At 48.5% G+C, this 277,235-nt stretch overlaps 23 protein-coding genes, 2 long non-coding RNA genes and 4 pseudogenes across 50 annotated transcripts; 19 read left to right on the top strand and 10 right to left on the bottom strand.

The window, feature by feature from the left end:
• The first annotated feature begins 293 nt into the window (after positions 1–293).
• On the top strand, positions 294–5,789 carry LOC120694151 (protein LONGIFOLIA 2-like). Of its 2 annotated transcripts, none has more exons than XM_039977315.1 (5): positions 294–994; positions 2,095–2,196; positions 2,284–4,001; positions 4,123–4,237; positions 4,779–5,789. In XM_039977315.1, the coding sequence occupies exons 1-5, from the start codon at positions 814–816 to the stop codon at positions 5,579–5,581; spliced, it is 2,919 nt and encodes a 972-aa protein (XP_039833249.1). In that variant the 5' UTR covers positions 294–813; the 3' UTR covers positions 5,582–5,789. The 2 variants fall into 2 exon arrangements, with proteins under 2 accessions (XP_039833249.1, XP_039833253.1); XM_039977319.1 differs by having other exon boundaries at positions 2,095–2,162; positions 2,313–4,001; positions 4,779–5,765.
• A 46,371-nt stretch (positions 5,790–52,160) lies between these two features.
• On the top strand, positions 52,161–55,861 carry LOC120694132 (ninja-family protein Os07g0602900-like). 2 transcript variants are annotated; one of them, XM_039977306.1, is made up of 3 exons: positions 52,161–52,466; positions 53,834–54,429; positions 55,292–55,861. In XM_039977306.1, the coding sequence occupies exons 2-3, from the start codon at positions 53,907–53,909 to the stop codon at positions 55,717–55,719; spliced, it is 951 nt and encodes a 316-aa protein (XP_039833240.1). In that variant the 5' UTR covers positions 52,161–52,466; positions 53,834–53,906; the 3' UTR covers positions 55,720–55,861. The 2 variants fall into 2 exon arrangements, with proteins under 2 accessions (XP_039833240.1, XP_039833237.1); XM_039977303.1 differs by having other exon boundaries at positions 52,161–53,592.
• Positions 55,862–58,076: 2,215 nt separating this feature from the next.
• Positions 58,077–59,669, top strand: LOC120694123 (glycerophosphodiester phosphodiesterase GDPD6-like). Its single transcript, XM_039977297.1, has 3 exons — positions 58,077–58,515; positions 58,628–58,702; positions 58,832–59,669. Exons 1-3 carry the CDS (start codon positions 58,092–58,094, stop codon positions 59,491–59,493), a joined length of 1,161 nt encoding a protein of 386 aa, XP_039833231.1. The 5' UTR covers positions 58,077–58,091; the 3' UTR covers positions 59,494–59,669.
• A 709-nt stretch (positions 59,670–60,378) lies between these two features.
• On the bottom strand, positions 60,379–64,073 carry LOC120694112 (LRR receptor-like serine/threonine-protein kinase RPK2). The gene has a single exon (XM_039977287.1). It carries the CDS (start codon positions 64,056–64,058, stop codon positions 60,663–60,665), a length of 3,396 nt encoding a protein of 1,131 aa, XP_039833221.1. The 5' UTR covers positions 64,059–64,073; the 3' UTR covers positions 60,379–60,662.
• Positions 64,074–67,798: 3,725 nt separating this feature from the next.
• Positions 67,799–71,029, top strand: LOC120694093 (glycine-rich RNA-binding protein 5, mitochondrial-like). 2 transcript variants are annotated; one of them, XM_039977277.1, is made up of 5 exons: positions 67,799–67,942; positions 68,297–68,443; positions 68,547–68,615; positions 68,705–68,811; positions 69,879–71,029. In XM_039977277.1, exons 2-5 carry the CDS (start codon positions 68,332–68,334, stop codon positions 70,752–70,754), a joined length of 1,164 nt encoding a protein of 387 aa, XP_039833211.1. In that variant the 5' UTR covers positions 67,799–67,942; positions 68,297–68,331; the 3' UTR covers positions 70,755–71,029. The 2 variants fall into 2 exon arrangements, with proteins under 2 accessions (XP_039833211.1, XP_039833218.1); XM_039977284.1 differs by lacking the exons at positions 67,799–67,942; positions 68,297–68,443; positions 68,547–68,615 and adding an exon at positions 69,530–69,587.
• A 429-nt stretch (positions 71,030–71,458) lies between these two features.
• LOC120694088 (histone deacetylase 5-like) lies at positions 71,459–81,282 on the bottom strand. Its single transcript, XM_039977270.1, has 13 exons — positions 81,026–81,282; positions 77,507–77,708; positions 77,243–77,389; positions 76,971–77,083; positions 75,633–75,844; positions 75,220–75,284; positions 74,758–74,928; positions 74,567–74,656; positions 73,423–73,779; positions 72,988–73,181; positions 72,730–72,886; positions 72,106–72,170; positions 71,459–71,945 (listed from the first exon to the last, which is right to left on the bottom strand). Exons 1-13 carry the CDS (start codon positions 81,181–81,183, stop codon positions 71,780–71,782), a joined length of 2,097 nt encoding a protein of 698 aa, XP_039833204.1. The 5' UTR covers positions 81,184–81,282; the 3' UTR covers positions 71,459–71,779.
• Positions 81,283–85,321: 4,039 nt separating this feature from the next.
• LOC120694070 (uncharacterized hydrolase YugF-like) lies at positions 85,322–89,584 on the top strand. 3 transcript variants are annotated; one of them, XM_039977242.1, is made up of 11 exons: positions 85,322–85,592; positions 85,738–85,835; positions 85,998–86,095; positions 86,206–86,255; positions 86,652–86,747; positions 86,868–86,957; positions 87,205–87,294; positions 87,775–87,870; positions 88,479–88,544; positions 88,753–88,916; positions 89,022–89,584. In XM_039977242.1, exons 1-11 carry the CDS (start codon positions 85,365–85,367, stop codon positions 89,029–89,031), a joined length of 1,086 nt encoding a protein of 361 aa, XP_039833176.1. In that variant the 5' UTR covers positions 85,322–85,364; the 3' UTR covers positions 89,032–89,584. The 3 variants fall into 3 exon arrangements, with proteins under 3 accessions (XP_039833176.1, XP_039833183.1, XP_039833188.1); XM_039977249.1 differs by lacking the exon at positions 88,479–88,544 and having other exon boundaries at positions 85,324–85,592; XM_039977254.1 differs by lacking the exon at positions 87,775–87,870 and having other exon boundaries at positions 85,326–85,592.
• Positions 89,585–89,972: 388 nt separating this feature from the next.
• Positions 89,973–91,282, top strand: LOC120696219 (annotated as a pseudogene).
• Positions 91,283–113,778: 22,496 nt separating this feature from the next.
• LOC120694045 (putative anthocyanidin reductase) lies at positions 113,779–117,583 on the top strand. Of its 4 annotated transcripts, none has more exons than XM_039977229.1 (6): positions 113,785–114,080; positions 114,186–114,868; positions 115,004–115,173; positions 116,046–116,258; positions 116,353–116,756; positions 117,219–117,583. In XM_039977229.1, the coding sequence occupies exons 2-6, from the start codon at positions 114,757–114,759 to the stop codon at positions 117,349–117,351; spliced, it is 1,032 nt and encodes a 343-aa protein (XP_039833163.1). In that variant the 5' UTR covers positions 113,785–114,080; positions 114,186–114,756; the 3' UTR covers positions 117,352–117,583. The 4 variants fall into 4 exon arrangements, with proteins under 4 accessions (XP_039833169.1, XP_039833163.1, XP_039833166.1 ...); XM_039977232.1 differs by having other exon boundaries at positions 113,785–114,120; XM_039977235.1 differs by having other exon boundaries at positions 113,779–114,868; positions 116,494–116,756.
• Positions 117,584–118,063: 480 nt separating this feature from the next.
• Positions 118,064–118,962, top strand: LOC120694037. The gene is made up of 2 exons (XR_005683304.1): positions 118,064–118,641; positions 118,736–118,962. It is a non-coding gene; the product is annotated as an uncharacterized LOC120694037 (long non-coding RNA).
• Positions 118,779–122,695, bottom strand: LOC120694025 (PLASMODESMATA CALLOSE-BINDING PROTEIN 3-like). The gene is made up of 4 exons (XM_039977211.1): positions 122,253–122,695; positions 120,947–121,180; positions 120,003–120,036; positions 118,779–119,459 (listed from the first exon to the last, which is right to left on the bottom strand). Exons 1-4 carry the CDS (start codon positions 122,308–122,310, stop codon positions 119,204–119,206), a joined length of 582 nt encoding a protein of 193 aa, XP_039833145.1. The 5' UTR covers positions 122,311–122,695; the 3' UTR covers positions 118,779–119,203.
• A 6,158-nt stretch (positions 122,696–128,853) lies between these two features.
• Positions 128,854–133,104, top strand: LOC120694016 (ribosome biogenesis protein WDR12 homolog). The gene is made up of 14 exons (XM_039977203.1): positions 128,854–129,149; positions 129,236–129,336; positions 129,440–129,546; positions 130,301–130,336; positions 130,434–130,516; positions 130,647–130,714; positions 130,818–130,928; positions 131,026–131,160; positions 131,559–131,702; positions 132,056–132,164; positions 132,249–132,385; positions 132,474–132,509; positions 132,595–132,725; positions 132,819–133,104. The coding sequence occupies exons 1-13, from the start codon at positions 129,002–129,004 to the stop codon at positions 132,685–132,687; spliced, it is 1,308 nt and encodes a 435-aa protein (XP_039833137.1). The 5' UTR covers positions 128,854–129,001; the 3' UTR covers positions 132,688–132,725; positions 132,819–133,104.
• Positions 133,105–133,709: 605 nt separating this feature from the next.
• LOC120694009 (protein PELPK1-like) lies at positions 133,710–134,436 on the top strand. Its single transcript, XM_039977197.1, has one exon. It carries the CDS (start codon positions 133,777–133,779, stop codon positions 134,107–134,109), a length of 333 nt encoding a protein of 110 aa, XP_039833131.1. The 5' UTR covers positions 133,710–133,776; the 3' UTR covers positions 134,110–134,436.
• A 1,291-nt stretch (positions 134,437–135,727) lies between these two features.
• Positions 135,728–136,399, top strand: LOC120694000 (protein PELPK1-like). Its single transcript, XM_039977194.1, has one exon. It carries the CDS (start codon positions 135,907–135,909, stop codon positions 136,228–136,230), a length of 324 nt encoding a protein of 107 aa, XP_039833128.1. The 5' UTR covers positions 135,728–135,906; the 3' UTR covers positions 136,231–136,399.
• A 929-nt stretch (positions 136,400–137,328) lies between these two features.
• Positions 137,329–138,389, top strand: LOC120693990 (protein TsetseEP-like). Its single transcript, XM_039977184.1, has one exon. It carries the CDS (start codon positions 137,555–137,557, stop codon positions 138,146–138,148), a length of 594 nt encoding a protein of 197 aa, XP_039833118.1. The 5' UTR covers positions 137,329–137,554; the 3' UTR covers positions 138,149–138,389.
• A 2,861-nt stretch (positions 138,390–141,250) lies between these two features.
• On the top strand, positions 141,251–142,180 carry LOC120693913 (protein PELPK1-like). 4 transcript variants are annotated; one of them, XM_039977120.1, is made up of 2 exons: positions 141,251–141,759; positions 141,868–142,180. In XM_039977120.1, the coding sequence occupies exons 1-2, from the start codon at positions 141,323–141,325 to the stop codon at positions 141,950–141,952; spliced, it is 522 nt and encodes a 173-aa protein (XP_039833054.1). In that variant the 5' UTR covers positions 141,251–141,322; the 3' UTR covers positions 141,953–142,180. The 4 variants fall into 4 exon arrangements, with proteins under 4 accessions (XP_039833054.1, XP_039833045.1, XP_039833048.1 ...); XM_039977111.1 differs by having other exon boundaries at positions 141,251–141,834; XM_039977114.1 differs by having other exon boundaries at positions 141,251–141,842; positions 141,876–142,180.
• Positions 142,181–142,812: 632 nt separating this feature from the next.
• LOC120693964 (Krueppel-like factor 14) lies at positions 142,813–145,186 on the bottom strand. Of its 9 annotated transcripts, none has more exons than XR_005683267.1 (5): positions 144,693–145,181; positions 144,435–144,591; positions 143,784–143,902; positions 143,454–143,641; positions 142,813–143,163 (listed from the first exon to the last, which is right to left on the bottom strand). XR_005683267.1 is itself a non-coding variant. In XM_039977142.1 (5 exons), coding segments are annotated over exons 1-5 (372 nt in total). In that variant the 5' UTR covers positions 144,699–145,181; the 3' UTR covers positions 142,813–143,161. The 9 variants fall into 9 exon arrangements, 3 of the variants coding, with proteins under 3 accessions (XP_039833076.1, XP_039833067.1, XP_039833062.1); XR_005683278.1 differs by having other exon boundaries at positions 143,784–143,859; positions 144,535–144,606; positions 144,693–145,179; XR_005683265.1 differs by having other exon boundaries at positions 143,784–143,859; positions 144,246–144,591; positions 144,693–145,179.
• Positions 145,187–149,542: 4,356 nt separating this feature from the next.
• LOC120693950 lies at positions 149,543–150,423 on the top strand (annotated as a pseudogene).
• A 5,475-nt stretch (positions 150,424–155,898) lies between these two features.
• Positions 155,899–157,781, top strand: LOC120693903 (putative pentatricopeptide repeat-containing protein At1g26500). The gene has a single exon (XM_039977104.1). It carries the CDS (start codon positions 155,936–155,938, stop codon positions 157,469–157,471), a length of 1,536 nt encoding a protein of 511 aa, XP_039833038.1. The 5' UTR covers positions 155,899–155,935; the 3' UTR covers positions 157,472–157,781.
• Positions 157,782–179,680: 21,899 nt separating this feature from the next.
• Positions 179,681–183,624, top strand: LOC120695577 (annotated as a pseudogene).
• Positions 183,625–185,849: 2,225 nt separating this feature from the next.
• Positions 185,850–189,824, bottom strand: LOC120693893. Of its 2 annotated transcripts, XM_039977097.1 has the most exons (7): positions 189,698–189,824; positions 188,890–189,491; positions 188,673–188,768; positions 188,321–188,361; positions 187,663–187,774; positions 187,188–187,268; positions 185,850–186,199 (listed from the first exon to the last, which is right to left on the bottom strand). In XM_039977097.1, the coding sequence occupies exons 2-7, from the start codon at positions 189,094–189,096 to the stop codon at positions 186,134–186,136; spliced, it is 603 nt and encodes a 200-aa protein (XP_039833031.1). In that variant the 5' UTR covers positions 189,097–189,491; positions 189,698–189,824; the 3' UTR covers positions 185,850–186,133. The 2 variants fall into 2 exon arrangements, with proteins under 2 accessions (XP_039833031.1, XP_039833026.1); XM_039977092.1 differs by having other exon boundaries at positions 188,890–189,807.
• Positions 189,825–191,553: 1,729 nt separating this feature from the next.
• Positions 191,554–198,785, bottom strand: LOC120693877 (annotated as a pseudogene).
• Positions 198,786–199,099: 314 nt separating this feature from the next.
• LOC120693839 (pentatricopeptide repeat-containing protein At1g26460, mitochondrial-like) lies at positions 199,100–203,055 on the bottom strand. Of its 2 annotated transcripts, none has more exons than XM_039977068.1 (7): positions 202,317–203,055; positions 201,187–201,403; positions 200,504–200,983; positions 200,188–200,394; positions 199,956–200,093; positions 199,702–199,888; positions 199,100–199,300 (listed from the first exon to the last, which is right to left on the bottom strand). In XM_039977068.1, exons 1-6 carry the CDS (start codon positions 202,940–202,942, stop codon positions 199,706–199,708), a joined length of 1,851 nt encoding a protein of 616 aa, XP_039833002.1. In that variant the 5' UTR covers positions 202,943–203,055; the 3' UTR covers positions 199,100–199,300; positions 199,702–199,705. The 2 variants fall into 2 exon arrangements, with proteins under 2 accessions (XP_039833002.1, XP_039832994.1); XM_039977060.1 differs by lacking the exon at positions 199,100–199,300 and adding an exon at positions 199,352–199,552.
• Positions 203,056–203,423: 368 nt separating this feature from the next.
• Positions 203,424–208,054, bottom strand: LOC120693858 (COBW domain-containing protein 1-like). 3 transcript variants are annotated; one of them, XM_039977084.1, is made up of 10 exons: positions 207,769–208,054; positions 207,185–207,402; positions 206,685–206,799; positions 206,331–206,420; positions 205,997–206,155; positions 205,403–205,522; positions 204,764–204,874; positions 204,505–204,586; positions 204,342–204,426; positions 203,424–204,103 (listed from the first exon to the last, which is right to left on the bottom strand). In XM_039977084.1, exons 1-9 carry the CDS (start codon positions 207,907–207,909, stop codon positions 204,371–204,373), a joined length of 1,092 nt encoding a protein of 363 aa, XP_039833018.1. In that variant the 5' UTR covers positions 207,910–208,054; the 3' UTR covers positions 203,424–204,103; positions 204,342–204,370. The 3 variants fall into 3 exon arrangements, 2 of the variants coding, with proteins under 2 accessions (XP_039833018.1, XP_039833010.1); XR_005683196.1 differs by having other exon boundaries at positions 203,587–204,103; positions 204,318–204,426; positions 207,769–207,994; XM_039977076.1 differs by lacking the exon at positions 203,424–204,103 and having other exon boundaries at positions 204,151–204,426; positions 207,769–207,994.
• A 3,729-nt stretch (positions 208,055–211,783) lies between these two features.
• Positions 211,784–213,825, bottom strand: LOC120693828 (zinc finger protein ZAT9-like). Its single transcript, XM_039977050.1, has one exon. The coding sequence runs from the start codon at positions 213,490–213,492 to the stop codon at positions 212,158–212,160; it is 1,335 nt and encodes a 444-aa protein (XP_039832984.1). The 5' UTR covers positions 213,493–213,825; the 3' UTR covers positions 211,784–212,157.
• Positions 213,826–215,185: 1,360 nt separating this feature from the next.
• LOC120693819 (40S ribosomal protein S3a-like) lies at positions 215,186–217,600 on the top strand. Its single transcript, XM_039977038.1, has 6 exons — positions 215,186–215,345; positions 215,459–215,564; positions 216,488–216,625; positions 216,707–216,892; positions 216,992–217,192; positions 217,276–217,600. Exons 1-6 carry the CDS (start codon positions 215,287–215,289, stop codon positions 217,372–217,374), a joined length of 789 nt encoding a protein of 262 aa, XP_039832972.1. The 5' UTR covers positions 215,186–215,286; the 3' UTR covers positions 217,375–217,600.
• A 710-nt stretch (positions 217,601–218,310) lies between these two features.
• On the top strand, positions 218,311–221,682 carry LOC120693786 (filamin-A-interacting protein 1-like). Of its 3 annotated transcripts, none has more exons than XM_039977028.1 (7): positions 218,311–218,599; positions 219,343–219,417; positions 219,545–219,647; positions 219,736–220,343; positions 220,587–220,754; positions 220,937–221,047; positions 221,173–221,682. In XM_039977028.1, the coding sequence occupies exons 2-7, from the start codon at positions 219,343–219,345 to the stop codon at positions 221,377–221,379; spliced, it is 1,272 nt and encodes a 423-aa protein (XP_039832962.1). In that variant the 5' UTR covers positions 218,311–218,599; the 3' UTR covers positions 221,380–221,682. The 3 variants fall into 3 exon arrangements, with proteins under 3 accessions (XP_039832962.1, XP_039832963.1, XP_039832964.1); XM_039977029.1 differs by having other exon boundaries at positions 218,331–218,599; positions 220,937–221,057; positions 221,173–221,317; XM_039977030.1 differs by lacking the exons at positions 218,311–218,599; positions 219,343–219,417 and having other exon boundaries at positions 219,533–219,647; positions 219,747–220,343.
• A 1,440-nt stretch (positions 221,683–223,122) lies between these two features.
• On the top strand, positions 223,123–225,646 carry LOC120696218. Its single transcript, XR_005684039.1, has 4 exons — positions 223,123–224,383; positions 224,469–225,133; positions 225,205–225,423; positions 225,504–225,646. It is a non-coding gene; the product is annotated as an uncharacterized LOC120696218 (long non-coding RNA).
• A 4,383-nt stretch (positions 225,647–230,029) lies between these two features.
• On the bottom strand, positions 230,030–256,024 carry LOC120693770 (DNA annealing helicase and endonuclease ZRANB3-like). Its single transcript, XM_039977027.1, has 25 exons — positions 255,499–256,024; positions 254,749–255,090; positions 254,187–254,319; positions 253,335–253,510; positions 252,931–253,004; positions 252,309–252,344; positions 252,116–252,206; positions 251,668–251,727; positions 239,339–239,558; positions 238,976–239,172; positions 238,552–238,653; positions 238,321–238,431; positions 238,048–238,113; positions 237,871–237,969; positions 237,111–237,195; positions 236,418–236,512; positions 236,179–236,310; positions 236,011–236,103; positions 232,694–233,002; positions 231,708–231,892; positions 231,511–231,613; positions 231,230–231,375; positions 230,969–231,048; positions 230,738–230,880; positions 230,030–230,387 (listed from the first exon to the last, which is right to left on the bottom strand). Exons 1-25 carry the CDS (start codon positions 255,928–255,930, stop codon positions 230,271–230,273), a joined length of 3,627 nt encoding a protein of 1,208 aa, XP_039832961.1. The 5' UTR covers positions 255,931–256,024; the 3' UTR covers positions 230,030–230,270.
• Positions 256,025–277,235: the final 21,211 nt, after the last annotated feature.

Raw genomic sequence — 277,235 nt, 5'->3', positions numbered from 1 at the left:
CGACCCCTCCCCCCGTTCGTCGTTCCTCAAAACTCCTGTGCGCGCGGGGGGCTGCGGCGAGCGGCCTGGCCTGACAGGCATCACATGGCGGCGCACACCCGCAATGATCAGCCCCTCACATGGCGTGTGATGCAGCGGCGGCAGATGGATGGATGGATGCGGGTAGGGCGCAGCAGGCAGGACCAGGACCCGGGACACGGCTTGACCCACCCCAACACGCCGTGCCGGTGCCCCCCCCATCCGCACCACGCCCTCCCTTATTTCAACCCCACCGCACACGCACCCCCAGGCAGGCAACCCGAGGCAACCCCAACCCGGCAACCCCAGCCAGCCAGCCCGTCGGCCTCCCCTCTTAAATCCACAGGCCTCTCCCTCGCTCCCCTTCCCTCCTCTCACGAGAGCAGCCTGCACTGCATCTGCATGGCGCCGCAATGATAACATTCGTCTGAACTCGCCCATCCCAACAAGAGAAGGCGAGTGTGCGTGCGTGAGAAAGAGAACTGGAGAAGCCAGAGTTGTGAGGCTCCAGCTTCTATATCTGCACCTGGAGAAGCCAGAGTTGTGAGGCTCCAGCTTCTATATCTGCACCTGCACCTGCACCTGGACCCGCCGTGATTGGCTCCCCACTCTGCTTCGGAAGCTTCTCTGGATTCTGCTGCAGCTGCTGCTGGTGGTGGTGGTGCGCTGCGGCCTGGCCATCAATCACTAGCGCTCTGAATGCGAGCTGGTGATCGCCTTGGGCGGCCAACTTGCCTCGGCGCCTGATCGGGGCCGAGAACGAAGGTAAAAGCTTGCTTGGAGCCCCGAGAGAAGATGCCGGCGAGGATGCGCGGCGCCGCCGTCCTCGCCGACGACGCGCGGGACCTCGACCGCCAAATGGGGTGCATGGCCGGCATATTCCAGATCTTCGACCGCCAGCGGCTCATCACCGGTGGCGGGCGGCGCGGCGGCCGGCACGCGCAGAAGAGGCTGCCTCCTCCGCCTTCAGCTCCAGGTAAATGACTTCCTCCCGGCTCCCGGGCTGCTTGCTTACTGCTTTCTGCATCATCCTGCTCTGCTAAAGTTTTAGCGAAGTCGTCTTCTTCCTGTTCTTCTTCCTTTTCACTTTGCTGGTGTTTTGCTTTCAACAATTGATCCAGTTTTTACTCACGTTCGCGGGGCTTTTAGCTCATTCTGGTTTGTTGACTTGAGATGAGAAAGCTAGTTGTTTTTTGACCAAAAAAAAGCATGCTACTTGGGTGCGTTGAAAACTAAAATGCGTTTCCATGCTATTATTCAAGGTTTGGTAAGATCGACAGTTGGAAGGTTCAGCAAAGAACAACGAACGAACTATAAAAAAAAACAAAATACCTTGGTTGGTAAAACCCCTCAGGAGTATAAAAACCGGTTGCCTTGCAGCATGGGCGAACCACCTTCCTGTAAAGTGAGTGTTGCAAAATAAATTGTCATGTTGGTACCGTAATCCAAATTTAATATATGTATCTTCTTTTACCGACAGGAGACTAGGAGTTTTTTTTTTGTGCGAGTTATATGCTGTAAGGAGAACATGTGTACTATAGCAGCAGTTGACCGTAGCACCGTAGTAACTGTGATCATAAAACACTTACTTAAGGATGCACTAATGACAGCACATGATGCTTTTTAGCAATAGATGAGCAGGACATCGACGTAATGGCATCCAACGATGATTATTTGGGTACCTAGTGACGGAAAATGGCATGAGGATAACTATTCATGCTGACCGAAGAGGACAGCGGAACAGTGTATTATAAATTTCATTTATATAATCAAACTGAAGAGGACAGCTTAACATTTATTTAGTTTTTTAAAAAACTAAACCTTTCTAATAATGATAGATTATCTGAAGTGGACAGCCTAACATTTAGTTTTAAAAAATAAACCTTCTAAATGACAGATTAACTGATGAGGACAGCTCAACACTTGATTGTAATAATTCCATTCATGTATCAACGAACTTAAGTAAATAATTCATCACCATATCTGTCAATGTTGTGTATTACCAGCATGGCATAACAAATTTCTCTATTTTCTCTGTTTAGATATTTTGTTCTAATACCTCCTTATGTTATCCAGACAATACTGTTTCAAAGAGCAGCAGCAATGTTCCAGTTCAAAGTTCAAGTACCTCAAAGATCGTTCTGGTAATATTCCTGCCTCTATTGGCCTCAACTCACCCCACCCCCCCACCCCCCGGGGGGGGGGGGGGTCGGGGAAACCATTTTACACATCTAGTAGAAGTACTATATGAATGCATAAACAAGATGGCACTAACCTATAATTTGCTTTTGCAGGAGAAAACATTCAGCAAATGCACGACTGAGAACAGCGGTCTTTCAATCGAATCATCAAGAGCTTCTTCTTCCTCCTCTTCATGCTCATCTTTTTCATCGCTTGATGGCAACAAATCAGTCCAGCAGGAGCTTCCTTACATCAATGAGGAGCTCTTTGTGCAGAGGTCATTGAAGAGTTCGCCAAGCTTGAAGGAAAGTGACATGAACACCAAGTCTGGGCATCCTAATGTCGGTTTCAGAGACATAGTGAAGGACTCCATCAACAGGGACTCTGGAGGCCTAACTGTAAAAACCTCGGTGCAGGAGGCACGGAGAAATGGGCAGTACAAGGACTCACCGAGGCCACTGCTGCTGTCGAAATCAATGGATGGAACCTGTATCATTGGGATTGACAGGAGTACAAAGGTTCCTGCAACTGTCACTGAATCTAACAGGCGTTTGCAGGAGCAGTCACGCTTCTCATGTGATGACCGAAGACTCCTGCGGCCAGCCGAACCTCAGGAAAGCAAGAGACCTTCCGCAAGGCTCAAAGAACTTCCTAGATTGTCCTTGGACAGTAGGAAGGAGTCTCTGAGTCCAAGCTCACGCCAGAAGAACTTCAGTTACAAGAGGACTGATGATATTCTCTTGGATACTTTGAGGCTTCAAGATTCCCCAAGCCATAGGAGAGCCAACAGTGTCATCGCCAAGCTAATGGGGTTGGAAGAAGGAACAAATGCTACAGGGGTGCTGACTGCTGATAACCATGAGACTTCAAGATCACCGAGACCTGCACAAGCCACTCAGCATGAGCATCCATCACGTTCGCCCAGAAGCAATTGCCAGGATTCCCGCATGCTGCAGCTGAAGAATGACTCTTCAGCACTCAAAACCAAGCCTTCCCCAAGAATTCTCACAGAAGCTGCTCCTTGGAGGCAGCAGGAGAGAAGTGCCAACAACACCAAAGCACAACAATGTCGAGAAGCTGAAGGGAGGTCAAGAACTGCATCTGTCTATGCTGATATAGAAAGAAGGCTTGGGGGCCTTGACTTCTTAGAGTGTAATAACAAGGACTTCAGGGCTCTGAGAATATTGGGTGCATTGAATGCAAAAGATGGTAAGAGCCAGAATGACAGCAATGCCGGATCAGTGGCTGTTCAGAGGACAGGGTATGATCTAACCGCTGACCCTGGAAAATTCCAGCCTCCAATTGTGGTCATGAAGCCTGCAAGAACTACAGAGAAGTCTGGTATTTCACTTGCTTCGGTTGCTCCTATTGCCGGCCTCAGAAGCCTGAGGAAGTTGCAGGCCAGAGATTCATCTTGCACTGGCACGAATGACAAGATTCATCTTCGGATGTCCAGAGCTCAATCGAAGTCAGAAGAACCTGTCAGCAGTGCCAGCTCACCGAGGCCTACAGGTTCATCAAGTCCCAGAAATGTGCAAAAGAAAGCAGAGTCCGAAAGGAGGTCTCGCCCACCGGTCTCACCAAAATCTGCAAGCAAGAAGTCCAATGAAGCTGTATCCCCAAAAGGAAGAATGAGATCAAAGCCTTCTCAGGTGAAAAGCCACCGTGATGAGGTCTTGCCGAGTACAGGGAGCAGAATCAGCTTAGCAAAGCAAGTTGATGTCAGTATCATGGATTGTCCAAAGCTTCCAGGTGTCAGCTCATCATTTGTTCAACCATGCAGCGTTACATCAAGTCACAAGGTACATATATCAAGAAGTATATATCAAGAAACCATATAGTTCTACAACTTTCAATGTATTTTGTATTCATTGTCTACCACAAAGGTACTTACTAGTGAGTAATTCCTCTATCTTCTTTCAGGGTCCTTCAGTTCTGTGTTCAGACCAAAATATTCATTCACTGGACAACATCCCGAGTCCTGTCTCTGTCCTCGACACATCCTTCTATCATAAAAGGATCTCAGATTCATTCAAAGGTGAGAAGTTGGTTTCTTCGTTTACCATCATTAATCTGCATTAGATAACCCAGCCGTTTCCTGCAAGAACACCAGCATGATAGATCCTACTGTTTGGTCTTATTCAATTCAGAATCGCACAGTGTTACTCAAAGGACAAGCATAGCTAGCTGTCAGTGTGCTGATAACGCTAGTGACAGATAATCTGCAATAAAAGCTACCAGGTAGCTTGTGGTCCTGCAATTAGGAGGAACCACAGCAGCTAGATGTGCTCAACAGTGCGTGGTTGCAACCCCACACGCAGCACTGCCTATGCAGGAGCACGATATGTCTTTTGGTGGGCATACATGCTAGAGTAGATGTGCCCACCAATGTCCCCCTCCACAAATACATCTAGTGTGTATCATTCCATGGCTCTGTAGGTGCCCAGTGTTTTCATCTCTCCTGTCTGATATATGCTTTGTCTGACAGTGAATTCCGTATTTTTCATTTCGTACATTAAATACTTCTGTGGTGTATTGGGCATTGTTTTCTGAAAATATCATTATTACCATCTGTTCAGATGGCGAGACACATTCTTCGGATGAGTGCTGGAACCCAAACAGCCTGCCTGACACACCACAGTCTAAGGCGAGCAGTGAAGTCAACCAGATTAAACCAGAAAACCTGGAAGTCCTCATCCAGAAGCTTGAGCAACTGCAATCAATGAACGAGGAAGCTGCAAACATCAAAGAAGTCATGGCATCAGTCACTGCAAATAAAGATCATCAGTATATCTACGAGATACTAGTGGCATCTGGTCTTTTGCATAAAGAACTTAGTTTCACAACATTACCTGGTCAACTCCGATTATCAGGTTATCTGATCAATCCAGAGCTCTTCCTCATTCTTGAACAAACAAAACCAGACATTGTTTCAGAATTTCAAACTGTCAATGGAGCTAAGAAATGCTCTAAGCCTTGCACAGGAAAGGTTCACCGAAGACTTGTGTTCGACATGGTAAACGAAACCATAGCACAGAAGATGAACATCTGCAGATTTGGAAGTCGGCCAGTAAAATTTCTTCAGTCGAAGAAGTTAAGTGGGTGGCAACTATTCAGGGACGTGTGCACTGAGATTGATGGCAGGCTAACAAAATGCTCCGAAGAGGATGAGAATGAAAACATGCTAGCAGATGAGAATATAGTAGGTGAAACAAAAGACTGGATGAGCTTTGACACCGAACTACATGGCATGGTTTTGGAAATCGAAAGATACATCTTCAAGGACCTTATCGACGAGGTCATAGACGGTGGGGCTACGGAGAAACTGCACTTAGGACAATGGAAGCTTCGGAGGCAGCTTTCTTTCAGTAGTATAAACTGAATTATGCGTGGTAGTAGTTGTTTCCATTAAGAAGCTTAGGCTCTAGTAAATGTAACCTTTTATATTTTGCTGAAGACTAAACTGTAGAAGGAATATAAATGATCCTCAACACCAGAAGAAGCGAGGCAATCTATATATAATATTCTTAGTAAACTCTTCTGTATGGTGTGATGTTCTTTTGACTGAATCATGCTGTTATTCCAGATTACACAAGCTGCTATTTCTTTCATGAAGCAATAGTTTAATTCCATACACACCTGTTTCAGGTACAAGGGGCCATTTGGCTTCTATATTCCAGTATTCCACGACCTTTGCTAAAAAAATATTACACGACCATCTCATACTATTTTAGATAAGTAGATATTTTCTGCCACTCTACCAGAACGGTGATGACACCAACTTGGAGTTCTAAAATTGTAGTCGAAATTGTTTGCTATTTAGATAAAAGAACGCCAACAGTTCTAACCTGACATTCGCACAAGGATAATCAACAAAACCTACCATTATCTCCCACCCCCACCCACCCAGTAATGACCGGAATCGGTAATTTTTGTGAAGACTACATACGACACTGCACTGGAGGGTCTTTAGTCTGTGCACAAGCAGGTCAGGTTTCTGTTCAGCATAAGGACAGACGATTATCAACGGTATAACTGTACATGAGTCAGTGCCAGATCATCTAGGACAAGAGACATGGCACAGGATGCAAATCGGCAGAAGAGAGATGAATTGAACAGATAAGAACAGGCATTTTCTGAAAGTGACAGAGCAAGGCATACCTCCGACACCAGACCGGCATGCACGCTTGCCATTTTCCAAACCGCGCGAGCACAGCGAATAGGCCAAGAGCCCAAGATTGCAATGATCCACCACCTGGACTGATTTGACCATGATTTTCGTAGAATTCCGGCGCTTAATGCCCTTCAGACCTCCGCACTGTTAAGATTTCAATGGCACCGTGAAGGCGAGTAGACTGCAACAGCCTCGCGAGCGATTTGTATGCGTCATCGCGAAGGACGAACAGTCCCTGACTCCTGAGCTTGGGTCGAATCCTCTCGGCACCGCACATGGAATGCCGGCGCCGCCGCGTCAACGCAAGGAATAAGTTACCAGCGTCCCATCGGCGGGTCATCGGCAACAGGAGCCGGAACCGATGGTGGGAGACGCCACCGGCTGGCACGCGCGCCCAAGATGCGGGACTCTGCTCAGGCCATGGTACAGCACGTAGGACTAGCAGGCGCTCTCTGCCGCCCAGTGCGCGTTCGGGCCTCGCAAGCATTTCGTCGAGCACGTGGTCACCGCGCCACTATACCAGGTCGGCTAGTGAGTAGTGACCGTGAACGGACAATAGCAATCCCGGAGAACACCTCGCCTCCACCCACCTCGTCAAATGCATCACCCAACAGGCCGCCAAACACCACCGCGAGGTGGGGCGGACGACGGCGGCTGCCCCGCATTGGGGAATGGCACGGCGAGGCCACCGGCGGCGGCAGCGGCGAGACGGGGAAGGTTGGACACGCCGTGGCGAGAGAGCAACCAGGCCGCACTTGCCCCACACCGCCAGTTAATGGGCTGGTGCAAATGTTAAATGGGCCTATATTATATGGCGGAAAGCCACATGGGCCCAAAACCATCATCGCGGCCCGCGATGGGCTTTTAAGCATGGAATTCCGGTCCAGCTTCGTCCCGGGAGTAGAAGCCAATCAACACCTCCTCATCAAAAAAAAAAAAAAGAAGAAGAAGAAGAAGCGAATCAACATCCGTGCTTCTCGTGGGTATTCTCAAAGAAAAACCACGGACAATATCGAAACGCTCCAAAATAATGTTCTGATTTAATAAAGCTAATAGACTCTGTAAGTTTTGACTAAAATTTTGCCAAATTATTTCCGTGTTTAGCATACAGAAGTTACGCAAATAGATTCATCGCCCCTAGTCCCTACCAGCTTACAACTGATCAATCAACTAAAAAAGATTAAAGGAAATAAGATGTCCATCAACCAACTAGCAAGGGTACATCGAAAAAGTGCATTTGTATATCTAGCATGGTTTATATCTATCACTCCTCCCTCCCAACCTGCAAATTAAAGCGCGACCACCGGAATTATGCATGGCCGCCTGAGCACAGATTATCAGAGGCAAGTTGCAGGAATTGTACCGGCTCCAGGTGCATGAACTCTGCAATTTGGCGTCGTGGCGACACTGGATGGTGGTCGGTGGATAACATAAACTGTCGCGCGGATGCATGTACGCGGGGCTCCATTATCTCCAGATCTCGAAGGGCGACGACGATGTGATGAGAGGATAATGAATGAAGAAAAAGAGCACCAAGCATGCAAGTAGCAGACTAGCAGGGGGAGACTGAAAAGGCTCCAGCTTCCGGGCAATATTCTGATCCCAACTTGTGCAAGGGGCCTTTCTGCGCGGCGCTCGTGGCCAAGGAGCGTTCCGGGTGGACCTTCCTGTGCTTTTACACGTAGCTCTCTCGGCTGTTTGCTCCCCGGCGCCGGCGCCCTTTCCTTTCTGATGATGGACTTGACGGTTTGTTTTTCCTTTAGATTTTCCTACTTGTGGTTCTACACTTCTAATATATATGATTCTCGATTGGCGTCCCAAGATGTGTTTGGTTTTGGTTACATGATGAAATCTCGCTTGAGAATTAGTACACGTCTGCAGCTCTGCTGCTAGCTGCTTTAATTTATAGCAACCATAATATGTAGTAACATAATGATAACACTGAACTGATATAAATCGTTAGCCATGGTTGCGTGTTGGATCTAGCCCTTTTTATTATCTATCTATTTTTGATAAAGAAGCTAGTATATAAAGATACAGAGAGAGCTAGCTAGCTAGCTAGCCACGGTAAACATCACTGTCATTGTCGACAAATAAATACATGAATAAACTTATCATCGTGCGATAGTATCTTTTGTTGGATTTGGGTCGTCATCGAGTTTGTGTAGCAAGTGTGTTTTAATTTATCGACCACCGAAACGTATACATCTCTAAATTGGTCTCCATCACACAAACACCACACCTCTGTCAATACGTCGAGTAAATGGTGCTGATATCTCCTGTAAAACGGAGTATTCATCTGTTCTGCTGGCTACTTCTCCAGCCAATCTACAGTATTTTTCTCTTACACCAAACTAGCATCAGCCACTAGCAACCAGGGTTAAACTTTTCGACGAATTCCGTCCGGTAAACCGGAATATATTCCGTTTCCGGTAGTAGCCGGGAAATGGAATTCCTGAAATTTTCGGAATTTTCCGTTTTAAATTTGAAAAATTCAAAAAAAATGGGAAAAAATATGATAAAAACTAGGTGTTTTTCTAAGCAAATAGGACTGGAACACACTCAAATCTAAGATTATTTGATAGGCTAAAATTGCATTTTAGTTGAAAAATAAGGTTATTTGTAGTCTAATGAGATAGGATTTATAGTTTTTTAGTATCCGTACTATCAAAGGGTTGAAAGAATATACTTTTTGGGTGGAATGAGAGGTCTCCTTTATTTCTCCTTGTACTTTCATCATATCTTTGTTACTTATTAAGTACTACGTGATATACATAGACATTGTTTATTAGATTGAACTTGGGCTTTCATATGCACTATGCAATTTATGTATTGTAAACTTATATTATGGTCTATGGATTGTAACTATGTACTTATATTATTGTGATAAATTTAGTTTTCATGCGTTTTATTTGTGATTTCATGTGACAATATGCATTTGTTATGAATAATTTATGTGTAATATATTTAATATGCATTGTACATCGCAATATACAAAAGATACAAATAATATTCTATCAAATTATTTAATTATTCATATATTTGGAGCATTTTCTAGTCAAAAAATACCATTTTCACCGAAAAGTCCGGAATTCCACAGGAAAGTAGCGGAATTCCGCCGAAAAGTAGCGGAATTCCGTCCGGAATTTCCGGAATTCTATTTTTCAAATTTGAATTCACCTTCCGTTCGGAAAACACGGAATTCGGTGGAATTTCGTCCGAAATTCCGATACCGGACAAGGCCGGGATTTGTGTTGAAAACGAAAAGGTAATCCCTGCTAGCAACCAACCAGCCAGCAGTAATTTTATCTCACAACAAACCAGACAGCCAGCAGGTATACATGTCCTATTACATTTATACCATATATTTCCGGTTCTGAAATACATGATCCTAAAAGAATACCATCCGCTCTACTTTTCCTATTAAGAATAAAACCACAATATATATGACACTGTTAACAATTTGGTGCACATTTTGCTGCTGGTTACAAGGCTAGCATGTTGAACTTGCTAGGCAAGGCCCATATATCAGTGAAACCGCAATACTGCATGCTAAGGAATATTTGCAAAAGTGGAAAGCAGAATATCCCTCCAAACTCTGAACATCGACACGCCCAACAAATTTAATTTTGCCACACAAAAAAAGAGAGAATTTAGCCATCGGTTTCGTCGCTTATTCGAATGTGCTATGTACTTTGTGGAAATAGCTAGCACGGTCAAAAGAGAAAAACAGACAAGAAGCATGCCATCTGCAATGCTTTCAAAATACAGTAAGATGCCGCCTATCTAGCTAGCGTCGTCGCTCGGTAGCGTCAGAAAGCAACCTATGCGCTCGCTAAAATAAAGCCACTGATCCATTAGTTTAAGCCTCGCTGGGCCGCCCCAGCTGCCTGCACGCCACTCGCTGGTGCTCAAACGGGCGCAACTTGCCGCGACCAACCCAGCCGCGGGAAGCCACGCCTGCACGCCACTCGCTGGCGCTTGAATCTGACAGGGTCATCGCCGACCCGGAGAATTTTTTCTCTCTCTCTGTGGCCAACATCGTACAAAAAATCGACATCCCCAAGATTCTGCTCCCCGCCTCGCAGATTTGCTGGATCCCCTGCGGACGGCGAGTCTGTTGCGATCGTTGTGCTCCGCCATGAGCCTGTGGTTGTGGTTGTGGTCTCTCGGGTTGGACACCTGAACTACTGTACTGGACAGCAATCATTGTCGATGGTATAGCAACCTCGGCGGTCAGTCAGCAATGGTGGCTGATTGCGATGTTCAGAAAGCTTGGAGTTTATGCTTATCCGGAATAAACTGGGGCACTTCGTGTTAGACTAGTATAATTGTGTTTTATACTAGCATGTGGTAACCGGAAAAATGACAAGTAATAGTATCTTGTGCTAGTTACTTGCCTTGTTTAATCTGCTACAACAAAAGATACTATCACACGAAAGATGAGCATGTGATGCCGTTGCGTTGATGTTGGCATGTGTAATTTGGACTTGTTGTACATTTTGCCTCGTACACGTAGGATGGCCTTTTCTCACGTTCACATCAACTTGTATCTTGCTTGGATTGTAAGACACATCGCGTATGATAAAGACCATTTTGTTACCAGCAGAGACAATAAACACACGGTGCTTGTCACAATTTCCTCTTGCCTTCTTCATCTCAGGGTGAATGTGTCTCCCGCACATTAGATGGCTTGTTTCTCATGCTCTTCTAACGGTTTCCTCGACTTGGATCCTACATGGCTACATGCATGGCACAGTAGAGACACCTAAATACCCAATAGGATAGGCATTTGTATCTTACTTGGCAGTGCAACGAGATAGTAGATCATCAAAAGAATACTTGTATCGTACATGACATCACAAAAGGAAGCGTCTCATTAGATCAAAACTTGTACATTAGCATTGTGATTTGCAAAGAGATAGCTTATTGCATGAACACAACTTATTGGTAGAACACATTATTTATTAATTAGTTGGCTAGATTTCGAGTGGTGCAATTTATCCATCCAAGTTCATCAAGTCCTGCATTCAACACGCGTCCTACACACAAAGAAATGGTGTGTGTAGGTGTTCGTGCATTCTAGAGTCGCCATGCATTATATTTAAGGCCATCTCTTCAACCTTGAATCAGTCGTGCGCTAGACACACCCACACTAACGTGCATGAGAATGAGTGTTTGCGTCCCTGGGCATGCTCGTGATAGGGAGGGGGGAACCTCTGTAACCTACTTCCTCCCTTCTACAAAGACTATTCATTTAGTATCTAAAATTTGTTCCACAAAGACTGTTGTCGTGGTGTGGTAAACCACAGCCGGGTGGCGGAATGCACCCGCCTAAGCCCAAAGGGTGAGTACTCGGGGGTTAGCTAGGACTAGTTCGATCTCTTGGAAGAACACGATGAACACAACCGGTTTAGAGTTGTTCGGGCCGCCGGAGCATAATACCCTACGTCCACTGTGTGCTGTATTGCTTGAGTCTGGGAGAGCTTGAGAGCTTGGAAAGAAAGAATGTCCCCGTGCGGCGAGCGCCTCCCTTTTATATCTCAAGGGAGGCGCGTACATGGCCGTTGGGACCCCGACAGATGGGCCCAACGATGCAGTATAAAATAACGTACTGTTCATACATTATGGCGTTGCAGGCGAAGGAGATCTCATCCCTGGATTCCTTGCCTGCTCGCGGGAATCCTCCGTCCAGCATATCCAGGCGTTGTCTTGTCGAAACGGTGCCAGGCGTAGCTTGCGGCGTCGCCTGCAGTGTAGCTGAACAGGCCGTGTAGCTTGCGGCGTAGGCGGCATGACGGAAAAGTGTCGTGCCGTCGTATCCAATTAATGCGGCAGACGGGCTCTGCGCGGCTGCGGCGCAGGCGGCTGCACTGTGTTCCTCGGTAATACGCGGTCTACAGTGAGGCCTGACAAAGGCTGCTCCGCGTACCGCGGCGGCAGAGCACGCCTCAACCACCCGCATTGAATGCGGTGAGTGGACGAGTCCTCCAGCGGAAGACCCGCGCCCGTGCCCGCGCCTGCGGGACACGTGGCGGCTCCGGACCCCCCCGGCGGTATGTTGGTTCTTCGCGCGTGGGAGGTCCGGATGGACGCGGGAGGTCCCGGACCCCTAAGGGGGGTCCGCGCCCTCGGTTGTTGGTTCGGAGCTTCTCTTCCTCAGGGGCACGTGGCGTCACCGGACCCGTCCCAGAGCAAGGAGCCGGTCCGGGGCCGTTGGCCCGGTGAGGTCAGAGCTTGACCCATGGGGCCTGGCTGCTCCGCCCCTTATAGCGTAGTTACGGATCACTACGCGAGTCCTCCCTTACTGCTGTAAGAGTGGGTAACCCTGCTACAGGGTACCGACAGTGGCCCCCGGGCCCACCTCGGGAGAGGTGACGAAACCGCAGGCGGGGCCACTACTGCGATTTGGCTTGCATAACTTGGAGCCTCTTACTGCAGGAGTCTTGTCTGGCTTTGACCATCCATCGGGTTTTTTGCTGCCTCATCACATCGCAACGGCTTACTGACTCGTGGCCCCCACGCACAGTGGTTCACCTAGTCATGCGCGCGACACTCGGCATTGTTGCGGCCGGAGTAAACGGGATATTTACCACCAGCGCAGTTCCCGAAAAGCCTGGTCACGCCAGCGCTTAATCCGCGCACGTCAGCTTAGCTTCCGCCTCGCTTCGCGCGCGAGCGACGGCTCAGATCCCGCCTTTTCACACCTTTGTTTGTTACCCGCCCTCCCTGACAGGCGGGCATGGGGCCCCTTGTCATGGACTGGGCGGTTAACACCAGGCGTGAGCGTCGCTTGGGTTGCAGCGACGGTTCCGGGGCGTGCCGGTTGGGTCAGGCTTCTTAAGGGGATGAACCGCATACCGCGGTTACTTTTCCGCATTCGCCTTCTTTCTTCCAACCTTTGCGCCCCTTTGCCTTCGAGCCTCCTCTTCCCTTGCTCTTCTGCATAGATTGCTCCACCCCTCCACAGTGAAATGGTGTCCCTCGCTCGCCCCCATCGTTTCCAGACCGAGGAGGAGCTGAATATGGTGCGCCGCCTGCTTGGGTGGAGTGCACAGGAGACGGCTTGGGGGATTCGAGTAGGCTCCGTTCCTCTCAGCGACCTCCGCGCTGGGGAATTTGTGCTGTTCATCTCGCACATTTCCACCGGCGTGGGGCTGCCGGTCTCTTCGTTCCTGCTGCTGCTGGAAGACTTCGGCCTTCAACTCCAGCACCTCACGCCCCACTCCCTCCTCCTGACGTCCATCTTCGTCTATCTATGCGAGATGTACGTGGGGGTGGGGCCCTGCGTCATCCTCTTCCGCCACTTCTTCATCCTGGTGAAGTCCGGGAAGGGGAAGGATGAGGTGGGGGCGTACTATTTCCAGACGCGGAGCGATCTGCCGACGCCCTACATTTCCGGCTTCACTGGCGGAAAGTGGGAAGAATGGCGCAAGGAATGGGTGATCGCCACCACCGAAACCAACGAGCGCCTCGCCTTGCCGACCGGTGGACCCACCATCGACCGCCAGTCCTGGCGAACAAATCCGTCCCTGCCGCCGGCGTTCGACCCGGTGCTGAGCAAGATCAGGTCGCTGGCGGAGAGCGGCCTCACCTCGCTACACGTGCTCGGGGATTTCCTGAAGCGCCGGATCGCCCCCCTGAAGCAGCGGCCGCATTCTGCTTGGAGCTTCACCGGCTCTAACGACTGCAGCAGAACCCACCGTGGAGAGGGGGAGCGACCTGACCCAAGAAGCCCTGGAGGTCCTGGTGCGGGCGGTGACCAGGGAGATCTTCATCCCGGAGCACCTGATCCTTCCTCTGGGTGTCGTCCCCCTTTGCGAGGACTCGCACCTGAGGACTGCGGTGCTGGCCACCCTGCCAACCCTCGACGACTGTGGGCTGGCAGCGCGGCAGACTGGAGGCGACCCGGACAGTGGGATTCGGATCCCTGATGCGTCCGGGGAGCAAGCCGCGCCGAGCGCCGCGGGGTCAGGCCCCACTGCCAAGGGCAAGCAGGCCGTGGCTGGTAGCGCCGCCACGAGCGGTCCCAGCCAGGCCCGGAGCAGCTCCGGCCCGTCGTCGGGAGAAGCGGGCCGGCACATGCTGCATCGGGGCGACGGGACCCCAGTCACGGAGCCCGCCGCGAAGCGTCAGAGGACCGCTGAGGACGCGGGCCAGGGTAGCTCCCGGGCCCCCAGCTGCGGGACCTCCGGAGTAGCCGTGCCGCCACCACCGCCGCCGAGAGATGTCTGCCCCCGGCAGCAACAGCAGCAGTAGCAGCCATAGGATGCGCCTCTGCCGCCCCACCGGAGTAGCAGCAGAAGCAGAAGCACTCGCCGGGCCTCCGTGGACGCTGGAGACCCAGCGCTGCAGGGTAAGTGTTGTTCCACTCACTCCCCTTATTCCTGGTGCTCCGCTTTTTGCTGAAGGCTTCTTCTCTTTGTTTGCCTGGGCCCCTCGCCCAAGCAGTTCTTCCACCGCCGCTGGCTCGTCAGCAGGGGTCCAGGCGACCGAGGCCTCGATGGTGACGGCGGAAGCGACAACGGGTGCGGGGAGCTCGGGTGCAGCAACTTCCGCTAACTCGATGGCTCCCGATGCGGCGACGGCGGGTGCGCTAGCACCAGTCGAAGCAACGCCCGACGCAGCGACAGCGGGTGCGCCAGCATCAGGCAAAGCAATGCCCAACGCGGCGGCGGCGGATGTGCCTGAGCCAGGCGCAGCCACCCCCGACGCCTCAGCGACTGGCACACCCGCCTAGAGGCGCGCACGAAGGCCGAAGCATCCCTTGCTGCGCGTGTCCGGTCCGGACTCAAGGCCGACCAAGAGGCCTACCGAGCCAATCTTAGGAAGGTGTTCAACTGGGAGGTTGAGGTAGCGAGCCGGGAAAAGGCCCTGGCGCTGCGGGAGGAGGCTTTTGCCAAGGAGGTGGCCCGCCTCGCGGCTCAGCGGTCTGAGCTTGAGACTCACAGCCAGGGTCTCGAGATCCACAAGCAGGAGCTCGACAAGCTCTCCGGATCCCTGCACCAATGGTGCCAGGAGCTGCAGGAGGCTGCCAGCAAGCAAACTGCTGCCGAGATGGAGCTTGAGGAGGATAGGAAGTCCCTTGCAAGGCGGGAATCCCTCACCACCAACATGGAGCTCCAGCTCGAGCGCCAGTGCGAGGCCCACAAGTCCCTGAAGGAGTCGGCGACGAAGAAGAAGGCCGAGCTCAAGGAGACTGCACGCGAGGTGGAGGCGGCCAAGGCAGCCCTGGACACCCGGGTGCAGGAGGTGGTGCAGGAGGCGGTCCGGAAGCTGCAGGAGGACCAGCGCCAGGGGGCCCAGCGGATCGTCGACTGGGTGAGCGAAGCGAGCTTAGCACTGGTGCCACTTGGAATGAGCCCAATCCAAGTGGCAGAGCCGCTAGCTTCGATTGCTGACACCCTCCGAGTGCTGAACTCCGCTTCGGATAGGCTCCGGTGCCTGGAGCCGGTCCTTGCTGGTCAGCTTGAAGCCGAGGGCCGTGAGCTGATCCGGATGGTGGCGGATCACATTCTGACCTGCCTCCGGAGCCACGACCCGGCCATCTCTCTAGCCCCCGTGGTCGATGGTCCAGTGGCGGAGACGGAGGCCGCCGCTTGGGAAAGCGTGCGGGAGGTCGTCGACTTCGTAGCCGCCTACTTCAAGCGGGAGCCTGCAGACTCCTGAGCTGGACATTGTACTTTTGTTTTTTTTTGGCGTTATGTAACAAACATTGTACTTGTTGAAATTTTAATAAAGGAAAATTTCAACTTAGCTGTTTGTCAATTGCTCTGTTGTGGTATGCAGCACCCCGGCGCCCTAGCCCCCTGACAGATAGGTTCAGTTGTTTGGACCTATCTGCCATCAGAGCCGTAGAAGACACTCCGGAGCCCCGTATGAGGTTGAGCAAGCGTCCTTGGGCATAGGTGTAGCATAGATTGCAACACGAACGAGCGACTTATTCTCTGCATAGCAGAAAAACTATAGAGAGGAAAATCAAACTCGCTTGTATGGTAGTAGTGATACTGCAACTTAGCTGTTTGACGCATGCAGAATCGATCCGTGATGTCTGGCTCAAAGCAAACGCCCCGGCCCCCTGGGAGACAGGCTCAGTTGTTTTGAGTCTGTCTACCATAGAGACTGGACCTCGATCTGCATGAAGCCTTAAAGCGGATGCCGGGACCCCCTTGTAGGTAAGCTCAATGGTTTGAGACTAGCTACCACTAGTCAAAGCTTAACCTGCATACCACTCAAAGTTACAGCTTAGTAGCAGGCCCGCGGGACCTATTCTGGACCGGCCCCCAGGCTAGTACAAGGTCCGGAGCTCCGAATGCACAGGTCTAGGCAATTCAATGCTTGTTACAGAGTGGTGGAGTGCGTAGGTTTAGGGTGCAGAACCAGACTTAGGCGCTACACAAGGCTCCGGACCACTCCAGGAAACAACACGACTTTACCGGACCTGGCTCCGACGCTCCAGACCCCTCCTAGTAGTGGGTGAGGTCATTCTGTCGTACTCGATCCTTTGAGATATGGAGCTGGACCTACCGTGTAGGACTTAGGAAGCCAACTCTTTAGCTAGAACGAGGTCCAGAACCCTAATTACCCAGCTCCGGGTACTAGAATACTCGTTACAGGGTGGTGGAGTGCGTAGGTTTTGGGTACCGAACCGGCTAAGTGGCTACACAGGACTCCGGACCACCCCAGAAAACGAGCACCCCCTTTCCAAAGCAGTTCCCTAGGGGTCCGGACCCCTCTCCCAGCAGCAAGAGGGTCCGGACCTGTACAGCAGTCCAGCAACTCAATACAGATTTTAGCTGTAGCGACCAGAGTGGAAGTCCGCGCGGGGGTTAGAAAGTGTTGGCGCTCCTTAAGTATCCATTTTATCCCCTGTTTAACTTTGATAATGGCATGAATTTAATATCAAAATCACTAACCATCCTAACCTCGGCCCAATTATTGGTCGTTTTCACGTTTGCACATATATTTTGGAGGTACTTCGTTTTTGCAGGTTTTTGACTAATTTTGGAGCATGAAATGGCGAGGCCCACGATCACGCGATGATACGAAGAATGACGAAGGCCAAAGCCCGAACAAAGGATCGAAGGCCATGATGATTGGAGGCCCATTCATGCACATCCACCCTCCAATAAAGCCCAAAAGACAAAGCCCACAAGATAAGATTGAGATACTTCGGAGCTAAGCAAAGCAAAGAGATATTTAAGGAAGGATTTTCCATCCTATCCTTCTCCTCGAAGAAATCTCGAAGATAACGATGTCTAAAGGGGTGCAATCGTGAAAGACATAAACTCTAGAAGATTCCAGGAGGCTTGGGGAGAAAGTTGAGCGCGAGCCGGCGAAGGAAAGTGCTAGGCCAGCCGGCCTAGGCTCATTGGGCCGGCCGGCCCAGGCCTTTTTTAGGTCGGTTCGACCTCCCCTTTGACCGAGGGTTCCCTGAGGCTATTTAAAGACCCCTCCCCAAGGTTCACGCAGAGAGCAATTCGGGAGACGACGCCAAGGAGCAGAGAAGATAGAGGGACACCTCTCAGAGAGCCGAGGGTCGTGCTAGTTGTCTAGGGTTTGCCCTAGCCGACGTGGGAACCTTGCAAGGAAGACCACGTCGGAGTTCTGGAGCTAAGATCTTGTGATGTACTATCATTCATGGTGAAGTTATTTGTGTTTCCGAATGTTTAGCGACCATGTTCTCCTCTTTCGATTTCGTTCTTTTCTTTGGGTTCGCTTCATCTTAGATCTATTATCGAGATAGATCACTTAGCATGATCTTGTAGTCATGGTGGCTAGAGGTTCATGGCGGAACTACCAAAGTGAGTTCGACTTGCTTCAGGATATCCCGTTGAAAAGGGGGGCGTCGTGACAGGCCGTCTCCACAGAGTAGGTTGGGTATCGAGGGATCGGATTGGAGATTTTGAGTTTAAAGAGGCTTTTCATTGAGATTCACATCTATCTTACTTCACTTTATCTAGCTGGAACTACAACATATGCATGATCTAGGTGATCTAGATTGGTTATCTCTAACTTTCTCTTGCTACCTTTGGTGTTTGTCGTGTTTTTAGTAGATTAGATTTGTTTTCATCATCTCACACAAAGGAATCTCTATGCTAGTAGATTGTTTCTTGTCTCTTTGGTTCCGTGGATTGATAAACCTTGGGGGAATACTCTGAGGGAAAAGCTACACGAAACCGTGCGCTTGCGGTATATAAATCGGGGGCGCTAAGGAGCATCAACAGAAAGGTAAAAACTCGAGAATTGAAATGCGAAGTAAAATTTGACACAAAGACAGAACTGGGTGCAAATCTTCCCTTTTCAACTTGATATACATGGCTTGCACGATGGATGCCAGAGGCCGGGTTTACGAGGGCGGACCTCTACTGTAGCAGCACCGTCCAAATTAGACCGGCTTAAATGCACTAACCATCATCTTAATACTTAATCCAGTTACTGTGCACTTAAAACGGTGTAACCTGACAGGCTGTCGGGTAAAATCCCGATTAAACTACTGTACTCCAGGATCACAATTGCACTTAGACCCGTACGAAGACGAGCACAGGTGTTACCCGCATACAGAAATCTTCAAATTAATTTACAACACCAGTTTTACATAAAAGGTTTAAATACAAACAACAGAGTTCAAACACACACAGCGGAAGTTTAAAACTGAGTTCGAAATACAATACGATAGCTACGACGACGATAAAAGGTGAGCTCCACATCCTGCCCACCGATGTGATGCCAACCTGCCCAATCTTCACGGGGAAGACGGGGCCCACTCGACGGTCCAACCTGGAGGAAGCGGCTGTCCAATCCAGGACGCACAGATCTCCTCGAAGTCCGCAGGGACACAACCTGCTCAGAAGGGTTACAACAACAACCCTGAGTATACTAATACTCAGCAAGGCTTACCCGACCTTGGGTATACTTAGCCCATTACCTAGACATGCAAGGCTTTTTGGCTCTGGAGTTCTTTTGCTGAAAGGCTGCTAAAAGTGAATCCTTACCTTCAGTATTTAGCTCCATTTAGTATACCAAGTATTACTAAGTTCGCCTATTCATCTAAAACACACATGGTGGAACAGATTATCTTTTAGCAACTTCCAAACCAGTCTTTTCCATTCCATTTTCATTCCACTTTCTTACTACGATGTGACAAAGAGATCAAGGCTCTCATAACCGCGAGTCACGGCGAATCGATCCGATTTAACCTTGCAAGGTGGACCTAACTCACACGACACATGCAAGCCCCGTCGGGCCACTCGCGTCAACTGTTTCCACATTACCACGGCATCTGAACTACGCCTGCTAAAACCCAGGTGATGGGCCCCTCGCAGTGAACTCCCGGAGAACCCGGAGGCGGCATCCTATCCAACACCCGCCAACTCCCACGCCCAGCGTAGCATGGCGGAATTCAAATCACCGCTGTAAGGTGGTACACAGCTTACCGGTTTCGACTACCTCCTACTTCCGGTATGTGGTTAGTACTGTTCAATCCTCGATCAGCACTGCCAACAACGGAACGGTCCTCAATCGACACAGGCGGAGCTAACTTTCCATCCACTCCATACCAAAACCAACTCATTTCCGCCCGGTCTCCATTTCTCTTTACTCAACAATTCATTTCAAGCCCAAGCTAAGGGATCAAGATCCTAAACTCGCGAGTGACAGCAATCACTCGACTTCTACCGAAATCCTATTTAGCAAAGCATTTCTATCGACACCTGCATACTAGTATAGGCCCACGGTACCTAGGGAACATGCATACTATGGTTCCATTCAACTCCTAGAACATAAATGCACAATACTTAAATAAACAATGAATACTTTAAATTATGGTTATGCTCCGGGGCTTGCCTTGCAGGTCAGCGGGGTTAACTAGGTCTCCGGGGGCGTGCTCAACGGCGTCCTCCTGCTGCGCTCCTGATCGTGGCTCCTGGACCGGCTCAACGATCAGCTCGTGGACAGCTTCGTTCGTAGCGTCTACACGAATAAAATATGACATGCAACAGTTAGGATATGGTGCAATGCATACGTGCTTACGATGCGAAAACCAAAGTTCAAACATTTAGCCTGAAGTGCTTCCAACGAAAACAACTACTAAAGCGACTTAGGTTAGCATGGATTAACAGGAATTTGCTTTGCATGCACGAAACAAAATAACTAACCCTAGCAAGCCAGCGAAGTATAAACAGATCTACCAAAAGCGCATAGCAACAGGCCACGAAACTTTTACAGTGGATTACACATGAAAAGAGTAAGCCACTACGAATTTTTCATAATTTTTAGAGTAACAAAACAAGTGGTACAAAATAAACTAAGTTAAACACAAATTGAATTTTTCATCAGAGAAAAAGTGATAAAATGTATGATTAAGTATTTTTCCTCTGAAGATCCTGATTTTAGAAACCTAACAAAATTTGTTTGGCATTTTTCGCATTTTTCTGTGAATTTCTACACAATTATGAATTATCAGCCGAAATAATTGAAAGAAAACATAAAAGATAAAAGGGGGGGGCGCTGACAGCCGGGCCCCGCTAGTCAGTGGCCCAGCCCGCCCCCTCCTCCTCTGTTTCGCGCTGGGCGGCCGGCGCGGCGGCCAGGCAGGCGCGGCGGCGCTCCCCGTCGGCGGGGCCGACCGGCGGCAGTGCGGCAGGGCGGCAGGCGGGGCACAGGGCGGCCGGGGGGGCGCGGGGTGGCAGGCGGCTCGCGGGGAGGCGCAGAGCCAAGGGCGGCGGCGGCTCGCAGCGGCGGTAGGGGTGGCGCGGTGGTGGCGCGGCCGGGCCGGCCAGGGCGAGGCCAGGCGGCGCGCGGGGAGGGGCGGATGGGGGCCAGTGGCCCCAGGCGGCCGTGCGGCTCGCGGCGGCGCCGCGCGAGCGTGCGCAGGGGGCCCCCGCGGCGTGTGCCGGCGGCTCACGGCGGCGCATGGCCACGGGCGGCGGCGGCGGCTGCGTTCCGGCGGCGGCAGGGCCAAGCGGCGGCAAGGCGAGGCGGGGCGAGCACCAGGGGGTCCAACGGCGGCGGGGCGCGCGGTATTGGCCCGCGGGCGGGGGCAGGGAGGCCCGGCGGCATGCGCGGCGGCGCTCAGCACGTTCCGCGGCGGCGCGGCTCCGATTCGACGGCGGCGGCGCCGATTCGGGTGGGGAATAGGTCAGGGAGTAGGAGGAGGCCGCGATTGAGCTCACCGTGGGTCGATTTTGGGCGGAGGAGACCTCGGAGAGGATCGTCGACGAAGAGGGCGGAGCTCAGCAAAGAACGGCAATGGCGGCCGTGGTCTGCGGGCTCGATTCGGCTCGGATTGGGCGCGACCGAGGTCGGGAAAGGGTGGAGTGGTTTCGGGGTGAGGTCGCGCGGCTCTGGGCGCGAAGGAACGAGGTGTGATGGTGAGGAGCGACCGGGATCGACGCCGGCGACACACTGCACGGCTCAGCTCCGCTCGTCGTGAGCTCGGGGAAGGAGAAGAAGGGAAGGGAAGGGATGAGAAGCCTCCAGTTCTCGCGCGAGGATAAGGGCGGCGCTCAGACGCCAAGGTCAAGGCGCGATCGCCGACGCGTGGACGCGCTCGCCGGCGTCCATGCGCCGGTATGGGCGTCGGAGCACAGTGCCGAGCACAGGAGGGGCACTGTTTGCTCGTTTAATGATTTTAGCTCGAGTTTGACAAGTTGAAACTCAATTTTTCATATAGGAACTTGAAATTTGGCCAAAATAAAAGTTGTAAAGAAAAAGAAGATCTACAACTTTCGTTTTGGGCGGAAGTTGATTTGGAGCTCAGATCAAGGACAAAAACGAGATCGAACACAGCTAAGTAGATGTTTACTAAGCGAACGCGATTAGCGTTAACGACGAATTTGAGTCCACGATTAGCGAGATAAATCGTGATTAGCGGGGCAATTAACACAGGGGTGTTACAGCCTTCCCCCCTTAAAAGAATCTCGTCCCGAGATTCAAGCATGAGAGAATTCAAACAGGCGGAAAGGGTTCGGAGATGTAGTACCTGGATGAGCGTTTAAAAACTCCGGATACTTGGATTTCAGAAATTCCTCCTTCTCCCAAGTCGCTTCATCTTCGGAGTGATTACTCCATTGAACTTTGTAGAATCGGTTGGTTGTGCGACGAGTAACTCGATCCTTGCGATCAATGATCTTGATAGGATGCTCAGGATAGGTGAGATCAGACCCTAATTGAATCGAGTCACTTGCCACAGCTTCAGTCGGAACTCTAAGGCACATTCTGAGTTGCGATACATGGAATATGTTATGAACTGCAGAAAGATTCACTGGAAGATCCAACCGATAAGCCACAGGACCGCATCGTTCCACAATTGGATATGGACCGATGTAGCGAGGAGCTAGCTTTCCCTTTATTCCAAATCTTTGCACGCCTTTCCAAGGTGATACTTTTAAATAGACATAGTCACCGACTTTAAAGACGAGTGGATCTCTTCTTTTATCTGCATAGCTCTTCTGTCGAGATTGCGCAATTTTTAAGTTGGCTTGGATAAGGCGAACTTGTTCTTCGGCCTCTTGAACCATGTCGGGCCCAAAGATTGTTCTTTCCCCTGTTTCAGACCAATTGAGAGGTGTACGGCAGCGACGACCATACAATGCTTCAAATGGAGCCATTTTGATGCTTTCTTGATAACTATTGTTATAAGAAAATTCAGCTAACGGCAAACATTGATCCCATTTCTGTGGATAGGTCAAGACGCAAGCACGGAGCATATCTTCCAAAATTTGATTTATCCTCTCGGTTTGGCCGTCTGTTTGAGGGTGATATGCAGAGCTGCGAATAAGATGCGTTCCCAAGCAAGCATGTAATTGCTCCCAAAAACGAGCAACGAACTGAGTTCCTCGATCGGAAATGATAGTCTTTGGCACACCATGTAAACATAGTATACGATCCATGTACAATTCCGCATATTGCTTGGTCAAGTACGTCGTCTTAACTGGGAGGAAATGTGCCGATTTAGTTAGCCTGTCGACCACAACCCAAATAGAGTCATAACCCTTTTGAGTTCGAGGTAAGCCGACGATGAAATCCATACTTATATCTTCCCATTTCCATTCTGGAATATTCAAGGGCTGGAGAGTCCCAGCTGGTCTGAGATAACTGGCTTTAACCCTCCGACAGATATCACACTCTGACACATACTTGGCTATTTCCCTTTTCATCCGAGTCCACCAAAATCGTTGCTTCAGGTCTTGGTACATCTTGTTGCTACCCGGATGAATTGATAGTCGTGAAGTATGGGCTTCATCAAGGATCTGTTTTCTAAGCTCAAAATTCTTAGGCACCACTAGTCGGTGCTTGAACCATAACACATTCTCAGCATCCTGGTGGAAGCAATTCACTTTAGGGTCTCCTTCTAATAGTCTTCTCTGAATTTCCTTCACCCCTTTATCTAGCTTTTGTGCCGCTATGATGAGATCGCGAAGAGTAGGAGTAAGCTCTAAATGAGCCAATGTGCCATGTGGTACAATACTTAAGTTCAGCTTTTCCATTTCAAAGCAAAGAGACTCGCTTAATGATATAGCTGAAATGCAATGACAGTGAGCTTTGCGACTTAGCGCATCGGCAACTACATTCGCCTTGCCAGGATGATAATGCACTTCGAGCTCATAATCTTTAATCAACTCAAGCCATCTTCTTTGACGCATGTTCAAATCAGCTTGAGTGAACAGATATTTGAGACTCTTGTGATCCGTATAGATGTTGCACAATGAACCTAAAAGATAGTGTCGCCAAATCTTCAGTGAATGGACCACAGCTGCTAATTCAAGATCATGAGTGGGATAGTTTTCTTCATGCCTCTTGAGTGATCGAGAAGCATAAGCAATCACTCGGTTCTCCTGCATCAAGACACAGCCGAGTCCTGTGCCCGAGGCATCACAGTAGACATCGAAAGGTTTTGTAGTATCTGGTTGGGCCAAGATTGGAGCAGAAGTGAGAAGTGTCTTCAATTTCTGGAAAGCTTCCTCACATTGATTACTCCAATAGAACTTGACACCCTTTTTCAGAAGTTCAGTCATCGGCTTCGCAATTCGGGAGAATTCTGGAATAAATCGTCGATAATACCCAGCTAAACCCAAGAAACTGCGGATTTCAGGAACTGAAGTGGGAGCTTCCCAATCGAGTACATCCTGTACTTTACTGGGATCCACAGAGATGCCCTCAGCAGATATGACGTGACCGAGGAATGGTACTTCCTTCAGCCAGAAGTCACACTTGCTGAATTTGGCATAAAGCTGGTGCTCTCTCAGACGCTGAAGTACTATACGAAGATGATGAGCATGTTCTTCCTCATTCTTCGAATAGATCAAGATGTCATCAATGAATACCACGACAAACTTGTCTAACTCCGGCATGAATACCGAATTCATGAGGTACATGAAATAGGCTGGAGCATTTGTTAATCCAAAGGACATCACCAAATACTCGTATAACCCATAACGAGTAGAGAATGCTGTTTTTGGTATATCCACCGGTCTGATTTTTATCTGATGATAGCCAGATCGAAGATCTATTTTTGAGAATACCTTAGCTCCGGCTAGTTGATCAAAAAGGATATCAATACGAGGAAGTGGATATTTGTTTTTGATGGTGACTGCATTCAGCGGTCGATAATCCACACATAGCCTCAGTCCGTGATCTTTCTTCTTTACGAACAGAGCCGGACAACCCCAAGGTGAGGTGCTCGGTCGGATATAGCCTTTATCCAGCAACTCTTGTAACTGGATTTTTAATTCAGCTAACTCACTGGGAGTCATTCTATATGGTCTTCGAGATATGGGGGCTGTGCCAGGCTGTAACTCAATGACAAACTCAATATCCCGATCGGGAGGCATACCTGGCAAGTCCTCCGGAAACACATCGGGGTACTCACAAACCACTGGAATTACCTCTAGGATTTTCCCCTCAAGATGGTATATGACAGTGGCTGGAATTGCATGCTGGGAAAGATGAATTTCCATAGAACCATACATGGAAGAGTTGAAATGAAGGATACGAGAAGAGGTATTGATGATAACGCCATGCTTCTTCATCCAATTCATTCCAAGTATGATATCTATCCCATGACTTGGAAGAACAATGGGAGTAAGTGGAAAAATTTTCCCACCCAAGTTAAGGGGAACATTTCGAACTACTTGGCCAGCATTTAATCGGGTGCCAGGTGTCTGAATAACGTAGGGTTTCTCTAGGCATGATACTTGTAAGTGAAGTCGTGCCACACATGCTTCACTGATAAAATTATGAGATGCTCCCGAATCAAATAGCACAGTAACAGGGCAGTGATTAACGGAGAACGTACCCGCCATCACTTGAGTGCCCTCCGGGACTTCCTCCAGAGTAGTGTAGTTCACACGACCAGTCTTGGCAGGTACAATCTTCTTTTTCTGATCTTTCTGGCTGGAACCTTGACTCAGCGCAGGAGTCTTGTAGATATTCTGCCGAGGTGGCAGACGGCAGTCACGTGCAAAGTGCCCCAGGTTACCACAATTGTAACAAGGGTAGTTGTTGGGGCGTGGAGCTTGTAGCATTAGCGGCCTCTGCTGCTGTGTCGGGAAACGAGGTACCCACGGCTGCTGTTGCTGGGGTGGCCTAGCGACCCAACGGCCCTGCTGTGGAGGACGGTTTGAAGCCTGCTGATTCCCTGTCTGAACCAGCTTGTACCTCTGGGGTGCATTGCTGGAGGATCCAGCAGGTGCTTTTCTCTTCTTATCAGCTTTGTGTGCCAGTGTGGCATCTTCCTGCGTGATGGCCTTATTAACCAGATCGGTAAAGTTGTTGCATGTGGTGAGGACTAGCTTGTCCTGAAGCTTTGTGCTAAGTCCCCTTCTGAAGCAATCTTGCTTCTTCTCATCAGTGTCCACATGAAAACCACCATACTGGGATAGCTGGTTGAAGGTCTGAGCATATTGGAGCACGGTGTTGTTCCCTTGCTTCAGAGCTAGGAACTCTGCCATCTTTCTCCTCATCAAACTGGTAGGGATGTGGTGTGCTTTAAAAGCTACCACAAACTCATCCCAAGTGAGACGTGTACCAGCGGGAAGTAGAGCCTTATGATTGACCCACCATATTTTCGCAGGTCCTCGCAGCTGTTGCGCTGCAAAGGCGGCTTTGTCCATCTCTGTGCAATTGAGGATGCTGAACTTATCCTCAATGGTGCGAATCCAGGCATCAGCCTCAAGGGGATCATCGGCCTTGTGGAACAGAGGTGGCTGGGTGGCCAGAAAACCGACATAGTCAGTTTCTGCTGGTGCTAGCGGGGGAGCATGTCGACCTCTGCCGGCATTGACCTGGGCTTGCACCAGTTGCCTTATCAACTCCGTCTGCTCGTTGCGGTCGGCGATAAGAGCTGCAACAGCTTGAGCCAAAGAGGGAGGTTGCTGGGGCAGTGCCTCGTGATTGTCATTGTCATGATTATCACCCATCTGCAAAAAGAATCATTCCCCTGGTTAGCCATTTCGCTAGCAAGACTAATCCATGCAAGTAAAGAATGTGCATATATAATATGAACACACGGCATGAATCATTTCTCTCGCGAGATGGTTCACCAAGGGAATTAAAATTTACTTGCTTTGGTTGAAAATGCATCAACACAACAAGTTTCGTCCAACGTAGCTCTAACGTATGCAAAACTGAACCTCACTCAACCATGTTTCAGATTCGAAGACGATCAAACACAACTCAAATCTGAAAATTCACACACTGACAGAAAAGATCATTACGGGAGTAAAATTTACAATAAGCAGCCACGCTGCTTCAGCTGGAACTAGATTCAGTACAAACCAAGCCGTGCTACGGCAACAAACTAACATGGGAGAAGGGTTCACAAACGACCCTACAACACACCACTACGGGGTCTTACACGACCCGGCTACACACCACACTAGCGAGGGGTTATCCTACATGGCTCGAACTACTGAGCCACAAAAGAATTCTCAACCCAAGGTTAGCCTAAAGCTCTATGTTGGTCATCCTACCCAACTATCCTACAGTAAGGCTACACTGCAAGGGGAGAATCAACACTATCCATCCACGTCCTCACGGAGTCCCAGGTCCCGACTCGACTCCAGACACTCCCTCGATCTCCTCAGGGTCCTCTTCCTCTTCTTCTTCTTCTGGCTCCTCCTCTACTGCATCAGCCTCCATCTCTGCTGCTGCCTGCACCTGAGCCTGGGCGTCCTCAATCCACTCCTGGGCCTGCTGAAGCTGCCCCTCAAGGTGCTGCACCATCTGAGTCCTGTTCTCTAACTCCTCCTGCAACTCCTGAATCCTGATCTTCCTCGCTCTGGACTTGGCCTTCAGGGTCTTGATCTTGTCCTGGGTACCAATCATGTGCTGCTCATGGAGGTGAGCCTCTCGAGCCTTGCTCCTGCATATCGCATTCTCCTCACGAAGCTGCTCATACATGTTACTCAAAGCTGAGGAGTAGCTGAACGAGAGTGCTGTCCTGACACTGTAGTCGGGCATCATGATGTTCAGGTTGCGGTTAACCCGATCTGCATAGGCCTGAGTGGTCTCATCCCTCAGAGGAAACACACTGTAAGGAGTATCTATCACCTCTGCATTATGCTTTTCTGAGAACTCCTCAATGGCCCTCCTAGCTGCAATCTCCCAGGAGTCTGCCAGCTTCCTACCATAGACAGTGAGCTGCCACGAGTCCCAGTCCAGGCGAGCGGGGCAAGCAGGAATCTTCACAACCATCTGACAGCGCTCGGTGCCCAGCAAGCTAGACTCGTGTCCGGAGTACTGTGGGGGCTCAACGTAGTCAAACGCCCTGAGCATCTGCCACAGCAGACGAGGAAAGTGGCCGGTGTGGAGGGCACTGGAGTGCGCCCAACCCTCAGCGTCCACGATCACGTGCGTGAAGCTAGCCATCTGTAAGAACATATAGCGCTGACGTAAGTGACAGTTTTCAAAAGAAAACAGGTTTAAACTTGGTAACGCAACACAAATAAATTTTTAAGAACACATAGTAAAAACATGGTGATCCAATAATTTTTTTGAAGCGCAACCGAAGGTAACAAAACAAACACCCAACTCAGGAATACAAGATGCATGCCACGTTTCTAGCGTTTCTCACCCAAACAAGTACCAAAATATGGTATACGAGAGCAATTGGTGGCACGTTTACGTACTCTCCCTATATATATAGACTAGTCGTTCCTACGATCAAGGATTTTATAACGCGCTTAACGTGGTTAGTTTCCTGCAGGAGAACACAGAGACAGATATAAATATCCATTTCTGGACCCTTCGTGCCAGCACACACGAACGGCCCCCATGTGTCCTACGCCACACGGGTAACGCATATGCAGTTTCCCACATATTCACACATACATTACCATCCACTATAGAGATGGCACCCAGACGTTCGACGCTGAATGGGCAGCGCTGCATACGTCATAACAACGTATTCACTTCCCGTACACTCGCCTTACGGGACATCCAAGGGTAGACGTGTCCCAAGGGTCACGGTCATGGCCAACCGCATGACAGGTTTACATCTCGTAACATTGCCTTACGAAATGGCCGTGATCACAATCACACGGCATGAAATCCGCACTCCATATCAGGCGGCAGATAGCGACAGACTCGTTTGAATTGAGCCTTATCACCTCCTCGTATGCTCAACATACGGGACCCGCGCACGTATGAAACACGTGGGCTATTCTAAGGACTACCAGAATGCTTACCTTGCTTACCTCAACGTAGGTGCGTCGTTACCGAAATAAGGTTTAACAAAAAGTAAAAGCTGGAAGTGCTGGAATAAAATAGATACTTAGTTGCCACCTAACCTATATAACATAATTAGGGCATACGAACGATCTATTCTATTCCTTAGCGCATCTAGCGTCAACTTTTCGAAAACTTTAAATCGTTGCAAGGTAATCACCCCAGTGCAATTTAGAGCTCTGATGCCAGCTGTAGCAGCACCGTCCAAATTAGACCGGCTTAAATGCACTAACCATCATCTTAATACTTAATCCAGTTACTGTGCACTTAAAACGGTGTAACCTGACAGGCTGTCGGGTAAAATCCCGATTAAACTACTGTACTCCAGGATCACAATTGCACTTAGACCCGTACGAAGACGAGCACAGGTGTTACCCGCATACAGAAATCTTCAAATTAATTTACAACACCAGTTTTACATAAAAGGTTTAAATACAAACAACAGAGTTCAAACACACACAGCGGAAGTTTAAAACTGAGTTCGAAATACAATACGATAGCTACGACGACGATAAAAGGTGAGCTCCACATCCTGCCCACCGATGTGATGCCAACCTGCCCAATCTTCACGGGGAAGACGGGGCCCACTCGACGGTCCAACCTGGAGGAAGCGGCTGTCCAATCCAGGACGCACAGATCTCCTCGAAGTCCGCAGGGACACAACCTGCTCAGAAGGGTTACAACAACAACCCTGAGTATACTAATACTCAGCAAGGCTTACCCGACCTTGGGTATACTTAGCCCATTACCTAGACATGCAAGGCTTTTTGGCTCTGGAGTTCTTTTGCTGAAAGGCTGCTAAAAGTGAATCCTTACCTTCAGTATTTAGCTCCATTTAGTATACCAAGTATTACTAAGTTCGCCTATTCATCTAAAACACACATGGTGGAACAGATTATCTTTTAGCAACTTCCAAACCAGTCTTTTCCATTCCATTTTCATTCCACTTTCTTACTACGATGTGACAAAGAGATCAAGGCTCTCATAACCGCGAGTCACGGCGAATCGATCCGATTTAACCTTGCAAGGTGGACCTAACTCACACGACACATGCAAGCCCCGTCGGGCCACTCGCGTCAACTGTTTCCACATTACCACGGCATCTGAACTACGCCTGCTAAAACCCAGGTGATGGGCCCCTCGCAGTGAACTCCCGGAGAACCCGGAGGCGGCATCCTATCCAACACCCGCCAACTCCCACGCCCAGCGTAGCATGGCGGAATTCAAATCACCGCTGTAAGGTGGTACACAGCTTACCGGTTTCGACTACCTCCTACTTCCGGTATGTGGTTAGTACTGTTCAATCCTCGATCAGCACTGCCAACAACGGAACGGTCCTCAATCGACACAGGCGGAGCTAACTTTCCATCCACTCCATACCAAAACCAACTCATTTCCGCCCGGTCTCCATTTCTCTTTACTCAACAATTCATTTCAAGCCCAAGCTAAGGGATCAAGATCCTAAACTCGCGAGTGACAGCAATCACTCGACTTCTACCGAAATCCTATTTAGCAAAGCATTTCTATCGACACCTGCATACTAGTATAGGCCCACGGTACCTAGGGAACATGCATACTATGGTTCCATTCAACTCCTAGAACATAAATGCACAATACTTAAATAAACAATGAATACTTTAAATTATGGTTATGCTCCGGGGCTTGCCTTGCAGGTCAGCGGGGTTAACTAGGTCTCCGGGGGCGTGCTCAACGGCGTCCTCCTGCTGCGCTCCTGATCGTGGCTCCTGGACCGGCTCAACGATCAGCTCGTGGACAGCTTCGTTCGTAGCGTCTACACGAATAAAATATGACATGCAACAGTTAGGATATGGTGCAATGCATACGTGCTTACGATGCGAAAACCAAAGTTCAAACATTTAGCCTGAAGTGCTTCCAACGAAAACAACTACTAAAGCGACTTAGGTTAGCATGGATTAACAGGAATTTGCTTTGCATGCACGAAACAAAATAACTAACCCTAGCAAGCCAGCGAAGTATAAACAGATCTACCAAAAGCGCATAGCAACAGGCCACGAAACTTTTACAGTGGATTACACATGAAAAGAGTAAGCCACTACGAATTTTTCATAATTTTTAGAGTAACAAAACAAGTGGTACAAAATAAACTAAGTTAAACACAAATTGAATTTTTCATCAGAGAAAAAGTGATAAAATGTATGATTAAGTATTTTTCCTCTGAAGATCCTGATTTTAGAAACCTAACAAAATTTGTTTGGCATTTTTCGCATTTTTCTGTGAATTTCTACACAATTATGAATTATCAGCCGAAATAATTGAAAGAAAACATAAAAGATAAAAGGGGGGGGGCGCTGACAGCCGGGCCCCGCTAGTCAGTGGCCCAGCCCGCCCCCTCCTCCTCTGTTTCGCGCTGGGCGGCCGGCGCGGCGGCCAGGCAGGCGCGGCGGCGCTCCCCGTCGGCGGGGCCGACCGGCGGCAGTGCGGCAGGGCGGCAGGCGGGGCACAGGGCGGCCGGGGGGGCGCGGGGTGGCAGGCGGCTCGCGGGGAGGCGCAGAGCCAAGGGCGGCGGCGGCTCGCAGCGGCGGTAGGGGTGGCGCGGTGGTGGCGCGGCCGGGCCGGCCAGGGCGAGGCCAGGCGGCGCGCGGGGAGGGGCGGATGGGGGCCAGTGGCCCCAGGCGGCCGTGCGGCTCGCGGCGGCGCCGCGCGAGCGTGCGCAGGGGGCCCCCGCGGCGTGTGCCGGCGGCTCACGGCGGCGCATGGCCACGGGCGGCGGCGGCGGCTGCGTTCCGGCGGCGGCAGGGCCAAGCGGCGGCAAGGCGAGGCGGGGCGAGCACCAGGGGGTCCAACGGCGGCGGGGCGCGCGGTATTGGCCCGCGGGCGGGGGCAGGGAGGCCCGGCGGCATGCGCGGCGGCGCTCAGCACGTTCCGCGGCGGCGCGGCTCCGATTCGACGGCGGCGGCGCCGATTCGGGTGGGGAATAGGTCAGGGAGTAGGAGGAGGCCGCGATTGAGCTCACCGTGGGTCGATTTTGGGCGGAGGAGACCTCGGAGAGGATCGTCGACGAAGAGGGCGGAGCTCAGCAAAGAACGGCAATGGCGGCCGTGGTCTGCGGGCTCGATTCGGCTCGGATTGGGCGCGACCGAGGTCGGGAAAGGGTGGAGTGGTTTCGGGGTGAGGTCGCGCGGCTCTGGGCGCGAAGGAACGAGGTGTGATGGTGAGGAGCGACCGGGATCGACGCCGGCGACACACTGCACGGCTCAGCTCCGCTCGTCGTGAGCTCGGGGAAGGAGAAGAAGGGAAGGGAAGGGATGAGAAGCCTCCAGTTCTCGCGCGAGGATAAGGGCGGCGCTCAGACGCCGAGGTCAAGGCGCGATCGCCGACGCGTGGACGCGCTCGCCGGCGTCCATGCGCCGGTATGGGCGTCGGAGCACAGTGCCGAGCACAGGAGGGGCACTGTTTGCTCGTTTAATGATTTTAGCTCGAGTTTGACAAGTTGAAACTCAATTTTTCATATAGGAACTTGAAATTTGGCCAAAATAAAAGTTGTAAAGAAAAAGAAGATCTACAACTTTCGTTTTGGGCGGAAGTTGATTTGGAGCTCAGATCAAGGACAAAAACGAGATCGAACACAGCTAAGTAGATGTTTACTAAGCGAACGCGATTAGCGTTAACGACGAATTTGAGTCCACGATTAGCGAGATAAATCGTGATTAGCGGGGCAATTAACACAGGGGTGTTACATCTACCGCTCTAGGCCGCGCGTTAATGCTTGCCGACGGTGCGATGGATGCCAGAGGCCGGGTTTACAGGGACGGACCCCCACCGCTCTGGGCTGCACGCTAAGTCTATCTTATTACAAAGGAAAAATCATTTCCCTGCTCTGCCTAAGTGTAAAACTAAGGCAGATGCTCTATATTCCATGGGTTGGGTAGCGGCACCCCATCTTCTGTGGCAAGGCGAACGCATCCGGGCCGGCATACCTCTGTAACCTTGATGGGCCCCTCCCAGCTGGGGGAGAGTTTGTGGAGCCCTTCTCAGTTCAGGATCCGCCTCAGGACGAGGTCACCAGCTCGGAGCTCCCTACTGTGCACGAACCGTTGATGATAGCGCCTGGTTCTAGCGTGCATTTCGAATTGCTGCTCGCCACCTTCGTTCGTCAACGAAGTCCGCATCGTCACGCCGCAGCTGTTCCTGCATGGATTTGTCAAAAGCCTGGAGCCGTGGTGAGCCCAGGTGAATTTCTAGGGGAAGGCATGCTTCAGCCCCATAGACCAGGAAGAATGGAGTCTCCCCGGTGGCACGGCTGGGTGTGGTCCGGTTGCCCCATAAGACGCACGGAAGCTCATCAACCCATTTGGCACCATGCTTCTTCAAGCAGTTGTAGGTGTGGGTCTTGAGTCCCCTGAGGATCGCTGCATTCGCTTTCTCGACCTGTCCATTGCTGCGGGGATGTGCCACGGACGCAAAGCATAGCTGGATGCCGATGTTCTCGCAGTACTCTTAGAAGACTATGCTTTTGAATTGGGTCCCGTTGTCCGCGATGATGCGGTTTGGGACGCCAAATCTGCACACAATGGACTTGAGGAATGCGACTGCTGATTTCTTAGTGATATTCACCACAGGGGTAACCTCCGGCCACTTTGTGAACTTGTCGATGGCGACGTAGAGGAACCGGTACCCGCCGACGGCCCGAGGGAATGGCCCCAGGATATCCACGCCCCATACGGCGAATGGCCATGAGGGCGGGATCATTTGCAGAGCTTGAGCCGGTGTGTGTATTTGCTTTGCATGGAACTGGCATGCTTTGCAGGACTTTACCAGCTCAGCCGCATCCTGGAGCGCTGTCGGCCAGTAGAAACGCCGAAAGGCCTTGCCAACAAGCGTGCGAGATGATGAATGACTTCCACACTCGCCTCCATGGATCACCGCGAGCAACTCGTGGCCCTCTCCCTGGGAAATGCACCGCATGAGGATACCATTGTTGCCACGGCGGTAGAGATCCCCTTCTACCACCGCGTAGCATTTAGCCAATCGTACTATGCGCTCAGCGGACACATCGTCATCAGAGAGGATATTGTCTTTCAGGTAGTCCCGGATCTCAGAGATCCATGCGTTGGGAGCTCCCTTAGCAGATGGAAGTGGCTCTATGAGGTCTCCAGGATCCTCGACAGAGCTCACAACCCAGGGTGGGCACCACAGGTGGAATGCCGCAGGGACCGCTAGCTTGATCCTCTTCACCCAGCTCGGCAGGCTGGGCGGTAGGTCTCAGCAACCATCTTTTGAAGACGCCCTCGAGCACAGATGCCCAGGTAGATGCTCTCGCGGAGAGATCATCTGCTGCTGAGTTGAGTTCGCGAGGAACATGTTGCAATTCCAAGGCGTCGAAGTCTTTCTCGAGCTTTGTTGACGCTTCTTAAAGCGCCAATTTACGTACCGCAAGCGCACGGATCGTGGTAGATTTTCCCTTAGAGTACTCCCCCAAGGTTTATCATTTGTGGATCGGAAGCGAACCGACTAGGGTTTACCATCTAATCTATCAAACTTATCCTAAACATGAAGCGAAGATTGCATATAAATTTAACACTTGATAGATATGAATGAAGCATAAGTGTTCATCACACCCACAACCGTAGATGAGATAACACAACCAAGGAGCTAGGGCCTATCGTCTCTAGGTACGGTTCTAGTGAAAAAGGTGATCAAAGTATAGATTGCATCTCAACTAAAGGTACACGAAATCATCTCTCAGAAAGGCAGCTCGCAAGCGGCATACTTTCCCAAGGTCGCCGGTGTGAGGTGCGTGTCGACGCCTAAGGTTTCCCAAAGCTTTACCCCAGACTCCCATGGTACTCGCCATCGATCCTATTCCACATCATGTCGTCGCTAGAACTTTCTCTCCGCCATGCTGTCACCACACTAGGGTAATCAACCACTAGCTAAAACATGCTACCTCAACGTATCCGCAAGATGTAGACTAATTACCATGAATAGATCGAATCTTACTATGAACATATGGATGCATTACATATGAGAAAGAAAGCATGCATTGAAGTAGACCAAAGTCGAGACAACTAGAATAAAGAGTAGATTGATATCACCATCGTGTGTGTACATACCCCGACGAATGTTGGGGATGACTCTCGAACCCCACCATGGCACAACCTTGCAAGGAGGCCATGGCGGCTAGGGGTGGCCTAAGCCATCTCCTAGGTACCCTCGAAGACTTGCGGCGGCCGTCGTCTCCCTCCGGTCTTAGCCCTAGGTTTTCGTTGAGTTCTGGGTGGATTGGATCCCCGAGTTGAATAAGGTGCGAGCTATTTATAAACCGAGGAAGCCACCAGTCCAAGGGGAGGCCGAACCGCCTCAGAAACGGGCTAGGCCGGCCGGCCCCATGGGCCTAGGCCGGCCGGCCTACCCCCTTTCGGGCTCGCCTCGGTCTCATCTTTCGCGTACAGACTCCTCGCATCTTCTAGAATTTATGTCCTTCACGATTGCACCCCTTTGGACGTCGTTATCTTGGAGATATCTTCGAGGAAAGGATAGAATAGGGAATCCTTCCTTAAATCTTCATTTGCTTTGCTTAATCCCGAAGTATCTTGATCTCATCTTCGGGGGCTTGGTCCTTTGGGCTCTCTTGGAGGATGGATGTGCGTGAATGGGCTTCGAATCAACATGGGCTTTGGTCCTCCCTTTGGGCTTTGGCCTTCGTCTTTCTTCGTGTTAGCGCTCGATCACGGGCCTCATCATTTCATGCTCCAAAATAGGCCAAAAACCTGCAAAAACGAAGTTCCTCCAAAATATATGTGCAAATGTGAAAATGACCAATAATTAGGCCGGGGTTAGGACGGTTAGTGATTTTGATATTGAATTCATGCCATTATCAAGGATAAACAAGGGATAAAACGGATACTTAAGGAGCGCCAACATTCCCCCCATGCTTAAACCTTGCTCGTCCTCGAGTAAGTCCAGGAGCTTTGCTTATAAAGAAATCAGTGTTACCCCTCAATGTCCTCTCTGCACTTAGTCATACATAACAAGACATATTGCTCTCTCAAGTATTTAGCATTTAAGTTCATGTTGTGACCGGCTACTTTTTCATTATAGAAGATAGACTAGCAATTAAAGAATAAGCCACAATAATAGATAAATGCAATGTTCTCAAACTTAAGCGAACATCAAACCGTTACCTTGTTTCATCGTGAAGAGTTTTCAAAAGAATGCATATCAAACATAAATGAGGTTCTCTTGCAAAAGATCATGGAAATACTCATCTCATCAAGTCTCTCAAGCCTACATTAGATTGTCTTCAACCTATTCTACTCATATATAAAGTGGAAGACTTATGTGGAGCTTGGTAGGTAAAAACAATCCTAGCAAAACATTATATCTGAAATATTGTCAAACTAAGAGAGAGATCTAATGGAATTACCGAGACTAGTCAAAAAGGCCAATGGAAAATAATGTTGGAGAGGGAGAAAGATAAAACACACACATTTAGATAGGTGGACATGTGCAAGTGGCAAATGGATGATCCCGAGATACAAATGAAGTTCTCGTTATCGGATTGCACATGGTTGGAAGATTTGAGTATGGAATAGTTCTTCAAAGTAACTTGGAAAATTAATGAAGCCAAAAAGAACTAAGGAGCATTTTATTCTTCTCTTTTTTCTTTTTTTTATTTTATTTTCTCCTTTTTTTCATTTTTCTCTTTCTTTCTCTTTTTTTTCTTTCTTTTTACTCCTTAGAACTTTTGATAACATAGAATACTTACCCAGCCATCCCCCCATGCTTGAACGAATGCTCGTCCTCGAGTATGAATAGTGGGAGAACCAACTAGCTAGGGTAAGTATCTCAAATTCACCTTCTTCTTCGTAGAACCTCTTGAATATCCGGGGAGCCTTGTCTCCCAAAACTTTTCTTTATATGGTGCCCTTGATTCTTTTGATTCCGTCGAAATGATAATCCATACTCAAATTTGGTTGTGGTCAAGGAGGTAATCACAAAAAGATATTTTTGGTTTAGGGTGGATATCCAGCGAGGTTTGCAAAATTTCTGAAGTAGAAACTCACAATGCATGAATAAATAGACTAGCAAAAAGAAGGTTACACAAAAAACAGAATGACCAGCTTCTTAGTCTCGTACCAAAGAAATCAATATTAATCCAACTCATCAAAATATAAGTTTGCAATCTAAAGGTTTCATCATGAAAGAATATGTATGTATAGGCTTTAGTAGGTAGAACTTTGCAAGAGATTCACAAATGTAGATAGCATAGGAATTAAGTTTTCAAATTAAACAACACAAGGTGTAAGGTCATCGGTAGACTTAAATCAAAGAGCAACATAGAATATGTGGGTTTAGAATTTAGTCATTTAACCTCCACAAATAAAAGAGCCGGTATTTAATCATTTTAATTCCATTTAATTGAGAGCAAATGGTCAAGTCATATACAACATAGCGTAGGTAAAACAAAGCAGCAACTTTCATCACTTTTCCATAAGCAAGAGCATATAAGAATATCATCGTGGTGAGCTCAAGGTGATGGTGGTTATCATTCATTGAAAACAAAAACAAATCTAGGTTGTACTCCTAGTAGCCATGTTATTATACGGAGAGATATACAAAGGTTGCATCTTTGGTTGAAGGCATATATGTACAAGCATTTAGAAAAAGAGAGAGTTGAGGAAGAATTACCGTCCTTCTCGATGCTCGTAATGAAGTGTAGCGCGGCCTCCTCCATACTTAAGCATTGTGCTAAGCATGGAAGAAGAATCATGAGCACCTTGTGGCAACCGTGATTATATTACTCCATGAGATCTTTCTTTCTTGTCCACAAAATCCTCTACCATGCTTAGCATGATGCTAGGCGTGGAAGGAGAAGATAGACCATCTTATAATTCTTGAAGTTCTTCCCTCATGTGTATGAATATCATCTTCAATGTGTCTTCACCTTTGTTGTCTTAATTTCCTTCAACTTCTTCTTGTACTAAGTCATGGTCCCAATCCTTTCTTCTCATCGTCGTCGTCTCCTTCAATTCCTCGTTGTCCCATTACTACCTCATCTTCACGAATTTTTCTTTCAATTTCCAGAATAGAACATATACTGAAACATTGCTCCATTGCGAAGTGCACGAATTTTTCTTTCCAACGAGTATTCATTCGCCCAAAATTGATTCCGAACAAGAGAGTTATGTCCATTTTATCCCAGCGCTGCAATCTGTTCCGAATTTCAGAACGCGCAGCGTCCAAAGTTTTTCCATATCTCCTTGTACGGGTCTTCAAATTCATTGATCTTGGATGCGTTGGAATGGTAATTTCATGGAGCTTCTGAATATCAACTTTTTCTTCCTCGTATGTATCTGTCCATGCGCAAAATTTGATGAAAACAGCGGGCCTTGCTCTCGAACTTTGGAGATGTTGACAAATTTGATTTATTCTTTGATCACGAATTCATAGGAACGCTTTGTCATGCCTGCAAAATAATTCAAGTGCACAGTCTACCCCCAAGGTGACGGTCGGGAGTAGAAACAAATGCCAACAAACCCACCATTCCTAAGATCTCAATTTGTGGCCCAAGGTGACGGTCGGGAGTAGAAACAAATGCCAACAAACCCACCATTCCTAAGATCTCAATTTGTGGCATAGCTAGCTTAGCGAAACTAGTGAGTGTACGTGTGTGCTAGTGTAAATGCAAATGAGAGGAAGGTATATAAACAAAGACAACGTTTACACATAGTTCTAAACACCATGTTTACAACTAGGTTGCCGAACTTCTCCATAGCCAAAAAGACTTATTTAACTAAGGTCAAAACACAATGTCTATCCCAAGATCAATAGGCCTTCAAAGCACAAGAAAAAATAAAGCGCATTGCAAAGCTTATAAACCAACCAAATGCAACCTCATAGCTTGGTAACTAAATGATGATGGTCTTCAATCATGTCTAAACACCATGTTTACACAAGATTGCAAAAGGTAAATACTATCATGATTAGCACTACATAGATAGGAAAGCATACATCAATAAGATTGAGACCAAGCTAGCAAAATGAGTGCATGAACAATGGAATGGATGCAAAGTGCAAAAGCAAAGTTAGCAAAAACAGGTGTTAGCAAGGTTGAAAGGACCTTTCGATGTCATTCCGCAACTAGCTTATTCAAAAACAATTGCTAAGAGTGACAAAAAGCCTTCGCGACACTTCATAAGAAGTGAGGTTTTTGTCAATGAAAAGGTTATTTATCGAAAAAGGATCAAGCAACCGAGCTAACAAGGTTTTAGAAGTAGGTTTATGGTTTCCTATATTTTTGGCTTAAAACAAAAATTTTGAAGAGAGAGTGTTGGGTATAGAAATTCTATCTAAGGTGGTTTCAAAAAAACTAGAGAGAAAGAAAAGTTAGATTTTTTTTGAATGAAAAACATACCCTATGGTTTTGGGATTGCTCTATGAGTGGTTTTCCTAAGGGTTTTAGGATCTCAAAAGCGAGGGTAGTCAATGTTTTTTTAGAAAAAGTTTTTTTTTATGCAACATGCAATGCAATGCAAGGGTGAGATAAACAACATGTTATACAATTCAACACGGGGTGGGTGAACAAAATGATATGGCATGATGAGGTGGTCTAAAACAAAACAAAAAGTTAGCCTAAATTAACTAGCCACAAGTTTAGAATCAAAGGGTGGTGCAATGCTTCATAAATCTCTCTAAAAAGACACAAAGAAAAAGACTCAAAACACTAATAGGCACACAAAAAGGTCTACAGGTTTCCCAAGATCAAATAACAAAGTCCTCCCTCAATAACATTTAGAATGAACGACATGAAGTTGTGGTTTTTGTTAGAGCAATGGTACAATGTTACTTGATATTCCGATTAAAGAGTGCAATGTAGACGGTCATATATATATATATATATATATATATATATATATATATATATATATATATATATATATATATATATATATAATAAAAGATCAGGTTGCCTCCCGCAAAGCGCTTTATTTAAAGTCATAGAGCTTGACTTTCTCACATACCTTCTAATTGATGCGAAGCCATGGTCCTTCATGCGAGAAACCGAAGTGTCCATGCAGCTTGATGTCGCCTCTTGTAATCCATCGTGGTTTGCTTGCAACATCTTCATTTGTCGAAAGTCGACCGCTTGTGCCTTCATTTGCCAATGTCATTGGGGTTCTTCCTCTACTCCAAGCCTCTGAATTTTATCATGTACGCTTGATGAAAGCATCGCCCAAGCTCCCCTTCATTGTTGTCATCGTCATCTTCTCTATCTTGTTCTCATCGCATTGCTCCTACCTCTTCTTCATGGAATCTCTCCTGTATACTCAACAGAACATATACCAAAATATAGATCTATTGAAATTTTTATGAAATTACCTTTCCAACGAGTGGTCATTCATCTTAAACCGAGTCCAAACGAGAGAGTTATGACCGTTTTAATTTAGGGTTGCGTGCTGTCCAGAAAATTTCAGAGTGCACGACCTTCGATGTTTTGGCCATAACTTCTTGTAGGAAACTTCGATCGACTTCATTCTTGATCCATTGGAACCGGAACTTCATGGGGCTTTTGAATACCCAAAAATATGCCGCTATTTACTTCTGAGGTCGAGCTGGACATTGATGAGAATAATATCTTCTTGTGAATTCATCCGAAGATGTCAATGATCTCGATCATGTGGTCTTTGGAGCATAGTGTCATGCGTCCCTAGGCTTCAAGGTCATCACCATTGATTACTAGAAAATATCGCGGCTTCAATAATGTGTCTTCTCCGTTGTTCTTGCTTTACCCAAGGTGTCGGGATTAGAAGATGCTCATGTGCTTCGTGTTGATGATCCGAACGGTTTCCTTCCTTGATAGCATCACTCGATTAGAAGTATATCGAGCATCCCACTAGAGAAGATAGGTGGTGTCGTGGTTCTTCTAATCTTGTTGCCTCCAGCTTTGGTTAACTTCAAATCATTATCTTTTGTGTACACAGCCTTCCAATCATCCTTTGACATCATCATCACCTTCTTTGTTGGTTGCTACTGTCTCTGTTCTCGTTGAATTACCCTTCATCCAGTGCAGAGAATGTACCAAACTTCTACTCCATTGCAAGGTGCATCAAATTATCTTTCCAAAAAGTGGTTATTCGCCCCGATTGGACTCCGGATAAAGAAGTTATGCTTGTTTTATTACAGCGCTGCAATCTGTCCACAGGGATTTCAGAACACGCAGCGTTGAAAGATTTTATCATAACTCTTCACACTGATCTCCAAAGCTGATGGTTCTTGATCCGTTGGAAAGAAGACTTGATGGAACTTCAAAATAATCTATTAATTGCTCATGGTACTTCTCTGATATTGGACGAAAAACTCATCACAATAGTAACACTTCATAGATGATGATGATCGCACGATTTTCTTCGCGGGCATGCTTCATACCTATTGCTTGAACAAACAATTCTTCCCAAAAACATCAGTCTTTAAAATCAATTGACACAGCGGTGTACCTTATTTATCATCTTTTGCTTTGGGGAGTGGGGACTTGATAGCGGATGCTGGGCCACTAACAAAAGTTAGCACCTACCACTAAAGAGCGAATCTTGATGTTGTTGCCGTCATGTCGATGTGGACGTTGTTATGTTCCATATCGAGGTTCCTCGATCATCTTGTTGCCGATTGTTGAAATTTGTTGAAGTGGACTATGGACTTCTCGAAGTCCAAGTTTGGTGTCTAGCTTTTTCCACCTGCTTTCAAGGACACAAACAAGAAAACAAGGGTATATGCAATAATAAAAATTAGGGTTAGTCCAAAAAAAACTAGATAGATCGCCCTAGGGTTCGAGTTGCCGATCCCCGGCAACGGTGCCAGAAAAGCTTGTTGACGCTTCTTAAAGCGCCAATTTACGTACCGCAAGCGCATGGATCATGGTAGCTTTTCCCTTAGAGTACTCCCCCAAGGTTTATCATCCGTGGATCGGAAGCGAACCGACTAGGGTTTACCATCAAATCTATCAAACCTATCCTAAACATGAAGCGAAGATTGCATATAAATTTAACACTTGATAGATATGAATGAAGTATAAGTGTTCATCACACCCACAACCGTAGATGAGATAACACAACCAAGGAGCTAGGGCCTATCGTCTCTAGGTACGGTTCTAGTGAAAAAGGTGATCAAAGCATAGATTACATTTCAACTAAAGGTACACTAAATCATCTCTCAGAAAGGCAGCTCGCAAGCGGCCTACTTTCCCAAGGTCGCCGGTGCGAGGTGCGTGTCGACACCTAAGGTTTCCCAAAGCTTTACCCCAGACTGCCATGGTACTCGCCATCGATCCTATTCCACATCATGTCGTCGCTAGAACTTTTCCCTCCGCCATACTGTCACCACACCAGGGTAATCAACCACTAGCTAAAACATGCTACCTCAACATATCCGCAAGATGTAGACTAATTACCACGAATAGATCTAATCTTACTATGAACATATGGATGCATTACATATGAGAAAGAAAGCATGCATTGAAGTAGACCAAAGTCGAGACAACTAGAATAAAGAGTAGATTGATATCACCATCATGTGTGTACTTACCCCGACGAATGTTGGGGATGACTCTCGAACCCCACCATGGCACAACCTCGGAGGGAGGCCATGGCGGCTAGGGGTGGCCTAAGCCATCTCCAAGGTACCCTCGAAGACTTGCGGCGGCCGTCGTCTCCCTCCGGTCTTAGCCCTAGGTTTTCGTTGAGTTCTGGGTGGATTGGATCCCCGAGTTGAATAAGGTGCGAGCTATTTATAAGCCGAGGAAGCCACCAGTCGAAGGGGAGGCCGAACCGCCTCAGAAACGGGCTAGGCCGGCCGGCCCCATGGGCCTAGGCCGGCCGGCCTACCCCCTTTCGGGCTCGCCTCGGTCTCATCTTTCGCGTGCAGACTCCTCGCATCTTCTAGAGTTTATGTCCTTCACGATTACACCCCTTTGGACGTCGTTATCTTGGAGATATCTTCGAGGAAAGGATAGGATAGGGAATCCTTCCTTAAATCTTCATTTGCTTTGCTTAATCCCGAAGTATCTTGATCTCATCTTCGGGGGCTTGGTCCTTTGAGCTCTCTTGGAGGATGGATGTGCGTGAATGGGCTTCGAATCAACATGGGCTTTGGTCCTCCCTTTGGGCTTTGGCCTTCGTCTTTCTTCGTATTAGCGCTCGATCACGGGCCTCATCATTTCATGCTCCAAAATAGGCCAAAAATCTGCAAAAACGAAGTTCCTCCAAAATATATGTGCAAATGTGAAAATGACCAATAATTAGGCCGGGGTTAGGACGGTTAGTGATTTTGATATTGAATTCATGCCATTATCAAGGATAAACAAGGGATAAAACGGGTACTTAAGGAGCGCCAACAAGCTTCCTCACGTGGATGAGGTATGCCGCAAGCTGGGGATTGTTGCATCTGCAATCCCCTCGGACCTGCTTGATGATTAGTTGAGAGTCCCCCTTCACCAGAAGCTGTCGGACCGCCAGAGACAGGGCTTGTGTCAAGCCAAAGATCAGAGCTTCGTACTCCGGCATGTTGTTGGTGGCCTTGAACTCAAGGTGCACCATGTACTTCAGCTGATCTCCATTCGGGTCGATGAGGACCACACCAGCTCCAGCTCACTTCTTGCGGACGGGCCCATCGAAGAAGAGTATCCTGTGGGGCTCGGTGAAGACTAGTGTCCTGATTTCCGGCTCCGGGGGTCCGGCGTTGCGGTTCGGACCCCCATAATTGCTTGGGGTAGGAGTCCATTCTGCTATGAAATCAGCCAGGATTTGGCTCTTGACTGCATGGCAAGGCTGGAAGTCCAGTTGGGACTCAGCCAACTCTGCTGCCCACTTGGTGATGTTGCCCGTGGCGTTGGAGTTGTGCCGGATCGCTCTTAGTGGGTAAGAGGTCACTACGACAACTCGGTGTGCCTGAAAGTAATAGCGCAGTTTCCTGGACGCAATAAGTATGGCATAGATAAGCTTATGCGTCTCAAGATACCTGGCCTTCGCCTCGTGGAGGACTTCACTGACGTAGTAGACCGGCTTCTGGACGGTCCGGACCCTGGCGACCGGGTCTGGTTCGCCTTTATCCACCACATCAGGTCCTTGGGCCCCCAACGGTTCTGGGTTCCCACTGGGTCGAGGCTCCTCCGGACCCCCTTGTTCGGGGTCCGGACCTTCAGACAGAGGAGTGGCCGCCGGACCCCCATGTCCGGGGTCCGGCTCACCATCCTTGGCCGGGGAGACCCTGGTGTCCCCCTGGCGAGCTTGATCCGTCCTTTTGGCAACCAGCACCATGCTGACCACCTCTGCAAACGCAGCAAGATACAGAAACAACGTCTCACCTGGCCCTGGAGCCACCAATACTGGCAGTGAGGTGAGATGTTGCTTCAGTTCCTGGAAGGCATGTTCAGCCTCTTCGGTCCAAGAGAATGGACCGGACCTCCTCAATAGCTTGAAGAAGGGGAGAGCCCTCTCAGCCAGCCTCGATATGAAGCGGCTAAGAGCGGCGAGAGATCCAGTAAGCTTCTGGACATCCTTGATGCGGCCAGGAGGCCTCATCGCCTCGATTGCCATGATCTTGGCTAGGTTTGCCTCGATGTCTCGATGTGAGACCAGGAAATCCAGCAGCTTCCCTGCCGAGACACCGAAGATGCACTTCTCGGGATTCAGTTTCTTGCGCGTGGTGCGCAGTCGGTCGGAGACGAGGGACATGTCCTCAACTAGTGTTGTCCCTACCTTAGCCTTGACCACAATGTCATCAACATACACCTCAACAATATCTCTAATTAGATTACAGAAGGTTTTGTTCATAGCTCGTACAAACGTGGGTAAGGCATTCCTCAGACCATATGGCATGACAATATAGCAATAAAGCCCATTCACTGTTACAATAGCAGTATGCTTCCTATCTTCTCTAGACATCTGAATCTGGTGGAAACCAGAGTATGCATCTAGGAAAGACAAAAAGTCGCACCCGGAGGTGGAGTCCACGATCTGATCGATACGTGGAAGAGGATAGGGGTCTCTAGGACATGCCTTGTTGAGGCTGGTGTAGTCGATGCACATCCGAAGCTTCCCGTTGGCCTTTGGGACGACGAACGGGTTGGCCAACCACTCGGGATGGTGGACCTCCTCGATGAAGCCAGCATGTAGCAGCTTGCGGACTTCTTCACGGATAAAGTTCTGCCGCTCCACAGACTGTTTCCAAGGCTTCTGGCACACCAGCGTGGCATCGGGGTAGATCCTCAGATGGTGCTCGATCACTTCCCTGGGGATCCCAGGCATTTGTGACGGTTCCCAGGCGAACACATCGACATTTGCATGGAGGAAGGTGATGAGCGCGTCTTCATATTTCTCCTCCAGGTTTCCCGTGATGCGGGTGGTCCTGGAGGAGTCCGCTCCGATCTGCACCGTCTTCACGAGAACATCGTCCGGATCAGACGGCTGAACCCTTGGTGCTTTTGCAGGCGCCCTGGGTTGTGAGGTGGATGGGTCCTCCTCGGAACGTGCAGCCTCTGCCGCCAGAGCATGCAGTCTCTCAACTGCAGCGACGGCAGTGGTGCGGTCACCTCGCACGGTGAGGACACCTGCAGGGGAAGGCATCTTCAGGACCAAATACCTGTAATGAGCAATGGCCATGAAGCGGTAGAGAGCCGGCCGGCCAATGATGGCATTGAACGGGAGGTTCACCTCCACAACATCGAACTAGACGCTCTCTGTGCGGAAGTTCTCCTCGGTCCCGAACGTGACCGGCAAGGTGATGCTCCCCAGAGGGAACACCGGATGTGGGCCCACTCCGGAGAATGGGCAAGAGGGAGTCAGCTTGGACTCCGGGATCTGCAGCTGCTTGAACGCTGCATAGCTGATGACGTTGAGGCCAGCCCCACCGTCAATTAGCACGTGATAGAGTCTGACGTTGGATACGACAGGGGCGGTGACTAGAGGTAGTACACCGGCCCCAGCCATGTTCTCCGGGCAGTCAGACAGCCCGAAAGATATGGTGGTGTTCATCCACCTGTGGTGCGGCGCCGCTTTCGGAACCCCGGCTTCACCGAAAGGACCTCTCGGCGAAGGGTCTTCACGTCCTGACGGGAGACAAGCTCCCCGCTTCTGCCGTACATTATGTACAGTTTCTTGCGGCGCTCCTCGTTGTCGGAGTCGGAGTTGTCGTGGCGGTAAACGCCCTTCAACTCCTTAGTGGGGTATTGGTACCACAGCTCCTTCTCCCCAGCAGCGGTCTCGCTGTCGGAGGCCTTTTCCTTGCCAGGTCGCTGGCGAGGAGGGGGTGAGCCATCCTTGGAGGACTGCTCACGCTGCCCACTGACCCGCTTCGCGAGTTCTGGATCTCGCGGCAGTCAGCGGCGCTGTGGCGAGTAGTGGGATGCATTGGGCATGAACCTCCGCTGCCACCTTGCGGGCGCGGGCGTTTGCCATGCGCATTCTGGCCCCCAGCCGCTGCCGCAGTAGCTGGTGCCGCTACTGCAACGGCTGGACCTCCGGGTTGCGGCTCCCCATGACTCCAGTTCTTGTTCTTCTTCTTCTTGCCACCGCCCTGGGCGGTAGCACCGGAGCCACCAACTTTGGCGTCTCCGTCTTGGGGGACTGAGTGCCATGCGCGGCCCTCAGCGGCCCTGGCACACTTGTCTGCCAGGGAGAAAAGCGTGGTAACGCTTTCCACCTCGTGCGTCACCAGCTTCTCGAGCATCTTCTCATCACGTACCCCCTGACGGAAAGCAGTGATAACCGATGCATCAGAGATACGAGGAATGGTACTCCGTACCTTGGTGAAGCGCGAGATGAATGCCCGGAGCGTCTCTCCGGGTTTCTGCCTCATGGCGTGGAGGTGAGCCTCCACACCATGCTGCTGGTACGCACTGGCGAAGTTCGCTGTGAACCTCGCACAGAGCTCCTCCCAGGACTGAATTGTCCCAGGAGTGAGATTCATGAGCCAAGTCCAGGCTGGCCCAGTCAAGGCTACATGAAAGTAGCTCGCCATGACGGCGTCGTTACCACCAGCTGCTGTGATGGCAGTAACGTACACCTGCAGAAATTCCGACGGGTTAGTGGTACCGTCGTACTTCTCCGGCAGGTGCGGGCGGAACTTGGACGGCCATGCCACCGCGCGGAGGTGCTCCGCCAGCGCAGCGCAGCCCACCCCAGCCACCGGGGTGCCCGCCTGTATCCGGGCATTCACCGGAGGCTTGGGTGCTGCCACGTCCAAGTCGGCGTTGAGCTTGCGGCCCTCAATGTTGAGATGGCACTCTCGCGCCCTTCTAACGGTGATGCGGGCGTCCTCACCCGCGCGCCTGCGGTTGAGCTCCGCCCGCAGGTCTTCTGTCCATGCACCCCTCACTGTGGGGGAGCGCACGGAGGCCGACGCACCGCCCTGGCGCCGGTGGTAGGGTACCACCGCATTGCCAGGCGGAGGTCGTTGCCCAGTCCTTGCGGAACTGGGGGAGGCCTGAGCCAGATGGAGGAGACGGTCAACGTCATCCCGCCACTGCCTCAGGGGGTCTGGCGAGGCTGCAATAGCCGGAGGGTTGCGAAGCAACTCCCTAGCCGCCGCCAGTGCTCCGCCGCTCGCAGCTTGTGAGGGTGCCCTTGACGGGCGCCCTGACTCTTACCGACATGCAGCGCGCGCCGCCGCCGACGGTGGCTGCTCCACAGGCACGGTTGCCCCTGGAGCAGGAAGGCGAGAGGTGTGTGGCGCGGAGGACGCCACACCCTCGGTCATCTCCATGTCGTCCACCCAAACCATGGAGACGAGCAAGAGATGAAACGAAAACAGCCACTCCCCTACCTGGCGCGCCAAATGTCGTGGTGTGGTAAACCACAGCCGGGTGGCGGAATGCACCCGCCTAAGCCCAGAGGGTGAGTACTCGGGAGTTAGCTAGGACTAGTTCGATCTCTTGAAAGAACACGATGAACACAGCCGGGTTAGAGTGGTTCGGGCCGCCGGAGCGTAATATCCTACGTCCACTGTGTGCTGTATTGCTTGAGTCTGGGAGAGCGTGAGAGCTTGGAAAGAAAGAATGTCCCCGTGCGGCGAGCGCCTCCCTTTTATATCTCAAGGGAGGCGCGTACATGGCCGTTGGGACCCCGACAGATGGGCCCAATGATGCAGTATAAAATAACATATTGTTCATACATTATGGCGTTACAGGCGAAGGAGATCTCATCCCTGGATTCCTTGCCTGCCCACAGGAATCCTCCGTCCAACATATCCAGGCGCTGTCTTGTCGAAACGGCGCCAGGCGTAGCTTGCGGCGTCGCCTGCAGTGTAGCTGAACAGGCCGTGTAGCTTGCGGCGTAGGCGGCATGACGGAAAAGTGCCGTGCCGTCGTATCCAATTAATGCGACAGACGGGCTCTGCGCGGCTACGGCGCAGGCGGCTGCACTGTGTTCCTCGGTAATACGCGGTCTACAGTGAGGCCTGACAAAGGCTGCCCCTCGTACCGCGGCGGCAGAGCACGCCTCAACAACCCGCATTGAATGCGGTGAGTGGACGAGTCCTCCAGCGGAAGACCCACGCCCGTGCCCGCGCCTGCGGGACACGTGGCAGCTCTGGACCCCCCCGGCGGTATGTTGGTTCTTCGCGCGTGGGAGGTCTGGATGGACGCGGGAGGTCCCGGACCCCTAAGGGGGGGGGGGGGGGGTCCGCGCCTTCGGCTGTTGGTTCGGAGCTTCCCTTCCTCAGGGGCACGTGGCGTCACTGGACCCGTCTCAGAGCGGGGAGCGGGTCCGGGGCCGTTGGCCCGGTGAGGTCAGAGCTTGACCCGTGGGGCCCGGCTGCTCCGCCCCTTATGGCGTATTTACGGATCACTACGCGAGTCCTCACTTACTGCAGTAAGAGTGGGTATCCCTGCTACAGGGTATCGACAACTTTTCATTTATATTGTAATGAGATTCGTCCAATTAAAGCAATGTCAGGTACCAGGAAACTATTATGTATAGAAAGGTATGGAGCCAATCAAATACTCAAGTAGATTCTATTTTTCTAATTCCAATGCATTTGTATTTATTAAAGATCTGGAAAATAAATAAACATCTCGATTGCAATCACAAACTGCCATAATTAATTAGGGGTAACAAGGTCATTTCTCACTGCTAGTAACATGTCCGAAATTTTCTAAACGAATAGTCTTTATGAGATACAGGCAGTACCAACCTTCTTGCATATAACCTTTACAGCCCTTTTTTCATTGTCAATATTTTAAATAGCTAATATTTAAGCCCTTAAACCCTAAGCATAAGTCAATATAATATCACATTATGTTAGTATAGCTTAACAATAGCTCAGCTAAACTGTGTTTGTATCCATAGAACAAACAATTATGTTGATTTGAGTTTTAAAAATACAAAAAATACCTAACAAATAATTATGTATACTATAGTGTTAAGCTAACATCAAAGCGTCTAACATTTTTTCTTTTTCAATATCCTAGCCTGCATATTTGACATTATAGATTGAGAGAACATAAGTATTGCCTGGCAGCAGAAAATCCGGTCCTCCACCGCCGGGGGACCACCCACTTGTGCGCGGGGCCCGCACCGGGGGACAGCGAGGCTCTATCGTTGCCGTCCGTTCGGCCCTGCGCCGGCGCAGTTCGACACGTGGATGCGGCGCGCCAGTACGTCGCCGGCACCCTACCAGGAGTGACGTGTCTCCCTCCAACAGCAGGCGTCGCGACGCCGCTGCTATCCCCTTGTTCTGCAGCCCCCTGTATACCATCGCACACATCATCACCACGTCCCCCAACCGCCATGCCACAGCCCGCCCACCGATTTTCTGGGCCCGGCACATTTCCGGACCCACGTGTCATGGATCGTGACTAGTTTGTTTAGCCGTGGGTGTATCCCCAGAAGCACCACATGCCAACTCCCAACCGCACAACACCCGGCAGCCCGCCCACCGATCTGCTGGCCCGACACACCAACGGACCCGCGTGTCATGGAACGTGGACCAGGCTTGCAGGAGACGCGCGGCTATCCCCGGCTGCCCCTCACGCCACCTCCCTCCTAGTCCTAGCCGCACGGCAGCGCCGCGCAGCCCAACCCCACCGCGACCACCCATGGGCCCCGTGACGCCCCTGGCCCCACGCGTCATGAGACCCGGGCTGGGCTGCGGCGTCCCGCGCGAGGGCCTGCCTGCCGACCAGAAATCCTATACATCTTCCGAATTTTTTTTATTCTTTACCTTCCAATGTTTGAGATTCATACAAATTATCTCAATTGTTGGATTTTCTCAACCTTAACTCTCTTCCTCCTCCGAATCTCTTTCTCACCATGCGCTGCCGCCGCGTCTGACCCCACGCAGTGCCGCCACGTCGCACGCGGCGCGCGGCTAGCAGGCGCAGCAGCACCGCGCTACTGCCGCACGCTGCCGCTGCTGCGTTCTTCTGCTGCCGCAACCGCAGCTGCTGCGCTGCGCGTCGCGCCTCGCCTAGCCCACGCACGCTGACGCCGGATAAGAAATACCCAGCTCGCCGGAGAAAAAACCTTCAATATTTTCATTTCGCCATTTTCAACATTTTATGTTTTTAGTTTCAACATTTTGGAAGCCAAATATTGAACATGTTTAACTAAATGTTAAATTAGTTCTACTAAAACATTAAATATATTTGTAGCAGATAATTAGATTAAAATGAACTTTAAAAGTTAATGTCTTATCTAACTTCCACAAGATTGATAGGAGCTCAAGATGGAATGGGCCGACCTGGCCCTAGCTTTGGACCCGGCCCCATGGCCTCGATGCCAATTCTAGGGGTCATGGGTCGACCTATTTCTCCTAGCTGATATGGCCTTGATGGCCCATTAGGTATTATGGGCCGACCCAAATATTTTTTCTATAATTCTAAACCATGAATACTATGAATATTTTTTAAAAAGATAAAATTCAAAATTAACATATATCACAATAATATGTTAAGATTGTTAGCAATGCATTAAATTAAATATATTTACTAGCGGTTTATGATTTTAATTTTATCCATTTTTACATCAAACGTATGATATTTCTCACTATATTTTAAAGTATATAGAATCTAACAACTTATAACCAGTTGTATTTATTCAAAAGAATAAAGAAAACTAATAAATTAAATAAAAAATTATTAATATAATAAGTGGATCGACCCATAATACCGATCGAGTCAATAAGTACCGGTTCTATTGACCCATTTTGAAATTTAAAATCGGCTTCTATAATCTATTAGCTCTATTTTTATGGATCGAACCAACTACGTCGACCCGACCCATCTCCCTCCATAATAGGAGCCCCCTGCGACCTGGCAAGTTGGCCTCGGGGGCAGTGAGCTGTCGTGGGGCCCGCGCACGCGGGGCTGCGTCGCGGCACGTGGCGAGCGATGCGGCACCCCCGCGCACACACGTACCCCCCTCGTCGTACCCGCGCGGGCCCCGCGGGTTTAAACCGGATGCCAGGGACGTGTCGCTGCTGCGTAGGACCCCCGCGCGACACGTGTGGGCCCCGGCGCCGCGGCAAGTTGCAGCTGTTTCGTTCGGTGCCAGTTGCAGGCTATAGCCCGTATAGCCTGCCTGCCTGCGCCTAGGGGTGTGGTCCCTCAGAGCCGCCTCTCGTGTAGCCCAGCCGCTAGTCGAGCCGAGCCGAGCCGGTCAGTTGAGTAAACGGGTCTACCTGGATTTTATTTCCACACTATCATTTGAACGCCCCCTGTTATGGAGTTAATGGTACCATGTTCTTACTACAACTTAGATTTACTCTATAATCCACAATGAGTCTTTTAATATTTAGACAATAAATTTTATAGTTTTCCCAAGAACGACTAATTTGCTATGTGATACATTGTGTTAACAAAAGTAAACATTACAATGCGAGAGCCGAGCCAGTGAAGCCACTTTTTTCTCATCGCCTCTGATTTCACGACTTTACAGTAAGAAGTCGACTTAGGAAGACTCGTCGAGAAATAACTTATATCAATGACGTAAGGGCTTACGTATTGTTCTGAGAAAACGTCACGGCTTACGCAATTTGTGTTGTCCGTTTGCATTTCATTTTGCTATTTATACTGTTATGTCTCCTCCATCCTCAAACCATTCGCTACACATACAAATCTCACTAACCTCCTACTCCATCCTCAAACCATTCGCTACATCTTCAAATATCGCTAACCTTCTATATCTTTCCATGGCAACCTATCAATAATGATAGTTTTTTTTTTGGCTATTCAGCCTTCATATTTGGTAGATCATCGAATTATCATGAGATACTTTTTTTTGAAAGTCGACAGAGATCTGTAAATCGATTAATGGAGTCCTTGTATGTTCTTACTCAAAGGCCACCTCCATGGCCCTCCTACTCAAGTAGGCGCATAATTGCTCTATCTTCGGTATGTCAAACATATTCTCTTTTATCCTTAATAAGTTATTTTGATTTTTGCTTGATGAAGTTAGATTAACCTATTTTCATCATAATATTTTTCTAGCTACATGTTGTGTTGTTCTTATTGGTGACTACGGCTCATTTTACCCCCATAATAAACAGATTTACTACCTCACCATCTTCCATATGGATATGCATATTTTTAATAATCCCACCAGGCTTCATCAGATTTTCTAGCCAGTTCCTTTTACAATTTTTTTTTACAATTTTATTAAAAAGTTATGTGAATTGTTTCAATAACATCCTCTTCTTATCTGGCAATCGTTAGCACTAAGTTATGTGGAGTATTAGGTGAATATGAACCAAATATGTAGCGGAGTAACTTTTACACCTGGAAGCATGGAAGCATCAACCTCCTCGGAAAGACCACTTCTTTCCACGATTCTCAGAGCATCAACGGTTCTCAATCCCCAAAAATTCAGCGAGAAAGAAACATCAATAATGAATTACAATTCTTTGGGTGAAAAAGCTCCAGCAGCACCAGATTTTTCGTCAACAAAAAAAAACCTTTCCCACGTGCCATGGTTACTGCGCGTTAATTAATTTGCCTCATTTTTATCAGCAGTATTCATAGAGTTTCTTTTGTGTTAATTTTCTTATTTAGCTCGACTAGAGGGATGTTATTTGCTTAGCACTGCGCGGGCGATATTTTCCGAGCCGCCTTGAAAAACCGGAGCCCGAGTGCCCGACAGAGGAATCCTCCCGAACCGTGTCAGGCCCAACGTCCCACCGCGCCGTCGACACGTCACGCTATTTCCGGCCCCCACCGCAGCGCGCCGGAGCCGAGCCGCGCAAGCCCCTGTCCCGGCTCGGCTCGTGGCGGCCCAACACGTGTCCGCGTTGTCCGACACGTGGCGCGCCGCCGCGCGCTCGTAGTCCCATCCCACGAGCCTCCACCTCGCTCCCCCTACAAAACCATTTTCCGCTCCCTATTTCCGGCGAAAAAAAAATCGGCGAAAACCACCTCCCTTTTGTTCTAGCGGGGGCACACCAGTACACCACCGAGGTCGCCTCTGCTCTCCATCCGCTTCGGCTCGCCTCCTCCTCCTCCTATCCATCCTGTTCCGCTCACGGTGAGGGATCTGGTCTCTCGAATTCCGCTTCGTTTCGCTGCGTGCGTGCTCCGCTCTTCTCCCGATTTCACGGCGTGGGATTCGGGGCAGACGGGGCGCCGTTCGCTGCTTGCTGCAATGCTACGTGCTTGGGGCGTGGATTCTGTGCTGGCGGGGGATGGGTTTTTTGAGGAAAAATCTGGTGCTGTTTGGTGCTTGGCTGAGCCCGGAAGAGCGTAATCGGTTGCTGTGTTCTCTGTAGCTGAATTTTTGGGCATTGAGAAGCGTTCTTCCTCGGTGAATCCGTTGGAGGAATCGTTGGTCGGCGGTGACGCATGGCGTCGAGGGATTTCCTGGGCGGGTTCGGACGGGAGGGAGGAGCACCCGCTGCAGCCGGCGGGAGCGCAGCGACCGCCGAGTCGGACGAGATCGAGCTCAGCCTCGGCCTGTCCCTCGGCGGCTGCTTCGGCGCCGACCCGGCGCAGGACGCGAAGAAGCCGTGCCTCGTCCGGTCCTCCTCCATCCCCTCGATCTGCTCGCTGCCCGGAGGCTTCACCTCCGGCGAGGAACCCGCCGCCGTCACGGCACCGCCGTCCGACCTGCTCCGCACGTCCTCGCTCCCCAGCGAGTACACGGAGGATCGGCTCCGTCGCCGCGCGATGCAGAGCCAGCGGCGGCTCGAGGCCAAGCGCAAGCGCCTCGAGCGCCGGAACTCCATGAGCTCCGGCAGGTCCGCCACAAGCACAAGCACCGGTGCCGGCCGCGACGAAGCCCCGGAGCAGGCGGTGCCCAGCGGCTTCCAGCTCAGGCGCACGGTCGCCTTGCAGGGGACCACCTCGTCCACCGCGCCGGAGCAAGGTATGACTGACAGCATGCTAATAAATCTCCGCTGTTTTATCGCTCGTGCTGAATACGATTATCCATCCCATTTCGTTGTCTTGTTTGCGGCTTCTTTCTTGATGATGCATGGGCATGTTTTGTTGCGTTGGGTCGTTTAGGTACGAGATGCATGAGCAGAGAGATCTTTACTACTAGCTGATAGCTGAAGCAGGTGTCATAAGACATGGATCTTTACTTTAGCTCTTGGTTTGTGAGTTCGTTTGCTATTCTGATGACTTGTAGTTGCGATGTGTTCATTACCTGTTCATGATGATCCCCCTGTTTAGGAGTAGCCATTTTGTTACTGATGCTGGATTTGCGATACGGACACGCATAGCGTAGCTGAAAGAAGTGGTGTCAGGGATGGATGGCATGATCTTCAGGTCGTAGGAATTTTCCGTGTCATGTCCAAGTCATCTGGTTTCATCGGTTTGGGAAGATTGTTCGAGACGTCAGCTCTCATGCCTTGAGACATCAGCTCTCATGCTTCGATTGCTGTCAGTTACAGAATTCTTTGATGCGCAGGGCAATTTACAGTTAATTAGCATCTGCAATGATAGCCAAGTAGATTCATTAGGTAGCCATAAGTATGATTGTGGGGTTAATCATTGTATGGGCTGGTGTCAGTGTATGTACTACCCTACTACCTTTAAGCATTGTCCATTAGAGTACAGTAAAGTTTAGTATGATGGAGCAGTAAAGTTTAGTATGATGGAACATCACGTTCGTATATATATTCAAACACTGGCATAAGAGTTCTTCTCGTCGGTCGTCACAGGCAATGCAGGTTTTTATCTCAGTTAAATTTGAAAGTTTGTGCCTCGATCTGTTCTTGACGCAGGGGGTGGAGCTCCATCGCATAGCCCTCCCGCGCCGAACACATCCTCGGACAACACCAGCAGTGGACAGAGCAGCTCCAGACCCTCAACGGCGTCAGGAACAGGGAGGCCATCCAACGGCACCACCGGGCGCGAGCAGCCGCTGCGGACCCTCCGGTCGCTGACGATGCGGACGGCGAGCACCGGCGACCTCCGCAACAGCATGGTGGAGGACATGCCGATGGTCTCCTACAAGGCGGAGGGGCCCAGCGGCCGCAAGACCGACGGCTTCCTGTACAAGTACAGGAAAGGCGAGGAGGTCAGGATAGTTTGCGTCTGCCACGGCAACTTCCTGACGCCGGCGGAGTTCGTGAGGCACGCCGGCGGCGGCGACGTCACGAACCCGCTAAGGCATATCGTCGTTAACCCGCAGCAGTCGGTGTTCTTGTGATCGTGGCGCGCGTGCCGCCGGTACAAGCAAATTTAACGGAGGCGAGGAAGCAGGGCCCGTTTGGATGACACTAGCACAACTAGCACAAAAATAAATCTTGCCTGCATGAAGCATTAAACGAAGTTTGTTTGTAAATTTTTTTTACGGATGGGTGTAACTTTTCGCGACGAATCTAATGATGGTAATTAATCGATGATTGACTACAATGAAGCTACAGTAACTGATTTCTAATCGTACGGTCAAAGGTCTTATTAGATTCGTTTCGCGAAGTAGTGTAGGGGTTGTGGAGTTAGTTTTGCAAACTGTTTTTATTTAATATTTTTAATTATTGGTCAAAGTTTGTGCTACTCATGTTACTCCATTTAATATTTTTAATTATTGGTCAAAGTTTGTGCTACTCATGTTACTGAAGTAACCAAACACGACCCAGACAGAAGCAGAAGCTTAAACTCCTGCAGGAGGCAGGCAGAAACTCTTGACCAGTAGGCAGAAGCAGAAGCTTAAACTTTTTGAGGAGCAGGCGGAAGCAGAAGCTTAAAACTTTTTGAGGAGCAGACAGAAGCAGAAGCTTACACATGTTTTTCTTTTTTGTTTCTTGGTAATCATATGATTAGTTAATTGTTATGTTAGCGAGCTGGATACTGCTGTATCTTGTAAGTTAAGAGTGAGCAAATTGGGAGGGTTTCGTGAGGTTAACAAGTTATGAAATGGACGCTGGCCACAGTAGAGGGCTTGAGGCTCACCTGGCTTCCTGTCGCTGTGCAGTTTCTCACTTTCACTTTCACATCGTCGTCGAAGAGCTGCAGGAGACTGGGAGGTGGGAGAGCGACGGAAATGACCACTCTGTCCCTGTGAATCGTACTACTGGGAGGTGGCAGGCCTCCATGATTGCTGTTGGACGACGCAACCACGGAAAGGATGATCCGTTGCCGTTCCCAACAAGTGGAGGTGACATCACCCCAGCCGTTGATTCTCCGACACGCCGGTCACCGGCGTCGTCGTCATCGCTCCGGCGACGATATTTCTCAGCCGGCCGAAGGGACGCGAAGGTCGGACGCGTGGCCGAGCCAGCTCTGATGCGGCCATCTTGGGCCCCAGTGTTGTGTGGTGTTGTCTGACAGGCCCATAGCCCAAAACTCACTCCGTGGGCGACTCCTAGGCCCAACACGTCTCTCCCTCCCCTCAGATTCCTATCTATCTTCCGGAAGAAAATTATTGAACTAATTTTCTAATGTTTGAGATTGATGCGAGACGAACTGACGTACAAGATCGAAGCTGCGGGAGAATAGCGTGGAGCGTGCAGGCGGGTTTCCAGGTGGAGCTGAACACGTGGCCACGGGTGGATGGCTGCTAGGCAAGGTGGACGGAGAGATTCCTTTATGACTCTGAGACTTTAATCTTATTTTTCTTGCAAACCGTAAATGCATTTTGTATTCCGTTTGAAGCATGGTGTCATTGAAAATTTATGCAACAAAACAAGATCCAATATGAATACATTATGATATTTTTTTTCTTTTTTAACAGATCAACTTTCAAACTACACTCTATCAACATTTTAATATACATCTTCAACATTTTGAATATACACTGTCAACATTTCCATATGAAATGTTGAACTAGTTTATCAAAAATGTTGAACTAAGTTTATACAAATAATGAACCAACTCTTTTAAGATATTGACAATATTAGATTAATATTTTAAATATATTAGTCACGAAACCTATAATAAAAATAATAATTTATTGACACAACAAGAAGAAAAAAGAAAAATGAAACGTATCTTCCACCTAATGATTGCACGTTAGGAGTTCATCTAGTGATTGCACGTTAGCAGAGAAGAATGAAAAGACTAAAGAGCTACCCTAGCATTCCTGTACACGGATCCCATCTGCACGCGGCTGGCTGAACAGGACCTCTTTTGCTGCTCCTGCTTGCTAATGGTGCTTTGAGCGTGGAAAGAATTGTGGTCCGTGAACTTATTAGATGGACCGCTATTGGATTATAGATGGATGAGTTAACAATCTACCAGAAGATAGATACGAGCACCCCCCCCCCCCCCCCCCGGCGCGCTGAATCCTCTTCCGTACTGCGATGCTAATCTCATGGAAGACACTGCAATCTCCAACAAACACCGCAACGGATTATGGAGGATTAGCCTAAATCCCGCTGGAATATTCCTCGCGCCGCAACGCCTCTGCGTATATAGCGCTCGCCGTTGCGGCAGTCCCGTCCAGCCAGAGTCCACCTCCTCCACCCTCACCCAAGCCGGCGGCGGCGGCGGCGGCAGACATCGCGCCGGCGGAAATGGCAGCCCCCCGTACGTGCGCTTGCCCGGCCGACGATCTCTTGGCCTGCCGTGCCGTGACGTGACATGCTCTTGATGTGTCGTCGAATCGTTTTGCGTGCAGGGGTGGTGGTGATCGCGGCCGTGTTGGCGGCCGCGGCCGTCGCGTCTGGTAGCGCGCGCGGCGTCGCGGCGCGGCCGCTGGTCGGGGAAGGCGGGGGCGGGGCGTGGGCAGACAGGGCGCCGCTGCAGGCGTCGCGCCCCTTCAACATCGCGCACCGGGGCTCCAACGGTGAGCTCCCCGAGGAGACGACGGCGGCGTACGAGCGCGCCATCGACGAGGGCGCCGACTTCATCGAGGCGGACATCGAGGCCACCAAGGACGGCCACCTCGTCTGCTTCCACGACACCACGCTCGACGCCACCACCGACGTCGCCGACCGCCCGGAGTTCGCCGGCCGCCGCCGCACGCTCGAGGTGCAGTGGGTCAACGTCACGGGATACTTCATCAGTACGTGCACAGTGCGCCGCCAGTGCAGTAATATGATCTCGCCGTTCATCATATCGTTGCCATTGTGTGGATAATTAATCCGAAGCATCTGTTCTTGATTATATTCTTGCAGCTGATTTCACGCTGGCGGAGCTGAAGACGCTGAGGGCGAAGCAGCGATGGGACTTCCGCGACAAGTCCCACGACGGTGAGCGGCACGTCCGGTTTCCTGGCCGGCGATCCAATCATCATTCCGACGAACCCTTTTCCTCTGAAGTCCACGAACAATGTTCAGAGACAACAACAATCTTGTTAAGCTCTCTCTTCGTTTCCGCAGGCATTTCGCCGATCATCACGTTCGAGGAGTTCATCAACATCGCGCTGAACGCCAAGAGGGTGGTGGGGATCTACCCGGAGATGAAGAACCCGGCGTTCATGAACAAGCACGTGCAGTGGGCGGACGGGAAGAAGTACGAGGACAAGTTCATCGCCACGCTCAAGAAGTACGGGTACGGCGGGAGGTACATGTCGCCGGAGTGGCGCGCCAAGCCGGTGTTCGTCCAGTCCTTCGCGCCGACGGCGCTGGTCCGCGCCGCCGGCCTCACCGACTCGCCGCTCGTCTTCCTGATCGACGACGTGACCGTCCGGACCGAGGACACCAACCAGTCCTACGACGAGATCACCTCCGGCGAGCACCTCGACTACATGAGCAAGTACGTGGTGGGCATCGGGCCGTGGAAGGACACGGTGGTGCCGCCGACCAAGGACAACCGGCTGGCCACGCCGACGGACCTCGTCGCCATGGCGCACGCGCGCGGCCTGCAGGTGCACCCCTACACGTACCGCAACGAGAACAAGTTCCTGCACTTCAACTTCCGGCAGGACCCATACGCCGAGTACGACTACTGGATCAACGACGTCGGCGTCGACGGGCTCTTCACCGACTTCCCGGCGAGCCTCCGCCGGTTCCAGGAGTGGACCGCCAAGAAGAAAGACTGATCACGATTTGTAAGGTTCTGGGTAGGATATATAATTGCTGTCTGGTAGCTGAGTTCTTTGATTCAGATTGTAGGTAGTGCCGGAGTTGTTTTCATCTTGGAGACAATTTGTCAATTTCCATGGATTTTGCCATGGCCATACATTGTTTTTGGAATAGTTACTGTTAACAGCCCTTTTATCTTTGGCATAATTGGCACGCATAATTCTCTGACCTTCAGCCGTTTGCACTGTGTCAATAGAAAGGTAGATGCACACGCAGCGAAGGACTGGCCGGCCCTCTGTATTAACTTTCGTAGATGAGTAGGCACCAAACAATCCTCTGTACTTTCACATTTTGCGTAGTTGGTACAAACTGAAAGCCTGAATCAACAAATGAATTTGCTTTTTAGGAATGTAACTGGTGCAAGTGCAATGCATTTCCGTCATCGAAATTCCAAGAACCCTTTGGCAGCTTCAGTATATGCGAAGTGTTTTTCTTTTTATTTTTGATAGTTCAGCAGATTCAGGGGTGACAGTTGATACTCTTTGTTAGATACTTAGATGACATACATATACCAATCAGTAGCGGTATGAGTTTGGCAATGCCTAAAACAATGAGGCGGTGTCATCATTACAAAAACGCCGAAATTTAGAGGAAGAGCACATGCTTTAATTGGCGCGTGATAGCGTTGGTCTTCATATCAAAATTCAAAATAGAAGACAGTGTAAATTATTCAGATTTTTTTTAAAAAGCGAACCATAGAACTATTTTAAAAGACCTCTCAAGGTACATTGTGGAAATATGACAGCACGTTGAAGGCCAGGAACTTCTCCCAAGGCAATGTCCAGTATGCTAGTTCGATGCTGGTAATTCATGCTGCTTACATATGGTGATTTGGTATATACACACTAAACACTAATGCACTTGATACACACTAGAGGAAATAATAGAAGAATACAGTAAGATGCCTTAGCTGAAATCTGAAATCTTTGGCATTAAGATTGTTAATTTACACCTGCTCTTCCTATCAGCAGATACATTAGTGAGATTCAGGAGAAAACTATATTATACAAAGCTGCCATCTACAGGATAAAATATAGTCAAACAGATGATTAGAAAAAAAATCATCACCAGCGCAGGTCACAGCTATCTTTACCTTCTAGATGGGGAATATGTAAATTATTCATCTCTATCGATGTTCACGAATTGGGGGCTGTAGTTGCTTTAACCGCTGGACAACCTGCTTCATAGTTGGCCGTATAGAGAGTGAATCAACAGTGCACATCACTGCTAAATGCAATGTTTCTACCAAGTCATCGTGCGGGCTAACATCCCACAGACCATCAATAAAGAATTCCCGAGCACGGCCTTGACGAAGCAGCATGCATGCCCAAGCAACTATGTTGAACCCATTACCATAGGGAGAAAATGATGGGTCCAAGGCTTTCTTGTCTGAGATTAGCTCCATCAGGACAACACCGTAGCTATACACATCAGCTTTATCTGAAACACGGCAAGTCATAGCGTATTCTGGAGCAACATATCCAAATGTTCCAGCTACACCAGTGGTTGCATGTGTTTCTGAATTTCCCAAGAGTCTTGCCAGTCCAAAGTCTGAGAGATATGCATTATTGTTCGTGTCCAACAAAATATTGCTCGGCTTCACATCCCGGTGAAGGATACGAGGAACACAGGTATCATGCAGATAAGCAAGTGCTTTTGCAACATCCAGTGCAATCTTGTGCAGCATTTTCCAGTCTACTGGTCTCTTCGATCTCTCCTGTATAAACCTCTCAAGGTTTCCTCCAGACAAGTAGTTATATATGAGAAACATTTCAGACTCACCAAGATGGTAACCTACCAAGGTAACAAGATTTTGATGCCTCAATCTCCCTAGGGTTTTTATCTCCGCATGGAACTGTTGGGCTCCTTGAAATCTCCCAACCGAGAGCCTCTTAATCGCTACCAACACTCCAGGTGCAATTTCAGCCTTGTATGTGGCTCCAAAGCCTCCACTTCCAATGCAATTGCTCGCATTGAAACTTCCGGTGGCTCGAACAACAGTCTCATAAGTGATCGGCACACCGATATCTTGGAAAATTGTGACTTCCCTTCTTCCAGAAGACCGAGCTGACATCCGGGGAGCGCATTTCCTTGTGTATATGAAAAGCACAATCAGTGCAAGGAGGACAGAAACAATGGCTGTTGCAGAAGTGATAGAAGCTATTTCAATTGCATTGAATGAATTGTTCCCTCCTTCATTTTGTGAGTCTGAAGTTGCAGTATCGTTGGAGTCATTCGAATTCAAACCACGACCCTGCTGAGCAGCTGAGGGCACGGCCAGAGTGTACACATGACAAGATTGCAGTAAAGGATTCCCAATAATGCTATCACATCTAACCGTATTCCCATTCGTTGGCACTGGACCAGACAAATTGTTGAATGACACATTAAACATGGCGAGGGATGCTGAAGTAGCAAATCCTGAAGGAACATTCCCAGTAAGTTTATTGTTATCAAGGAGGAGTGCAGTGAGATTTCTCAAGTCAGCAAGGGCATCAGGGATCACCCCTGTGAGAAGGTTTGATGAGAGGTCCAAAACCCGGAGAGCATGTAGCTGATTAATATCAGCTGGAATGGTGCCGTTCAGAAGGTTATGTGCCAAAGAGAGGCGCTCTAATTGCGGCAATTTCTTCACAGAAGTAGGAATTACACCACCAAGGCGATTCCTGCTCAAATCCAAGCTGATAAGGTAACTTAACTCCCCGATGCTTGATGGTATCGTACCTGAAAGCTGGTTACCAGCAATTCCAAGAACAACAAGAGAACTGCACAGCAAGCCAATTTCTTCAGGAACAGCTCCAGCTATCAAGTTGTCACTGACTTCCACAACAAAGCCCCTTGAGCTGTTGCACTTGTCAAATAGGCCAGGCTGAAGCTGCCCGCTGAGACGATTCCCATCAGCCAAGAATGCATAGGACCCCTGCATCCCCAACTTCTCAGCAGCAAGCGGCAAGGTTGCAACTGCACCAGTAAAATTGTTCCGGGCAAAACTATGGTAGCCTGTCAAATGCACACCCAATGGTAATGAGGTTGAGATAAAGCCAGCAAGCGCTTGATATGTGAAGAAGGAAGAATACTCTGACACCAAGTCATCCAATGGTGGCTGGGATGAAAGACAATTCTTTGAGATAAATACTGGAATCACACCAGATAACTGGTTTCCGCTGACATCGAACACATCCATGCAAGGAACTGGCAGGGAAGGGTCGACTGAACCTGTAAGCTTGTTAGAGCTCAAATTCAAGAACCTCAGATTCGCACATTCCACCAGGCCCTTAGGAATGCCACCAGATAACAGATTCTCCCCCAAATTCATCATCTCCAAGCTCTGGCAAGAACTCCAGTTGCCCGGCAACTCTCCCTCCAATGTAGCCCTTGGTGCCCACAGCACCCTCAGCTTTGGCAGCGCTGCGACAGCTTCCGGAATCCCTCCTTGGAAGTAGTTAAAGTCATCGACCTCCCCGTAATCGGATGAATTCAAACCATCAAGCGGCGCATAAGGATTGGACAGCACAAGCACTGACAGCTGAACACAACCACCAAGCTCTGCTGGCACAGGCCCACTAAAACTGTTCCTGGACACATCCAAAGCCCGCAGGTTCTTCAGCCGACCAATCTCCGGCGGAATGATGTCATCCAACAGATTGGAGGACAGCAACAGCGCTTCCAGCTTGCTGCAGTTGCCCAGGCTCCGGGGGATGCCACCGACGAGCAGGTTCCCAGAGAGGTCGAGGAACTGCAGGCTGCGGCACCCGGCGCCACCAAGTTCGTCAGGGATGGCGCCGCCGAATCTGTTGGAGGCAAGTGACAGGCGCCGCAGCCCAGGAAGCGCGACGAGGGCCGCGGGCACGGAGCCGTTGAGTTGGTTGTAGGCGAGGTCCAGCGTCTGGAGCCCGACACAGGCCAGCGCCGCGGGGATTCCGCCCTGGAGGCGGTTGCCGGAGAGGTCGAGCACGCGGAGGCGGCGCAGGGACCAGATCGCCGGTGGGAGCTGTCCCGAGAGCGCGTGGGACGGGAGCGCGAGCACGCGGAGCGCCCGCAGCGCCGCGACGGCCGGGGACAGCTCGCCCGCGAGCGCGCGACCTGGCGCGGAGGAGATGTTGAGCGCGACCACCTCCCCGCCGGCGCCGCACGACACACCCGGCCAGCGGCAGTGGTCTGCGGAGGCCGGGGTCCAGTCGCGCAGCAGCCCGCCCGGGTCGGCCGTCACAGCCGCCTTGAACTTCATCAACGCCTCGCGCTCGCCGCTGCCGGAAACCGAGGTGGCGTCTCCGAGCAGCGGCAGCAGCAGCAGCAGCAGCAAGAGCAGCTTCAGTGGTAGGATTTGTGCGGCCATGGGTCGAGTCGGCGGCGGCGGCGGGGGCCGCCGTCGCATTGGGGCGGGGCAGTGGGGGAGGGGCGGAGTGCTTGGCCCGCGGTGGAGTGTAGTGAGAGTGAGGCGGCGCCGGCCGGCGGCGAGAGGGAGCGGGCACGCGTGGTTTTTTTGCGGCGGGGACCTCGGGGTGGGTGGAGTTTTGCGCATTGCGCCCTCGGGTGGAGGTGGGGGTGGGGGTTGCTCGGTTTGGAAGCTTGGAGCATGTGACCCAGCGGCTGGGTAGCACTGGCCACAGTGTGGTTCGCGGCTAAGGCCTCCGGTTACCCTCAAATTGCACTAGCAACGTGATGATTTTGGGCTGATGCAGGTGCATAAATGTTATCTTCTTCTTTTTGAAACGAAATGTTATCTTCTTTGGTACAAAGTGAGCTTATTGGCTAGAAACAGAAAAAATCTTTCATAGAATTTCTAAAGTAGGCAATCTTGGTGGAAAGATGAGTAGCATCTTAGTGTGAAGTGAGTTGCCAATTGAGACATGTCAATTCTGACGATAAGAGATTCTCGGATAAAGATGGATCGCTAAGAGCAGGTTTTGATCAAGTCGAACACATTCGTTGCACCTAAATACATGTGGTAAGGCAGAGAGCCCATCCCGAGACAACGGGGTGTAGCGCACAATACTCCTTAGATATGATAACATGTAAATCAACAATGAGCTGATGGCTAAATAAGTTAGCAAATATTGAGAAAGACATATGAGAACCGTCGCAACTGGTAGTGGGGGATATTTTTCTAGCTACAACTAATAAACAAGACTTCCGTATGGCAATATCAAATGGTGTGATATTGAAGCTAGAAATTATTGAAACCGACAAGGCTCAAAAGGCAAGTAAGAGAATATTGAAGCACCGTAGGTTGTAGGGTAGTTAATGCACTCTTAATTGCTGACGGGATATCATAGGATCTGGTCTTCAAAATCATAATATTTTTGGAATGGTTCATTAATGTAGAACAAAAACAAAAAAGCTTGTGATGCAGAATTAATTGATAAGACCACCTTAATGATTATGATAAATAAAATATATAAATTTATGATGCCTACGACCATGATTCTACTATTGTCATCTTCTCGAAGTAACATCTAATTCCAAAAATTTCACAACAAAAAAAAAGTATATCTTGGCCGCAGGGGCGAAGCTGTGCTTTGCCGTTGGGGTTGCCGGACCCCAATGAAATCTGTCAAATCAAAGGAAAAATATTGTTCAGCACTGTTCATACACGTGTTTGACCCCGGTATTTAACAGAGCCGACCCCGGTGGTTTCAGGTTTTGGCTTCGCCCCTGCTTGGCCGACATTTGGCCTTTCGCCATGCAAAATACATCCAGGGGACATTAACAATATTATACATAAGTGAAGGGAGAGATCATGAAAACTTAATTGGTAAAATATTAATAGTAGACGCTACCAATTTATTAAGCCACGAAGTGAAACTAATATGTATTGGCCTCTTGGTTGAAAACCCGTCATAGTTAGATCGTTTGATATGATTCATGACACAAGGTGACAAAACAAAAGTTTATACCAGAAGAGGTCATATCTACATGTCAAGCACTTTGCCAAGCCTATGATTCATGACACAAGTTGACAAAACAAAGGTTTATGCCAGAAGATGTCATATCTACATGTCAAGCACTTGCCAAGCCAAGTGAAAAGATTTACCTTCTCTGCACACATATGGAATCAACGTGGCCGTGGCAGCTTCAAAATAGTGCCAGCATCCTGCATTTCTTATCTGACCAAACATACCAGTACATTTTTGTCACCCGGCAGTCCGGCACGTCGATCTTGCACGCCCAAGAGAGAAGGAACAGCTCAGTCACTTCACTTGCAGCACCGGTAAATCCCTTTCTTAGGCTCGTCGTGCAAATACTCGCGGCGCGAGGTGCCCTTCCACAAAACCCCACTTGGGGCGCTCCGAGAGAGAGCGCACGACCAGCGCGGCGACCGCGTGCAATTTCGCGAAAAGGCGGTGTGGAACGCGAAAAGGACCCTCCCCCCTCCCACGCTTCGCTTTTCCCCGCACCATCCATCCACCAGACCACCCCCCGCCCCGCCCCGCCTCGGCGGCCTCTGTTTTCCACTGTCGCCTTTCACACCGGCCCAAGCGCACCGGCTCCCCAGCGCACCCGCGCGGCCCCCGTCCCGCACCGCGGCAGGCGGGTGCGCCCCCCCCCCCCTCCCACCCGTTGCTTTCCGCGGCGGGGGTTCGGAATTCCGACAGCGACGCGGCCCCCCCGTGCCCCCGCCGAGGCGAGGAGGGGACCACCGCGCGGTGGAGGCCGGGACCCGCCTGTCAGCGTCGCGCGGCGGCGGTTAGGAAAGGCTCGCGCCCGGGGCCCAGCAGCCGTCAACGTGCCGCCGGGGCGCGGTCAAAGCGGGGGACGGCGGCGGCGGCCGCATGCGGACGCATTAGTGGGTTGGGCTGCTAGTTGGGGCGTGGCCGGGCGGGGGCAGCCGGCACGGCACGGCGAGTGCGGCTCGCCGGTGGACGGAGGAGTCTTCGGGTCGAGGAGGGGAAAAGGGCGCCGTCGTGTCAACTTTTCCGCCGGTTGCGTGTTAGGTTGTCGTGTGTCGTCGACGGGTGGAAACGGGTCTCGTCTCGTTCCGTTCCACGTGCGCGACCACAGCCAGAGAGAGCACGCTCTGTGTTCGCAGCGTGCCACTCTCTCTCTCGCCGACGTAGCTGAAAAACCAGTCGCGGATACTGGCCGGCAGCAGCAGAGGAAACGAGTCAGAGATCTCGTCCATTTCTTGCACGCTACAAACTCGAGGTCGCTCCGTGCGGGTGCCACTGCGCGCTCGTTGGTGTTCCGGCGCTTTTTTTCCTGACGGGACGGCGAAGATTCGTCGTTTCGAGCGTAGCATGCCGTTGCAACTTGCAAGTTGGTCATGGGCGGGGACGGGACGGGTAATGGGTCTGGAGTTAGGTCGCGTGCTTTGTCGCTGGTGACGGCCAGATAAGGGTCGCCCCGCCAAAAGGTCGCGCGGCTCGTGACGCGCTGCGTCTGGGAGGGAAAGATCTCGGCCGAATCGGCTGTCCGCTTTGAAATAAACAAGACCGAGCGAGCCGCCCAAGTGGGGGGTGAGCAGGCACCAACAACGGAGGGAGGCGGAAAAAGGCTCGCCTTTTCTTTCTGCAACTAGCCATATAGTCCGCACATTTGTACGGCTAGTATTGAAAATTCAAAAATTTATATGTTATTGTATTTTTACTTAAATATTATACTATTTTTTTACCATACATCAATCTATTCATAATTGTAAATTATGACTATGATCTACCTATAATAACAATTTGATTTGTTGAGATAATTATTCTTATTTTCATTTTATTTTGATTGATTGTTGTTAGCTTTAGTTTTTATTAATAATATATATTTGTAACTGATACATAGTTAAATGATATTTTATATTTAATTTTTTATAATGACATTGGTGGGTGATTTTTAATTAGGCATAGGGGTATTCTAGGCTAATTTTTATCGTAATGGCAGTGATGGGTAATTTTTATTTTTCTCCGATTAATGTGGAAATTTTTAGACCTTAAGAGCGAACGTAGATGCTCCGTTTATTGGTCAAATAATAAAATAATAAATAATAAGATAATAGATCGTATCCATCCAGTCCAGCGTCTAACGTGACTGAAAAAAAATCGTTCTGGGAGGGGATTTTTTTTTTTTTGAGAAACGCTGGGAGTGGGGGAGTCGTGCAGCTCGTTTTAAAGCTGCGTCCTGCTGGTGGCCTGGTGGGTGTGCGATGCGGGCTTAAGCTGGGCCGTCCGTCAATATGGTGGATGGGCCGTGCCAGCTGGTTCTTTCGTGTTCACGGGCCTGGAATTTCGTCAGCCTTTTTAGTAGGATCCATCGTCGTTTCGGCCTTTCGGGACAGTTCCATGACCTCGCGACTAAACCCTGGAGGCCATTTCCGGTGTAGGGTTTAGAGAGGGGCCGAGGGGGGGATTCGAGAAGCCGCCGCTTCGCAACCGCGAGCCTGAGGCGGCGGTCGCGCCTGGCGAGGCATCTATTCCGGAGGTAACGAGATCCTTTGCTCCGATCATCAGAGTCGTAGCTGCGTTAACCGTCGCTTGTTTCTGCCGCGGAATTGCGTTGATTCGAGTCGATTTCAGGTTCTGCAATTCTATGGATTGTGCGTTGCAGTATCTGATTTGGATTTTATTTTGTTATAAAGTTGCGTCTGCCCCCTGGGGAATGAAACCTAATCGTGGTGATTTGCCTGATGACTGATGTGGATTGATAGCGTAGACACAATAATCTAGAATCAAATTTAGAACCCTTTTTATTTCCTTTCTGGGGGTTGATGCTTTGGCATAAGCAGTCGTAGCTTTTTTTTTTGTCTGACAGCTAACCAGATTGTTTTTCTTTCAGTACCTGCGGTTGGTTTCCAGCGAGGAATTGGGGTAATGGCTTTCACTAGTAGGATTGGAAATGTGCTCAGGACAACTTCAGTGCCTTCTAGCTTGCCTCTTCTTCAGGCAGTAAGATGCATGTCCTCTTCAAAACTTTTTGTTGCAGGTATGTTCACATCGATTTTATTCTCCTCTGGGACCTTCTGGATATAGGATTTCTTTTGTGCTATCTGGCTATCTAATCCTGTTTCTAATCAACCTGCTTGTAGGGCTTCCATATGCCATAGATGACACCACTCTGAGGAATGAATTTTCAAGATATGGGGATTTACTTGAAGGTTGTTTGTCCAATCAAAATGGCTTGTATTTCTTTTTGGGCATTTTTCTTTGGGTCTTTAACACTTCTCTATTCTGGTATTGCATTCAGCCCGAATCATCACTGATCGGGAATCCGGCTGCTCAAGGGGATTTGGATTTGTAACTTATACATCCAGCGAAGAAGCCTCAGCTGCAATTACTGCCTTGGATGGCAAGGTATGCCATCAGCCCATCGTGTCTATTGTTTTATTGTATATCCTTTGAATTGCTTTTATTTGCAATGGTGATGCCAAACTAGCCTTTATGTGATTATGTCCCACCTCAAGTAGTCAAGTGTCAAGTGTACATTTTCTATCAGGTCAGATAGGCATTGCAGTTGAGGTGTTTCCTGTCAGTTTATATTGGGTTCTTTTCACTGATCAGGCAGAGTGTCCTGAGAATTGGCACTGATCGAACTTCTGAATTGTGAATTCCAATTTCCACATCTCTTATTTATTTTAATAACTCCCAGTCCCCAACTATTGTGCAGTTTATCTCCACTTGTTGCGGACTAGAATAGAATCAAGCTACTGCTAGCCTTTATTTTTTAGCAGGTTACAATCTTGGACTATGTTGTTTTTCTCCTGTTGTTCAATAATGGCACCACATACACACGCAACTGTCTCAACCATAATATTCTCTGATTAGTATAACATACCACTTTTACAGAGTTTTGGTGTATAATTGGAAATATATTGTTGCGATGAATCTTAAGGTGTTTATCTTTTGTTTCTGATGCAACAATCAAGTTTGTAAGCACTAAACGTCTAAACGAGTTGGAGATCTGAGCAGCCTATAAGATATACCATTCCTGTAAATTGTTACTATTTGGTTGTTTTGTGCTTAGGAAATAGTTTAGCTTAAAAATAACTGGGCCTATTTGGGAGTGCTGTAGCTCCAAGAATTATTGGCGCAGTGGAGCTGGAGTTGGTGGAAGAGTAGGGGAATTTTGGGTGAGCTGTCTCGTTTCCATTTTAGACTAAAACACTTTGTTTTGTCTTGCAAACTCCATATCCAGCCATCATCACTCTAGAATACAGAAGTTGGGACTCTGCCAAATCCTGCCCATATTACTCTGGAAGTTACAAAACGAAATACATTTTTATCATTTTCACATCACAAGTGATTTGAAAAGTTATTTTAGTTCCATGTTGTTGGGTACTTTGTCGCTAATAAGCATGCTGGTTCCTGAAACAAAAAGTTTGTTTGTTTGCAAAGCATTGAAACTGTTTAATCTGTTACAGGAACTTCAAGGACGTCTTGTAAAGGTGACCCATGCCAATGACCGTGCTGGTGGAATACGCGGAGGTGGTGGTTATGGTGGTGGAGGTGGATATGCTACTGGTGGGTATGGCGCTGGCGGTGGATCTAGTTCTGGTGGGTATGGCACTGGTGGTGGATCTAGTTCTGGGGTTTATGGTGGTAACAGCAGTCCGTATGCCGGCAACAGTGGATATGGTGATGGAGCTGGTGGCGGCAGCGGCTATGGTAGCAACTACAACAATGCTTCTGGTGGTGGATATGCTGGAAATGGTTACAGTGATGGAGCTACCAGTGGCAACTTCAACAGTGCTTCTGGTGGTGGATATGGAGGTGGTGGAAGCTTCGGTACCGGTAGCAATCCTGGTGGGAGCACTGGTGGATACAGTTCTCCGAACACCTATGGTGCAGGCAACTACAACAGTGGAGCTCCCGGTGGCCGAAGCTTTGGTGAATATGGTGGCAGTTTTGGTAATGGAGGTTTCGGTTCTGCTGCTGGCAATCCTGGTGGAAGCACTGGTAGATACAGTTTTCCAAGCACCTATGGTGCAGGCAATTACAACAATGGAGCTCCTGGTGGCGGAAGCTTTGGTGCATATGGTGGCGGTTATGGTAATGGAGGTTTTGGTTCTGCTGCTGGTTCCAACAATGGCAACAACAACTTTGCTGGGAATCCGACTAGTGGCAGCAACTTTGCTCGAAATGCGACTAGTGGCAGCTACAGTGGCCACAGCGGGGCTGGAGGATTTTCTGGTGGTGGGGCTACAGGCTATGGGGCTAACAAGCTGCAGTACAATGGCCAAGATGACCTGCTGGGTGACGACTACTTTGACTCCAAGGAAGCGGCAGAGCATAGATAAGAATGCTGCATCCTTTCTTCTCTCGCACGTTGCTGCATATTTTTTTGTTTATCCTAGCTTGATCCGATAAGCCATGATGATAGAGGAAATAAAAACTTTGTCTGAGCTTAGTAGGGTATAGTAGAGCACACGCTGCTTTAGTTCTTCGCATTCTGTTTCCAGACAAGTTATGTGATATTTTTTCACATTGGTTGGAGTTACATGCTCTTTTGTGAAGAAAGCTGTGGTTAAATCCTCTTTTGAGAAGAAAAAAATGACATTATTCGAGGAGTTAATGTTCTTAGCTTGCGCATTGTTACATTACATGCAAAGCTGGAGGACCATCTGGAATTCATACATGGAACAAGGTGCGCTGGTGCACACGGCACGGAAGAATAGCTGTGGCGCCTCGGAGTGTAGGCTTTCGCTGTTGCGCCGGTCGCCACGGCACCATGAGCACAAGCCGATGACATCCATTAATAATCAGCACCACTTGCGTAGCGAGACCGAGTTGATTGTTCTGAACGAAATCGAAGAATTCCGAGGGCGCCGGCAGTGTCCCTGGCTGGGGACAAGACGAAGGACAAACCAACGAGGCAACGGCGGTGCCCCTGCACTTGCAAAAGCCCTGCGGCCAGCGAACCACGCCGGAGCGCTCGGCGCGGTGCCACAACCGCCGGATCGATCACCACCACCAAAACAACAATAACAGCAAAGCCATTCCCTCCAGGATACAACAGATGGCAGTAGCGTTGCAAGTAGTAATAACATCACCAGCGCAGTACCTGATGCGACTCACAGGTCACAGCTTTTGCTGCTCCACCCCAAGCGCAGCTACTAGTGTTTCTCCCGTCCAATTAACCTGACGGGAGATCACCAATGATCAAGCTAGGGCAAGGTTTAACGACCCAGCCCAATTTAAATGGGATCCAGGATCTCTGTTCTCTCCATTTGCGGAGAATGGAGCCTGGAAAGCACTCGTGGTCCGCAATATCGTATACTTACTACTCCCTACTGGCTGTACAGAGCCCAAGCTGAAGCAGCCTTCACAAGCCTCTTGCAGCAGCAGCATTGATGTAGCTGGCAGCTCCGTCCGCATCCAGTTGCTTCCCTTCCACTAGTCCCTTTATCAGAGTGGCGGCATAGGTCTTCGAAGGAGGCACTAGAGGCAGCTCGCCAGATTTGTAGCGCTCAATATCTGATGAGGGGCACCTGCAGAGACCGAAGAAAAATTAATTAGGCATGACATTACAAGCAAACAACATCATGACTGCCCTTCAAAAGGTTAGTTGAACTACCAGCGGGAAATGGGAACATTTGACTTTGGGGGGGGGGGGGGGGGGGTTCTTAATAATGAGTAAAGAAAACTCACGTCATAGTAAGAATAGGGAGCTCATCCTCATCCCCAAGATAAAGTACATTGGAGTACCAGCTATCCTGCAAGAAATTCATCCATCAGATATTACCAATATTCCAGAACTTTTGAAACATAGATAATTGAAAGGAAATAGTATATTGTCAGAATTATGCTCGTAAGGCTGAGTTTCAAATTTGTCCATTGATGAGGTGGAACTATTATTTACGTTTATACTAAAATCATGTTTACAATGTCAACAGAGATTCAAATCAAATTGACAACAAAGTAGACTAAACAGGCTCTTCTGGCTCCCTGGTGACCTGGCCATACAAGCATTTCTAAGCCAAGATGAACTTGAATACCCAAAGAGGACGGTCCTGGCTCCTTGGTAACAGATCAAAATTAAAAGTTCATACAAAGCATCAGCTTCAGATGAAGGAAACCACAAGGTAAAAGTAACTGTCACTATGGGAAAAGGACTCGCCATTTATCAATTAGCTCTTGGAACATCAGTCAGCCAACATATGTTTAGGAGTGATGTGTTCAATAGCATAATGTTATTTAATCTCATTTAGAAGCATATAAAATTGTATACAAAGGGAATGGTACAATTTTCGAAGTGGAACAAGCAAATCAAACCTTGATAGGTTCAAGATGAATAGCTTTGTTTGTAGACATAAACTCTACTTCAGATGAATCAACCAAAGAAGAGTCAGGATACACAACATTTCCATTTTTGCCATCCTCCAGCACTAAACGATTCTCTTGAAACAAGATATCATTGAACTGCTCCAGACTGATGAAGAGGGGCACAAATTAGATGTGATGTGGGGTGCTAACAGAATGCCACCCTGCTAGAAGTCAAAGATAAATAACAAGTACATGTAAAATACATACGTTATTTTGTACATGCAGACATAAGACTTCTCGTTGTAGTTCATCTCAGGGTTGAGGAAAGCAACACCACCAGTTCCCCAGCAAGGGGTAGATGATCTACCGAAAAGCAGCCTATGAGGCACAGTCTTCCACATGGTTCCTCTTGGTGAGCTTGTGTCGCGTGATCCACAGCACGGTATACTCATACCATCAGCCTGTCACACGTAAAAATAGAATAGCGAATTTATCCTTGAAAGCATACTGCTTATAATATAGAAAAATCAAGGACTGTATTGATGGAAACATTGGAAACTAGTGTATTCCTCAAGTACCAAGATATATCCCAAAAGAATCATGGAGGTCAAAAAGGCAGTGAACATCTAACAAATAAAACACACTGATCAAAGGGACAAATGCTCGTTGGTCCTTGCAAAAACATTGAGTTTTGAACTTTACCTTCCCCCCTTGAATATAGCATAGAAACCTTGGCTTCCACATGTTTGAACCAAAGCTGGCATACCAGACATGAGTTCTTGATAAATCTGATCGCCAAGCGAGAGATAAATCAGATATTCTTTTGGACAGTACCACAGATCCATCTTTATCTACTTCTACTGAATCAGTTGGATGATGTTCTGCTGCTGAGCAACTTGAGGCAGTCTTCACTGCAAGGTTTTCTTCATCAAGTTTCATTTTTGAGAGGTGTTCACTTATAGCATCATCAGCAAATTGGATGACATTGACAGATGAAACAGCACCAGAGAGCTCATCGACATCTTCACCGTCAGGCTCAGAATCAGAGGAAGTGTAGAGCTGTTCATTGCCATAAGGATACACGAAGGAAAATTATTCAAGCCTAACTATTGGATTAATGTGTCTGATTTTTATCTCAATTGTCAGCAAGTCTCAATGCAACATGCCACATAAATGATAAATCAAATGTAGTATCATCAATACAAGATACTTTTAGATAAAAATATCAATAAATTGAGCTATAAACTCACATGTGTTTATACCACCAAGGCATCTCAGGAGTTAGGATACGGCAATACACATGAAGCATTTAGCAGTATTTTTAATGGAAGCCTCAATAGCGTGGCAATACGCATTGCCAGCAATACACAGAGGGCTTTCACAATCTCACATTTACTACCATTACACAGGAAATTCACAATCATTTAATGGCTGATAGGGAAATCTGTTTTTCTTAATTGTTCTAAAAAAACATGTAACAGCTTATAAACTAAGTTTCTTAACGCAGTTGGCACAGTTCAAATTCATGCATTCACCTTTTGAGTTAATTAAACGGCACTATGCTACTATATTAAACACTGAACTGGAAATTCTGACCCAGCAACGGGGGTAAAAGCTGGGACTATTTTGACAACATATCTCTAGAAAGAAAGATGGAAAAATAGGATCAAGTTACCAGAAAATATAGCTTGATTACAGCTAGGAGATACACATCACTTACACCAAAGCACAATTCATAATCCTAAGGCTAAACAGGCACAAAAGCACAAGTCATAATCCTTGAACCAAACAGAGCCCCAAGTCCATGAAAGTCTCCAGGTATGAAAATCAGGACGGGAAAATATACCTCAATTGGTGAAGGCTTAATCCTCAATGATAAATTTTCAGGTAGCTTGCTACTCAGAACAGGCCAGTATGTTTTCAACTCATTGCGTACCTAGTCAATGTGGAAGTTCAAGAGACAAAGCATGACTATAGATGATTAGATGTCCATAGAAAGTAAAGAGCTAGACAGCAACAGCACATGCAGACCATTACCGCTTGTATAATTCTCCATGTAGATTCAAATGGCTGCATCTCTGGAGAGCTGAATGTGAATTTGTCTCCCAAGAGGACCTTTGCACAAGCGAAAACTGAATTTGCTATGGACCTAAGGTTATAACCTCCTTCAAGGGCCATAACTATCCTTCCTTTAGCAAACCCTAATAACTGCAGGATTCGACAGAGTAAATAATAAGAGCAGGCAATGGATTTTTTAAAAAGTTCTTTTGTATAGGCTTTGCATGATAAGCGCAAGCATTGATCAGTGCAGTAGAAAGCCCAAGATGTATAGAAGAAACACTAGATAGATGGAAGGGATCAAATGAATATCTTCTAACAGGCATTAAAGTTACCACGTTAGAGCTTTATAGTTTATACAACTTTGATCCTTTAAAGACAGGAAAGTTCATGATGTGGTGAAATCTGATTAAAAGTTACTTTCCCCCTGCAACTGCATACCTTTGTTAGTAGCAGTGCATATCCATTTGGTGTGATGCAGCAACCACCGAGAGGGTCACCCAATGCTAAAACCATGGAAAAGAAATCAGAGTAGAGTTTCAAACCAATGAACACTAAGAACAGATATGATCTACCACATAGATGCACCAAAAGTATAGATTCTAATATAGTGCATCCAGAATTAAATACCAAAAGAAAAGGTTCCCAAGATTTTATAAATTCCTCAGCAGAAATCTCACTTATTATGCAACACAACATAATCAGATAGATAAGTTGGACTAGTCTAAGCAGTGCTTAGACAGTTAAACTACAGATTGTTAGTTGTTAATATAATGTTGCTCGATTTATATAAATACTAAAAGTACCGATGTTAAGTAAATAAAAGGGTTTCAAAGAATTTTCCATCTATATACCAGCATCAAACCCAGCCGATACCAGTATTATATCAGGGTCAAAAGCTTCAGTGACGGGAAGCAATACATGGTCCCATGCAGCAATATAATCGGCATCACCACACTTCCCATGTTCCCAAGGAACATTAATGTTATACCCTTTACCAGCTTCTTCTCCGATGAAACAATGAGAAGCATCCCCTTCAGCAGGATAGAAGCTTCCATAATCAAATCTACAGAACAAACACTAGAACAATAAATATTTGATTATGGCTTCATTAAGCTAGCTACAAATATGCATTAAACCAAAAGAAAAACAAGGGTTTTATCTTTACAATTTATGAAAATCAACCATAGTAACACTACAGTGAGGTAAAAAGCAGTCAATTAATATAAGCATGCGAATACCAATGACGCATTAAATTTTAAGTTCGGTATGTCATATCAGTGAATTAGTTGGATGGTTCAAGGAGGCGTCTTAGCCACATATCACAGGATACAATCTGTGGATCCATCCTAAGCTAGTTAATAGAACATCATCTCGAGTATCAAAGACAAATGCAATTAATTGGTTATCACATCTAAAATAACCAAGGGTTAGAGGGCGACAAATTGGATAGCTACTCTTACTGCTATTTCAATATTAGCTAGATTTAACATGGACAGAAATGGATAGTGCCAAATAGTGTGCAGTGAAAGGTGATTTTTTTTATTAATACAGTAATACGAGAAGAAACACAAACCTAGATGGTGAGAGTGTACTCGCACCTCCCAGCTTCCAGCAATTGAAGCTTCCTATCACTACAGTTGAAGCATTCAAGAATACCATATTTTTACAAGTTCCAATGGCCAAAGTGTTTGGTAAATGGGTTGGCACAATATGTTTTACAAATGAATTAGGGTGAAGAATTTTGATATTGTAAAACTGCCACAAAGCCATTATGCAAGAAGCATGCCATCAGCTAACTCTTGGAGTGATACAAGAATGATATTTTCATGTTGTAAAGGACGAGTAATGAACAAGGTGAATTTGTGGAACACAAGCACAAAATCACACTTTATTGCAACATACAATCAAACAGCATCAAAATACAGCCAACTTGCTCTACCTCGAACAATGGTGTTTACATCATGCAGATAAATTTGAGGTTAAAAATTCTCTATCAATGGCATGTATCCAGTGTTTGCATAGAAAGGAAACCAGGATATGGATACTATGGCCGTTCCAAGACCAACAACTCTCCAAGCAAAAGATTAAACAATTGCCATAACTTTGTTAACATCATATTGTAATGTTAGTGAATCTAGCCTAAGGTTTATATAAAACTAGCAAAGTAATGTTTAGGTGTCATGTCAAACCTGTGAACTGAAAAGAACAATACACAAGGATCATTGTAAAACATTTTCTGTGTGCCATTTCCATGGTGAACATCCCAATCGACAATCAGTATCTTCTTGATACCTAAATCAGGCTGCAACAGAAAGAGCAAAGTCCATAAGTGAACAAAACACCTTATTTGATTGCATCAAAACAAAGTACAGCGCTTGCTTCTTTATTGGAAGCGATCACTATTGGTAGCACCTTTTGATATAAACCCCCCAAAGCATAGCACAAAAGTTTCAATACATACCCTGTCATTTAAGAGATAATTAGCTGCAACTGCCACATTGTTGAAGAGGCAGAATCCCATTGCCTCATCATGTTCAGCGTGATGACCTGGAGGTCTGACTAGTGCAATAGCAGAACGTAACTCACCTGCAGCAACTTTCTCAGCTACCTGATTGCCAAATGATGCACTATTCAGTTATTTCCCCACAACAAGATGGGACAGAATAGCTATAGGAAAAATAGGGAATGTGCTTAAGCAATGAATGAAATGAAGATGTAAAATTACCTCTATGACAGAACCAGCTGCAAGAACAGCAGACTCCGAGGAACCCTTGTTGAAGTAAATGGAATTATATTTCCTAGCAATCGTGTTTCTGCTGGAATCATATTTCTTCGAGCTAATTTCCTTCATCAGCTTTATATGGTTATTGCTATGAACAGAAGCTATATACTTGTCCTCAGCTTCCTTCGCCTTAAGGACCACACACCTAGAAAAGAAATATGTTTCAATATCATTGTGGAACCCCACACCGTCATCCCCAATATGAGTAAAAGCACTATGCTAACTCACTAAACAGAACGATGAACTAGATCAACAGCACATAAGCTGTAATCCTGACGCTTAAGATTAACTTCACTAGCATCGAAGTTAAGGCACAAAACCAAGAGCTCCATCTTAACAATCACAAGCACTTTGCTTCAAAAAACAAAATCACAAGCACCAATCAAGTTCATGATTTACATTTGTCTAAGAGTACAACTGAAGTATTGATTTCTGGCAAGGAGTTGATGCATTTTTGAACTAACTTATTTTACCTTGCAATTTTTTCGCATATTAGAAACTTCAGGTTTTAAGACCTAGCACAATGAGGGAATAATGAACTCCAACACATACCAAGCTAATGGTGCCTGGAAAGTGACCATGGGATGTTGGTTAATCAGGAGGATATTGAGAAACATATCACAGATTTTTATAAAGCACTCTTTGGTGCTGGACACCACAGGACCCTGAGATTATCTGCAGAGTTTTGGTCTGATAGACACATCCTATCTGAGGAAGAAAGGGCTTCCTTAGTTAGGGAATTCCATGAGGATGAAGTAAAATCTGCTATGTTCTCTATGAAGAGCAACTCGGCCCCTGGCCCCAATGGTTTTGGGGTGACCTTCTTTAAGTATTTCTGGCCACTTATAAGCAAAGACTATTGCTCCCTCTTCCAAGAGTTGCACAAGGGTGTGTTGGATGTCAGGAGGCTGAATTATGGTGTGATCACCCTGGTCCCGAAGATCCAGGAAGCCAACAACATTAAACAATACAGGCCCATTTGCCTCTTGAATGTAGATTACAAGGGTATAACTAAAGTACTAACTAACAGATTCTCCCCCCTTGCTCAGAAGGTCATTGGTGCTAATCAGACTGGGTTTGTGAAAGGCAGGAATATCCTCGAAGGGGTAGTAGTACTACATGAGGTGATCCATGAGCTGAAAAGCACAAATAGGAGGGGACTCATTTTGAAAATTGATTTTGAGAAGGCCTATGATAAAGTTCGATGGGATTTTTTGGAGGAGGTTCTAACAGGCAAAGGTTTCCCACCTCAGTGGATTGGCTGGGTTATGCAATCTGTCCAGGGGGGCAGAGTTTGTGTGAATGTTAATGGTCAGAGAGGGCAATTCTTCAGAACATTCCGGGGGCTAAGACAAGGTGATCCTCTTTCACCCCTCTTATTTAATCTAGTTGCTGATGCCTTAAGTAGCATGTTGGACAAAGCTGTTGCCAAGGGACACCTGGTGGGCACTTTGGACTGGTTAATCCCGGGGGGGATTTCCCACATCCAGTACGCCGATGATACGGTAATCATGACTGATGGTTCTGATAGTTCCATCCTGTGCCTGAAACTGATTTTGTACTGCTTTGAATGGCTATCTGGATTGAAAATCAACTTTCACAAAAGTGATGTTTATGTCTTTGGAGAAACGCAAGTACACCAAGATGAGGTGGCAAACATGCTAAACTGCAGACTGGGGGAATGGCCGATGAAGTACCTAGGGTTACCTCTCTCTGTGCATAGAGTGGGGGCACAATCCTTCGTAGGGGTGGTGGATAAAATGAGAAAGAGGCTTGACCCTTGGAAGGGCCGAAAACTATCCCTTGGGGGGAGGCTGATTCTCTCCAACTCTTGCCTATCTAGTTTGCCTATGTATACTATGGGCTTCTACTTATTACCAAAGTCAACACTCTCTGAGCTGGACCAGATGAGGAGCAAATTCTTCTGGCAAGGTGCTGGGGGAGACTTCAAGTATCATATGGCCAAGATGGAGACTATTTGCAGACCCAGGATCCAGGGCGGTCTGGGGCTGGTGAACACTAGAATAATGAATGAGTGTTTGCTAACCAAATGGATTTGGAGAATTGTAAAAGGTTCGGATGAGACTTGGTTTAAGATTCTTCAGGCTAAATATCTCCGAAATGGCTCCTTTTTCTCCTCCCCCTCTAGAGGCACTTCTCAGTTTTGGCAGAGCCTACACAAAGTTAAACGCCTGTTCAAATGGGGGGCCATTTATCAGGTTAAAAACGGGTAGAAAACCCTGTTTTGGGAGGACACATGGAAAGGTGATACCCCAATCAAATCTCTCTTCCCTGAACTTTACCAGATGTGTGCAAATCCCAAGGCAAGGGTGGCAGATTATTGGGATGGGGAGGATTGGTACATCCCCTTTCGGAGAAGCTTGACTATCCCTGAATTAAGCTGCTGGGAAGAGTTACTATCATGGCTGCGACAGCACCCCCTCGAGGCTGGACAGGATGATATCCTTTGGGCACTGGATAAATCTAAATCATTCTCCACCAAATCTCTCTATTCCTTCATGGCCGACAGGGGTGTAACTCTGAATCATGCGGCCAACTTCTGGAATGCCGGATGAAGATTAAGGTTTTCTTATGGCAAGTAAATAATGATAAGTTGCAAACGGCTGTTGATTTGAAACATAGAGGTTGGCGAGGCAGCCATCTCTGCTGCCTGTGCCAGAAGCCGGAAACCATGAACCACATCCTTTTTAGGTGCTCCATGGCCCGATTCCTATGGGTGGGGGTTGGGGAGGCTCTAGGCTGGACAGGCCAACCAAAATCCTGGGAGGATTTCTTAACTTCCTGGATCCCTAGAGGCTGTAATATGCCTAAACGCTTTGGCTTCCTACTCGTGGCTAGCCTTGCTTGGACGCTTTGGACGACTCGCAACAAGATGGCTATCGAGCATACTTTCCCAACTAACGCCTTGCAAGTCTTTCATGTCTTTATTGGTTTCATGCAGCGCTGGATCCCGCTGTCGAAAGCTGCTGATCAAGAGAAGGCCAGGGGGCTGACGGAGCGGCTCAAAACTTGGGCGCTGGGCTTTCGTCCATCGAGCTTCCCCGTTTCAGACATTAGATTCATTTAAACTTGTTTTGCTAGCTCGGCATGTGAGCTGTTACTCATTTGCTTCATGTTAGCTGGTCTCCCCAGCTCGTGTGTGTGGTGCGGTGCTAACACTTAACTTTGTATTGCTTTCAATTCAAAGCAGAGTTATCTCCTTTTTTTAAAAAAAAAAACACATACCAAGCTAATTTACAAAAATAGTAGATCACTCATCAGATTGAAATGGGCACGGCCGCAAGCAGCGAAAAGCAGCAAAGTGAGTAAAACACAGAGGCCGAGGTCCTCATCTCATGGGCGGGGATTCGACAGCCGCGGTCACGAAAGCCGTCGAACACTCCTCGCCGATACCTACCGAAACCACACCGCTCTCGAAAACTCTATGGGCGAGCGCCGTACCTGGACGCGACGCCCTCGGCGTTGAGCTTCCGCCAGATGGCGCGCAGCCGCTCGGGGTTCTCCGGGTGCTCCTCCCCGTCGGGCGTCGCGTGCGCGCACATCCGCTCGTCGTAGAGCAACCCCACCCGCGCCGCCCTGGACGCCGCGGCCGCCGCCATCGCGCGCCGGCGACCGCCTCGCGCGGCGGAGAGACGGGTCACTGGACCGGACGACGGAAGGGCCGAGTCCGAAGCGAGGCGACGGAAGGCCGGAAGGGTCAGGCAGGGGTGCTCGCCACTGGAGAGTGGACTGGTCTGGTTCTCGGTGCCCCTGATGTCATACGTGGGTCCCACCTGGAAGTTGGCAGCGCCGGGCTGTCATTTTTGAGTTTTGTTGGCTCGTCGAGGCCCGGAACTTTTTTCCTCTTTTTTCTTTGAACTGGGGAGGAGGGCCCATCGCGCGAGTGATTACTTAAGTGGGCCGGCCTCGAGTCGGGCCCATGCGCCCTTGCCGTGCCGTTTGTGTTTGCTTTTCCATCTGAGGAAGAAATCCTGGTTGCTTTTGTCTGTCCAGTTCACTCACTTTGCCCCTCCAGCATTTTGAATTTGAAAACTTGACGCTCCAGCATCTCCAAGCAAAGGATTGCACACGCTGCGTCCTTCGACAGAGCAACGTGCCAGCATCTCACAGCGCAGCGCGCGAGTGCAACCAATCTGCGCCGTCAGATGCTCGAGAAAGTGCAGCGGAACTGGCCGGACACGCGCCAATATACTGAGAGAGTTGATGGATGCATTTTGTGAACCAATTTGCACCTCTAACTGGAGTGTAGAGCTAGATATCACACTAGGAGATGGCCAGATCGGGGAGCTGAAGAACGGGACACTGCCGGGTAACAGTAGCTGCAGGGGAGGATCGGAGGTGGGGGCCTGGAGTAATCTCAAGTGCTGCAGGAGGGAGGATGCTCGTAGCCTGGAATTGAGAGCTGAATGCTGCCGTTCACTGGACCGTTCTGTAGCGTAGCCTGAAATAGCTGCTGCGGGTGGCTAAATGCATGCCGAGAGCATCAAACTGCGGCAACTTCAGCGCCGTGCGTTTCGTTTTCCTCGCACATGTGGATCCTCCCATACACTCATCTCATATCATACCCTTGGCACGCTGGAAGAGCCGTCAGACGCCATGGCGGCGGCGGCGGCGCACCGCACGTTGCTCGTGCCCGCATACGATCTATCGACGACTATTCTCCTCCGTTCCCGGCGCGCAGTCGACTATTCATGGGCATGAACGACGAGACGCGGACGCTCGGCCAACCGCCCAGCCCGGCCGGCAGCCGACGACGGCGACCGCGCGCTTCGCTCTCGCTCGCCCGGCCCCCCGTCTACTGGCGCAGCTAACCGACCATCGCCGCGCGTGTCGACGACGACGCCCTCACTGTGTCACGTGCGTCCGCATGCGGAAGGCATGTGTAGCCTGCAAGCCCTATAGGAATATAGCATATCATAGCATGCCGATCAAAATGTAAAAGAAAAAGAAAATGGCCCACCCAAAATAACTTCTCTTTGGAACGGTGCCGACGTATACGGCGGTTTGCTATCGAAGTACTCTCTGTCTCTGTGGACTCGCATCGTGTGCCTCTCTTACTGAAGGGATAATAATATAACGATGATGGAGGCGTGTGCCGTGCTTCTTACTGAAACCTTTGCTTTTGCTGCGACATGGTTGTGATGAGGTGAGAAATATTGGAACGAATCAAACCTGCGCACTGGAAATCCATCAAATTATCATGGAAGGAAACAACCGAGAGAGGTCATTATTTGTAGTAGACTAGTTTAATTTGGAGAACACAAGAGGTTCGTACTGCAAAAGGCCCGGTGTCATTGTTCGTAATGCAAGGCAGATGAAAATCAGCCGTATACGTTCAGTTTAGTAGTGTGGACCGCAAAGTGTGATGTTGAACTATGATGTGCCTATTATGATGGAAGCATTATTGGCTTGTATTCCCGAACCATACGTTTTTTTCTTGTCTCTGTAGAAGCACATGATTTCAACGAATGCTGTAATGATCTATGCACAGATAACTACCTCAAGGCATGACTAAGTGGAATGCAATTTAAATTTCACTAAATCCTCATTGTTTGGATAGGAAAACATCCTAATGTCCAAAAAAAGAGAAGAAAACATGCGGGTGGCTAGCGCGTCAATTTAATTATGTTGCACACGTACATGTATATCGATGAAAAAATCGTGCTACTATGACTCAGAGAAATCAATTATGCAGTAAGAGTTTTTTTTTTTGAACGAACGGACACTAGAGTGTGCCTATTTCATTGATAAAAAAAAAGAGAGTGCAGTCAGCTAGCCGGAAGGATAAGAAAAGAAATTTAATCTTGCAGTAACAAGTACTCTAGCATTTGGATGTCGATATTGGAGCCCATAATTCAAAATTGGCATTGGACACACCTAATACCTGCTGTTTGGGTGCTTCAAGAATTGGCATTGGAAATCTCTCTCAATACCAAATGGTATTGGACACACTACCACGCTGCCTCCCACAATTCCGACCCTTCCCCCTCCGTATTCGACTGAATCGCCCTCTCTATCTTCGTCTTCTCCACTGTCCCGCCCCTCCGCGCCGCTTCCTCCACCGTCACGCTGCTCCCCATGCTGCTCCCTCGGCCGCTCTGCTCTCCCTCGCTTCGCCGCGCCCCTCAGCCCCAGCGCCGCTCCCTCCGCTCTGCTCCCCCGCCCCTACGCCACCGCATATCTCCTAGGGCCTCGCGCTGCTCTCGGTCGAGCGGGCCGCTCTCGCTTCGGGGGGAGGGGGCGCCGCTCCCGGTCGAGCGTCGCTCTCTGTCGGGGAGCGCGCGGGCCTCGGCGCTGCGTCAGGCAGCCACGCCGTAGCCCCCTCCCGGCGGCGAGTCAGGCTGCCATTGCTTCCCTCTGCCGGCGGCCCGCGCCGAGCTTTTACCTCCCTCACTCTACTGGCAAGGCAAGGGAGGCATGGAGGAAGATGGCGAGCTCTGCCATGGCTGGGGCGCCCTCCTCCGTCTTCCTCCCCGGCGGCTCCCTCCGCCGACGCGCCCCGAGCGGGAGGAGAAGAAGGCCGCAGGGTGAGCGAGGAGCTGCGACGCCCCTCCCCTGCCCTCTTTTGCGGCGAGCCCGTGGCCCTCCGGCGGCGAGCCGCGCGACTCCTCCCCTACCTCTGTTCGCTGGCGAGCCCTCTGCCGGTGAGCACCTTGTCTGCTCCCCTCTAGTGTCGTGGATCTAGGAGGGGCGCGTGGATCCAAGAGGGGCACCACCACTCTCCTGTGTCGCTGGAGTAGTGATCGTCGGCCAGGTGGAAGAAGGGAACAAATACCAATTCCATGCTTGTACATCCAAACATAAAATTTGAATTGAGTTGTTTTCTAGGATTCCAAACTCCAATACAATGACGTCCAAACAATAGAATTGTAATTGTATCTCATTTCTATATATAGTTGATTTGGTATTGAACCCAATTCAATTCCATGCCCTCCAATATCGACATCCAAACGGAGTCTAAATCTTTTGCCCCAGCTAGAGCCCAAGCTCCCGCCTCATTCTTAATTTTTGCCAGCAGACCTGGAGCCGACGTCTCTTGCTTTCTAAAAAACTCTTAGATTTCGTTCACGTCAAATCTCCCAGATTACACGAAGATAAAGATATCTGATCCCTTTGCAGGGCACGTATTCGCGGGAGGTGGTGTTAGTCCACCAGTGTAACATATCGTCACTTTGTCTCCAAACTTCGGGGTGTAAAATGGGCTACGCTAACCACTCCGCAATGAGGCTCTATATTCTTTTTGTATATCGGCACTCTGCCAGAAGGTGAAGCGCGGTCGCAGAAGTATTACGACAAAGGGGGCAAGAGGGGCTGTGTAGCCAACCTCGGCGCATCAGATTCTCCGGTAGGAGTAGGAGTGTAGGACCTTACTACAACTTTCCATTCCCCTGCCCTGCTCTATCATTCTTAGCTGTAAAAATAATTTATTTTAATCATTTCTTTATTATTATTTGCCTTTCTTGTCCTTACTCTCGAGCCCATTTTTTTCGTCTATACAAACTTGTAAAGATACCTAATCCACTTTTATAGCTCAATCCAATCCGTTTTCTCTTTGTTTTCTCCTCGTGCTAGAAATGAAGGAATCACATGTTTTTCCATCTGCAATTCTTTTTTTAGACCCTTTTTTTTCATCTGGCCTTGGCAACGCGGCATGAATCCGCATGATACCGTGGCAGCACCAGTTGCCACGCGGCCTGCTCCACCGTCCTCCCGCCCTATAACATCCGTTCCGCTCCAGCGCGCGGGCAAGCGAGCGGCTCAACAAGCTCAACCCGACCAAATGCCGCTGCTCCTCACCTCCTCCTCCTCCTCCCTGCGGGCGCTGCCGCCGCCGTTGGCCGCCGCCTCGCCCAGGGCCTGCGTCAGGGTCGCGGCTTCCGCCTCCGCCCCGGACGGGGTCGGCGCCACTGCGAGCGGGTTCCCTTCATTCATTCCCCGAGCGGTGCAGCGCATCCGCGACGGCGCCGCCATCCGCCTCGCCAAGCGAATCGAGCGGGTGCCCGTCCAGGCGAGCCAATTCCTCCAGATTCTACCACTTCCTTAAAATCTCTAGATTCATGTAATATGTAGCCTGTACTGTGCTGCAGAGCTGCAGTACGCTCATTCTTCAGTTTCGATGTTTCTCTGAAAGCCTGAATTTATCCTATCTTCAGACCAGTTTCTCGGGGAGTCCAATTCTGAGCAGCTGCGTGAGGCCGCTCAAGCAGCAGCAGGACGCCGACCCGATCGTCCTGCTCCATGGCTTCGACAGGTGGGTTGCAAACTTGCAATGCAAAGCACAAATTTCATGGTTCAACTAGCACTGTCAGATTTTATTGCTGGTCATTGTCCGTGGAGCCTTATTCCTCGAAACAAAGGTTGTGATTCTGCCACGTAACCATCAGTGTGGACCATTTAAAAGTATTCGCTACAGTTCTTGTCTAGAGTGGAGATACACCTACCCGTTGCTTGAGGAGGCTGGACTGGAGGCATGGGCTGTGGACATCCTTGGTTGGGGCTTCTCTGATTTAGGTACGCCCCATCTATGCCATGTGATTTTGCTCGGTCACTGTACTTCGGTAAAGTTGTAAGTTCGTACTTCGTAGGCCCCTTGTGATATTTCCTGATTGTCTCATTCGTAGCAACACGGCCACCATGTGATGTTGCGTCCAAGCGGGAGCATCTTTACCAGGTATGAATATGGTAACAGCAGTGATGCTGTACCTGTTGCTAATCGTCATGTGGTGTGTTCTTTTTCACGTTGGTGTACTTGTTTGTGATTCTAATATGGTGAAGCAGTACTTCAATTTGAAAAATTGAAGCAGTACTTCAATTTGAAAAACTTATCTTAGCATGACATTAACTGAACAACCTGCCTTGCCACGCATGGCATAAAAACAGATAGGTACAGTGATAAAAGTATAACCAGTACCTCCATTTCTCCATGATTGTATTTTCTTCAGCCACTTAAGACCGATCAGTTCTTTTGACTTAGATAGGTATTATGAAAATTTTGTAGTGGAGCTGAAGGCACTATCTAATGGTTACAGTGAGACGAGCCTTACATCTTACCAACCTTTTTGTGTAGTTCTGGAAATCCTACATCAAAAGGCCTATGGTGTTAGTCGGGCCCAGCCTTGGTGCTGCTGTTGCCATTGATTTCTCAGTCAATTATCCGGAAGCGGTACATGCTCAAACCAATTTTTTTCACTATATTTCTTTACTGCAGTGTAGTAGCGCAGAATACACTGATAAGTTTGGGAGTTTTATTTTTCAATAAGCTAGTTTAAGCTTGTTTTCACAGGTTTCAAAACTGATCTTCATTGGTGCAAGTGTATACTCCGAGGGCCCAAAAGATATGACTAGGATGCCTAAATTTGTTTCATATGCTGGGGTGAGTCGTTCCAAATTCCATGTTAAGTTTATTTAATTTTCCATCACATGTGACATGTTTAACTTTGAGTCATATTTTCCATTTGGTGCAAAATAATACTATTGTTTTTTTGTTAATTATAGTCTCTTAACATCAGGAATCTTTCATGTTGACTTCTTGTCTCTATTTGGCTCAAACAAATCTAGTTGTGTGTGTCTCTATTGACAGGGCTACTGGAGCGAACTGATCTTTTCCTTTGCTGCACCAGGTGTTTATACTGAAGAGTCTTCCACTGCGATTTTTAGCAACAGGCTTGGCCTTTAATAAAACTCCAAATGAATTCTTTGATTGGGTGCAAGTAAGCCTCTATTGATCACTTTATACTTTGAAGGAACCCAGAACGAAAAGGAAACTGTGTCCTAGTTGTTTTCCCTACCTTCTGAAATCATACCTATACCTTCCTATAAAGTTGCCTTCGCTGATGCTGCAAGAAGTGGCAATATCAATGCCTCTGCATAAGTATTTAAACAATATTTGTGTGTCTGTTCATGAAAGCAAACATAACTAATCCAAACTTTTGTCATTCATGCAACAATATATAATTCTGTATTGAAACAATTTTTATCTGCCACTTTAATTTTCCTTTTCTGTGTTTTCTAAAAAAATCCTTTTCATGTCTGAAATAATATTTTCAACAGTGCAAAAGTGTCACCATCCATAATCTAATAGACTTTGCAAGCAGGTTATTCAAGCTATTCCATTTTCCTGTTCCTCTGTACCTTGTGCTTCTAAAGTCACGTGTTTTGACATCCCCCCCCCCCCCCCCCCGAAATTTCAGATCGGGCGTCTGCATTGCCTACTTCCTTGGTGGGAGGATGCTACAGTAGATTTTATGATTAGAGGGGGATATAATGTCATAAAACAAATAAAACAGGTTCTTTTCTTTAAACACCCTGCTTATCACTGTTCAAGGATGTTAAAGTTTCTGATTTTCTAGTTCATTGCCCTCTTTGCATTAATGATATTGTGGCAGCTATCAGAGTCAGTATTCTTGACAGATGTCTTTGTGCATGCTGCAAGACAATAAAATGCTCTTGAGATGAGAATTACTGCTGCTATATACGATAATACCCAAATGCAAAAAGAAAATTACCCTGCGTGTAGATAGTTTGGTACTGGTAAATAGCAACAGGAAGGATGACCTCCAGAGGTTCTTTGAGGCTAGTTAACGCTCAAGATTGCTTCCTTCTGTCCCTGATATTTTTGGTCATTTCAGTATTAGCTGGACCTATTGGGTGAAAAAAATGCAATAACTTGAATATTTCAGTCTTATTGCACTCTCGTCATACCTCTGCCAAGAGTATGGACCATATCCAGGCATGCTGCTTGCATCATAGCTGATGACACATTTGTATTCAAACTGGAACAACAAACGATAAGGCGGATGCTATGACCATACTGAAACAAATCCATGCATGAAAAGAAATGGAATGGGTTGAGCATAACTGATAGTTACTAAAGAAATTCCTATTTTCTTTACAGGTGAAGCATAAATGCCTGATCATGTGGGGAGAGGATGACGGGATAATAAGCAGCAAACTAGCATATGTACGTTTAAATGTTATAAACAGTACCAATTTAAACTGCAACAACCATGATGAAAGCTAATATTGTGCCTTCCTTCTTAATATATGGATACGCAGCTCTCCTGCGTGTTCGAGAGGGAAAAAAAAAAGCTAATACTGTGTCGATAGTATATAGATCAGCATCAGTGTGTGCCCTACTAGATAAGCTCATGCTGTTCTTGTGTTTGCAGAGATTGCATCAGGAACTCCCAGATGCAATTCTGAGGCAGGTACGGCAGTGTGGCCATATTCCTCATGTCGAAAAGCCAAGGGAAGCTGCGAAACTTGTTCTTGAATTCCTTGAAAGGGATAAAGCCGAAAAGGCAGATGGGGCTTCTGTAACACCAGTACTCACGTATGTTGCCCTTGCTATCCTGCACGATGCGTCACTCTTTGTGCATTCGTGAATATATGCTTTCGCTGGTTTATCACTCAATGTCCAAACCCTAAAATGGTGCAGGAATGGCTGAACAGATCTGCCTTCAGCTTCAGCTTCAGGCTAGGGCTGCATAAAGTGAAATGGCTCATGGATGATGGACATAATTGCTATATATATGCTCGATGTGGTTTCAGAAATGGTTAGTGAACTTGTTGAAGTTTCGCCGTATGGTCATGGGCTCATGGCCGGCCAGGGTGTTGTGCGTCGGTGAACAGTCCAGTGGATGAACAAGTGACGCTAGAAGATGCAGCGCACGAAGAGCCAGGCGTCCTTGCCGGTCAGCTGCTCCGATTTTAGGTTGTTGGTCAGTTAGCACTAGCAGTACTAGGGCACTGCAAGATGTTTATGACACGGGGATGAGCTAACAAGTAACAACAGTGCAACTGTCAATCTGCCATGTAGTGGGTTCGTGTTCGTGCAGGCTGTGTCCTTTCTTTTTTAGAGAAAAAAAAAGGCTGCGTTCTTTCGTGTTTTTTTTTTTGAGGTTAGGCTGCGTTCTTTCGTTTGTTGTACGTGTTCCATGGCCCGTGCTCGGTTCAGGAATCGATTATCGCGTTTGTGATTTGCTCTTTAACATTCACATACACATACACTTGCTGTCGTTCACGTTTCTTGATTCGTCGTCCACATACGCCCTGACATTCTCTTTCTTGATTTGTCAGTGGGTCTTAAACATGAGATTAGAAGTGTTTTTGGTCTCAAGTAGTCAAGTACTGGGACCATATGAGCATAGCTACTTATTCGCTCAAGGATATACAACAAGTTATTGACACTGACAGAACAGAAAAATTCAAGCGCAAGGTATCTTTTTTTTTTAAGGATCAACACCCACCCACCTGATTAATAAGCACAATGCTAATGGATAGGTTCTGAACAGAGTTAACAGTGATGGTGTCCAGGCTATACACTAGCAACAGATACTAATATATATACTGGTCGGGCATTAATCAAACCCATTAACGCACCAACTCCATGGCGAGCGCGAACGCACCCGGCGTTGTTGGCCCGGTGCCGTTCGCGGACGTCTGGGGCGCGAGGGCGGCCGTGCCTCCGTCCAACGAGCCCGACGACGACGACACCAGCGGCGCTACCGCCGCCGCGCTCCCGAGCGGCTTCAGGCGGAGCCTGCGCTGGTACCAGGGCGCGTGGGTGGCCCGGGCGTTTGTGCCGGGGCTCGTCGTCATCCGGCAGGGGAGCTTCGCGCCGCGCCGCGGCGACGTCATCCTCGCGAGCCCGCCCAAGTGCGGCACCACGTGGCTCAAGGCCCTGGCCTTCGCCACCATGGCGCGGGGCGCGTACCCTCCCGCCGGCGCGGGGCACCCGCTCCTCCGCCTCAACCCGCACGACTGCGTCCCGTTCATGGAGATGCTGTTCGCCGACGGCTCGGCCGGGAGCCGCAAGATGGGCGCGCTGCCGTCGCCGAGGCTCATGGCCACGCACATGCACCACGCCATCCTGCCCGCCTCCATCAGCAACAACCCTGACTGCAAAATCGTCTACATATGCAGGTACACGCAGACACGCTGATCATCAGGTGTTTGATGCTTCGATCGATCTTATATATTGGTGTCTAGTACTGTCTAGTAATTATTACCGGTGCTATGCTAATCACAAGGATCTCTTTCAATAATAATATAAAAATCACAAGAATCTGTTGGACAGGAACCCCAAAGACATGCTGGTTTCTCTGTGGCACTTCACCTGAAGAGTCCTACCCGACCTTACGTTCTCCGACGTGTTCGAGCACGCCTGCGAGGGCGTGTCTTTCAGCGGCCCATCTGGGACCATGTCCTGGGGTACTGGAACGCCAGCAAGGAGAGCCCGGAGACAGTGCTGTTCCTGAGGTACGAGGAGATCCTGCTCGACCCCGTCGGCAACGTGAGGAAGCTGGCGCGGTTCGTCGGGCAGCCGCTCTCGCCGGCCGAGGAGGAGGCCGGGGTCGCCGAGGACATCGCGCGGCTCTGCAGCTTCGAGACGCTGAGAGGCCTGGGGGTCAACATGGCGGCGGGATCAGGCATTCAGGCTCCCTTCTCTTCCCGAACATCTCCTACTTCAGGAGAGGGCAGGCCGGGGACTGGGCGAACCACATGACGCCGGAGATGGCCCGGCGCCTGGACGCCGTCATGGAGGAGAAGCTCCGCGGGTCAGGCCTGTCCTTCGCGTGATCGATCCTGTTCTAGTATATATATGTAGTATACTATGGATATGAATAAAAGGAAGTTCGGCTTGTGTCTTGCACATGGCACACGATCGAGGCTTATGTAAAGTTCGGATGGGTTCGTCACCAATGAACTCGGATCAATCCTTTCCGATACTGTTTCGGAAACGGGCTATGCTACATTACTCCGAAATGACTGTAGATCTTGATGGTTAAAATGAAATTAAACTGCGAACAACAACTCTTCGTGCCCGAACTCAGCTTCAGGAGAAGCCACAATCTCATGCGGCAGCCGCTTACGCCTGTTAGAAGCGACGGCGAACAAAACGATGAAAAATAGAAAGATCAAACTGTAGAAAGACACGAGGATTTAACGTGGAAAACCCCTCCAATGCGAAGGGTAAAAACCACGGGCGCCAGCCAGTAAGAACTTCACTATATCGGGTGTTTGTGTACAACGCCTAGCGGCAGCTTACAAGAGGAATAATAGTATTGATATTCTCCGGTGAAACCTATGTGTTAGATATATGTGGGATTAAAAGTTTGCACCACATGGGCATTAATGGGCCAAGCCCAAATTCCAACAATCTCCCATCAGAATTTGGATCACAAAAATATAACATACTCCACCTTGAGACAAATTCCTTCTTATAGCATATCAAAATCATCACCTGAACACAACAAAGAACAGAACTTCTGGCGCCAAATAGTCTCTTGGGCTAAACTGTCAAACCAACTAAGCTTGAGCAAAGCTCAAACTTAGCTACAGGAACTGGTTTAGTCATCATATCAGCTGGATTATCATGAGTACTGATCTTGCATACCTTCAATTTACCTTGTGAAATAATATCACGAACATAATGGTACTTGACATCAATATGCTTTGTCCTTTCATGAAACATCTGATCTTCAGTGAGGCAAATAGCACTTTGACTGTCACAGAATAGATCAATGCAAGAACCAACTCCACACAGCTCAGCAAACAAATCTTTCAGCCAAACTGACTACTTGCACGCTTCAGCAATAGGCATATATTCTGTTTCTGTGGTAGACATAGTAACAACAGGCTGCAAAGTAGCCTTCCAACTCACAGCACAACTGCTAACAGTGAACACATAACCTGTGAGTGACCTGCGCCTATCCAAATCAGCAGCATAATCTGAATCCACATAACCAATGAGTCCCTGATCAGTTCTCCCAAACTTCAAACAAGAATCTGTTGTTCCTGAGGTACCTGAAAATCCACTGAACTGCCTTCCAGTGTTTTTTACCAGGATTAAACATGTATCTGCTAACCAAACTCATAGCATATGATAAATCTGGGCGATAGCAAACCATGGCATACATCAGAGAACCAACAGCACTAGAATATGGGACTTTTGACATGTATTCAACATCCTCCTCAGAACTAGGGCACTGAGCAGCTGACAATTTAAAGTGAGGTGCAATAGGAGTACTAACTGGCTTTGAATCATGCATATTGAAACGCTGAAGAACCTTGTTAATGTAATTATGCTGACTAAGAAATAATAAACCGGATTTTCTGTCTCTAGTAATCTCCGTACCTAGAATTTTCTTAGCAACACCAAGATCCTTCATATCAAATTCACTACTCAACAATTTCTTTACTGTAGTGATTTCTTTTCTGCTCTTGGCAGCAATAAGCATGTCATCAACATATAACAGCAAGTATATAGGTGATTCCTCAACAATCTTAATGTAAATACAGCTATCATATTCAGATCTTTTAAAACCATGTAACAACATAAATGAATCAAACCTCTTATACCACTGACGAGGAGACTGTTTCAAACCATACAAAGGACTTCTTTAATTTGCAAACATAATTCTCTTTGCTTGGCACTATGAATCCTTCTGGCTGATCCATGTAAATTTCCTCCTCAAGCTCTCCATGCAAAAAATGCAGTCTTCACATCTAACTGCTCAAACTCAAAATCATGCATAGCAATAATACTAAAGAAAGTCCGAATTGAGCTATGCTTCACAACTGGAGAGAACACATCATTATAGTCAACACCAGGAATCTGACTGAAACCCTTTGCAACTAACTTTGCCTTAAATCTTGGAGGCTCACTAGAAGACAAACCCTCCTTTCTCTTGAAGACCCATTTGCAGCGAACAGTCTTCTTTTTCTCAGGCAAGCTTACAATCTCCCATGTGCCATTCTTCTCAAGAGACTGCATCTCCTCCTGCATAGCTGAGATCCACTTCTCCTTATCAACAAAAGCAATGGCTTCAGAATATGTTGCTGGCTCACAAGCATCCTCCACCTGTTCAGCACAACTCAAAGCATAATCAGTCAGATTACACTCCTCAATTAAATGGTTTGGAGGTCCACAACTCCTCTTTGATCTGCGAAGAGCAATAGGTAAATCTACATCCTCCTCATGCTGCAAATCAGACTGTATAACTGGAGGTGAGTGCTGAACAGTATCAGGAACACTATCTGAAACATCATTACCAACAACTTCATTTTCCTGGTCATCCATAAGCTCCACCTGCACACTAACTTGTGACTGCAATTTCTCAACTAAAGCATCATCTGTGGACAAACTGTCAGTAAACATCACAGATTCATTGAAAACAACACTTCTGCTCATGAAAGTCTTTCTAGTTTCAGGATTTCACAATTTATATCCTTTGACTCCCGAACCATAACCAAGAAATAGACATTTAATAGGTTTAGGCTCTAATTTTCCATTATCAACATGAGCATAAGCAGTGCAGCCAAAAACTCTCAAGTGTGAATAATCTGCAGATGTACCAAACCATACCTCAATAGGAGTCTTCTTGTTGAGTGGAATAGAAGGCGATCTGTTGATCAAATAACATGCTATATTAGCAGCCTCAGCCCAAAAATGCTTGTTCATATGGGCATTGGACAGCATGCAACGAGCCTTCGAGATGATAGTCCTGTTCATACGCTCGGCCACACCATTCTGCTGATGAGTGTACGGTATGGTGTGATGCCTAACAATGCCTTCTTTTCTGCAATAATCATGAAAAGCATCCGAACAGAACTCTTCACCATTATCAGTTCGAAGCACCTTGACCTTCTTCTCAGTTTGCCTTTCTATCATAACTTTCCATTCTATAAAAGCAGCATAAGTATCATGTTTGCTTTTCAGAAAATAAGGCCAGACTCTTCTAGAGTAATCATCAATAATGGTAAGCATATAACGAGCACCACCATATGAAGGCTTACGTGAAGGACCCCACAAATCAGCATGAACATAATCAAGTGTACCTTTTGTGGTATGAACAGAGGTATTGAATTTGACCCTATTGTGCTTACCAAATACACAATGCTCACAGAACTTCTTGCCACTCAGAATGCAGCCATCCAGCAGGTTTCTCTTCATCAATTCTGCCATACCGAGTTCACTCATGTGTCCAAGACGCATATGCCAAAGATCAGTCTTACTAGGTTCAGCATTAGCAATATTAGCACCAGAAACAGAACCATGCAAAGTACAACCTCTGAGAACATATAAATTTGAAGGATTGAGATCACCCAGCAAACATACAAGAGAACCTTTAGATACCTTCACAACTCCACCTGAACCGGTGTATTTGAGTCCTTCTTTCAGATTTCTTTTCATCCCTAGTATGTGCCTTACATTCTTCAGTATGCGAATCATGCCATCATGGGTCTTGATCTGAACAGAGCCAATGCCAATAATCTCACACGGGTTATCATCTCCCATGCGCACAAAATCACCGTTCTGCAAAGACTCATAGGAACTGAACCAATCTCTATTAGTGCAGATATGAAAAGAACATGCAGAATCAAGAATCTACTCATCATGACCAGCAACACAACCAGCAAAGACAACCAAACAATCTGACTCAGAATTTTCACCAGCAGAAGCAACACTAGCCTTACCATCAGATTTATTTTTCTTCTTCTTCTTATTTTGCAATTTCCAGCAATCCTCAATCATATGAGATTTCTTCTTGCAATACTTACAGAATTTCTTCTTGGGACCTTTGGACTGGGAGCGGCCTCTACCGTCATTGCTCTTGCCACGATCGTTGTTATCACTTGAGGATCTTTGCTCTGATCTGCCTCTGACATGCAAAGCGTCGCCCCTAGAGGACGAGCCATCTGTCTGCACCATGCCTTTCATCTTCTCCTTAGACTGGAGTGCCTCACAAACTTCTGCAAGGGTTAGTTCATCACGGCTTAATAGTATGGTGTCACGGAAACTTGCATAAGAACTTGACAAAGAGCATAATAAAAGAAGACCTAAGTCCTCATCTTCATACTTAACCTCCATCGACCCTAGGTCAGCAACGATCTCCTTGAAGACAGATAGGTGACCCATCACCGAATCACCCTCCTGCATCTTAAGCGTGTACAGCTTCAACTTCATATGCAATTTACTGGTAAGATCCTTCGACATGCAGATCGATTCCAGTTTTAGCCACAATTCTGCAGCAGTCTTTTCCTGCAGCACTTCTTGTAGAATATCATTAGATAGATGAAGCTGAATAAGAGAAAGAGCCTTACGGTCCTTGCGCTTCTCCTCATCGGTCCACTCATCCTTCTTTTTCTTCCCGAATTTTTCCAGCGCCTCATCAAGATCATTGGTTTGCGCCAGAATAGCTCTCATCTTGACTTGCCACAGCGAGAACCTTGTCTTGTAGTCCAACATCGGTAGATCATACTTCATCGACGCCATCACGAAACCCTAACTTGAAACCACGGCTCTGGTATCACTTGTTAGAAGCGACGGCGAACAAAACGATGAAAAATAGAAAGATCAAACCGTAGAAAGGCACGAGGATTTAACGTGGAAAACCCCTCCAATGCGAAGGGTAAAAACCACAGGCGCCAGCCAGCAAGAACTTCACTATATCTGGTGTTTGTGTACAACGTCTAGCGGCGGCTTACAAGAGGAATAATAGGATTGATATTCTCCAGTTAAGCCTATGAGTTAGATATATAGGAGAGTCGCGTGGTCTCCTCAACTTTTACTAGCAATGTGGGATTAAAAATTTGCACTACATGGGTCTTAATGGGCCAAGCCCAAATTCCAACAATCTCCCATCAAAATTTGGATCACAATATAACAACGGCCAGTCCAGCTACCCCTCTCCCCCCTCCCCCTCCTGCGTTCTCATCTACCCTGGTCTCTCCGGGGCGTTGTTGCTGGCTTGCCACCGCTTGTGGTCAGTTGGTGCGTGGCGCTGCCGTCGATGCTACTGTGCGGCCGGGTAGAAGAGCGAGACTATTGTCATGTTCGTTACGAATGTGTCATGCTGGTTCGGCGATTTTGCACGTAGTGGAACAGTTTTGAGGCCCTCTCTACGATCTCGCTGGCTGAACCATCCTGCACTTTAATTTAATCAAAATTTCAAATTAAGTATTTTAACTTACAGCGTGAGGATGAGGAACCGGGAATCTTCTTGAGACCAAAGACACAACACATCAAGGAACGGTCTAATACTTAAATTTCTGGGTGATTGGATCAACATACCCTGTGATAATAAATTGACTGTAATTTCAATATAATTATGCACAGAAATTGTACCTCATAAAATATTTTCTTTTTTTATCATAAAATTTTTTCTTGCTGTAATTGAAAAACAGAATCTTAGGCTATTTTATTTGCCTGGTTGGGAAGCACTAGTATTTGCTTCCCTTACCTAATTGGTCGAATAATTGAGTATCTTTAAATTTCTTCAATGGACCAAAAGTGCCAAGGCGCAAGAGATTAAAATGCTTGAATATTTCAAGAAATATTTGACTGGATATTTTGGAGATAAATTTATTGCTTGTTCTCTTTGTTGGTAATAAGGAAAAGCATTTCAACAATCAGGAGGCAATTATTTTGCATTTGTTCAGTTTTCCTATTTACAGTTGTGCTTCCTGCACATGAAGAATGATTATTAGCAGGTACTTATAGTTTAAATATCCTGTCAAAATTTTTACTAGGTATAGCTTTGATAACTGATATCACCATGAAAAGATGAACCCTTAGCAACGCACGGGTATTTCTGCTAGTATATTTTTAATTCTAAAAGTAGAGAAAATATAGGAGCTAACTTCCTATTGGATCTGTATGGAACATGGCCTCATTTAGGCCATTGTTTGTGATTTTGATGATTGAGTGACAACATAATCAATGAGACTAATGAGTTTGTGAGATCACACTTGTAGGCGTTATTAGGTCCCATGGATATGAGTCAACATGTCTAATTCGTCGTCGAGACGCAATGTCCAATCCATCGTCAAGACGCCATGTCCAATCCACCATCAAGATGACAAGCCCAATCCGTCGTAGAGGTGCCAAAGTATAGTGAAAATCCAGAGATAAAAGATATTTGAAGTATCCAAAAGATCGCCGCGACATATTGGACGAGAAGTTGCAGATTCAGCAGCACCAGTTAAACCGATGGCCCCACCATCGGTGCATCTGATGGTTGTCGGAAGATCCGACGCCCTATGCGTTGGAGCAATTTGGTGTGCCAACTGAGTCAAGTGAGGAAATCTCAGTGGCACTGGTTGAACCTACGAGGCCAAGACGAGCATTGGTACATTCAACGTACTATGTTCCAGAGACGATGTAAAATGCGGGGGAGCTACGCCTTCAGCACCGATTGAACCGGCGGTGCATCGGAGTATCCCATCGGTGCAATGACGTCAGCTGAAGAAGGAGGTCCAACAGCTAGTTCAGATGATGTGTGTGACCGGTTTAACCGACGCCCAGTTATCGGTTAAATCGATGGTTCCGCAGACAATGCGTCAGAAGCTCAACGGCTACTTCAAGTCTAAGAGTGGTCGGATGAACCGACACCACCACATGCAGAGGCATAGGTTCATCCGATGGTTTGCTGATTTCAGCTATCCGTTAGAGCAACGGTTCCAAGACTTGGTGTCCTATATATACGCCTCACCCCGGCCATTTTGAGGTTGCTGGAGACTAGAGAGACCCCATACACATTGAAGAACACCTCCAAGCCAACTCAAGCGCATATTGATCATATCCTTAGGTTTTAGCACTAACTTTGTAAGTGTGAGTGCTAGATTAGCTCTTGATAGGGTGAACAAGCAAGGTTGTGATCCTTGTGGCTGGTTCTAGAGTGAACCAAACTTGTACTTCGGTGTGCCGGCCTCCTTGGAGCATTGGTGGCTCGCCGGCACGTCAACGACCCTCCGGCTTGGTGTGGAGCGGCGTCGACAACATTGTGCGGGGACGGAGACCCCTCCTTCGTGGGTAATCTCCTTTAGTGGAAATCGGGATCAAGGTGACCGTGATTGTATTCACAGAAGAGACTTGATTGCCGGAAAGCGATACTCTTCGTGAGTGCTTTAACAACATGGATGTAGGGGCGTCTTTGTGGCAATCCGAACCACGGGATAAATCTTCGTGTCGAGAGTTTGCTTCATCTCATCCTTTTTTTAAGCTTCCGCACTTCATATTGCAACTTGTGTGCCTTTACTTTTTTAGTGTAGTATCTTGTTAGGATTGGTTATAGGTTGCAAAACTCTTTTTGGGATGAGGGTTTCACACTAGAAGAACTATAGTTGCACATCTAGATAGCTTGTTTTAGTTTAAATTTTGTGCAAACTAGTTGGAGCCATAAGTTAAGTTTTTTTAAGAGTGTCTAATTCACTTCCTCCCCCTCTTAGGCTAGAGCACCCGATCACTTTCAGAATCTAACCTCCGAAATCATATAGCGTGACTATTTCCACGTGACACATTCATAGGTGCATGTTGGCCGTTCAAACGTGACACATCCAGGGCAATACACACGAGCCCCTCCTCCCCAATCCCCCTCTGATCCCTGTGCTGCCTTGTTGCGTGGTCTCGTGTCAGTAAGATGCGGCATCTCCAGCGCAGAGGTTCACATGACATCTCAATTCCTACTGGCTAGGTGGTGCGTCGTCGTCGTCGATCACGTCCCCCGTTCCTGCAGATTTTGCGTGGAAAGAATGGCTTAGCAGGCGTTGCACGAGCAGGGTTTAATTATCCGACCGCGCGCACGAGACAGGAGGGGCCTCACTTTCACATGCGATGGCTCCCGAAACCGCGTCCGCTCCCACCCTAGCCGCCGTCACCGCTGCCCCCACGCCGGCGAACACCACTGCTTCCTCTCCGGCGGCCACCATCCCCCCACCCAAAACTACGCCCTCACCCAATTCCAAGCCCAGTGCTTCCTCTCCCGGCAAGCCTCACCTCCTTTCCGCGATTCCCTCGACATCCAGCCCCCCCGCCCCTTTCCCATTGCAGATCTGCAACCGCCAGTCCGCGAGTTCCTCGTCGCGCAACCCTGCTACCCTAGTTCCAGAGGAGGAAGATGTGCAGCTATTGGATTACAGCTCCAGTCCAGAGCCAGAGCCGAGGGATCCTGAACCTGAGGCACCGGGTTCGGCCTCGGCGACTTTTGCTGGTAAGGTGCTCCAGAAGGAATCCTGCGAATGTGACAAGATGGAGCCTGTGAGGAACCTCAATCCCTGCTTGGATTCAGCTAATGGGAGCAGTGCGCAGATGCCCAAAGTTGCCGCACCTGTACTACGATTCGCATCTTACAAGGATGCTGCCAAGAGCCAAGCCAAGGCTTGGAGGAGGAAGGATGTTGTGGAAGATGGCTGGACTGAAGTGACAACTCGACGGAGCAAAGATGCTAGCAGGAGGAGTTGCTCCTCTGGCGAGAGGCAGGTGCAACAACCTGATTTATTGCATCTGCTGCGGAAGAAAGCAGCTGGAAGATGTTTTAATTGCTTTGCCAGAGATCACCGCATTGCTCAATGCAGAGATCCCCCACGCTGTGTCCTCTGCTCGCGGTCTGGGCACAAGGCTAGGTACTGCCTGTCACACTCTGCTCGCTCCCAGCATCAGCTCCCCCGCAGTTCTGCTTCGCTCCACTCCAACCCCGCTTTTGCCGCTCGCCTCTCCCAGTCTTCGCCTAAGTCGCGCCCACTGCACCCAAATCATGCCCTTGCCGCTCGCCTCTCCCATCCACTTCACCCCAATCCAAAACTTGCCGCGAGACTGCGCGACAAGGAGTGGCCCCCCTTGTGTGAGCAGAAGAAGAAAACAATGGAGGATCTGATCCCTGGTGCCTCTCACTTGAGGCCGGACAAGGTGGAGACGTGTGCTGCTCGAACTGCTGAGATGGCTCGTGCTGAGAGAGATTTAGTGGTGTACACACTGGTTGCTATTGCTGCCGATTCAAGAGCGCCACTAGGAAGACAGGTCGTCATGGATGCTGCTATTCTCAACTATGGATTGAACTCTGAGGATCTGGAGGTAGATCTTATCTCCTTATCTGAGTTTTTGTTTACTTTCAGAAGTCCATCAGTCAGGAATCTTGTGTACAACTCATCTCGCCCACTCTATGTGGGAAGTACAAGATTGGGCTTCATGCCTTGGACAAGGCAAAGGGGGGCGACAACAGGGAAGTTGCTCTACCATGCTCGTGTTTGCTTTGAAGGTGTTCCAAGGCACGCATGGCAAGTCAGCACAGTTGCACCATTGTTTGAGGCCGGTACCATGATTGAAGGAGTCGATGATACCAGGAAGAGAGAAGAGGATGAATCTGCTTGTTTTTGCATTTGGGTTTGGTCGATTGATCCATCTGCTCTGGCGAAATGTGGAACACTTCGTTTGGCAGAACCTGTGTTGCCACCTGAGTCTGAGCCACATTTTCCTGAGCTGGGCATTCATGCGGGGATACGACCTAGATCTGGGCCTGCGGAACAACTTAAGTATGAGGTTATCATCCATTTAGATGAGGTCTGGGACTACTCTCCACCTGACAGGAGGCAACCCTCCTTTGGAAGCTATGACAGTGATGATATGCTTGAGGAGTCAGAGGAGAAATGGCCTGTGAGGCATCAATTTGCCTGGTTCTTAGGTGTTCAAGATGGCTGCTCACTTCCACAGCAACGTAGATCCACTTTGGATCACTTAGGAGGAAGGAGACTGTGGCAGAACCGCCTAAATTATCCCGGCTCAAATGCGTAAACCATCACCATAAAGGCAATATTAGCTTAAACGCACTTCAAACGGAACAATTTTTGGTCTGTCGGGTAACGTCCCGATACAACCACCGATTCTCGGATCGAACAAGCATACCCCGCACGAAGGCGAGTTCAGAGATATTACAACCACAATTTTACAACACAGGCATATTAAAGATTACAAACCAGTTCAAAAGATTATTACAAAACCAACTTAAGTAAAACAGTTATACAAAACATAAGTGTAGAATCAGAGTTTAAAACAGCGGAAGATAAAACATGACGGCTACAACACGTCGCAAAAAGGATACCAGGCTAGCCCAGGCATGGTATCACTCGTCATAGTCATTGCCGGCCGAAGACGTATCCCACTCTACGGACCAGCCAGGAGGCAACGAGCAAGGATAGGTCAAGCTAGCGATCTGATCCTCAAAACTCATACCTGAAAAAGGGTTTCAACAGCAAGGCTGAGTATTCTAATACTCAGCAAGACTTAACCGACAACGGGTATAAGTAGCCCACCTTAGCTAGAATATGCAAGGCTTTGCAAGGCTCTGGTTTTTCATTTGCTGAAAAGCAATAAAGAGTAGGTCCTTACTTTCAAGTTTTAGCTTCAAGATTCTAGTTGATTAACCATTCTATGTATGCATCTACTAACCAAACATGGTGGAACTTCTAAGCAAACATCAAGATTAATGAGAATATTGTTGCTCTTATTACTCTGTATGGCAAAGAGATCAAGCAGTCTCATTTCATCGTGAGAGGCGGACGATTCTGAATCGAGATTCAACCTTGCAAGGGTAACCTAGCACACACGTCTGGAATACCGTCGGGTCATTCCCAAACAACCGTTAACCTTTCTTTCCGGCTTGTGGATAGTGCCACTCTCCCCGACTACAGGGCTCCAAGGCCAAACCTTGTCCCTAGAAGTCGTAGTGTTGCGCAACATATAATAAAACCTATCCCTACTGAGAGAGTGGGAGGTATATCCACTCCCCGGTCCAATCGGCTACTAGGCTTGCCGCGTACCATATTTACGGCATGTGACTAGTACTTTCAAAAACTTAACCAGCACTACCACACACCGCGACCTTAGCAAGTTCATCAACACAGACGGGGTCTCACATAGGACATGATATCGAACACAACCCCGTCCGTCGTCCTTATATTGATAACAGAAAGTAAACAAGCAATTCCTATAAAGCTCGCGAGTGACAGGCAATCACTCGACTTTTACCGTTCCTATAAGCTTAGCAATTACTCGAACTCAAGTCTAGTGTTCAGTACATAGGTTCCTAGGATCATGCATCTAGGGTTTCAATCCAAATCCTAAGAACTGTAAATGCACAAGTACGTAATACAGTAAATGATATTAATTTGAAGTATAGGTTATGTCCGGGGCTTGCCTTCTCGATAATTGCTAACTATTTCAGCCCTAGGCTCTTCCGAACTTTGGTCCGGGGCTTCAGTTAGTTCCGCAGTGTTTACTTGAGCTTCGAGATCACCTCCGTCAGATTCCGGGATCAACTCGTACGTCCCGTCCGATAAGGCAGTCGTGTCTATATGTAATGCAAGAACAACATTATAAATAAACATGGGCAATCATTTATAGAGTAATTAAATAACAAATGTAACTACACAAGGCATCATGATCAATAGCACAAAAGAAGTTAACTAACTTCATAAAATGAGTGGTGGTGGTTTCCTATACAATTAAGTCATGGTTTGTAAATAAATCAACAACTCAAAGTACAAATAGTAATAAAATCTACCAAAATTACACTAAACAGAACATGAACAAAGTAATCTACCCTACAAAAATCATATCAATACATGTAACCATTTAATCATAATAAATTATTTATGCAGGCAACACCTAGTACAAGCTTGAATTATACAGATCAAAATGGATCAAAACAGAAGCTCAAAATTTAAGAGGAGATCTACCCAGGGATGATATATCTACTGTGAATTTTTCATGATTTTATCTACACCGAAATAACTCTGAGAAAATAAATAAAACAAGCAACAGATTAGCAAGATTCATTTTTAGCCCCTGTTCTAGCCACGAACTAAGGCTCAAACTTCCTGGACAAGCTAATATACTCCAGAAGAACACTCAGGAATATTTTCAGGATTTAACAAGAACAGGAACTATTTATCATAAATAAAGTATACTAAACAAGGATTAAATCAAATAAATAGCTACACAAGAGAACTGATCATGAAATTTTTATAACAACGCTAGTGTAACATGATTCAACTACCACAAAAATTTCAGAGCAATACAAGCTTTTAAGCATCAGATAAGAAAAAGATTAAAGAACAAGTATTTATATACCTATTAACACAAAACTATTTATACAGCAAAAACTTGCAACTAAAGCCTAACATATTATGGTTCTACTGCATAGAGCTCTTCAAGAGGATTCCAAAACATCAAGTTTTGCTATTTTACGAATTTTCTACAAATTGATATTGAATTTCAAAGATCACAGCAAACTATTTCAAACAAGTCCTTAGAGCACTATTCCTCTGAGTCACTGACATCGCAGACAACCCCCTGAGCTTTCTCAAATTCAAAACCGAGGTCCTCGGGTCGGGTCAGAGGGGGAGGCGAGGTTTGACCGGCGGTTTCCCGGCGAGGGGCTCACCGGCGGCGAGGGTGGAGGGGTGCGTGAGCCTCACGGGTTCAAGGCGCACCTCTGGGTGCTTGGAATCAAGGCTAGGGCGGTCGGAGAGGGGGTGTCGACGGCGAGCGGCGGCTTGCGGGCTCGGAGCACGGCGGCGGGGTGGCTCCGGTGGTGTTCGGGTGAGGGGAAATGGCCTAGGAGCTGCGCGAGGTCGAGGCGGTGCTAATGGTGGGGGATGTAGGGGTGGAGCGGGTCTGGGTTGGCGGCTCCGCGGTGGGGTGGAGCTCGCCGGGGTTCAAGCGGGGCGGCGATGGTGTTCTGCAGCGTGGGAGCGAGGAGAGAGCAAAGGAGCGAATGAAATCGAATCCTGGGGTTCTTGTAGTGCTCAGGCGCGCGAAAGATCGAGAGCTGGGCCTCTGGTTTGGGCTCTCCACGGCGGCGTCGCGGTGGCGGCCGCCGGGGAGGTTCTGGGCTCGGCGGGGGCGCGTGGCGAGGGGTGGAGGCTCCAGCGCGAGGCAACAGGAGGGGGAGGAGCTCGCCGGCGATGCGTGGAAGCCAGCGCACGGCGAAGTAATGGCCGGGAAAGCCGGGAAGGCGTCGGCGGGCGGCGCTGTCGGTGGCCGGCGGCGAGAAGCAGAGCAGGGAGGGGGAGATGGTCATAAGGGCGATTTTGCAATTTCCAAAAGTTCTAGGGACCTTTCTGTAAACAAGCAATAACTTTTAAACTAAAGCTCAAATGAAAAAGTGCCCAACATGAAAGTTGTTCAACTTTTCAAGATCTACAACTTTGATGTTGTGCAAAAATTTATTTGACCAAAGACTCAAGAGCTAAAAATAAAATCATTGAAGAGATTTTGAATTCTAGGAAATTTGTCTTTTTCAAAGCAAAATCACTTCAAATGTAGACTTACAAGCAAAATGACTACCATGCATTAAATGCACTGAAATTTTGCACAAACACCCTCCACTAAAACTATAATTACACAACCCATTCAACACAACTGCAAAAAGGACCTTGCATAAAATTATAATTACACATATAACCTTTCATAATTACAAAAAGATCCTTTTTACACATTTCAAGCACATGATGCAAAGCAAACCTACACCATTACTGTGCAGACACTTATTTAATTACTGTGCAAACACCCGGGGTGTTACAGAGACGAAGAGATAGATCTCCTCCTGGTCGTGGTGGAGGACATGGCAATCCTCATGGAGGAGATACACAGCTGGGACAGGGCAGAAGAGGTTTCCAGACAGCCTTCACTAGTCAGTACTGTGGTTTCAATCAGCCGAATCACGGGTTCTTCGGTGGACACAGGAGGCACTCTGATGGGGACACTGAAAGGAGAAGGGATAAGTCCTGCCCACTAGTGTTTCAGCATGAGGAGGACAATGTTAAAGTTAAGGGATTGACAACAAGCAAATCTTCCCTTGAGTGTTTTGTTTGGCGGGAGGAACCTGTTTGTCTCAACACTGCTGATGACCCAATGTTGGAGGAGGCAATGGATTGCTTGGTGATAAAGAATTCTGAGGAGTCTGATCTGATTCTGGAAATTCAGGAGATTGAACCTATTCTGGGAGTTAATATTGGAGCGCATGTGCTGTTGGAAATTGACTCATTTGATCTATCTATTGCTGAACATTTGGGCGGTTCTGTTAGCAAAGTTGACAGGGTGCTGAGCGGTACGGTTGAAAATTATTCTTCAGTATTGCCTGAAGTTGTGACTGGGCTTCAGACTCCTAATCCGGTTGAAGCAAATAAGCGGGCAGATGTGGAGCTGCAGAGTGAGATCTACAAGACATTGCAGTTCGGAGAACTTATGCCATCTTTGCAAGATGGTGCTGGTCACATTGCTATGGCTGAGATCATGCAAGAAGTTGCACCTGCTCCTTGCAATGTATTGCCTTTAACTGTACCCATTCTTAAGCCACTATTGTTGACACCTCAAGCTGAGAAGGGGGGAATTGAGTCTGTGAAGTACAAGAACAAAGGGAAAGAAAACTTAGAGAGTACCAAGTTGGGCGTGTTAGACAGCAAGAGGAAAAGTTCTCGACTGGCCAATAAACCTAAAACTAATCTCACAATGGCTGAGCAGGCAACTCAGCTGCTCATGAAGAAATGTGGGGTGCTGGAGCCCAACAAGAAAGCAGATGAGAAAGATCATGCCAACTTTAGAACCCAGTTTGTCGAGCCTATGAAACCAGCTATTGTTGGTGGGATGAGAGACACTTTTGGCCTGGATGAGGGTGGCTCTCACCCCCTGAGTGCTGTTGTCATTGATGCAGAAGACTGATGGGCCGAGGAGGGCCTCTGATGTGTGGGGGAGTGTGTGTTTCCTTTGTTTTTTAATGTCCTTCTTCCCTTGTGTGTGCTTAGTGTGGTCGTCGGGAGGGGCCCTGGTGGGGGTGCCTTCTGATATTGTTTCAGTCTGTTTGGGTTGGTGCTGCCTTGGTGGGGTGGCGCCCTCGCCCTATAATATGAGGATGTTGGGGGTGTGGCTGTCTGGAGCTGTGTGTGGTTGTCTGCTTGTATCTGAGGAGTCCCCTAGGTGTTCTAATGTCTGAACAAAAATGTGTCCTTTTAAATTGGAATGCCCGCGGTCTTAACAATCCTGCTAGGAAAAAGATTGTTAGGGACTTGGTGGCAGATTTGAGGAGCACTATTGTGTGTTTGCAAGAAACTAAGGTATCCATATGTGATGGGCTGCTCGTTAACGAAACTTTAGGCTCTGAGTTTGCAAAAAATTATGCATTTCTGCCAGCTGATGAAACCAGAGGTGGAATGCTAGTGGGAGTTCATGAAGACTATTATCATATTGTTTCTTCCTTCACCACAACAAATGCAGTTTCAGTTAAGCTACAGGCAACTACAAGCAACGTTTCTTGGTGGTTAACTACAGTATATGGGCCGCAGAGAGATGCAGATAAACTCGCTTTCCTCAATGAGCTGAGACAGATTAGCTTGACGACTTCTGACCTTTGGTTAGTTATTGGGGATTTCAACATGATCTTGCAGGCCACTGACAAAAGTAATGACAATATTAATCGAAGGTTGATGGGGGGCTTTCGCAAAACTGTGGATGACCTGGAGTTGAAGGAGATTAACTTGAAGGGGAGGAAGTTCACATGGACGAACAATGTCACCCACACTAGAATTGACAGAGCTCTTTGCACGAGTGATTGGGAGCAGATGATGCCTAATTGCATGCTGCAAGCCATTTCTTCCTTAGTTTCGGATCATTGCCCCCTTCTGTTGGTGGGGGACACTATTGTCAAACCTTACAAAGGATTCAGATTTGAATCGTTTTGGCCGCGGCTACAGGGATTCGCTGATCAGGTCACTGAGGTTTGGAATAAGCCGGTCGCGCTGCATAACCCATTTCTGAGGCTTCATACTAAATTACAAAGAACAGCCAAGAAGCTGAGAGGTTGGGCAAGATCTCTAATTGGAAACAACAAGCTGCTTTTGATTGCTGCCAAACAGCTTATTTGGATACTGGATGTTGTGCAAGAGTTTAGAATGCTAAGTGATGAGGAACTCAATTTGAAAAGGGACCTTAAGAACAAGTTTTTGGCGATGACAGCAATAGAAAAATTAAGAGTTAGACAGCAATCCAGGTTAACTTTCTTGAGAGCTGGAGACGCAAATTCAAAGCTTTTCTTTCTACGAGTAAATGGCAGAAGAAGGAAGAACTTCATTCAGAGTTTGAGAACACAACAAGGTGTAGTACACCTACAAAAAGACAAATAGGAGGCAGTACATGAACACTTTTCAGGTTTGCTTGGCAATGCTATAGGCAGAGAGGAGACTATAAACTGGGATAGAGTGAACTTGACAAGGCAGGATCTATCCCACCTTGAGGAGCCCTTCTCTGAACAAGAAGTGAAAGAAGCCATAATGGAGCTGCATTCAGAAAAGGCACCTGGGCCTGATGGGTTTATTGGGAAATTTTTCAAATGCTGCTGGAATATAGTAAAAGATGATCTGCTCTTGGCTGTGCAGTTTTTCTATGATCTTCATGGGCAACACTTCAACTTGTTGAATTCTGCGCATATTGTGCTTATACCTAAAATTGTGGATGCCACTGAGCTATCACATTTTCGACCAATAAGCCTGACAAGCAGCATTGCAAAGATTTTCTCTAAAATTTTGGCAGTTAGACTAGCTGGAAGCTTGGATTCACTGGTGTCCAGGAATCAAAGTGCCTTCATTAAAAGGAGAAGTATTCATGATAACTTCTTGTACACCCAGAATCTAGTAAAGGCTTTACATAAAGCGGGCAGGCCATCACTTTTCCTCAAACTTGACATTGCAAAAGCATTTGACACGGTGAGGTGGGATTACTTGATGGAAGTTTTAGAGCACATGGGGTTCAGCCAGAGATGAAGAGGATGGATCTCTATTTTGTTGTCCTCTGCAACCTCTTCAGTTCTAATTAATGGTGCCCAAAGTAGAAAATTCAGGCACATGGTGGGGCTCAGACAGGGGGACCCACTGTCCCCAATGCTCTTTATTTTGGCTCTAGAACCGCTGCAACATTTGCTGACCTTAGAAGAATCTGAATCAAACCTGTCACCAATCAACACAAGCATGGCAAAAATAAGAATTAGTCTATATGCTGATGATGCAGCAGTTTTTGTCAACCCAGTAAAAGAGGAAATTGATGTGATCTTGGAAGTTCTACAAGCTTTTGGGAGAGCTTCAGGACTAAAAGTCAACATTAACAAGAGTGCAGTGTACCCCATTAAATGTGACAACTTAAATATAGAGGAGGTAATGCAGAACTTCCCGTGCCAGATAAAATCCTTCCCTTGTAAGTACCTTGGTCTCCCTTTGAGTACCAGAAATCTAAAGAGAATTGAAGTACAACCTTTGCTTGACAAAATAGCCGCAAGATTACCAGCTTGGAAGGGGAAATTGTTGAACAAAGCTGGAAGGCTCACTCTTGTTAGGTCTGTTCTTACAGCAATACCAATATACTTTTTGACCGTCTTTCCATTGAAAAAGTGGGCAATAAAGAAAATAGATAGATTAAGAAGGAACTTCCTCTGGAGAGGGTCTGAACAAGCGAATGGAGGACATTGTTTAGTAAACTGGAAAAAGGCGATGTTGCCCAAGAATTTGGGTGGATTGGGGGTGCTGGACTTGAATTTTTTTGGCAGAGCATTGAGATTGCGATGGCTATGGTATGCATGGACTGAACCTGATAGGCCATGGGTGGGATCGATACCGCCATGTGATGAGGTTGACAAGCAGCTTTTCAGAGCAAGCACCATTGTACAACTAGGAGATGGAAACACAACATCATTTTGGAACTGCAGTTGGATGAATGGAACGGCTCCTAGAGATTTTGCGCCTGGGGTGTACAAGCTAGCATGGAGAAAAAATAGAACTGTGAAGGAGGACATCATCAATCAACAGTGGACAAGAGGACTTTGGAGGATGGACTCAGTAGAACTCATGGCACAATTTGTGGTACTTTGGGATGCTGTGCATCAAATCCAACTCACGAATTCACCGGACCAGATTTTTTGGAAATGGACAGCCAATGGGGTGTATACGGCTAAGTCTGCTTACCTTGCTCAGCTGAAGGGAACGTACTGCTCCTTTGATGCTGATGCTATTTGGCATGCTCATGCTGAAGGGAAGCATAGGTTCTTTGCGTGGCTCCTGGTGCAGGAGAAAATTCTAACAGCAGACAAGCTGGCGGCAAGAAATTGGCCTTCTTTTACTAACTGTGTTTTGTGTGATCAGGAGTTTGAGACGGCTACACACCTATGCCTACACTGCCCTTTTGCACGGCATGTTTGGCACCTAGTCAGCACATGGACTGCAGGAGTGATACAAGTCCCACAAGAACAAGATGAAGGCATTGAAGAATGGTGGAAGAGCAGCTTGGCGCACCTCAGTCAAGCTCAAAAACGCTCGGTGGCTGCAATCCTCACTTATACTACTTGGAACATTTGGAAGGAGAGGAATAGAAGAGTCTTCGAACAGAAATGCTTGCAGCCACATCAGGTGGTTTTGCTGATCAAATAAGAAATAAATCTGAGAAGGGTGGCTTGTGGCACACCCGTGGTGCATTAGGCATAGATATGAGTAGAGGTGCATCAGTTTGTTATGTAATATTTATTCTCTAAACCTGAATCTTGCTTGCTTCTCTTTTTAAATGAATCGGCAGTGCTCCTGCCAAGTTTTCAAAAAAAAAAATTATCCGACCGGTGACCGGTAACCGCCGGCCTCCGGTTCCGGTATACCGGTCCGGTTTGGCCGGTTACCGGTCGGAACCGGTCAAATCCGAATTTGAATTCAAACTTCCCAGTTCAACCGGTTCGTACCGGTATACCGGTGTAACCGGTTACACCGGTATACCGGCCGGTTTGACCAGTATACCGGCCGGTTTGGCTGGTAACCGGCCGGTTTGACTGGTAACCGGTCAAATTCAATTTTTTTTCTTTTTTTGTTTAAATTCAAATGCCCGCAAAGTATACTAAATAAATGTTTGTATAACATATTTCAGTCTAAATGAACCCTCCAATTCTCTTTTGTACTACTTTTACATTATATTTGTATACTTTTGTATGCACGCTTTTTTTGTTTAACTTCAAATCCCCGCAAACTATACTAAATGAACGAATTTTTGAGAAAATTTGACACCATTAGATTCATCGCACCTTGAAATATTTTTAGGAATTTTTCATTTTTTGAATTCAAATTTAAATTTTGAATTTGGACCGTTTTCATACCGGACCAAACCGGAACCGGTCCGGACCGAACCGGACCGGTTACCGACGGTTTGGTTAACCTGTGCACGAGGAGATTTTGTTACAATAATAGATACATCATCAGGGACAAAGTTTGTGGATTCTGATCCGGTATATAATGGCCTTCAAGAAGTACAGTTGGGTTACGTGCGCGCTATTGACGCAGACACATGAGCTGACCTCCTCGTGTGCAACATACTGCAGCGCGTGTGTACGGCCGGCTTATATTATAATCATCCAATCGAGGGGGGGCATGTAACGAACGGTAGCAAGCAGTATTCTGGATTCCTTGAAAAATGTCGCAGATTCCGTTCCTGCAGCGTGGCTCATACATGACTGAGAGGTTTTTTTTTATCTCAATGGAGAGGGTTTTTGATTTTAGCCTATCGCGAGAGCACTCCGGAATTGTACGATATGAGGCACAACAAATGATGTCGGAAAAGAAAGGAAAAAAATCAGAGAAGTAACAAATTGAAACACATCTTCTTTCTCCAGTAATGTGTCGTAGACCTGGGCATGGGCTGCCCGACCCGACGGACCCGACCCGACCCGCCCGAAAATAGCCCGACCCGACCCGACCCGAAGAGTTTGATGGGCGGGCTCGGGTCAAAATTTTTGACCCGGTATGACTGACGGGCCGGGCACGGGCTAAAATTTTTGACCCGAAACCCGAAAAACCCGAAGGAACCCGACATTTTACATAGGCCCGGCCCGACCCGACCCGAACCCGACCCGACCCGACTGGCTGTCGGGTCGGGTGCGGGCTCAATTTTACGGCCCGTCCACCGGGTCGGGTCGGGCACGGGCCGCTAGAAAAAACACCGGGCTTTTTTTGGCCCGACCCGAACCCGACCCGGCCCGGAGGATGCCCAGGTCTAATGTGTCGCCTCCGGCAACCTCCTTCTCCAGCGGTGATAGATCCAATCACTGCGTTTGGCAAGCTGGAGCTGGAGGCTGGAGCTGGAGTGGTGTGAGAGAAAAACACTATTACCTGGCTGGTGGCTGGAGGCTGGAGCTGGAGTGATGTGAGAGGGAAAAACTGTAGCACTGGAGAGCTGGAGACCAGCCGAACGCAGTGAATAATGTTTTGGGTTCGGAATTCAGGTTAGGATAGGGAGCGGGGGCAGTGGCGAATCTAGCCTAAAAATGTAGAGGGGGTCATGTCCACTTTCTTCTTCTTTCTCCTCTTCTCTTCTTCTTCCTCCCCTCTTTCTCTTCATTGTTTCATCCAAATAATAAAGGGGGGGCTTAGGGGGGTATCCATGGGTATTAGGGAGGTAGAGGGGCTTAATCCCCCCTAGCCCCCCATGTGGATCCGCCCCTGAGCGGGGGGATCTATGACCACCAGGTCTAAAGGGGTGCCCGTGGAGGCTGCCGGACTAGCAGTGGATTGTGGGCGGCAAGACCAACAGCAATAACTATGGATGGAAATGGGTCGGGTTGACCCATTGGGTAGTTGACCCGATCCACGAATATAGGGTCGATGGGTTAGGGTTATAGGGACTGATCCTAAATTTCAAAATGGGTCAATAGGGCCGGAACCTATTGACCCAATGAGTATTATGGGTCGACTCACTTGTCATATTAATGATCTTTTTATTTGATTTATTGGTTTTCTTCATTCTTTTGAAAAAATACAACTAGTCATAAGTTGTTAGATTCTATATACTTCAAAATATAGTAAGAAATATCACACGTTGGAAGTGAAAATGGATAAAATTAAAATCATGGATCGCTAGTAAACATATTTAATTTGATACATTGCTAACAATCTTAATATATTATTATGATATATTTTAATCTTGAATCTTATCTTTTCTAAAAGTGTTGATAGTATTCATGGTTTAGGATTATAGAAAAATATTTGGGTCGACCTATAATATTCAATGGGCCATCAAGACCATAACATCTAGGAGAAATGGGTCGACCCATGACCCCTAGAATTGGCCTCGAGACCATGGGGCCGGGTCCAAGGCCAAGGCCGGGTCGGCCCATTCCCATCTTGAACGATAACGCCACCGGACAGGGTGGGGGAGGCCGGTTGGGCGGTGCCCGACGGCGTGGAACCTGGTGGAGGCGGATGGGGAGGGAAGGAGAGGGCAGTACTCACCGGCAGGGTGGAAGGGGCAAGGGATAGAGAGGCTGGTTTGTCTAGGGAGGGGGGGGAGGGGGAGGCTAGATGGAAGGAAGGGAAGGAGAAAGTGGGAGGTGATGCCGGCAAGTGGAGGTAGGCAGAGGGTGGGATGGGGCACAGCACGGTAGCACCGGAAATGAGCCGGCCTAGTGGAGGAGGAGATTCTTTTCACGGGAAGGGTCAGAGCATGGACAAATGGATAAGAGGAGGGGGCTCTCGTTAGATGACTAAAGGAGAATGCTCTCTGCATAGACACCTCATTTTTGTTATAAGCTGTCATGGGGATGCTTTGCTCTCGGAGCTTCAAGTCTCTCCTGCTCCCTTCCTCCTACCGTGTCCTTCCTTTCACCAGCGCGTGGCGCGCTCATCAAAATGTCGTTCAAGATGGAAGTAGGGATGGCAACAGATATGTACCCGACGGGTAGTGGCCACCCATATCCGTATCTACTAGAATAAAATTTTATCTGTCGGGTTACCCGTATCCACACACGGGTAAAAAAATGCTTCTATATCTGTACCCGACGTGTAATTTGTACCTGACAGGTAACTCGTACCTGAAAGTATATCCAAAAATTACATATAAATATTAGACATTCACATAAAAATAAATCATTCGAAGCTTTATTACCACAAACTAATAGAAATACAGTAGATGGCTCATTGGCTCATCATCCTAGCAAGCTAATAGAAATTGGATGTGCCAAATTCATAGGCCATATGGGCCAAAATGAGTTAGACCGCACTTAGGCTAGTTTATTTTTTGCAGGTACCCACGGGTAGGCGGGTATGTGTAGTATACATCCACACCCGTATCCGTCATACCCAATGGGTACAAGATTTTACCCAATAATGTACCTATGGGTAAAAATTTATTTCATACCCATTTTTTTATCGGGTAAAACGTGTTTGGTACTCGAGTTTCGGGTACGGAAGCCACGATGAGAACGCAGGCGCCGTCATCGTACGCGGTGAAGAAGGACGTCCGTCCGATGATTTGGGCTTGTAGCAGCGAGGCGAGTCAGGTGAAGGCAAGCCCAAAACGACGAGGAGTGTCATGGGCCTTGCCAACAGATGAGCATCTGGGGGGCCGTTCAGTAAAAGAGGGAGAGGATCGACGAACAGAACAGCATGCTGCGGCCTTCTCCTGCCTCGGCAACTCTGTCCTCTTATTCCTCTTGCTTCCCATCAGAACCTTCCTGATTCTCCTACCGTCTAGGTTCTAGTCGTTCTTCCCCAACCATGTAGAACCGCCGTGCAAGTGGTGCGCATCATGCGCGGGTTAGGCACGAGCACGGAGCTCGCACTGTCGCTAGGCCACGGGGCCGGTTCAGAAAGGAAACTAACGCAGTACAGCATGTCTGCCGGAGCACCAACTCATCAGTAGGAGGAGGTACATCTGCATCGGCAGTTGAAGCTCTGGCTAGATCGAGGTCATCCCCTTTCAATTGTTTTCTGAATTTTGTGTACTTAAAAAGTTGTATGTCATTCGTCTCAGGTTTTGATTGAACGGAAGCCAAATCTGGGATCGAGAGAGAGGAGGAGCTCCGAAAATGCAAGGCTTTGCCGTTGGGGTGTCAAGCGTGGGAGCTAGCGGAGCGTACGTACTAGGCGACAAAGTTTGATTCTTCTTTCTAGCTCCGGTGGCGTGTATAACCGCGCCCGCTTGAGAGCCACACGAGACACTCCGCCGATGGGAAAAGAAGACGAAAATATACACATCAAGCAAGATGATACCCATATCCTTGCGTCCATTTTTCACCGTACGAATGCTGCGAGTCCACAACTCCTGATGGATGCTGGCCATGGCGCGCTCTTCTCGTGCTCCTAGTCCTCCTAGCTTGCGTGTGTGCGGTTCTGAGGTGGCCACACCAGCAGACGATGGATGAAATCGGCAACCTCAACCGTGACACGAGCCACATAGCTAGGCTGGCAGACCGGCCTGCCGGGAACGAAGCTCAGCTAGCTAGCGCTGAGTGTGATAGGGCAGATGATGCCACAGTCTCTACGCAAAAGGCTGGAATTATTCCGAGGGAGGGGAGGCGCGGGAGAAGCATCGATCGAGAGAGATGAGCAGCAGGGTGTGCTGCGTCACCGGAGCCGCCGGCTACATCGGCTCCTGGCTCGTGAGGAAGCTCCTCGGCCGAGGCTGCGTCGTCCACGCAACCTTGCGTGACCTCGGTAACGCACTACTGCACCTCTCGCTCCAGCCACGGCTAGCTGAGCTGAGCAACGGCGGCCGGCGAACCACCCAGCGTCCCTGTGGACACGATTCCTTATTAATTTGTGTTTGTGCATGCCTCTGTATGTCATCAGGGGACGGGAGCAAGACCGCGCTGCTGCGGGGTTTCCCCGGCGCGGCGGAGCGGCTGCGGCTGTTCCAGGCGGACATGTACGACGCCGACACCTTCGAGCCGGCCATCGCGGGGTGCGAGTTCGTCTTCCTCGTCGCCACGCCGATGGCGCACGACCCCACCAGCACCAAGGTACGCTATAGCTAGCTCGCCGTGAGTCCTGCGGGGTCCTGTTTCTTCATCACTGTGTTTCGGGAAAAACTCTTGTGTCGGAGCTGATGATCAAGCGCCCGAATCGATCGTGAGAGGCCACCTGCCCACGTGGTAGTCTCCCGGCCGGAATTTGCAAGCCGACCGCCGACATCCATTCATCTTCAACTGGGATTTTTTTGGGAAAAGCTATAGCTAACCTGAGTGATTTGATAAAGTCCGGCCTCAGGTGTTCCTGGGAGCTTGCAGCCAATGATTTACACAAAATGCAGTACTAAGCCGGTCCAGACGACTCGAACGCTTACGCAGTTCAGTAAACAAAAGAAACTTAAGAGCATAGCACTAGCACTCGATTATAAGGTAAGTGACGCCGATCATGTCAAGTGTGGTTGTTCATTTCCGTCAGCATCTTGACATGAACAACCACACACTTTCGACAAAGATATCATCACACTACGATCGGTAGATTTGCTTACGATCTTTATTAAATAATTTCCACGAACGAACTTAATTTCTAGATTTTTGCCGACTACTCCCTCCATTTCAAATTATAGGTTGTTTGACTTTTTTGACACCAAATTTAACCACTCGTCTTATTAAAAAATTTGTACAAAATATCACTTCTTTGTTGTATCTTGCTTTATCAATACAAGTTCTTTAAAAATGATTTAAATTGACTGTTTGCATAAATTTTTTGAATAAGGCGAGTGGCCAAATTTAGTGTCAAAAAAGCCAAACGATCTATAATTTGAAAACGGATGGATTACTAATAAAATCTCTGTGGACACCATCGCATCCTGGCATCACGATCTAGGTAATGCCTGACGATATACATTTGTGGTCTTGCGCCGCAGTACAAGAACACGACGGAGGCGACGGTGGACGCGGCGCGCATCATCCTGCGGCAGTGCGAGCGCTCTGGCACGGTGAGGCGCGTCATCCACACGGCCTCGGTCACGGCCGCCTCGCCGCTGCGAGAGGGCGGCGGCGGGTACAAGGACTTCATCAACGAATCGTGCTGGACGCCGCTCGACCTCTCCTACGGGTTCAGCAACGTCTACGTGGACGTAAGCCCCTTTCCCTGTATCAATCAACTCATCGCCCAACCGGTAGCTAGCTAGCAATGGCGAACGATCAACGACTCCAATAAACCACACACAGGCATACATGCGGTCCAAGTCGCTGTCGGAGAAGGAGCTGCTGCGCTACAACGACGACGAGACCTCCTCCTCCTCCTCCCGGCGCCGGGCGTTCGAGGTGGTCTCGCTGGTGTGCGCGGTCGTCGGCGGCGACACCGTCCAGCCGGACCTGGGGAACAGCATCCAGGTGCTGTTGGCGCCGCTGACGGGCCACGCCGCCCACCACAACTCCCTCCTGTTCTTGCAGGCACTGCTAGGCTCCGTGCCGCTGGCGCACGTGGAGGACGTCTGCGAGGCGCACGCCTTCTGCATGGATCAGCCGGCCATGGCCGGCCGCTTCCTCTGCGCCGCCGGGTACCCAAACATGCGCGACATCCTCGACCGCTTCGCCTCCAGGTTCCCCGACATCAAGATACGGCTCCAACAGTACGTCGTGTGCCATGAGCATCATCATCGTCAGATTGTTGTTGCATTGATCTTCTTACTTCCTGTTACGTTCATGAGACTTTTGTGGGCTAAATAACCAAACAGAAAGGATTTTTTGGAGCTAAAAGTAGGTTAGGAGTTAAAGAATGAGAAGTCCCTCTAGAAGTTTTTTGAGATTTTTAGCCTACAATTCCACCCTACCCCCGTGGTCCCCTCTATCTCCATCATGACTGGCTGCATGCATGCAGAATAGGGGTAGTAGGGTACTTTGTTCACTTCATTTAATGTCCTTTAGTCCCTCTAGTTCATAAAACCAAACAGTTAGAGACTAAACATTTTAGCCCAAGAACTAAAAGTAGCCTAGAGACATTTTGTAACCAAACAGGGCCTTAATGTGGCGGATTTGAGTGTATGATTAGTAGTTGCTGATCTCGTGTGGTGGTCTGCTGCGTCTGCGTGCAGGGTGACAGGGGAGGGGGTGAGGGTGCGAGGTGACACCACCAAGCTTGAGGACCTGGGGTTCAGGTACAGGTATGGCGTGGAGGAGACGATGGACGGCAGCGTCGAGTGCACCAAGAGGTTGGGGGTGCTCTAGGCGTTACGTTCACATGCTTGTGCAGATGCGTGCCAGTTCGGACTCGATTGCAGCTATTATCGTACGTGATGGTGGGGTGTGTGTGTATCTTTCGTGTGTGGATTTCCACCGACGATTTGTCCCAAATCCCGATGAGTTTTTTTCTTTTGACAATACCTACTTTGTATCGAGATGAAACTCAGTACAGAAAAGACCACGCCAAAAAAAAAAGAGCGTGCGGTTCTAGTTCCCAGTCAAAAAAGAAAAGAAAATCCCAATGAAAAGAACAAAAACAAATTTGATGGTCCCGATACAGATTTGCACTTTTGTTGGGCCGATCTTCAAAGGAGGCAGACTAGCCCAGCCCAGCCTTTCTCAAAAAAAAAAGCCCAGCCCAGACTACCAAACAACTCCCCCCGGCCTGCCACGTCTCGCGCGTCTGCTACCGCCCCCCGCCGACGAGGCCGAGCATGAGGAGATCGCATTCGCTCCGCGCAGCCCCCACGCCGCAACATTCTCGTGACGCCCTCTGCGGCCGTGCGCGGCCACGGCAGCACGGAGACACCCCGATTCGCGCCGGGCAGCACATCAGCGTCCCCATGCCGCGCGCATGATTGCCTGCCTGCGCTTGCCGCGCCTGCTGGCTGGCTCCCCCCCCCCCCCCCCCCTCCTGCGCGCCATTACTACTAGTCCCCGTGCTCGCGGTAACTCGCCTCGCTCTACTGGCCCCCGTCGGGTGCGCGCCAATCATGCCGCTCGCTGCGCGACGCCATGCGCGCCTGCACGGATCCAGCGCCCAGGCCGGAAGAGGCGAGGGAGATCATCCATGGCGCATCGGGCCATCGCCAGTCGCCACGCCACGCCCGGCGGCCACACGATCGAGTGCGTCGCTTTGCGCAGCCGGGCAGCCTGACCGCGCTGCGCCATTCATCATCATGCCCCGTCACGCACGCAGCTCGGGTGGTTAGATCAGGCCTCGCTGGATCCGGGACGCCTCTCGTACGGCAAGCACTGCTCGGCCCGTCCCGGCCGTGGGATCGTCTGCGACTTGCAAGTTTGCAACTGCAAGTGTGTGCCTCCGCCTACTAGCCAGCATCTACCGCGAATCTGTGCTTTAAGCAAGGCAACAACAACTAACAAGGCGGTGACAGAGCAAGGGGGAACCCCACCCGAGCCGGACGAACCTGACGCGCCAAGCCACCTGACGGTAACATGTTCAACTTGCGTCGCCGCCATGTTCTGAACTTCTGGTAGCAAGGCCCAACGTCACCAACAATGGAAGCACCGTGCTTTCTTTCTCGAGACTACGGGGTAGGGTGGAGAGCTGTGAGCCTTTGTATCAAGAATCGATCGAAAAACATCATATGTCCTCACATGGTTCTAATCTAGTCTCAGTTTTTTGCAGGTTTAAGAGGCACAGCAGGACATGAGCCACCGACAGGGCGACAGGGGCGAACAGCTTGTTGACATGCAAGTGGATGAAAAGCACACCATGGCATTGTCCCAGCAGCATTTTCATTGCAACCAGCCTCGAGCTAACCTACTGGCTTCCCTACATTTACATGATTAATAACAGGAATGAAAGGTAGACAATCGTCCTTGCATGACAGAGACAGCCATCCTACCAAATTACAGAGTACGCAGAAGAACATGGTGTGGTCACAGAGAAACAAAACGACACCCCACCAATGAACCCCCATCGGCACCAAACACCAAGCAGCCGCTAGTGGAGTTTCGGACAGGATGCATTGGGTTTCTCTTCCTTTCTCCATGGATCATCAGAGCACTCCTGAAGCAAGCTTATCAAAAGGGTGGTGTGCTTTCTACTAGTAACTGGTAGTAGGAGTAGGGCCTTGTCTCTAGGGGTCAAATGTCATGCGAATGCGATGGCGGGGAGGAGCACGGTGAGGACAGCGACCAGATCAGCCCTTGGGAGCAAGCCCGCCGCTGCAGTGTCCATGCCGGCGCCGATGCCTGCTGGTCCTAACCCGAGCCCAGTGCCAGTGGTTCCAGTAGTACTGCCGGTTCCCATGCCAGTGCCGGTGGTGCCGGCACCGGGCGTGAAGGTTCCTGTTCCTGGGGTTCCTCCCATTGTGCCTCCAGTAGTCGGGGTCATTGTTCCAACAGCGCTGTATAAGGCAATGCTATTAGTTTTTTTTGGAAATATTGATTCAAGTGTATGCTGAATGGTCTGCAATCCCTAATACAATCATCTGGACAACGGATTAGCTATGTCTTTTATGTCGCTACCTGCTAATTGAACCTACTGATGCAGCAGTCAAACTGTTCATCATGCAGAATTGTAAAAAAATAAAGATCTCTAACATGGAACTATAGAAGCATAAAAAAGACATCAATGACCATGAAGTATAGTCCATACATCCAAACATATAATTGCAAATCTGGGAACGGATTCATGGTCTCGTTCGTAGGTATGCATGTTGAATGTTCCTGTAGTGCAACTGTGATGCCTAAATTCCAGTTTCTTATTCCAGAATTTACTACATTACAAAAGATCTGATTCAAGATGATGCATAGGTTTCATGGGGTGCCAGTTCCGAAAATGCACAATTTCGAAATATGAATGACTACTCAACCAGTCCGTAGTGGCAGTAGTAAGTAACTTCATGGATCATGGTATACAGTTAATTTAAGTGAAGTGCACAATGTACCTTGCACTTGTAGGGAAAGAGCAGCCAGAAGAACCTGAAAGTGATAGGACATAAAGGTCATATAAGATACAAGCAAGATTACGGTTGAGGTCTTCAAAAAAAAAAGAAGATTCCGATTGAGTGATAAAATGGCTAGTGCACCAGCCAGAAGAAAATTAAAGCAATAGAACATAAATAGCATGTAATGCACTGGAATCTTCATCATACTGCAATTTATTACCTTCCTTTTGCAGAAAGAAGAAAAAATAAATGCATTTTCATGCCAGCACACACCAAGAATATAAAGCGCCATGCAATAGCTTTGAGTTTTGCAAAAAAAAAAGGAGTCATCATTCGGAAAGTTTCTATTTTGCTATTTCAGTTAAGCTAGTTCACATCAACAGCCTAACCCAGTACCTGGACAGAACCTGATTCCCTGAAGCCTGGCCAATACACCAGGATAGCTTTTACTCGCACTAACTGATAACAAAATGATCAGATTCACGATCTTCCATGTAATTATTCACAAAGGTTTCTGCTAGCACGCACCAAACAAATAAAGCACAATGCAGCAGCTTCGGACTTGCAAAATTTTCCTGTGATTATTCACAAAGGTTTTTTTTAGCAAGTAGTGGCAGGTGCTCTGCCTTTTCATTTTATTCACAAAGGTTCGATTTTACTATTTTAGTTAAGCTAGTCACATCAATAGCCTAATCAGTACATGTACAGAACCTGATTCCCTGAAGCTTGGCCAATACACCAGGATAGCTTTCTCACACTAACTGATAACTAAATCAAATGTACCAAAATGATCAGATTCGCAACCTTCCATGGCAAAAGTTTAAGAGTTTAGGACTCGTTTCAACTTGCAACGCATGTCATGCAGATGATGCTACTATCAGACAATCACTACCAGTTGATAGTGAACCTGAACGCCAGGGCAATCTAAACGTGAGGGCCATTACTTGGGTCGCTGGTGGTGAGGGTGGCGGTGCCGGTGAAGTCGCAGGTGGCGCCCTTGGCCTTGTTGTTCTGGTAGTAGCTGTTGGCCGCCCAGGAGCAGTGCGCGGGGACGTTGTTGGGGTTGTAGCACGGCCCGTTCTCATGGATGGAGTTGCAGTCCGCCCCCGCGCCGCAGGCGTAGTCGATGGTCTTCTGCAGCGAGGCCTGCGGCGCATCCTGCCTGCACACGCACCATTCTGCACAACAACATGGTAAAAAAAAAGGAATTACTAGAGATTACATGAAAGCTTTGGGCATTTCAGGATGGATGACCAGCAGAGCAGGCCAGGGGAATGTGACGAAAGGCAGCAGCAGATGGAGTGGGGTTTGCAAACAAAGAAAGGAAGAAGAGCACGCCACTTTTGCAACGGAAATCTTAGGTTTGTTTGGATGGAGCGCAATTTTTTTTTGAAGTACTAAATAAAATAAAGTCTATTTACAAAACTTTTTGCACAGATGGTTGTAAATCGCGAGACGAATATAATAATGCTAATTAATTCATGATTAATTCATAATTAGCGAATGATTACTATAGCATCACTGTTTTAGATTTGTCTCGCGATTTACAGTCTATCCATACAAAAAATTCTGTAAATATACTTTATTTAGTACTTCATACATATGTCGAAATATTCGATGTGATATTTTTTTTGTGTTTTCGAGATTTACGGGTTATAATCTAAACAGGGCTTTAGTTTTGGGCTGCTGCATGTTAAACAAAAGCAGCAAAGGGGGAGGAACCGAAGCACTTTTGGGGACGAGTGCAATCTGCATGAGAAGAAATTTCTCCTCTTCCCTGCTCTGTTCTTGAACGAATCTCTTCGAAACCGAAGGGAAGGAACGCTGGAATGGGATGCAGCGGATGATTACCGCAGCTAGAAAAATGTAATGGAAAGGAATCTAGAAAGAAGTCCATGGTAAAAAAAAAGTACATCTCAGGTACAGCAACTGGTTCGTCCACAAAACCAAGAAAAAATGTGAAAACTTTTTTGTTGTTTCAAAAACAATAATACACGGCAACAAGCGGAAGAACCAGAACTGGGGAGGTCCCACATTTTAGAACACAGGGAACAGCAGAAAGAAGAACTTGAGGTAATTCGGGCGAATATAACCAGCGAGAACCCCCTCAGGTTTGAGGTTTCCACACAACAAGCTCCCCAAACAAAGAGAAAAGAAGCGTCCGCAGCTGCCACTGTGGAAGTCAAAGCTTACAAAATCTGAGAGAAGACAGAAGATGGGAGAAAGGTTAGAAAACGAAAGGGGGCTCACGTGACGCGGCGAGGGTGGAGGAGAGCAGAAGCAGCACCGCCACCACCAGCGCCTTCATGGTTCCGCCGCTACCGAAGATCACCCAAGGAACTCCAGGGAGGGAGGGAGAGATGGGGCACCTGCGCTCGGCTCACCTCAGCTGCTTGCTCGTTCCTCTTCTAGAGAGAGAGAGGAGAAGAAGAAGAAGAAGAAGAAGAAGAAGAGATGCGAGCAGAGTGTGGGAGAGGAGTGTGTGTCTGTGCAGTGGCAGCGGCTGGCGGGGTCACTCCGTGTCAGGACAAGAGCGGCGGTAGGAGGAGCACGCGTGCTTCCGCTTGGGTGCATTTGATCTGGCACGGGCGCCTACCGATTCCAATTTTATTTCCGCGTCGTCGCCGTCCTCGTTTGGCTACGCGCATCGGCGACGGTTACGACCTCTCTCGGAGACTGCGCTCGCGGCCTCGCACCCACCATCACCACCGCTGCTGCTTTGCGGGCTTTTGCAGGCTCCCGTTCCCTCCTGCCCACCGCAGCAAAAATGCCGCCGCCAGCGTATTTCGTGTGGAATTTCCTCTCCTGGCGCCACCCCGCTTTTGGTGCGTGCAAAAAAGATTTGATTCTCGGCGCAGGATTTTACTTATATGCTTTTCTCCGGGGAATTTGAATTTTCGAAATGGATGGTGAGTGGAGATGTAGAATCTGGTTTAGCGTCTTCACTCTTCAGGATGGTAGAGGTCATCACTGCATTTGTCGGTATTTCCTTTTTGGTTTTTCTTGAGGAGTTGATTGCGGAGTAACGGCTAACGGGGCTGAAATAAATTGGTTATTGATGGAGGCTGAGAATCCGTGGGTGTATTGATGCTCGTAAAAATTCAGATGCGCCTTGCGGCCTGCATTTCGTTCTCTCTGGATGTTCACGGAGACATTCTTTCTGACGAACGAAGCCGTGTGCTGCTCTATGCATGTGCTGTACTAGTACACAGTTGGGACGGTCTCACCAAACATCTTAAACGGTAGGGTATGGCAGAGGAGATGGATTTACCACTGATGAGCCGATGGACACGAGAAACTATGGCCGTGTTTAGTTCCGTTGCAAAAAAATTTCAAATGAATCTTACTAATTTGAAATAATAAATATGATTAATAAATCGCGAGACGAATCTAATGATGCTAATCAATCTATGATTAATCAGTAATTAGCGGATGGTTACTGTAGCATCGCTGTTGCAAATCATGAATTAAATATGCTCATTAGATTCGTCTCGCGATTTACAGCCCATCTATGCAAAAAAAAATTGTAAATAGACTTCATTTAGTACCCCATGCATGTGTCGAAACATTCGATGTGACTTTTTTTTTGTGTTTGTGGGGTCGGATCTAAACAGGGCCACCGTACGATTGACGGGGGACATTATTTTTTGTGGGTGGGTTAGTGGCGCCGATACTGCCGGAGCCAAACGGACGGAGAGTCGGGGACGGACAGTCCACTCCACTCCACACTGGTGTGAGTGTGTGTCTGTGTGGCCGGACTGGCCGTAGCCCACACAGTGAGTTTGGACAGCGTGCGCTCACCTCACTGGTCAGATCACACTCGGTTGGCTGGTACTCCTAGTCGGCAGGGGCGTGCCCGGCCGCATGGTTCCCAATTTTGCATTATAAATTTGAAATTTGATTAAATTTTTATATAAATTAATATGGTTGGCCTTCTCTAATAATGAAAAAATAAATTTCTGCCTCCGCCCTGCTAGTCGGACGGCGCTGCGCTCACCTGCGGCCGCCCTTTGGACTCTCTCCATCGTCCGCGGCCATAGGCAGGTGCTATCCGCAGCTCGTGGTCGACCCCTTTGACCCACCCCAGCGCGGCCCAGATTCTCCAACTCCAATCGCCGTGCGACCGGCGGCCTGCGCGAATGGACGGGAATATATGCCGCCGCCGTCAAGTGGGGTGCGAATCATTTCGCGCCACCACAGACGAGCGAGCGAGCGATCGCGTTTTGTTTTCGGAAGGGATGCACACCTGACTCGGGGCATTTTCCTAGTGCGATGCGGCTCGGCTGCTTGTGCAGTTCGTACTAGTAGAACGTAGTATTTTACCAGTTCGCTGATCCCATCGGGCTGGTGCCGCTTGACGCAGAAGCTGCACGCACTTGTGTGCAGGGGTGAGTTGACTGGGTGACCATGTGCGACCATGGTGTCTACTACTACGGAGTAGCGTGCACGTGCGGCGGGAACAAACTGACTGCCTCGGGCAGAACGGCTGACTGACCCTGCCAGAGTTCAAGGATTAGGAGAATCAATCAAATCAGCTCAACGGTATATTGGCCATGTTTGGATGGTGGGGTAAAGGAGTAAAAGAGGTAAATTTGTCTTCCATTTACCCCTAAAAATCCAAACATGTAGGGTAAATGTGCCCCTTTACCCATTTGCTCTCTCTTTACCCTTTACCTCTTAGAGTGTGTCAAATTGGGGTAAAATTAGAAATATGAGAGGCATTGATTGCTATTTTCAACTATTTTTATCCTCATTTTACCTCTAAATCCAAACATCCCATGGGCTAAATTAGTTAGAGGCAAATGTGAGGTGTAAAACATTTATCTTTGGGTAAATCTTTACCCCTAAAATCCAAACAGGGCCATTGGCAAGTTCCGTGCGCGCCCGGATCGTACAAGAGTCAAAAGGGAGGTTGTCCGCAGCCGCCGTGACATTGGCATGGCTGCGGGGATTCAGATCCTCTGTAGTCCGACGCCGCGACTTCGCTCTGCAGTCAGGCTGATCCACTGTCCACCCGCGATCCTACGACACCTCCCAATGGCTCGCGAGCGGATGGTCCTGCCCAACGCTGGCTCGATTCTCGGCTACCTGATGCTCGGCTCGCTCGTGTTTTTGGGAGACAGAGCAAGGAGAGGTGGCCTGGCCAGCAACCTCGCCATAGCCATGGGCCCGCGCGTGGCAGCTCCGTTCCCGCCAGCACTAGGCCAGGCTGCAGCGCGGCGAGGTGGGCATGTGGCCGGCGTGCTCGGTAGGGGCCAGCGCGCCCGGTAGAACGACGTAGGGGCGGCGCGAGACCTACGCGGCGGCGGTCTGGTGCCGGCGGAGCCGGAAACGAAGGGGAAAAGGGCCGAGGAGATGCGCGTGCTCGCCGGGGTTCCGTTTTCGCGGTAGGTGGACGAGGAGGAGGGCCGGAGAGGGGTCGTTGGTATAGGGGCGCAGCTCGGGCGGTACAGGGAGGTTGGCGGCTTGGGAATCCTCGATTCCCGGCGAGGCAGCTAGCGGAGCTCGGATATGAGGGGTTGGGGAGGGAGCTAGGGACGTGTGCGAGCTTTGGATGCGGTGGATTTGTAGTCCATGGTGGGAATAGAGAGAATTTCGTCAGAGAAGATGATATGCTCGGGCTCCGCTGCCGCCGCCGCCGCGCCAGCAGGCTCCTGAGCATGCGCAGGTAAGTGAACGGTGAAAGCCGCCAGACCCGCGCCAGGTGTCGTCACTGCCACCTGCGAGAAGGCTGCCTCGTCGTACCGCTCCAGCGCGCTCTCCCGGACCGCTCCATGCCCGCGGAGGCAGGCGAAGGGATGGTCCATGTGCTCGAGCCGAGCCAGCGTCGAACACGAGCCGTGATCGAGCCAGCATCTGGCAGGAGAACTGCACGAACGAGCCATCATCGTAGGATCGCGGGTGGACAGCCAGATTTGCGTGACTGCAGAGCACAGTCGCGGCGCCCGACTGCAGAGGATCTGAATCCGGCTGCGGTCGCCACCGGTGCGTGTGCGTGTTCGACGGTATTTTGTGCATGCATGTTCCTCAAGCTAAACAAGAGGAGCGTGCGTACGCTGTTTAAGAGGAGCAAGCAATATTAACATGCAAAGAAGCCAGAGCATATGCTAGTTGCACGAACGTGTCCTCTTCCTGTTCTTTTCAGAGGTTGCACAAATAAATTTGGCTAATGCATGTACGCAACTTGTGAGTTGTGATCAGCATGGCCGCGGTTAATGGGCTGGATTTGTTAAGCTTCAAGTACTGGGCTGATCAGTAAAGAATTAACACTAATTAATCTGGTACATGTGGACTTCTACGTAACCCATGCACGGCCCATGCAAGCCTCATGTGGTGAATACGAGTAGGCCTCCACGAATCGCCTTCTGGAAGCTTCGGCATGCACAACCACGTGCGCCCACCGCCTGTGGATGAGAACGAGTTTTCAAATTTCGAATTGGCAGCCGTGCGGCGTGAGACCGATCCTTGCGCTTCGCTCGGACGCCGGCTCGCTCGGTAACAGATCAGAGGCGGCGCACGGCTCGACGCTCCACTCCTGGCCCCTGCCTCCAGCCTATAAAAAGAGACCCCTCAGTCTCTCACGAGAGGAGGAGACACCCACATCCATCTACACCACGCCGCCCGACTGCGCACGACCACCATCGTCACCACGCTCTGCACTGCGCCAGTCCGCCGGCCGGAGTTCGTGATCAATGACGACGACTGCCGTGAGGCCATCTCCATCACGAACACGACGCCGGCGAGCGAGTCCGCGGCCTGCGGCGGAGTTCCGGCCTCGGCTTCACGACACCACGCAAGACACCACGCAACTGACGTCGTCGCCGTCGAACACTTCGGCGTCGACTCCATGGCTCCCATCCTTCTCGCCGGTAACTCTGGTTGAGATCGATCTATCTTATTTGTTTTATTCTTGTTCTTGCATGTTTCCTTTCAGCACGCATGCATGAAGGAGTTCTGCACATCATCGTGGGCATCTCATGGTCTCCATGAAGGAGATTGTCGCTCCTCGCAGTGAGCAGCCTGCCACGTCGCCGACCGCCACTGAGATCGCCGTCGCCGTATCGCCGCCGCGGCTCGCCGTTGTGCAGCGAATCGCTGCCGGAGCTCGTCCATGAACAGCCCGCCTCGTCGCCGGCCGCCGAGATCATCACCGTCTCGCCGCCACGGATCGCTGCTGTCCAACTCGCCGCCATGCAGCCGGTCATTGGAGCTCGTCGTCTCTGAACAGCTCATGTCACCGAGATACATCTGTCCAGGAAAGGCCACGATGCCCTGCATGCATCAAGTCAAGAGTTGTTCCTGTACAAGTTTAGAAGCCACCAGATTGGATCAACGTGAACATGTGCTGCCTCCTCATCCTCGACGTTCACGGAGAGAGGAGTGATGCCGATGTGTTCTGTCTTCGATCGGGCTGCAATCGCCTAGACCCCGTGTCTGTGTCGCGGGTTGCGTTCCGGCCGGATTTGCGCCTGTCAAGTCCCTACGATGATTATTGAAGATACTTCTATTTTGCTACGCTATCTGACATCCAACTGATCGAACTGAGCACCACCATGCACTACATCAACGACTCTTGCCGTACTTGCTGTTCGTGACCGACGAGGCCGAACGGCACGGGCGGCCGCCATCGACGTTTCGACTACGTTACCATCGGCCCATGGACCGACGAGGCCATGATAATGCCGGCGCCTGCATTCATCCATCATCATCATCATGCATGGAGGACGCAAAGTGAAGATCGAAGAAGACGACCATTGCAGCTTAATCGGAGGTGTTCTGCGACTATCTCGCAGATGTAATTAACTAGGAGCCTTCCGAGGCCCTAGAAACCAGAAGACCACATCGCCCATGTTCGATCTGCCCCACGGCAGGCTATGGAGCGCCCATATATATAAGAAACTTGTATTTGTATTGTTGGAAAATATGAATAAAATATGTGTTCATAATTTGTTCTTTGTCTATTTATTTTTGTGTAATTAGTACACTGGCACGCCCGCAATTTATTTTCCCCCGCGTGTAGAGGAAACCCCTTGGTATTTTTCTCCCCAAACAGTGCGTCTGCCTGAGTGCCTGACCAAACTTTCGCTGCTCATTACTGAATCCAATTCTTCAAGCCGGAATCCATGCCCGCGCCTGGCAGAGAAGGAAAACGCAGTCTGGTCGAGGAGGTTGGGCTGGGCGCTGGGCCAACTGATATGTTTTTCATGATCGGGGTGCGGTTCATGCATGGCTGTAGTAAGGGGGCAGGTTAGGTTGGGCTCGGCCCATCTCTGAGGCCGCGGAAATGTATATTTATGCGAGGGAAAAGAGGGCATGAATTTCTTTGAGATAGTTCAACCAACTTAAAGTTGTATATTTAACTCATAGACAGTTTTTTTTGCGAGGAAAAGAGACTTTATTACCCAGAGAGAGAATTACAGATTTTTGTCATTTTGACAAGAAATTTAGGGCTCAAGCCTACCGAGTACCGACGGCTGAGAACATCTTCCTTCAAAAAAGAAAAACCGAACATCTCTCACAGCAAGAGAAAAAGAGGGTAAAAAGAAAATAGAGAAGATGCTAACGCACCGGTGATGGACGACATGGGAAAAAAATCCGTCAAAACAAACTTTGAAACTGACAAAAAAAATTGTTTAAAACTGTCCAAGGAATGAAAACAAATGATTTTGATAGATTGAGTGCCAAAGTATCCAGGTTTAGAGTTTGGAACTATAAATCGGACTTCGGCGATATTTAGAAAGTCAATCAAAAAATTTAATTAAAAAGAACATAAGTACTCGTCAGAAGATAAATAAAAAGTCGGCAAAGGGGCGTATAAAAAAAAGGGTACTCCCCGTCGTCTGCCTGAAACTGGGGCCAGCATCTCTGAAACCCTAACCGAGTAAACCCCAAGTTCGAACTCCCAACAACAAAACCCTTCCCCGACCCTTCCCGCCGCCGCCACGCCGACGACCACCACCTCAACGCCGAACGCCGTCCTCCCGTCCGCCGCCGCAGCCATGGACGCTGACCCCTCGCGCCAGGTGCGCGTGCGCTTCGTTACCAAGCTGCCGCCCCCACTGCGGGCGACGCCCGCCGCCATCGCCGTCCCCGCCGACCTCTCCCGCATGGGCCTCTCCGAGATCGTCAACAGCCTCCTCGCCGCCGGTGAGCACCCCACGGCCGATTCCCAGCCATCCATAGAGCTGTACGAGCCACGGATTTCTAACCCTTCACTCGCTCCTGATGCGCAGCCGAACCGGACCACAAGGCGCAGCCCTTCGACTTCCTCGTGGACGGCGAGCTCGTGCGGCTGCCGCTCCAGCAGTTCCTCCTCGCCAAGGGCATCTCGGCGGTACGATTTTTGCTGCTTTACGCTTGTTTTTTTTTCCTCCCGGAGGAGTTGCTGTGTCAGGATGTGGTTGTAAATTGTGCGAGGATTGGGTGATGTTTTGCAGGAGAGGGTGCTTGAGCTAGAGTATGTGAAAGCTGTGGCGCCAAGGAAGCAGGAGGAACCCTGCCCCCATGATGACTGGGTTAGTGCGGTCGATGGGTCAAACCCGAGGTATGGTTTATGCCTTGTTGCTTGCGCGCAACCTGATATCTGTGGAAATAACTTATCTGGATTGGAATGCCTTTTTTTTTGTTGCTATTCGTCTAAACATGTGTATTGTCTGGATGACCCGGGTTTTAATTCTGAATTTGATCGATGTGCCTTAGTTTTGTAGGAGATTAATTGGTGCAGAAACTTGATCATATAGGGTTTTAGTTCAGCTGGTTTCTGAAAAGAATCAGATGACTCTGCTTGCACAGATATCTCTCTGAATACTTATCTTGACTATGCTGGCATTTGTGCACTTCAGCTCAATTTTGCTCGCAGCTTGCTGTTCCTGTTTTGCTGTTGCTCCTTTCACGTACTTGGGTAGTGTTGACACAACTAGGAGTACAGTTGGAATAAAAATCACAGGATGACAAATGTACCATGTTAAGATTATCTCCCTTTCTACATACAAAATTCATTTGTCTCCTATACCACCCATCTTTAATCATAGTAACCAATCACCAATTAACATAGACATTGGTTTGTAAAATATAGCACGGACCAGATTATCTAGGAGAACTTTATGAAGATTAGGTTAATAATCAAATAGAACACTTCTCCACCTCCATAATATCACATCAGAGGAAGCTATATGCAGTGATGAATTTGATAATTTCTGTTGTTAAAATGAACATTTTGCATCTTGAATCTTTATCTGAAGTTTATTTTCACGTGGTTTGTATTACTACTAAACTACTTGTTGTTTGGCACTTGGCAGATTCATATTAACAGGATGCTACGATGGTCTTGCAAGGTATGTATAGCCCAAAACACAATCTTTTATTTAACTCTGGTAGATTTATTACAAGTTTGTGGATCGTTGCATACCTTACCCTTCGATTTTTATATAGATTATGGAAAGATGCTGCAATATGTACACAAATTTTGGAGGGACACAGCGATGCAATTACTTCTACCAGGTTCATCAATAAAGGTCAGCATGCTTGAAATAACAACTTTTCCTCATTATGTTACAAAAGGCATCCTTTCAAAAACTATTTCTGCTTCATTGTCGCATTTTCATATTATTTTATAAGTGACTGGCATGAATCATGTTATTGCAGGAGTTGAAACTGAGGGCAGTCTGCATGTAGTGACTGGCTCAAAGGATAGGTCATTGCGGCTATACAAGGTAAAGAATCTACTTTTTTTTTTAATATTTTATAAGCCGAAATCTTGCTTGACCCATTATAATATTTTTCTTATATCTTTCATTATGCCTTGGACTACTGAAGTGTGATACATCAGTCAGTATGGACTACCCAAAGCGGGTCGGGGCTTACAAAATTCTTCGTGGGCATACATCATCAGTTCAAAGTATCGCTGTAGACCCTTCAAGTGACATGGTAATAATCACTCATTCTGGTCTTTCACATCAATGTTTAGTGCTATTTTTACTTACTGTATCCATGTTTCCTTCTGACCTCTTCTTTCGGTACCTAGCTCTGTTCTGGTTCCTGGGATAGCACCGTCAAGCTGTGGGCTGTTGAAGGATCTGAAGAAGATGGCGATGCTGTTTCATTGAAGAAGAGAAGGATGAATTCTGACTCATCTGGACCTGAAGAGTCCCAGTTAGAGGTACTAGCTACATTCTACTCTGAATTCATGGACCTTCGAGTGAGTTAGGGAGATATGTATTTTCACAGCTTATTTGATATTTATTGGTTTGTCCTTGAGGTGCTGACCTGTAAAGTATAGGGATACTCAGCTACAAAACAATGATTTGTGTTCATGATCTACCCTACTCTTGACCTTTCCATACTGCTGTTTTACGATTAGATGAATTCGTTTCAGTTATTGGGTTTGGGTCGGCTAATGGTTTTCAGAACCTATATATGTATTTAATGTACATCAGCTACCAAGTTTTTGAGAGAGAAGGATGTTGCTTAATGTTAGTAGGTTTTTTCCCCCCTTTCCAGTCATGAATTCATGATACACCCCACTCATCTGACAGTTTGGATCCTGTTGTAATCCAGGGTTTAGCCACTTCAACGTTTCTGGGACATAAACAATGTGTTACTGCTGTTACCTGGCCTGGTCAACAAACGATATATTCAGCATCTTGGGATCATTCTGTTCGGCAGTGGGATGTCCAAACAGTGAAAGAAACATGGAATATGGTATGTACAGTTTCTTTATATTCCAAATTATGTAGTTAACTCTATATAACTGGTTTCCATATGTGACTCCTGATGATTTTCCCTCACTTAAATTGATCTCTGTGTTGCAAAGGGGGTGTATGGACAGTGTTCTGTTTTCTGCTAGCATAACAGTTAGAAGAAAACTATTTGCATATGCAAATTGACCAGCATCTCCACTTTTAGTGATGATTTTCTCCTGTGTTTTCCCGAAAAATGGAAGTCTCAACTTAGTTCTTGATTTTTAAATGTTGCAAATTCATATTATAACTACCTTGTTCTGTTTCATAACAAAATCCGTCTTATTTAACTTTTACACCTGAACCTTTTCACAGTTTTGTGGGAAGGCCTTGAATTGCTTGGACTGTGGCGGTGAGGGCTCTTCATTGATTGCTGCTGGAGGCTCTGACCCCGTCCTGAGGGTATGGGACCCTCGCAAACCTGGTAAACATATTATGACTGCAATTATTAGTTATCTTTCTTGGACCATATTCTAACTAGCTGATGTGTTTCCCTCCTTCAAAACAGGAACATTAGCTCCTGTTTTTCAGTTCTCCTCACACTCAAGCTGGATCACTGCCTGTAAATGGCATCCAAGCTCCTGGTTCCATCTGGTATCATCTTCATTTGATGGGAAAGTCATGTTGTGGGATCTAAGAACAGCAGTATGATTCTAATAATCTCGTTATTTACATCATTTGCTCCTTAAATCATTGCATGAAATTGTCACTAATGATATTGCTCCTGTTGTAGTGGCCACTGGCTTCCGTGGACTCGCACAAAGATAAGGTATTCTTTTGTGCGGTGTTTCTTTTTCCATATTTCAGGGAATGGGGAAAAGAATGAGTTGCTTAGCTAACTTTGGCTATTACAGGTTTTATGTGCCGATTGGTGGAAAGGGGAAAGTGTGATCAGTGGTGGAGCTGATTCCAAGCTATGTATCGCATCTGGTGTTGAAATTGTGTGAATGTTTTTTGTCGTGCTTCTTGAGTCCATGCTATTGAGGTTCGGGTGTTTCTTAAGCAATGTTGTTTTAAATGGTTCATTTTATTTATTTCCTGCTGTATACTTATGCTTTGCTCTTGTGAAACCATTTAGGTGCAATGTGAAACAATGTATGGTCGACAAGCCATACCTAAAAGCCAAACAATGTCAATTATGGTTGGGAACATATGCAACCCTTCAGTCAGATCAAGATACAGCACAGGGCTTGGCATTTGTGTATGCACTTATGCATGAGTATGCATAAGTAAGATCCATAGTAATGGATCACTGCATTTTGCTCTTCAACTTTTTTGTTTGTTACTTGGTGAAATTGGCACCAGAATTATTGAATTATCCCAAGATGATGAATTATAAATCAGTTGATTGTTGGCTGGTTTCATGGCTTTGAATGTGATGAACGTTATTCGTGTGCAGCCCCCCCCCCCCCCTGTCGGAGTAACTTGTCAGCTGAAGTGTAACTGAATTGATATAGACCGTAACTTGGATCATGTGGTGCTGTGTTTGTTAAATGGCATTCCTCGTGTTTGATAAACAAGCAAAACTTAATACATGAAAGGAAAAAAAAGGGACAATAGAGCCATACGAATAATCTCCCACGTCCAGGATAGAGACATGACTGCCTTCCAGTTTCAGTATTATTAGCTGAAATCGGATTTGGCAATTCTTTTAAAAATACACAAACGGGCAAAAGATCAGCCTATTATATTTAATGCTAACAAGAAATGATTCTGGGCGAACTGTCCAGTACTGAGTTGGTGCTCCGTGTAGACATGCCGTTTCCAGAATCCTGTTAACTGGTGGCCTAACAGCAGTTTTCTGAACCAAATCGTTCGGCTAACCAACTCTGTAGAAGCCCGCAGGGCGCCGATGACCAACCAATTGGCCACTCCGGCAGCTATGCTGCGAGCCTGCCACACGCGCGACGCTGCACGAGCAAAGCAAACCCAATGGGCTATACCTATAAGTACAGCGTGGCTCCTCACATTATCATCCATCCCCACAGGCCACAGATCAAACACCTAGCTCAAACTCTGATCACGAGTCATCGAGTATGGCCTCGAGAACCACCGCCGTGACCTCCCTCGCGCTCCTCGCGCTGCTCCTCTCGTGCGCCGTCACGACGAGCAGCGCGGCGCGGAGGCTGGAGGAAGAAGCGGCGCCCAAGGAGGCGGAGCCGGAGTTCCCGCCGCACCTGACCGTGCCGGTGCCGGAGCACGAGCTGCCCCCGCTGCCCAAGGTCGAGCTGCCGCCGCTCCCGGAGGCGCACCTGCCGCCCAAGCCGGAGCTGCCGCCGCTCCCGAAGGTCGAGCTGCCGCCCAAGCCCGAGCTGCCCGCCATTCCCGAGTTCCACTTCCCGGAGCCGGAGGCGGCTAATAAGCCATGATGATGCAGCACGATCACTCGATCGAACAGGGCTGCGCCTGCACCCTAGAGCATTTATGCCCCCCACCCATCACTAGCTACTCCGCTGGTTTGTGGTGTCGTGAAGTGTCACTCGTGGCGTGTCCCCTAGCTCGTGCGCACCTGTACTGCATGGTGTGTTGCCTTGCCCCATGTGTGTTCTTGCATCGGTTCTTGTTTCCTTGCGTGGTTTCCATTTCTCTAAGCGCGTACTCTTCGTGTATATAAAATATAGCTTTGTTGATTACATGTACATCATGGATTCACGCCTACAAATAAATAAATAAATAATTTGATTTGCAGAAAACAACATCATGTGCCGTACGTGTGTGTGTTTATCATTGTAACTATCCAACATCATGTGCAAAGTTACAGGTATTATCATTTTGGATCAGAGATCGATTAGCTTTAGTTGTTTCCTGGAGAAGAGGGGAAACCCTGAATACCTGATCGCAATAGACTTCCTTCGTACACGCTCACGGGAAAATAATCTTCCAGAAAGGCCAGATCTTGCCATGTCCCTATTATAGGACACATGATCTCTCAGGGCCCACTGGCGGAGCTTGAACTCGAATTTCAAACAAATGAGAGGGGCCACTCTTTTACTACAGTAATGAACAATATCTATTTTACTATTCACGTAGTGAGAATTTTCATTGGCCAGGGGGGCAAAGCCCCCCTTGGCCCCAATGAAGCTCCGCCCTTGTCAGGGCCCGCGCCTTTCTAAACCACACTAGTACAGTATCCTCCCGTCATCTAACACGGCCAATGGATACGGAAGACTAGATAAAAAGGCCAGGCACTTCGACTGGGAAGCGTATTGTATGAAGTATCGTTTGGTCCAGGACCCCTTGCTCATCTTAACCTGCAGCTGCAGGAACCATAAATCCATTGAGCGGTATCGGTCTTCGAGATGGATCATGGCCAAGCAGCCATGCAACTTGGATTTCATACTGGGAGAGGCCTCCAGTTCCGGAGTCAGCAACTGTGCCTTTACATGATCAGACCCAGGAATCCACGGATGATGATTTTGATCGATGACAGCTTTTTCCTGGGATATCTACAAGACCCAGTTTCTTTCTTTCTTTTTTTCTTTTCTTGAAACGAGGCTACGCCCATTGCCCAATTCCATACCAGAGAAACGGAAACAAGGTCCAGTTTCTTGCCGTGCGCTCTGTAGTCGTGCTGCACCATACATCGTGCACGATCAGTTTTGCCGTATGGTGAATTCGTGATACTGAATCCCTAATGTGCTCGATTCATCAGACACCACCAGATTGAACACATGAAAGACAAAAGAGAGCGTTGGCCATCTTTCAGGAGTTCAGGACCGAGACATGCCAGCTCCTCTGTTCTCTAATACGGCTCAGATTAGCTGGGTTCTGAACTCAGTGCCCTGCCCATGCAGCTGTACCGTACGTCCGTACCCTCCTCCTACAGAGTTGGTGCTCCGGCAGACATGCTGTTTCCTCTGAACCGGTGGCCTAACAACCGTGCGAGTGCGAGCTCCGTGCTCGTACATGTCCCCGCGCACGACATGCATAGTGCACTCACCAGGCAGGGGCAGGTGCCATCCTTTCTCAACCAAATCGCCCGGCGAGCCTTGCAGATGACCAACCCAAGTCCTCGAGCGCCGGGCGCAGCTGCGACACGCGCAACGCGTCTGCGAGCGATGGGCCTATAAGAACCGCGTCGCTCGTCGCCTCCTCCATCGATCTCCTGCTGTGTTCTCGCACATCCAAGCTACAGCTCACAAGTCGCACGAGCTTCCCGGTCCAGTATGGCATCGAGAGCCAGCGCCTCTACTGCCCTCGTACTCCTCGCGCTGCTGCTCTCGTGCGCCGCCATGAGCGGCGCGGCGCGGAGGCTGGAGGAGGAGGAGGAGGCGCCCAAGGAGGAAGAGGAGTTCCCGCCGCACCTGCCCGTGCCGGAGCTGCCGATTCCGAAGCACGAGCTGCCTCCGTTCCCGGAGGTGCACCTGCCGCCGTTCCCCGAGGTCGACCTGCCGCCGAAGCCCGAGCTGCCGGAGGTGGAGCTGCCGCCGAAGCCCGAGATCCCCGCCGTTCCCGAGTTCCACTTCCCAGAGCCTGAGGCTAAGCCATGATTGCAAAATTCGGCTGCGTATTGGTCATGTGTGTCAGTGTGTGTGCCAATTCTGTCCGTGTGTACTTGCTACTTGTGATGTCCCATGTACTGATGCCATGATGCGTGGTGAGAGTCCTTGTGTGTTTATCAATAAAAGGCTCGTCGATGTTTTTTCTTCGATAACCAAATTCGTCGAGAAGTTCAGTTTCTTCGTAAGCTTTTCTGCAATTTGGGCAATCTGCAAAGGCCTCAGGTTGTCGAGAAAGGAGTTGTCGAGGAATGAGAGGGCGGCTTCTGTTCTTTTTACCGCATGGGCCCAGATACCACTCCCATGGGCCATAACGCAGCCATCCCTGGGCCCAACTGTTAAGAAGGCCCTGCGCATGACAGTCCTCGTCGTTTGGGCTTGCTTTTATCTTTGTGCAAACATTCAAGTTATAACTTTGTGCAAGAAATTCTCAACTTTCTACTCAATTTCACTAGGGAGAAAATTCCATTGTTTAGTGAAGTGATATTACGCCTATGTAGGACAGTACCATGGATCGTTACTACGCCTATGTAGGACAGTACCCATTCCCTACGCCTTCACCAAACTGATCCGGCCGCTCAGGATCTGGATCTCACGGGTGTCGGAGGCGCTGCCACTCATCTCCGATCCATGCGCACTCGCCCCCCAAGGCAAGAACGTCGTGTCCGTCCAAATCATCTCCGCCTCAACGACTCTTGAGCTCGGCCAGCAGCCGGCCGCGCCCAAGGCCACGGCAGCGGCGGCGTTGGCGCGTCGGAATCCCACGGCCACGGCCTACCTCACCGCCGCGTGACCCACCTCTTACTCTTCTCCCCACGCCGCGCGAGTCTCCCCGCGCACCTCATGCTACCGCGACCCGTGCCGCCCGCCGCCGCGCGCCGGGCCGCCGTACGGCGCCCGTCGCTTTCCGTTCCGGCGGGCGAGGGGGCTTGATCAGTTCGGCGCCGGGTAGGCGCGCCCGCGGTTCGCATCGTCACGTCGTGCAGGGGCGGCAAGCAACCCACCCCTGGCGTACGCCGATGTGGCGACCTGACCTCTCGCCCGATCCGTCGACAACCCCATTAATCCCAGGACTGGAACTGTACGTTCGCCCAGGCAGCCGTATCGATCACAGAAGCGAAATGAAGCTGGGACGGCTGGAACGTCAAGGCTCTCTGGCCACCGGCCAACCAGAAGCGCTGGGGCGAAGAAGGGGACGACACCGACACCGACACCGGCGGCGCCGGTGAGCTCGCTCCTCTCCTATAAATACCACGGCTCGCCTCCCGTTCTCTGCATCCAGCACACAGATCGAGTTGATCGATAAGGCGGAGCCATGGCTGCTTCTTCCACGACCACCATGTCCTTTGTCTTCGTCCTGGCGTTGCTGCTCTCGTGCGGTGGCGTCAGCAACGCGGCGCGGCGGATGCAGGAGCTCCCGAAGCCCGACGTGGCGCCGCTGCCCAAGCCTGAGGAACCGCTGCCGGTGCCCTCGCAACCCCTGCCCAAGCCAGAGCCGCTGCCTGTGCCTGAGCCACTGCCGGTGCCACCCCAGCCACTACCCAAGCCAGAGCCGATGCCGGTGCCACCACAGCCAAAGCCCGAGCCGCTGCCGGTGCCCCCGCAGTCCCTGCCCAAGCCTGAGCCACTTCCCGTGCCACCACCGCCCCTTCCCAAGCCGGAGCCGCTGCCGGTGCCACCGCAGCCCCTTCCCAAGCCGGAGCCGCTGCCGGTGCCACCGCAGCCCCTTCCCAAGCCGGAGCCGCTGCCGGTGCCACCACAGCCCAAGCCGGAGCCGCTGCCAGTGCCACCACAGCCCCTGCCAAAGCCTGAGCCCCTGCCCGTGCCACCACAGCCGAAGCCTGAGCCGCTGCCGGTGCCACCGCAGCCCCTGCCCCAACCCGGGCTGCCGGTGCCGCCGAAGCCATGATCGATGAGCTATGGCAACATATTATTGACACGGCGCTCCAGTGATTATTTTCTACTGTATCTTGCTCATCCGTGTGACCATGCGTGATGCTTTCACAGATTTGTATAGCTAGTGTGTATCATATTTGCAGTGTGGAATGGTGTGTGCATTGCCATGCCATCTCATCTGATCAGGCCATGATCTGTGTATTCTGGCTGAGATCCATGTGTATAAATAAATAAATGGATTCGTTTGTATATTCTGTCGTCGCACCATTCAACTTGAGTTCTCGACCCATGAGTTATGAACAAATGGATTCCAAAATTTCAGTGAAGCCATGGACGAATGAATTAATTTTCGTGTGCATCACATAGGTCTCTTGAATGTTTGGGAAAAAAGTATTTCACAGGTTCTCATTGTTTTATGTTCAGATGTCATGTTTCGTGAAAATTACTCGCGGTCCTTGCAGCTATTGCATAAACATGCAGATCAAACTCCATTGAGGCAATTTACTGTGGTCAGTTTTTTTTTCCCCTTATATATACCAACAAATTGGCAAACTGCTCTCTGTAGTAAGATCTCACCGAGGTTTTTACTCGAGCAAGGTTCTAGTAATTTTTGTCATCTAAAAATGTGATGATCTGAGTTCTTAACTCGTTAGAGCCCTATCTATGCATAGTCTTTATATTAATTATTACTCTATGAACTAAATTGATACCAAATTAAACTTACCAAAATATATCAAAAGAGCTGGCTATTAGGCTCTTGTGATGCTATAATCTATCCAAGAGTTAATTTTCTAACTACCATCACAAAAGAGCTAGAGTTGGAAAATACCATCGTCACAACGTGAGTTGCAGAATGACATCACAAAGTGTCTTTGAGTTGCAAGTACCATTCCTTCATGTTTCCCATCCAAGACAACGTTTAAAACCTGTTCTTTGGAGGGATTCTTTTTGGAAATTTCAATAATAGTTCCCATATTATTCTTTTCTCTTTGCTTGTGGGTCAGAACTAATTTGATTTTTTTATTTAGGAAATATACTTTAACACTATTTTGAACTATCTTATTATAACCTCATAGCAATATTTTAGGAGTTTCTGAGATTAGTAAATGGCTTATTTTATTTTTTGAAGTGCTAAACCTCACCTAAATGAATTGGTTTTACTTTTATTGTAGAAATCTGATGAGATTTTAAAGTCATGAATTTCATAGAATTTGCGTTTCCAAAATATTTGACAAAACTAGTAACATAGAATTCCAATACAAAGTGGAAACAAGATGAGAATACGGGCACTGATCTTATAAAAGTTTATCTATCGGAAAAGTTCTCTAATGTCTGCCTGTGAAGGAAAACATGCTGGAATGGTATTTTAATTTGCAACTCAAAAGACATGTTGCGATGGCATTCTTAAATTCAAAGTTCGTTGTGATGGTATTTTCTAACTCCAGCTCTTTTCAGAGGATGGCCTCATGACGAGTAAAAGGATATCTTTCAGAGCCACAGCAAAGTTACTTTGCAGGGCGGTTCACGGTTGTGTGTAACGTGCTCCAATGTTCAAGATGAGGGCATGAGGCCATGCTGACGCCCTATCAACCACAACTAACCCAACATGCAAGAAACGGAAGCAAGCGTGTCTGCAGCTAGCAAATTCAAACAGTATTAGACATACGATCATTTTCAGCTCGATCTTGCATCCGTGTCAGATGACATTTCTCCCTCAATCACACACTGGTTCACTCATTATCGACGTGGCAGTGTAACAGTATTTGTCCTTTACGGCCGGCCTTGACATTTTGGTGGTCCGGTGCGGAACAAAAAATGGAGGCCCCCATTCACCATAAAATACAAGATAATATTGAAAAAACTTATTATCATTAATGAATTAACCTACGTAGCTGCACATACTAGCTAGGCTATGTAGTTGCATGTACCGTGATTTGTTGGCACTTGTAATTTGACAGACCTGTTAACATAACAATTTTAAGAGACCCCTAGTTTTTGATGGTCCGGTGCGGTCGCACCGTCCACACTGGCCCAGCGCCGGCCCCGCGTCCTTGAGCCCAGATATCTCCATATTCACAGCGGCCGTACTGCGCCGGTGACCTAACGCCTGAACGCTGCTACGCGAAAGCGTGCTCTACTACATCACCAACCTGAGCACTCAACCACCTTGGTCATCAGTTGGACTTCAGCAACTCGATATCGGGAACGCCTGAGAAACAAACTTCTAAAAGGATGACGAAAACGACCAGAACCTACTACCACGCGCAGCAGCTGAACTACCACTCCGTTTTATTGCCAGATGATCTGCAAGGAGGATTTGTAGTATCTCTGTACTTGACCATCGATCTGATGTACGTAAATGCCATTTCAGTCAGAGAGATCATAAGCTAGTTGTTAACTCCTTTTCTGGTTTAATGTCCTGCTGTGTGTAGTACTACTGGCTGCGTACGTTGCAAGTACCTGTCTTATCTTAGGGCCGTCGTCGTTTTCAACCCTATCTGGAACTACCAAAACCAATCGTTTCGTCAGCTTAGTTTTCACGTGTGTCCTCTGTACGTATCTCAGCTATCTGCTTTATGTTCTTCACATCCACGGTATCAACTTTGTGGTATAGATTCGGTAGCCTAACCACAGAAGATGTGCAGCACACGTGTTACCTATAGGCACTAACAGTAACTAGTAGGCTTGTGTGTAAAGATAAATAAAGCATGCATCCACCAACCAGCTCACGCATATTTCAGGGGAAAGGGATCCGCTGCAGTTCGGCAGCCTGCAGTTGGGCCACTGACAGGTGGGCCCGCGTGTGTGGGGCCCACGTGTCAGGGACACCACTGCAGGGCACTCAACTGCAGCGGATCTCGTTCCTATTTCAGGGTATTCTCAACCGATTAAACCAGACACATGTATTAGAGATAACATTTTGGAAAACTAAGCTGAGCAGATGACCTCGAGGCTAGAGGTTTCAGGAGAGAAAAAAATGCAGATGACCTACTGCTACCAGCAGGCACCAAAGACCAGAAGAGTCCTGCAAACACACACACATGCATGCAACTATGCATGCAGCAAGGCCTTCGCTTGGCATCTATAAATAGCGGGCTCCTCTTCCCTTCCAGCCATCACAGCATCACAACAAGAACTAGCTCACATCCTCTCACTAATACATTGAGATCGCAGCTGAGAATCTGACATGGTTTCCAAGAAAACCATGTCCTCCCTCGTGGCGCTGCTGCTCGCATGCAGTTCCATGAGCAGCGCGGCTCGGTACCTGGAGGAGACGAAGCCCGAGTACCCGCCGCACCCCGCCGTGCCGGAGATCCCCAAGCCAGAGTACCCGCCGCACCCCACCGTGCCGGAGATCCCCAAGCCCGAGCTGCCACCACACCCCACCGAGCCAGAGCACCCCAAGCCGGAGCTGCCGCCACACCCAACCCTGCCGGAGCTGCCCAAGCCTGAGCTGCCACCGCACCCCACCGTGCCGGAGCACCCTGTGCCAGAGCTGCCACAGCCCGCCGTGCCGGAGGTGCCTCACCCCGTGCCTGAAGTGCCAAAGCCCGAGCTGCCCCACCCTGCCGTGCCGGAGGTGCCGAAGCCCGAGCTGCCGCCTCACCCCGAGGTACCGGAGCTGCCGAAGCCGGAAGCTCCTCACGTGCCGGAGGCGCCGAAGCATGAGCTCCCGCCTCACCCCGAGGTACCGGAGCTGCCGAAGCCGGAAGCGCCTCACGTGCCGGAGCCGCCGAAGCATGAGCTTCCGCCCCTGCCCGAACCCGAGCTGCCGAAGCCGGAGAGCCACTACCCGGTGCCAGAGGCCAAGCCATGATCGAATGAATGAACTGCACATGCGCCCGTGTTGCTCCAGCTAGTAAAAACGCGTTCTGTTTCTGTACTTGGTGTGCATACATACGATGGAGTAGTATAGGAGCGTGACGTTCAGTGTTGTACGTTGTGCTTGCTGCTTTGATTTATCCGTTGATGTCCTACCTGTATATGTATATTGCCTTCGGCGTATCATCATATATATACACGAATAATTTCATTACTTGTGCTATTATTGTCTCTAAAGTCTGTTAATTATATAATCAGTGGATTCGATCTCCAAATTAATTCTGCACAAGACACCGCTATTCAGTACCCTGGGTATGGAATAACTATTCCGTACCCGAGCCGCCCCGAGCCCATCGACTCGCGCCCGTCCGCGCGCCCAGCCGTCGCGAGGTTGTTTTGAACGCGCGCCTGGTTTTGAACGCACGCCGGTTTTCCTCTCCATCCCGCACACGCACGTCTCGTCTGCAGTTCTTTTTTTTTTTTTGAAATCGCTGGAGTTTACGATATGGCCACGCCATGCACAACGGCGCCGGCAGTCTCGATGAGTTAAGCATCGTGAAATCATGTAGTGTGCTTGTGAACCGTAAAACTCCCAATTATTGACAACTGATGAAGTAGTCTAATAGTAAAAAATTATACTCTCAACAAAAATACAATCAAGGTAGCTTTATCAGCATGGACATAAAAACTTCAATTCTATAAAATCTATCATCAAAGTCAATTAATTTCCTTGTCACAGACATGTGTGAACATAAAAGGCCTTCCCAATCTCATATAACAAAACATATTGATGCAAAAAATCTTATTATCTTAAACAAACCATACATTTTTTCTGAGCCGGTTCATAATACCATAAGCACACAAGATGAAGCCATATTGGCATCACTATTTCTATCATCTGCCAATCCGAACTTACATTTTCATAAGAATCTATACAGAGAGGTTTTAAATATACCATCCTCACATGAAACTCACAATCTATCTACTGTACCATGGATGCTCTGCAGAAAATTCATTGAGTGCTGAACAGGGGAATCAAAGGGGAATCGTCCCTAAACACCTAGGCCCCATTTGGCCAGGCTCCGCTGGCTTTAGCTCTAGCCACTGTAGCTGGCCGAACCAGTGCCACACAGGCTCCTAATTGTGATGATGGGGTCCCCTCAAAGATGGCGCTTTCAATGGAGATCATTGTGTCCACCTCACATCCTGCAAAAAAAAAACAATTGAATATGCTAGCGTCATACTTGTAGATTGACTTCCTAAAAATTATTTGAATGAACATTTTTAAGAAAATCACTAGCTATTGCACAAACACCAAGGTATTTAGGAGCGGGAATTAAATCACTAACTGAATTATTGAAAGACTATCCTTGGCACAAGCATGATTTCTTTGGAACACATCATCACACCACAAGGCTTAGAAAGAATAACATCACAGGCATGCAAATGGATGTCTCAGAGAGACATGAACCATCACTCTAACAAGAGTTTTATACATCGATCAATGCTTGCGGCTGGCCGGCCATGCCACAGGTGGTCTGTCGCTCTCCAGCAAGCAGCTCCTCTTGTGCACGCGATCTCCAGCAAGCAAGCAACTCCAGGCTTCATAACGGGTGATCTCCAGCAAGCGAGCAACACCGCCAGCACGTGCAATCTCCGGCAAGCAGTCCTAGTATCCAACTTGCTGCACAAAATACAGGCATGATTGATGAGCTGACAGTTACCCGTTGCTACTGCTGCTGCTATCCTAGTGCACACAATTCAGAAAGAGATGCCTAGCTATCAGCAACTATTTGGCAGGCCTGCGATCCCTCTCCAGCCAGAACCTTTGCAGATCCCATGTCGTTTCACTTGGCAACCTCCCTGATGGCCTTACAACATTCTTCTCCTTGCTCTGCACATCTGTAGGTAATACTGAAATCAGTAATTTGATGATGAGAAAAACCTAAGGGATTTGAGACGTAGCAAGATTTCAGTACGAGGACATTTTTTAACTGATGCTGGAGATACGGGACAGAGGTTGGAATGGGCAAGGAGTAATAAAAATAAAAAGAACCACTTTTGTTCATACTAGGAATATCTGATCTGAATCATGGGTAGCGTGCTTGAGATCTTTTAGTAAACTGTCAACTAAAAATGATTGTCAAGAAGAAAAAAAATCAGCACAGTATAATCAGTACAAACTACATGAACATGAGACAGAGCATGCAGAAGGCTTGGTTACATCGAGATCACAATTCAATGCTCACAGTTGGTAGTGTCAAAAGCATTAGGCACACGAGATTTACCCAAAACTGGGTGCAGTCTCGATTCAAGTATCAATGCATCCAAATAGATGTGCAGATACATTGAGCTCCAACACCAAATGAGATCTGACTCAATGTGCTTTCACGGGAAAAGAATTAATCCAGCTTTCTACTAGATTATTACTCATCAAAATTGCTGTGAAAAGCTGAATTCGTGATTGTTTGACTGACCTGCTAGCTCAAATCCTCCATCCAGCATGTGTACTAGATCTCAATTGCAGACGAATCTATATGTGCATATGGAACAAAATGCGTTGATGCATCTATTTACCAGCGATTCAGCTTCCTCCACGCCGGACTGGATCTCGAACAGCTTTTGCTTCCTTCTCTGCGGAGATTCAACCTAATCAGCGAAACAATCAACAAAAGCTGGGGCTCCCCAACGGAATCAAGATGGGGAATCAGATTAAACAGGGGAAGCTTGCTTACCTCCATCAAGGGCAGAGGCAGCGGTGCACTTGCGGGAGAGGGAGGCCGCGGCCACGCAGTATTGCCTCTCGCAGCCCTCGAACACCTTGCTCATGGCTGCTGCTCGTGGCTCGCCTCGATCTTGGAACGGGCTCGCGGAACGGGGTCGGGATGAGGGAGCACCGTCGGAGGAGGGGAGTGGCGTCGACCCCGTCCCTACGCCGCTGTGCCCACCACCGGCGGTGGGGGCCGCCGCTGCCGGCGGGGAGGAGGAGGGGGCGGGGAGGCTGCAGTTGCCTCGTCGTCCCGCGCATCGGCGGCGGCGGCGGGCGGCGATGGAGGAAGCTGCGACCGGCAGGGTGGTGAGGACGGGAGCTGGGTGGTTGGGTGTGGATCCGGCTCCTGCTGCTCCTTCCTCCCATGAATCTGATGCCTCCCGACGCGCTGCCGCCATCAGGTGCACCGGCGGTGGGGCCACCGCTGCCGGCGGGGGAGGGGGGGGGGGGCGGGAGGCTGTGGGCGCCTCGTCGTCTCGCGCGTCCGCGGCGGCAGGGGGGAGCTGGGCGGTTTTTTTTTGATGAGGGGAGCTGGGAGGTTGGGCGTGGGGATAGGGGTGGAGGTGGTGGGGGATGTCGCGATCGGTGCGCCGACTGACTCAGGAATGGAATTGCTTATTCCATACCCAGATACTCAATAGAGCTAATATATATATGACACCGCTATTTCATACCCTGGATATGGGTATAGAATATTATTCCATACCCGAGCCCCCGCCAGCACGCTTGCTAGCCCCCGCACCGACGCGGGCAGAGCGAGCGCGACTGGTTTTTTTTTGGAGCGTGCGCGGTTTTTCATGCCCATCGTGCGCTTCGTTGTCCCTAATCGCTGGAGAAAAGACAATCGCCTACTTCTGGAACCACGGTGTAAAAAGAATAATTTTGTGATTCAGTTACCCTGCTAGTCCATTACGTGATATGAGCTACATGTAGCTTGTTTTATATTTTATAATCTTGCGCCTTGGTATTTACAATCGCACATTTTGTAGTAACGAGATGCATCATACATCTATACCTTGATTGGTCAACAAGAGTATGTTTTCACCGTTTGAAAACAACGATGGTACACTAGATTAAAAAAGAATTAATCTGTGCCAGTACGTGGAGAGCAACAATTGTTTTTCCAAGTGGCAGTACAATATTTCCAATCATGCCATGTAATCAAGGAATACAAAATTGAACAATAAATCCAAATTTATTCTCTATCTGCTTGAAAAACAGTCTTGTCTGTTGTAGTCATCCTTTTAGCTGGCTTTTGACCTCTTAAACAATGGCATTTTTAGCCTGCAATGGAATCAGGAAAAAAATAAAATGAATGTTGTACACCAATCACCTAAGTGATAGGCTCAACTGTACAATTTTGTAGACCAAATGAAGTGATCACAAATATTCCCATGAGTAACCTGATTCAAAATAAAAAAAAAAGAATTATCTCTGCTGCGCCAATGAGTATTTCCAACGTTCAAGAAACAAAAGTGATGGCACTGATATGGAGCATAGCTAAGACAAGGTGGTAATACAGGCTGGCCTTACTAGGCAATTAAGCTCACCTCTGCATCAGTTTCTGCCAGAAAAATGAGCAGTGCAGATTCAGGAAAAATCTCCAATGTTACGAAGAGCTTAAAACTGCATATGACCTTTGTCAAAAAGAAATCAATGGTATGTTTCCATTAATATGAGATAATCCTAGGATAATGAAGGGTATGTTTCCATTAATATGAGATAATCCTAAAATAATTAATTGCATGGCTACAGGAAAGAAGCAGCATGCATGTATCATTATCAAACTGAAATTATTTCTCAGCTGTAAATTTGAACAAACCTGCATGCACAACAGTTACACAACAAACATCAGCAACAAAGAGTACAAGTAATCAGTGTGCATCCAAAATTGAGCAGAGGATATGGCCTTCTTCCATCGAACGAACAAGAACTAGTGGTCCTCCTGCCCTGCACAGACCCATCTCACCATCTGGCCATCTTCCCTGCATCCAAACCAATAAATCAAGAACACTGCAATAATCCATGTATCCAGCATCATACCAATTGGTTAGTAATACTAGGATGTGTGGAGTGTTCCCTGTAATTGTTGACTTGACCATTTGCTCGTCCAGCTTGCTCCTGCATCTCGCTCACTATCCTGATCCAACAAATTATCATATTTAACGAAGCATGTCAGAAAGAAATGAAATATATTGACAAGAACTGCAGTCATATTTGGTATTTGGGAGCACAACAGAACAGAGCCACTGCATTCTTCCTGATCTCGAAGGAGAACGGTTGGATTTTTTCATAGATAGTAGGAAGACACTGCTAGTTTGATAGTTTGCTCGGAAAAACAAATAACTTGAATCTGTAAACATGAGATTAGGGATTGGGGCATGCAGATGGGACTGACTTGGTGATCCATTCATGGAGGCGGAAGAGCCACGCCTGGGATGCAGGGGCCTCTCGCCTGGGGAAGCATTGGCCGCACATCGCGTAGATAGAGGTGGACATCATCACGTTGTGCCGGGCCGAGCCCACCGTCCCCATCATTCTTGGGCGCCCACAGTCTGCGCCCAGCGCCATCATCTTCCTGGGGAGCTCTGTCGGGCCACCGATTGCGCCGCCTAGGGGCGACGAACCTGCCACAGCGCAGCTCACCGCTCGCTAGGTGGACAGGGGATGGTGCCGCCATGGATCCGGGAGGATGGGCCAGCCATGGCGCCGCCGCCGTCGAGAGGAGGGATGGGATTGGAGGGGGCAACTGGCGACAAAATTGGAAGCTCGCGTCTCCTTCTCTCCTTCCAACGTGGCCACGCCCGTGTGAATGTGCCGGCGTTTTTTGGTGAGACGTGGAGCAAACCGCGAGCAGGAAAAAAAACCGGTTGAAGCGACCGGAGGGACCGCTGGCTCCGCTGGGTCGCTGGCTGAGTGCTGGTCGGGTAGGGAATAGCTTATTCCATATCCAGGGTCTAGAATAGAGCTATAATATATATATATAGACACACGTCACAGGACAGCCTTCAATTTAGCACTGCTATATGAAGGAAAATACTTTATGTTTCCTACGCTATCTAATTTGTATTGCTTGTTTGGGATCAATGTACAGATTGATTGTCCTTCGCTCCAAAATCAATCCGTTGCCCTTCGTTGCATGTTCCATTTCCATAATCCTTTCTAAGATGCATGCCATCGACGTTCATAATGCATTATCGGTACAAACATAGAAGTCAGAGTTAGTAAACCAGTTTGAAGCCCAACCATGCATCTATAACCTAATTAATCTGTTTCAATAGAATAACATCCGGTTACCATTTTTTTTCCAAAACAGGAAAAGAGTTTATGGGGACCAAATGCCACTCATTATCAAAGCTCATAAAAATTATAAAAGTATAAAGAATTTTATTTACAAGGCGTTATCTTTTGGTACCAAATAAATCCAGCTCTGCTATATCTCAACATATATATTACAATCGAGGCTGATTAACAAAATATTTTACCACAAATAATTACAAAACATTGCCCCGATGAACAAAATGTGAATGACATTATTCAAATAATTTCATTTTTCAAGAGCCCAAAATATTAGGCTGTAGCCTCTAGGAGGTCAAGGCCGGGACGCTTTTTTCCCATCATCTAAAAAAAAGAGCCCAAAATATATCTCTTTGACAATTCAAATCACCACACCAAACCCACATCTACCAGCATGCATGCCATAGTACACTACTTGCTAAATTTCTAGATGGCTGATTAAATCCATTTACGCAATGTAATAACGCAGACACTGCTCTCCCACGCTAGATATGAACACGTGAATTTAAACCCAAGTCAGTTACGTTGGATGCGCTTAATACCAGATTGAAGTAGTGGCGGCCGGGTTGGGGGTAAAATGATCATGTTTGGTTTGCGCTATGCTAGGGACTGTAGCAACTTTGACCGCTAATTAAAAATATTAAATGAAGGCAGTTTACAAAACTAAGTTCAGAACACCTGCGCTAGAAACCCTGAAGAATCTAGTGAGACCTTTGACCGCGTGATTAGAGCATGGTTACTGTAGTATCACTGTAGCCAATCATAGATTAATTACCGTTATTAGATTCATTGCGAAAAGTTACACCCACCTCTAACAAAGTTTTTACAAATAAACTTCGTTTAGTACTCCATGCATGCAAGATTCCTTTCCCAGCGCAAATTGCGCTAGGAAACCAAACAAGGCCAATATCTTCACCACCATGACCCAGTGCAGAACCAAGTTCAGTACAACTATAATGGGATCAATTTCAAGTCAAATAGGTGATAATGTGCCTTTGACTCTCTGAGAAAAAGCAATTGTTGAAGCAACTGAGAGAGGCTAACAACTAATCCTTCTTTTCTGTGTGATACCAAATAAGCGGCGGTACATGCAAGCTGATTGTAGTTATTTGACAAACAAAATGGCTACTCCAACATGAAAGCAATGCCCTTTGAACATTTCACACAGGATCGGAGTAGCTAGTCATTTTCAACAAACTTCAGAACTATGCTACTGAACCACACATCTCATCAGCATGGCCAGACACATACGGATTGATGAGATACGATCGATCGCACACGTGTCTCCAGAAAGCACGTGCTTCAACCAACCAGATCGATCAGCTCTCAGTATTCAAAACCAACTAAACCGAACTATGTGTACACAAGCAAAGGGATCAGGGAGGGAGATCACAAGGACAAATCAAGGACCAAATTCTAACAAACACAGAGATGCAGATGACCAACCCGCTACCAAAATACAAGATGGTTACATGCATTTGGCTCTATAAATACCATACTTCTCTTCCCTCGCAGCCATCACACACAACGATCTAGTCCGCTCTACTGAGGCTCGAGGCACAAAGCTCACTAGTGTTAAGCATCGAGCCATGGCTGCCAAGAGCACCATGGCTTCCCTTGTCCTCCTCATGGCGCTGCTGCTCTCGTGCAGCGGCATGAGCGGTGCGGCGAGGTTGCTGGAGGAGGCGGCGCCCAAGGAGGAGTACCCGCACCCCGCCGTGCCGGAGCTGCCAAAGCCCGAGCTGCCGCCGCACCCCACGGTGCCGGAGCTGCCGAAACACGAGGTGCCGGCGCACCCCGCCGTACCCGAGCTGCCGAAGCCTGAGCTGCCACCTCACCCCCACCGTGCCTGAGCTGCCGAAGCCTGAGGTGCCGGAGTTGGTGGCGCCGAAGCCCGAGCTGCCTCCCCACCCGGCCGTTCCAGAGCTGCCGAAGCCCGAGGTGCCGGAGCACCCCGCCGTGCCGGAGTTGCCGAAGCCCGAGCTGCCTCCCCACCCCGCCATTCCAGAGCTGCCGAAGCCCGAGGTGCCGGAGCACCCCGTCGTGCCGGAGCTTCCGAAGCCTGAGCTGCCTCCTCACCCCTCGGTGCCAAAGCACGAGCTGCCACCGAAACCCGAGGGCCACTACCCGGTGCCAGAGACCAAACTATGATCGGACTGCGGCATCACTGTCACCGCTGCCCAACAATAAATACGTCCTGTATTTGTGAATGTCCTCCAAATACAGCATTATCTTGTATTATTAGCACACATATTCGTCTGTTACGTTTCAATGTTTGTATAATTGTATGTTGTGGTGCATTGATTTGTTGTACATTGGAGATGTGCTTATGTATTGCTCTTTATGTAACAAAGAGAGTATAGTATACATTTACATGTTTATGAGGCTTGTTTCATTTATCTTAGAGTAATATTTTTTTCGTTTCTACTAAGTAATGATGAGTTATCTATATGTCCAAATTCTGCAAATTAAATGATGTGTGAGCTGTGCAAATACATGGCGCTGACTACAGGATAAGTATAAATCGGATTTCAACATAGCAGTACTATGAAGGATTTTCCATATGTGTTTATGTTGGATGAATCTATTGGTATTTCTAGTTCCAAGGATCAGTGCCCCGTAAAAATTGTGCTTCATTCCTTAGCATCCTTCAAAAGTTTGCCAAATTTACATCTATAACTCATCACAAAAAACAATTATCCCAAAGAGAAACACTATTTATGTTTTTAGCATATTTTATTTCAATAATCTGTCAGATTTTCAATGTTGTATCCCTATAAAAAATTTTCCAACCGGGAAGTAAAACATCCCAAGCAGAGAAATAAAACAATCTTAAAAAATTAGGGGTGGCGAGTTTTCTAGCAAAAGTCTGTTGGGTAAGTTAGCAATGTTCCGATCTAAGAAAAAAACATTTCAAAATAAGATGTTCCAAGTAGATTGATAAAATATTCTGATTTTCTTTCATGTTTTCTATTATATATAGAGGGATTAATCCAAACTGTTAGATTTTATCCAAGACCCCGTTGGGAACATTTATCTCTGAATTTAATCCCAAATCAAGAGGAAATAATCTCAGCTCGCATCTTCGTTTAGATAAAGGATAAACCGGTGGATATATGCAGCCAAATCAGCTCGCGTGCATCTATATACGATATCAGAAAGCTTGCAGGGCGGATGCGCATTTGCATGCATAGTCTGACAAACTGTAGAACGCATTTCAAGACTCATTTTCCTAACCGTTCAGACTGTGACAAATTGGAGAACTGAAGGGGATTTCTGGGAGTTGATGTTTATAGCAAACACCGAAGAATGGCGGACTTACATGCAAGCAGCTCTTGACCGCGGGTGACCTCTTGCAATGCTAATTCAGATTCACCAGAAGGCAGCCCATTTCGGTGAAGGATCAACAAGTACATCATCTCATATGAACCAAGTAGTGGAACAAGAAAATGAAGATCAGAATATGCATGTCACAGAACCTGAGCCGCAAGGTATAGCTGATCAGGTAGGAGAAAAAGAAGATCAGAACGTGCATGTCATTCAACCTGAGCCGCAAGGTTTAGCTGATGAGGGTGAGCGGATCCCTAGAATTGTGGAAGCTGTACATAATGAAGACCAAGAGGCTCGAATGATGGAAGAATGTGGGAACTCATCAGACGATGAGGACTACCCGTTGCTAGGTGAATGGAGAGGCAAAGGTTTTGGAAATCCAGTGATACAGGATATTACGAGTAATGAGTACGAATACAGAGAGAATGAGGTTGTGCAGGGGGCAAAGTATCCTAGCATTGAAGCTGTGAAAGATGCTGTGAAGCTTTGTGCTATATCGTTGAGGAAGAAATTCAGAGTTGTGAAGTCTAGCAGCAAAGAATATGAGGTGAAGTGTATCAATGACGATTGTACACGGCGAGTACATGCCTACATGGGCAAGTACAAGACACACTGGGAGTGTTCAATTATTACACCACATACATGTAGATTAACTGTTGTTGCTCAAACTCACCATAACATCACATCCACTTTCGTTGCCAAAAAGATGTATGAGGTGATTCTGGACAAAATTGATTATGAGCCAAAATTGATAATTAGGGACATCGACGACCGTTTTCAATATAAAATCAGCTATGCAAAGGTTTGGCGGGCAAGACAAAAGGTGTTTGAGATGAGATTTGGCACATATGAGGCATCATATGATAACTTGCCTCACATGCTGTCAGCAATTGTGCAGAGAAATCCTGGAAGCGCGGCTGATACCTACATTGTACCGAGTTTAGATGGGGGACCTGGGTTTCTGCTTCGTGCTTTCTTCTGCCTTGGTGCATGTGTGAGGGCATTTATGTATTGTCTTCTTGTTCTATGTATTGACGGCACATTCTTGACAGAAAGATATAAGGGGACAATACTGACAGCGATTGGAGTTAATTGCAACAAGCAGGTGGTTCCCAGCGCCTTTGCTTTTGTTGAGAATGAGAACACAGAGAGCTGATACTGGTTTCTTGAATGTGTGAAGATTCACGTTGTTGCTGGAAGGCCTGATGTTTGCCTCATCAGTGATAGACATACTGGTCTTCTAGCAGTAATAAGGCAACTACATGAAGGAAGTCGAGGACAGCCTCCTCTATGGCTAGATGTTGTGAGTAGGTGGTGCATAAGACATATGGGTGCAAACTTTTATGAGCGCTTCAAGAATAAGGAACTTATGAATTTGTTCAAAAGATTGTGCACTCAGAATCAGCAGCGGAAGTTTGATGTATTGTGGCAGGTGCTAGATAACATGTGCGCCGAGCTGCTAAAGGAACAGGCCTCAACCTCCAGCCGGAGACGTTCCGGCGGTGGAACTTTCACACAGTGGATTAAGGATGCACCTAAGGAGAAGTGGTCAATTCTATACGACACTGGTGGTCGTCGATATGGGATCGAGACAACCAACCACGCAGAGTGTTACAATATGGTAATGCGTCATGTTCGTGGATTTCCTCTTGTTGGCATAGTTGAATTCATCATATACGGATGCACAAGGTACTTCAGAGAGCGGCACCAGGCAGCTGCTGTCTTACTTAATGATCCAGGTGTGATTTTTTATAATAGGGTCACTAACTACATGGAAGAAAAGATTGAAAAGGCTCAATATCATAGAGTGGTCTCCATGGACACAAAGGATCAAATGTTTGAGGTTTCATGCAAGGACAGGACAGGGCAGGGTGTCCGCAGACAAAGGGTCGTTCAGGATTGCTTGATAACGCCGGAAGGCAAGGTTTTTTGCAGATGCAAGAAGCCACAGCTTTTTCACTTACCATGCTCCCATGTCATTGCGGCATGTTCAGAATCTGGGTTGGATCCTGGGGTTTTTGTTTCACAATATTACAGAAAAGAAACCGCTGTGCACACTTGGGGCCATGAAATATATGGCATAGGCAGTCTGGGATCATTCACTACACTAAATATCTCTCCAATTTACATTCTCAATCCAGATGCTAGGAGAGGGGTAGGTCGACGGCAGACACTTCGTATCCGTAACGGAATGGATGAGTCTGAGGCAGGAAAGAAGAAAAAAAGATGCAACCTGTGTGGAGCAGATGGTCACACTTACAAGAAGTGCCCTAAAATACAAGAAGATAATGCTGGTGCTGAGGTTGGACCTTCTGGAAATCCCACCGATGGATTGCCTCCGGATTTTGGAGCTCGTCGCGTCTAGATTTCGTTATGTGTGCATATATATTTGAACCAGATGTGTGCATATGTATTCCGACCTGTATGTGATAATTACATTTCGTTATGTATGGATATGTATTTGCACCAGATTGTAGCATGTAATATTACGAATGTATTTGTGTAGTAACATTTCTTGGTTGTAGTTCTAAATGTGTAGGTTGGTTCAATTATATTGCTCGCTTGGGACAACCACTGGGCCTATCTATATGTCTATCAATATTTTCAAAGCTTTATTTGAATTGTTCTGTGTTTTGCTTGATGGTCTGTTACTGGTTGACCAGATGTGATTGCAAAAAAGAAAATCAAGATAAGAGCATCCGTAAAGGAGAAAGACATCATCATCTGAAGGCAAGTTCCTTCGGTAGCAAAAGGAAAAATTTCTGTAATTAATATTCCTTAGAGTTGTTCTGTACTTTTCAACCCTCCTTGAAGAATTATGAAAAGAAAAATCAAAGACTCCGCTTGTACAAGATGATAATTGTGCATGCATTTAATAGAGTTTCCACTGTACGCTCCCTGATTATATATATGATGGCTGGAAGAACAATCCAAGAACACAGAAGAGAGTGGTAACTCAAAATTCATATCTCACTGGAAAAACTGGAAAGTGTACTGAAAATAGAAGGGTAGTTACGAATCATAAATTTTCGGTTTGTAATACAGTTTTGTAAACAATGCTACGATTACAAAGCAGAGACCTAAGGCGTTCGTACTACTATATACTTGAACAATGAAAACCATGGCATGTGCAACATGATTACCTCGTGTTGTGAGTAAACCTAACATGCCTTAGGAAATGTAAAATGACGGGATTACATGGTTGTGCTTTACTGAGTGCACCGGAGATATTTTCCCTTCCTAATAGCTTCAGACCCTGCTTCCTTAGCACGGCGGGCCCTCTCTCGCTTCCTCTCCCTATCAGCTTCACGTTCCTCTGCCTTCTGACGTTCCACTTCTGCAATCCTCTTCTGAATCTCTTCCTGGTTTTCTTGCGTTTCTCCTCCATCTGTTCTTCATGCAGCATTCATTGCCAACTTTGTGCAGCCCACCTTGCTTGACGCTCCACGTGGTCCTTATCATGCTGAGATTGCTCGGTGTCTAACCACTGCACGAAATCACATAGAGGCGGTGGAGTCTTTCCCCAAATCATGTTAGAAGTCATTACTAGATCTGAAAGTGACAAACTCTGATAGTGTTTTGTAGTACATTTGCTCGGTCCTTGCTGTAATGCTTGGGCGGGTCGTACTCGTAATTCTCGCACATGAAGAATCTCTTGCCAAAGTCGTCCCCCCAAAACCCTTGATTTCATTAGTTTACACAAGGATCCGCAAAAACACATAGGCACCTGTACTCCTTGGGGGACTGTTTCCGTCACCTTATTCCATGTAATGTAGGTGGATCCTGAGAATGACATGGTGTTGAGCCCTGGCAATCACAAGTGAGCAATCAGGTTGCTAATATACTATATCAACGCTAATCATTATCAGTAACTACACCTAAATGTACAACTAATCACTCCTAATAATAATTAAACTATTTTATAACAATTTTCTAATATTTTCTACAATTTTCTAATATTATCTTGCATTTTTTTATTTTTTACTTCTCTAACAATTTTTTAGTATTTTCTAATACTAAATCTAACACTAAATGTACTATATCAACGCTAATCACTACAAGTAACTGCACCTAAATGTAACACTAATCACTCCTAACAATAATTGAACTGATTGCTAATCTACTGTTTTAAAAAAATAATTACAACATAATCTATTTATAAAATGTAGAAAATTTTAGTTACATAAAATCGCCGGCTTGAAAATCCGACAGGGCTTCGCCGCTTTGCCTCTCCCTCACCCCTCCTCTCCATCACTCCCTCTCTTTTCTTTTTTTCTGGATTTTTAGTAAGCCAAATGAGGGGTGAGGGGCAGCCAACACCTTATGTAGGGGTGGGGGGCCGGCCGCCCCGCAGCCGGGCGACCGGCCCCAGGAACCTGTCTGTAATTTTTTTTTGTTTTTTTTTGCTGATAAGCCCCTGCCGCCCGGCTGCCGGGCGGCCCAGCAGCGGGGCGGCCGGGGTATATTTCTGTAAATTTTCAAATCGAAAATATATTTTTTTAAAAACGGAAATAAAAAATATAAAAATATAAAAACCGCAGCGAGTCAGCGACTGAACCACCGGCCCGCCACCGTCCACCCATGCCTCCCCGCCTCTTCCTTTTCAGCCGCCTCCTCTCCACCTCCGCGTCGTCTCCCGCCCCGGCGCCCGTGCCAAGGCCGACCGATCCCGCTCTGCTTCTCCGCCTCTGCACGATCCTCTACCAGCACCAGCACGATCCCGACGACAAGCTGCACCGCCGCCTCTCCGCGCTGTCGCTTCCCACCGCACCCTCCGACCTCCGCGAGCTCTTCCTCCAGGCCTCCGCGCGGTTCCCGCTCTCCTGGCGCCCCGTGCACCGCCTCCTCGCGCACCTCTCCTCCCGCCACAGCGGAGCCGGCGACGGCGGGTTCCCACACTCCCCCGCCACCGCCGCGCGCTTCCTCGACGTCCTCGCCAAGTCCGGGAACATCGACCTCCTCCACTCCACGCTCTTCTCCCTGCCCCGCACCCTCCTCTCCACGGCGGCACTCCGCGCCGCCGTCCGCGGCCTCGCCCCGAGCCGCGAGGTCGGGAAGATCGCCGCGCTCGTGACGCTCTTCCCCGAATGCCACCGCGCTCGGATCCTCACGTTCGTCACCGACGTCGCGTGCTCGGAGCCGTGCAGGCTGCCGGACGTGGCGGAGAAGGTGATCAAGCGCGCCGAGCACTACCACGGCGTCTCGCGCACTGCGAGGTGCGACGAACTGCTGGTCGTCGCGTACTGCCGCGCGGGGTCGCTCGCGGACGCCTGCAGGGTGTGGAACGGCATGGAGAGGCGCGGCCTCGAGCCGGGCGCCGCGGCGTACCAGGAGATTGTGGTCACCATGTTCAAAAACAACCGCGCCGCGGACGCCATGAAGGTGTTCGACGGAATGCGGAGGAGTGGAGTGCAGGACGACGGAGGTGCGTGCTGCCGCGCGGTAGTGTCTTGGCTGTGCAAGGATGGGAAGGTGTGGGGCGCGTACATGGTGTTCGCTGAAATGGTGAAGATAGGTGTGGAGGTGGACGGGGATGTGTTGGGTGATTTGGTGTATGGGCTGATTGCGAGGAGAAGGGTTAGGGAAGGATACAAGGTGTTTCGTGGTGTTAGGGCGAAGGACATTGCACTGTATCATGGGTTAATGAAGGGGCTGCTGAGGATAAAGCGGGCAGGGGAGGCTACCGAGGTGTTCAGGGAGATGATCAGCAGGGGATGTGAACCGAACATGCACACTTACATCATGTTACTTCAGGGACATTTGGGGAAGAGAGGCCGGAAGGGTAGAGACCCATTGGTGAACTTCGAGAGCATATTTGTTGGTGGCTTGGTGAAAGCTGGAAGGACATTGGAGGCGACTAAGTTTGTTGAGAGGGCAATGTGGGGTGGGGTTAATGTGCCAAGGTTCGATTATAACAAGTTCCTATACTATTTTTCGAATGAGGAGGGGGCACTAATGTTTGAAGAGGTTGGAAAGAGGCTGAGGGAGGTTGGACTAATTGATCTTGCAGACATTTTGTCAACCTATGGTGAGCGCATGACCACCAGGGATAGGAGGAGGAGAGCAATGAATGGACTTCTAGAATCAGTTCAGTCAGTTCAAGATGTTTGCTGCTAATCGTCAACTCAAGAGGAAAATGATCTGAATGATCTGCAGAAAAGTACATATTCTAAATGATCTGCTCATGTAGTCTGAACTCTGAGAGGAAAATGCCAGTAATTCATGCATGTTCATCTTTCTGTGATTCTAGGAGTTGAATGGATTACCATTGGGTTTGTCTCAGTAGGTTCTTTAGATTGACCACACATGATATGCTATTTTGGAGATTTGCAAGTTCCAACTGAGCCATATGCATTTCTGTGGATTCTTCCAATCAATATTATTGATGTTTGGTAGGGTCACCCACCTGACATTCCTTTTCTTTTCATATTACTTAGCAAACACATAAAATAAACTTTCTTATAATAAGCTCAAATCATCAAAAGGATTATGGTGCACTTTACTCCTTTACAAGCGTTCGGTTACATGTAATTTTTTAGTGTTTTTCCACTTTTTATGGTCAACCCAAGTGTATGTATGAATGCCTTGTTTCTCTTCTCACACCTTAATTTGAGAAACTTGTGTTGGGTATCCAGGTACTGGTGTACCTGCAAGTCTGGATATACATTCAAATTAAGTAACAGGAGTAAACTGTTGTCAATTTCGGGAATTCTAGCTGGGCTTCTTCCACCACAGCCCCCTCTCTTCTCTTTATTCTATCACTTTACACAATGATCCTTCCTTAATCACCAGATGATTTGATATCTGCATATGTGACTGAAATCCAACACTACTAAGAGATGGGTACTCCCTCCGTCCTGCCTCCCCCCTCGGCCGTCCCACCTCCCCTGCCCCGTACCCACAGCCCCTCCTCGCCGGCGTTCATTCCGAGTCCGGCGACCACCACCTATCCCGCCGCCGTTCACACCGAACCCGGCGGCCACCAACAACGGCCCACCCTCTTCCGCACCGACGTCCCCTCCCGGCGCACTGACGGGTCGCAGCAAGGCGCTCCATTGGTCCCAGGACTCCCCGCCCTCCGGCAAGTCCACCGGGTTTCCTACCCCTTCCTTCCGGGAGGTGGTGTTGGCAGCTGTGGCCGCGAGTTCCACGCGGCCGGTCTCGCCCGTGCCACCGTCCCCGAGCCCGCCGCGCACCGTTCCTCCTAGGATCGTGGTATTCCCGCCACCCCATCGTTCACATGCCCAGCCCACCGGTCCGGACGCCGAGGGTTGGCAGACGACTGGCAGCAGAAGGAAGCGACGCGAGGCTGGATGTCTCGCTCGCCGGTCTCCTCGGCCCGTGCAGGTCGACCTGCGTGGGAAATGCTTCAACTGCCTCTCCCCAGGTCATCGGGCGGCCTTCTGCAAGTCTGGCACTAGGTGTTTCCATTGCTGTGCGTTGGGGCACTGTTTCTCCTACTGCCCGGTAGGCCGCTCGGGCTGCCCTGCCGCTGCTCCACGTCTGGTGTGGCGCCCTATTTCTGCCCCAACTTCGGCGGGCCTGCTCTTACTTCCGGGTCCACTCCAATGGAAGCGTCTTCAGCCTCCTCCGGCCGGGGCGGCGGCGCAAGCGGGTGCGGAAGAGAAGACGGACCCGTGGCCGTCCATCGCCTGGCCCTGAAGCTGCCGCCGATTTTCCTTCCCTCGCGTCGAGTGATGTGGAACGCCAGAGCACCTGTGACATTCCAGGTTTTAAAATATAAGAAATTTTAAACATGATATCATGCCTAATAAACCTAGAATCATACTTAACAAATAAGAATAATTCAAGTCATGCATATGTTTTGAAAACATGTTGTGTGTATGTGTGAATGTGCATGCGTATATGGACAACGTAGTACTAGTAGCAACTAAATGTTTTATAACTGTTAAATCAAGTCAAAAATATTTATAAAAATGAATAGATATATTCACCATGTCATGTTAAACAAATATCAAGTTGAAGCCTAAGGGAGAAAATGAAAGTTTGCACAAGAAATAATAATAAGTTTCTTAATTATTAAGTCTTCTTAGAGTTTTAAAATAACTTTCAAATCATTGCTCAAATGAAAAAGTGTCTGAAACAAAAATTGTAGATCTTGAAAAATTGAACAAGTTTGATATTCAAAAGTTTTTTATTTAAGGCCAGGAATAGGGAGAAAAATTCAGTTTACAAAACAGAACCCTAAACTTTTCCTTATTTACAGTTTTGCCACTGTCTTCATCTCCTACCTTTCCTCCTCCTTGCTCCCAGCCCATGACGGCGTCCGTACGCCGGCGCTGGCCACCTGGCCGACCACGCGTCGTGCCCCCAGCTAAACCGCCTCCTCGCCCTTGGTTTTTCCCAAACCACCCTCTCTGGCGCCTCCCACGTGCGACACGTGCCCCCGTCGTCCTCTGCTCGCCACGACGCCGAGGATGGCCGAGCCACGCGCCGAGCCCCTGTCCTTCACCCAGGCCGCGCCTCCCCCAGGCAGCTCGCCCCAGACCCTCCTCCCCTCCTCTACGCTAAGGGCACCAGAGACCCTGCTCGCGTGCCCAGGAAGACCGCCGACCACCATTGACGCCGCCCACCGAACTCCACGCTGAGCCCCTACCTCTAGCCATCCCCAGCACGAGATAGCCCCCGGAACGGATTCCCCTCATCCTCCTGAAGCTCCTCGACACAGCCGCCCCCTCTCTACCTCGCCGGAACCCCGTCGCCGGCAAACAGAGCCGCCGCCGGCCACCGGCGCCCGTGGACAGCCCGCCACCGTCCACCGCAACCCCAACCGAAAGCACGGGCAAGTAGCCCTCGATCCCCTCTAGCTTTCCCCCAACTTTCCCCACGCCGCCGGCAAGCCTCCTCGCCGGAATCCGGCCGGGAATCACCTCCCCTGCTGCAAGTCCGGCCAGGGACCCATTCATAATTTTAAAACTTGATTTCAGGGTCTAGAACAGAAAAGGTGCATGAACTATGAATTAGTGAACTTGTAAAATCAATAACAATTCATAGAAAAATTATAAAAATGCAAACTCAATTGTCCTGAAATCCATGTAACAAACTCTACAACTTTCTTCACATGCACATCTTTAGATTCTGCTTACATTTTAATCTAGGATAAAGATTAGAAATAATAGCTCATATTTGTTTTAGGAGTTGTACTCATGAAATATAGGATATTTTTGGATGATAGCCTTACATCACTGATTAAAGTATCACATAAATTTTTCATGACCAGAAACCCATTGTAACTATATGTTTCACTAGCTCTTGGGTTAATCTAGGTTTAAATTACCTATTTTAGTTCTTGATGCTCTACTTAGTTTTTCTGGATAAAACTTTTCCAGAGAAGTTGTTATGATACAAGAACAGTAGTATAAAAGTTTGAAATCCATTAAAACTGTTTAACTAAGCTTTTGGTTTTAATCCATGTTAATAGTACAAATTCATGATAAATAGTTATATTACTTGAAAAATTATGAAACTTATAAAATTTGCTACTTTTAAGTAGCCAAACCTGCATGCCAAGTTTTGGAATCAAATAATGAATGGAACCAGAGATATGATTTACTCATCTTATCACATGGTTTAAGTTGCTATTTTTGCACTGGTCATTACACTGCATGTTTGTAGATGAAAGTTACATAGATTAATACTGTAGTTTTGTAGATACTCCACAAAAAGTTTGGGATGTTTTACTTAATAAAAACTAGCTCGAATAATTATGCACATGCTAAATTAAGAAAATGCAATACTAAATATTCTATAGGATAAAAATGCTGATATTTTTTCTGTAGCATGAAAATACTTAGAATAGATTCTATTAAAAATTTGAGAGCCAGAAACACCATAGAACTCTCGGTATAATTAGATCTTTATAAATGTAGATTTAGTTTAGATAATTTGTTGCTTATGGAAATTGCATAGGAAAAATATAAAATATTTACAGAAGATTGGTTAGAATATTAGTAACACTCTGTAAAAATTTGAGAACTAGAACTTACTTTGTTCTATAAAAATGAATCTTTGTCCCAGCAGAAACTGTTTAGTTTATTTTCCATGATTAATCTGCTTCATGAAAATTGCTGAAAATTTTTACATTAAGCTCGTAATTAAGTTTTGTTCCTTGCATAAAAATTTCAGTACCAGAAACCCTTCCTAGTAATGATAGTAAATAAACTACATTTCTATGTGAAAAATGACAAAAGACAAAAATGAGAAACCCAACTTGCTTTATGAGTTTAAGTCAAGTTAATTACTACTCTATAAACGATTGCCCAAGAAAATGTAATGAAGAGATTTCATAATAAAACTTGTGCTACAACTTTATAATGAAATAAATACTAAAGTTTTGTCATTACAATAACTCATACATATGCATTCATATATAATCGACTACTCTCATCGACGGGAACGAACGAGTTGTGCCGGAGTCCGAGAACAAACTACGTGAAGCTCAAACTAATATAACTAAAGTTGTCGAAGACCCGGACCAATGTTCGGAAGAGCCCAAGGCTAATTTTTGCCTAGGAAGACAAGTCCCGGCGCGTCTAATTCCTATTATTTTTAATTATATGCAATCTATGTTGTAATTTATTTGTGCATTTAAGTTTTCAGGAGTTGATTGAAACCATAGATGCATGATTCTAGGTACCCATATTTTGAATAATAGAGGTTAAGCTCGACTAGATGCTCTACTAATTAGGATCGGTAAAAGTCCGCGAGATTATAGATTTTGACTGGTTTATCACATACTGCAATCATAAGGATTACGGGCGGGGTCATGGGATGGTACTTGTGGTTGAGACCCGTCAGTTTAGTGAAAATGTACTAAGGCCGCAGTGTGTGGTACAAGTTAAGCGTTTGAACGTACTAGCCACATGCCGAGAAATATGGTAATCGATAAGCAAATTAATCGATTGGACCGTGACGTGGGACATACCTCCCTATCATCTTTACTTCGGTTCCATCTAGCTAATGCGCGGGTGCAGAGTCTGCGTACTCTGTAGTCGAGGGCGGTGGGCCTGTCCCGCAATATGAGAAGAAATGTGAAATGTTGCGTGGGTGACTTCGCTCCCCATGCATGTGTGTTAGGTTTGCCTTGCAAGGTTAACTCGATTCGAATCAGCCCCCGCTCACGGTCAATGAGACTGCTTAACACTTCTGCTACATAGAGTAACAAGTGGAAGATGATGATGATAATATGGATGTATTTTGAATGCTTATTCCAACATGCTTGTTTAGATATATATGCTCATCTAGAATGGTTAAATGAACTAGAATTATGAAAGCTAAAATATGAAAGTAAGGACCCATTCTTAGTTGCTTTTCGGCAAAACAAACCCCTCCAGCCAATAAGTCTTAGATGTCTAGTTAAGTGGACTAAGTTATACCCGTTGACGGGTAAGCCTTGCTGAGTATTACTCAGCCTTGCTTGTGGTTTTGTTTTCAGGTGATCTTTTCGGGGTATGGTTGATGTCATGTACGGGCTTCATCATAACGTCTTGTTTCGGCGCTAGTCTATCATTTTATTTTCGCTGCAATAAAGAACTCTGATGATCTCTTTTATGATTCAAAAGCATTTTCTGAATTTTAAACTCAGTCTGTAATAAATTTATGATGTACTTTGTGATGTAATAAATTTTGGAGCGTTGTAATCTCTAGACTCGCTTTCATGTGAGTTTTATGCAAGCTTTGGGTTCGATCGAAGCGTAGGTGATTTTATCAGGACTTTACGCGACAGTGCTGTCGGATTACTGCATTTGAAGTGCGTGTTAACCTGTATTGTCTTATTGGAGATGGTTAGCACACTTGAGCCGGATTAATTCGGGCGGTTCTGCCACAGCACCGGCGCTGGCCATCTTCGACGACCGTTCAAGGTGATTTCGTGTTCGGCCGCCATTGGTCAGCGAGAGGAGGACCTCGTCGGAAGGGCCCTTGTGGTGTCGGTGATTGCGAATTCCCCCGAAGACCTCGCGGACTCCATTGTGCCGGCGATCGCACATAGGTTTGAGATCGAGGATGGCTTGTTGGCAATTCACAGCTTGGGGCCGGCAAGCTTCCTCTTGATTTCACCTGATGATGCCACGACAACACGTATTTTCAACGGAGAGCGGCCCTTCAATCTTCCTCTTGCTCGCCTGCATCTCATGAGATGGTCGCGCTTCCTCGGCTCGTCGGCCAGCTCTCTCCTGTCCAAGGTGGAGGTCGATCTTCGGGGAATTCCGGCGCACACCTGGGACTTGGACACGGCGGCGCAGCTCCTCGATGATTGGTGTCTCCCCTGTGACGTCCATCCTATGACGGCCATCCAGAGGAAGACGTTCCATCTTGCGGCGTGGTGTTCCAACCCCGGTGACATTCCCCCGGTGATTCAGTTGGAGATTGCTGAGCCCTGGGTCGCGGCGGGGAGTGGCGCACAGGTACGGCAGTGCCTGCGCTACCCCGTTGATGTCGTGGTGATGACCTTCGACGATCTGACTCACGACGACATGCTTCCTCCACCGCCTCCACCTCCACCTAGGGGCGACAATCATCATCAGCGTGCTTCTTACTCGGCTGCGGTGGCGTGCGGTGACCCGGCTCCGTGTAGGAGCCCACTGCGCCCCTGTTCGCACCCGGCTGAGCCCACCGGGAAAGGGGGGCCAGGGGCCGGCCCGAGACGCCGCCCCGGGAATAGAGCTCTTCAATTCCCCTATTCTCGGGATGTCGGTTGACCCCGCGCACGAGGTGCTCCAGATCGTTCCCAATGCGTTGCGCGACTCGATTGCGGCGGCTGCGACGACGGGCACCTCATTCCAACCCCCCACCAAGGCGGGCGCGCTGTCCTCGGAACCTGCTCCGCCCCTCCCCCCCCCCCCCGAGCCCGCGACCGTCGACTGTCTGCCTGCTGCTACCACCTCGGGCGATTCAACGACCACCCCTGATGATGTGCCTTCCTTGACCACCGCTGATGTTGCTTCCCCCGTAACCACTCTGCTCTCGCCTCCTGGGACCACCACGTCTCCGGCCCCTGCTTCCGTGGCGGGCGCGGCCATTGAGACAGAACCTCTGGTCCCGGTGATGGCAGGGCAGGGATCAGCTGACGCCGCCGACTCCTTGGACGTCTCTCAGGAGGATGATGGTGACCCTGAGATTGATGCTCTTGGGACGTCAACGGCTTCTGTCCCTGTACCAGCACCTTCTGCGCCCAATGTTGTGACCAGCACCTGGTCTCCAACACTTGAAGTGGTCTGGCCTCCATTGGAAGGCCCTGCTCCAGGAACGACAGACCCTGGTTTGGATGGGGATCTGTAGCTATTGCGTCACCCTACTCCTTTGGTCCCAGGTCTCCCCAAAACCTATTCCCGGCGACCACGACAACTGCACGATCGGTAGGTGGACATTTCCCCGGCAGCTGGTGGCGGCACCACCCCTGAGTGTGATCACTCACCGTCCAGCCGGCAAACTCGCTTCCTGTGTAAAGTGTCCAAAAAGACGGCAAGAATTCTCCCCACTCCCAAAGCAAACAGGCTGAATTCCAAGGCGCGCACCCCTGCTGCTCCTCCACGTCGCAGTCGCCGTATTGCGGGAGTGGCGCCTAAAACTCCTTCCTGTGCACTGCCTTCGAAATCGAAGAAGAAAGTGATGCGTGCTCTAAACATCATTGGGGAAACAAAGGGCATTGACCAAGAGGCCATGGACAGGTACGACAAGCTCTTCGCAAACTCCGGCTCACTACCTGGCACCCATGTACAGGCCATGGCTGCCCTTTTTGGGTGGGCAACTCCTGATGAAGAGGAGGCTAATGTTTCAGAATCAGTTGTTTGATCACTCTCCTCGTTTGGTCGACACCCCCCACTATATAGGATGAACCCATCAAAAATTCTATGTTGGAATGTGTGTGGCCTTAACTCGAGAGCTCGCCAGGATGCTGTGTGTACTCTTGTGGATTCTTACTGTGTATATGTTGTGAAGGACCGAACTGCCTGGACCGGTCTGACCGGTCGAGTCTATTCAAAATCCAGCAGACCGGTCTGACCGGTCGTGCCTACCGGTCTGACCGGTAGCGCCCAGAAAACCCCGAAAAACTTAGATTCAAACGGTGAATCTCGACCAAACAACCACGAAAATCGATGAAACTTGGGGGATTGCTTCGCCCCTACCCCGTGATCATATCCCTAAAAGATCTCGTCCTAAAGATCAACGAATCTTGAGAATTATGAGAGAGATCAAAAGGGATTGGGGTTTTCTCAAGAACTCAAGAAAACAAATTCGAACAAGCCAGTGAATCCAGAGGGTTTAGGACAGGTCTAGAAGCACGGAAATCACCGCAAAGAACTTGTGGACTCCTCGCAATCAAGTGCACCAAAAACGAAATCGAAATTTCATCAAACAAGGCACAAAACGAGGAGATGGATTGATTCAAACCGCCCAGAGGGCACGAGGAGGTTAGGGCCTCCTTTCCCAATCAAATCCACAAGAGTTCTCACACAAACAACATTCAAATCTACCCTAAAGAGATGAACAGGGGGAGAGAGACACAGGGGCGGCGGCCTGGAGAAACAGAGAATTCACGGACGAGTTACAAAAGCCGCACTTGACCTAACACAAGTGAAGGGGTATTTATACCCGCGGGACCGGTCAGACCGGTACGCTGGACCGGTCAGACCGGTTGGTTAGACCGGTCAGACCGGTGCCAGGGACCGGTCAGACCGGTTGGCCTGCAGCACCCCCTGTACACGATCTCATCCGACGGCCGAGGTTCTTTCTTCGGAACGAAGTCTTCTCCACGATGTCGCCGTCTTGATGAAGATCCAGTCCGCGGTTTTGGAGGGTCCGCGAAACCCGGGTAAGTGGCCGGTTTTGAGAAAACCGCCAAAACCTCACCCGCGGGAAGATTCCCGCCTCCACGCCATGGCCCTAGACGCCGTTCCCGCCTCGGCCTTCTGACGGCCCTAGACGCCGCCCGACACCCGTCACCTCCTCGCCCGCAGCGAGGCCCTAGACACCGTCGACGCCCGTCGCTTCCGTCAGTCCCGAGACCAACGCCCGTGCCTCCACGACTTGGCGTCTTCAACCGCCGTCCGCCTCCTTGGTTTTATGGCGCAAACCAAGAAACCCGCCTTCCGTCGCCGCTTCCGCCCTCGATCCTGGAGTGGACGCCACAGCTGCCGCCCGGTCCGAGCTCCGGTCTCGGCTGCCCTTCACCGCCGTCCACCGCACGGTCCATCGGCCCCAGCACCTCCACGGCAGCTCCCCGTCGACACTTGACGCCCGTGTACCTGCAATCCAACGACCAAGCACACGATCACACCGCACGGTTGACAATTCACTCATCATAGGCAGGGTAGAGTACTCACATTCCTCAATCTCCCCCTTGATGAGTGCATTGTCAACACACCACAAACGAACTAAGAGAAATGAAACCAGAAAAGAACAAAGAAGCACAAGCAAGTGACAAAAGGCTCAGAAAGGCACGAACAGTCACTTACTCAAGCAAAGCAAAATCGATCCCCTAAGACAAGGGCAACAGCTCGACGCAATCGATCAAAAGCCAAAACATGACTCCTCAAAGATAGAGGTAACGCTCGACGCAGTCATGCAAGAAGCAGAAGGAAAATGAGGAAAACCAGTAGCCAAAACCAAAGCAGAAACTCCCAAGCAAAGTTTTTCCCTCTCACAAGTGCAACTCTCCCAAAATGATGCACTCTCGAAGCCCTGTGCACAACAAGTTTTTCAAAAATCAAACAAGTCTCCCCCTTGTTCGATCACTTCTCTCAAAATTCTACCCCTTGTTGGCACATGCACACATCAAGTCTAAAAAGACCTAAAGCTCCCCCTGAAGCTAAAACTCCCCCTGAACAGATGCTATGCAAAGAATGCAATGCAGGAGGTGTAAGTGAAAGCATTCAGGGATACAAGGATATGAGCAACATCTAGTCACAAGCACGTGTGCATACATAAACAAGACCTGCATCTAGCTCAATAGGGTATATCATATCAGTCTAGAGCTAGGCAAGTTCAGTTTATGAGAAATAAAAGCATCACCCATGATCTAGCACTAACAAGTAGGGAATGAAAAGCAGTGCTACTCATACTCATACAGGTGAGCCAAAACAGCCAAAACAAGTTGCCAACATTCATTTTTCAATCAATTTTTATATCAAGCAATTCTAAGTGCCAGGGGTTGAAAGCTTGTCATGCTTTACTTAGCAACGAGGCCAAGCCTATGCCAAAAGACAATCAGAAGCTTAAAGCACTCATTTCAGTCATGCACAGCCTTACCCGGGTTCTCACAAGTGCAAAGTGAGCCGTCCCGAAAGCTCGATCAGTGCGACAAGCAATCCCACCTGGATCTTTTCCATCTATTTCCAGAACATTTCAAGCAATTTTATCAGATTTAGATCATTTCAAATATGAATTGCTGAACGAAAGGTCACACTAGCATGAATAAGATAGGGTGATCATGTTTTCAGATTTTCAAATCAAAATAGCTTAACTCAGATGATGTCATATACACAGTGGAGCAAGCTATACATGATCAAGTTTATCAACTCACACTAGCAGGCACTAGAAGATCATAGAAATGTATACAAGAATGCTAGTGCAAGTGAGACAATGCAAAATGCAAATATGTACAATGCATATGCATAATGCAACTACCAAACCTAGAAAACAAAGAGAAGCAAATAAAATCTACAAAGCTAACCAAAGAAAAATCAGCAATCAAAAGGGGTAACAAACCCCAAGCTCCCCTCGCAAGCGAGCAAAGGTGTCCTGCTCTAGCGGTTTGGTGAGGATATCTGCGGTTTGCCTCTCTGAAGGGACATGGATCAGGTCTATGTGTCCTCTCTCATGGTTGTCTCGCAGGAAATGGAATCGGATGTCTATGTGCTTGGTTCTGGAGTGTAGGACAGGGTTCTTTGCAATGCTAATGGCTGATATGTTGTCTACAAAGATAGGAACCCTACCGAAACTCAAGCCATAATCCTGCAAGGTTTGTTTCATCCAAAGTATCTGGGAGCAGCAGCTAGCAGCGGCAACATACTCAGCTTCTGTGGAAGAAAGCGCTACGCTAGCCTGCTTGCGAGAGGACAAAGACACCAAAGATGTACCAAGAAATTGACAAGTGCCGGATGTCGACTTGCGATCCAACCGACACCTACCGAAATCGGCATCAGAAAAACCCACCAAAACCAGAGAAGAATCCGCAGAATACCAAAGACCAAATTCAGGGGTGAATTTCAGATACCTGAAGATGCGTTTCACCACCTGCCTATGGGAGGTGCGCGAAGAAGCCTGGTAGCGCGCACAAAGGCAGACGCCGAACTGAATGTCCGGTCGCGTCGCCGTTAGGTACAGGAGGGAGCCGATCATGCTCCTGTACTCCTTCTGGTCCACCGCCTCGCCGTCCAAGTCCTCATCAAGCGCCGTAGATGTGCTAATCGGAGTCGGCTGAGGAGACAAGTCACTCATGTCGAACTTCCGCATCAAGTCTCTAGTGTACTTGGCTTGATGGACAAAAGTGCCCTGAGGAGTTTGCTTGATCTGCAGCCTAAGGAAGAACTGCAACTCACCCATCATGCTCATCTCGAACTCCCTGGACATCTGCTCAGAAAACTTGGAGACAAGAGCGTGAGAAGAGCCACCAAAGATAATATCATCCACGTATATCTGAACTAAAAGAAAATCAGTGCCAGATCGCATGAGGAACAAAGTTTTATCAACACATCCCATTTTAAAGCCCTGAGTCAGCAAAAAAGGTTTTCAATCTATCATACCAAGCTCTAGGTGCTTGTTTCAAACCGTAAAGAGCTTTCTGAAGTTTATAAACACGGTTTGGAAACTTGGGATTTTCGAAACCAGGGGGTTGCTTCACATAAACCTCTTCTTCAATAAAACCATTCAAGAAAGCAGATTTCACATCCATTTGGAAAACCTTAAAACCCTTGGAAGCAACAAATGCAAGAAAGATTCGAATAGCTTCCAAATGAGCAACATGGGCAAAAGTTTCCTCAAAATCAATACCCTCTTTTTGGCAAAACCTCTGGGCAACAAGACGAGCCTTGTTCCGAACAACCAAACCATCCTCACCCTGCTTGTTTTTGAAAACCCACTTCGTTCTGATGGGATTACAAGCAGGTGGAGGCTTGACTAAAACCCAAACTTGGTTTCTTTCAAAATTTTCAAGTTCCTCATGCATGGCATTGACCCAATTAGAATCAGAAAGAGCGTGTCCAATATCTTTGGGCTCAAAAGAGGCAACAAACGCTGAATGAGCAAAGCCAGCGATACTTGTTACCTTGGACCTGGTGACTCGCTCGTTGAGATCACCTAGCATCTGTTGAGGTGGATGGCGGCGCTGAATATGTCGCGGTGCTTCCCGTGTCGAAGTCGCCTCCTCCTCAACCAAAGCTGGTGCCTCCTCAGGTGCAGCTGGTGAAGCCTGAGTCACCTCCTCGAACAGCCCCCGTGAAGTAGACGTAGTCGGATCGGGGCCGTCGTCATCTTCCGAGTTCGTGGCAGAGATAGCTGGGTCCACAGCACGCGTGGTAGCCTCAGCATCGCCATCTGCAGCTTCTTCCTTCTCATCTTCAAAGATGGAGGTGCCGAGCTCATCATCTCCTGCAACTTCAAAGACAGAAGAATTGCACGGTGCAGTCTCGTCGAAAGTGACTTCACAAGTATCCCTGATGATGTTAGTATCAATAATCAGCACACGGTACGCTCTAGAGTGAGAAGCATAACCGAGAAAAATACCGTCGAACGAGCGAGACTCGAACTTATCAACATTTCCATCTTTCAGCACAAAGCACCGGCAACCGAAAACTCTGAGATGGTCAACATGGGGCTGGCGTCCAAACCGCAACTCATAAGAAGTCTTGTGCATGAAGGCACGCAAGAAAATGCAGTTGGACACGTAACAAGCGGTGTTAACCGCCTCAGCCCAGTATTTGCGAGGAGTCCTATGCTCATCGAGCATCATCCTCGCCATCTCAACCAGCGTCCGATTCTTCCGCTCTATAACTCCATTCTGTTGTGGAGTGTAGGGAGAAGAATACTGGTGTTCGAGCCCTTGATCACTGCAAAAGGCGTCAAAACGAGCGTTTTTGAATTCTGTGCCATTGTCACTGTGGATCGCTCTCATGGCCTGGGGTAACTCATTTTTCAACCTCAAGATCAAGTCTCGAACAAACTCGAAAGCCTCATCCTTGGTTCTCATGAAAAAGACCCAAGAATAGCGAGAAAAGTCGTCCACAATCACAAGAACGTACCACTTCCCACCAACAGACATCACCCGAGAAGGACCAACAGTGTCCATGTGTAGCAACTCTCCAGGGTGAGAGGTCATCACCTGATTAACAGGCGGATATGAAGTGGCAATCATCTTCCCGTGGCGACACGGATGGCAAACATGGTCCTTTTCAAACTTCAATTTGGGCAATCCTCGGATCAGGCCAAGTGAGCTCAGTCTCGACAACAAATCGAAGCTCAAATGTCCAAGTCTCCTATGTCACTTCCACAAATCAGAAGAAGGACCAGCCAACAAGCAATGAGAAGGGCCAAAAGGAGTTCCAGAGAAGTCAACCAAGAAAACTCGATTGCGAGGTGTAATTCGGCAAACCAAATCTCCTCTAGAATCAAGAACACGCGAACAGCCCTCCTTAAAGCGAACCTCAAACCCCTCATCAAGAAGTTGCGAGACAGAGAGCAAATTAAAACCAAGATTAGAAACCAAAGCAACTTCTCTCAGGGTAAAGCGATCAGAAACTCGAACAGCGCCAAGTCCACGTACCTTTCCTCTTCCATTATCCCCGAACACAATGTAATCCTTTGAGCGCATCGGGGTGAGGCTGGAGAACCATTTGTCATTCCCGGTCATATGGCGCGAACAACCGGAGTCCATGATCCACCTGTTCTCCAAGCCCCCGACCTGCACATCAGTAGTGAGACAAAGGGTGATCAAATGTCTCAACACTGGGGTTAGCAAAGTGAGAAGCAAACCAGTGTCGAGCCATTTGCTCTACAGAAGGGTTAGCAAAACCAGACAAAGCGTATCCCCCATCCCGTCTACCGCGTGACTGACGAACACCACCGCGAGGAAAGCGTGGAGCCTCAAAACCTCCTCCAAAACCTCGGTCCTGTGGTCCATAGCCATACTGAAAACGACCAGGAGCACGGCCGGCAAAGCGACCACCCACTGGAGCACGGTAACCACCACCGTCTCCCTGACCTCCACCTACACGGCGCGCCCTAGCATCTCGCCTATCACCACGCCGAGAAGGACCATGCACCCGAGCAGAGCACATGTCCGCGTTCCGTCTCTCCTGCTCTCGCCTCACAGCCTGCTTCCTCCTGAAGCAAAACTCCTCCAGGTGACCTTCCCTGTCATAGAACTCGCAGTGGTACCTCACCTCACGCTTGGGAGGTGGAGGCCTAGCCTGCGGACGGGGAGGAGCGGCCCTCTTCTTCTGGGCAACCTGGGCTGTGGCAGCAGGGAGTGTGTCAAGGGGGTTCCTCAGCACATTGGGCTTTGGAACCCAAACCTGCTTCTGCGGAGGTGCTTTAGGTGGTTCTTTAAGCACACCATCCGCGGGGTCAACAAGCGAAGGCTGTGTGCTCGTGCTAGCAGTGTTTCCAGCAGCCTTGCCAATCTTACCATACAACCTGTCAAAGTCTGACTTCGTGTATGTGTAACCGACCCCAAACCCGTCACCACGCTTGAACTGCTTAATCATCATGCCCAATTGCGGCTCACTGCTAGAAACCCAACTAAGAATCGCCCTAAGATAGGTATTCTCATTCTCCAGGTTGGCTTTCTCTACCGCAAGATTATCCAAATCAGAGATCAAACTAGGGCAAACAGAGCAGTCAATAGGTGGGCTAGACTCTATGACCTTAGTCTTTCCAAAAGACTTGATCAAAGCGTTCTTCTCCTCTAGCTCCAACCTAAGCGTGGGACAAAGCTTACAAGCGCCAAGCAAAGCAGGCCTAGATCTAAGCTCCTCTAGTTCACAAACAATAGTAGCAAACTTGGACTGCAAAGAAACTAGATCTGACTTGAAGATAGGACACTCATCGCATTCAAGCACATCACTAACAATGGGAGCGTCCTTGACAAGTTCAAGCTCATGCTTGGCCTTGGCTAGCTCGTGAGACACGTCAGAAAGCGAAGTCTTAGCAACATCTAAGTTCGCAACGTTCTCATCATGCTTGGCACGGAGAGCAACAAGATCATTCATGTGAGATATGCAGCCAGCGCACTCATCCTCACTAGATTTCTCCCTAGCACAAGCCAGCTCAGCCCTAAGCTTTCTACGCTCTCTAGCTGCTTCCTTAAGCAGCCTCTTCTGGTTGTCGAGAGCGGCGTACAACTCCTTAACCTCTGTATCAAGCAGGTCCATCGTGGAGTTTACCTCTGAATCGCTCTCGGATCCAGCAGAAGAGCCGGAATGCGTCGGTGTAGCATGTCCACCCGAAGACGCACGAGCACCATTGGCTTCGCCCGCCATGGCGCAGAAGCTCTTGCGCCGACCGGCCGCCAAGCAAAGGCATATGAAGCCGGTGGCTTCCCTGTCCTGCTTCTTCTTCTTGTTGTAGTCGTCGTCGGAGGTCGGTGAAGAAGAGCGGTCGGTGTCGGGGCTCTTGTCGAGGTCGCTGAGCTGCGCCAGGAAGGCCTTCTCCCGCTTCTTGGCCTTGTACTGGAAGCGCTTCTTGAGCGACTCCTTGTCGAAGCATCCTCCTCGGTCACAACTGCGGTGCTTGTGGCGCCGACGCTCCTTGTTGGAGCCTCCCTCGTCGCGGTCACGGTGGCGGTAGTAGTCGAAGGAGTTGTTCTGGCCACCGCCGGACTTCTTGGGGCAATCGGCAACGAAGTGGTTCAGATCGCCGCAGTTGTAGCACCCGGGATTCTTCTTCCTCTGCCTGTTGTGGTAGACGCGCTGGAACTTGCTGATGAGGAGGCACAAGCCGTCGTTGCCCAGCGTCTCCAGCTGCTCATCTGAAACAGAAGGCAAAGAGGCAAGAGAAAAGCCAAGAGCAGAGTTAGCGTTAGAGCCCGATCCACCACCTGGGCCAGTCACAAGAGCGACGCTCTTGGAAGGAGGGGCACCATTGAGCTTGGCTCATGTCTGGTTATCCACCTCCGTGGCCTTGAGCTTGCTGAAAAGCTCGTTTACCGTCAGAGTCTCATAGTCAGCAGACTCAATGATGGTGTTCACCTTGAGATCCCACACAGAGCGATCAAGTGCGTAAAAGCAACTTAAGGGCCTTCTCGTGCTCTGTGTACTCAAGGGCACCAGCAGATCTGTTCGCATTGACCTTGTTCACAATCGACTGAAAACGACTGAACATCAGGTCAATGCTCTCACCCGGCTCCTGTGTGAAGTTCTCATACTCACGCCGGTGAGTCTCGAACAGTCTGGCCTTCACCTGAGGTGTACCCTCATGGTAGTTTTCAAGACACGTCCAAATTTTGTGGGCTTCATGAAAACCCTGGACGCGTGAGAACTCCGCACGAGAAACGCCAGCGAACAAGACATTGACGGCCTTGGCGTTCGCCTCGTGCTGGGTCACCTGAAGAGGCGTGGCCCGAACAGCAAGCACCTCGTAAAGCTGGTTCGTGGTAATCTCCCAAACCTCGGCTCCCATGCTCTGCAGGAAGGCCCTCATGCGAACCTTCCAGTAGGCATAGTCCTCGCCGGAAAACACCGGGATCTTACCAAGACTCGCCGAGTGGTTTTCAAACCGGTTAAGGTACTGAAAATCTCAACCAAGCTCTGATACCAATTGAAGGACCGAAGTCGGCGACCAGAGGGGGGGTGAATGGGAGCCGATCAAAATTTCTTCAAAATTCGAATCGTCAGCCTATGTCCCAAAATCGCCCAAGCCCTCAAGCGTTCTGACCAAAGTTTGGAGTAGCTATTGAAAAGCTAACCCAACACAAAAGGCCTCGAACGAGCGAGCGAAACCACGAAGCGAATCGGAAGCAAATCGGAAAAACTGCAGCACTGAACTGCCTGGATCGGTCTGACCGGTGCACTGGATCGGTCTGACCGGTCGAGTCTGTTCAAAATCCAGCAGACCGGTCTGACCGGTCGTGCCTACCGGTCTGACCGGTAGCGCCCAGAAAACCCCGAAAAACTTAGATTCAAACGGTGAATCTCAACCAAATGACCACGAAAATCGATGAAACTTGGGGGATTGCTTCGCCCCTACCCCGTGATCATATCCCCAAAAGATCTCATCCTAAAGATCAACGAATCTTGAGAATTATGAGGGAGATCAAAAGGGATTGGGGTTTTCTCAAGAACTCAAGAAAATGAATTCGAACAAGCCAGTGAATCCAGAGGGTTTAGGACAGGTCTAGAAGCACGGAAATCACCGCAAAGAACTCGTGGACTCCTCGCAATCAAGTGCACCAAAAACGAAATCGAAATTTCATCAAACAAGGCACAAAACGAGGAGATGGATTGATTCAAACCACCCAGAGGGCACGAGGAGGTTAGGGCCTCCTTTCCCAATCAAATCCACAAGAGTTCTCACACAAACAACATTCAAATCTACCCTAAAGAGATGAACAGGGGGGAGAGACACAGGGGCGGCGGCCTGGAGAAACAGAGAATTCACGGACGAGTTACAAAAGCCGCACTTGACCTAACACAAGTGAAGGGGTATTTATACTCATGGGACCGGTCAGACCGGTATGCTGGACCGATCAGACCGGTTGGTTAGACCGGTCAGACCGGTGCCAGGGACCGGTCAGACCGGTTGGCCTGCAGCACCCCCTGTACACGATCTCATCCGACGGCCGAGGTTCTTTCTTCGGAACGAAGTCTTCTCCACGATGTCGCCATCTTGATGAAGATCCAGTCCGCGGTTTTGGAGGGTCCGCGAAACCCGGGTAAGTGGCCGGTTTTGAGAAAACCGCCAAAACCTCACGCGCGGGAAGATTCCCGCCTCCACGCCGTGGCCCTAGACGCCGTTCCCGCCTCGGCCTTCTGACGGCCCTAGACGCCGCCCGACGCCCGTCACCTCCTCGCCCGCAGCGAGGCCCTAGACGCCGTCGACGCCCGTCGCCTCCGTCAGTCCCGAGACCGACGCCCGTGCCTCCACGACTTGGCGTCTTCAACCGCCGTCTGCCTCCTTGGTTTTGTGGTGCAAACCAAGAAACCCGCCTTCCGTCGCTGCTTTCACCCTCGATCCAGGAGTGGACGCCACAGCTGCCGCCCGGTCCGAGCTCCGGTCCCAGCTGCCCTTCACCGCCGTCCACCGCACGGTCCATCGGCCACAGCACCTCCACGGCAACTCCCCGTCGACACTTGACGCCCGTGCACCTGCAATCCAAAGACCAAGCGCACGATCACACCGCACGGTTGACAATTCACTCATCACAGGCAGGGTAGAGTACTCACATTGCTCATGTTGTTTGCTTGCAAGAAACAAAAATGACAGCCATAACTCCAGGTGTCGTCCTCTCTATGCTGGGATCTGATTTTACTCATTGGGTTGAACTACCAGCTGTTGGTGCAAGCGGAGGAGTGATCTTGGCATGGCGTCAGGGCCTCGGCCCTGCCAGTGCTAGTCGGGTGGATGACCATAGTGTCTCGGTTCAATTCTCTCCAAACGGCTTGCAACCTTGGCGGCTGACTTGTGTCTATGGACCGCAAGGTGATGAGAGGAAGATTCTTTTTCTGCAAGAACTAAGAAATGTGAGAAGTGTTTGCCATGGGCCTTGGGCAGTGCTTGGGGATTTTAATCTTATTACAAATGCCGAGGACAAAAATAATGGAATTCTTAACAGAGCGATGATGGGCCTGTTCCGGCGCCTAATCAATGACTTGGAACTAAAGGAGTTGCCACTGCATGGTTGAAAATATACTTGGTCAAACCAGCAGGAGTCCCCAACACTAGTCAGGCTTGATCGAGTATTCTACTCCCTTGATTGGGAAAATCTTTTCCCGAACTGCCTGCTGCAGAGTGGAGCCACGGAAGGATCAGATCATTGCCCCCTCTTCTTAGGACTGCATGATGTTCTGCCTAGTAAGGCCAGGTTCCATTTTGAATCTTTTTGGTGCAAACTGGATGGATTTCAGGAAACTGTTGAATCTGCCTGGAATTTAGTCGAACCTTCCAACTGCCCTTTCAACACCCTGGTACAAAAATTCAGAGCCACAGTTAGAAGCTTACATAGTTGAGTCAAAAAAAAATTGGATATGTCAACAGTCAGCTAGAATTGGCAAGGGAAATCCTACATCAGTTTGAGATTGCTCAAGATCATAGAGTTCTCTCTGGGTTGGAACTATGGCTGCGTAACAAACTCAAATTACACTCACTGGCTCTCTCTTCCCTGCAACGCACAATTGCACGCAGTCGATCTCGTATTACATGGCTCAGTGAAGGCAATGCCAATACAGCCATGTTTCACTCATTTGCAAGATACCGGAAGAGGAAAAACTTTATCAGTAAGCTTACAAGTGATGATGGAGTGGTTCTCACAAAGCATGAGGAAAAGGAGCAGAATGTTTTCAACTTTTACAGTACTCTCCTAGTGACATCAGCATCACATTGGCAATACTGCAGCTCTTTGGGGAAGCCTCGGGACTTCAAACCAACATCCAAAAATGCAGTGTCCATCCCATACAATGTTTGGCCGAGGACCGAACAGTCCTACTTTCACACCTCCCATGTCAGATCTCTGATTTTCCTTGCAAGTACTTGGGAGTTCCTCTCTCACCTCACAAGCTTGCTAGAGCTCAAATCCAGCCCATCATAGACAAAATTGCTGACAGGTTGCCAGGGTGGAAAGCTGATCTCCTCACCAAAGCTGGTAGGAAAGTGCTAGTTCAATTTGTTCTCACATCAATGTTGATTTATCTAGTAATGGCCTTGGAACTACCCGCTTGGGCTTTGAAAGCCATTGACAAAATCAGAAGGGGTTTTCTATGGAAAGGTAGAAAGGATGCAAGAGGTGGTCACTGCTTGATCGCTTGGGCCAAAGTAACTAGACTACCTGAATTAGGTGGGTTGGGCATCTATAACCTCCAATTCATGTGCTGGGCACTAAGACAGATGGATTTGGCTGCAAAAATCTGAACCAGATAAACCTTGGGCTTTCTTACCTTTTAAAGTTCCACAGCAGGTCAAAGCTTTCTTTTCTGTAGCTGTGGTGTCTTCGGTTGGTAATGGCAAGAACACCTGTTTCTGGACTTATAGGTGGCTGCATGGTCAGAGTTTTGAACTCTCTCTGCCGCACCTCTTTAACGCTGTGGCTGCAAGAGCTAAAGGAAGAACAGTTTTTGACGCTTTGAATAATAGGAGATGGGTCTCAGACATAAAAGGAGCTCTCACAGTTAATGTTCTGTTGGAATACCTACAGCTTTGGGAGCTCCTCGACAATGCGGAACTACAGCCGGATTTAGAAGACACTCACATTTGGCAATTCTCCAATACCGGGCAGTACTCTACAAAATCAGCTTATGAAGCCTTTTTCATCGGCTCCACCCATTTCAGACCGTGGGAACGAATCTGGAGAAGTTGGGCGCCTGGCAAGTGCAAATTCTTTATGTGGACAGTTGCCCACAAGAAATGCTGGACGGCTGACCGCCTGGCCAGAAAAGGGCTTCCTCATCCGGTCGTCTGCCCACTTTGTGATCAAGCTAAAGAGACACTCGACCACCTGCTGGTCTCCTGTGTTTTTTCCCGACAAGTCTGGTTCATCGTCTTGCAAGGATTCGGTTTGCAGGACCTTGCCCCTCAAGTAGTAGAGCTGTCCTTTGATGATTGGTGGGCAAATATAAGCAAAAGGGTCTCTGGTCAAGGACAGAAGGGCATGAACTCCATTATCATTTTAGGAGCTTGGTCACTTTGGAATCATCGGAATCGTTGTGTTTTTTATGGATTTAATCCTAGCTTATCCAGTATCGTTTCTGTCATTAATGAGGAGTTGCTGCAGTGGTCTTTTGCTAGTGCTCGAGGAGTTTCTTTTCTCCTCGCCCAAGCGTCTGCAGGCCCTTAGGTGCATGGTCATGTGTTCCTGGTCGAGTTGTGAGTTTTGTTTCTAAGAGTAAAGTAGCTAGTTCTTTGTAAGAAGGGTGGTTACAGGCCCTGATAAGCTGTAACTTTTTTGGGGGCTCTCCACCCCTTTTTTCTTCTTAATATATTGACGCGCAGTTCTCCTGTGCGTTCGAAAAAAAAAGGTCCTTACTTAATATAAAGCAAGCATGAAGACAACAATGATGGTCAATTTTTCACTTACAATGATGGTCGTTGATCCACATCTGCACGTACACATAACACTAAGCAGAGGAGAGAAAGAAGCTAGAACAATAGCAAAGGAAAGCAAAAGTAGAGCAAGATGGGAAGTGGAGAGAAAGAAGCTAGAACAATAGTTGCTCTGTCTCAGGCTCTATACACCTAAAACCTAATGGGCCACCTCGCCAGCCTACCATCGGCCGAAGCCCATAACTCAAACAACCCAGAAAACAATCCCGAGTCTGATCGTTTTCCTGCCTGATCGGTCCGACTAATCGCGATTAGGCGACGACTAGAAAACTAGTCGCTCAGACCTACTCGGTGTCCCTTATCGAGGTCACTGGACCGATAAGCTCGACTAATCGCGATTAGTCGGACGACTAGATAACATTGTTTTCATGTCGTAACATGTGCAAATTGTGTTGGGTATCCAGGTACTGATGTACCTGCAGTCTGCAAATACATTAAAACTAAGTACCATAAGTAAACAATACAAGATTCCGTGTTATACTAGTTAAACTTTGGTTCGCAAGTTCAGCACTGCTTTGGTAACTTTGAGAAGTTAAGAACCACATGTGTTAATATTATGTAATTGACAGTTTGACTCTGGAGTCTGGACTGCATTATACTAGTCAAACTTTGGTTCACAAGTTCAGCACTGCTTTGTTAACTTTAAGAAGTTAAGAACAACTTTGGTTCGCAAGTTCAGCACTGCTTTGGTAACTTTGAGAAGTTAAGAACCACATGTGTTAATATTATGTAATTGACAGTTTGACTCTGGAGTCTGGACTGCATTATACTAGTCAAACTTTGGTTCACAAGTTCAGCACTGCTTTGTTAACTTTAAGAAGTTAAGAACCACATGTGATAATATTATGTAATTGACAGTTGACTCTGGAATCTAGACATGCATTCAAGCTCCATTTCTCACATATCCAGTTGTCATTTGATGAGGTAACTACAATATAAGTGCTTCTAACTTGGTGTGCTCTTTCATATCCAGCTTTCATTTGAGATCAAAGGAACAGAAGCTGAGTTGCTAACCTTGTATCTTTTTGTTTATCTTTGGCTCGATCTTTTGATGCAGAAATGGAGCATGCAGTTGTTAGTGCTGCTGAAGGTGCAATCCAAACTCTGTTGGGGAAGCTTGGGGCAGTCCTAGTCCAGGAAGCCCAGCTTCTAGGCGGTGTCCAGGTTGAACTGCGATACTTGAAGGATGAGCTGGAAAGCATGACGGCCTTCCTTCAGGATCTTGCTGAGAGAAATGAAAGTCGCAAGCAAGTTAAGATTTGGATGAAGCAAGTACGTGAGCTTGCATACGATGTTGAGGATTGTATTGATGAATTCAATCACCATCTTGGAGACAACACGGGAGGTAGAGGCAGTGGACCTGTGTTTATTCACAGGATCACTCACATATTACGAACCGCCAGAGTGCGGCATCGGTTAGCCAAACAAATCCAAGAACTAAACAAGCGTGCTACAAATGTTACCAACCGGAATTCTAGGTAAGCCACACAGTTTTTGTTTTTCTTTCTCACATCAAACTATCATTGTCAGATTCTGTACTTCTGTTTTCGTTTCTGAAATTCATTCGTCAGTAAGCACTGACAACTAAAGATTGAGTGACATCACTTATTTTATCCGTCTCATATCCATAGCCTTCTTGTAAGGAGACTATGGTTTGAGCTCTTCTGTTACTTGTTCATATAAATGGGTGAAAATATGGTACTGGTCTGGCATAGTAAGAAACTGTATTCTGACAGTAATATTACTATAGCGGTTATTGAGCTCTGGCAAATTCTCTAGTCCCCAACCCCAAGGTTATACATAACTTAGAGATGTGAGATATACAGTGTCCGTAGTCTAGGTTGATTATTTTCTAGGTTACAAGAGTATATAAAGGTTTCTAAACATTTTTTTAGTTAGTAGCTGATCCATAGCAAATAGTCTAATACACTTTTATGCTTGATAAATGAAACATCAAATATGTACTCCCATAATGCGATTACAAGAATATGCAAGGTAAATATTTTTTAGTACATAGCTGATTTATTGCAATATATGCTATTTTTCTTGATAAATGAAACATCAACTGTGTACTTGCATTAGAGTAACTAGAAGTTCAACACTTAAACCTTCTTCAATGGACTCTGCATTTTTGTGTGTAAATTGCATATACAAGGATTGTCTACTAAAATGTTTCCTTTTTTCCCTTGTTGCTATGCATAGCTATACTCTACTACGAACTATGGTTATAACAAACTGATTCTACTCATGTAGGTATAGTGGCAATCATTTCATCTTTGGAGCTACTGGGAACAGGGTTCACAATATCGCTCGAAATTTCGCGGTATACCCGATATTTCGGTTTTATCGGCGGGGTCTGATATTTTTTTTACCGACCAAAATTGATTTTTTGAATATTTCTTTCACTAAAAAATAAATTTTAAAAGTAAACATAAAAAATAAAAATAAAAATAAAAAATCCCGATATTTCAACTTTATCGGTGATGGCCGATTTTTTTTTCATACCGGAATTAAAAACCCTGACTGGGAATAGTATGGCTTATGACACCCCAACTAATCTTTTAAATCTTGATGCTCGCATCACTACACTCTTTCGGGAGAGAAAAGAGCTTGTATGTGTGGAAGCACGCCAAGAGAGTCTACTGCGGTGGTTGATGGACGAGCATTTACAAAAACTACGGGTGATATCCATATTTGGTTTCGGTGGTTTGGGCAAGACGACTCTTGCTATGACAACATACCAAACTCTATCTGCAACAAGTGGAAGTTTTCAGTGCCAAGCTTTTGTAACCGTGTCACAGAGGTTTGATGTCAAAGTGGTAATAAGAGACATTCTTCAACAAATTATTCAACCAGAGCATCGACAAGGGCATCGTGCATCAACCGAAGCTGGTGAAGCATCCGAAGAATGCATGCTTAAGGGCATGGAAACATGGGATGTGGCAGAACTTGCAAGCATGTTGCGGCAGCAATTGGAAAAAAAAAGATATCTAATTGTTCTTGATGATATTTGGAGCATAGCTGCATGGGAAGCTTTACGATTTTCTCTGCCCGACTCAAATAATGGTAGCAGAGTGCTGGTTACTACACGGATCAGAGCTGTTGCACACTCTTGTTGTTTCCATGAATATGACCGAGCTTATGAAATCGAACCTCTCACTAATTATGAATCCAGAGATCTTTTTTTGAAAAGAATATTTGGCAGCACAGTTAGTTGTCCTGAGAATTTACGAGAAATTTCAGAAAAGATCTTGGGAAAATGTGGGGGTACTCCCTTAGCCATTGTCAGTATAGCAGGTCTCTTGGCTAGCAAGTCAGTGCACAGTAAAGATCAGTGGCAAAAGATTTATGGTTCTCTTGGAACAGAGCTTGAAACCAGTCCGTCACTTGAGAGGTTGAAGAAAATACTCGAGCTTAGCTACAATGATCTGCCTTACCACTTGAAAACATGTTTCTTATATTTGAGCATTTACCCTGAGGATCACAAGATCCGAAGGAAAAGTGTACTTAGGCGATGGGTAGCAGAGCGCTTTGTGACTGAAAAGCGTGGACTAAGTGTTTTTGAGGTGGCTGAAAGCTACTTCGATGAATTCATCAATCGAAGCATTATCCAGCCAGTTGAAATTAGCTTCACTGGGAAGGTTAAAACATTTAGAGTTCATGATGTGATGCTGGAGATCATTGTAACAAAGTCGATTGAGGAGAATTTTATCACTCTGGTAGGTGAACAGCACACTTTTGTTCCGCGAGAGAAGATTCGGCGTCTCTCTGTTCACCGTGGAGGTGTGAGAGATATTGGTACAAGCAACATGTTATCACGTCCGGTCCTTGAGCATATTCGCTGATGGAAAAATATTGCAGCTTGGTTGGATGAAACTGATTAGGATATTAGACTTGGAAGACCATGGATTCCTGAGGAATAGAGATCTAAAAAATGTGTGCATGCTGTTTCAGCTGGAGTATCTTAGTCTCAGAAGAACACATGTTATGGAACTTCCCACAAAAATAGGAAAGCTGAAGAAGTTGAAGACTCTGGACATAAGGGACACAGGCATAAAGCATTTGCCTCCTGGCATTACCGATCTTCTGCATTTGGAAAATTTACTTGGAGGGAAAAGACAATACCATCACAACGGGCCGTGGCCAATTTCTGAGTTCTGGGGTTTACATATCCCTAAGAAACTAGGCAATTTGGTTGCTCTTAAAACACTTACACAGGTAGAATTCACACAGTCTCTACATCCCATTGCATTAGTGAGCTGGGCAAGCTATCTCAGTTGAAGAAGCTTGGAGTAATGATGTTTGTTGATGATGACAATAGCTGGGCATCCTTAATCTCTGCACTTGAGAATCTAAACGGCAACCTTTGCTCATTGTTACTTTGGCGACCTGATGGTGCAATGAACTTTGATTCCCTTAATGCATTATCCAGACCACCAATGTTTATGAAAAATATCAACTTCCGGGGCCAGTTAAGAAAACTACCTAAGTGGATCCCGTTGCTTTCCAACCTCACCGAGTTAACCCTACGTGCAACTGAATTAAGTGCCAAGGAAGACTTGAAGGTGCTTGCACGGTTGCCTAGCCTGCTTTACCTTAGGCTGCATCACAGTTCTTATGTTGAAAACGAATTTATTGTTGCTGCATCAGAATTTGCATGTCTTAAACTCCTTGCCATTCATCTTGCGATGCCTGAAGCTTGGATGGCAAGATTTCATAAAGGGGCTTTGCCAAGGCTCGAAAAGCTAGAGTTGTCTCTGTTCGAACAAACTTCCATCCAAGAGATTTCAGGTATAGAGTTTCTTCATAATCTTAAGGAGGTCTTGATTTGTGCTTGTCCGAGCAGTAGCACGAAGGGTATTGTTCAATCTCTGAAGGTTTATGCTAGCAATAACTTCGACAAGCCTGCTGTCATTTTCAAAGAGAAACAATGGGAACCAATTAAGTCAAGGACGGATCCACCTTTAGATCATAGGGGAAACCGCTTTGGCCCTCCATTGTAAAAAACTTGTGAAGATTTCTGAGCTCTGGTCTCTGCCTACCTAGGCGGAATACTTATGTATGCAATGCTGTCAGTTGTATTCACGTCGAGAACCTTCACTGATCAGGTAGATTCTCCTCAACAAGAACAAATTTTAATCTTGTTGTATTATCATCGTTGATGATATCATTAAGATGCATCGGTTGAATGTAATGTCGGTCATGAAACAACAGTGATGACATGCCACTTATAGCCACAATCGGCTAATTTTTTCTGAGAAAAATAAAATAAAATTGGTGCCACTACAGACTACACAAGATTACAAGCCTGATTGGTTCGATTCCAAAATTTGCATTGCCAAAACTATCAAATTAAGTGTTTTCAAAATTTCACACATTAAATTTTAGTGTTTTCCCACTTTTTATGGTCAACCCAAGTGTATGTATGAATGCCTTGTTTCTCTTTTCGCACCTTAATTTGAGAAACTTGTATTGGGTATCCAGGTACTGATTTACCTGCAAGTCTGGATATACATTCAAATTAAGTAACAGGAGTAAACAATACAAGATTCCACTTTATACTAATACTAGTAAAACTTTTGTTCACAAGCTCAACACTGCTTATTAACTTTAAGAACCACATTTGATAATATTGTGTAGTAATTGACAGTTGACTCTTGAGTCTGTACACGCATTCAAGATCCACATCTCACTCATCCAGCTGTCATTTTGTGAGGTCACAACAATATAAGCGGTTCTAAATTGGTGTGTTCTTTTATATCCACCTTTCATTTTTGGACACAACAACCTTGTATCTTTTTGTTTATCTTTGGCTCGATCTTTTGATGCAGAAGAAGTGGAGCACACGGTTGTGAGTGCTGCAGAAGGTGTAATCCACACTCTCTTGGGGAAAAGCTCAGGGCAGTCCTTGTCCAGGAAGCCCAGTTTCTAGGCGGTGTCCAGGTTGAACTGCAATACTTGAAGTATCAGCGGAAAGCATGGTGGTCTTCCTTCAGGATCTTGCTGAGAGAAATAGAGTATGAACATGGCAAGAAAGTTAAGATTCGGATGAAGCTAGTGCGTGAGCTTGTATATGATGTTGAGGATTGCATTGATGATTTCAAACACCATCTTGGAGACAGCAGGGGTGCTAGAGGCAGCGGACCTGAGTTTACTCACAGGATCACATGTATACTATGAACCACCATAGTGTGGCATCGGTTAACCAGGTGGCATCTTGGATTGTATTGTAAATAGTTTTGTTAGTTGGCAGCTATTCATAGCGATATATGCTTTTTTTATAAACGAAAGATCAACTGTGTACCCGCTTAAGAGTAAGAGGAAGTTCAACACTTTAACCTTCTTGGATGCATGGACTGTGCATTTTATGTGTAAAATGCACATACAAGGATTATCCACTAAAAATGTTTCTTTTTCCCCCTGTTACTTTGCGTAGCTATAATCTGCTAGGAATTGTGGTTATGACTAGTTAATTCTACTCATGTAGGTATAGTGGCAATCATTTCATCTTTGAAGCTGCTGGTAACAGCATGGCTTATGACACCCCCAAGTAATCTAATAAATCTTGATGTTGGCATCACTGCACTCTTTACAAAGAAAAAACAGCTTGTAGGTGCTGAATTACGCCAAGAGAATCTACTGCGGTGGTGGATGGACGAGCTTTTACAAAAACTACAGGTGATATCCATACCTGGTTTCAGTGGTTTGGGCAAAACGGCTCCTGCTATGACAACTTACCAAAAATCTATTTGCAACAAGTGTAAGTTTTCAGTGCCAAGCTTTTGTAACTGTGTAATCGAGGCGTTCAAGCGCTTCGTGTTTCTTTGTACTGTTCTTTTGGCTCTCCTGCCGGTCTGTTTCAAAAAAAAATATTGTAATGTGTTCCTACATGAATCAGAGCTGTGGCGCACTCTTGTTTTCATGAGTACGACATGAATCGGAGCTGTGGCGCACTCCTGTTTTCATGAGTGCGACCGAGAGCTTATGAAATCGTACCTCTCATTCATTATGAATCCAGTGACCTTGTTGTTTCAAAAAAAAAATTCAAGTGAATTATTCAACAGCACAGCACAGGATAGGCATACACGAGGCCAGCATACTACATCACATAAATGACATAATCTAACTGAAAAAACCTCCAGGCCGATGAACTGATGCAATGCTCTGAAAGGAAAGAGCACAATTCAGCTGGAAGCCAAGAAGGAAAAGAAGGATCCGATGCGCAGTATCACTAAAATGAGAAATCTCAAATGCGAGGCACATGCGACTGCAAAGCCACATTGATATGCAGCATGGATGGAGATATCAAGTTTATCTGTAAACTAGGTATAAACAAGTAGCAATGCTTCATACTTACACTACTGTAACAGGAGGAGATACACTTCAACAAAGTGACTTCTGGATGAACAACTGATGCATATGAGACCAAACAGTATGCTATCAACTGGAAAAAAAACAAGTATCTACACTGGGGATGAGAGATGTTTGATCATTGTGGTCAGTCATCACTCATCAGGCTGGCTCAGACCGCTCAGCAATTAACAGTGACTCAAGTTCTTCTCTCCGTTTCTCTAGTTCCTGAAATCCATGATTCAGAAAATGAGACATGATCAACAGTAGCGATAGAGTATGGCTAGGGGACAAAATTATGCTTTTATCATTTATTCAAGAAACTAAGATGGACAGTTTTGGAAATACATTATTCAAGAAACAAATGCTTGCCTCTGAATAACAGCAAACAATAATGTGTACCATCTTTTTATTTATTTATTATTGGTGCGTATACACTCTTTCGCAAACAGATGTCTCATTTGAGAGCATGTTTTACTTGATGTGTACAACAACAACAACAACATAGCCTTTTTTCCCAAGCAAGTTGGGGTAGGCTAGAGATGAAACCCGAAAGAAATAAGTTCAAGGTTCAGGCACATTGATAGCTAGTCTCCAAGCGCTCCTATCCAAAGCTATCTTTTTAGAGATATTCCAATCCTTAAGGTCTCTCTTAACCGACTCATCCCACGTCAGTTTAGGTCTACCTCTACCCCTCTTTACATTATCGACCCGCTCAAGAACCCCATTACGCACCGGCGCCTCAGGAGGCTTTCGTTGGACATGTCCAAACCATCTCAGCCGATGCTGAGTAAGTTTCTCCTCATTTGAGAGCATGTTTTACTTGATGTGTATTCTAATAAAAAGAATTTTTCGCGAAACAGGTTCAGCTTTCTTTTCTTGAGGTAGAAAAACATTTTTGAAGGTTAGTTTCTATAATTATTCAGAAAAGGTTACTTTCTATATTTGTAATTCACTGCACTTGGTTTTCAGCTACAGATTCTCCTGAACTCTAAATGGGAAGCAGAAGAAGAATAAAATAGAGAATTACAGGCAATACTTGTGTGAATTAAAACATACAGAAATCTGACAACCGAACTAAGCCACACTGGAAATTCAAGTATGTGCCACAGTAATAATGTCTTCTAAACAGAAGACCACAGAAAAAAAAAACACAAAAATGACCAGCCTCAGGATCCAATGCTATCCCTAATAAAAGTAAGAATCAAGTAATCACCTTCAGATCCTTAACTGATTGCTCCTGTGATGTCGCTTTCTGCTGCTTACGACGTTTTAACACACCAAGGCACAATATACCCTACAAATTCAAGCTTTTTTAGTGCATGTCAAGGATACTTATAGTGATGCAGTACAAAAATGTTGATAATTTGTTCCATTGCAATCGCAAGATCATACTTTGGTTTGCTATGACAGACACCCAGGTCAGGGACATCTCCGTAATGTTGCTAGTATTTGTAAGAGAATATCCAGACCATACTTTAAGCATTCAACTGGTCCGTTGTGTGCTATGAAGCCAATCAAATAAGATTGGGTAGTTCCTAGGCTAATTTTCTCAAAAAAATGATTGAAAATTACAAGGGATCAGTGTCCTATGAGATTTGATGTTTAACAGTGTTATGTAAAACATCAGAAGTAGAAAGGCAGTTACAATGACAGATGACTCATGAACGCTCAGAACTCAGCAAACTTACCGAGATTATGTAGACAGCTCCACATGCAAGAAGCATATAGCTGGCAATCTCCTGGAGCAAAATCAGCTCATTCCTCTCAACATTTTGGTATGCCTTCGTCATGACAGCAACGCTGACAAGAACCAAAGGTAAAAGGAATTCAATAGAGGAATACCTATGTAAGACATTTCAGGTTATGCAAGGGTAATTAATAGGTTCCTACATGTTGCTGTGTTCATGGCAAGAAACTTCAAACTAAAATGAAATACCAGCTGGATAGCAAGTGCTTTACTCTAGATACATGGTTTGAAACACTGAATTCCCAAACTTTTCATGCCAGTATTCTAAAACATTCAATCAAGTTTGCCATGATAAACAGCTATGTAATTGGCATCATCCAATTTTGGTTCAGGTTGATAGGCAGCTAAATTTTTATTTCATGAAGCGTCCGACTGATCATTTACAAACAACGCCTCACCCTCATGCATAGATTCTCTGTGGTTTCCATTTGGTTGCATATTACTTGCTAAAAAGGGATCTATGTAGATAAGCACCACATATTTATATGGCACCAAACGTAGCTGGTCTGTACATTCTAATATACATGCAAGATTGAGCTCTAAGTTTTAGAAATGTAATAGGAGAAAAACAGAGATATATGTTCATTCACAGTACTTACAATATCTGTAGCATCCCCCTCGCAGGCAAGTATTCAAATATCTGGTCACAAAGAATAGCAACATCACTAAATTAACGAGCCACTAAAATTATCACAATCCAAAGGTAATGACACTAAATGCAGAGTAGTAGAAAGTAGAAAGCTCAAAGCAGAGGCTCACTCTACTAATAAGTGCCAGGATTAATCAAATCGTGAGCTATTATATATGACATAGCATTCAACGATCAATCATATAGCAAGCAATTTGGCTGCAGCTAACCAAGATCACTCTTGAAAAGTCAACTCCATCACAACCAATCTGTAGCATCCCAAATTGGGCGAAGCGAAATGGGGAGAAGAGAGCAGAGCAGACCTTCCAGAACTTGATGATGCACTCCCACTCGGTTTCGAGGACGCCGACGAAGATGGCGAACACCACCGCGTAGCACCGGAATATGCCCCCGATTATCTGCCGAAGAGGAAGAACCCACCAGCACACGCATAAATCCCCAGTCAGCTCGCTCGCGAGCCCCCATGGCCGGCATGGGCGGAATTAGTAAGACAGGGGAAGCTCGAGCGGCGGGGCTTACGTCAATGCCGCCGCGGAAGGAGTGGACGGCGGAGAGGACGTTGACGGCGACGCAGAGGAGCGCGGTGGCCGCCGTGACGACGCCGAAGCAGCGGCAGACGATGAGAAGCGGGTCGGCGACGGCGCGCGGCTGGCGTCGCGGAACGCTGCCGCCGACGGCCTGCGCCGGCGAGTTGGGCCCCGACCCCGACGAACCCCCGTTCTCCATGGCTCGGGCGCCACGCTACAGGGCTCGCGACGCTTCTCCGTCCAACCTTCCACCTTCCTCTCCGACGAGGCGTGGCGAGCTGGAGGAGCGAGGTGGAATGCCCGGAGCATTTAAAGCAGGAGAGGACGGCTCACGTGGGCCGGGCGCGCGGGGTGGTGGGCCCATGGCTTGATGTCTACGGCGTTGGTGGACGCGGTGCAGGGAGGGAACGAGGGTGTCGAGCTGGTGGGGCGGGGGGAGTCAGGAGTGGCGCGTCGGGGATGTGGGACCCGAAGGCGGGCGGACACGTGGATGCGTGAGGTGGCGAGGAGCGCCAATGGGGGCGGAGCTCGTGGCGCCTCTTGCCTACTCATCAGGACAGCGCTCCATGCCGGTAGGTACAGTACCGAGAGGCTCTGCTAAAGAAAAAACATATGATACCCGCAAAAAAAAAATCAACAGAGAAAGTATGTTACCATAATACTAAATTTAATTACACCTAAATTTATGTATAAAAATTTTATCCAAAAATATAAATGAATAGAGCAAGCAAGAATCTACCTTAATGCAAAGTGATTGAACAAAAACTTGTGCAACAAGAAACAAAAAGAAAAACTCGCACTTGAATAGCTGCGGCTTTAACTGTTCATGGATGATATGCAAACAGCAACGCCACCCCGATCTCCCCCCGCCGCCCCGAAGCCCCCGCGGCCGCCCTCGCGCGACGCCACCCGCACAGGGCTCGCTGCAACTAGGGACGGTCCAGGTGGTGTCAAGCCGCTGTGGTTGGGGACGGGCCGCGGCCAGGAATGGATAGGGGCAGGCAGGCCATGGCCGCCACCAGGTAGGGACGGGCTAGCCGCAGCCGGCAAGGGAGTGGGCACCCAATGAGTCGGATGCCCCTATCCTTAGGCGTTCTCCAACGGCACCCCGTATCCCTCCCCCCACCCTACGTAACGTAGGGGGGGCTTTGGGGGGAGCGAGCCCTCCAACGGCTCCCCCACAGCTCCCCCTATATAAAATGGGGAGTTGAAACTCCCCCTATATATAGGGTGAGTTTCAACTCCCCCTATATTTCTAATCACACCGTTTCTTCGCGATATTAATCTCGTTTGAGCCTCGTAACACGATGATAATGCGTATTATGACTGTACAAATATTGTATGATTTTTTTAAAATTCAAAAACGTTAAATAAATAGTTAGTTAATGAGTGATAGTATATAGGGGGAATAGATATGAGGGGAATGGTTGGAGAGAAGGAGTTATAGGGGGAGGAATCTTTTGGAGGGAGGTAGTAAAATATAGTAAATAGTACGTTTGGGGGGAGTTGGATGGGGGGAATGGTTGGAGAAAGCCTTAGCATTTGCCTAAATGTTAAAGTATATGTATATGGAGTCTAGAAGTGTTTTAAAGGCGACAGGCGACCCGAGGCGAGCTGGACACCTAGGCAACAAGGCATGGCTGTTGCCCAAGGCGAGCTCAGTCCGCCTGGACGCGACGGGGATGCCTTTAGAACTACATAACCGTTCATATATGCCATGTTTTGAATGTAGGAATTCTACTCTGAAAAAATAGAACATTATAAGAACCTTTTATGTTTTATATTCTGCCTCCACGGATCTGATCCCATCATCCCAACAAGTGCGCATTGCAACAGAAAGGCAGGCGTGGCAAAAAAATGACAAGTAATTCTCTAATTTGTTGAATTAAAGACAAATAGTATGGTACCTGATGAACTTGGATACTGCACGTGTGTAGTTCACCAACATTTTTGCGACTTGGTCTTTCAAGAAAAGTAATAATCTTTTGAGGCTTGAATGCATGCAACTTGTGGTGAGCCATGAACTCCCTGTTTATTCGACTACAGATGGCCGAGTGTGGACAGAGCAGGACTCTAGGAAGAGTCAAGAGATGCCCAGTCAATTCCAGCTAATATAGAAACACCTCTGTTTCGATCGAATTTTACATGTATTTTAGGAAATATCCCGAATTTTACATGCACTGAAGGAAATATCATGTTCATTCAAAAGAGTGCCGCATTCTCAATCTTATACAAAAAGTGCCGCATTCTCAATCTTATACAAAAAGTGCCGCACTCAAAAGAATGAGAAAAGCAAACAAAATAGTTCAACAGAAGATGCTACCTAAAGTGAAAAGTCAGGCTCACATGTACTCACGACAAAGCCCTCATCAGCAGTGGCGGAACCAGGAGAGTCGAACCCCGGGCCGAGTTTTAAGTATAGACGTCCACAAACTGACAGTTCAAAAGATACATGAAAATATAAACGGAAAGATAGATAACATAAAAAAGCGTCATCGCAAAGTAATATATTTATTCTTCTTCAGCAATTGATCCAAGTCCTTCTTCAGCAATTGATCCAAGTCCAGAGGTAGAAGCTACTGCAAAATGAAAAAAAATTGGGCCAAACCCCAGGCCATGGCCCGGGTGGCCCGGGGTGTGCATCCGCCTCTGCTCATCAGTCACTACCCATCACACCATTCCAGCATTTCACTATAATGCCACATCAACGCAAATACTAAAGTTTCAAGAAGAAACTACTACTAAGGAAAATAAACAAAAATGGCACAGAGTGGCACTTAGCGGCCTATCGCTACGTTTTATGTTCACAAGGCTCACAGAACACCATAACGAAATGGAGCAACATTGCCAATTTCCATATAGCATGTAACAGCAGGCAGCCTTGCGTCTTGACTAGTGCAGTATATGAGTGAAGAGCTTTCGGATGTCGAATCATCCCAATTCTCAAGGCAGCAGCACTGCATGAACATACAACAGACAAGCCATCTATCAGACCCCTGTGGATCGTACAAATAACTTCATATGCAAAGGAACCTTAAGTCAATCTATGGTATCTTATAAAAAAACAAAATCAATCTATGGTAGAGATACATAACGATTTTTCATTGATTCCATTCAGTCATTCAGAGACAAGATAGTGAGAGCAACACAAAAAGAAACACATGTGGAGATCAACGAAAAACAGCATTAAGAGCCAAGAATAATACACGAAAATAATTGCTTCCAGGGGCACTTGCAAAAATAATGCTGAATGTTCTTTTAGAAAAAGATCACAACTGGGGTGATATTACATTGTTTTCTAAGTAATTTTATATAAGACATATGCAAAATCACCAGTTTGACTATATTCTTTGTTTAGTAGTAAAAGCTGATCACAGAATATATCATTTTTTCATTCCTTAGTTCCCTCCATAAAATCATTATACGCACCCAACATTTGTTAGCCCTATATTCCAAAATTGTATGTGCATTGTCCTAAGTTTCACTAGATAGACCATGAAAATATTTTCATAGTGCCTTTACTTGCTATTTCTACAAACTTAGTTGAAGTTAAACAAGTTTGATTTAGGACAAAGCTAAAAAAATCTACAGTTTGGAATGAAGTACATGAAAAAGTTGCAAATGGCAAACCACAAGACCAGGCTAGTGTTCAGGCCATGCACGTAAAGGTAATATACCTATATGCATTTGCAAGCTGTGCGAATGATAGAACATTATCCACAACTCAGTAAAAGAAATATTATAGTACACGTCCAGTATTTGGTACGTGAAAAAGACTACTATTCACTATTCAGACCAAGCAAGTACAGGTAATATAAGCATTTGCAGCTTGTGCAAATATCATCCACAATTTGGTAAAAACAAACATTAAGACCATGATGTGGCACCACAAATAGAGAAGAGCATTTGTTTAAAGCTAAGCCATCATGTGAACTGAGAAGGAACTTACCATACACAGGGGTCACCCACAGTAGGGTGTATATAACTTTACTTATGAAGAATACTCTTCTTGAGCATTTTAGGCTTCCTCTGGACATGATTCTGACAAGTATGGACGAAATTAGAGGACATGAGGAGAGCAAAACATTTAAACAAGGAAACAGAGAGATACCTTTTGCCTTTCTAGAGCCTCAACATCTGTCCTCTCCTTCCAATTACTCTTACGTAATTTAATAGGGCGGTTCCCAACATATTTTCCTGAGAGAAGTTTGTTCAAAAGGACAAGGGGAACAGTCAATCAAAACACGCAGATAAGCAGCAGCAACTGAATCTGCATAACATATTTGAGATACAAACCATTCATTTCTTTTATTGCTGCAGCAAGATCAGTAGGGTTTGAAAAGCTCACAAATCCATATCCTTTAGTTTTGCCAGTTCTCTTGTCTCTAACAACCTGAAATAAAAGAGTGAAATCCAAATTACCACCGTATAGAATCATGAAATGCACGCCAAATGTTGCATACAATTACCAACATACTCCTAAGCCTCATCCGTATAGCTAAGCATCTGGGTCAATCATAAATAGGAATTGAATATAGCGGCTAATTTAGTGACCTCTCTCATGTTATAGAATCTTTGCCTCCGTATCTCTTAGCTCCTCTCTCAGTCAACTAGTGTAGGTTTCTCTACATGGATTTAAGCAAGGAAGGAAGAAGAGAACAGTTCAACAAGAAGTAGTTTGTTTATTATTAGCTACAAATTTCTTTAGGGATAACTAAGCTAAACTGAAGCCTGTTGTTTTTTTTGTTATTTCATCTGTCTCAACAAATAACTGCTAACACATTTTTCCAGAATAGCTAATGTGAGAAAGATCCATAGGAAAAATCCCCAAGCTGCTGGTTTTCTCACATGCATAAATTTTCAACAAAATTGAAAAGGACACAATGCAACAATTTATGGATTTAGGCAGTTTTTAGTTTGGACACCACTGTTTCTATTCTAATTTAGAAGTCAGGTAAAATATCACATTATTCAAATATTCTTTTGGGAAAAATCACACATCCTAAACTAAACATCTACAGAAGAACAACAGACAAGGTCAAAACAGCAGATTACACAAAACCAAAGAACTTTCTGTGACCAGAAGGAATATGTTGCAAAGCATGGTTCCGCCATCAATAGCTTTCTATTGAAATATTATGATGTGCATAATATAATTCATGCTGAAAGATTAGTTCATATATTATGTCGGAGCCCATTATTGATAGATGATAATCTATCCAGATCAATCGCTTTTGGTATAAATTCCTATAGAATCTACTCTATACCATGAATCTGGTAATGCATTCCACATTAGCCTTTGAAATACAGCATGACTGCTGTAGGTTACCTACCTAGATCAGTCATTTCAGGCCATACTATCTGCATAACTTTTTACTTATGAGGAAGCATTATATTGAACTGGTTGATAATTGGCCATGGGTTTCAGCACCTTGTGCCACAACTAAAAAACCGAGTATCTTTTTTTTCCTTGGTTATCATATAGAAACTCTTGTAAGAATTTTACAATATACTCATATACTGCATATTAAATAGGACAAGTTTCACCACGAATAAGTTTTTTGGGATAAGAGGAAGTAGTTGCCATGTTGAAGGAGGGGAACCGTGAGAATGCTTTGGAGAGAACATCGTCATTAACTTCGTTCCCTAGATCTCCACAAAACAGCCGATAATCGTCTGCAAGTTATTGAGAGTTCAGACCCAATGAAACGGGAGAAGGGTGAGGCATGAAACAAAGGAAACTGAATTAAGAGAAGGTATATGGTTGGTACTTTCGGGCCAATCGGTGAGGGTGGGGTCTTCCCAGGATTGTCCGGCTGCGCGTCGGGGGATGGGCTTCTTGCTGGCGGAGGGATCAGCGGGCCTGGCGCTGGCGCTGGCAGCCGGGTCGAGGACGTCGCTGGTGGCGAGCGCAGCCTTGACGCTCTGCAGCGCCTCGGGGGTGATGGTCTGCGCGTCCCCGCTGGAAGAGCTGATGCGCCTGATGCAGCTGCTGCTGGTACTGCTGGTACCTGCTGGTAGCTACTCGCCGCCATCGGCGGCGGCATCTGCGGCTGCGGCTGGTGCTGCTGCAGGTGGAAAGGGAGCGGGAAGTAGTTGCCCCCCGCCGGAGCCGAAGATGACGACCCGGGAGGCGGAGGCGGAGGATTGGCAGCCATGGAGGCGGTCCGACTAGGGGATCGGCTCAACCGCCGCCGCGGTAGCAAGCCACGGCACAGGCGTTAGGGTCCGGCCTTCTCTTGTGTCGCCGCCGACGAGAAATTTGGAATTCTGCCATGGTCGGAAGTGGGCTTCGGTGCTTTGACATCCCGCAAATTCGTTTCGGTCGATTGCCATTATGAAATGGTGCCCAGCCGGTAGAATGGCTATTCGAGATTTCCCAATTCATTTGCTGATTTCTCCCACAATAAACCACATGGACATATCATTTTACCATTGTGCTTCCGCATAACAGATACCTTATCCATCTGTTCGGATCTCGGTCTGGCTCGCTCCCATCCATATCTCACTCCTTCCTCCCAGTTCTTGCCACCGGCAAGAGGTCACCCGTCGCGGCAGCGGCGCCGCCCGTTCGTGCCCGTCGGGGTCCAAACCCCCCACGCTTGCGACGCCGCCCCTTTCTGCGCGCCTCCCCCGCCCCTTGCTGTCGACCTGGAGCTATCCCGCAAGCTCCTGCTGCCACCAAAGGACCCATGTTACAAGGCTCGATTTGACTAGCTTCGTGGATCTGAGCCATGGATTGTGATTGGATGGATCTCGTCCCTAGGTAATCCATTTTTCCTTCTGCTTGTTGTTGTGATGATGTAGGCTATCTAACTCAAATGCATAGGGTACTAGTTGTGCATCCCCATCTAACTGCTTTATTTTCTTTCTTCTATGCATCGATTTAACTAGGCTCGATGGGGAGCCTGAGCTTAGTGTAGCACTCGTAGAAGCTCCTGGAGATGTTGATGGAGTCTTACCTCATTCAGAACCTGTTGAGAAAGTAGCACCAAATGTAGGAAATGTTGATTGGAGTACACTGCAAATCAATCAAATATATGACGAGTGTGAGGGAAGGTTAGAATTCATCGAGGATGAACATATGTTTGAAATGTTGGGTTTGAGAGATGAGGAAGAGAAGGCTAGAAAAGCTGCAGCGGTAGCTGCTAAGTGTGCCGACAAAGAAAATGTCCCTGCTCAGAATATTGATGGTGCATCTCTACATGTTGATGATTGCATACCAGGGGAGAAGGTGATTGTGTACGACCCAGATAAGCCATGCATGAGTCTTGGCTCTGTTTACCCTTGCATGAAAGAATTTAGATTGGCTATGCGACAATTTGCTATAAATAAGGAATTTGAACTGGATCTTGAGAAAACTGACCCAACTAGATATATAGCCAATTGTAAGGCAGAGGATTGCCCTTGGCACATTGTTGGGAGAAGACAACCTGATAAGAAGACTGTTATGGTATTAACTTGGCATCTAACAATTTCAATTGTTTTTGTGTATATTATTTCTGATTGTTGGCAGCTAACAATTTGTGTAGGAAGGCAAAGGAAACAAAGGATCAAAAGCTTCCTTGAAGGTGGTAGTAGCAAATCTAAGGCCAAATCTGCTGAAACCAGTGATGACAAGGAGAAAGGAAAGAGACAAATGATCAGAGGAAAAAGACAGTGCAGTCGATGTGGAGAGTTGGGCCATGGTGAAAGTAGCTACAAATGTACCCTTAATGGAACAAAGAAAAGGAAGAGAAAGCCAAGAAAAAATAGTACCAAGGAAGCTGGGAAGAAACCTGTGAAGAAAAAGACCAAGAAAAATGCTGAAACAATAATGCAAAATAGTCCTGTTAGACTCACCAGAAGGTAAAAAAACTAGAAAAGTCTAAAAGTTACTTGAATTGTTTTCTTGCTCATAACTCTATTTTTTTGGCAGCAAACTTGCTATGCTACTTGGAGAAGGAACATCTTCCCAGCCAACCATGGTAGCTGCCTCACCGACTAGGAGCATGCAGCCCACATCTGGTGTTAAAAAGACACCTCCAAGGAAGCTGACACCTAAGAAGCTCAAGACCAATTGAGTTGTAATGTTTGCAATCTGAGATGTGAGAACCATGTCATGTATCTGAGATGTGAACTCAGTATCTATCATGTGTTTGCAATGTTTTATGTATCTGAGATGTGAACTCAGTATCTATCATGTGTTTGCAATGTTTTATGTATCTGAGATGTGAATTCAATATCTCATGAATTTGTCATGTTTTATGTACCCCATGAATCATGGTGGCTGAATCAAATTTTATATTTGTGAACTCAGTATTTGTGACCTATCTGCAATCAAAATGCAAGCCAAGATATTGCATCACATTGTAAAGTGCCAATTTGAGAGATATAATATTGCATCACTGATACATAATTATCATTGCTAGAGAGTCACAGTTACAGATAAACTAAACATCACTGATACATAATTATCATTGATAGAGAGTCACAGTTACAGATAAACTAAACATCACTGATACATGGATGGCCTGATCACTTGACAAGCAACACTACTACACCAAAAAACATTACAACAGCTATGACAATGCAGATCAGCACTAGGAACTGAACCAAATTGATCAACTTGTCAATCTTCCCCTTGTCACACAGGCTGCTTCTAATCTGAAATCCACTTGTAGAAGGACAAACTTCCTTCAGTTCTTGCTCCTTTGCAGCATGTGCTTGCATCAGTTGTTTCTCCTTTGCAACAATAATCGACCTAAATTGTTCAAGCCACCTGAAGAACCCGCATCTGCCAGGAACCTCCAACTAACAAAAAAAAACAGTGAACCCTTCATCAAATACCAACCTAATTGAACCAAGTATTTGCAACTAACATGGTCATCGTATCTTATGCATTTGAAGAACACTCGGCCATTATGCTTCCATGATTTGCACTCCACCACTTGATCCCCACAATCTGGGCAAGGAATGAGAGGAGGCCACTAGGGCTTACAGGATATTGCGTGAGGCCGACAAAACGGGCGGGATGGAAGCTGTTGCTGCCCTGCGACATCCCCAAATCACTGAAGCAAAAGCACTAGGGTTAGGGTTTGAGAACAAAAGCAGCTGCGCGAATGAGGTTGTGCAACTTGCCTGGGAGGATCAGAGAGCGGCGTCGAGTTTGGGGGAGGGGCCGCCGCCCGCCTGCCGTCGTGCGCAGGTTGGGGGAGGGGGCGCCGCCTGCCGTCGTGCGCCTGGGAAGAAACAGAGCGAGGAGGAAACGAACGAGACTCGTTCAGTATTTTGGATTGATGGGGGCAGGGGTAGTTTGGGAAGATCGGATCAAATAAAAGGCAGAAAATTAAAAAATGAATCGGAAGAGGGTGGAATGGCATTGCAGCAGGGTGTTCATGTTTCATAATAGCAATCTACCGAAACCAATTTGCGGAATGGCAAAATACCGAAGCCCACTTCCGACCATGGTAGAATTCCAAATTTCTCGCCGCCGACTCGTCGTTCGTCAGGCAGTACCGCCGCCCGCCGTGCCCTCACCCCTGCGTCTCAGCGTCCGCCGCTCCAACTCAAATCTGCTGCACTCGATTCGGCAACCTGCGTTTTGGTGGAACAGAAGAATTTGGCCATTTGGGGATTGATTTCCTGGATTCGTTGCCTCTCTCGTCTCTCCCCGTTCCGTTCGCAACCAAAACGTAGTGCGGATGAAAGCGTATTTCTAATTACGCCTCTCTCTTTTTTGCAAAAAAAAAAGGCCTCTCCTTTTATATTAATCTCCTCCAATTCATTCATGGATGGATTGATTGAGGTGGAGATTTAGTTCATTTCCCCTTTCCAATTCATACGTATTAAGAGAAATGTGTTTATCTATATAATGGCAAAACCATCTAGAGGACTAAGTTGTCTGATTTTGATAGTTCATGCTTCATGGTGCAACATTCCTGGTTTGGGTGGCCAAAAACAAACTAGTACATTACAATGTACTACCTTCATTCCAAATTGTAGTTCGTCTGACTTTTTCGACCCTAAGTTTGACTATTTGTCTTATTCAAAAAATTTGTATAAATATTGACAAATGTAAGTCATTTTTGAAGATCTTGTATTGATAAAGCAACCCACGACAAAAAAAATAATATTTTGTATAAATTTTTAAATAAAACGAGTGGTCAAATTTAGAGTCAAAAAAATCAAACAACCTACAATTTGGAACAGAGTAGATGGAGGACAAAAAAACAAGGCATGTCAACAAGCCAAGAGGGTCATCGATCTGAGGATGTCACATTACAATGTGCCAACTTCCATATAATCAGTTGCCACACGGTGGAAACGCCTAAACGAATAGCATCTTTTGAAGAAATTGCGATCCAATCACTCAAGGACTTCGTTAGTTGCATCCCAATTGCAAAATGGCCCAAAACAAATTTCTGGAATCATTGAACGGGGCGAAGTCAGTGACATGCAAGATGCTACTGTAATTACGAAAAAGAACTGACATTTTCGATTTCTGAATGAACAAATAGTATGACAGCCTTATTATAATGTCCTAACATCAATCCTGCCAGCAAAAATGATGGGATGGGTAACTGAAAATTGCTTAAGAAAATCTGGTACATCGAAATAATTTACAAGCTACAATGTCTGCTTTCCGAAATGCCAGCAAACTGAGCGCAAGCTGCCTATCAAAATGAAAAAAACAACAGCGTCAAATGAAGTCAGAGAAAAACAAGTCCGCTAAGCCTAAGCGGCAAGTTGCAACACTAATTGCCTGGGCAAAAAAACAGCAACCACTACAAGTGTGAAATCCAATAGATGAACCAGTACTTACTGCTTCAGTACACAGGATTGTATTCTATGCTATAAAGCAACTCTCTCCTGTTTTCACCACCCATTCTGTAGTTTAACTGCTTAGCCAGGGATTGCACCTTCTCATCACTGTCGAAGTCAGATTCACGAGAGCAGCGTCTCCGAACCTTCTTGAGGGTATCCTTTGAAGGTGTAAATCCAGCATCAACCTGAACCAAACATAATTAGAGAAGTTTCCATGCAAAAATACATTTTTGAATGGTAATTTAGACTAACCATCTTATCAATTACGGCAAGAGCAGCTTTTGGGTCTTTATTTGCAAGATGGGCATCGACAAGTAGGGAGTATGTTGTTGCATTTGGCTTGACACCAAGAGTTAATATATGCTCGAACACATTACAAGCTTCTTCTGTCTGCAGTACAGGAAAACAGATTAAACAAATTGATATGGAACAAGTTGATAAAGGCCATAAATATTAATTATATAGACCAGACAGATAATAATACCCTTTTCTTCTTTCCAAACGCACACAGAAGGGCATTGTATGAATGTATGTCAGGTGTGAGTTCAAACTTATCCTTGATAGCCACAAAAGTTTCATATGCTCGGTCAATATCCCAAATGTTTGCACAGCCTAATACAACACAGTTAAGGGCAGCAACAGATTTGTATGGTGGATCCGCACGAGTCAGATTCTCCAATTGAACATACACCTGCGGAGAAGAGCCTATAGGATTAGGGTATTTCATCATTCTTTGCAAAAGAAAATCACAAATGGCCATCTCAATAGATCATGTATAGCAGGTGCTATGCGAATAGTACCGAATCCAGTGTGCTAAAGCCATCTTTGCAGCAAGCAACAACAAGTGGATGCAAGGAAGTAAATGGCGAGAAGAGCTCTGGATCAATGTCCTCAGAGTTCCCGTAGGCATTTTCAAATTCACGCAGTGTCCCAAAAGCCCGTTGAAGCTGGCCAATTGATGAATGAGCATAAATCTTGGCAAGATATGTATCTGGAGTGGGTGCCCTCTTCTGGCGCAGGGACCTCCGTAGTAGAGACCAAGCAGCATTCAAGAGGTCAGTACTATAAGTTCTGCCAGCAGCACTTAGAGCTGATATTACAAGACCTTCATTAACTGACAGCTGAGCGGGAGGTTTAACATTCTCACCACGAACAATCCATCTTGCAAGAAATTCCAAAGCAAAAAGAGCTAATTTGCTATTGTTAGCTTCAAATGCAGCTTCTGCTATGTCAATGCACCAGGCCCATTGTGGACACAAGACTTTGTTCTTATCTGTTGTCTGAAACAAAACAAATCAGTGTCATAAACAAGGCAAGCAAATATTGACATACACATGCAGAATGTATAACCCCAAAACAAGAATGCCAAAGACTAATGAGTTATGGGTATATAACCCAAAAAAAAACATAGAACAGAGACCAGCTGCAATTAACAATCTAAATAACTCAGGTGCACTAGATTAACCATTCCAAGAAGAAGTACCTTGCATTTCTCTATAATTGATGCCAATGTGTCCAATCTCCCAGATCTCATACATGCTCGGACATAATCAGTGAAAATAGTTAGAGATAGTGTGTGGCCTGATTTAAGCACCATATCCAAATACTTCAGAGCTGAGTCAAAAAGGTTCTGTCTAATCAGCAGGCCAACGACCAAATTGTAGGATTCATCATCTGGTACAGTTCCTGTTTGCAGCATCCTGATTTCAACAAATAGGGGATCATTTCATAGTCAAATCTAATGTAGTGGAGAGTCAGAAAGTAACATTGATACAATACAACACATTGACATATTAAGACACAAAACAGAGGAGCAAAGAGAAGATAAAAGGAATACAAGAAAGAAGAAACCTATTGTGCAAACCGCACACTTTTCCAACTTGATGCTACACAATTTTGTTTTAAGAAGTTAAATACAACTATGTCAATAATAGATTTTTGTGGCATTAACACCCCAACCTCAAATGCACTTTTCACTTCTTATATACTTAAGCACTGATACAAAAATATTGTAGAACCTAAGGTCGACACACCAGGTCATGTATAGGATAGTTCATATCGACCAAACATCAAAAACCTGTAATACAGCTGTAGTCTCAGCAGTAGTCTCAGCAAACCAATTCACACAGAACATAGTGAATCAACAAGCTTCCCACATCCATAAAATCAAATGCAAAACCAAACGAGAGATCAAGACATTTCCATTTTTTTCCCATTATTACGTGTGTCCATTCAAACTATATGTTGCCAGTTCCATTTTCTACAGATATGTTGCCCGCTCTGTATGCCTCATGTCAAGCTATCAGATTATGGCCCTAGCATATCAATATAGTGCGTAGTAAAACAGGGAACTCTGGAAGTAATGTAATCAGAACTAGTAACAGTCATCTGAAACAACCACATCCTGGTATTAAAACAGATACAATCAGCACTCTGAATCCGTAGGCTCCCAGCAGATTCTTATATGCCCAAACCTAAAAATGTACCGTACATACACTACCAACCAAATAGGTGGCCACAAATACTGCAAAACCACGACAATTCAAATCTGTCATCTAATGCACCTGGCAATGACAATGCTTCCATTCCAAGAATAACGTACTCTGTACTCACCGTTCAACGAGCTTCTCGGCACCCTCGGCCTCCTGCGCTGTGACCATGCTCTTGAGCACGAGGTTGTACGAGGCCGTGTTGGGCTCGATCTCGAACTCGCGCATGTGGTCGGCGAGATCGAGCATCTCGTGCGGCATGGCCCCCGTCATGAGGTTCGCGCGGAGGTAGTGGTTGAAGAGATCGACGTCGGGGCGGTTGGGCTTCCCCGTGGCGGTGTCGAGCGAGCGCACCCACGAGTCGAAGAGCAGCTTCATGTCCTCCCACTTCTGCTCCGCCATCCACTTGGCGAAGGTCTCCTTGAGCCCCGCGGCGTCGGAGTAGGCCGCCATGCGTTGGTGCGCCCCGAAGGCGGTGCCCCCGACGACGGCGGGGAGGAGCGAGGAGGGCGGGTTGGCGGCGGCGGGGTTTCGCCAGTTCTCGCCGTAGAAGGGGCTCCCCGTGCTGGGATTCGGGGGAAGCGGCGCGGGGTCGGGGGCGGCGGCGGCGGCGGCGGCGGTCGGCTCCGGGGAGAGCTCCGCCTGCTGGGGCAGCGCGCGGGATGAGGAGATCGCGGCGCGGAGGAGGAGGAGCTGGGGGTTGCGATTGCGGCGGAGGAGGAGCGAGGTGGCGGCCGCCGCCGCAGCCATGGCGGCGAGGGATTAGGGTTTTAGCGGGGGCAGGGGGGAGTGGCGGGGAGAGGGAGAAGACGGCGGCTGAGATCTTGAGACGGGCGCGCGTGATGGATGGGTCAGGAATGGAGGAGCGAAGTGCTGAGTTGGGGGTGGTTCCGTAAATTGGATACCTAAGTGGACCCCAGAGCTGTTAAGCCGTTACGTGCCATGGTGGATCGATTGCTCAAAATGGGAATAGTTCAAAATCAAGGAAATAGATATTGATTCACTTTAGCTATTATCCTGAGGGAATATGGGTTAGAAGCGAGCCTCAGCTACGAGTCACGTATCGATATGGACTATGGACAAGAACCTATTGCGAAATCGCACTTCAGGAACCAACATGATCAGCGCTTCTTCTATACTAGTCACTCGTTGAAGAGGTTTGTAGCAGATACTGGAGTCACCCACTGGATCACTGCTATCAGAAGTTCAGAACCATCTATGGACATGTATGGGTATGAAAGGTTTACATTGTAGTTCTTGTGCAGCCAATCCATTGTGTTTCCATCAATAGTTCCTAGGATCTGCGCGTAGGACAAAAAAAATGTGATACTCTTCGGTATCCTACTTAACTTAGCCACATGCACTGTGAGCTCCAGTGATCAGCAGTTTATGACGGGAAATCACTCCGCAAGCAGCAGTAGTTTATCTTAGCTGCGCTGCCTCTTCCGTGAAGTTGAGCAGAATACAGATGCCAGACCAGATCCAAGAGAGGCCAACAATTCACAAAACAAAATTAACCCAATGTATCTCAGTTCCTACCTCATGCAAAATTTACGCCACTGTCCTTGTATTCAGCGTGTCTTCGATCAGCTTGCATACACCTCGAAGTTAACTCCTTCCACAAAGTGCAGCTCATAATAAGATACATGCCTCATCCACAACGCACACCAGTTGCATTCTCAATTGAGCAGAAAGCAGCTCAGCAGAAAAAACTCTACCGTGGTGCCGTTGGAGAAGCACTAACATGCTATTACGGCACCACGACCAGTTCAATCCTTCTCTTAATCTTGGAATAATGAGTTGTTTCCCCACTATGAAGATTCTCCACTGGCGAAATATACATATGGAGCACTTAAACTGATGAGTTTAGACCCATATGTGCCAATTCAGTTCAGCATTACACAGAGGTACCTGTGTGTGTAGAGGCAAGTTAAACTGGCGTAGATACCTATAACACATAAGTGTAAAATTGAGACTATTTCAACATAATCCAAGCCAGTTAGTGAACATAGCAACTCATGGTGATGGCAGCAGAATGCCCCAAAGAAAAACTATCCATAATGGCACGTGATGTCCTCAAAATAGAAAATGTGAACAAGAACTGCCAATACAAAGGACAATTTACATCGCAGAAAAAATGGCAACTAACATTGTGCAAGAGAAACAGGATAATCGTTATCAGCCCTTGCAACCAGAAAATGAATCTTGGAGAGCATTGATATCCAAATTGCGGCCTGTGGCAAAATGAGCATGAAAAGATTACAACCACTTCAGAATTTCCAGATTCTAAACTACTGAGGTTTGGGTTTTACCTATGAAGACTATCTTGTTCATGCGAGACTCTGTCTCGGACCATTTTCGAGCCGGCATAACTTCGTAGACTTCCCTCACTGCCTGCATAAGGAAAAATCAGACTTCTGTGATTAGTGGTGACCAAACAGTATATTGAATCAACTGCACAACATAGTTATCTTGCTATTGGGTTTATAAGGGAAATCTAACAAAAATGCTTGATAGCTCTAGCTCATAATGCAGTCCTTTCTGGTTGGTGTATGAGTATGATGTAAAAACCTGTAATGTATGAACTTGATCTGAGTCATGGATATGTAAAATCCCTTTACAACGATATATATCCATACTAGATTTCTTTTCCCAAAGAAGATCTTCGAGCCACGATTCCACCTGTGAAAGAGACAACAGAGTATCAGACAAATATGTGAAACGACTGATAGCTGGCAGTTTGACATTCATTGGATTAAGAACTGAGAAACCTTGGGTAATATCCACTAAGGCATGGATGCTAGAAATTATTAGATAGATTTTCCAATATAAATTAGTTAATTTTGTCATTTAGTTCAGCTGAAAGGGAAAGTGTTGAACATCTTGTTTTGATGTCCCAAGAAATATATATCTTCGAAATCAGAAATTAGGTATAGGAAAAACTTATCCTATGAAATAAGAATGCCACATAATGTGGAACAGTAAATGAAAGAAATCGAGATATACTTCGAAGCTCTAGCAAAACTGTGCAGTTTATACAAAGAAGGCCAATCCAATCCTATTGTTGTTTGTGTCTCAATTGCGCATGTCAACTTGGTGTCCTTAAATAGTAAATCTCTTTCCAGTCTCCATTTGCTGTATAGCTATGTCTTGATGTCTGACTTCTTTACATAATTCTGTTGAAATGGTTCATTTAAGGAGAGAAAGTACCTTAGCCAAGTTAACCGGATCCTGTTCGTAGATGCACAAGGTGGAAATACTATTATCATGACGGCGGTTAGGTGGTATTGATTTACTATAGTCCAGCAGTTCTTGCAGATGAGAAGAATTCTAGCAAAAAAAAAAAGAAGACAAAATAAGACAGTTGTATCCCAAAATCAGACCAATGTATAAATTTAGCGTGTATGCTGTATAATGCCTTATAATGGAGTAGCAAACAGCTTTGCACATTTGTTTTTTGCTTGTTGAATCCATTTAGTTTCTTAAAACTCAGAACATATAAGAACAGTGTTGATTGGTATCGAGGACCAATTGTAACACCATATAGTTGCTCAAAACTTCAATTTAGAGGGCCAACTGTTAGTTAGCAGGAGGCCAGGAGCACACACAAGCCACAAAGCAGCAGTTCACTGAATTGTTGGTTAGATGTATCCTTCATAGCTTTATGCTACGGTTATAGACTATATCATTGTAGAGTTCAAATGACCTCTGAGAATTGCCAAAGACATCAAAGCAACTTATGCTTCAAACACTGGCGTAATTACGAAAAAAAGGTGGCCTCAAGTTTTTAACTAGTTTACTGACCTTGGCACCATATGCTTGCCTGTTAAATATTTCATTCAAGTCAACCTGGCACCGGACAGACCGCACCACTGTAACCAGAGCATTCACATCATGAATATGTTTTTCCAAATCCTCAACGTTGTCCTTCACTAGGTCAATTTTGTTCAATATCACAACATCCTGTTACAAAAGAATTTGCCACAATGTTGTAGTTATTTGAATATTAGACTTATGAATTCTAACTGCAGCAGCAAGAATAAACAAAAGAAAGCTCCACCTCCAAATTCTAGAAGTGAAGATCCCAAAAATAAACCATGATATTATAATAATAAGAGAGAAACAAAGGATAAGTTACCGCAAATGCAATTTGATGAAATGCTTCAGGGAATGAGGAGGAGTTTTTGTGCTCATCAATCTGAACCCTGAAATTTTTTGCATCAATGACCTGTAGATAGATAGCTAAATCATATTAAAAAATGTCCAATGTGATGCGATATTTTAAATTGTTATCGTAAGAGCAACTGCAGGAAACCAAGAACAGATATTTTGCAGAACTTATAAATTACTATCAGAATGAGAAATATAAAGAGGAAGCTGCACAAAAGTTTATGCATGTAATTAGCAACAGTGATCTCTACATCTCACAAGATGATGGTTGACAACTGATCAAACAAAGCAAAACAAAGAAATAAGACATGGGTGAACTCACCGTAATAATAGAATCCAGTCTAATTGATGATTCCAGTTGGTCGTCTAGCCAAAGAACAGAGACAAGTGGTGCAGGATCAGCCAAACCTGTTGTTTCAAGTAATATATGATCCATTCTGCAGAATACCAAATTAATCTAACATATTAGGACATTTTAGATCATTACAGTTCAAAAGGACAGTATCAATCCAACTTATAACATAGGATCAATGCAGGAGCATGACCTACCATCAACAAATAAAATTAAACTTTACAGTTTCATGCAGGTTAGATAAGGCAAGCAACCATCATTAGCAAAAGATAAGCAGGATGTTGTGAGCCAAAAAAACAGGATGTCAGCAACTTTGAGCTGCAGGCAGGATGTCAATATCAAATTCATGATTTGGCCACATCAACATATCAAAAGGTTAAGAAAACAGATAGGCGGGCCCATACTTCTGGGATCCTAGGTTGTACTTAATCAAAAGTATCCTCGCGTAGATAGGAGTAACTGTATTTTACCTATCCTTTCTCTGCACAAGCTGCTCAAGTGCTTGAACCAGGCTGTGTTTTACAGAGCAACAGACGCATCCATTTGCCAGCTCCACCCATTCCTCAACAAGTGCACCACCTTGACCCTCATTGATCATCGCCCTTTCAACCCCAATCTCTTCTCCAAACTCGTTTAGTATCACGGCGATTCTCTTTCCATGTTGTTCATTCAAAATGTAGTTGACTAACTGAAAGTTTCAGGTTCAAAGAGAAACTCTCAAGCCATAAATCAGCAAAATCAACAAACTGACTAAGAAACTTAACATAACACTTCTTTAATGGTTACTAATGAACTGATGGCAACTTTCAGAAGGGCTTCTGCGATAATCCTAACTCATAATCATGATATTACACGGCATAGATTAAATTATGACTCGATTTTCTGAGATTAAAGGTATGCTATCACTTTATCAGCCCGACTCAAATATCGGGTAGCCAGCGATTTGCCTCTCATTCTACGCAGCGCCCGGATGCCGGATGCTGACGCGCCTACTTCAAACAAATACAGCGAGGGAGAGGCGGTGGTTACGCCGTTAGGGTACGGAGAATCTCACCGTGGACTTGCCGGCCCCGAGGTAGCCGGTGATGACGGTAACGCCAACTGGCGACGCATCCGGAGGAGCTGGCGCCGGAGGAGATGGAACCTGCGGCGGGAGCTCGACGGCGAGGGGAGGGCAGTCGTCGTTGTCCTCCATGGCGGCGGCGCAGAGAGCCGACAGGGAGGGAAAACTCGAGAGCGGCTACGTGTGACTGCGCTTTCTTTTCATTAATTTTATAATTTTTTTGTGTGTTTTCTGCTTTTGGCTATCATGGTAAGGGGTCTTAGAAAATCAAACGCCAACTTCATTTATCTGTGCATCTGTGGGCATCTAAATACCCAAATAGGGAGTAGAAATTTTTCCTAGTATTTCTTTATCTAGCTTAAGATTATTCTTTTTACATTGATCGAGAGATGTTTTGTTCTAGAGTCGATAGTTTTTAGTATAAAAATAGAGGTGTGTGATATACTCCATCAAATTAAGAACTATTTGACACCATTAACTTTTGGACACTAAGTTTAACCATTCATCTTTTTTGCCCAATTTTTTTTCCATGCAAAAACCTTAAATGATAAAAACAAGTTAAAAATTATGCTCATGTATTTTTTTTAAGCAAAACGAACTGTCACTTCAAGTTCAAAAGTTTAATTTGTTGAATTTTGGATTGGTGTAATGACTTTTTTAAATTACAGAGTACAACTCATAATCTTACAACGCACACTCGCCACTGATTGGTCTAATGACCTCAGAAAATCAAAACCTGCAGTATTCGATATAGGCATGTTAGCCATGGGGCATTGTTTTGGAATAAGGACATTCTTAAATGGTTATTTTGGTCATCTGTTTTCACTTATTGGTTTTGTAAACCTTGCGTCATTCGGCATAGTCTTCTCAGATTCCAATGCCACTGAATGTTCCCAACTAATTAAAGAACTTTTCATTCTTTAACCACCCCCAATGACAGTGCACTGAAAGGCAAGTATCATGGCCTGACACGATGGCTGATGCGAGCAATATTTGCTAGAGACAGGGAGGTATGATTGTTTCATGTTTTCAGGGGGCATGTAAAAAGCATTAACCTTTTCTGTGAAGAATACCCCAAAAGCTAGGCTGGTATGATCTTTTGCTCACTAGCTAATCAATCCTTCCAATTATTACATCCTTGAATTCACATATACAACCATTTGCTTCTGCTAGTCCAGTATCATCATCAAATAATGTCACTTCCTCAAAACAAAACAAAAAGTACAGACTTGTTAGCTCCGTTCAACACTTCTGACGGCAAACCAAAAAAACAGTAACAAGAAAGTCAAATTAGTTAGCTACAATTTATGACGTTTTTGCAGCTAGTGGTTGCCGACTAATCCGGCCACGAACACCCAATTAGAGGCTATCTTGAGACCCCTCCCCTGGCTAATTTTAGCGGCACTGTACTGACCACTGAAGCAGGCAGATCTGGATCTGCCTAGTAGCTAAAGAAAGGCTGGTTTAAGTGGTTACAAAGCAGGGCAAGAGGGTAATGGCTCCTTTGTGCAGTGGTGAGAGGTGTTTGGTTTGGTTGGGCACACATTTGTGGGAACCACTAATAGAAGTTGCCTGCACATCGATGGCCTCTCATGGCTTTGTTTATGGACTATGTGCATCCTCCCATTGCTGTCTCTGAGATGAAGTCATTACCCAGAGATGATCAATGTTCCTTTGCATGAATATATGCATTTGTGTATCTTTATCACAAGTTGGAGAGTGACCTGGACCTTTGGCTAGATGCAAGAAGAGCTTGTGACAAAAAAAAAAGAAAAAAAAAGAGCTTGTGACAGCTCATTTCTTTCTAGTCTTGTGATGCCTGCTATTCCAAGGATGTCATGCATGGACATCTAAGTTCGAGGCTTAAAAAACCCTAGTACTGTTCTAGGGACATCATTGCTGATCAAATAGGATCTCACGGTTTGGTTTGGAGCTGAGTGAAATTAGAGTAAATAAGCAGCACACTAGAAAAACACTCTCTTGATTGGGGGCCACCCATTCCGGTCAATGCTATAATGAAGACTAAGAAATCGCTTGATCATATGTTTTCGTGCTCTTTTGATCATCATTGATATTCTGAAACATATTTTCAGAAGGCACCAGCAAAACAGCCATGTCCACGCATGGACCAATGCTTGGAAAGTTGGATGTACCCGGGTTTGAAGCACATCAGCACTTGAGTCTGCAGAATTGAAAGCATCAGCAGAGACCACACGCGGATTGGCTCTGCTATATAATCCGTGGTCAAAATGAGGCCGCTGCCCAATCTTCGCGCCATAAAGAAAAGAGGAAGCTTGCCCCAACTTGTGGGTTACCAACATCGAGAGCTCCACCACCTACTGGGATGGAGAAGACGACCGGTACAAGGCCGTGGTCCCATCTGTTTGGCACCGATAAAAAGAGGTGCTTGGAGATCGCCATCGCACCTGTTGAAGCTGCCGTGTCTCCCAAAAAAGAAGAGAAAATCGTAACCATCAAGCTCTCACCACAAATTTAGAACAAGTTCACAATCTTTGTTGCATCTTGGCCACCAGCCTTTTTCAGTTTTGATCAGTGGCAGAGCTGCGTGATACTAGCACTTATATACTCCGGCACGATGGGCCTATGGAACATTGTTCTCCGACGCAGTTTGCTGAGCCGAAGCAAGGAATATGCTACATGCATACACAGATGTAACCTGAACAAATTAAATGCATGTGTGATGTTGCCCAGCTGCTAACACCTCCGGTCCAAACAAAGAGAAGAATCAAGGCTTCTGCGGGCAGCAGGCTGCAAGCTAATTTTGTGCTTTGCAGTGGAGTATAGAAATTTCGGCAGAGTTGGAGCAAGTAGCAAGTGTCCTGTGTGCCTCCCAAGGCAAAGCTAGTTCAACGAAGGCGAACAAGAAAGAGACATGAGCAACACAACATTTGCGTGAGCTGTCTGTACGTCTCTAGAGACTAGAGAGAGAGAAACAGAGGGAAAGAAAGATGGCATGATTACGATTTATACGAATCTTTTGCGAGCAAAAAAAAAATCTAAACTATCTCGCCGCTAGCTCGCTAAAGCAACAAAGAAGAGAGAGAGAGGGAGACCGGAATGGTGAGCGAGAAGACTTGTCCAAAGTTCTGGTGGACAAGTGAACAACCTCTCTGCACACTGCACTGCCTGAGCCCACATGCCATCACACACATGCATGCCAAACCTCTTTCTTCAGCAGTACCCATATGCTGCATAAAGATTTGCTGTTCCACTGTCCTAACCAATCATTTTGTTTGTCACTGAGACTGACAGCTTGCAGCTCCTGAGCTTCCATCACTGTACTCGTCGGCCCTGCTTGCTTGAAGCTGCCCTCCTCCTGTTTCAGTTGGCTCACATACTCGACACCTCCATTGATCGACCTAGCTTGCACAACTCAGGCTGCCGCTTGTAAAGTTTTTGAAAAAAAATATTTCTACATTTGAAGTACTAAATATAGATTAATTATAAAATTAATTACAGATCTCCATGCAACTAATCCATCATTAGAGGTTGTTTACTGTAGAATTACTGTAGCAATTTAGCGTCTAATTACAACCTAATTAGATTCATTAGATTCGTCTCGCGATTTACATGCAAACTGTGCAATGCGTTTTTTATTTCGTCTAGATTTAAGTCTCCATGCAGGTACCGGAAATTTTTTTGGAATTTTGAACATTGCAACTAAACAAGGGGTAGTGCCTTCTTTACGCACATTGCCACATTGCATCGCAGTGCTGTCTGTCAGAGGAGATAAGAGATGGAGAGAGATCGAGATGTATGGTACAGTACTCGTGTTGCATGCTTCTCTCTCAATCTCAGGTATGTGCAATGTGCTGCCCAATTCACAGAGCTACCAACCAGTAGCATGACAGTACCGAGGTACTCATAAGCATGCAGCAGCTGAAGCAATTGGTTACTTTGAGGCAACTAATCCGCTTCAGCCTCGCACAAGACAGATCTCGTCTCAGATTGGCGAGCAAAAGTAGCAGCGGAGCAAAGGTCGGCATTGACCCAGAAAATCACGGGGGATTGTTAGCTAACTTCAGCAAGCATATGCGCCAAGTTAAAAATAACACACCGACCAAGTCAACAGCAATGCTCTTCGAGCTAATCTTAGCATCTGTTAACTGAACCAGCTCGGCTACTGTGAGCTCAGATCATCATAGCTTATTGGTCTACTAGTACCCTGAAGAACAGAAATGCTAAAAGAATTTTAAGTAAACTGCGAGAAAACTCGACCTCTTCTTAATCTTCCTCCCTCCAAGATTCCCTGAAGCTTGCAAAAAATGAAATGAATTGAATCTGTACATATCCTCACCATTGATCACCTTGATTTGCGGATCAAGCTTGGTTCAGTACAGCGGCCAGCGGGGCCGAGCATCATGCCTCCTCCGGTGAAGCCGGCGGGAAGTTGAGGTCAAGGAACCCCGCCGCGGCCGCCGAATGCTGCTCCTGGTCCTGTTCCGCCTCGCCGGCGTAGAGCTCGCCACTGTCGGCTGGCATCAAGTGCGACCCCTTGTGCTCGCTGAGCGCTTGCCCCGACGAGAACACCCTGAAGCAGACGGGGCACGCGAACTTTTCCGCGGCCGCCTCGGCCGCCGCCCGAGCATCGAGCTTGCCAAAGCCGATGGCCACCGAGTCCGGCGACGCCGACGGGGACAGGGTGCTGAACGACGCGTACGTCTCGGTGCTCGGCTCCTGCGCGGGGGATGCGGCGGCGGCGGCGGCGGCCTTGGGGGCGCTGCAGCTGGTGTTGATCCGCTTGTGGCTCGCGCGGTGGCCGCCGAGCGCCTGGTACGAGCTGAACACCTTGCCGCACCCGGGGCACTCGTACCGGGTCCGCTTCGGCGCCACGGCGTCGCGCTGCTGCTTCGGCGAGCTTCGCTTCCTGCCCTTGGGGTTGGGGACGCGGCCCTTGATCTTGGCGTCGCCGCCGTGCTGGAGCAGGGTCGAGGCGTCGTCGGGATTGTATTTGTGAGCGTGGCCGCTTCTCGGGAGGCCCGCCCGGTTACTCGCGCCGTCGTAGCGCTCCTCTTTGACCGGCGACGGCGAGCTCCACAGGCCGGTGTCGCGCGAGAGCATCAGGAGGCAGAGCGCGACGTCCTCCGGCTCCTTCTCGAACCCGCACAGCACCGGTGGCCGCGCGGGGGGCGGCGCCGCCACGCGCATCGATCGGCGCCTCCGCCTAGGGGCCGCGGCCAGCGCCGTCACGGCCGCCGGCTCCAGCAGAGGCGCCTCGACCGTCGGTACTACCATCTCTGCTTCCTCTGCCTCCGCTGCCTCCTCTGGAACGAATTCCTCTTCCACGTCCACGTCCTCCTCGTCGTCGCGATCCCTTCCGCCGGACGCATGGCTCCGCATGTGCCGGAACAGCGACCTCCACGACGAGAACAGCTTCCCGCACTCCCGGCACGCCTTGTGCTCGCCATCCCCATCCCCATCGCCTCCGTCCTCCTCGTCGGCGAAGTCGGACAGCCTCCGCGTCTTCCTGGGATTCTCCCGCAGCCCGTACCCAACCACGCCGTTGGGGATCCGCCCACCGTTCGCCGCAGCACGCGCCAGCTCTTCGGCGGCGTCACCCTCCGCCGCCGCCTCGCCGAGCGGGAGGTGCGACCGCATGTGCCCCCCGAGCGACCGGCCGCTCGAGAAGCTCTTCCCGCAGACCTTGCATCCATGCCTCACCGCAGCAGCGAGCTCCATCTCCACGGCATCCATCACGAAGCAGGGAGCTGGAATTCAGGGCCGGAGGATCAAGAAACCGGCCCGGAGCGCCATCAAGACGCGATCGGGGGGAAGGATGGTCTGCGGCGCGTGGAGGAGCGTCGGAGATCTGGGGGGAAGGGGAGAGGAGGAAGAGCAAAGCTTGAGGAGGGTAGCGCAGTGGTGAAGGAGTAAGAGGGGAGGAAAGGTAGGGTGGTGTGGTTAAGCGGATGGCGAAGCTAGCGGAGGTCGTGATCTGCTCGGAGGTTTTGTTGGGGCGACGGGTGCGGTTGGGGTTGGGGTTGTGGGGGGAGGAGAAATCCATGCATGGAATCGAAGCAAAGCTGAAAACCGAGAGGAGAGAGAGAGAACCACGTGGGCCCCGCCAATGGAGAGAGAAGGTGTGGGTTACTTTCGAGAGGGGAGGGGGCCTCCGACGTGGAGGCCCGCCACCTAGGAGTTGGATGACGTGTTAAATCTACTAGGATGACAGGTGGCGGCATCACGGTGTTGCATGTGCGAGACAGGTATTTAAACTTGCACATTAGTAGCGGCATGCACGACACTGTACGATTAATGTGTGGGATGGCACTGTTGCATCTAGTGTCTCGATTGCAATGATTTTCTTGCGCGGTAACAGCTGTTTGTGATGACTTTGTCCGTACCTAATTACCTAATTAAGTTTTGTCTACATGTACCTAATTACCTATAATTGAGTTATCTTCTTCTTGGAGATAGAATGGCGCAAGCCAAATTCACATTACATGTCCTATAGTTTAAAGGATCACAGCAAGATATATGCGTCACATACTGTATAAATACTCATAGCAATACATATAAAAATAAAAAGAAAAGAAACATAAAAAAGAAAAAAGAAAAACAATTTAGTGCCGGCCAGTGATACCAGCCGGCACTAACTTGCTGCCTGGCACCGGACGGGGTTGCGAACGTTAGTGCCGGCTGGTATTATGGGCTAGTACTAACCTGCGCATGTTAGTGCCGATCAGAGGAACCGGCACTAAACCGTCCTGTGACTGGCACTGATAAGGCTTTCTCCAGCACTGTGGCACTGATAAGGCTTTCTCCAGCACTGTGGCACTGATAAGGCTTTCTCCAGCACTGATCAGTCAATCAAATAATAATCTATCACAAGATTGTAGTGGCACACATGACAATTGTATGATGTAATCGCTGTGGAAGTGTCTCATTTACCAGCATCGATGATTTGTCCTGCATGACAGTAGCTTAGCTGTATGAGATAACTTCGTGTTGACTAGTGCTGCAGCTTTTACGAACTGCCTCGTCTCCCTGCTGACCGCAAACGAGCAAGCGCGTAGTATACATTTGCTGGTATGCACGCCAAGTTTCAAGGCTTTCTTGTGCCAGCCCTCCTTTTCAACTCTCTTGTTCTTCACTCAGCCCGTCGTTTCTTAATCGCTGACGCCTGACGGTAGATTTGTCTGTCAGGTCTGGTCTGGCCAAGCAAGACACATGAACCGCTCCAGGGGAAAACAGGCAGGATCCAGTTCGCAACGCTCGGCTGCGATCGGGCCGGCCGCCTCTCTCGCTCGCGGGGCCGAAACGTCCGCGCCCGCGAATCGCGGCTGCCGGGCTCTGCCTCTGCTCGGTCCAGGCCACGGAAGCCCCCTAGTGGGCCGGAGCCTCTCCCATCGGCTGCTACTGGGCTAACCCACCCAGCCGTCAACGCGGCCCCTACAAAAGGGCCGCCCCGCAGCAAACCCTAGCGGAATCCCTCCCGTGCCCGACTGCCCGCAAACCCTACCCCCCGCCGCCACCTCGCGAGCAGCCATGGCCGTCGGGAAGAACAAGCGCATCTCCAAGGGGAGGAAGGGCGGCAAGAAGAAGATGTGAGTCCCCGCGCCCTCTTCCCTTTCCTTCTCTCCCTGTCCGTTCCGCAGATGCGAAATCGTCCTCTGGAGCGCTGATCCGTTTCATGGTGCCTGCATGTCTTGCCTCGCAGCGTCGACCCCTTCGCCAAGAAGGACTGGTATGACATCAAGGCCCCGTCGGTGTTCAGCGTGCGGAACGTCGGCAAGACTTTGGTGTCCAGGACCCAGGGTACCAAGGTATGCCCGCCACTCTTCTCCTGGTTCGCTCTAGTTTCGAATCGTACCGCGGCTTCGTTTACTGTGTTGAGGTTCTGCTTGCTTAGCTGTTGAGATAGATGTGTAGGTTGGGGTCGATTTGCTAGGGCACTTGTTGAATCAGGTTGCGTTTTTTTGTTGGGTTTGTGCGGCGCCTGTACCTACATGTCTGGGAATGATGTGATCAATATAGATGCATTGTATGGGGCAACTGATCCATGTATGGTGATTTATAACTCCTGTGAAATCGTACGGATTAACATGTTTGGTATAGCATTTGTATGATCTTTGATTTAGAGGTGGTTTCTGTTTTTCAGTAGTCCAATAGGAACTTGACTGTCTTGAATTGAAGCCTTGATATAGAGATAAATGTGTACAAAGATAGGACATTTGCAGTTGGTGTAAATATAAGCCATGGAAGCATTTAATTACCAACTGTTGGGTGTCACTAGTATGGATTTTGTGTCCGATGTCCTGTTATGCTTTTTGATTCACTATTTTGTAACATGTTGACACAAGTTGATGCTAATTGGCAATGGATCCTTTGTTTGTATTTTTTTGCTGATTATATGCACTGTTTGGTTTGGTTTGGTTATTATATTCTGGCAAATGAATCAGTACTGGTGTTAGGGTTCTTTAACAACTCTTGGCCTTTGTGCTGGCCTTGCTAAGGATACAGATCATACTTGGGAGAGCTTTAGCAACTCTTTGCCTTTGTTCTTGCCTTAATTACAGATAATTTTTATTATTAACTATATGGAAGGACATGTGCTGAGGATCAGTGAATTTATGTACCCCTGCTAGTTCCTTTGTAGTTTTATTAGAATTCTCAATCTGCAATTTTTAATTTAAGTTTACTTGTGATTGTAATTGCTTGCAGCTCAATTTCTTACTTTTGTTTTCAGATTGCCTCTGAAGGACTGAAGCACAGAGTGTTCGAGGTCTCCTTGGCTGATCTTCAGAGCGATGAGGATCAGGCGTACAGGAAAATCAGACTTCGTGCAGAAGATGTGCAAGGAAGGAACGTGCTCACAAACTTTTGGGTAATGATCTATGGTTCACTGCACACAGTTGCTCACCCTATGTTCTATATCATGTGCCTAAACAGCTTGGCATCTTGTTAGGGCATGGATTTTACAACCGACAAGCTGAGGTCATTGGTTAAGAAGTGGCAGACCCTCATTGAGGCTCATGTGGATGTCAAGACAACTGACAACTACATGCTCAGGCTGTTCTGTATTGGCTTCACCAAAAGACGTCCCAATCAAGTGAAGCGCACCTGCTATGCGCAGGCGAGCCAGATCCGTCAGGTAACGGTTCTGGAGATACCTCAAGTTGTAAAGAGGCTTGAAACTCCATGAGCTAGTCTAGTGGTTCTTTGTATTGATTCACATAATTTCTTTGTGCAGATCCGGCGTAAGATGGTGGACATCATGTCAAACCAAGCCTCAACATGTGACTTGAAAGAGCTTGTGTCCAAGTTTATACCAGAGGTGATTGGCAAGGAGATTGAGAAAGCAACATCAAGCATTTTCCCACTCCAGAATGTCTTCATACGGAAGGTGAAAATCCTCAAGGCACCCAAGTTTGACTTGGGAAAGCTCATGGAGGTAACTACTCTAATAGCAAAGTAATTGTGTCTTCATGTAGTTTTGCAACTATTATTTGATCTAACGCTTTGTGCGACTCCCAGGTCCACGGTGACTACAAAGAAGATGTTGGGACCAAGCTGGAGAGGCCTGCTGACACCGATGAAGCCATGGCTGGACAGGAGGTCGCTGCTGCCGAGTGATGATGCTTTCTTTTGGGTTACTTCTGTCGTTTGTGTTTCTAGGAGAACCTATCTTGTAAGGTGGTGATATGAACTTCGAGTCAATGTTTGATACCAGCTTTGCGCCACACTTTTGTCAGAAGCTGTTCTGTGGCTGCATGTTTAAGTAAACTGAAGAATATTTGCATCGAGTTTTATCACGCCTCGTGCGTCTGCCAATCAAAAAATTTTCTTCCTTTGTTTTTCATGTATTTTTCTGATCAGAAAAAATGAGACCTCGTCGAGCGTCTACCTCTGTCCTGCACCATCATTCGTCGACCTCTTTTTTTGGGTAGTAAATCCGTCGACCTCATACCATCCAGGGGAAATGTAGCTGAAAGCATGTCCGGAACACGCACCTGCAGCTGCAGGAACTCGACTAACTTTTAATCATAATATTTCAGGCTAGGAAACAAGTGCCAATTTGTCATGCTCTCTAACCATTGTGTGTTTTTTCATGTAATACTAATAAAGGGCGTGTGGGACGGTGGGATTAGGACCAACCATCATGACAGGACATCGCATAGTTTGTAGACACAAGGAGCTTGAAATCTGATTCCTATCCGCTTTTGCACTCACAACTGTCACTTTCCTATGCCCACCCTCCTCCGTCCTGCATTTCTATCATGGCTATGTTTAGTTCCTCCAAACTTTCTATCACATCGAAATTACATCGAAATATTAAATATAACAAATGATGCATACATGGAACACTAAATGTTGATAAACAAAATAACTTATTGCACAGTTTGGATGTACGTTGCGAGATGAATTTTTTGAACCTAGTTAGTCCATAATAGAACAATATTTACCACATATAAATGAAAAGTGTTACAGTGATTTTTAACTTTATTTTTCGCAAAATTTTCACATCTAAACACAGCCTGCACAGGTCGATGCCCTCTGTCGCTCTCTCTCTCTCTCGGCCCTTTCCTTTTCCCCGACCCCGTACTAACTACGATTAGGGTTCCAAATCGCGTTTAAGCGCTGCAAAATCACTGGCGGGGCGTCGTCCTTGGAGTTGTCCTGCTGCTGGATGCCACCTAGTGTCCCGTGTCGCCACCAGTGCGTGTCCTCGGAGCCGCGCCGCCGCCAGAGCTCGTCCTCGGGGCCGCCTCACTCCGGCGATCGACGGAGACGGATACGGATACGGCCGGAGCCACCGCAGGCGGCGCTCGTGCGCTGCCTGCCGCCGGCATCGTAGCAGGTCAGCTCCCGAGACCCGCTGCCTTCCCTTATCTTTCCTTGTGGATTTTGCTCTCCATATTGCCAGGATCTGGTGAGATAATATCGCTTGGTTAGGGAACCAGTTAGCGACTGAAAAGGAGGATCTTTGTCAGGTTGATCTTTACAAGTTTAGATTTGGAACAATTGGGTGTTCTCAAGATTGGGATATGCCTTTCTTTCATCTGCTGTGCTGTTCCCAAAGTTCCGTGCTTTCTGAATGAGATAGTGGGCTTAGTACATTAAGCAGGAGAGCCTATGCCCGCCCATTTTCCAGCTGGGTGATTACCAAGGGCTGTGGCTGCGATGTAACTGAACCATGAAAGGTTAATTTGCTCGATCTCGTGACACGATTATCACCTGCTCCAGCTTCCTTTTTCTCCGTTTTCTTACCAAAAAAAAATACTAACGATACGCTGATCCATACCTGCAATCTTTGATGCTTGTTTTGATCTGTTCTGGTCAGTTCTTGCTTCCTCTCTTGAATGAACAAGCAGCGCTCCTGCCTACTTTTCAAAAAACAAAAAGAAAACTCCCTGACTACATTATTATATCGGCATCTTCCTATCTGACAAAGGGTTGTAGGGTAGTGTAGCGTGTCCATTATATGTTCTAGTGACAAATTTGTTCACCATGGGTTATAACTTATATACTAGATGCACTTTTAGCTTAGCCATGGCATTTGTGTGTATAATTCTCAATGGCTTGCGATTTTTGCTGCTGCAGATGTCTGGTAGCTCTAACGGTCACTGCCCTGCTAATGGTGCAAAAGTTCTTCATATTAGAGATAGGAATAAAGAGGTACCCATGATCCTATAGTTCCTGTAATATTTTAGGGTGTATCACAAATGAATAATGCAAGAAAAGGTAAAATTGTGTCATTAATTTGTTAAACTGTCTTGTTGAGTTCATAATATATTTAATGCAGAAGGTACAGCTTGACAGAAATGCAGCTTCTAGGGCCTGTCAGAAGGACAGACAATATATTGAGAAATTGGAAACAGAACTAATGAACTGCTATCAGGAAATTGGTATGCACTAATAATTCTTATGTTTCTCATTGACTTGGCTACTGCGCATCTAGTTACTTCTAGCAGTCTTTCCTGACGGCAAATGCAGACTATTTGCAGGATCAGTTAAATATACGGAACGTTGAAGCAAACATCATGGGTGAGCATATTCACAGCCTTGAACTGAAGCTAACTGAACTTGAAAAGTTCCCGGAAAGAGTGAGAGTTATGGACAATGAGCTGATACGATCTGATTCTCAGTGCTGGCTTCTGATGGAAGAAGTCAGATGTAAAGAAGAGGAGTTGCAAAAGGCATCCTCACAGATAGAGAAGCTTGAAAGTACGGTTTTAGATTCACAATGCGAAATTGAGAGCTTGAAACTTGACTTAACTAATCTTGAGCAGAGACTATTTGATGCTGAGATCTTTGCCCAACATGCCGCTGAGCACAAAGCTCGGATCAACAAACTATTGGGAGAACATGAGCTCCAGCTGCGCGAAGCACAAAAAACTATCGATCAACTTGTACAGGAGAATAAGCAATTGAAGGAGTTGTCGCCTGTAAAAGGTCCAAAACAGTCCCCTTCTACATCTGGGGAGCAACTTGACAAAACATTGGAGAACGGTGGTCATGCAGAATATGGAAATGATAATTTAATTCTTGAAAGGATGGCAAAACAAAATGAAGAATCTGAACTTCTAATTGAGCAGCTCAAGGTAATAATTTGTTTACCGCATGTACCCAAGAGTTTGATATTAGCTCTTAATTTTTGCAAGTGCCATAATGCTATCCTTGCTCCCAAACATGTTCCAGAAATAAATTATTCTTAACACATTTTGCTGTAGTGCATGACTTGCATTCAAACCTGGATAAACTGAACTAGCTATCTACTTCTCCGGTTCTTACTTGAATATGTTTTCCCTTTCCTTTTGTAAATCAAGTATTTTTCTATTTGTTAGGAAGAGCTTCGAGAACAAAAGTTAAAGGCAAAAGAGGATGCTGATGATCTCACCCAAGAAATGGCTGAACTAAGATACCAGATAACAGGCATGCTTGACGAAGAATACAAGCGTCGATCTTGCATTGAACAGGCAGCTATTCAACATATTCAGAAGCTGGAGACTCAGGTAGTAATTAGAAAAATTTCCACTGTTTAATTCCCCCCTGAAAATATGGCTGCAGATGTTACTGTAATTTTTATCCTGTTATTTCATACTTAATTTGAGGACGTCACTAGTTCTTGTTATGTTAACTACTTCCTCGTCCGGTTTCTCTTACATTTTTGTTCTTTTCACGATGTTTCAAACAGGTTTCCAAAGAGAAGACAAAATTGAGTGGGGCACTTAGGCGATTGCAGGAATCACGTGAACTAGCTCACAAACAAGCTATAGAGATTAAGAAGTTGAAGGATGCTTTAGAGGTATGGGCATGTAGGTGAATTCGGTACTTGGCATCTGAGATGAATACTCGTTACAGTATTCTCCATACTTGGGATTGGTCATTCGTCCTGCTACTGATAAGCCCTTGAATGTGTATTCACTGTAGAGGTTTAACTCCGCGGTGAACCTGGGGACAGTTTGCAAGTCTTGCTCTTGCGGGTTCTGTGCAATGTTGATGGAGTTGTCTAATTGCTCGATTGAAGGGCCATCGGATTCCAGATCTACCAAATCCAACCACAATGATGAGGAATTACAGAACCAAGCGCAAATAGAGTGGCATCCTGATGAATCTTCAGGTGATGATGGTGGGTAGGAAGTTAGATCGCACAATGATATCATGTACATGCATAATTGAGTGTGCGATTGACCAATTGTTGTAGATAATTCTTTGGGTTCGCCATTGCTGCCTGTAAATGCATATGCATTTTGTTACCTTAACTGTTCGACTTCCCATAGTAAGCTTCCAATGGGAGTTAAGCTACACTGCTGATGGAGTAAAACATTCATCCTACGGACGGCATGGCTACCGGTTGGGGTTCGTTTTTTACTAGTCGTACAAGCTCTTAGCTTTTTCTTTTTATTATGTACATGCTCTTAGTTTAGAGAGGTAATGACATTATGTGCCCCTATTATTAGTTGTACTCCCCGCATCTCAAATTATTAGTTGTTTTGGCCTTTTTTTTATGTATACATAGATTTTGCTATGCACCTAGACATAATATATATCTAGTTGTGTAGCAAAAACTATGCATCTAGAAAAGCTAAAATGACTAATAATTTAGGATGGAGAGAGTATCTATTTCCAAAAGGTCATGCCGCCTAGCAATTGGTTGGGAGTAATTACCGCATTCTTGTACAGTGCAATAAGATTAGCTTTATTGGACATTTTTTGAATGCAAATGCAAAAGTATCACTGTTCTCATGCTCGATAGTCTTTTTTTTTTTGCTTTGTTCTCGGTGCCGAGGGCTTGCACTGTTTTTAGGTTGGTTTGCTACCTAAGATTTACTTTTCAAGGCACCAAAAGATTTATGGGTTCAGAAATTGCTCATCATCTCTCTTAACAGCACCTCCTCGGTAATTTCTTGGTCTAATTCTTGTGTTGATAACAGTCTTAATTAAGTGGTCTGCTACTGCAGCAAGTAAGAAAACATTGTTCCAAAATATTTCCTGGGGGACGATGTAATGGAGGCTGTACCAAAAGCTGGTATGTCTTAACTTGGAGAAGTATTCTCAAAGGTGTACATGTGCTAAAGAAAGCGATAATCTGGAGAGTGGGAAATGGTCAAACCATCAGGATTTGGAAACACCGATGGATTCCCAGGCATTGGACGAGGCTGCCAACGCTACCTAGGGGGAGCAAACCTGGTACAAAAAATTGCTGAACTAATCAATCCTTTTACTGGTGGATGGGATGTTCAGTTAGTCGAGCGAACTTTGATATTGGCTTTACCGGTGCATTTGGATCTGAATTACTGTGTGGTTTGGCATTATGACAAAAAAGGAGTGTTCTCAGTGAGATTAGCATATAAGATGTTGGTGGAGGAGCAGAGGAGGGACTCTATCAGAGGTGTCCAGGGCAGCTCGGCAGGTAGTAATATGCAGGCTGAGCATTGAGGGCTAGTTTGGAAGCCCGAAATCCCGTCGGGATCCCGGCCTTTTCCTTGGGTAGGAGGCCCACGGGGCGAGCGCTCCCCACCTCGAGGGTCCGGGCGGCGCTTCCCCAAGCGTTCGCGACTCCTCCGCTCCTCGCGGAGGGTTTTACATGTATACTATTACAAAAGATGGCCCCGACGTCTATACCACTAAAAAGTTTGGTGACACCTTTATATCATCGCGTTTTTTCGTTTTGACGTCTGTATCATTCCATCCATCATCCGTTAGAAGTTAACAGATCTAGGGTTCTGCAGAGGGGCGTGGGGGCTTGCGCGGGGGCCTGCGCCGGGGCTGCGTGGCCGTGGGCGCCCCGCGCGTGGGGGTCTGCGCGTTGGGGGGCGCTGCCCCGCCTGCCCCGTGCGGGTCTGCACGTGGGACCAGGCCGGATGAGGAGACAGGGCAAGCCGGAGTAGCCGCGCTGCGTGGGGGACCAGGCCGGCCTGTGCGCGTGGGGGACCGGCGGCCTGACCTGCTGCGTTGGGGGCTGCAGAGTGGGGCCGTTGGGCCGCTACGGAGTGGGGCTTGAAGACGCATCCGGGCACTCACAGGTGAGAGGTAGAGGAGTACGCAGCGAGCAGAAGGTACATTACTGAATTTTTCTCATGATTTCGATTGCTACTAGAATTAGAGAGGAGAGATTAGCTTGTATTTGCTTGCATATGTGATGAGGCTGCATTGTTGTTCATCTGTAGGATGGACGACAATAGTCGCTTCAAACTAGAAATTCGAGTCATTGCTCCCAACTGTCGTGGTAGATGGTACAACTTGGAAAAAATTGTGGATGCTGACTTTACCAACTTCAGAGATTTGGTTGATGAAGTTGTTGACAAGTGTCCTCCCAGTTTCGGCGACGTAGTGAAACTGTTTTACTCATGCATGGATACAAAGGCCAATATCCTAGTCTGTTCTGATCAAGAGTTGGTTGAAATATTTGCAAAACATGAAGCTTCAAAGTGCTGTTATATGACTTTATGTTATTATAGTCCTGGTAGTGAGCCTCCTGTATGGGATGTTACTAGTACTAGCAAGTCAATTGCAGCCCCATGCACTCCTTCAATGCCATGTCCTAGCATAGCAGAACCAAGCTTTGGAACTCATACCCATGAAACTAAACAAATGCCCAACCCAAACCCACGTGATGAGTACCTAGGTGTGGATGGGGAAGGGTTGTATACTGATATTGGTCTCGAAAATTCAGAACCTGTCAATCCTCAAAGCCAACAAAGATATCCTGAACCATCCCAATCAGACACGTGATTGACTCCGAAACAAATGAGAATTGGGTGTGGTTCATGCAAAGGTTGAAGGAAGCTATAGGCAGCCCGGTTGGCCTTACATTCAGCACTGATTATGAGCAGGCAGTGATGAATGAAGTTAGTGTGGTTTTTCCAGAAGCTGAACATAGAGAGTGTATGTATCACCTAGTTCAAAATTTAAAAAAAAGTACAGTAGACAGATTTGTAATGAAAATCTATAGCAATCTGTATATTTTTGGAACCCTTACATGTTTGAGAAACATTATCAAGCAATGGCTGAACACAAACCAGAGGCTATGAAATATCTTCAGGAAAACTATAAGAAATTGTGGAGCAGGAGCCAATTCTCCACATTGTCAAAGGTGGATTATATTACAAATAACTTGGTTGAGTCCTTCAACAATTGGGTAAGCAATAAGTTCATTTTTTGGCCACTTTCTTTGCACTGATTTCTTTTCAACAGTACATAACCACTAATTGCTATATTTGCAGGTAAAGGATTATAAGGGCAAGAACCTGAATGACCTGATGGATACCATTAGACAGCGGATCTTGATTAAATGGAATCAAAAGAAACGGATTGTCCAGCAGTTTCAAGGCAAAATTCTGCCTCATATAGTTCAAAAGTTGAGGGAAGACAGCTATAAACTTGACATTGAAGTTATCACAAGCTCACCTGATGGTATTGGAGAAATTTGTGCTAAGGAGCGTTCTGCCAGCAGTTACAGGTTTGTAGTCAACTTAATTGAGAGGACTTGCACCTGCAGGGCTTGGCAAGGGTCAGGAATACCCTGCAAACATGATATTGCATACATCACATCAATTCCTGGTGCTATCTTAGAGGACTATGTGCATGAGTACTACTCAGTTGACAAATTCAAAGCTGCGTATCAAGGTTCTGTCCCTAGTATTCCTGACAAGTCCTGCTGGCCCAAAGCCACACATGGTTTCTTTATGCATCCTCCATTGCTCAAGTCAACTGCAGAAAGGCACAAGAACGTGATGAAATCAGCTATGGAGGGAGGTAGTGGAAGTAGTGGTAGCAAAGGGACTGGCAAGAGGAGACATAAGTGCCCAATATGCAAATAGTTAGGGCACCACTGGTACAAATGTAACAATGGGAATCCAGAAGATATAGCTGCAATGGAGCTTGAGAGGTAAACTCCATGGACATTTCTACCATATGTGTTTGCCTTTAGACATCTATATCAAATAATTTTTTTTTCAGGGGTCCACCAAAGAAACAGCTCAAGAAGAAAGCAGCTGCTTGTACCACAGAGAGTAGCATTATTGTGGCCACTCCTGCATCAGAAATGGTCTGGCCACACAATGAGTCAGTGGCTAATGCTACACACAAGAAAGGTAAGAGAAAATCATCTTCATCATCATCAGGTGCCAAGAAAAGGAAGAAGACAACAACCACTACTTCAACAAGTACTGCTAGCAGGTATGGTCTTGTTCTGTTCTCACTTTTCAATACTTTGTGATTTACAGCTCACTGATAGACATTTCTTGCTTTCACACAAGATCTGGAACTTGATCCAATGATCCTGTACCTCTCCAAGTTCTGCCTCCTGCCTCAGCACATACAACGCTCACACCAATGAAGGAATGTGGTGTCACGAAAGAAGCTAACACCAAAAAGGACGCCAGTTCAGGTTGACAGCCCAGCTGCAAATACTAGAAGAAGAAACTGAATATTGAATAAAATGTGATTGATGAGTGTTATTTTGTTCTGCAATATTATGCAATGGAGTTATATTTAAGACACTTTAGTTTCGATGACCAGTCCTGTGGAGATGGAAACCAGTAATTTAAGTGCTTAAATGTTGGTGCAATGAACAAGTACTTTGTGATGTTATTTGTTACTGTTAATTGTTCCTCTTATGTAGGCAAATATAATGTTGTGTTGCTGTCCACATGAATAGTTCTGATGCTGTCCAAATGATGGACAAAAAATATATTTTTATTTGTGCTGTCCAAATATAATTTATTTGTGCAAAAATTAAAAAATATATTGTATTGCAAAGCATATTACATTTCTACGTGGAGTGCCATGGAGTGGCATGGAGGACAAAAATATTTTGGTCATGTACTCAAAGTTGAAAGTAAAATAGAATGGCATGGAGGGTAAATTATTTTTTGGGCATCTAAGAACATCATAGACTTTTTGCAGCTCTGTTAGCATCCGTTACCATCCAATCCATCCATAATGGTACACACGTCAAAATAAAAAAAATATGATGATACAGAAGTGTTACCAAATTTTTTAGCGGTCTCAACGTCGGGACCATTTTTTAATTTAATGGTACAAATGTAAAACCCTGCTCGCGACACCTTCGCCTCCGCATCCGCTCCACCTCCCCGTGCCGCCGCGGCGCCGCCTCTCCTCCGTCCAGGCGCCGCCTCTCTGCCTCCCCATCTCCGACGCGATCTGTAAGGACGCCTCCACCTCGGCCACCACTTCTGCATCCACCACGGTGTTGCCGCCTCGTCTTCCTCCTCGGCGAGTTCTCCCTCCTCTGCTCGGCCTCTTCCCCGACTCCGTCGAGCGCCACCACTTCCCCGTCCAGGTGCTGCCGCGCTGATCTACCACGGGACCTCCACCTCAGCCGGCTCCTCCGCAGCTTGTATTCCTCCTTGGTTCATGTGAGTTTGCTCCTTCGGTTTCTTGCTGATCTTCCCTGTCCCTGTTGTAGATCGGCGCATCTAGGGTTTGTACTGTCTCCTGATTGCTAGCTCTAACCGCTGATCTCCAAGATCCAATCCTTGCTGTTCTCTTCGTCGAACTTTGTTGGCCTAGGTAAGCATTCCATTCATGGTCCCGTTGAACTGAAATATGCAGCTGTGCGTGTGTTCTTTTTCTGTTTTGCTAGTTGCTATGCGTGCACACAGTGAGATTGGAAGGCTCGAATTCTCTTGGCAGTCGGTAGCACATTCCAATTATGAAATCTTCAGCTTCGGCTAACTAAAAAAGATAGTGGCAAAGACAGCATGTGTGATAATGTATCTGAAACTCGCACACAGCTGTATTCACTTGCATCTTTTGTAGTGGTAGGTACATATATGATTAACATAATTTACCTCAGCCATATAGCCAGACAGCATGTGTGGCATTTTCCTTAACGGAATCTAAATAATTTGGTCATCCTAATTTACAGGAACAAATGGGCATTCACGACATCCTACAAACTACAAAATAAGACTAGCTTTAAAGTTAAACATAGTATGAGGATTAGTAGCTTGCTGAATCACAATTGCATTTTGTTAAAAAATGAAGGCAGAAATAAATCCAAAATCATAGTATTGGCTAGCATGCTCAGGTTGCAATTTCTTCACTTTAAACCTCATTTGGGTCAGAATATACTATTGGTTTGTTTAGTACTTCATTTTTCTCTTAAGTTAAAGATTTGTACCAGTGCAGCTCCAAGCCGCTGCGTTGTCTGCCTCCCCCAGCTGCTGGTCCTCCGCCTCCCCATCAAGATCCGGCACCACGCCGCCATCCTCTGTCGCCTCCGCCTCCCGTCCGAGATCTAAGAAGGTCCTCCTCCCGTCATGCTAGTGTGTTGGTTCAGAGGTTCTGATTAATTAATTTTTTACATTGTATTGAGTTGATGAATATCTTGTGCTTTTCTCTGAATAGGACCTGCTAGTGTTACTATCAGATCAAGAACAAGCCATATCTAGAGTCAAGCTAGCTCTATTCCAAGCCATACCTAGGTACAATGCTCTTGAGGTTCTGATTTTTAGCTGGTTGAGAACTGATCTGTATATTCTATATACTTGCCTGTTTTGCTTGTTTTTTTAATAATATTATTTCCTTCTATTGGTGGTTCACATTAATTATGGCTTGCTGAATATCTTGTGATTTTTTCTGAACAGGACCTGCTTAGTGCTACTTCCAAATTTTTTAGTGGTCACATGAACATATCTAACTTGCTATGCGAACTTGCTGACCACTAGCTCTACTTTAAATATTGTTGTTTCATGTTGTTGTTTCATGTTGTTGTTTCTATAAGATGTGGTGGATTTTGCCTGAGCAACACACATGTTTAGTTCCAGTCAAAACACATATTTCTTTATGTTGTAAATCGTGTTGGGTGAGCAACCATTGGATGCAAGCTAATGGCCAGCTCTTTTTTTTTATCCTAGTACATGTAACTTGTTGGTTGATGACCTTAGGAATTTGTATATGATGCTAGATAACTAGTTCACTTGCTTTTCTCTTAGCTGTTACATAATATTATTAGGCTTATACAGATTTGTGTGCAGCTTGTTTTGCAGAACTCACCATTCAATTCTGCTGGTACAATGGCAGGAAGTGGTAACACGTGTTGATTTGACAAAAAGGTGCGCTCAATGTATTCTACTTGTTGCAGTGTATATTGTACCCAATTCTGCAGATATGGTTTTTGTACATTTTTTGATGCCCTGCAAGTTTTTGGAACCCATTTGTTGATCCCTTTCCCTGCAAGTTTATTCATTTACATCTGTAACGAACTTGACTTTGAGTAGTTGTGAAGCCTGTAGCCTGTTGATGGTAGAACTGATACTGCTTTGTTTCAATTTTTATTAATTCTACTGAATATTGAGTCAATATGCTACTGGAATTTGACATTACTCTACTGCTCAATGCTGGCCATTTTAGATAATGCATGCTCTTGCTGACATGTTGGATGTTATTTTCAGTTTAATTTGTGGTGACACCAGCGAGGGGATTCTTGAGGGACTCGACTCCTTGATATTGCATGGTTTTGTCGTCGCTTTTCGGATCTGCATAGTTGCTAGTTTGAGTTGGCTCTAAATTATGTTCATTGACATTATTTGAGTCTTTTAAATTTGAAAAATCATGTATCTTGTTATGTGATGGCTTCTTGTCTTGGTGACATTATTTGAGTATCTTTTGTATGGTTGTGAGCGTAGGGTTAGACAGCAATAAATTTGTGATGGTCTTGTGATGATCCTTAGCATTGACCCATTATGGGATATTATGTTATTGTTGTTTTCTAATTTTTTTCTTATTTTTTCCTGAATTTCGAGATATTTTCTTGAATATCCCCTTCCCCTTCCCTAATTCCCAAATGATGTCAGGGAAAACATCCCCTAGCGGGAGAGGCAACCCAGGGAAAAATCAATTAGCAAAATCCACCCGAGCGGTTGCTTTCCCTGGGTGTTTAACCCTGAGTTCCCAAACTAGGCCTGAAAGGGGATTTGGTCCCTGAAATGTCCAGGAAAGATTAAACATTTCCTTTGGCGTTTGGTGCATAATAGCCTAGCAGTTCGAATGAACCTGAAAAGGAGAGGAATGGAGCTAGATGCTAGGTGTGTTATGTGCAACAGATTGGACGAGGATGGTGCTCACCTGTTTTTGTAGTTCAAGTTAGTAAAGAAGCTATGCAGGGAGGTGGGACATTGGGACTGGAACAGGTTAGAGCCAATTTGGCGCAAACCCATCATCTGCGGATTTGATTTGTAAATTGTAGGCACTGGAAGGCAACAGATGAAAGCATGTGTTCTGTTGTACCAATGGTGGAAAGAAATAGTGTGAGAGAAGGTGAAAGGGGCAGGAGCTCGATCGAGTTGGGATTCATCGTTCAGTCACTAGATGGTCCAGAAATGGGTTCGGCCGCCAGCAGGTGTCATGAAAATCAATGTTGATGGAGCATTCAAAACTGAAACGGGGCCGGGGAGGGAGACGGGGTGCAGCCATCAGAAACGGAGAGGTGGCGAAAGCAGGCGCAGGAAACATCTCGCACACGATGGGCGCTTTCCATGCTGAGATGATAGCAGCTCAGGAGGGCATTCGCTTGGCCGCACAATCTCAAATTCTCGTTTTTCCTCCAAGAAACTGATGTACTCCATCCTAAATTATTAATCAATTTAACTTTTCTAAGTGCATAGTTTTTTAGATGCATCTAGATATTCTAAGTATATCTAGATGGGCAGCAAAATTTATGTGTTTAGGCCAAAGCGACTAATAATTTGGAAAAGAGTAACAGCTTGTTCCAACTTTACTTATAACAGCATCTGAAGTCAGATTGCACACGGGCAAAAAGAAGAAAAGTAAATGTTGAATCCATTACCCTGTTGAAACTGCTACATAATTTGAGCAATATTCTTCACTTGACAACGAAGTCCTTACTAAAGATGGAAACAGATAGTAGTCGAGTGAAATACATACAAAAGTACAACACATGCCAAGTTACCTTGGACAAACATTCACAAAAAGGACGTGCAGTAATTGACCTGCACCCTTTGTAAAGAATGACCTAGGAACATGTAAAAGACCAACCCCTATTCTGCAACTCTTTCGTGAGCATTGCCAGTGACCCCATCTCCTATGGAGTAGGCACTGCCAGGGACGGTAACCAGCAAAAAGCTATCATCTATTTCTTCTGTCGCCTCACTTGCCTGCAGTGAAAAAGTGAATAAACAAAGACAAGAAATCCTGTCAGCACTTCAGAGTATCAGCAAAATAGCTATTGTTCATTTTTGAACTAGTAAACAATTTTCTCAATCGTGCTACTCTGAGCATTAAAAGTGTTATCTACAAAAAAAAAACTTCTCTCATGCTATAGGAAATGGAGCTAATGTAGGAGAAGTACAAACACATTGTTTGGGGTGGGGGGGGGGGGGCATCAAAAGATGGTAAGTTGAACATAGCTGTTTCACTTTTAAGAGAAGAAGTTGCTCACAGGACATGTGCTCCTTTTGATTTGCAAAAAAAAAAAGTTTAAAGATGACTGAGATAGAATACCAACTTTATCGTTTTGTTGATTCAAGGCATTTTTCAGGTGCTCTTTAGCCTTCTTTCTTATTTCCTTTAGTTCCTTGTGCTGAGCTCTGGTGACCTCATAATGACAAGCCACACATAGTGTTCTCATGTTCTCAAGTTTACATTCCCCTGAAAAAAATCAGAAAATATTATCATGCTGTGCAAGCATCAACCGCACAAAAACTTGCGCATGTAACTTGCGCATGTTTAACCATACCTCCTCCTTTATAAACAGGTATTATGTGATCTGCATGCCAAGCATTTCCATCAGTTGGCTCGCGGACAAGCTTATCCAGCCTGTGTATTAAAGCAGGGCATCAGCATCAAACCAACATATATTAACATTGATAATTAATTAACTATCCACATCTGATAATATTTGGTGTGTTCAAACTATAGTACACTGCTAACCCCATGGATACATGCAAAAGGGTTAATGAAACATTGTAGAAGCATGGTATCAATGTGCAGAACTTACAGTTTCTTTCTACTTGCAATGTTTGGAGCAGCCTTTTGGATGTATTCTTCTCGCTTTTCCATGGGCAAGGGCTTAATGTGTTTGACAAGCTTGCAACAATCAAGCTTGCACTGGGCACACTTACCACGCTCTAATTGAAATAGTGCCTACAGATTATTTGACAAGAAGTATATGATATAACTTGGAACTTTCCTTGATTTCATATAACTGAACATTAGCCTAGACTGTTCAATGAAACCTTTAGATTTTGTTCATATACAAGGATAATCAATAAGACTCACCTGCCGCAGGGCCCTGCCACTGGTTCTTAACCTGTATTCCTGGAAACAAGCCAGACCACAGAATAGATCTTCAAAATATTCTGGCGACTTTGCAAGCTTTCCACTGACCAGGTAAAACAAAATTATTAAGCAAATAATATTTGATTATAATAATAATAAAAATAATTCCATATGAAGACAAGTTAAGGAGTCGTTACTTGCAGAGTCCTTGACAAAGTTTGCACAGAGGTTCACCATCAATACTCCAGCCTTGAGTGTACTGTCTCTCTTTAGTGGTGCCATTACGCAACACCACCTGCCTCCATTCTGCATTTTCTGGCAAAGGATTACTGACATCATTCAATGGTGTGGCACGCCTCTTGCTTCCCCCTTTAAGTAATCCCTAAGAAAGCAGAACAGAACAGGAGAAAGAGAGACATTCATCAAGCTGAGCAAAACCAAATTAAGTACCTGTGCATTTCATCGCAAGGCTCTAAAAATAGGTACAAGGTATTAGTTCACAGTTGACCAACCAACCGTTAGTATTGGGCCTAACAGGGCAATTATAAGGCGGCATGCATGGGATGCTGCTCCTTGTATAGGTAAAAGTAGATCTGTATTTAGAACAACAACTCCCTGTGTTCGTGCTTTGGATATAATGAGGTTTCAGTGTGCACACCAAAACTACCAACATTTCAGGAGGTAAAAAGGTAAACTCAACTAGAATGTGTAAAATCATGCAATACTTAAACAGCACTAAATGTTAATTAAGGTATGGGCGGCTGTAGCATGCTATCAGAATTCTTCCTGTATGAATTCTGACATAGGTAGCTTGATCTTAATAACACCATCAACTAACATAGGTAGGTATAAACAATTATGACCCATGCTCAAATATGCCATGCTGCAGAATAAAGATAGATGGTGTATCCAAAGGATAGTGCTAGTTTTGATTGAAAGCAGATTTTTTGTGATTGTAATCACTTGAAGATGTTTTTATGGTTTTTTTTAGAAAAATCATAATGATGTAATATCCTTGAGTTTATCCCCATAGACTTGTATCATTGTGCAAAGATATATAGCATAAATATGTTGAATTTATTTAGAAAAAAAGACCATAACAGCTTTTGAACATATGGTATTCATAAGAAATGCTGGATTGATCCTGTAAAGAGAAGAATCAAATGAAGAAAAAGGCACATACTTCTGTGCTATGGTTGACGCTTTCTTTCAGAAAACACAACTCAAGGCTTAAGGGAAGTTGTAATGGCTTTCCAAGCAGTCTACTCTGATCAATTGGTCTTAGTGCCAACCACTCTTTGATGAATGCCTTGAAAACATTGCAAAAAGCAGGAATCTTTTTCAAGAGCAGAGTCCTTGATTTAACATCACTGGAAGAACATAAAGGTGAATTCAATTCTTCTTGTAGAAAATTTTCAAAAAGTGGTTTGGGTCTTGAATCATGCCCTGGAACACAACTGTACAAGTGGATTCGGCCTGTATGCCGGCTAACCTGCAAAAGATGATGACACTTTAAAGGAATTTATAGAAGAAACTGTCAATTTACACCCCTCAACTCTTCCCTGGTTCTAGACTCATATTCCCCAACTATGAAACAGCATGCTTTACACTATCAAGAAAGGTCAAAAGTCACCCTTCTCAACCTAAACCATTGTGATTTGACTCAATGAACATCTACATGTCCAAGTTTCATTGACATGGCATCCGCGCACATGCATAGTTACCAACAGAGGGTTTCTCCCTTAAATAACTTTCATCTCCATTTTTGTTCTCCTTCATACCCATTCCCACATCAATATCCAAGAAGGAAAACAAATCAAACATTGTTTTTTTCTCCCAAATACAACAACTACAAATCCTCTTAGTCTCAAGCTGATGTGGACTGACTATCGATACTAGAACAACAGGATAGATCGGCTAACTCGCCCTCCCTCTGGAGGCTCTGAGCTGCTTCTTTGATCTATTTTCTGCTTGCCTAACCCTAGGACTCATAGCAGCCTTTTATAGACAAGGCGCCTAACAAACTTGACCCTTAAGTAATCTAATCTCTAGACTCACCCTAAACCCTAATCTATGGCGGCGCTACAGTACCCGCGGTACTGTTCACGCGCAGTGCTTGTGGGCCTAGGCCTGTGGCCGGCCCACTTGCCATAACACTTCTCCACCCCTCGAAGACAGCTCGTCCTCGAGCTAGAGTTGACGAACTTGGCGCAGACGGGATGACTTCAGGCTGGAGCCAATGTTACTGATGAGCAGCAGTTGAATGACGCCGGTGGGCATGCTCCTGAATGTGAGCTCGACGCGAGGGAGCAGATGGCCATGTGCAGTAGCGTCCCGCCGTAGACGCTGTTGCGGCCAAGCCTGTTGCCGAGCCAGCCGAAGAAGAATTGCCCGGCGAGCGCATTGCAGAACACGACGCCGTGTCGGCGGCGTTGGGCGGCTGCGTGCCGTGCTCGGGCCTGGCGAGGTCGGTGTAGTAGATGCAGCCGAGCATAAAGTGGTGGTGGTACCACTGCGTCTTGGCGGCGTCGAGCGTGGCCAGCACCTGTAGCTGCTTGCTCGCCTGTAGGGTCTCGATGTGCCGCGCCTGGTGTAGGGGCAGCCATGGCCGTTGATGGCCGACGGAAGACGGGGCACCTGGTGGGGACAACGAAGCGTCTGTGGCCCAGGCGTGCTGAATGCCTGGAAAGGATGCTGACGCGGGCGACGAAGGGAGCAGGTGAGGTGCCAAAGCCAACAGCGAGGAGGCGCGCCTGCGGAAGCTGAAGACAGGGCCGCGCTCGCCGCGGTGGGCACGGCCGCAGGCGCTGGCGGGGACTGGGTCGCCGGGGCCATGGCAGGCGATGGAGACGCCAAAGCCGAGGCCGCTCGTGGCGCTGGAAAACCTCCGATGGGCGGCAGCAGGTGGATGGACGGCCGTGGACGCCCGAAGGCGCGCGCGAACGCGTGGGCGGCCACGTATGGGCGGAGGCACACGCGGACAGCGTGCGGGTCGCCAACGACGTGCAGGCGGCCGCGGATGAGGCGGACAGCCGCAGATGGGGGGGTGGCGGGCGGAGATGGATCCATCGTGATGGAGGACGGAAACCGCGATAGACGGCCCGAGGAGGAGCGCGGACGACACCTCGACAGGTGGAGCAGCCAGATCCGTGACGGGCGGAAACTCTGCTGATGAGGATGCGCGTTGACGTGGAAAGCTTCGACTGACGGCGATGGGCTGGTGGCGACGGATCCAGGACGGGCAGGGGCTGCTGATCCCGTCCCACGAGCGGATCGACAGCGGCGGCCGGCGCAACTGGTGTCGCCGGGGCGGGCAACGGCAGAAGCATCACCGTCAGGGCCCTCAGTGGAGATGGGGCTGGCGCCGACGGCATGGGCGCCACCTGTGCAGGCGGAGACGGCACGACCGGCGGCGGTCCAGGAGGCGAAGCCGGCGGCGCAGCTGGTGTTGCTGATGTCGTGGCCGTCGATGGAGGAGATGTAGCGGCAGCCACCCCTGTCGTTGTGGCCGCAGTGTATGCTGGAGAAGATGCGCAGAAGGAGTCGATCTTGGCGAGGATCTCGGCGATGGTGGGAGATGAAGACGCCGGCAGCGACACCCCCATTGAATTCAGCCGGCGGGGGTGCATATGTCGGAGCCGAAGCAAATCGTCGGCGGACCACGCCAGTGAACTCCGGCCATGTAGGTACGCCGATGTTCCTCTCGATCTCGTCGAACCACCGTAGTGCTGGGCCTGTCATCTTGAAAGAAACAATCCGTACCTTCAGGAACTCCGGTGTCTCCCACGCGTCCAAGCACTGGTTGCAGCGGTGCAACCAGAGAAGTGGATCGGTACTGCCATCGAAGGTCGGAATGCGGATCTTGGGGACTGCGGTGGTTGTTTCCATGGCTTGTCGATGAGTAGATGCAATCTGAGGAGGGGCGTACAGATGCAATCTGGGTGGGATTGGGTGGGAATTTTGGCGGCGGCGGCGGAAGCAAATGTCGCAGGATCAAAAGCTCTGAATACCAAGTTGATGTGGACTGATTATCGATACTAGAACAACAGGATAGATCGGCTAACTCGCCCTCCCTCTGGAGGCTCTGAGCTGCTTCTTTGATCTATTTTCTGCTTGCCTAACCCTAGGACTCATAGCAGCATTTTATAGACAAGGCGCCTAACAAACTTGACCCTTAAGTAATCTAATCTCTAGACTCACCCTGAACCCTAATCTATGGCGGCGCTACAGTACCCGCGGTACTGTTCACGCGCAGTGCTTGTGGGCCTAGGCCTGTGGCCGGCCCACTTGCCATAACACAAGCAAGTTGAGGCTAGCTGAACCCCAACATGAGCCACCAAAAAGATTTTTTTTTTCCAAAAACCAATTCAGATCTGCACTACCTTGCCAGTCCGACTAGAATATCCTAACAACATGTGCGGTCAATAGATTAATAATCATAATGCATAGCACAAGTCACAATAACAGCATAGAAATTAGTAGGTCATAGAGTGATTTAACCTCAAAACGCAGAGACTCCACTTGAATTGGAAAATCTGAAATAGGTGCAGTCTGACTTAAGGTCCCCGAATTTCCAGAAAGCCTCCTACGAGCCTACCATTTTTTGAAGTGATTTAGATCGTCACATAAATGTCATATAATTTTAAAAAGGCAAGGCGAGTTTATTACCTTAATTGATTTACAACTTGATATTGCAGTGCAAAAGGCTGCAGCTGGCGAAAGAGAAACATCAATGCAAGATCTATCTTCAAGTACTGTTGGAGTTGGATTATTTTTCAAGGATGTCCCAAGGCTTTCATCCTAATAAGGAAACAAGCACATGCAGAATCATTTGTCAATCAATCAGAAACAACACGTAGCAAGTAGTAAACAGTTCTCAAATGTTGAATGGAGCATCTCCTTTTTACCTCAAATTCAAGAGGAATTGTCCTAATAGTGAAATCTGAGTCAAGTTCCAAATCTTCAATGCCAGGAAAACATTCAATAGAAATATCATCACTTTCTGAAAGGTATTTGGCACATGGGTTAACTTTGATGAACCTCAAACAACTCAACATTTATTTTGGAAGAAGTGTAATTTTCATCCCTCAAGTATTGCAAAAGTGTGATATTCATCCCATACGTTTCATTTGGTACAAATGAACCCCTTAACCAACTAAATCGGTACATTTATCATCCCCACCTTAGTTTAATAATGGTTTACTGTCATATGAAAGGTCATGTAATTATCTCACTAATAATTGCTTAGCCACATCTATTGTTAAGTCAATCGCTATAATAATTTGGTGTGAATCGGTTCCTTTAATTTTCCTGATAAATTTTTTATGGGGTGTCCACTTTTGAAGATTTACTATTTTTTTTTGGAGGCTTTATATCTTCAACTCGGCATTATTACATTGCTAAGCTAGGATTAGTCAGATGATTGCATGGCATAAACATCCATTAGATGGTACTAAACCATTGTTAAACTAAGGTGATGATAATGAACTGGTTTAGTTAGTTAAAGAGTTGATTTGCACCAAATGAAACATGAGGGATGAATGTTACACTTTTGTAATACTCGAGGGATGAAAAATACACTTTTTCCAATATTTTTTTACCTGTATTATGATTCTCCAAAGGATGAAGTTTGCATTCTATTTTCTCAGTGTTCCTGATTTCCTCAAGATGGCACACCTGATCAACCTTCCAAAGAAAGAACGAAGACTAAATAAAAGAGGAATGGTCCTTTCAACCTTCTGGTTCCCTCTCAAACAACTGATATGAACAGTGTCTAGGTAGCCAGTTGTCAGCTGGGAAAGGTACATCATTAAGCAGGACATCAAACTATCCTCAAAAAGGGCGTACCCAGTGCCGTAGGCTTCCCGCACTGTGCGGGGTCTGGGGAAGGGTTGTCTTTAAGCCCCAAGCCTTACCCACACAAATGTGCAGAGGCTGGGGCTCGAACCTAGGACCTTCCGGTTACAGACGGTAGGCTCTACTGCTGCACCAGGCCCGCCCTTCACATCAAACTATCCTCAACAAGTTCAAAAACTTCATAGAGACGCACTGGCATCTAAATTTCATTATTGCAATGTTATTTGACCAAGGGTAAGCAGATGTGCCTTTCCCTAACCCCTAATAAAAAAAGCCGTAGCAGCAGCTCCTGTTACCAATATTCCAATTAGTGCACTCTATCAGTTTTTTTTAAGGTACTAAATGTTGCTTGTTATATATCAGATTAACTAAAAACACTGGCTACAGACTACATGCTCACAATAGCCCCTCCAAATCTCCCAGAACGATAGTATAACATAGACAATTTACAAATGATAAAACTTCAGAACTTTTTCCAAAACAGCTATTTAATATTTAACCTACCTCGATCTCTCTTATAGCATCCTTTTTTCCATTCATCAAAGATGAGACACGGAACAGACTCTGATTTAATTGGAGCCAGTGTGATTCATCCGATGTGTTCTGCAAGACCAACAATATCCTTTTCGCAGTTGCAATGAAAAGTTACAGGATAAATTGCAAGGGAAACAAAGAACTAACCTTTGCGCAGAATATATATATGTTGACCGCATTAGTTTGGCCACGTCTATGAGCTCTATCCTCGGCCTAATAGCAGCAGAGTGAAATTTTTCTCAGCATCTTAATCCACATGTGTGCACACATAAAAATCATGATCAGGTTGACATTTCAATTATAACCCTACCAGGTTAACTGTGAAAATAACTAAATACTCTTACTTCTCTTTGGCTGCATTCTGTAGTGGTCAAAAAGAAATTGCAACAGCAAAGAGTGGAAAAAAAAATGGCTAAGGACCTGAAGCAATTCCGAAGCTGATTTTGGGAGCTCCACGAAAACAACATTCTGAGCAGATGAGAAGTCTAAGCCAACACCGCCAGCAGTAATTCCAATTATTACAACCTTCACCTTTTTTGAAAAGAAAACAAGTTAATAATGGATAAACATTAAACCAAATTGGGAGTTATTAGATACATGGACTAGGAAAAGTGACGAAATTGTAACAAAAAAGACGGGGGAGGGGCAAACCTCCGGATCCAGACGGAAAGAATCAACAGCTTCTTTCCTTTCCCTTTGAAGTGTGCTTCCATCAATGCGAACAAACTTGATCCCGTTCTCAGAGACAAACACCTATGTAAACAGTCTAAACTATGAAATTGCCACATCCTGGATGATACTGTTCAATATGATTTTTTAATCTGAATAGTATGTAAGCATGAGTGCAACGATTCTCAATTGTTGTTGAGAAGTACTGAAGCTGAAAAACTCTGAAAAGTAAACAAACATCACAATTTTGATTGAAGCCTTTGTTCACAGTCCACAATGCTATCATATATTATATGAATGGGATCAACTAACATTCATATTGAGCGTTAATATCCTTGAGTGAAGTTGAATTTCCTAATAGCATGATGACAGATAAAGCATATAAGAGAAACATGAAATGATTTACCTGTATTCCATCTAGAACCTTTAAATGATGTGCAAATATTATTGTTTTCTGGCAACTAGACTGGGGATCCAGGTTGTGATTAGCACCCAATCCATTCATGATGAAATGATTTGAGAACCATTCACTGAACCCAGATAATTTTGCAATACCAATCTCTTGTGGGGTGAGATGCCTTGGTGATTTCTTGCAACCATTATCTGACCACAAAAATAAAGATAACCTAGTTTATGCAGAGCTACCAGAACAATCACACTAATCGTGAATACTGAAGAGAGAAAATTACAAGGCGATCATATTATCATGATCGAGGCATTGACATATGTAACTGAAAACTCTTGTTAGCACTTAGCACCATGAAGTTACCTTCTTCATCTTTTGTATTTTCATCATCACTGATTTTGCTTTCATCATTGCTTTTGCTGGGCAAGTCAACTGCAAGAGTTCCATTACAGCTGATAGAGTTCATGTCTTTGATCGATGAAGATGTGGCTGTCCTGATATCTGGTGCCTTTAGCTTCAACCTAATAATTTGTCGCCGTTTGGGGGGCAGTTCATTCAACAAGTGCTCTTTCAGTCGCCTAATCTACAACATTGAAGCACTAAAGCAGTTAAGTTTAGCTGTTAGGGGAGCTGATGTCAATAAACAATCAAATTTCAACACAAAAAATCATGCTGTTGCATGGCTTGTGACAAACAATCCAACAGTCTTTGATACCGAAAATGATAGCTTCATCTCTTTATAAATCAGACTATAGAATACTAGTAGAACCTTTCGTCAGAATATTTACTGAACAGTACATACCCCTCTCTGCAGAGGGCAGTAGGGTACACTCATAAATAATAAACTAAAGAATTGAACCGGAAATAAATAATGTGCCTTATCCCTTCTCTGGCATTAATTTTAATTGTGGATACCGTACATGCCACTACCGTTATATTTGTCTTAGAACTCCCAACTGTACCTCTGCACATTGTCAGGTTTTTATATATTGCCCATTTTACCCAGGCGCTATGCTATCTCTGGCTCCTTCGTTCAGAACCGGTCTGCCTCCCCAGATCAATCCCCATTCACAAATCCTGCAACCTTTCCTTCTCATTGGATCCACGAATCAATCCACTAGCCTACATCCTGTCCCTGCACCATCGCCTGTTGCCACAGCCGTCCCCATCCTTCTTAGCGGACTCATCAGGCCATGCCCACTCGCTCCAGTTGATGGACTCCTCAAGGCCGCGCCCAGCCCTCCATCCTTTGTGCTATCACCTAGTCGTGCCCACCCATCTGTCTGCCGCCTCCATTTGCCTGCCAGCACCATGCCGCGCCTATCAAAAGGCTGCTGATGGCCTGAGGAGACCTAGCAGGCTAATACTCCTCGAGTGCAGTGGCAGAGAGATAATAAAGCGTCCTTGAACGCAATGACAGAGAAGGAAAGTGTCAGAAATTGCCCATCCCATTTAAAGGTGTAGGAGAGAATAATGACTTGTATTCCTCTAAACCCTAGAAGGGTGGGATATATAGATCCTATACATGAGCCTCTAGATGGGCCTCTATACATGGGCTCACATATACACCAACACCCCCCGCAGTCTGAACTACCGACGCAGCGGTGTTCAAGACTGGACAAACAAGAAAGCCACCCCCCGCAGTCTGAACTACCGGCGCAGCGGTGTTCAAGACTGGACAAGAAGAGAGTACAAAGGGCAAATACCCCCCGCAGCCACAACTAGCCACCGGCTACGTTGCGGCTGGAGCGAAACTCCGAGAAGGTCGAGGAGGGCAGTCCCTTGGTGAAGATGTCAGCAAACTGGGAGGTAGTCGGGACATGGAGTACCCGAACATCGTCGATGGCGACTCTGTCGCGCACGAAGTGTAGGTCGATCTCCACATGCTTCGTCCGCTGATGCTGGACGGGGTTGGTGGAGAGGTACACGGCGCTGACGTTGTCGTAGTAGACGAGCGTGCTCTTGGCGAGCGGGCTGTGGAGCTCCGCCAAGAGCTGTCGGAGCCAGGACGCCTCCGCCACGCCGTTAGCGACAGCCCGGTACTCCACCTCAGCACTGGAGCGGGAGACAACCGGCTGCCGCTTGGACGACCAGGAGACAAGGTTGCCGCCTAGGAAGACGGCGTAGCCGGAAGTGGTGCGGCGAGTGTCCGGACAGTCAGCCCAGTCAGCGTCGGTGTAGACCACCAGCTCAGAAGTGGGAGAGCGGTGAAGAACAAAACCGAAGCCAACAGTGCCACGGACGTAGCGGAGGAGACGCTTCAGTGCAGCAAGGTGAGACTCCTGGGGATCATGCATGTGAAGACAGACCTGCTGAACGGCATAGGTGAGATCCAGCCGGGTGAAGATCAGGTACTGCAAGGCACCAGAAAGACTCCGGTAGGCAGTAGGATCAGCCACGGGATCACCTAGATCAGCATACAGCTTCGCCTGAGTATCGCCAGGAGTGGAGCATGGCTTGCAATCAGTCATCCGAACCCGCTCCAGAATGTCGAGTGCATACTGCCGCTGGTGAAGGAACAGGCCAGATGGACAAGTCTCAACAGTAACGCCCAAGAAGTGGTGGAGCTGACCAAAATTCTTCATAGCAAACTCCTGCTGCAGATAGGAGATGACGCGCTCAAGCAACTGCTGACTGAAGGCTGTGAGCACAATATCATCAACATAGAGCAGCAGGTAGGCAGTCTCATCTCCATGGCGGTAGATGAACAGAGAAGTGTCAGCCTTGGCCTCGGTGAATCCCAAAGTCAGCAAGAACATGGCGAATCGAGAGTACCAAATCCGAGGAGCCTGCTTCAGACCATAGAGGGACTTGTTGAGCCGGCAGACCATATCCGGATGACTCGAGTCCACAAATCCCGCTAGCTGAGAGCAGTACACTGTCTCTGACAGAGTGCCATGAAGAAAGGCATTCTTCACATCCAGCTGGTGCACAGGCCAGGAGCGAGAAAGCGCAAGCGAGAGGACCGTGCGCACCGTTGTGGGCTTCACCACTGGACTGAAGGTCTCATCATAGTCCACACCAGACCGCTGAGTGAAACCCTGGAGAACCCAGCGAGCCTTGTAGCGCTCCAGTGTGCCGTCAGCCCGACGCATAAACCCGACGCTTATGCGTCCAGATCCACTTTCCTGTTACCACATTGCAACCAGACGGACGCAGCACTAAGTCCCACGTCTGGTTGGCAAGGAGAGCCGCGTACTCCTCTTCCATCGCGCAACGCCAGTGAGGATCCGCCAGGGCGTCGCAGACAGAGTAGGGTACCGGAGAGACCCGCGGCTCGCCCTCGGTGGCGGAGAGGGTCGCGGCCTGAGACGTCATCCGCCGAGTCACCATGGGATGGATATGCCGAGGATCCCGATGGATGACTGGTGGGTGGTACACCTCCGGCTCGACTCGAGAGCGAGTCGGCGGAGGCGGCAGTGGCGACGGCCTCGGTGTAGACAGCGGCGGCAACGACTCCGATGTAGGCGTCGGAGGGGCCGCCGAAGCCAGAGTCGGCGCCGAACGACGCCGGTACACCTGCACCGGCTGAGCGTACCGCGCAGGAGGCACCGGGGCCGCGCGTGGCGCAGTAGGAGACACCGGGTCCGCGTGCAGCACGACCGGAGGTTCGGGGGCCGCGCGTGGCGCGACCGCGGGTACCGGGGCCGCGCGTGGCGCAGCAGGGATCACCGGAAGCGGTGCCGGTGTGGCTGAACCACCGGGTCAGTCGGAAACAGGGACTCCAGCTCGGGGTCAGGAGAAGGTGTGGAGGAGGTGGAGTAGGGGAAATTCGACTCGTCAAAGACGACGTGACGGGAGATCAGGACGCGACGAGAGGTGAGGTCAAAGCATCGGTACCCCTTGTGGTCAGGGGAGTAACTAAGGAACACACACCGAGTCGAGCGGGGCGCCAGCTTGTGAGGAGCAGTGGCGGAGGTGTTAGGGTAACATGCACACCCGAAGACCCCCGAAGACCCGAAGGTGGTCGTAGCGGGAGGGGTACCGAAAAGAGCGTGGTGTGGAGTGGGAGCAAGAGAAGTAGTGGACGGAAGACGGTTGAGCAAGTAGGTGGCGGTGTGGAGGCTCTCAGCCCAGAAGCGCGGGGTCAGAGAGGCCTGGATCAGAAGGGTGCGCACGACGTCGTTCGTCGTGCGAATCATCCGCTCAGCCTTGCCGTTCTGAGGAGAGGTATACGGACAAGACATACGCAGCTGAACACCCCGAGAGAGGAAGAAAGAACGGGAGGTGAAGTTGTCGAACTCCCGCCCGTTGTCACACTGGACGGCCTTAACAGTGAGGCTGCGCTGAGTGGACACCCAGGCAAAGAATGAAGGAATAAGTCTATGTCATCTCGGTCTTTGTGGGTCTCCACCTAGGACAGGTTTCAGTTCTTCTTTTGACCAGCATCTCAGACCTTGCATGGTCCTTGCTGCGTGGTGGTTGCTGCAGCTGCAGCACATTGGCATCTTAGACTAGCTTTAGCATCTAGAGGACAGCATCTAGAGGACAACAATTAGGACCTAGAGGACAGCATCTTAGACTAGTCCTTGGTGTGTGTTTTGGATGCCCTGTAGCCCTTGTATAAAAGCGTGGCCACCCCTCCCGTTGGAAGGCATGGCATTGTGAGTGTGAATGAAGAAAAACCCAGAAAACTTCCCCCAACTTGAGTGTCATCCTCTCAGCTCAATGAGAGTGAAAATTGAGCTACTAACATCTGGTATCAGAGCCGTACTTTCCTGTAGGTTGGATATCTCTTGCTCCTCCCCTTCCCAAGCCGCGGTAGCAGCCCAGCCACCACCACCAGCAGCTGCACCAGCCACTACAACAGCAGCAGCAGCCGCTGCAACAGCAGCAGCAGCTCCGGCTGCCTCTTCTTCCCCGTTCCCTTCCCCCTCTCCACGCAACAGCCCCTTGGAGGCGCGCCATGTCCGACGCACCGTCTCAGCGCTCGGTCGCCTCGAGCGCACGGCGTCAGCGAGACGCCGAGCTCGCCGCGGCAGAGGAGCGCAGGCGAGCGACGGCTCAAGCCGCTGCAGCAGCGGCGAGGGCGGCCAGGCTGGCTGCAGCGGAGCTGGCAGCGGCCAGGGCGGAGGTAGAAGCAGAGGAGGCGGAGGATGCAGCGCGTGCGGCGGAGGCCGAGGTTGAGACCTTGCGCGGCAGCCTCAGCGGCTCCATCGCCGGCGACGCCACCGCCGACGAGGACCTTGAGGAGTTGGAGAGGGAGAGAGCGCGGGAGCGGACCGCGCGGTGGGCAGCAGCCCACCCCGGCGGCGGCGGCGCGCCCGGCGGCGGTCCAGGGGCCCGCGCGCCCGGCGGCGGTCAAGGGGCCCGCGCGCCCGGCGGCGGCCTGGACGGCGGCGCGCCTGGTGGTGCGCCCGGCGGCTGCCTGGACGGCGGCGCGCCTGGCGGTGCGCCCGGCGACGGAACAGGGGGCCGCGCACCCGGCGGCGGAGGCCGCGCGCAGGGCGGAGGCGGCGCCCCTGGCGGCGGCGCGCAGGGCGGTGGCGGCGCTCCTGGCTGGGGTGCGCGCGGCGGCGCCCCCGGCTACCACGGCCTCCAGTCGGTGGTCAGGGACGTCGGTCCCGGCGGTGGGTGGCCCACCCTCACCAAGACCAACTACGTCGAGTGGGCCGCGGTCATGGAGGTGAAGCTCCAGGTGCGGCATATGTGGGAGACAGTCCGGTACGGCGACGTCGACTACGATGAGGATCGACGGGCGCTGGATGCTCTCATCGCAGCAGCCCCGCCCGAGATGCAGTTCACGCTTTCCAAGAAGCGAACTGCCAAGGAGGCCTGGGACTCCATCGCTGCGGCACGTATCGGCAGCGACCGCGCCCGCAAGACCACTCTCCAGGCACTTCGCAAGGAGTGGGAGAACCTGGCCTTCAAGCCAGGTGAGGATGTTGATGACTTCGCCCTCCGTCTCAACACTCTACTGCAGAAGGTGGTGCAGTTTGGCGACGACACCTACGACGAGGAGAGAGCCGTCGAGAAGCTCTTCCGCTGCGTCCCCGAGAGGTACAGGCAGACCGCTCGCTCGATCGAGTCTCTGCTAGACCTCTCCACCATGACGATTGAGGAGGCGATAGGTCGCCTCAAGGTCGTCGATAACGACGAGCCACAGCCTCCCTCGGGAGGCATCTCCATCGGTGGGAAGCTCCACCTCACTCAGGAGCAGTGGGAGGCTCGGCGCGGTGACAGGAGGGGGGGGAGCCCTCTTCCTCGACTGGTGGCCGCAAGCGCGGCAAGCCGCGAAAGGGGCGCGGAGGTGCCCAAGCCGGGGCACGAGGGCACGCCGAGGGTGGCGCCCGCGGAGATGCTCAGGGCGGCGCCGCTAACAAGCCCAAGGCGGCACGAGACGACGCCTGCCACAACTGTGGCAGGCCCGGCCACTGGGCCAGGGACTGCCCGCAGCGGAGGCGTGGGGGCCAAGCCCACGTCGCGGAGGCCCAGCCGGATGACGAGCCGGCTCTGTTCCTACTCCACGGGGACATGGAGCCGCAGCCGGCGGCACCGCCTGTCACCGCTCTACTCCACCTCGACGAGCCGCGTGCCCGAGTTCTCCTCGGCAACGGCTCCGACGACGACAGGGTCGATGGCTGGCACCTCGACTCCGGCGCCACGCACCACATGACCGGGCGGCGGGAGTTCTTCTCCGACCTGGACGTCGACGTAGGTGGCTCCGTCAGGTTCGGGGACTCCTCCGCCGTGGAGATCAAGGGCGTGGGCTCCGTGATCTTCACCGCCAAGTCCGGAGAGCACCGGATGCTCACCGGAGTCTACTACATCCCGGCGCTGCGGAACTCCATCATCAGCCTTGGGCAGCTCGATGAGAGCGGCTCCCGCGTGGTGATCGACAGCGGGGTCCTCCGCATCTGGGACCACCGTCGCCAGCTTCTTGCCAGGGTGGTTCGAGGGAAGAACCGCCTCTACATCCTCCATGTCGGGGTGGCCCAGCCTCTTTGTCTTGCAGCTCGCAGGGACGACGAGGCATGGCAGTGGCACGAGCGCTTTGGGCACCTCCACTTTGAGGCCCTGAAGCGGCTCGGCGCCAAGGAGATGGTGCGAGGCCTCCCGTGCCTCGACCACGTGGAGCAGCTCTGCGACGTCTGCGTGCTGACGAAGCAGAGGCGGCACTCCTTCCCCCAGCAGGCGAGCTTCCGAGCCAAGGAGCGGCTCGAGCTCGTACACGGGGACTTGTGTGGCCCGGTGATACCGGTCACACCGGGAGGACGACGCTACTTCCTGCTGCTCGTCGACGACCTCTCCCGCTTCATGTGGGTGATGATCCTCGGCAGCAAGGGAGAGGCTGCGGACGCCATCAGGCGTGCTCAGGCTGCTGCGGAGGCGGAGAGCGGCAGCAAGTTGCGCGTGCTGCGCACCGACAACGGCGGCCGAGTTCGCGGCGTACTGCGCGGATGAGGGCATCCAGCGCCACTACTCCGCGCCGTACAGCCCGCAGCAGAACGGCGTCGTCGAGCGGCGCAACCAGACGGTTGTGGGGATGGCCCGGGCCCTCCTCAAGCAGAGGGGGATGCCGACTGTCTTCTGGGGAGAGGCGGTGGTGACGGCCGTCTACATCCTCAACCGCTCGCCCACCAAGGCACTCGACGGCATGACGCCGTATGAGGCTTGGCATGGGCGCAAGCCGGCGGTCTCCCACCTGCGGGTCTTCGGCTGCCTCGCGTTCGCCAAGGAGCTTGGCCACATCGGCAAGCTCGACGACAGGAGCACTCCGGGAGTGTTCATCGGCTACGCGGCGGGTTCGAAGGCCTACCGCATTCTCGACCCGGAGACACAGCGTGTGCGCACGGCGCGCGACGTTGTGTTCGACGAAGGGCGAGGATGGGCGTGGGACAAGGCGGTGGACGACGGCTCGACTCCGACGTACGACGACTTCACCGTCGAGTACGTCCACTTCGAGGGAGCTGGGGGAGTAGGCAGCTCTTCTTCGCCGAGCGTGCCTACCCCGGTCCCCGAGCCTCCACCGACTCCAGCGCCCGCCACACCGGCGGCACCACGCCCTTCAGCTACGACTTCGGTTGCGCCGAGTTCCTCAGCTGTACCACCACAGCCGGCGACGCCGCGCACTCCAGCACCGACAGCCACTCCTCCGGGCACGCCTACTCCAGCACCTGCTCACAGCCCGGTGGAGTTCGCTACTCCGCTCTCTCACAACGAGGAGCGCATCGACGCGTACCACGACGGTGAGCCGCTGCGGTACCATACGATGGAGGACCTTCTCGGCTATCAGCCGGTGCCGGGACTGGTGCCTCACGACCTGGAGGCGCAGTTGCACCTCGCGTGCGACGACGGCGAGCCTCGGTCTATTGCAGAGGCCGAGGGACACGCGGCATGGCGTGCCGCGATGCAGTCGGAGATGGATGCGGTTGAGAAGAACCGCACTTGGGAGCTTGCTGACCTCCCTCGCGGTCACCACGCGATCACCCTTAAATGGGTGTTCAAGCTGAGGAGGGATGAGGCCGGCACCGTCGTCAAGCACAAGGCTCGTCTGGTGGCACGAGGTTTCGTGCAGCAGGAGGGAGTCGACTTCGACGATGCCTTCGCTCCCGTGGCACGGATGGAGTCCGTGCGACTCCTCCTTGCGCTAGCTGCCCAGGAGGGCTGGCGTGTCCATCACATGGACGTCAAGTCGGCGTTTCTCAACGGCGACTTGAAGGAGGAGGTCTACGTGCACCAGCCGCCGGGGTTTGCGATCCCCGGCAAGGAGGGTAAGGTGCTACGTCTACGCAAGGCCCTCTATGGCTTGCGGCAGGCCCCGAGGGCGTGGAACGCCAAGCTGGACTCCACGCTCAAGGGGATGGGCTTCGAGCAAAGCCCGCACGAGGCGGCCATCTACCGGCGGGGCAAAGGAGGCAATGCCCTGCTGGTGGGTGTCTACGTCGACGACTTGGTGATCACCGGCACCAAGGATGCGGAGGTGGCGGCGTTCAAGGAGGAGATGAAGGCCACCTTCCAGATGAGCGACCTGGGGCCTCTCTCCTTCTACTTGGGGATCGAGGTGCACCAGGACGACTCCGGGATCACACTTCGACAGACCGCCTACGCCAAGCGCGTCGTCGAGCTCGCTGGGCTCACCGACTGCAACCCAGCTCTCACTCCGATGGAGGAGAGGCTGAAGCTGAGCCGTGACAGCACGGCGGAGGAGGTAGACGCTACTCAGTACCGGCGTCTTGTGGGGAGCCTCCGCTACCTCGCCCACACACGGCCGGACTTGGCGTTCTCCGTCGGCTACGTCAGTCGGTTCATGCAGCGACCGATGACGGAGCACCAGCAGGCCGTGAAGAGGATCATCCGCTATGTTGCGGGGACTCTCGACCACGGTCTCCACTACCCGAGGTGCCCTGGAGCGGCACACTTCGTCGGGTATAGTGACAGCGACCACGCCGGCGACATCGACACCAGCAAGAGCACGAGCGGGATCCTCTTCTTCCTCGGCAAGTGCCTCGTTAGCTGGCAGTCGGTCAAGCAGCAGGTGGTGGCCTTGTCCAGCTGCGAGGCCGAGTACATAGCGGCCTCCACCGCGTCGACTCAGGCGCTCTGGCTCGCTCGACTGCTTGGTGATCTACTCGGCAGAGACACTGGATCAGTGGAGCTCAGGGTGGACAGCAAGTCCGCTCTGGCCTTGGCGAAGAACTCCGTTTTCCACGAACGGAGCAAGCACATCCGGGTGAGGTATCACTTCATCCGAGGCTGCTTGGAGGAAGGAAGCATCAAGGCGAGCTACATCAACACCAAGGATCAGCTTGCGGACCTGCTCACCAAGCCCCTTGGGAGGATCAAGTTCCTTGAGCTTTGCTCCAGGACCGGAATGGTTCAACCCTCCCACAAGACGACGGACAAGACTTAGGGGGAGAATGAAGGAATAAGTCTATGTCATCTCGGTCTTTGTGGGTCTCCACCTAGGACAGGTTTCAGTTCTTCTTTTGACCAGCATCTCAGACCTTGCATGGTCCTTGCTGCGTGGTGGTTGCTGCAGCTGCAGCACATTGGCATCTTAGACTAGCTTTACCATCTAGAGGACAGCATCTAGAGGACAACAATTAGGACCTAGAGGACAGCATCTTAGACTAGTCCTTGGTGTGTGTTTTGGCTGCCCTGCAGCCCTTGTATAAAAGCGTGGCCACCCCTCCCGTTGGAAGGCATGGCATTGTGAGTGTGAATGAAGAAAAACCCAGAAAACTTCCCCCAACTTGAGTGTCATCCTCTCAGCTCAATGAGAGTGAAAATTGAGCTACTAACAAAGAAGTGGAGGGTGGGGAAGGTTTCAGACTTGGCACGCAAAGGAAACATCCAAGAGTAGTGCGAGAAATCATCGACCACCACCAGATAGTACTTATAGCCAGAAAGGCTAAGAACAGGAGAGGTCCACAGGTCACAGTGAACAAGATCAAATGCATGCGTCGCATGCGAAAAATAAGAAAAAGGGAGCCGAACATGACGACCGAGCTAGCACACATGGCATAGGGCCTCAGCAGGAGCGCTGGTAACAGGAACATCGGTACTTCGACTGAGCTAAGCCAGGACGTCTCGGCCAGGGTGACCAAGACGGCGGCGCCAGGTGGTGGAAGACGGCGTCGCGGCAAAAGCGGCAGACCAAGACGGCCAGGGCGAGGAAGAAGGCAAGAGTGGTGCACCGGAGTAGCGGACGCTGGGAGGCCGAATCCTTTATAGTGAGGCCAGAAGAATCAAACTCGATGGAACAAGAATTGTTAGCTGTAAACTGACGAATGAAAAGAATGTTATGAACCATCTGAGGAGCAACAAGGACATTGGGAAGACGAAAAGAGCTAGAAGCAGAACCCACGGCGGTGACAGGAAGACAAGACCCGTCACCAACCATGATGGAAGAAAGACAAGAGAGGTGTGGTGGTCGGACAGAAGAGAGGATACCGGCATCTGGGGTGGTGTGGAAAGAGGCACCCGAGTCGGCGATCCACTCGGTGCTGACCGGCGGCATCAACCCCATGGCGCTGAAGGACTGCGCCAGTGTAGACTGGTCCCACCCCCCAGGCCAGGTCGGCTGCTGGCTGGGCTGAGCGGGCGGGGTCCAGAACGGCGCGACCACGGGCGGCACAGACACGCGCGCCATGGCCAGCGCGGCCGTCGCGGGCGCGTGCACGGGAAGTCTGGCCGCAGGGGCGGCGCCAGGGGCCCCGGGAAAGGCGGATCCGGCGGCCGGGGTGGCGGCGGCACCCTGGGGCAGCCACGCGCCGGGGGCGGCACCCAGGGCGGCGCGCGCGGCGGCGAGGGAGGCAGCGGCCTGCGCGGGGTCCCTGGGCACGACAACCTGCGCGGCGTGCGCGGCGGCGCGACGGCGGCCTGCGCCCGCGCGGCCTGGACGAGCTTGGCCTCGAGGTCCCGCAGCATCTCCTGCGCGCGCTCATGCGCGGTAGCAGGGGCGGCGCCGGGGGTCGCGAGAGGCGCCAGGGCGGCGGCGGCGGCGAGAGGAGCCAGGGGCAGCCCCAGCGCGCCCGCGGCGGTGGCACCAAGGGTCGGCCCCCCCGCAGCAGCGGCGAGTGCGGGGTGGTGCCGCGCAGGGGCGTCGGGCTGGAGGCCAGGGGCGCCATGGGCCGGCGGCTCCAGGGGCCCGGGCTGGGCTGCGGCAGCGGCGGCGCTGGCGCCCACGCCCGCGCCCTGCCCGCCCTGGACGGTGGCGGCGAGGGCCAGGGGCAGCCCCAGCGCGCCTGCGGCGGCGGCACCCAGGGCCAGCCCGCCCGTAGCAGCGGCGAGCGTGGGGTGGTGCCACGCAGGGGCAGCGGGCTGGGGCAGGGGCGGCGGCGCGCCGGGAGCTGAGGGGCCGGTCGCGCAAGGGGCGGCGGCGGCGGCCTGGAGCAGGGGCGGCGGCACGCCGGGAGCAGAGGGCCCGGCCGCGCAAGGGCCGGAGGCAGCGGCCCGGAGCAGGGGCGGCGCCGCGCCGGGAGCAGAGGAGCCCACGGCGGCGCTCGCGGCGGCGGGAGCCTCAGGCTCCAGCAGCACCAACTGGGCGGCGGGACGGGGCGCGCGCGACCAGATCCGGTCCCCCGCAGCGGCGGCCAGGGTCCCCGCGCGCGCGCCCGGAGGGGCGGCGGCGGTAGGGGACGTGGCGGGCCAGGGCAGTGGCCAGGAGGACGGCGCGACCGGAGCAGAGGAGAAGGGAGGAAGGGAGGAGGAGAAGAGAGGGAGCAGCGCCGGCGCCGGCGGCCAGCGGCCAGCCATGGGGCGGCGGCGGCTGGAAGAGGGAGAGGGAGATAATCTAGTCTGATACCATATAGGAGAGAATAATGGCTTGTATTCTTCCAAACTCTAGAAGGGTGGGATATATAGATCCTATACATGGGCCTCTAGATGGGCCTCCATACATGGGCTCACATATACACCAACAAAAGGGGTAAACTTGTCATTTCTACAACAAATTAGACAGCTATCTAACATCTTATTAAGGTAGTGGTAGTGGCATGTAAGGGACCTAAATTACAACTAATGGCATACAAGTGAACCTATTTTCCAAAGGCATGAAGGGATAAGTACAAGTTTTGAATGCATAGAAAGAATTTGCTCCTAAAAGAAATCCATGGGACATCATCAAGCAATTACCTGTGTAAATCTACGAGTTGGCATCATATAGCACCAAACGGTATGGATAAAACTGACACAATGGAGCAAAGCTATGCATTCAAGTTCAAGTAGCTAAAAGAGCAAGAACAAACCATGACTGTCTGACTGAGCACAACATTTAACTCTGTCAACCGCGTACCCTTAGAGTAATCCTGCATATAAAACAAATTAAATATTTAAATAATATTTTAAATAATATAAAAATATTCCATAAAGATACTAGTTGCAAAGTTGACATTCTCTATTTCTCTTTCATAGTATATAATCTATAACACCTGCTCTATTGGGTCTATTGGGATTTAATGTTGTAAAACCCTACAATTCATAATTCATTAGTAGAGCTCCAGGTGTTCCTTAACAGGGGGGAAACTAGCTGTAGAAAGCATTTTTTCACACACTATTTCACGATTTGCTATATTTAAGTTCCACATGATGAGCACAGATTTTAGCCCACATAGCAATCAACTCCTCTGTAATCCAGAGGAGCCATGAATAGAACTAGTAACAGTGATCCATATTGACAAACTGGCAATTGCATACCTTAAACAATTTTCCCTGATAACTTCGAGCAACTTGCGTTAAGCAATATTTCTTCGCATAATCAAATTTATTATTGCCAAGCATACGGGGCCTGAATGCAGTGGCGTAGGGTAATCAGCAACAATACTGCGACAGGAAAATGGAAAGAGCTTCATATGACCAATACAGTAAGATCCCATTTTCTTTTACTTACCATAACATGTTTATCTGGTGGTAGATATCAAAAGGTCTATTATCACCTAGCAGAAAATAATTAGTAAGTCACAATTAACTATTTTTAAAAATATATTCAAGTAAAGCAACATATACTGAAACAGAGTAGCAAATTTTCTGGATCTCAGTGTATCACAACCGACTGCTTCGATTAAGAAATCATTGAGATAAACCATGCAACAGAGCAGAAAAATGCACTTGACGAAAGACTTCACAACATCATCAGCATGAAAAACACAGGCATTAAGCTTTGACATAGTAAACTGAAGATATCACATCTCATTCCATAGCATAATCACTTAATCAGTACACGCACTAAACATGTAACACATTAGGCAAGGTCAATTTAAATTATGCCATATTGACATGTATGTACACAAGGTCACTGCTCACAGCAATCAGTGTCATCGACATATATTCAAAAGAATGGGACCAAAAAAGCACCAACATAATTTGCAATTGCTGAAATGCTGGAGTAATCAAATGATCTAAACAAAACATATCTCATGTTGCAACTATTTCATGTATCCTGGTAGAAATATAAAATGTACAATTTCAATAGGACAAGGTATTCTAAGAGGAGTTTGGTGGATCTTTACAACCTTGACAGAGAGGGTGTCCCCGAGAGCAATACGATGCGATCAATTTTTGAAGCTAGATGAAGCACAGCTCTTGTCTATCACAAGACAAGCGAGTCAGTACAAGAGGGAGTGGAATGTTCATGTATCAAACTAGTAATATGAAAAGCTCAATGAATCAGATGTTGTACTAGTTCCTTGTTTGATAGAAGCAAATAAGCATGTGGATAATCAAGTTGAATGATGAAGAAAAGTGGAAATACACTAAATCAGCTCAAAGCCCATTTTGCTGAAAGGAAATTAAGCCTAGAAAGTTACGATCTCAGATAGAAATAATAATAGGATGTGTCAAATAATAATGAAATAAACCTTGCGCATAGACTGGGGCATTCAAGAGTTGTATGCTTTTACTGAAACAATATCAATACCTCATATTTTTCTTCTTTATTCTTCGTGCAGCGTATATTGTGTGACTCATCAACTATCATCAGTGCCCACGTTCTATTCGCCATACTTTCCCTAAGGCGACTTAGCATCTGGTATGAAATAATCACTGCCCTTGGAGTAGCACTTAGATATTCAAGACTGTCTTGACGACCAAATACTGAAAATAAAAAAAAATAAAAGCAGATATAATTTAAGCATTCAAAAACGTGCTCTTATACAAATCAGGAAACATTAGGCGCACAATAGTATATTGGTGAACAACTGAACACGTGCACAAACCATCCTTTGGAATTTGGATCCAATCTGAATGGTTTAAGTTGAAGGTGGGAGTTCTCTCATCCCTCTTGGGCCGACTTAGGCCCCATTGGATTTAGTTTAAGTAAAACGTGAACATGTGGGGCAACAATTCAAATTGAAGAAAAAATTGACCTAGATAGATCAAGCTGTAACTAGGTATCAGACAGATGATTAGTCCCATCTTGCTGCTTCACAGGGATATAACATTTCAACCAACCGCTGAAATCCAAATTTCAGCATTTTGTTTTACATGATGAACACAAAAGGTAAGATTGATACAATATAGTGCAGGATTCCAGGCTTTATTAGATGACAAGGTATGTGCTAATGAATTTATAACAAGAAAAATGCAAACAAAAAGCATATACTCCGCTTGAATCACATACACGCGAAGAACCTGGAGGGTAACAATACAGAATGCGTGAGCAGACAAGATTGGTACTTCACAATTATGAGGAAATTATGAATTGTACAATTTACAAACAAGTGCGACAAATACCAGTTTTCACATCAACAAAAGCAAAGATATTCCGTACCAAGATGAATATCTTTTGGCATAAATGAAGGATCCCAACGCTCCAATTCCTCTGCCCAAGTATAACGCAATACGGCTGGACACACTATTAATATAGAACCCTCATCCTTGAAGCAGCATGCTATTGCAATTGCCTGCATTAAAATGCATGAGAATTTACTCTCGCTCTCTCTCCCTCGCTCACAAGTCATTATAAGCAAATGGCAAGCTTATTTATATTGGCATGCGTATTCATATTTTAAAAAGCAAGTCTTAATATTCGAGATAAAAAATAAATATGATTGCTCAATTAGTAATGCTGCAAACTTTTCATATAAGTGTTCTCTATACTGATCTTCTTAATATATTGATACGCAGTTCTCCTACACGTTCGAGAAAAAAAAAAGTGTGCTCTATACTAACTTGCCAGGCAGTAGGATTTTGTTGCCTGTGAAAACACAACAATATTCTATGCATACACAAGTATATCCCCAAGTTTTCATAATGAAGATCTAAAATAAAAAAGTTTTCATACATGAAACAGCAAGAATTGCAGTATCCTAGCACTCATGCAATATGCTCACCTGGAGAGTCTTGCCGAGCCCCATCTCATCTGCGATTAGGCAGCGTCCCCGCCTTCGAAGCCCAAATCTCACGCCTTCAAGTTGGAAGGGTAAAAGAGCATCTTTTACTTGCTGTGGCAGCTTCTTGAGAAGCTCGTCTACTTCTTTATCAGAAGCCCATTTTTGGCCAGCAAACATCGGGATATTCTGAATAAATCTCCTTGTGTTATAAGGTATATCTTCCACAACAGCTCCAGGCAATTTCTTCAGGCATTTCGACACCACATCATAGTCCACGAGCTTATATACAGGTCGAAGGTGACCACTTTGACTTTGCGACTGTGTTGCAGAGTATTGTACAACCTAAAAAAGTCAACATTAAAGGAAAAATCAGTTCGGATTTATACTAAAATCTTTATTTCACGAAAATCACGAAAAGAAAGATAAAAATATCAGAAATATAGCATCTGAACATGCCCCCTCCCTTTTCCTTTCTTTAACGTTACACCCATTTAAAAATTCCAAGAACGATCCAGAAAAATGGGATCAGAGAGCAACTATTTATCAAGAAACTCTCGTAGATGTCCACGAATTTGCCAAACTGGTGGCAAGAAACACGAAAATCACTAGAATCTCGCAAACAAGTGCATAATCGTATCCGAGAAAAAAAAAGATTTCGGGAGTAGCTCATCAATTGTACATCCTGATCAAGAAGAAACCAGAACAAGACATTTAATGCCTATGTCAGGCAAGAACCGCTACGAATCGTACCCAAGCCGCAGAGAGGCAGTCCTGGACGGCGCCGAGGCAGTTGGCCTCCCCAGGGTAGGCCTTGCCTTCCGCCGGCCCCACCGCAACCAAGAACTCGTCGGGGCTGCACACCTCAAGAACCACCTTGAACCCTACCGGCGGCTGAGGCGGAGTCGGCGGCGGCGGCGGTGGAGAAGGACGCGGGGGCAGCAGTGCAGATCGATGCTGGGGCGCGGGCTGGGCGATTCTTGGGCACTTGGCGAGCCTCCACTCGGCGGCAGCGTCGTAGGCTGGGTATGTGGGCGTGCCGGAGGCGGGGAAGGCGGTGGTGTAGGAGGTAGAGGCGGTGGCAGCCGACGCCGCCGCTGCGGCTTCGGCCAAGCGCTTGCGCTTCTCGAGGGCCGCGAGGCGATTCGCCTCGGCGCGGCGCCGCTGCTCCTCCGTGATCCCCATGGGCTACGCCGACGGTTGGTTGGAGTCGATCGGGGAATGAGGAGCGGGAGGGCGGGCGGTTGGGAGGAAGAGGGCGGGAGGGTACTAGGGGAGGGATGGGAGAGATGACTGGAGCGGGGAGAGAGAGAAGAAGGCATATGTTGGGCCGAGCCCATTTCTGATGCTATATGTTAATCTTAATTTGAGCCCGTTCTCTGCAAATACGCTGGGTATTTTTAGAGGAAAAAGTTCCTTTCTGCCGGTCTGAACTTTTGGCGGAATCTACTTTTCCTCCCTGGACTATAAAATAAAATCGGCCGATCAGGCTCCTCGTACTCCCGAAACCGGGTGCCTGTCCTCCTTGAGCGGGTTTGGAGGCTGTTTTGTCTGACCTGGCGCCACGTTGTCGCCACGCCTAACGTCCGACGTGGCACAGGCCCACCTGTCAGGGGGGAACGACACATATACACCCGACGTCGCCGTCCGCTCCCGTTACGCCTCCATTCCCCATCCCCTCCCAAACCCTAGCGAGGGCTGTCGGCGACGGATCGACCGCCATTCCCTCGAGTTCCTTGTGTTCGATTCGCCGTCCCTCCCGAGCCCTAGCAACCTCCATTCCCTCGAGCTGGGCGGATGTCGCAGTCGGGGAGCTCCAGTGCCGGTCGTGGCCCATGGAATAGGGATGCCTGGCACCGGCATTCGCCTATCCCGTACCGCCGAGGGCCTTTCGACTATGAGCCGGCTGTCCTCTGCCACTGCGGCACGAAGGCGGCGTTGTGGATCTTCTGGACTGATGACAATCCTGGACGGAGGTATTTTAAGTGCTACAATGCTCGGGTAAGTGAACAGATCTTTGCTGGATTTAGGTGGGTTTGTCACTTTGCGCTGAAATCTTTGTCTGGGTTGGTGCTGCAGTCTGGAGGCTGCTCTTTCATGGGATGGTACGAAGGGCCGGTGGATGTGTTCATCCATGGCCTGCTCATCGACCTGCGAGATACAGTGTGGTCCCTGAAGCGTGAGAGGATGGAGCTGAAGGCTACTCTTGCTGATGCGGTGGTAAAGATGGAGAAGCAAAAGAAGGAAATCAGTGAGCTGAAGGCGGCTAATGAAGCTCTCAATGCTGCTAACAAGGCAATGTCACAGAAGTCAGTGAAGAGAAGCCTCTGGATGTGTGGGTTGGTCGTTCCATTTGCTGTTGTTGCAGTGTTCATGCGCCTAGTTTAGTATGCTAGACTGACTGGTTTTCTTTTGGCACTGATGCAGAAGGTAGTAGACGTATTGGTAGTGTTAGCTGTGTGGTACCTAGCTGGTAGTGACAAGTATGTGTTGGCTATGTTAACCTGTGGCCTTTTGGTGTAATGATAGTATGTGTAATGTGTGAAATGATATGCTAGAACTGGAATGCAGCTTGTTTGTGATGCATGTAATGCAACTCCTAGTTTGTGTATTATTGTTTGAATATATGTTCCAGTAATGTACTTATATTTTTTCAGTTTGAGAACCTGGAATGTAGCAGCATAGGAATAATTGAAGCCATAAAACTTGGCTGAATTAAATGAAGTTGGAAAGCTGATAGAATAGGGCCTCTGTCGGTACCCTGCAACTGGCGTACCCACTCCTACTGTGCCAAGACTCGCGTAGTTATCCGTAACTACGCCCTAAGGAGCTGAGCAGCCGGACCCCCTGGGGTCCGGCTCCATCTCACCTGACCAACGGTCCCAGACCCGCTTCCCACTCGGGGACGGGTCCGGTGTCACCACATATCCCAGAGGTGGAAATGCTCAGCACTTGTGGCCGCGGACACGGACCCTCGCAGGTGGGTCCGGGACCTCCATGTGCCTATCCGGACCCCTGTGAGCTCTCGGCTCAGCTAGCTGCTCGGGAGGGGTCCGGAGCCGCCACGTGTCACGCAGACGCGGGCGCGGGCGCAAGCCTTCCGCTGGAAGCTCTCTCACCCACCCGCATTAAGTGCGAGCGGTTGAGGCGTGCTCTGCTACCGCTGGGCACGGGGCAGCTTTTGTCAGTCCACACTGTGGATCGCCAGCCCTCCTGCCGCATTAAATGCTGGTGGTTGGGGCGTGCGCTGCCAGAGCAGGGCATCGGATACCCACTCACGGGTTGGACAGGCGTGACATGACAACACGGTAAGCCCGCCTGTTTCCAAGGCGGCTCGTCAGTTACCAAGGCAAGCATTAAAGACTCAGCGCAGCGCGGATGGGCAACGAGTCATGATGACCAGCTACTAACTGGAGCAACAGTGCACGCTGCTACAGCGGATTGAGTCAGTAGTTCGGCGCTTCATCATGACCTCGACGCGCGGCTTCAGAGGCTAGACTCTACTCCGACAGGACAGCTAAAGACCATCCCTGGTCAAAAGCTGCGCATGAAAGCCGACGACAAGATCTCCGGATCTGAGGCATTGAAGGCCAAAGTGTAGTTTATAATACATCGCCGGGCCCACCTGTCGGGGCCCCGCTCAGTGTACGTGCTCCCCTTGGACATATAAAAGGGAGAGCACGCCCGCTAGAACACAGGTTCATGGGACACGAGGTTCCACAAGTTTTGACACATGCAGAGATAGGCATAGCTCCTCCCCCAGCTTGCACACAAGCTCAGGCAATATATCACATAGTGGACGTAGGGTATTACGCTCCGGCGGCCCGAACCACTCTAAACCTGTTGTGTTCATCGCATTCTTCCACGGAGATTGGGCTAATCCTAGCTAACCCCCGAGTACTCACCCTCTGGGTTTAGGCGGGTGCATTCCACCACCCGGCTTTGGGTTTGCACACCACAACAACCTCCATATAGTCTGGCACATCCATACCAAATTAAGCCATAAAGTTTGGCACACACATGCAACAGCAAGCCATAGAGTTTGGCACACACATCAAATAGCAAGCCAAAGAGTTTGGCACACCCTTAGCAAATGAAGCCGTACAGTTTGGCACTCACATCAAACAGCAAGCCAGAGAGTTTGGCACACACATCACACGGTACACATTAACATACAGTTTGGCAAACTTTCAGTGGAGCTCAGTTCAAAGCTTTGTGGAGTCCCATGGAGGAAGGAGAAGCATAGACCCTGGTGCATTGGACCTCTGTTGAGCCAGTTTCTTTTTTGGTGGTTGCTGGGAAGAACATTGTGCCGATGCAGATCCAGAGGTCACATTGACAGTAACACTAGCTCCTGCTGTTGAATTTGGAGCTTTTGCATGGAGCTTGATTGTAGCCGACCTTGACGGACCTGTGTGAACCTTTGCCCTTGCCCTGCTATGTACCAAGCCTAGACTTTTTGCCTACAAATCATAAACAAAAAATGTAAGTTTTAACATTTGACAATTAAGTTGTATGTGAAACTCGTTTGACAAGGTACCTTTGACATAGAACCAGTCGTTCCAGTGGAGTCTTGGCTTCCAATTGTCACCGAGAGCTTTCTTTTGGTGCTTATACTAGCTTCATGAGTACTGGGAGTTGGACTAGGAGCAGCTGCAGGAACTGATGATGTAGGAGCAGGAGCAGGACTAGGAGCAGCTCCAAAATTACCAGATGAAAAATTATCAGATGCAGCTCCAGCAGATTGGTTCTTTCCACTCCTTCTATCATAAGAGGCCCTATTGTGTCCAGTACATTTGCACTTCCCACATCTCATGACTGAACCCACTCTTGAGACCTTAGTTGCCTTTGGTTTTTCATGAGTTTCTCTAGTCCTTTGTGTCTTGGGACTACCTGGCATTTTAATATATCCAGGGGCTTTGAGTTTAGGTCTATCAGAGATTGGACAGCTTTCCTGGCCTTCAACTGGGTGCAAGCAGTAAGTGTATGTCCTTTGGAAGTTCTCAACTGTGTAGCAGTCTGCAATGTACTGATCCGGAGAGTTTGTCTTGAAGTAGATACTGGATATTGCATGGCAACATGGCAAGCCAGACAGTTGCCAATATCTGCAATAGCAAGTCATTTTGTCAAGGTCACCTGTGAACCTATGATCCCAATGCTTCACCTCAAATTTATCTGCTCCATTACTTATGGCATGGCAATAGGCATACATTTTTATGTATGTGTTCAGCTTTTTCATTTTGTTTGGGCAAATTCTACCCATCAACCTATCTGATTTGTCCCTCTGCTCTTGGATCCTGACCATAACCTTTCTTCTAATAGCCTCTAACATGGTGATGATAGGAAAGTATCTGGCCTCCACTATCCATTTGTTGAATGATTCACAGAGATTATTGTCCACTGAATCACAGTTGCTCCCTAACCTGAACCAAGCTCTACTCCAGTGTTGTGGATGAGTGTTCACGATTGCCTGAGCACCTGGTCTAGTCTCTTTTGCCAACTTGGCTCTGGCAAGATTGAATAGCATTGGACAAGGAGCTTTGGCACAAGCTCAGAACAACTTCTGCCACTCTTTTTTGAAGAGCTCTTTCTTCCAATTTGCATATATGTGCCTTGCACAATTTCTATGTTCAGCCTCAGGTGCCCACTTTTCTACAGTATTAAGAATCCCCTTTTGCTGGTCAGAGATGAACACCCGATCCTTTCTATCACCAACTCGAATATCCCTAAACAGCAAGTCACAGAACCAATCCCAGTTCATATTGTTCTCCTTATCCACCACAGCCCATGCAATGGGATACATCTGGTTGTTGTCATCCCTTCCAACTGCTCGCATATGCTCCTCATTGGTTGCTCCTTTGAAGAAGCATCCATCTAGGCCAACTGTCGGTGTCCTGACCCAGCGGTCCAGACCCAACTAGTGATGATGCTGCGTGTTTCTCATCCCAGATGATTGATGCAAGAGGCAACACAGTCACGCACGAATTTATCCTGGTTCCGGCCACGGGGCCGTACATCCAGCAAAGGGGTGTGCGAGAGCACTGTACTGTCTTGAACCGGGGGTGCTTGTAGTAGGGGGTACAAGCGAGGCGAGAGAGGGAGGGAAGCTCCAAGGTCTCTGCTAGAGGAGGAGTTGATTGAGGCGAGTGCCAATATCGGGACTCAGAAGAGCGTGTGTGCTCTGTGAGTGGTGCTAGGTGTTGTGCTGCTAGGATCCATCCGGATGAACTCATACCTAAGCGAAAGCCCGCCTCCTCCTTTTATAGGCACAAGGAGGGGCAGTGTATATGCACAGGAAATCGTAGAAGTCGTCGTCTTCTCCCCGAATTGCGGGGGTCCAATGGTCGGGCACTGTGGAAAGTACACTGTGGGGTATGGTGCCTGGCATGGCCGTCGCCCTGGGTGTCGTCCTTGGCCTTGCGGAGATTGTGCCGACGTCCTTGTAGCTCCAGCGGGCGCCGTGGTCGTTGTTGTAGGGGGTACCATTCTCCAGGCGTGTCGTGGCGACGTTCCGAGGGTCCTGCAGGCCAGAGTCCTGTCCTAGTCAAGGTCGGGGCCACTTCCGAGGGTCGTGCCCATGCCGTTCGAGGGCTCCGCGGAGGGGAAAGCTTGAAGGAGGTATGGGGAGTTGGCAGTACAGTGGCCGGAGCAGTGCCTGAGCACGTCTTGCACTGCGTCGTAGGTTCCCACAGTGTTGCCACAGCGCCCGAGATGGTGGAGCAGTGACCGGAGTTGGCGGACGGGACTCCGGTCACTGCCACTGTGAGGAATGGCGGCCTGACGCCGTCTGACCCGGGCGCTGTTGGAGGAGTGGTTGGCGTTTAATGCCTCCGTACGGTGGGCGGGTGAGCGGAAGGGTCGTTCGACCTTTCCATCGAGGGGTGGCCTCGAGCGAGGCGGAGATGATCCGCTCTCCCGAGGGTGGGCTCCCTACCCTCGAGCGAGGTGGAGATGATCCGCTCCCCCGAGGGTAGGCTCTCTACCCTCGAGCGAGGCGGAGATGATCCGCTCCCTCGAGGGTAGGCCCGCTACCCTTGAGCGAGGCGGAGACGCAGGGCGCGGTCGAGGGTCCAGCGCCGATGCTGGGCCGCTCAGCGTCCAGGAGCTCGGCTTTGCTTTGTCCAGTCACGTCTTGGCACGGTAACCGAGGGCATCTTTCGCTCGTGGGGTGCCGCGCCGTCACGGGCGGTCCAAGCCTTCCCCCTGCGACAGGCTTGAAGCTTGGCGCCCGACACAGCTATAAATAGGGGTCGTGGGACTCCCTTTCCTCTCCAATTTCCCTGTTCTTACTTCTAGCTTCGCCTAAGTCTCGTAATGTGTCCCTTTGCCTTTCGGCCGTCCCCCAGACGGGGTGGCCTGGCTTCTTTAGGCTTTGAGGCTAGAAGAATTCTTGTGAGCGGCGGGGGAAAGCTGGAAAGGGCGTGCTCACCGTCCCTCGGCTTCAGTGGGATTAGTAGAAGAACATTGGGCATGTGGGTTCCTGCTTCTGCGATGTCCCTCAGCCTGAAGGGGCGTTGAGACACCTGACCATGGTGTCGGTACCAGGTTTGGTGGCCGTTCTTCGCATCGTCCCTCTTGGTGACAATGTCGCTCTTGGGGAGATGGTGCAGAGGGTGATGTCCGCCAGCTTGCTCCCCCCCCCCCCCCGCAGGGTCTTCGGTGGAGGAGACGCTAGAAGAAAGCTTGCGAGAAGGACATCTCGCCGGACCCTTAAGGTTTGGGGGCTGCTCCTCGCAATCCCGAGCAGCCTGGTCGTAATGTCGGCCAAGGACTCGGTGCTCTTCATCAGCGCTCGCTCCTTCCCCAGACAGGGAAAATTGCCACGCAGGTGGCAATGCGTTTGTACTTTTCGACGGCTTCGAGCTGGTAATCCTTTGTAATCTTTGTTTGCAAAGAGCAATAAAATCTACTCTTTCTTCATGAAGAGGGTGACCGAGGGTGTAAAGGTGAGCATCAGCCCTGCGGAGGCTTAACCATTGATAGAGGAGTCTAATCCATGATCGGGGTTCATCGATGGAGAAGCAGTGAAGTGGCCACTCCGAGTTGCCTATGCAGAACATAGTCGCCTCGAGCACCATGGTGCCGCCGCCGGGCATGTTGCTATAGTGCAACTGAGGGCGTTCGAGTAGGCCTGCAAAGGATTTTAATCCTCGAATGCGTGAAGTTTTCTCCGTGGGGACGCGTCAGCGCACCCGCGGGTGTAGCCCCCGAGGCCTTGGAGGAGTGTTTGCACTCGTCCAAGGGCTATAAACGTCGCCCCGCTTGGTTGCTTTACTGGGGAGGCTGCTCAGCTTCCTTTTCAGCCGGCTTCAGCATTCCTTTCAGCTAGCCTCCGCATTTTTCGTGCTGGCGCAATGACTTGGGGTCCTGTTGAACCATCTTGTGGGCGCGTGTTGAGAGTGAGGGTTTTGACCAAACACGTGAAGCTTCACAATCGATGGTTGTTGATCCATTCGAGGGTGCGGCCTAAGCCGCAGTGTGCGAGGAGCCCCCGAGCCCTGGCCCGTGTGAAGGCATTAAGGGGACCCTCGACTTTTATTACGACCCTCGTCGCCCTTCCGCAGGGAGGAGGGTTGAAGCGCACCATGCTACCCATGCCCGGGCCGCGAGCTATGGCTGCTTCTATGAGCTGTTATCGGGTGGTTCAAGTGGACGTCTGTGCCCCATTCGATAAGGGTCGGCTCGTGGTCCGTGGACACGTCACATAAAGCGCTCACAAAGGTTCGCTAGGTGGGGCTCGGACCCATTCGATTGGGTCCGAGGGCTCAATGCTCTCCCTCGATGGGATCCCCCTGCTAGGCACCCTCGTCCGGCCTTGAACACTGAGTAGGATGTCTCGAACTCCGTGTTCGAGGGCAGCTTGTACGGCACATTCATGTAGTCCCTAACTCTGGTGATCTGGAGCGCCTGTCGAACCCTTGACGGGCTAGGCTTCGAACCCCTAATCAGTAAGGCCTCGGAATAAGGTTCCTTCGAGGGTGAAGAGCCCCCGAAGGGAATATTCCGTCACAGTTTGCAAACGGCGTAGAGTCGCGGGTCATGCGCGCGGGTCTTCCGTCGGTCGTGGGCGACGTGGCCCGATACGTGCGGTGCAGTGCGGGCGCGCATTTTCAGGCGTCTGCCTCGGGTAGGCGAAGAGACATGGGTGGCGGCTGACGGATGGAACAGTGCCACAGTCGTGCCGCGCCCGTCGGTTTACCGCGCACGTGGGGGACTCCGCGGTCGTGTGGCCCAGCCGTCGGTGACAACGGAATCTACCGCATTCAATGCGGGGGATTCAGGCCACGGCGGCGAATCCGCCCGTTTTGATGAATAAAAGCGAGGATGGGGGGATTGTTTGGGCTCACCTGGCCACTTTGCCTTCGCCTCCCCTGCTTTCTCCGCCTCCCCTGCATCCTGAGCCCAAAGCCGAGAGCGAGAGGAGGAAGAAGGAGAGAGCGAGAGCGCACCTTAGCCACTGTAGAGCTTGCTTCCCCGCATTCCTCGGCGGTTCAAAGCGACGTCGGATGTCCAAGAGCCGTTATCGTGGGGGAAGTCCACTGCCACTGCGGCGGTCTTGGAGCAGCTAGTCGCCGACAGGCTATTGCCGGTGAACATCAACTCGGAGTGGCTGACGTGGATTCCCCCGCGACCGGAGGAGACCGAGCCGAATCCCCCCGAGGGCTACGTCGTAAGCCTCGTGCGGCTCCACGATCGGGGATTCGACGTCCCCGTCGGCAGATTCATGCGGGCGCTGTGCGAATACTACGGAGTCGAGCTACACAACTTCAACCCCAACTCCATCTCGCAGGTGGCGGTCTTCGTCGCCTTCTGCGAGGGGTATTTGGGGATCGAGGCGCACTGGGATCTATGGATCCATTTGTTCCGCGGTGAGCTCTACATCGAGAACGTGTGGGGCCAGCAGAAGAGGTTAGCCCGCGCCGGCGGTCTGATGCTCCACTTGCGCCCATCCCGGAAGAGTTTGTACATCCCCAACAGGATGACGACGAACAATGCCGGGTGGACCCGAGGGTGGTTTTACCTGCGCAACTTCGGCAACCGGCTCCCGGTGTTCACCAACAAGGTGCTCTGGGAGAGGCCGGAGAAGTGGGACTGGGGGTATCGCCCCCACCGCATCAGGCCAAGCTCGAGGTGCTCACCGACGCGTTACGACATCTGGCGAGGAAGGGGTTCATGGCGGCGGCCGTCATCGCAAACTTTCACCGGCAGAGGGTGATTCCTCTCACGGAGAGGAGCCTGCCAATTTTTGAGCTCACCTCCGAGGCCCCGAGCTCGGGCTCGAGGACGTCATACGTGCTGCTCCCCCATGACGTTGATGCCCGGAGGGCGAAGAACACGGTGGCGGAGTTCCCCGACAACCCCGAGGATCTTTGGAAGATCAAGATTCGCCCCGAGGCGGGTGTCGGTGTCCCGACCCGTGGGCCCGGATCCCAACTAGTAAATGCCAAGTGTTTCCTCGTCCCAGATGATGATGCAAGAGACAACACAGTAACATACGGTTTATCCTGGTTCCGGCCACGAGACCGTACGTCCAGCAAAGGGGGTGTGCGAGGGCACTGTATTATCTTGCACCCGACGTGCTTGTAGTAGGGGGTACAAGCGAGGCGAGAGAGGGAGGGAAGCTCCCAGGTCTCTGCTAGAAGAGGAGTCGGGTATGGCGATGATCGTGAATGCAGGTGATCGAAGTAGCTGAGGCCCAGAAGCGTCTGAGCGTCCTCCGAGAGAGAGAGAGCAAGAGAAAACCAGCCCGTCTAAAGGGAGCCTGCCTCCTCCTTTTATAGTCACAAGGAGGGGCGCGCGCATGAGTGGGGGCGTGGAAGTCGTCGTTTTCCCCCGAATCGCGGGGTACAGTGGCCGAATACTGTAGGAAGTACACTGTGGGGCATGGCGTCAGGCACGGCAATCGTCCAGGATATCGTCCTTGTTCTTGTTCTGCCAGCCCCTGCAAGTGGCGTGACGGCGTTTCGTGGGCCCTGCAGGTCAGGGTCCGGCGTGCTCCAGCGGTGGCATTCTGCGGGCCCCGCAGGTCAAAGTCTTGTGTGCACCAGCAGTAGTGGGGCACGCGGCGGTCCGGGACCCCCTGGTCGGAGTACTGGCGTGCACATTAGGAGGTCCGGGAGGCACGTGGAAGTCCCGGACCCCTCGAGGGGGTCCGGGGCCCCGGCTGTAGTGACGGGCGTCCCTCTTCGAGGGGTCCGTGGCGACACCGGACCTCCTCCCCAACGAAAGATGGGCCCGGGGCCATACGTATAATGAGGTGGAGTCCGGTCAGCCGGAGTTGGCAGAATAGTAACGGGGACTGTGCTGAGCGCGTCTTGTCCCGCGTCGCAGGCTCTACAGTGCCGCCACAGCGCCTGGGATGGCGGGGCAGTGACCGGAGGTGAGGGATGGGACTCCTGTCATAGCTACTGTGGGAATGGCGGCCTGACGCCTCCTGTCCTGAGCACTGTGGAAGAGTGATGGGCATTCAATGCCTCCGTACGGCGAGCGGTTGGGTGGTGGGGCCGTTCGTCCCTTGTGCCGAGGGGTGGCCTCGAGCAAGGCGGAGATGACTTACCCGCTCGAGGGTAGATTCGCTACCCTCGAGCGAGGCGGAGATGCGTTGAGCGGTCAAGGGTCCCGAGGGGGAGCCCTCGAGCGAGGCGGAGATGAGTGACCCGCTCGAGGGTAGATCCGCTACCCTCGAGCGAGGCGGAGATTGTCCGGCGGGCCTGAGAGAGGTGCGAATGGTCCACATGCTGGGCTTCTGTGAGTCCTTTCCTTTCTTACAGATTTGGAAGGAGACTGTGGGCCTTCGTGGGCCCAGTTGCCTTAACATGTGTTTGCGTTTTGAAGCGGTCTGAGTACCCCAATCAGGGTGTCCCTAATTGTGGTACCCGACAGCGGGGTACCTTTCTGTGGTGAGTCTAGGTTTCAATTCATTGTTGACTTGTGCTACTCCTTCCCCACTCCTCAATCCTGACTTGGTTGCGTTTGCAAGGGATGAGCCGCAAGGGTTACACCTTGAAGCCCCCGGTCCCGGAGGAACGCGAAGTCAACCGCCTGCACGCAGAGGCGGTGAAGAAGCAGAAGGACGCGGCGGAGGTGGCCGCCACTAGGAAGAGGAAGAGGAAGGAAAAGCACGAGAAGGCGTGCAAGATTGCACACGCGGAGGGAAAGCCACGGCCCGCCACGCCCGAGTCCACCGAGGAGGAGGAGGAGGAGGAATCCTCGAACGGCGAGCTCAACTTCTCGGATGACGACGAGGGGGCGACAGGTGCGGGTTCCCCGCCGATCGATCGAGGGGCTGGCGATGAGGATATGCCAGTGATGTTGGGTGAGGCGAGGCTCACATCAGGGTTATTGGTGGATCCCCCCCCCGTGGGGACAGAGCGGAGTTCGCCCGCGCCGACGGCGGGACGAAGGTCGCCCCTGCCTGCGGCGGGCAGGAGATCGCCCACACCCGTGACGGGGCAGAGGCCGCCCCCGCCGGCGATGGGTAGGAGGACACCTACGCCGCGGTGTCGACGGGTGGCGGCGGGGGGTCCGCGGCGAGTGCGGAGACGCCTGCGCAGATGGCCTCGAGGTGCCAGGCCAACCCGAGGGTGGCGCCCTCAGGCCAGTCATCGGGAGGCGTCAGCGTGCCGTGGGCCCTGAGGAGCGGCTCGGGCAAGCGCAGCATGAGCGCCCGGTCGGGGTAAGTGATCTTAATTTTATCCTTCGCATTCATTTACTCGATCCCCTCAATCCTGCTGACTCTAGCGTTTCTTCTCTGACTACCCAGCTCCGGGGTTATCGCCAGGGATGCGGCCCAGCTTGCGCTGACCAAGGTCCTCAAGACCGGGGCACGCGCAACGCCGCACTCGGCGCCGCAGCCCCTGCCTGTGGTGGACATAGTGGCGGAGGCCGCGAAGCTCCAAGAGGCGATAGCCCGAGGGGCTCAGAAGGCCCAACAGGATCGAGCGCCGGAGAGTGGGGGCGACACTGGCCAGATCGGCGTTGTAACAGCCGCTCAGGCTGACGCCGAGGGAGAGGTCGGCCGGGGCGGCGCAAATGATGCCACCCGGCCGGATGACGAAATCGAGGCCGGCCTGGGCGACGCGGATAGCGCCGCCTAGCCGGTCGCAGGAGGAGAAACTGGTCGGGGCGCGCAGGAGCGCCCCGCCAGCCAAAGAGAGGTGGAGACCCTCGTTCTCGAGCCCCCGAGGGCTGGGGTCGAGAGTGTCACTAAGGAGGGGTCGGCGCCAAGGGCGCCGGCAGTGGAGGAAACCCGCGCCCCGGGGCCTGCAAGGGCCGGGGGCGAGGGTGTTGTTGCAACGGCGACGTCGCAAACGGCGCCGAAGAACGTGGTGCCGGTGGTACAGCTGCCGGAGAGCAGCGACGAGCTTGGGGACTCGAGGGACATCGACCCTGCTGCTGCGGCCAGTGCCGCCAATCGGTTCGCCGAGTTCGTGTCGGCCTCCGAAGAGGTGCTTAGCGCGGGGACGTCTGAGGGGACCCGTCACGGGGCGATCATCCAGTCCGGGTCCCCTTGGAGTTTCTCCGCAATGAGCAGGAGGAGGAAGCGGTCTGGAAGGCGCAGATTGAGGTCGGCTCTCAGATTATGGACCACCTCGATCGCGCCTTCAAGCTCCATAGAATGACGGATTTCCAGATCAGCAACGTAAGCACCTTTCCCTGGGCATCGCTTGTGTTTGGTTTTGTTTTCGTGTGCTTTACTCACGCTCTTCCGCTTGCAGTGGCTGAGGGACATTTCACGCAGAAAGAGCGCCGAGCTGACCCGGTTGTACTCCCAAATGAGCTGGCTTGGGCAGTACAACGCCGATTTGGTGCTCCGGAATATCGACGCCAACACCCAGTTGACCAGTCTGGGAGCGCGCCGGCGCGTGCTGGAGGAGGAGCTGGCGCGGACCGCCAGCGAGCGCGACATCCAGAGGGCCGCGGAAGAGTAGAAGGCTCAGAAGGCCGAAGCGCAGACTGCCGAGCTGCAGCGCATTAGGACGGCGCTCGAGCAAAAAGAGGCCGAGCTCCAGCTCATGGAGGCCGAGCTCCAAGGCAAGGAGGCCGAAATCCAGTGCGAGAAGACGACCGTCGCCACGATCACCGGGACCCTCAAGGAAAATGGCAGAGCCCTCGAGGAAAAGGAGGTGGCCGTCCGGAACGTGGAGGCTGCCCTCAAGGAGAAGGAGGACTCCTTGTCCTCGCTCGAGGGGGTCGCTCGGGTCCAGCAGGAAGAGGCACAAAGGTTAATCGCGGGTAAGTACTCGAGATTTCACTGTTGTTTTGTTTCTAATTTATCGCAGCTTATCTTGGTTCCTCTGATCAGAGCTGAGGCAGAAAGTTGCGGACGAAGCTGCGACGAAGGAGGCTGTCAACATCGCGCTCATGGCGGTGCAGGCTGAATACGTTGACCTGGAGCGGACCGCTGTGAGCATGTGCCAGGAGCTCGAGGGGGACGGCGCCGTGTCTGGTAGCTCAGTGATCAGCCGCCTGCGAGCGCTAGGTGGCCGGATCTCCGAGCACGCCAAAAGCACCTTCCGCCTCGGTGTCCTGCGAGCCCTCGCCGTGGCCTCGACGCACTACATCATGGACCTCCAGAGAGTGTCGTCGGGGTACGTGGTCCCAAACGACGCTAGCCCGGACACTGCGTCGGCCATCATGGGCGATGCCGACGCCACCGTCGAGGGGTTCGCCACCGTTCTGGCCGGGAAGATTGAAACCGACATCCCCCCATAGCCGAATTTGATGCTGTTGAAGACCCACAATGGGGGAATGATAACCTGTAGGAAGTCTGGGCCTCAGAGCCCAAGTAATAAGTTAGTACTTTATCGTAATAGTATTTTTGGATTAAGAAATCCGTTATCGTAAATCGACAGTGTGGCCCCTCGAGGCCTTATGCGTTCGAGCCCTCGTTTTCTTTACTCAATTTCCGTGCTCTCGTATGCGACCTAGATAAACTTCTGCGAGGAATTTCGTGTTCATAAGCGACTTAGGCGTAGGGTGGTGAGGGGGATGCCATATCCCGGAGGCGTAGGCGGTCCCGCGACTCGGCCGGCCCCGTACAGTAGTTTCTTACGCCACGCACCTATTTTCCAAGTGTACGAGAAACTTAGATACGGAAATTTTTCGAAAAAACATTGGCGATTTTTGGGGACGTTCGGGGGTTCCCCCAGTAGTAGCCCCCGAGGGAGGCTTGGCTTTGCCGAGGGTAAAGCCAGGCGTACCTCAGTGTTCGTGCGCATCCGAGCCCCCGAGGGTCCGGAAAGTTCCCAAAAAAAATAAATAAGTAAAGCGTACTCCTTTATTGTTTCGGGAAATCGTAAATACAAGTACAACCGATGTACAAATAGCTTGGAACTCTAAGGATAGAAGCGACATAGCTGCTGTATGTTCCAAGCATTGGTGAAGACTTCGCCGTTTTCATTCGCCAGCTTGTACGTGCCGGGCTTGAGCACCTCGACGATGATATATGGGCCTTCCCATGGTGGTGAAAGCTTGTGGCGGCCCCTGTTGTCCTGTCGAAGCCTCAGCACCATGTCGCCCTTGTTGAGGTCTCGGCGTCGAACCCTCTGCGCTTGGTATCTTCGTAGGGACTGTTGATAGCGCGTAGAGTGCAGGAGCGCCACGTCTCGAGCTTCATCCACTTGATCCAGCGAGTCCTCACGGGCTTGTTAGTTCTGCTGCTCTTGATATGCCTGGAGCCTCGGTGACCCGTACTCCAAGTCCGTGGGGAGTATGGCCTCGGCGCCATAGAGGAGTAAGAACGGGGTAAAACCCGTGGCTCTGCTTGGGGTCGTCCTCAGGCTCCAGATAACCGAGGGTAGCTCCGTGAGCCACCTCCGGCCAAACTTGTTCAGCTTGTTAAAGATCCTTGGCTTGAGGCCTTGGAGGATCATGCCATTGGCACACTCCACTTGCCCATTCGTATGTGGGTGCGCCACAGCCAACCAGTCCACGTGTATGTGGTAGCTGTCGCAGAACGCCAAGAATTTCTTGCCCGTGAACTGGGTGTCGTTGTCGGTGATGATCGAATTTGGGACCCTGAACCTGAAGACAATGTCAGTAAAGAACAGAACAGCTTGCTCAGACTTGATCTTGCCGATGGGTCGAGTCTCGATCCACTTGGAGAATTTGTCGATTGCCACCAACAAGTGGGTAAAGCCTCCAGGCGCCTTCTGCAGCGGGCCAACGAGGTCCAATCCCCACACTGCAAATGGCCACGTGATGGGGATGGTCTGCAAAGCGTGGGCTGGGAGGTGCGTCTTTCGAGCGTAGAACTGGCAACCCTCGCAGGTCCGCGCGACGTCGGTGGCGTCGGCGACCGCGGTGGGCCAGTTAAAGCCTTGTCGAAACGCGTTACCCACGAGGGTGCGCAGTGCGGCGTGGTGACCGCAGATGCCAGCATGGATGTCACAGATCAGCTCCTTGCCCTCGGGAATCGGGATGCAGCGTTGCAAGACGACCGAGGGACTGCGTTTGTACAGCTCTCTGTCGATCACGACGAAAGACTTGGCTCGCCTGGCGACGCGTCGCACCTGTGCGCGATCCGAGGGTAGCACCCCTCGGTTAATCCAGTCGAGGTACTGGTTGCGCCAGTCTTGTGAAAGTGGAGCCTCGTCGATCTCCATTGCTTCGGCCACGTCCATGGAGGAGGTCTCGAAGTCAGTGTCCATGGGCTCGGCCTCATCCGTCGAGGGGTTCCCGCAGGGGGGGCTCGGCGTTCGAGGGGCCCGGTTCCGTCGGATCCTTGAAATTGACGGAGGGCTTGACGATGTCGCGAGCAAAGACGTTCGAGGGGATGGTGGTCCGCCCGGACACGATCTTGGCTAGTTCGTCGGCATCCTCATTGTACTTGCGCGGGACGTGGTCGAGTTTTAGGCCGTCGAACTTGTCTTCGAGGCGGCGTACTGCGTTGCAGTATGCCTCCATTTTCTGGTCATGACAGCTAGACTCCTTCATCACTTGGTCGATGACGAGCTGAGAGTCACTGCGTACGTCGAGGCGCTTGACGCCGAGCTCGATGGTGATGCGAAGGCCACTGAGGAGGGCCTCGTACTCCGCCATGTTGTTGGACGCAGGGAAGTGTAGGTGTATTATGTAGAGCATGTGTTCTACGAGGGTTGAGATGAAGAGGAGGCTGGCGCCAGCGCCGGTTTTCATCACCGACCCGTCGAAGTACATGGTCCAGCATTCAGCTTTGATTTGCGGTGGAGGCAGCTGAGTGTCCGTCCACTCAGCGACGAAGTCGGCTAAGATTTGGGACTTGGTCGCCTTGCGAGGGGCGTAGGTGAGAGTTTCTCCCATCAGCTCCACGGACCACTTGGCGATTCTACCCTCGGCTTCCCTATTGCAGACTATCTCTCCCAGAGGGAAAGACGAGACCATGGAGATGGGATGGGCCTCGAAGTAGTGGCGCAGCTTGCGCCGAGCCAAGACCACCGCATATAGCAGCTTCTGGATCTACAGATAGCGTGTCTTGGTTTCAGACAACACTTTGCTGATGTAGTACACTGGCCGTTGGACAGGCAGAGCATGGCCCTCCTCTTGTCTTTCGACAACGATCACCGCGCTGACCACTTGGGTCGTTGCAGCTATGTAAAGATAGAGGGGCTCACTGTCTATGGGTGGTGTGAGAATGGGGGCATGAATGAGTGATGCCTTCAGCCTGTCGAGGGCTTCCTGAGCCTCGGGGGTCCACGAGAAGCGTTCAGTTTTCCTCAGGAGTCGATACAGAGGCAAGCCTTTCTCGTCGAGGCGCGAGATGAATCGGCTGAGGGACGCTAGGCATCCCATAACCCTCTGTACCCCCTTTAGGTCCCGGATCGGTCCCATCCGAGAGATGGTCGAGACTTTCTCAGGGTTGGGTTCAATGCCCCACTGAGAGACAATGAAGCCCAGAAGCATGCCTCGAGGGACTCCGAACACGCACTTCTCGGGGTTGAGTTTTTCCCCCTTAGCCCTTAGGCAATCGAACGCGATCCAGAGATCGGCGACCAGGTCGTCCGCCTTCCTGGATTTTACGACGATGTCGTCGACATATGCCTCTATGTTCCACCCGAGATGGTCCCCGTTTACGTGGAGCATACACCACTGATATGTAGCTCCGGCATTTCTGAGGCCAAAAGGCATCGTGACATAGCAGTACATGCCGAAAGGTGTGATAAAAGAGGTCGCGAGCTGGTCGGACTCTTTCATCTTGATTTGGTGGTAATCAGAATAAGCATCAAGAAATGATAAAAGTTCACACCCCGCAGTTGAATCAACGATTTGATCAATACGCAGCAAAGGAAAGGGAACCTTCGGACATGCTTTATTTAAACTAGTGTAGTCTATGCACATCCTCCTATTTCCATTCTTTTTCTTTACTAATACCAGATTAGCTAGCCACTCGGGATGGAATACCTCCTTGATGAATCCGGCCGCCAGAAGTTTCTGCAGGTCCTCGCCGATCGCCCGGCGGTTGAGCTCGTCGAAGCGTCGCAGGCGCTGCTTCACCGGCTTGGAGTTGGGTCAGATGTCAAGGCAGTGCTCGGCGACCTCCCTCGGTATGCTAGGCATGTCCGAGGGGCTCCACGCAAAGATGTCTGCGTTGGCGCGGAGAAAGTCGACGAGCACAAGTTCCTATTTGCAGTCGAGGGTGGCGCTGACCTGCAACGCCTTGTCGCCTGGGTGATTCGGGTCGAGGGGCACCTTCTTGATACCCTCGGCGGGTTCGAAGCTGCCCGCGTGCCGGTGCGTGGAGTTCAAGGTCTCGCTTGCCATCTTGTCGAGGGTGGCTGCGAGGGCCTCGTCCTCTGCTTGAGCCTCCGCATGCTCGACGCACTCGACGTCGCACTCGTAGGCGTGCTCGAACGAGGAGCCGACGGTGATGACACCCTTTGGACCCGGCATCTTCAGCTTGAAGTAGGTGTAGTTGAGGATGGCCATGAACTTGGCGTAGCAGGGACGGCCAAGGATGGCATGGTAGGCTCCCCGAAACCCCACCACCTCAAAGGTGAGCACTTCCTTGCGGAAGTTGGCTGCCGTGGCGAAGCAGACGGGTAGGTCGATCTGGCCGAGGGGTTGGACTCGCTTCCCCGGCGCAATGCCATGGAATGGCGACTTGCTGGGGCGGAGCTTGTCCAATCCGATCCCCATGAGCTCCAAGGTGTGGGCGTACATGATGTTGAAGCTGCTGCCTCCGTTCATGAGCACCTTGGAGAAGCGGGTGTTGCCGATGATGGGGTCGACAACAAGGAGATACCATCTCGGGTGCGGGACGTAGTCGGGGTGGTCCTCCCGGCTGAAGGAAATGGTGTCCTCCGACCAGTCGAGGTAGGATGGCATGGCCTTGGTGACAGAGAAGACTTCCCGGCGCTCACGCTTGCACTGCCGAGAGGTCATGTTCATCGTCGGCCCTCCGAAGATGAAGAAGGTGTTCTCCACCGGGGAGAACTCGTCGTCTCCACCTTTGTCACCAGCATCCTTCTTCTTGTCCTCGGCGCGATGCGCGACGCAGTTGTAGTACTTCCGGAGCATCTCGCACAGCTCGAGGGTGTGGTTGATCGAGCCCTTGTGGTAAGGACACGGCTTCTTGAGCATATCGTCGAATAGGCCGCCACCGCCTCGAGGGGGCCTCGAGGTATTTTGCGGTCGAAGGTAGCAATGAAGGCCTCGTCGGAGTCCTCCGCCTGTCCTGATCCGTGCTGGTTCGGTGGGGCCGGTTTCTTTCCTTTCTTCCCCCGCTTTTGCTTCTTGGCGGGGGCGTTGGTCTTGGCGTTGCTGCCCTCTGCGGGCGCATCTTCCTTGCGCTTGTTCGCTTTGCCGTCAAAGATGGCACCAACTGCCTCCTCGCCGGTGGCGTAGTTGGTGGCGGCATCGAACAGTTCATTACTATTAGCAGGACGGCTTCGCGCAAGCTCGTGCACCAGTTTCCCGCACGTCGTGCCCTCGAGAAAGGCATTGATGACCTCGATGTGGGTGACGCTGGGAAGCTCGGTGCATTGCTTGGAGAAGCGCCGCACGTAGTCGCGCAGGGACTCATTGGGCTTCTGCCGACACCCTTTGAGGTCCCAGGAGTTCCCAGGGCGCACATAAGTGCCCTGAAAGTTGCCCACGAAGATCTTGACTAGGTCGGCCCAGTCGTGGATCTAGTCCACGGGCAAGTGATCGAGCCACGTTCGTGTGGCATCAGCGAGGTGAAGGGGGAGGTTGCGGATAATGACCGTGTTGTCCATCACACCGCCCAACTGGCATGCTAGGCGATAGTCGTTGAGCCAGACCGCGGGATCGGTCTCTCCCGAGTACTTGACGAGGGTGGTGGACTGTCGGAATCACCGGGGAAAGGGAGCGGTACAAATCTCCTGGCTGAACACACGAGTGCCTAGAGGATCCAGTGATTCGCCCCTGTCGTGCTCGGGGTCGAAGCGGCCACCCCGTCGAGGGGTGTACTTCCTGCCTTTGATGATGTTGCGGGCGTCGCCGTCGCCGGTGTGTCCGCGCGTGTTGTGGAGTCGCTCCCTTGCGGGAGTATTTCCGATGTGGTCATGCACCGAGGGTGCTTTCGCACCGTCCGCCGCGGCTGCCTTTCCCCTCCCTCCTGGTGGAGTGTGCACCGAGGCCTCGTGGCCCTGATGTGCTGTACCTCCGGGCTTCGGGGCTGTCGAGCGCATGCGAGACGCAGAGCTCTCGACCTGCTACACAGCAGCCTGCTTGATGAGCACATGTGCCTCGCGGCGCAGGTTGCAACCCGAAGTCGTCGATGGCTAGGGCATTGCTTGCAGTAGGTAGGCTGCAGCGATGAGTTTTTCGCCGGCCGTTTTCAGTTCCGGAAGTTTGTCGACGTTGTCGTCGGCTAGGATCCGCTCCCGGGCAGCACGTCCTGCCGCCTAGGCACGCGCACCACGCGCGGTGCGCTGCTGCTCGAGTGCGGTGCGCAGCTCCTGTGTCTGCCGATGCTACTCGTCGAGCTTGGCTTGAAGCTCCTTGAGTTGCGCCAGCTGTGCCTGCCGCGCCGCCGAGCTTGATGAAGAAGAAGGGGTCGCGACATGCACCACCTCTTGATTTGCCTGCGCGTCTGCCCCGCCGTTCCCGTCATTGCCCGGGGCGTTGTTATTCTGCCCGTCCGCGAGCTCGGTCATGAAGCACTCCCGAGTGGGATCGTAATGCCCCTCGCTGGAGTCCTCGGAGCAGGTGAGGCAGTAAGCCGCCGCGAGCTGGAACGAGCGGAAAGCGTCGAGGTCACGGACCCCGGAGTAGTCCTCGGCCTCCTCAGCTGTGAAGTTGTTCATGAAGAAGTTGATGTCATCGGCGATCGAGCTCGCCGTCTCGGGGTAGGAATCGTCAGGAGATGACGCAATGAGGTTGTGGATCAAGAGGAGGTGATGACCCGGCAAATCCTCGTACTCGGTGAAGTTGGTGCTAGACGAAGAGGTATAGGTGGCAGCGTTGCGCATACCAAAGTCGCACCCCCCTGGGAGGCACTGGGGCTGCAGTCGATGATGGTACCGGCGCAGATGACGCTGGGGCACATGATGACGAAGCGGTGGCCCCGTCGGCCGCGACGCTGAGCTGTGACATGCCAACCTCAACCCATGTAGGGGAGCTGAGGCATGCCGCCCTGCGCCGCTCCATGCGCGCTTGTCGCGAGCGCTGGCCTGAGTGCCTGTTGCGCCGAGCTGGTGAAGTCAGAGCGTCGGGGTTGCGTCTGGGCGAGAGGAGCTCCATGAGGTAACCATTGCCGGTTGCCCTGAACTCAAGACTCCCGAACCAAATCACGTATCCCGCCGGGAGCGGATCCGAGGCGCCCATGGGAAATGGGTTGGATCTGCTCGCCATCCCTGGAGATCAAATGGGAACAAAAGAGAAATGTCACGCAGCGGCCCCTACATGGCGCGCCAACTGTCGGTGTCCTGACCCAGCGGTCCGGACCCAACTAGTGATGATGCTGCGTGTTCCTCGCCCCAGATGATTGATGCAAGAGGCAACACAGTCACGCACGGGTTTATCCTAGTTCCGGCCATGGGGCCGTACATCCAGCAAAGGGGTGTGCGAGAGCACTGTACTGTCTTGCACCGGGGGTGCTTGTAGTAGGGGGTACAAGAGAGGCGAGAGAGGGAGGGAAGCTCACAGGTCTCTGCTAGAGGAGGAGTTGATTGAGGCGAGTGCCAATATTGGGACTCAAAAGAGCATGTGTGCTCTGTGAATGGTGCTAGGTGTTGTGCTGCTAGGATCCATCCGGATGAACTCATCCCTAAGGGAAAGCCCACCTCCTCCTTTTATAGGCACAAGGAGGGGCAGTGTATATGCACAGGAAATCATAGAAGTCGTCGTCGTAATCGCGGGGGTGCAGTGGTCGGGCACTGTGGAAAGTACACTGTGGGGTATGGTGCCTGGTGTGGCCGTCGCCCTAGGCGTCGTCTTTGGCCTTGCGGAGATTGCGCCGACGTCCTTGTAGCTCCAGCGGGCGGCGTGGTCGTTGCTGTAGGGGGTACCGTCCTCCAGGCGTGTCGTGGTGACGTTCCGAGGGTCCT

The sequence above is a fragment of the Panicum virgatum genome, chromosome 2K (genome assembly GCF_016808335.1).
Source record: "Panicum virgatum strain AP13 chromosome 2K, P.virgatum_v5, whole genome shotgun sequence".
In the NCBI taxonomy this organism is placed as follows: domain Eukaryota; kingdom Viridiplantae; phylum Streptophyta; class Magnoliopsida; order Poales; family Poaceae; genus Panicum; species Panicum virgatum.
Note: the sequence above shows the minus strand (reverse complement) of the source record. Positions and strands in the feature narration are given on the sequence as shown.

What these genes read in the sequence shown, in the direction of transcription:
- LOC120694151 (XM_039977315.1), top strand. Translation starts at nt 814, where the DNA reads ATGCCGGCGAGGATGCGCGGCGCCGCCGTCCTCGCCGACGACGCGCGG. An exon ending in TCCTCCGCCTTCAGCTCCAG is followed by an intron (nt 995 to 2,094) that starts GTAAATGACTTC and finishes TATGTTATCCAG; the next exon opens with ACAATACTGTTTCAAAGAGC. An exon ending in TCTATTGGCCTCAACTCACC is followed by an intron (nt 2,197 to 2,283) that starts CCACCCCCCCAC and finishes GCATAAACAAGA; the next exon opens with TGGCACTAACCTATAATTTG.
- LOC120694123 (XM_039977297.1), top strand. Translation starts at nt 58,092, where the DNA reads ATGCTCTTGATGTGTCGTCGAATCGTTTTGCGTGCAGGGGTGGTGGTG. An exon ending in CGTCACGGGATACTTCATCA is followed by an intron (nt 58,516 to 58,627) that starts GTACGTGCACAG and finishes ATATTCTTGCAG; the next exon opens with CTGATTTCACGCTGGCGGAG. An exon ending in CCGCGACAAGTCCCACGACG is followed by an intron (nt 58,703 to 58,831) that starts GTGAGCGGCACG and finishes TCGTTTCCGCAG; the next exon opens with GCATTTCGCCGATCATCACG.
- LOC120694088 (XM_039977270.1), bottom strand. Translation starts at nt 81,183, where the DNA reads ATGGCGGCGGCCGCGGCGTCCAGGGCGGCGCGGGTGGGGTTGCTCTAC. An exon ending in ATCGGCTGGGTTTGATGCTG is followed by an intron (nt 75,285 to 75,632) that starts GTATATAGATGG and finishes CCATGGTTTTAG; the next exon opens with CATTGGGTGACCCTCTCGGT. An exon ending in TTCATCTTGAACCTATCAAG is followed by an intron (nt 72,171 to 72,729) that starts GTTTGATTTGCT and finishes AATTTCTTGCAG; the next exon opens with GATAGCTGGTACTCCAATGT.
- LOC120694016 (XM_039977203.1), top strand. Translation starts at nt 129,002, where the DNA reads ATGGACGCTGACCCCTCGCGCCAGGTGCGCGTGCGCTTCGTTACCAAG. An exon ending in TAGACCCTTCAAGTGACATG is followed by an intron (nt 130,929 to 131,025) that starts GTAATAATCACT and finishes TTCGGTACCTAG; the next exon opens with CTCTGTTCTGGTTCCTGGGA. An exon ending in TGTGGGATCTAAGAACAGCA is followed by an intron (nt 132,386 to 132,473) that starts GTATGATTCTAA and finishes CTCCTGTTGTAG; the next exon opens with TGGCCACTGGCTTCCGTGGA.
- LOC120693964 (XM_039977128.1), bottom strand. Translation starts at nt 145,125, where the DNA reads ATGGCGGCAGCGCGTCGGGAGGCATCAGATTCATGGGAGGAAGGAGCA. An exon ending in TGCCTCTGCCCTTGATGGAG is followed by an intron (nt 144,592 to 144,692) that starts GTAAGCAAGCTT and finishes GAATCTCCGCAG; the next exon opens with AGAAGGAAGCAAAAGCTGTT.
- LOC120694112 (XM_039977287.1), bottom strand. Translation starts at nt 64,058, where the DNA reads ATGCGCAAAACTCCACCCACCCCGAGGTCCCCGCCGCAAAAAAACCAC.
- LOC120693819 (XM_039977038.1), top strand. Translation starts at nt 215,287, where the DNA reads ATGGCCGTCGGGAAGAACAAGCGCATCTCCAAGGGGAGGAAGGGCGGC. An exon ending in ACGTGCTCACAAACTTTTGG is followed by an intron (nt 216,626 to 216,706) that starts GTAATGATCTAT and finishes GCATCTTGTTAG; the next exon opens with GGCATGGATTTTACAACCGA. An exon ending in ACTTGGGAAAGCTCATGGAG is followed by an intron (nt 217,193 to 217,275) that starts GTAACTACTCTA and finishes TGCGACTCCCAG; the next exon opens with GTCCACGGTGACTACAAAGA.
- LOC120694045 (XM_039977229.1), top strand. Translation starts at nt 114,757, where the DNA reads ATGAGCAGCAGGGTGTGCTGCGTCACCGGAGCCGCCGGCTACATCGGC. An exon ending in ACGACCCCACCAGCACCAAG is followed by an intron (nt 115,174 to 116,045) that starts GTACGCTATAGC and finishes CTTGCGCCGCAG; the next exon opens with TACAAGAACACGACGGAGGC. An exon ending in ATCAAGATACGGCTCCAACA is followed by an intron (nt 116,757 to 117,218) that starts GTACGTCGTGTG and finishes GTCTGCGTGCAG; the next exon opens with GGTGACAGGGGAGGGGGTGA.
- LOC120694025 (XM_039977211.1), bottom strand. Translation starts at nt 122,310, where the DNA reads ATGAAGGCGCTGGTGGTGGCGGTGCTGCTTCTGCTCTCCTCCACCCTC. An exon ending in CTCCACCCTCGCCGCGTCAC is followed by an intron (nt 121,181 to 122,252) that starts GTGAGCCCCCTT and finishes GTTGTTGTGCAG; the next exon opens with AATGGTGCGTGTGCAGGCAG. An exon ending in TCTTTCCCTACAAGTGCAAG is followed by an intron (nt 119,460 to 120,002) that starts GTACATTGTGCA and finishes TGCCTTATACAG; the next exon opens with CGCTGTTGGAACAATGACCC.
- LOC120694093 (XM_039977277.1), top strand. Translation starts at nt 68,332, where the DNA reads ATGGCTTTCACTAGTAGGATTGGAAATGTGCTCAGGACAACTTCAGTG. An exon ending in TTCAAAACTTTTTGTTGCAG is followed by an intron (nt 68,444 to 68,546) that starts GTATGTTCACAT and finishes ACCTGCTTGTAG; the next exon opens with GGCTTCCATATGCCATAGAT. An exon ending in TTACTGCCTTGGATGGCAAG is followed by an intron (nt 68,812 to 69,878) that starts GTATGCCATCAG and finishes AATCTGTTACAG; the next exon opens with GAACTTCAAGGACGTCTTGT.
- LOC120694000 (XM_039977194.1), top strand. Translation starts at nt 135,907, where the DNA reads ATGGCATCGAGAGCCAGCGCCTCTACTGCCCTCGTACTCCTCGCGCTG.
- LOC120693893 (XM_039977097.1), bottom strand. Translation starts at nt 189,096, where the DNA reads ATGGAGAACGGGGGTTCGTCGGGGTCGGGGCCCAACTCGCCGGCGCAG. An exon ending in CCTTCCGCGGCGGCATTGAC is followed by an intron (nt 188,769 to 188,889) that starts GTAAGCCCCGCC and finishes CCTCTTCGGCAG; the next exon opens with ATAATCGGGGGCATATTCCG. An exon ending in GAGCTGTCTACATAATCTCG is followed by an intron (nt 187,269 to 187,662) that starts GTAAGTTTGCTG and finishes TTGAATTTGTAG; the next exon opens with GGTATATTGTGCCTTGGTGT.
- LOC120693839 (XM_039977068.1), bottom strand. Translation starts at nt 202,942, where the DNA reads ATGGCTGCGGCGGCGGCCGCCACCTCGCTCCTCCTCCGCCGCAATCGC. An exon ending in GCTTTAGCACACTGGATTCG is followed by an intron (nt 200,395 to 200,503) that starts GTACTATTCGCA and finishes TCTTCTCCGCAG; the next exon opens with GTGTATGTTCAATTGGAGAA. An exon ending in TTGCCGTAATTGATAAGATG is followed by an intron (nt 199,889 to 199,955) that starts GTTAGTCTAAAT and finishes TGTTTGGTTCAG; the next exon opens with GTTGATGCTGGATTTACACC.
- LOC120693786 (XM_039977028.1), top strand. Translation starts at nt 219,343, where the DNA reads ATGTCTGGTAGCTCTAACGGTCACTGCCCTGCTAATGGTGCAAAAGTT. An exon ending in TTCTAATTGAGCAGCTCAAG is followed by an intron (nt 220,344 to 220,586) that starts GTAATAATTTGT and finishes TCTATTTGTTAG; the next exon opens with GAAGAGCTTCGAGAACAAAA. An exon ending in TTCAGAAGCTGGAGACTCAG is followed by an intron (nt 220,755 to 220,936) that starts GTAGTAATTAGA and finishes TGTTTCAAACAG; the next exon opens with GTTTCCAAAGAGAAGACAAA.
- LOC120694070 (XM_039977242.1), top strand. Translation starts at nt 85,365, where the DNA reads ATGCCGCTGCTCCTCACCTCCTCCTCCTCCTCCCTGCGGGCGCTGCCG. An exon ending in CAGTCAATTATCCGGAAGCG is followed by an intron (nt 86,748 to 86,867) that starts GTACATGCTCAA and finishes TTGTTTTCACAG; the next exon opens with GTTTCAAAACTGATCTTCAT. An exon ending in TCATAAAACAAATAAAACAG is followed by an intron (nt 87,871 to 88,478) that starts GTTCTTTTCTTT and finishes TTTTCTTTACAG; the next exon opens with GTGAAGCATAAATGCCTGAT.
- LOC120693828 (XM_039977050.1), bottom strand. Translation starts at nt 213,492, where the DNA reads ATGGATGCCGTGGAGATGGAGCTCGCTGCTGCGGTGAGGCATGGATGC.
- LOC120693858 (XM_039977084.1), bottom strand. Translation starts at nt 207,909, where the DNA reads ATGGAGGACAACGACGACTGCCCTCCCCTCGCCGTCGAGCTCCCGCCG. An exon ending in ATCCGGTTAACTTGGCTAAG is followed by an intron (nt 204,875 to 205,402) that starts GTACTTTCTCTC and finishes TCTCTTTCACAG; the next exon opens with GTGGAATCGTGGCTCGAAGA. An exon ending in ATCAAGTTCATACATTACAG is followed by an intron (nt 204,587 to 204,763) that starts GTTTTTACATCA and finishes TTCCTTATGCAG; the next exon opens with GCAGTGAGGGAAGTCTACGA.
- LOC120693913 (XM_039977110.1), top strand. Translation starts at nt 141,323, where the DNA reads ATGGTTTCCAAGAAAACCATGTCCTCCCTCGTGGCGCTGCTGCTCGCA.
- LOC120693990 (XM_039977184.1), top strand. Translation starts at nt 137,555, where the DNA reads ATGGCTGCTTCTTCCACGACCACCATGTCCTTTGTCTTCGTCCTGGCG.
- LOC120694132 (XM_039977306.1), top strand. Translation starts at nt 53,907, where the DNA reads ATGGCGTCGAGGGATTTCCTGGGCGGGTTCGGACGGGAGGGAGGAGCA. An exon ending in GTCCACCGCGCCGGAGCAAG is followed by an intron (nt 54,430 to 55,291) that starts GTATGACTGACA and finishes TTCTTGACGCAG; the next exon opens with GGGGTGGAGCTCCATCGCAT.
- LOC120694009 (XM_039977197.1), top strand. Translation starts at nt 133,777, where the DNA reads ATGGCCTCGAGAACCACCGCCGTGACCTCCCTCGCGCTCCTCGCGCTG.
- LOC120693770 (XM_039977027.1), bottom strand. Translation starts at nt 255,930, where the DNA reads ATGGGGATCACGGAGGAGCAGCGGCGCCGCGCCGAGGCGAATCGCCTC. An exon ending in GCCAAAAGATATTCATCTTG is followed by an intron (nt 253,511 to 254,186) that starts GTACGGAATATC and finishes TTTTATTTTCAG; the next exon opens with TATTTGGTCGTCAAGACAGT. An exon ending in CTTTGTCAAGGACTCTGCAA is followed by an intron (nt 231,614 to 231,707) that starts GTAACGACTCCT and finishes TTACCTGGTCAG; the next exon opens with TGGAAAGCTTGCAAAGTCGC.
- LOC120693903 (XM_039977104.1), top strand. Translation starts at nt 155,936, where the DNA reads ATGCCTCCCCGCCTCTTCCTTTTCAGCCGCCTCCTCTCCACCTCCGCG.